The sequence below is a fragment of the Rhinatrema bivittatum genome, chromosome 2 (genome assembly GCF_901001135.1).
Source record: "Rhinatrema bivittatum chromosome 2, aRhiBiv1.1, whole genome shotgun sequence".
NCBI classification, from domain to species: Eukaryota; Metazoa; Chordata; class Amphibia; order Gymnophiona; family Rhinatrematidae; genus Rhinatrema; species Rhinatrema bivittatum.
The window spans coordinates 126,076,220-126,364,577 of record NC_042616.1 but is presented as its reverse complement, the minus strand read 5'-3'; the positions used below and the strand labels follow the sequence as shown (position 1 = coordinate 126,364,577).

The window sequence follows — 288,358 nt, the reverse complement described above, 5'->3', positions numbered from 1 at the left end:
AGGACCAATAAAAAACTGTACACAGAAACCACTTCCTGCCCATTTGTTGGTTGGCAGTCCCCCAGAGGAACTCTAGCTGTAGCTGAATCCCCCTCAACTCCAACCAAAAAGGAGAGGAACAGTAAAGCCAGAGATTCAACTTCATTGGGATATTTGACAGTAATCCCCAAAAGAAACTGGTAGGAACCCCTGAGTATCCACTGGAAGAAAGACATAGTGGGTATGATAGAGAGGATTCAGAAGAGTTTGGTGGGGGAAATATGAGGGTCATCTGGGAGCCAACTGGGGAGACTGTACCCCTACAGACAGATACATGATGGGGACTTAGTAAGACAGCTCCCAAAGTATAAACTCAAGAGAGAGAAATTCAAGAAGCCTCCCAGAGTAAAGATAGGACTGAGGGTGGTACAGGTGGAAAAAGAGAAGGATAAACCCCCCTGGACAAGAAGGGGAAGCAGGGGGCACAGATAAAACCCACCCATAGAGAGAATCAGAAACTACAAATGATGAGGAACTGGTTCCACTGCCACCCCAAGAGCCCAAGACAGGCAGGACTGTGAAGCCTACAATAAGGTTGACTTACGATAGCCCTGGAAACCCTGTAAATGTCCTCTTGATGAAAGCACACAAACAGGTGACTGCCTATTACCCAAAAAGAATGAAGGAATGCCTTGAGACTTTGCTCTAAAGGGAAGGTGCATGCAAGAAAGGCATTTTGTCGAGGACAAGAAATTTAAATGGGGGAGAGTGGAGAAAAAAAGAGCATGCTACCATTTAAGTGAACTGCAGCAGAAAAAAGGGGACCCCAGTGGAGATCCACAGACAGTTGAGGATCCCAGAAAGGCATGGACTCCAGTAGCAAACCAGGAGGCAGAGTCAAGTCCCCTAGGAGGACAAGAACCTCAGCAGCAGATCTAGAAATGGAGTTATGTCTGTGCCCTCCTGCGCGCATATATGCGAATGGGTGTGTGCATGGGGGAGGGAATATATCAAGGGGAAGAGGAAAGAACATGTTTTTGAGAATGTGTGTGTTTGTGTAAGAGGAAGAGAAGTGAAAGTGTGAATGAACATGGGTGTGAGGGTGAGTGTGGAAGAGGGAGAGAAATGAGTAGCGAGCATGTGTGTGAGGGGGGTGTGCATGTGGGAAAATGAGAGGAATGAAGCTGTAAGTGAACATTGAGAATGTGTCAGAGAATGAGAGCATGTAAGAATGTGTGTGTGTGTGTGTATGGACAGTGATCATGAACATATGAGTATTAATGTGTGCGTGTACGAGAATAAGTTTGTACACATCTGGTCCCTTGCCCCTGCCCGTCCCCCCTGCATTCACACAGTAATCTCAGGGTGACTGGAAATCAAAAGTTCCCAGGTATGTCTATGTTGATGGCATTGTCCTTTTCCTGACATTGCACCATCTGCACAGAGGATTGGGCCAGGGTCCCACTCTTGCACTAACTCTGCAAAGCTATTTCTAAACTGCTTAGTCTATACTGCAGAATGCAAGAGAGAGAGCGAGAGAGATGCTGCTGGCACTGAAAAACATATCATTCCTCATCCAGACCCACCGATAATGCTGCCACAGCATGCAGTGCTGCCAAGTGCCTGTTTGATAGAAGGCAAAGGCAAGCTGTCAAGGTTTCTTCTTGCAGCAGGCTCAGTGTTTGGATAGTTGTGGCTTAGGACTATACAGCTAATGCAAGCAAGCCATGGAGGAGGCAGAGGGTGAGCAGGTAAAAGACTGCCACAGGAATTGTAATGCCTGTGAAGGAGTCTCTAAACCTGCTTGCTCCTTTCTTCACACCCTCTGCAGGAGCTGCTTAACTTAATACCTTAATAATAGGCTATGATCGCATATGCGCGCCCACATAAGGCGTAAGTGGGCTCCAGAACACATACGCAGGAATTTTATATCATCCGTGCAGTTGTGTGCGTGTACACGTGCTCCTAATTTTAAGCAGTTATGCGAGGAAATGTTACTAGTGTATCTTTCCTTAGGACTTGGCTCTTACATGTGCAGATGAGCACATTTTAAACATGCTCGCGAGAAGGAAATAACCAGTTTGACCATTTAGTCCACTAGTTTGCCCAGTCTACCTCTAGGTCATTAAGACCCCTCTGGTTCTTCAGTCTACACCCTTGCCCCCTCCCCCGCACTTTACCCAGACCACTCACCCAGTCAGTTGTTGGCTATAACAAGTTTTATTCTGACATACACTTGAAAAAAGAGCAGAAGTAAATATGAGCAGGTAACAGCTGGATCTGCACTACTGCTGGATTTAAAACTGGGATTTATGTGTGTTAATGTTGTCCTTGCCCTAGAGTACCAATGCCCCGCCACAAATCCACCCCTTTTTTTTCACATGTTCTGTTGTGGGTGGACACGCATATACACACACAATTTGCCAGTTTAAAATACAAGTTGCTTATGCTCGTTCTATATACTTAAGAACATAAAAAATTGCCATGCTGGGTCAGACCAAGGGTCCATCAAGCCCAGCATCCTGTTTCCAACAGAGGCCAAACCAGGCCACAAGAACCTGGCAATTACCCAAACACCAAGAGATCCCATGCTACTGATGCAATTAATAGCAGTGGCTATTCCCTAACAGGCCAATACAGTAAAGTGCGGCTGCGGTTACCCTGCTTCTAACCCGCTTTCTACTCACAATTTGGCCGCGTTAGTCCAACCTGCGATTCACTATACCTTCTAACCCATTTTTACCGCTTCCTTAAAACAACGGTTAACCCTTTCCGTCTGTGGCATGTATATGAGATGTAAATGATCGGATTAGCTATTCCCTCCCATTCAGTAACGCGCGCCCCGCCTATCGCCTTTTTAACCTGCAGTTTAGCCGCGTCTTTAACCTGCTAACTTACCGCCTACCCTTACCCCTGCGTTAGAGGCAGGGGTAAGGGTAGACGGCAAACTTTCCCCCAGCCCCCGCTCACCTGCCCTGGCCGCGTCCATGGGTGCCGGTCTCCGGGGCAGCCCCAGTCCTCTCCCCCCCCTCCTCCCGAAGCAACTTTAACCAAAAGAAAACCTAAAAACCTAAAATCCCCTCCTCCCGAAGCAAGGCACAGGGCGAAAAGCGACTCGACACGTAAAGTATCGTGAATAAGTGTAACCAAAGTAAACTTACTTTTTCTTTCTTTCAGCCCTCTCTGCCCTCCTCCGGGGGCGCGCACCGCAGCTCCCCTGCCTCCCGGGGGCAGCCGGCGGCAAAAGCGGCTTCCAGCGGCGAAGATGGACGAACGCACGCCCGTAGTGCACGGGCGCTCAAGCCAGCGAAAGCACATGAACGGGCGTGCGTGACGTCACGGCGTACGTTCATATGCTTCGCTGGCTTGAGCGCCCAAATTGACGGGCCCCCAAGTCAGCGAAAGTGTATGAAGCGTATGAAGTGTGATGCCCGTTCTTACACTTTCGCTGACTTGGGGGCCCGTCAATTTGGGCGCTCAAGCCAGCGAAGCGCATGACGTCACGCACGCCCGTTCATGTGCTTTCGCTGGCTTGAGCGCCCGTACACTGCGGGCGTACGTTCATCCGTCTTAGCTGGCGGGGGCCGCTGGAAGCCGCTTTTGCCGCCGGCTGCCCCCGGGAGGCAGGGGAGCCGCGGTGCGCGCCTCCGGAGGAGGGCAGAGAGGGCTGAAAGAAAGAAAAAGTAAGTTAACTTTGGTTACACTTATTCACAATACTTTACATGTCGAGTCACTTTTCGTCCTGTGCCTTGCTTCGGGAGGAGGGGATTTTAGGTTTTCTTTTGGTTAAAATTGGGATCCACTTCCTGGTACCTGTCATTTCAAATGTCATTTGAAATGACAGGTACCAGCGCACCCAGGATACTGAATAGGCGCTGTATAGCGCCTATTCAGTAAAATGGATTGCGCTTCATGGACGCGGCTTGCATTTGCATGCCATTTAAATAGAGTATCGAGCGGTATGTGATCCAGACTGTGCATGCGGCAAACGCGGGTGCGCCTGGCCCTAACGCACCTCTTTCTACCGCACCTTACAGTATCGGCCCGTAAGTAAGCTTGATTAACAGCAGTTAATGGACTTCTCCAAGAACTTATTCAAACCTTTTTTTAACCCAGCTACACTAACTGCATTAACCACATCCTCTGGCAACAAATTCCAGAGCTTAATTGTGCATTGAGTGAAAGAATTTTCTCCAATTAGTCTTAAATGTGCTACTTGCTAACTTCATGGAATGCCCCTAGTCCTATTATTTGAAAGTGTAAATAACCGATTCACATCTACTCATTCACAACCTCTCATGATCTTAAAGACTTCTATCATATCCCCCCCCCCCCCCCCCCCCTCAGCCATCTCTTCTCCAAGCTGTCGCCCTAACCTCTTCAGTCTTTCCTCACAGGGGAGCTGTTCCATCCCCTTTATCATTTTGGTTGCCCTTCTCTGTACCTTCTCCATCGCAATTATATCTTTTTTGAGATGTGCTGACCAGAATTGTACACAGTATTCAAGGTGCGGTCTCACCATGGAGCAATACAGAGGCATTATGACATTTTCCGTTTTATTAATCATTCCTAACATTGTTTGCTTTTTTGACTGCTGCAGCACACTGAGCCGACAATTTTAAAGTATTATCCACTATGATGCCTAGATCTTTTTCCTTGGTGGTAGCTCCTAACTACAGCAAGGGTTATTCCCTATATGCAACACCTTGCACTTGGTCCACATTAAATTTCATCTGCCATTTGGATGCCCAATCTTCCAGTCTTGCAAGGTCCTCCTGTAATATATCACAATCCGCTTGTGATTTAACTACTCTGAATAATTTTGTATCATCCACAAATTTGATAACCTCACTTGTCATATTCCTTTCCAGATCATTTATATATATATTGAAAAGTACCGGTCCAAGTACAGATCCCTGAGACACTCCACTGTTTACCCTTTTCCACTGAGAAAATTGACCATTTAATCCTACTCTCGGATTCCTGTCTTTTAACCAGTTTGTAATCCACAAAAGGACATCACCTCCTATCCCATGACTTTTTAGTTTTCTTAGAAGCCTCTCATGAGGGACTTTGTCAAGCGCCTTCTGAAAATCCAAATACACTACATCTACCAGTTCACCTTTATCTTCATGTTTATTAATCCCTTCAAAAAAATGAAGCAGATTTGTTAGGCAAGACTTCCCTTAGGTAAATCCATGTTGACTGTGTTCCATTAAACCATATCTTTCTATATGCTCTACGATTTTGATCTTTAGAATAGTTTCCACTATTTTTCCCACCACTGAAGTCAGGCTCATTGGTCTATAGTTACCCAGATCGCCCCTGGAGCCCTGTTTAAGTATTGGGGTTACATTGGCCACCCTCCAGACTTACGTTTATGGGCCTTTTTACGTGAACAACTCTTAAAATTCATCCTATGTGATGCAACTGTTGCATAGCAGTAGACAGAAAGTATGAGAGAACCTGCACAATCATGGCACATACATAGAGCCATGCATAGCAGGATTGCTGTGTTCATGAGGAGCAATAGGTCCCTGGAAATGGAAATGGTGCCACGAGATTGGAGAAGAGCCGTTGTGGTACTGCTTCACAAAAGTGGGAGCAGAGAGGAGGCTGGAAACTACAGACCTCACCCTCCGTGATGGGAAACTTAATGGAGACTCTGCTGAAAGAATGGATATTGAACTATCTACAATCTGATAGTGTGCTGGACCCAAGGCAGCATGGATTCACCAGGGGAAGGGTCTGATTGATTTTTTTGATTCAGTGACTAGAGAATTGGATTGAGGAAGAGCAAACCACTTTCTTTACACCATTTTTTAAGCCAGAAATTGAAGTTATTTATATGGAAAAGTCTCTCTTTCCCCTTTCCTTGAACAGGTAATACTTCTGAAATGGCAGTGGTCTTTGCCATGTGTTTAATCTTCTTCCCTAAATTTTTAAAATCTTTCTGTGCTTCAAGAATACCATTTCTACAAGTTCAATGGTCCCCAGATGGATGATAATATTGATATCTGAATCTCTACTTTCTTTTGTAATTGCATTGACTATCTGGTTGGTATTTCTATTGGCTGAGGATCCTGGAAAGCATTTAACTCTTGCGACCCCTTCAAATGATTTCCCAAATTGGTTCCTCTGATAACCAAGACTCCTAAGAGAAGAAGCTTGCTTTTATGACATTTAGTAATGATTAAGAGTACACTGGGTGACTATATCCCTTTCATACATCACTTCATTTTCTATTGCTGGGGCTTCTTTGTTATCCAGTGCTGAAAATGTATTATGCAAGGATAACAGTGGATGTCGCCATTACAGGCCTTATTCTGCCAGAGCCTACTATAATCCATTTATTCCTGGGTTTCTGAATCCTGGATGTCTGACTTCTCTGTGGAAGTGAGAGTGAAGATTCAGGATGCTTTACATTTGGGGATATTGGGCGTCATATAGTCACATGACTTGTTCTACCAGAGCCCGGTGTAAACCATTTATTCTTGGGTTTCTGAATCCTATGTGGGAGACAGGGGAGATATTCTGGATGTTGCAAGATAAGGGAGGATCTTTGAAACCTGAACAATTTCTCTCTCAAATGTGTCACCTGCTTTTTCATTGAACAGTTGAAAGCAAATTGGATAATCTTTGAGTCTCCAAATAGTAGACCTTGGGACATAAGTATCATAAATGTTACACTGAATAAAAGACATTCTGCTAATAGTCACTAATATACAAGTTGTTAGATTATTACTTAGGTCTTATATTATTCACTTAAATAGTTCTTCCAAAAACACCCTAGGGGTGGGTGGAGTAGGGTAGGAGTGAACAAACAACGTTTGTAGATACCATCCCTTTTTTTTAAATTAATAAATGAAGATACTTAAATACACACTAGCAAGGATTCAAAAGATACTATCAAGCTAAGACAAATATATAAAAAGATTTCAAACCATACAAACACAGAAATGCAGAAGAAAAGAACAATGTAAGCATGAAATCAATCTATATTATGGCTCGCAAATTAAATTTCAACTTATTTAGCCACAAGCTCATTGAATGTATGTGTCTGTGTAAAGGCACCTATAAGTAGTCCTTATGACCCCCAGGAATGCCCTGTGACTCACTAGACCCAGAGAAAAGCAGCTTTTGTAAAAATTAACAAACTACAGTAACTTAAATATACACTAGCAAGGATTCAAAATACACGATCAAGCCAAAACCCACTGGATCATGCTCTGCTGGATCTTCGGAAAATATCACAATGTCATCCAGATAGATAACCGCATTCTGATCCAACGGATCATGAAATATTTCATTCACCAAGCTTTGAAAAGTAGTAAGAGCATTTCTTAATCCAAACATCAAAACAGGGTAATCAAAATGACCATAGCATGTTCAAAACAGTTTTCCACTCATCTCCTTCTGTGATCCTTTCAAGATTATATTCTCCCCTCAAATCAAGCTTAGTAAATATTTGCGCTACCTGGAGGCATTCTAGCAGTTTATTTCTTTGATTTTATGTACCGATATTCTGATACAATCATACCGGTTCACAACGTCATATACATCAATAAAAGGTATATTTATTTATTTATTTAACATTTTTTATATACCGACAGCCGTTTGCACATTGTATCGGTGTACATATAACTCAGAACTAATAGGCGGTGCCTTTACATGGAACAAGAACTAAAAAATTAAAAGTAAAACAGGTATTGCAAGGGACAAATTGAACACATTAATAATAATAATGTACAAAATATTTACAAGAGAGTCATCAGTTCAAAGGACAAAGGTTTTCATACATCAAGAGGAGGGGGGGGGGGGAGTAGGCTTGTTGAAAAAGTAGTGTTTTTAGTTTCTTTTTGAATTTTGGGGTGGATGTTTCTGTGCGGAGATCTGGTGGGAGGGAGTTCCAAAGAGTTGGGGCGGCAAGGGAGAAATACATTAGTCAGTTTGTTGATAATAGGCAGAGGTTAATGATTGCTAATAGTTATGGCATTCAGGGCCTGAAAGTCAACACAAAGCGGTAGAGAAATGACCTTGTTTGGCACAAAGAAGATGGACACCCCTGCTATAAAGTTGAATAAATCCTTTCTTCAGGTTTTCCTTTAAGTATTCATAGAGGCTTTCAGTTCTGTCTCTGATAAAGAATAAATTCTTCTAAAAGGGATTTATGCCCCAGCTGCAAATCTATGGAGCAGTCATATGGTCTATGCAGGGGTGACAGCTCTTTTTTTTTTTAAATTTAAAAACAACTTGGTATGTCTCATACTTTTCTGGCAATTGTGCAACCTCATCTTTGACTACCAGACAATACAGATTGCCTGGATTTTCATCTTTGGACCTTACCTTCCTGGGCCTCTTCATTAGGCATGCAATTCTGCTGGCAATAAGTTGATGGGAACATCACCTGCTGGATCTTCCAATTGATGTGTGGTTCATGTTGTTCCAAACAGGGAAGATCTAGAATGACCAGAAAATGTGGCATTCTGATGAGGTAAAATACAAAGCATTTTCTGGCAATTCTGTATCATGGTTAAAACGAGAGATTCAGTATCAGTGGTTACAGGTCCTGACGACGATAAGAGTGAGCCTCAATTGTATCTACCTTGATGTGCAATCCCTTCCCTCACATCGGGACCTGGTGTTGCTGAGTGAACGTGATGTCCAGGAGACAAAGAGATGCTCTAGAGTCAATCATGTCTAGAGTTGGGATTCAATTTTTCCTCCAGGAAAGCTGGACTGGAATAGTAACAAGAGAGAGACATGTCCCCAGGAGAGTATTGATACTCAGAGGGAAAGTACTTCCTGACTAGTTTCCTCTGGAGCAAGAAATCTGTGTTTTCCTGCTGGGAATGACCCTTATTCTAAGGTCTACTTTGGCAAGTATTTAAAAAGTGTCCTGAGAGCCCACTCTCTTGATGATACTACTATTTCTTTTTCAGAGAGGTGGTGTTTCATGCCATAAACCAGCATGGGCTCCTCAAAGATTAGTGCTCTGTTGATGGGGTCTAATTATCCTCTCATGGTTTGTAGCTCTCTTTCTTTCTTTTGGCTTCATTCTCCTAAGCATCTCTTGATTCTTGTGCACTGACAATTGAATTTTCAAAAGACTTATGCATGTAAATGTAGAATACTATTGTAGCAATTTTCAAAAGCCCACTTACATAGTAAAATGCATTTATATATGTAAAACCCAGTTTTAAGCATGTAAATGCTTTTGAAAATTACAGCCAAAGTGAGCAAGGCTTCTAGCTTGGCTGGGGGTTGTAGCCAGGCCAATTCATCCTTGATATGGACCATTAATTCCCATCAGCAGCGAACACACAGGACTGCTTCATTCCAGTTTAGATCATTCGCTAAACTGGCCATGGCATATTCAATCACTTTCTTTCTTTTCATTTTTTTTTTAATTATCTATTTTTATTTATTTTCCATTTATAACAGTTCTAAGAAAAAAATAACATAACACAAATAGAGTTTCCATTTCACAAACATAGATTACTTCCATCACATCAATTTATAAATCGAACTCTAAAACTTACTTTATATAATCAATAGTAATTAGTACTTACACCAGCAAATCCCTAAAAGAGGCATTAAGATAAACAACCAATAGGGAATTCACTTCAAGAATTAAATCCACAGAAAAAGGCTTAACATAGCATCCTGCACTATATATTCTTAGCTAGACAATGGGGACGAAGTGACTAATTTTCCTTTGCTCAATAAAACTTTTCAGATGTTCAGGCATAAAACACACAAATGTATCCTGTTGGTTTTTTAACCAAACATTTACATGGAAACCTCAGCGCGAACGAGAATCCCAAAGAAATAACCTCCTGTCGGAGAACTAAAAACTCTTTTCTCCGTAGCTGAGTATTTAAAGCAAGATCAGGGAAAATCTTAACAGGTTTATCATAGAATGAGATGGGATACTTTGAGAAATATTTCTTCATGACCTTATTCAGGTCCAAGTAACTTATAAAGGAAACTAATAATGTGCCCCAATCTATTACTTGATCTGAGTTTTCTAAGAAATTTGTAAGGTTTCCCTGAAATGGTAAATCTGGCGTATTTAAATTTGAAACTCTCCTAGGAAGGAAATAACAAACGTTGATATTAGGAATATCAGTTTCTTCGAAGCCTAAGACTTCTTTTTTTTTTTTTTTAATTTATACTTTATTAAATTTCTTGTCATTTTAACAATGCACATGAAAAAAGAAAAAGATTGGTTTATACAGCAAATTTCAAAAGAAGATACTTTTACATTAATAATATTCATATATAAACCAAACATAACCAGCCCACTTTATGGGGAGCCATCCAAAGATAAACATCATAAGAAATTAACTCAAAGCAATGAGTACATTAAGGAGAAGAGATTACAATTTTTATACCAGTCAATCATTCCCAATTTCAGAAGTTATAACATTGTCCTGACCTTTATCTATAAGAAAACTCTCAAGATGACTTGGTTCCTGGAAAACAAACTTATTATTCTGATATGTGACTAAGCACTTTCAGGGAAATTTAAGATAGAAGGATGCCCCTAGGGCTAATACCTTCTGTCTTAATAAAAGGAACTGCTTTCGTCTTGCTTGAGTATCCTTCGATACGTCAGATAACACCTGGATTTTCTGGCCACAAAAGCTAAATTCTTTATTTCTAAAGTACTTCTGCAGTACTGTATTTTTATCTTGTTCCAGACTGAATTCCACTATTAAAGTGGACCTGAACTGGATGTCATCCACTGATGCCTCAAGAAAGGCCATTAAATTAGGACTCTTTGTAATTAACGCTTCCATTTCCCCTTCTGGTAACACTGCTTCTCTTTTTTTTTTTTTTACCGGAATGTAATACATCTTGGATATTATTAGATCTTTAGTGATACCCAATATTTCTTTAATATATTTACCAAATAACTCTTGGGCTCATAACAACCTAGTGAAGGGAAATTTAAAAATCTTAAATTTTTCCTTCTCATAGCGTTTTCAAGACCCTCCATTTTTCTATACATAATTAAGGAGTCTTTCATAAAGGCTGATCCAGTGGTTTGCAAAGCTGATAGTTGTTTTGAAGCTGATCAACATTGTGTTTCAAGTTGTTTTATTCTTTTGCCATGATCATCCAAAGTTTTCCCTGTTTCTTTTGAAAAATTGAAGGACTGACTCATGGAGGAAAAAATGGTAAATCTGGCGTATTTAAATTTGAAACTCTCATAGGAAGGAAATAACAAACGTTGATATTAGGAATATCAGTTTCTTCGAAGCCTAAGACTTCTTTAAGAAACTTTTGAAGAGTACTCAAAGATACTTCCCCCCACAACTCTAGGGAAGTTTATAAAAAGTAAATTTAAACGTTTGGTATTGTTCTCAAAAGTCTTTATACGCCGTGCTAATAAAGCAGTCTTTTGCCACGGCTGCATGAAATTCCAAGTTTTTTTTCTCTTTCTCTTCAAGAACTTTGATTCTCTCCTCTGAGTTTTTTATAGATTTCTGCACTAACAGGATATCTTGTTGATTTTTTACACTATTGTATAGAGATGTGAATCGTGTGCCAGATCGTCTTAACGATCAGATTCGGCTGGGGGGGGGGAATCTGATCGTTAAGATATGTGAATTGGAATCGTTTCTGATTCACATCGCTAGGGAGGCCCGCGCTGCTAAAAAAAACCCAAAAAAAAAACACCCGACCCGTTAAATCGACCCCCCCAAAACCTTTTAAAATTACCTGGTGGTCCAGGGGGGCCTCGGGGAGAGGAGAGATCCAGGGGGGCCTCGGGGAGAGATTTCTCCGCATCAGCTGTTCTAAAAAAATTAAAAAAATGGCGCCGATGCCCCTTTGCCCTTACCATGTGACAGGGTATCCATGCCATTGGCTGGCCCCTGTCACATGGTAGGAGCACTGGATGGCCTGCACCATCTTTAAAGATGGCGCCGGCCACTTTACTCATCAGCTCCTGTTCCGGAAATGGAGTTATCCATACCAGGGCCTTCTTTGTGAGCAAGCTAATCATAAAATCTACCTTGAGCAGTTCCAATGAATATGAATATAGATGTAGATAAAGATGAAATTATAGCTTGCATTGGTGTAGGAATCCCTGCAACTTGCTCCTATCACCACCAAACATTTCTGGAAGAAGCAATCAGGGTTCTAGATTGTCTAGTAGGGGCTGCTCACCTTATATTCCATGATTCCACATTGTTCAACGTGGATTACAATATTACAAATTAAAAAAAGACACACACATAACACATCAAATAAAAACAGATTAAAACAATTAGTATTCAAGCTCAGTAAAATTATATAAAATTAAATATGTATAGCACTTTATCTCTGCAACTATTAATGTGAAACTGAACACTAAAGCATCACATTGTCATAAGCTTGGCAAAATAAAACTGATTTCAATTGCTTACGAAACACTAGATAATCTTGTTCTTGCCGCAGCTGAATAGATATTTCAGTTCTGTGCAATGCACTTGCAGCAGAGAAGAGTTTTAGGAAGGTTGCAAAAACTTAAAGATGGCAATTGCAATAGCATTTGAGTGCATGATCTCAAAGGTCGTGTGGGCACTTACCATTTCAACTTTCCAGCTAAGGAATGTCATTCAGCAGGTGGGTACCAAAAGAAAATGTTTTCCACCAGACGTGCTGGAATACATGGCATGAGAAGATACTTCAAGTAACTAGGGCCCCTAAGCTTTAGTACCTCAAATATAAAGGTCAAGACTTTAAATTTCAAAGGCTGTTGTACTGGCAGCCAGTGGAGCTGGGGTTATTACTGTTTAAGTCTGACAAATGGGGTGCTCTGGTTCGCTCTATAGGTTGTGTGTGCATTCTTTGCAAGGTTTTGAATTATTCCACAATGTTCTTGGCAGCAGAGGGAGATTGTGGTGCAGTCACTGAGATAACACTAGAATATTTTTGTATGGTGAGTAGTAAGGGGAAAATGTCCTTGTTCTGAACCCATAACTGGAGTTGTTGTGGATGCAGGGTATATATGTGTGGGTTCTGTCCCATCTGTATAAAGCTCACACTTCACTCTCACATTGAAGAACTGATTGAATGATGCCATTGAATTATTTTAATGATAGTTTTACTGGGTGCTTGAAACTGGCCTGGGTTTCTTTGGTGGGTAGAAGACCCTTCTAGCTAGACACACCACTGTCATGCACACCAGGCACCTCCTGACAATATTGCAAAACATGTGCTGCAGTGCCTCCTGCTTTGTACATATGAGGAGATAGGGGGATGGGGGTGGGGTGGGGAGGGCAGTGTCTCTCTGCATGGACAGAGCTTGGTAAGAGGCAGATATGGAAGAAGCCTCGGGATCCTCACTGGGACCAAACTAACAGAGCAATTCCCCCATCATAGGTCAGGTAGGATTACTCCTTGATGACGACAGTTGCATGGGAATGTAAGACAGAAATCATATAAAGTTCAATATTTAAAAGTGAGATGTCCAACTATGTGTTTTTACAGGATTGTTCTCTGTTGGGAAGCTGCCAGTTGTGATTGAGTTATTTATTTAATTTTATACACTTATATTCTGATACAATCATACCGGTTCACAATATCATATACATAATAAAAGGTACATAAATACATTAGTCAACAAAATGGTACATAAAAGAATCTAAAACAACTTCATAAAAGAAAGATATATATCATCATTGCATTAAAATAAAAACAAATACAAAACCAAAAAAAAGCCTCTCCTTGCTCTCCAATCTAGAAATATAAAATCCCATTAAATCAAAAAGATTAAAAAAACAAAAACAAAACCATGCTTATGCTCCAAAAGCCTGTTTAATTATCAGAATCTTGGTAGGGAGGGGCTTATGGGACAGTGCCCTGGATCTTTTACATTTCTAGCAACACCTTTGTACAAAATTCTTGGTGCTTCAAAGTCCCTGTGGCTCCACTTCAGGATTCCTTGGCCTTGAATGCTTGGGTCACAGGTTTGATCCCCACTGCTCCCAACACAAGACCTCAAGAAGAGACAAAATCAACTATCAGGAAACAGCAACAAAATTGATACATTTTTAGATATAATTGGAAGGGGGCAGGGGAGGTGCAAATTTCTAACAAGGGCTGCTGGCTGATTTGGGCAGACTTTCCAGATAGGCAAGAGTGATACCCTGCAGATGGTAAACATTTCTAAGACTGACAGTGCAGTGGACAAGGGATAGGGAGAGCTGGAAGGGAAGGGTGAGGCCACAACTAAAACAATGAAGGTGGTCAAGCCTGTATGACTGACAGCTGGGAGATACCCTCAACGAGAGTAGCATAAGCAGAGGCAATGGAAAGACTGGGTGATCCAAATGGTGTTTTATCTGCTGACATCTACTATGTTACTATGCATTTCTACAGGGTTATATAACCATACCATGTGTGTCTGAGTCAACTTATCTAAAATATTAGATAAGTTGACTCAGAAAATGACAGTGAAAGGTGTGAATGAGATCTGCTACTTACCCATACATGTTTACAATAGAAAAATCTCCATAGTGTTATAATTATATAAGAGATAAGGAGAAAGTCAAAACACAATGTCATACACTGCACTTGTTAGTTACAGTACAACTATTTTTTTTCACTAATGCATAAACTACTTAGGAGCCATTTGCTTCCTGAGCACAGCATATTCTAACACACCATAAGTGATGGGGGTGATTATGAAAACAATGAGTCATATCTGAATTGATTAGGCACTGCAATAAGTAGAACACATTAACACATGACAGAGCATTCATTAAAATGCTTTGATCAGCAAGCATGTGATTTTTGGGATTGTGATACAAGATACCAAAAGCCAAATAAATCCAGTAACAGAGAAGGGTAATACAGTTATTACATGCAGCCTAAAGTGTGCTGTTCATTATATGCAATGGGACTTTTTAAGAGAAATGACTACCTTGAGATTTTGAACCCATAAAGGTGATTCACTCCTAGCTGTATTGGCCTCTAGGAGACAAATAGCCAAATATTGGATTTCTTGAGTATCTCCTGTCATGAAAGGGGATATCTGGTCAGTAGGGAAGTGCATGGAAAAATTTTTGTTTTGGTTTTTTTTCTAGGTCATTTGCCATCTTAATTTTTCCTTCATTTTCATACCCAGGTTAATTCATTTATTTTATGTCGTCTCATTATTTTTCAGTACAGTCAGTCATTGGAGAAAGCAATGCATCTTATTTTAAACTCTAACATTCAGGGGGGGTTATCCAAGTTTAATAAAACTTACAGGCAGGCATCAAAAGCAGAGGGAGCAAACACTTCACCAGCAGTGGAGGAAAGTGGCACATATACTTGCTTGAATAGCCTAAGACATCGTGAGAGGGGCTACGTATCACAAACAGTGACAAGGATACTCCAAAGCGGCACCAACAGCGGCATAAACAGCCCAACGCCCTGAAACAAGAGCAAAGGGGCACCAAGAAAGAAATGAACATCATGAGAGGTGCAAAGCAGCCCACAGAATAGCCTGCCATGAACCTTGGATCTGAGTGATGACATCAAGGTTGCCCAGTATTTCCTTTCCTGCTCTCCAGCTAGCGTGCATAGTGAACGAGTATTTTCAATGGCAGTGAAATCCACATCATTGATAACTGGCACCAGAGTTGGTAGAAAATTTGGTGTTCGTTAAGATAAACCTCCATTTGCTGGGTTTTCCTGAATTTCCATAGGAATGGCAGGAGAACTGAGTGCACAGCTACCCTGCACTAATGCTCACACATTTTTGCACGAAGTGCCTTGCTGTGTTATTGCCAGCTGCCACTCTTGCTACTGCTGACTGATCTGCTTCTGGTTCCCACCTTCTTTTTTTTGGTTGCAGTGTTTTATGCCACTCTTCTTCCTGCCTTATCTCTTACTCAGTATCTTGGGGTGTTGATGCCACTCTTCTTGCTGCCTTGCTGTGCAATCAATTTCTTTGGAGGTTGATATCACTGCTCCTGCTGCTTTGCAGCTCTGTTGATGCCTTTGGGTGTTTTTGCCTCTGCTCCTGCCCCATGCTTAACACCCCAAGTGTGCGTCAAGCTCAGCATCCTGTTTCCAACGGTGGCCAATTCAGGTTACAAATAGCTGGCAAGTACCCAAACAGTAAATAAATCCTATGCTACTAATACTATTAATAAGTAGTGACTATTCCCTAAGTCAGGGGTCAGGAACCTTTTTGGCTGAGAGAGCCATAAACGCCACATATTTTAAAATGTAATTCCATGAGAGCCATACAATATGTTTAAAACTAAATACAAGTAAATGTGTGCATTTTATGTAAGATCACACTTTTAAAGTACAATAAGTCTCTGAAAATATTACACCAGGCCTTAAGACACCAATACATCTCCTATTAGGAAAACGGACCAAGTCAGGCTGCTATAGAGTCCTACACAGAAACTACACGCCAGCAGAAAACCTCACCTGAATCACATGCTGACCCTCACCTAACAAAGAATAAAGAGACCAAAACGCATAACAAGAAGCATGCAGAAAAAAATGAATTGGAAACTGCAACAAGCCAGAGTCTCTGTATGCAGTGTAACAAAGGAAAAAAGAAACATCACCCATCCTTATAAAACAAATCAAGAAATATAAAATCATCAGCAGTAAAACTGTACTAACAAAAAGAACATATTTCGAAACAGCTGATGAGTGGAATATCCAATAATTAAAAACGCATATAAAACATTTCCAGATACCAACAAAATATTTCAAAATAGCAGACACAAAGACCCAGTAATAAAAATAATAAGGATACAAAAATTTTTTTGCTCTGCATACCTGGGAACGTTTGATATCCAGGTGTCCTGAGATTGTTCTGAATTAGCAGGAGGTGGGGTGGTTTGCTTGGAACTTTCTCCTCTCTCAGTCACATACCAGCGCTCTCTCTCACACTGGCTTTCAATGAGACACCTATACACACATGCTCTCAGTTCTCACATATACACATGTTTTTTCTCTCTCACTTATATAGGCTCTTAATTACACATTTACACACATGCTGTCTATCTTTTCACGCTTACACACACACACACAGGCTTTCAATCACATAAATACATGCTGTCTTTTTCTCTCACACACAGACTCTCATTCACATGCTTACAAACATGTCCTCTCTTTCTCTCATTTACACACAGGCTCTCAATCACATACTCACATGCTCCCTCACCTAAATCAGCTGTCAATCACACACAGACACACATGGTCTCTCTCTCTCATTTAAACACAGGCTCTCAATCACATACTCACATGCTCCATCACCTAAACCAGCTCTCAATCACACACAGACACACATGATCTCTCTCTTACTTATACACACAGGCTCTTAATCATACATACACATGATTTCTCTCACACACAAAGGATCTCAATCATACACACATACTCTTTCACACAAACAGGTTTTCAATCACAAACTTACACATACAGGTTCCCAATGGTAAACTTACATTCATGCTCCCTCTCTCTCTCTCTCACAGGCAGGCTCTCAATCACAGACATACTCTCTTTCACATGTACAGGCTCTCAATCATTCACATACATGCAATCTCTCACACACACACACAGGAAGTGGAGAGTATCGGGTGCGTGCGCGGCAAGAAGAGGCCACGCTAGTGCGCTCGGCATTGCCCCGAAGAAAAGAAGACTGCAGCGCGACTCGTAGGAAAATGAAGATCTTCAACCGCGGCCGATGGGACTCCGCCTCCGCGAGGGCTGAAAATGAAGAGGTTAGCGTTGGGAGGAGGCTGCTGCTGCCACGAGTTCCCGGGGTGGGGGAGAGAGAGAGAGATTCACTCTCTCTCTCTCCCCCACCCCGGGAACTCGTGGCAGCAGCAGCCTCCTCCCAACGCTAACCTCTTCATTTTCAGCCCTCGCGGAGGCGGAGTCCCATCGGCCGCGGTTGAAGATCTTCATTTTCCTACGAGTCGCGCTGCAGTCTTCTTTTCTTCGGGGCAATGCCGAGCGCACTAGCGTGGCCTCTTCTTGCCGCGCACTCACCCGATACTCTCCACTTCCTCTTCCGGGCCGCGGAGGGGCGGGAAGAACAGAGCACGCCGGTGCCGCTGACTCCAGCTGTCCTGCCGCGTTCCGCCTGGGCTGACAGCATTTTAAGCCCGGGCGGAGGAGGACCGGGGAGCAGCTGGGTCAGCGGGAAAGTGTGGCGACTGTGTGTGAGCCAGATGCAGCCCTCAAAAGAGCCATATCTGGCTCGCGAGCCATGGGTTCCCGACCCCTGCCCTAAGTCAACTTGATAAATAGCAGTTTATGGACTTCTACTCCAGGAACTTGTCCAAACCTTTTTTAAATTCAGCAATGCTAACTGCCTTAACTACATCCTCTGGTAATGAATTCCAGAACTTAATTTTGCACTGAGGGAAAATGTTTCTCTCTGATTTTGTTTTAAATGTGCTACTTGCTAACTTCATGAAGTGCCCCCTAGTCCTTGTATTATCTGAAAGAATAAATGACCGTTCATGATTATAAAGACTTCTACTATTATATCCCCCCCTCAGCTGTCTCTTCTCCAGGCTGAACAGCCCTAACCTCTTCAGCCTTTCCTCATAGGGGAGCTGTTCCATCCCCTTTATCATTTTGGTTGCCCTTCTCTGTCCCTTCTCCAGTGCAGTGACCATAATTGTACACAGTATTCAAGGTGCAGTCTCATCTCCTGTTGCCCCTATTTGTGCTAATCTTATTTCTGGATGTTCTTTCTCCCCTGTTTTTAGAGAATGGAAGGACAAGGCCTTGGACTTTATTGCTCAGCTATGGGAAGAATATGGCTTTTAGACATTTTAGGCACTTCAACAGGATTTTGTTCTTAGTCCTGGATCTTTTCCTTATTATTTACAGCTACATCAGGTGTTAAGTGGTTGTTTCGACTTGGCTTATGTTTAGGCTAAGGGTATTACTATACTATTTAGAGGACTACTCCTTGGCAAGTTTGTACCTACAACGCCAGTGTCTTTAATTGATGTCTGGAATGCAGATTTAGACCCAGACTTACACTATAAAGCTTGTAAGAGTATATGGCCTACTGCCTTCCATCTATCTGTGTCAGATGGGTGGAGCTCATGATTAAATTGTTGCATAGAACTTACCACACACCCCTGTTTTTTCGTGCTCAACTTTTTTTTCCCCAGAGGCCAATATTGCTTGTTGGAGAGGTTGTGGTGAGACCGGTACATACTTACATATTGCTGGCACTATCAAGGGATCCAGCAGTTATGGTCGCAAGTTGCATAGGAAATAGCTGACATATAGGGTTTCATCTTACACTTCTGCTGGTGCTTCTGGGTCAGTGGGATAGGTCCCTAATCTCTGTAAAATTTAGAACTTTGGTCAGTCACTCAGTCCCTTTTTTTATTTATTTTATTTTTTTAACAGTTTACCCTTGCTATACACCCCGACTTTTTGTTGATGGTTCTTGACTTTTATTTTTGTATTGCTGTTCTTAACTTGTCTATGTATGACTGTTTTCTCGTTGTATGCCATGAAAATTCAAAATAAAGTGTTAAAAATTAAAAACAACAAGGGTTTGGACAAGCTCCTGGATGAAAAGTCCATAAACCATTTGGAATCCTACCAGGTACTTGCGACCTGAATTGGCCACTGTTGGAAACAGAACACCAAGCTCGATGGACCTTTGGTCTGACCCAGTATGGTGAATCTTATGTCCTAAAGGCACCTCTGGCAGGATGCCCCATCATATAGTGTCTGACTCTGAATCTGCTGTGAGGCTCCAGGGTTGAGCAAGGCACAGAAGCATTTGGTGCAGGGACGGGCATGCTCCATGACACACTTTAGCCTTATCTTGAAGAAGTGCCATTCAACTTGGTGCCGTCAATGCACTATGGGTGGTACAGCACCTGGCATAGTCAATGCAATTGGCATCAGCTCAAAAGCCCAGAGCACAGTCAAAACCATTGATGCCAGTTATGACCCTGGTTCCAGTGGGGATACTTCACAGGTGCCCTCTTTTTTGGGCCCTTATCACATCTTACTTCCTTTTCCCAGGTCAGAGGCCTTCCAGAGCTTCATCAGTGCCATCTATCCAGATCAGTCAGCCTGGGTTCCTCCCACTGCATTTGGAAACTCCGGATCCTATGTGCTCCAACATGCCTTTGGTCTCTGTGTGACCCTTAATGTAGGTAGCCCAGGAAGGAGCCTCTACTTGGAGTTCGGTGCATACTTATGGCAATGATCCTATACAGGTATCAGAGAAAGATGTTTCTTCTCCAGCTCTGGCCCAGAGGATACAACAGTCCATGCACCACATAACAGAACTGGTGAAGACTTTCTTTACCTCTTTGGTGGCCAGTGACAAAGAGGGCACATTCAGCCATTCTTGTCCAAGATGTCAGATTTGTTCCCTCAAGGGGGGGAGGAGTCTCTCCCACTTCTACACCATGGGAACTCTCATCAGAAACTATATTGGTGGAAGCTACTCTACTTCCATAATGCAGGCCTTGTCTGTGCAGTCATCCAGCCAGCATTAAGAGGAGAAAGCGTGGGGCATGGCCGACTGGGATCTATGCTAGGTGTTTTTCCCTCCAAGATGACAGAGGTCTCCACCCTGATCACCATCTTCTTCATCAGGCTCATTCACGGGTTAGCATCCTTCCACCATTTGGTTTGGATAAGAGGTCTATAGGGATTCCCTTTTACCTGTCAGAGCATTTAAAGTTTTTCTAGACAGACATTCGTTAGGAACATCACATCTGTTTACAAGTAACATGAATTACAGCGTATAGGCTTTACAAAGAACTGAATTGAACATATCAACAATGAGGGGGAGGTTGAATAAATAACAGGGGTTGAACTGTGTAAATAAGTCGGTAATAAAGGTACAGGAATAACAAAATATAGATACAGATAACATTTACACGGCAGTAGGGAGAGAGAAAATAACTGCTCAGGGATATATTGCGGTTATGGTGGAGTTGCAATATGCTTTGCTACCAGACTATCTTTTTTGCTCCAGGTTCCTGCACATATTGGATAAGGCCATCAGAGTTGGTGCCTGGAGGATCAAGGTTATCCACACAGAGGTTTTTGGCCTACTCCATGTTCCGGAAACCCCGTCTGAACCAACAGTGATCCCAGTTCATCAAATTCTGTGGGACCTGCAAACGAGAATGTGGGTAACCCGGCTTCCTGTTGCCCAATAGCAAGGAAGTTGGATCTTAAATACAGAGTACAAGCAGCTTCTGGTGTTGGCATAGTCCAACTGCTGTACTAGTCTGTGGTGGTAAAATGTGTGTTGAAGCCAGCCAAACAGACCAAGATTTTTTCTAATACAGCCCGGGTTATTGAACAATTTTTGAGAAGAAAGTCTTCCAGAGTTTGATGCTAAATACCTGAATTGTGGCTCACCAACTCTATATGGCCCAAACATGACTTCATCAACAAGCTGAAGCCTCTTGTGGAATCCCTGGATAGGGAGCAGGAAGGCGCAAATGGCATCTCATCCGATCAGTTTATGAGTCCTTTGACACTGTGGCAAGAACTTCTGTAGCAGCCATTAGGGCATGCCGGATGGCCTGGTTAACTGCCAGCAGTCTGTAAGAAGACGTTCATGATAATTTGGCTAATATCCGATGTACTGGACACAAACTCTTTGGTTAAAATATCAGAGAGAATATTGCCAAGAATAAGGAGTAGCATGCAGCCATTCAGTCCCTGTAGGTGAGAGATGACCAGCCTCCTTTCTTTAGGCATCCTTCACTTTTAAGCGATCCTTCTTCCAGAAATGCCACATTCCACCAAGTTCAGCAATATCGCACCATACCTGTACTGCGGTAATAATTTCAGGCCGAAAGAAGCCTCTGTGAGAGACATCAGCCTAAGATGCCACAGCAGTCTCACCCCAAACTGGGGCCTAGTTTTTGATGAGCCACAACCTTCAGGCCTTGACCATCCTCCGGTAAGGGGGAGGATTCAGCTGTTCCTCAAATGAGTGGAGAAGATTACCAAGGAACATTGGGTCCCCAAAATTGTGGAGTCTGGTTAATGTTAGTGCTTCATCAGGGCCCCAGTGCATCACCCATGTTTAGCCTTCAATCCATATCCATCTTACTCAACTCAATTTCATCTCGAGGTGGAGTCTCTTCTCGGCCAACAGGTGATAGAGCCTGTTCCTCCTGAACAACATGGCAAGGTGTTCTAGTTCTATTTTCTTATCCCCAAGAAGTCAAGGGGATTAAGATCAATCCTGGATTATGAAAACTGAACAGGGGGTTGTTATGAGAGAAGTTCAGGATGAATAACCCTCCACAGTATCTTGCCCTTCATCCAAGAGGGAGACTGGTTATGAGCTCTAGATCTGAAGGAGACGTATGCTCACATCCTGATCCATCCGCTCACTGGAAATAAATCTGATACCTGATGGAAACAAATCTCAACTAATACAAGGTTCTACCCTTTGGTCTCTTGGCAGCCCAGAAAGTCTTTTCGAAATTCATGGTGATAGTGGTGGCACATCTTCGTCATTGGGTGATTTGTGTTTTCCCTTACCTGGACAACTAATAGGATCTTCTCAAACGGGGGTGCTAGACTCCTTGGAGAAGTCTATCCAGCTCCTTCAGTTACTAGGTTTTATAGTCAATTTCACCAAGCTGAATATCATCCTCCTCCCCCCCCCCGCAGCAAATCAATTTAATTGGAACACAGATAGATTTATTAAGAGAAAGCATTCCTATCGGAAAGGGCATTCTGCCTATTAGCACTGGTTCAACAACTTGCTGCAGCAAGATCAAATCCTAGCCCGAACAATTCTGGTTGTCCTTGGGCACATGGCAGCAGCAGTGCATGTAGTTCCCATGAATCACCTATATATGAGAGCTCTCCAGTGGGGCCTTCACTCCAGTGGGATCAGCTGCATCAGTCCTTGTTGCATTCCATAAAGGTAAACCCAGAGATGAAAATGTTCCTCCACTGGTGACTGAAACCAGTGGTCCTGAAGATGTGTCCCCCTCTGAGTTTTACCTCATCAGATGGCAGTGGCAATGGATGAATCCACTAGAGGGTAGGGTGAACATATAGGCCCCTTCCAAACTCAGGGAACTTGGTTGGCAACGTTACATCTGTTCCAGATCAGCTTCCTAGAACTACGAGCCATTTGGCATATGTTGAGAGCATTCTCTCATCTTGTTCAGAAAAAGAGAATTCTGAAAGAAACAGAGAATCAAGTGGCAATGTTCTACATAAACAAGTAAGGGAGCACAGGTTCCTAGGCCAACTGCCAGAAATCTCAGAGGGTATGGGAATGAGCCTTCAGTCACAGGACCTTATTTCAGGCTGCTTATCTTTCCAGAGTCTCTAACACATCAGGTTACCTCAGCAAAGGTTTTCAACCCCATGAGTGGTCTTCTTTGGACCAAGGTGTGGCAAACAAGCTATTCAAACTTTAGGGTCGACCATCAATTGACTTATTTGTATCAGAAAGCAATAGGAAAGTTACCAAATTTTGCTCCAGTCTTCAAAGCAAATTTAGATCTGCTCTAGATGCTTTTCTGCTGAAGTGGAATACAGATCTGCTGTATGCATTTCCACTGCTCTCTTAGCCCATTCACCTGTATTTATTTAAATGATTTCTATTCTACCTATAATAGACACCCATGCTAGGCGGATCCCAAGGATCTGCTTCAGTACTTATTCTGTCTCTTCTCATCAGGTCTCTGTAGTCAGTCAAAGTGCATCTTATTGCCATCACTGCCACCCTCAAGTGGATAGAAAAACCAATCCCCTTCATCCTCTCATATCAAAACTCATGAAAGGCCTGTGGCATACAAAGCCTCCAGTTATGAAACCACCTGTACCATGGGATCTCAGAATCATGTTAGCACAGCTGATGAAGCCTCTCTACAAGTTACTGGAGTCAGCTTCCTTGAAATTTCTTACATGGAAGGTAGTATTCTTACTTGCTATCACTTCAGCTAGAAAAATCAGTGAACTACAAGCATTAGCATCATATTCTTCATACCTGCAGTTTTTCACAATAGGGTGGTACTCTGCACCCATCCTAAATTTCTACCTAAGGCGATTTCTGCGTTTCATTTGACTCAAGCTATTGTTTTGCCCATGTTCTTTTCAATACCACATGCACACAAAGGAGAGAAGGCCCTCCCATTTGCTTGACTGTAAATGAGCCTGTTACCTGAGGCGTTCTCAAACTGCATCGTAAAACTTCTCAACTGTTCATTTCCTATGAAAGTGCTGCTGCCAAGCGCACTTTGACTTATTGGTTAGTGGACTCCATCACACATTGTTATGCATTGGCTGGCCTTCAGATCACAGACTCTGTCACTGCTCATCCAGTAAGAGCTATGGCTGCCTCTTTTGCTCACCTGAAATTCATTGCCATTGAAGACATCTGCAAAGCTGTAACTTGATCATCAATTCACACGTCCCATTACTGTATGGACAATCTATCAAGAACAGACAGTAACTTTAGGAGAGCAATTTTGCGCAGCCTGTTCATCCAGTAGTCCACTTTCCACAGGGGATCTGAAATGCATACTCAGTAAGGATGGGACTCCCCACGTGTCATGGCTAATTCAGCCTAGCTTGTCAATAGAGAAAGCGAGTTTGCTTTTCATGAACAGGGGTCACTGTAGCCAGCAAGATGAATTAACCATGCTTAATACCCACCTACTTCCCTAGAGTGTTGACTTTCTAGCTAAAGCTAAGCTATATAATGGACTGAGGCAGTGCATGTGCAGGAATTCACATGCATGCTTGGTAGTGAGCTAGAGATATGGGTCTATTCAGTGTCGCCAGATGATGTAACCCATGTGTTATGGCTAATTCATCTTGTTGTCTTCCAAGAACCCCATTCATAGCGAGCAAGCTTGCTCTAACTCAGACTGAATTTTCAAAAGGATTTATGCATATAAAACCCAGCTCTGTGTGTGTGTATGTGGGCTTTGGAAATTTGCCCTGGGGGTTGTGCATGTAAAAATATGTGCAAAAGTGATTCTGCACATATCTTTATCTGAACTAGATAGAGGTTTTCCAGGGGCTGAGTTAGAATGGGGAAGCATTTACATGCATACATTTCAATTTTTGAAAGAAACAGGTTTAAATGTGTACATTATTCAAAGCTAGCTTCTGTGTATGTTGGCTAATTTTCAAAGTGGACTTATCTGCTTTGAAAATTTGTGCTGACATGCAAACTTTAGTCCTGCAGGGCTAGCCAGTCACCCTAAAAGTGGATTGTGTGCAACTGTGAACTAAACTGAATGCAGCAACATAAAATGGAAGCAAAGTAACACACGATGGCCCTTGCAGTTTTAACATAGATGCCAATGAGATTGCACTGAGATGAAATCTATTTACTCCATATAGAATAATCTGTCTTTCACTTTGTAATTGAGCCAGTAAAAGCTTGACACAAACTTGCTGAGTTTTGTAGCCTTGACAATTTTATATCTCGTTGAAGTGCCAATTTCAGTTGATCACGTCTTCCAGCACACATTGCCATCTATGTGAAATCTGCACCCATGAACCAGTTAGCAAGAAGCAGCATCAGAAACCTACCAATACTATGCCAGTGGATTGTGGTAATATCTAATCATATTATTAACTTTAGGATCCTATGTATATGTATGCAGTCCTGATGAGAGTCAAAAAAGGAAGTTTTAAAGATGGCTGAACAACAAAGGACTGGAGCTTCCAGCTCAGTCCACCCCTGCTTCGCTAACTTTGGAGCACCTGCCAAATCATTTTTGCATGTGCCTTTATAGACTAAACTAACATTCATACCTGTTTTCTGTCTGCTTATAACTTACAGAGCCAATGATAAGTGCTCCAGGATTGCTGCCCTGGTACTGGGTTGTTAACCTGTCCCTTTTCAGCCGAGGGTAGAGTTGACTGACCTCCTTTCCAAGCTGGACTCTGACCTTATTCTCCAGAGGGACGACTGGAATTGCAGCAGAGAGAGTGACAGACTGTCCAGACATCTTCAGCACTCTTGATCAGCATTAAGATTAGATTAGCTAGTTACTACCTATGTTAGGTACTTAAGACTTATGTGTCTTTAAAAGTACAAGTTGAACTAGAGGTAGACATAAGTTATATCCAAAGCATTGTAACAAGAGTGATTTACACTGCTAAACCACAGTTAAAATTTCTTTTAACTTAAAATATCATATATCTAACGAATTCTTTGCCTCCATGTTTACTAATGAGGATGTTGGGGAGATACCAGTTCCAGAGATGGTTTTCAGGGGTGATGAGTCAGACGAACTGAATGAAATCACTGTGAACCTGGAAGATGTAGTAGGCCAGATTGACAAACTAAAGAGTAGCAAATCACCTGGACCGGATGGTATGCATCCTAGGGTTCTGAAGGAACTCAAAAATGAAATTTCTGATCTATTAGAAAATTTGTAACCTATCATTACAATCATCCATTGTACCTGAAGACTGGAGGGTAGCCAATGTAACCCCAATATTTAAAAAAGGATCCAGGGGCGATCTGGGTAACTATAGACCAGTGAGCCTGACTTCAGTGCCGGGAAAAATAGTGGAAACTATTCTCAAGATCAAAATCGTAGAGCATATAGAAAGACATGATTTAATGGGACACAGTCAACATGGATTTACCCAAGGGAAGTCTTGCCTAACAAATCTGCTTCATTTTTTTGAAGGGGTTAATAAACATGTGGATAAAGGTGAACCGGTAGATGTAGTGTATTTGGATTTTCAGAAGGCGTTTGACAAAGTCCCTCATGAGAGGCTTCTACAAAAACTAAAAAGTCATGGGATAGGTGGCGACGTCCTTTCGTGGATTACAAACTGGTTAAAAGACAGGAAACAGAGTAGGATTAAATGGTCAATTTTCTCAGTGGAAAAGGGGAAACAGTGGAGTGCCTCAGGGATCTGTACTTGGACCGGTGCTTTTCAATATATATATAAATGATCTGGAAAGGAATACGAGTGAGGTTATCAAATTTGCGGATGATACAAAATTATTCAGAGTAGTTAAATCACAAGCAGACTGTGATACATTACAGGAGGACCTTGCAAGACTTGAAGATTGGGCATCCAAATGGCAGATGAAATTTAATGTGGACAAGTGCAAGGTGTTGCATATAGGGAAAAATAACCCTTGCTGTAGTTACACGATGTTAGGTTCCATATTAGGAGCCACCACCCAGGAAAAAGATCTAGCCATCATAGTGGATAATACTTTAAAATCGTCAGCTCAGTGTGCTGCAGCAGTCAAAAAAGCAAATAGAATGTAAAGAATTATTAGGAAGGGAATGGTTAATAGAACGGAAAATGTCATAATGCCTCTGTATCACTCCATGGTGAGACCGCACCTTGAATACTATGTACAATTCTGGTCGCCGCATTTCAAAAAAGATATAGTTGCGATGGAGAAGGTACAGAGAAGGGCAACCAAAATGATAAAGAGGATGGAACAGCTTCCCTATGAGGAAAGGCTGAAGAGATGGGGGCTGTTCAGCTTGGAGAAGAGACGGCTGAGGGGGGATATGATAGAGGTCTTTAAGATCATGAGAGGTCTTGAACGAGTAGATGTGACTGTTATTTACACTTTCGAATAATAGAAGGACTAGGGGGCATTCCATGAAGTTAGCAAGTAACACATTTAAGACTAATCGGAGAAAATTCTTTTTCACTCAAAGCACAATAAAGCTCTGGAATTTGTTGCCAGAGGATGTGGTTTGTGCAGTTAGTGTAGCTGGGTTCAAAAAAGGTTTGGATAAGTTCTTGGAGAAGAAGTCCATTAATGGCTATTAATCAATTTTACTTAGCAAATAGCCACTGCTATTAATTGCATCAGTAGCATGGGATCTTCTTAGTGTTTGGGTAATTGCCAGGTTCTTGTGGCCTGGTTTTGGCCTCTGTTGGAAACAGGATGCTGGCTTGATGGACCCTTGGTCTGACCCAGCATGGCAATTTCTTATGTTCTTATCTTAAGCTGCTATAATAAAAATTTCTATTAACTGTTTCAAGCTATAAGATTTTCTAACCTCTTTATTTGAACTTGGTAAGACTTTATTACTTACAGCCTTATGCGGATCGCTGAAAATTATCCTACTTGAGAGTAATTGTACTGTTTAGATTTTTTGTTTAGGATCTTTCAGAAAGTATAAGCAGCAGCAGGAAAGATTTTCAATTACCACCACCTGTAAATTATTTCTCAGAACATACTTACCCCAAGAGTTGATGGCTGTCCAAGCTGCATTCCTTGGAGCTGGCATCCGAGTCAAAACTGATCTTCATGCAGGGTGTGTACATAGTCCCTTAGTTTTGGCTATAATTATAACTTTTTGCAGCAGGTTTGCTGTCACAACCAGGAAGTGTGCCCACTGGATTTCTGGCTTAGGCTATACAACAAGGGGTAGGCAACGTCAGTACTCAAGTGCCACAAACAGATCTGGTTTTCAGGATATCCACAATGAATATGCATGAGGTATATTTGTATCCAATAGAGGCACAGCTTGTGCAAACACATCTCTTTAATATTCAATATGGATATTATGGGGAAAGCATTTACTAATGAGGATGTTGGGGAAGTTCCGGTTTCAGATGACCTGAACCAAATCATAGTGAACCTGGCAGATGTAGTAGGCCAGATTGACAAACTAAAGAGTAGCAAATCACCTGGACTAGATGGTATAAATCCCAATGTTCTGAAGGAACTCAAAAATAAAATTTCCGAACTCAAACTAAAATTCTCTCTCTACGCTGATGATGTCCAGATCATCATCCCTATTCAAAGCTCCATTTCTGATGCCCTACAGCACTGGGAACACTGCCTTACAGCCATCAACTCCCTGCTTACCAACCTCCACCTTGCACTCAATACTAACAAAACTGAACTTCTACTTATCTCTCCACACTCCCACCCCCCCCCCCCCCCATCTAATGATCCCATGATTAACATCACCACAGCTCTACCTGTCATAAGGGACCTTGGAGTTCTCCTCGATCAACAACTAAACATGAAGAAATACATTAATTCCATACTTAAAGGTTTTTTCAAACTCAATATCCTGAAAAAACTCAAACCCCTGCTATACACCCAAGATCTCCGTACAGTGGTCCAAGCCACCATCTCTGCCAAACTGGACTACTGTAACGCACTTTTCCTAGGGCTCCTCTACTCCACGATAAAACCTCTACAAATGCTGCAAAATGCAACAGCAAGAATCATCTCAAACACCCGCAAATATGAGCATATCATCCCCATCCTCAGAGATCTTCACTGGCTCCCAATCCTCTCCCGTATTCAATACAAAGCCCTAACCATTGTACACAAATCCATTTACGTTCACAACTCCAATTGGCTAGACATTCCCTTTAAATTCCCCCATTCCACCCAGCCCACCAGAACTGTCAATAGAGGCACTCTACTTGTACCCTCTCTAAAAACAGCCCACCTCGCATCCACACGTGACTGTGCCCTCTCAATTGTAGGCCCTTCACTCTGGAATTCCATGCCTCCAAACTTGCACCTTGAACTCTGTGCTATCAAGTTTAAAAAGAAATTAAAAACTTGGCTATTCAAATGAGCATACCCTGAATATAATAATCTGTGCAAGGGAAGACAATTAATGTCTTCCCTTGCACAGATATACTAAGATTCCACTACCCTCTGCTAAGGATCTCCAGGTTCTTTTGATGTTGTTTTTTTAACCTATCTTCCATGCTGCACTGTTATCCCCCTCCCAGTTATTACTCCCTGTTAAAACGTACTTTCTAATCTGCTGTTCAAATGTAAACCGGTGTGTTGTCCCTACTAACTCCGGTATATAAAAGACTTTAAATAAAATAAATAAATTAGTTAAAATTTATAACCTATCATTACAAAAATCCATTGTACCTGAAGACTGGCAGGTGGCCAATGTAACCCCAATATTTAAAAAGGGCTCCAGAGGTGATCCTGGAAACCTTAGACTGATGAACCTGACTTTAGTGCTGGGAAAAATAGTGGGAACTACTCTAAAGATCAAAATCACAGAGCATAAAGACAGACATGGTTTAATGGTACACAGTCAACATGGATTTACCCAAGGGAAGTCTTGCCTCACAAATCTGCTTCATTTTTCTGAAGGGCTTACTAAACATGTGGATATAGATGAACCAGTAGATGTGGTATATTTGGATTTTTAGAAGGCATTTAACAAAGTCCCTCATGAGAGGTTTCTAAGAAAACTAAAGTCATGAGATAGGAGGCGATGTCCTTTTGTGGATTACCAACAGGTTAAAAGACAGCAAACAGAGAGTAGGATTACATGGTCAATTTTCTCAGTGGAAAAAGGTAAACAGTGGAGTGCCTCAGGGATCTGTACTTGGCTGGTGCTTTTCAAAATATTTATAAATGATGTGGAAAGGGATATGAGTGAGGTAATCAAATCTACAGATGATACAAAATTATTCAGAGTAGTTAAATCATACGCGGATTGTGATAAATTGCAGGACCATCTTGCAAGACTGGAAGATTGGTTATCCAAATGGCAGATGAAATTTAATGTGGACAAGTGCAAGGTGATGCATATAGGGAAAAACTATCCATGCTGTAGCTACACAATTAGGTTCTATATTAGGAGCTATCACCCAGGAAAAATATCTAGGCATCAATGGATAATACATTGAAATTGTTGGCTCAATGTACTGCGGCAGCCAAAAAAGCAAACAATGGTAGGAATTATTAGGAAGGCAATGGTGAATAAAAAGGAAAATGTCATAATGCCTCTGTATTGCTCTACGGTGAGACTGCACCTTGAGTACTGTGTACAATTCTGGTCACCGTATCTCAAAATAGATATACTTGCACTGGCGAAAGTACAGAGAAGGGCAACCAAAATGATAATGGGGATGGAACAGCTCCCCTATGAGGAAAGGCTAAAGAGGTTAGGGCTGTTCAGCTTGGAGAAGAGACGGGGGGGGGGGGGGAAGAATATAATAGAGGTCTATAAAATCATGAGAGGTCTAGAATGGGTAAATGTGAACCCATTATTTACTCTTTCGGCTATTAGAAGAACTAGGGGGGGAACTTCATGAAGTTAGCAAGTAGCACATTTAAAACAAACCAGAGAAAATTATTTTCAACTTTTAGAATTTGTTGCCAGAGGATGTGGTTAGTGCAGCTGGGTTTAAATAAGGTTTGGATATGTTCCTGGAGGAGAAGTCCATTAACTACTATTAATCAAGTTGACTTAAGTTATTACTGGTATTAGTAGCACGGGATCTTCTTAAATGTTTGGGTACTTGTAACCTGGATTAGCCACTGTTGGAAACAGGTTGCTGGGCTTGATGGACCCTCAGTCTAATCCAATATAGCAAACTCCTTATGTTCTTATGATATTCTGAAAACCATCCTGTTTGTGGCACTAGAGGACTAGAGTTGCCTACCATTGCTCTAGTCTCAAAATGTTCCTGTTACGTTTTTGCTAATCGTTCTGTGATCGGGAAAGCTCTTTGTGTGTTCTGCACGTAGCATGCTGTATTTCTCCATTATGGTTCACAGAGAAACAGATCTTGCATTTGTCCAAAGTCAGCCTTTTCAGTATCTGATAGTTTGTCGGCTTGGCGTCCATCATGTAAATAGCAGAACTGCCAATTTGCAGTTGTTTCTTCAGTCTATAGCCATAGCTGGAGTTTGTAGCCCCAAGCATTAGCAGTACATATTACTGCATAGCCTGGTTTCCACAGTGCCTCTGTCCAAAGTACCTCCAAGCATGGAGAGGAGAGGTGAGGCTGGCACAGGAAGGGATATGGCTGGGGAGAGCAAGAGCAAAGAACAAATCTGTCAGCCACTGGAGAAAGAAGAGAGACTCAATGGGTTGGTGTTTATCAGGGTTACTATGCAATTTAAGCTGAAGCAGTTATTTCAACTTGTGTGGATGTATAAGCAGTAGCTTGCTCATTAGCAGAAGCAAGATGTGCCTCTCTCAATAGGTAGTCAGTGTTTCCCTGCCTGCTTTATGTAGATCTGCGATCTTTGACTTGCTATAATCATTGCAAGGTGCAATGACCATAGTGCTTCTGGTTGGAAATAGCATGCTTTCAAATGTCAGATACTGGGTCATATGGCTTACTGCTTTAAGTTGTTCACATCTACTCAAACAATAACATTAGAACATTTTGCTTTACTGAAACTAGTGATTACATCTAACAATTCAATGGGATAACCAGAGGATTCTTAGCTGTGAAGCGAAAGGAAAATGAGATCAAGTGGAGGTCATATGGCAACAGGAAGGAAATTGAGTATACTAGCTAAGTCTTATGGTTCTTACCTGCTGTCATATTTCTGTGTGTAATCTTATCTTGTTCTTCCCTGGTTTCGCTTTGAATTTGGTTAGCCAGTACCGTTGCTAGAAAAGGTTAAGCAGAGTTGCTTACCTGTAACATGTGTTCTCCCAGGACAGCAGGATGTTAGTCCTCACATATGGGTGACATCATCAGGATGGAGCCCAATCATGGAATACTTTTGTCAACATTTCTAGAACTTTGACTGGCACACTGAGCATGCCCAGCATGCCACCAACCCTGCATCCCAGCAGAGGTCCCCCTCAGTCTCGTGTGTAGCAAAATGTACGAGCGAAAAATAAAATAAAACATAAGCGAACCCAACTTCGCGGGGTGGCGGGCAGGTTTCGTGAGGACTAACATCCTGCTATCCTGAGAGAACACCTGTTACAGGTAAGCAACTCTGCTTTCTCCCAGGACAAGCAGGATGATAGTCCTCACATATGGGTGAATAGCGAGCTACAGGATGCCCGAGTAAGTGAACCAAAAGCACCCGACATGCACTAGGCACAACAACAGGGGTGGTTTTGGGTAGGAGGGCAGCCTGAGTTTCACAGTGGGTTGCAGGAAGGAAGTTGGGTTATTAAACTGGAAGCAAATTACACAGGACAGACTGGCCAAAGATGGAATCTTGCCTTCCAGCCTTGTCGAGACGATAATGAGCTGCAAAGGTGTGGAGAGCGCTCCATGTGGCAGCTCTGCAGATGTCAGCAAGAGGTACAGAACAGAGGTGCACGACCGACACTGCCATGGCTCTTACTGAATGCGCTTTCATGCGTCCCTGTAGCGGAAGGCTTGTTATTGGTAGCAGAAAGTAATATAGTCCGCCAGCCAAGTGGACAGTGTCTGCATGCCCACCGGAACTCCTAGTTTGGTTTTATCGAAGGAGACAAACAGTTGGGTGGACTTTCTCTGGGCTGCAGTGCAGTCCAAATAAAAGGCAAGCGCATGTTTACAGTCCAGTGAATGCAGGGCCTGCTCACCTGGGTGAGAGTGAGGTCTTGGAAAAAAGGTAGGTAGTATTATGGACTGATTTAAGTAGAAATCAGAAACTACCTTTGGCAAGAATTTAGGGTGAGTGCGGAGTACCACACGATCGTGGAGAAATTTGGTGTAAGGTGGGTATGTTACTAGTGCCTGTAGCTCACTGACTCTGCAAGTTGATGTTATAGCAACTAGAAAGATCACTTTCCAAGTGGGATGTTGTAGCTCACAGGAGTGTAGGGGCTCAAACGGAGGTCGCATGAGTTGTGCTAACACTACATTGAGGTCCCATGCTGCAATTGGGGGGGCGCAGTGGAGGCTTCAGCTGGAGTAAACCTCTCATAAAGCACCCTACAAGGGGTTGCGCCAAGATTGGGGCATCTCCTACACCTTTATGGTAAGCGGCTGTGGCGCTGACATACACTCTCTGATGGAGGAAGTTTGCAGACCAGACTCCAAAAGGTGCCATAGGTAGTCCAGGAACCTTGTTGTGGGGCAGGAAAAGCGATTTATTTCTTTTGTCGTGCACCACAAGGAGAATCTTTTCCATTTGGAATAAGATCTCCTAGTAGAAGGCTTTCATGAAGCTACAAGGACCTGGGACACTTTGTCAGAGAGGTTAAGGGATTGTAGTATTAACCTTTCAACAACCAAGCTGTCAGAGACTGGGAGTGAAGGTTCAGATGAGGCAACAGCCCATTGTTCTGCGTTAAGAGTTGGATTTGTGCCCAGGCGAATTGGTTGCTGGACTGAGGTCGCATAGGATGGGAAACCAAACCTGACGCGGCCAGTGAGGGGCTATGAAGATCATTGTGCCCCGGTCCTGCCATAACTTCAAGAGAGCAACTTCAAGAGAGGGTAGGCATATAGAAGACCCATTGTCCACGAGTGGGCGAAGGCATCTCGTGGTGGTGTGTTGTGGCTGCGGTGTAGAGTAGAAATTTTCCACTTTGCGGTTGTGGATTGACACAAAGAGGTGTATGTGTGGGCAGCCCCACTAGTGGAAAATTTGGTTTGCTACAGTGGGATTTAGGGACCATTCGTGGGGATGAAAGGTCCGGCTGAGATTGTCCGCCATTATATTGCCATGCTTGCCAGGTAGGTTGCTCTCAGAGGCATGGAATGGGAGAAAGCCCAGGCCTGCACCACCTCTTGGCATAGCAGGTAAGAGCCTGTGCCTCATTTGTTTAGGTACTATAATCGCTACCCGGTTGTCTGTTTGGACTAGGATTACCTCGTTGGATAGACAATCCTGAAAAGCGAAGAGGGCATATCGTATCGCCCTGAGCTCCAGAAAATTTATCTGGTGCCATGCTTCTGCTGTTTGCAGGTTGTTGACATGGGCTCCCCAACCCAGGTTGGAGGCATCTGTTAGTGTAATCTGAGGTTCTGGGGATTGAAAAGGTAGTCCTATCAGAAGATTGGACTCCTGTATCCACCAAGCTACTGAGAGTTGGAGCTGGTTGGTGATGAGGACAATGTGGGATAGATCTTGATGTGAATGGAATCATTGGGACTTTAAAGTCCACTGTGTCACTCTCATGGCTAGTCGAGCCATAGGGGTAACGTGAACTGTGGATGTCATGTGACCTAGCAAGGTTAACAGGTGATGATCTGTGGTGGTTCGGTGAGTCTGTTTTGCTTTGGCTAAGGTTGAAAATGTGCGTGCTCGGTCCTTTGGGAGGAATGCTTTGGCTTGAATGGTGTTTAGATCTGCTCCAATGAATGACAGGGTGTGTGACAGAGTCAGATGTGACTTGGGATAGTTTATGAGAAACCCCAAGGATTATAGTAGGCTGATGATAAAATGGAGGGAGTGAAGAACTACCTCCTTGGATGGACCTCTGAGTAGCCAATCATCTAGATAAGGATAGACGTGGATACTGCGTTGTCGCAAGTAAGCTGCTGCTGCTACTACTGTTAGGCATTTCGTAAATATACGGGATACTGACGCTAGGCCGAACGGCAGCACTTGGTATTGTAAATGACTGTGGCCTACTATGAGCCTGAGGTATTTCTGATGAGGAGGGTATATGGTTATGTGGGCATAAGCCTCCTGAAGGTCTAGAGAGCAGAGTCAATCTCCTCTTTGGCTGAAACTACGACCTTTACAAAATGTTGACCTGGGGGGGGGGGTGTTAGATAAAAAAGGGGATGTTCTGGAGAGGGGCTGAGATATCTGGCTAACCTAGCCGAATATCTGATATATCTGGGTAGGTTGCCTGATAATTTGCTATTTAAATGGATACCTTTAAAAGATATCTGGTTAAGTAGTGCTGACAGCCAAGTTAAAATCAAGTTGAGGGGTCTGAAGCCAGGATCTTCACCCCCTCCCCCAAATTTCACATATGGCCTATCGGACCATGCATCCCCTCCTGAAATATTTGAAAATGCTCAAGTTGGCAGATTGCTGCTGCCCCCCCCCCCCCGATTCCTGTTTCAAACTGGTATTACTCCAGCTTCATTCCCCCACTACCTCCCATCTACTCAGAGTTTCAATAGGCTGGTCCAAACACACTCCTTCCCCCCTCATCCCACTCCTTGATAATAAAAACGCAACCCTGCTGGGAGCAAGGTCTCAATTCACCCACTCCCGGCGATGCATCATTGTCTGCCTGAAGCAGAGCTGGAAGCTCTGCTTCAGGCAGACACAGTTTATACTTCAAGCACTAGAAGAATATTCAGGACAAACTATCCAGCTAACTTTACTAAGATAACTTGGCCACTAAACAGCTTACTGAATATTGGCCTCTGTATGTGTAGCATCCAAAAATTCTTCTTACAATTTTAGGATGTTATTTGTTTAAGAACCATAACTATTACACACAATCTTTACATTTACTTTAGATTATAACTAGTTATCCGTATTTTAGTAATTGCTTCTTGTTTTCGCTGTTAATTATAGTTACCGTTCCATGTAAAGGCCTTTGCCTATCTGTTCAAAGTTAACTGTAAACCGATACGATGTGCAAACGGTTGTCGGTATATAAAAAATTCCAAATAAATAAATAATATCATGTAAGTAACTAGCTGATACACAGTAAAATTCCAGAGGGTTCTTGACACTCCCAGCCTAACTCTAGCACACTTTCTCTTTTCCCAGTCTATAATTCTCTTCCCCTATGCCCTAGCCTGACCACAGCACTCCTCCCATCTCGTCCCCTCCACAGCCTAAGCCCAAAACACACACACACTCCTCCTAGCCAAGCCCAACCCTAGCACACAACTCCCATCCTCAGCCTGACCCCCAACATATTCTTAGCTCTCAACCTAGCCGAATATCCACTCTGACCCCCCTCCCCAGCCCATTCTGGCACACTTCGTTATTCCCCACCCTTAGCCCAGAACTGTTTCACCTCGCCAGCCTGACCACAGCACTCTGTAACTTATTCCCAGTACACTCCATCTCCTTTCCTATCATCAACGCCATTCTGGATATTTGTCACCTCCTACGCCCAGCCCGAACTCAACTGTCATTCCACAATCCCACTCCGAACTGACCCAATCTGAGCAATCTTGCTTTCCTTTTCATCCCACCAGTCCTGTCCAGATGCTATGGTTTTGCTCTTCTGCCAGCAGATGGAGAAAGAACAATTGCTGAACTGCCCTATATAAGGGGCCATGTAGCTTGCAATCATCCAGTATTTCTCTGTCTCCAGCAGATGGTAGATACAAGACTGCAGCTGAAGCGGACTAGGCTAAATTGCTCCTGGGTTGTTGGGCTTTGTGGTCCTCCTCCCAGCAGAATAGGGCTGTGAAAGGGAGACAGAGCCTCCTGGTTGGCAATGGCCATCCAGCTGTGGGGGATAGATAGCCAGAGGAACCTGGTGCCTTCCCCACCAGGCAAAAACATAAGAGCGCTGGTGATTTGGAAAGCGAATTCAGACCTGCTTGTTGTCAGAGAACAGAAATCACTATAATTTGTGATTGGTTATACTTGGTATTTGGTTTTGCAATATAATATTGTGTAGTGGCTTTCTGGTCTAAATTTTAGCATTGTTACATCATATTATTGCTAATTTTCTCCAGCTTCTCACCCATGCAACAGCACCACCACCAGCAGGGGCTCCTGGAATAAAGTCCAGCAAAAGTCAGTATTTCACCTCCCTACAGCAGCTGAAAAACATGGGTGAATTTATCTGCTTATTCTCAGCTTATCAATTGTGGTTGCTGTTATAGCAGTAGTGACTTTTCCCTTTGCTGCGCCACTCTGCTTGCTTTCTCTTTTGTCTTCCAATTAGTACTTATGAGATTGTGGGAGTGTGAAAGAGTGGTACCGAGCAGAGCATGTGCGAGCAGCACATAACATTGCCCTGCAAGTGGCTCCCAGCCTCCTTTTTCCTACTCTTAAAAGGTCAGGCTGTGGCTCCTGGGGACAGATGTCCACATGCAGAACAGGATGCTGTATTCATCTTGTCTCTGTACATTCAGACTGGTTAACACTAAGTACAGTGGCCTTTTTATGTGTTGCTGTGAATATACAAACATACAATCTGATTTTCCTAGTAAATCACACATTTTTGGCAGCATTTGTATCTGTATTTATCAGGCCGATGAAATAAAATGCACCCAGCCTGGCGCACAGCTTAATGAGCTGTTGGATGCACGTTTTGGACACGCGTCCATAACCCCTGATGTAATAAAGGGATCAGCGCATCCAAACAAAGGCGTAGTTAATAGTGCTTATCAAATGTAAAGGCCATGTAGATGAGGCTATTGGCTATTACCCCGCAATGCAAAAAATCCCTGTGCTCCCGAGGTGCACTTTTTAACCTGTAAAATTTTACATGCATAAAGACTACCCACACATCAAGGGCTCAACTTAAAAACAAAAGAAACTGCTTTTATGTGGTTCCTCCTCCTTAGTTTCGTTGCGATACTAAGAAGAACCACATAAAGCAGCACCATGCAAAAAAAAAAAAAGTCTCAACTTAATAGAATTTCAGGGTGCACAATATACATGCTCCAGGCAGTGTATATTGTGCGCATTGTGCCAGTAAAATAGGTGCCGCAGGAAAAAACCAGATGCTCATAAATTGAGCACCCATTTTCCTAACCCATGCACAACCACATCTCCTGGGCACCCCTTACCATAGACGTGCTAGGGATGCAGTTTATCCCTAGCACATCCTTTTTAGTGCAGCAGCTCAGTTGCTTATTGCATTGGGCATCCAGGAGAGGAGATTATGCGCATGTTAAAAATAAGTGCACCCGGTTCGGAGACACCTTTTTAGCACTTCTATATTGCATCAGCCTGAGTATGCACACATGCCTGTGCATGTGAAATATATGAAGAGTGACTGCCAGAATCTAAGCTCTGTTAATAGGATGTATCCTACCTGGCTCCACTGCTTTGTCCACAGGTATACCCCCAAAGGAGACGAGAGACAGGGATGATATGATATAGACATTTAAATATCTCAACAATATGCCCACACAATCAAACCTTTTCCAATGGAAACCGTAGAACTAAAGTTTGAAACTAGGAGGAGGTATACTCAAACAACCAAAAATATTTTTTGCAGAAAGGATGGTGGCTACATGGATTACACTCTCAGAGGAGATAGTGAGGACAAAGATACTAGAATAATACAAAATAGTGTGGGATAAACACAGGGCAAGTCGATGGAAACAAAATACTGGGACAATATGCATGGAACAGCAGTTCAATCCAATACCATACTGAAATGATTTTGTGTTTCCAGGAAGGCATGTGGTAACCTACATGGAGCTGCAGTTTCACCCCTAAACAGATGGCATGGGGGCAGCTTGCATAGAACAGCAGATACAACCCTAAACACCTTGCTGGGCAGACTGGATGGGCCATTTCAGGCTGTCATGGACTATGTTACTATGTTACTATGTTTGCTAGTTCCATAAATCTCTCAACTGTAAACAGAGTAACATCTATTTTACTACCATGTGTATTGCTGTCAGTGATCTTTCTCCAGTTCCTTCTTTGGTGAACACTGAACAAAAGTACTCAGTATTTGTTTTTGCTTTGTCAACCTTCACACATTCTTCCTTTTCACCTCTACACTTCCTCCTTTCACTGACATATCTGAAAACTAGCTGCCCAAATGTCTTGATTGAGCATGATCCCTGAGAACACCACATTACTTCCTCTGTTGCTGATGCACTCAAGGAACATGCATGGCAACAGAGAGAGATCGCAGCACAGCTCAGGGAGGGGGCGGTAATTTTTTTCAATGGTAATCATTAGGCAGGAATGTTAGTGTATGTGTCAAAGCTGGTAAAAATATGTTAAGTTTAAAAAGCAAGTTGCTTATCTGTAACAGGTGTTCTCTGTGGACATCACAGTCACACATGTGGAGTGACATCATCAAATAGTCTGGGCTGGCACTCTCTCTTTCTAAAAGATCAGAGGGGGAAAAAAACAACGTATTTCAGCATGTGCAGGAGTTCCCATGCTCTAGCCTCATGTGAGTCTCCTCAGTCCTTTTCCTAGGTAAGCTTCAACAGTATAGGGAGGGGGGTGGGATTGTATGGCTGATTTGTCCTGCTGTCCATAGAGAACATCTGTTAAAGGTAAGCAACTTCGCTTTTTCTATGAACAAGCTGGACAAACAGCCACACAAGTGGGGATTCCTAAGCTGAGGGTTGCACAATAAGATGATGCCTCATTTATTTAACATGCAACTTGAAAAAAAGGTCAGTGGGAGGAGTTGAAGATTTTATTTAAAGAGGTTTCTGAGAACTGATGGTGAGATTGTTGATCCAAACAATGTTTAGCAAAAGTGAGAATGGAGGATCAGGTTGCTGTCTTTCAAATATCCTGTATCAAAGCAGAATGATAAAAAGCTAATGAAGTTGCAGTCGCTCTAATTTGATGAGCTTTCATTCTTTTTGATAGATCCAAACTTTTTTATAACAATGCAATGCCATAGCCAAAATGAAAGCATCTGTTTTCCTACAGGCTGTCTTTGCCTGTTTAGATCAAAAGATATGAACTTGAAAGTCTTCCTTAGAGGTTTTGTCCTTTTGAAATAAATGAGAAAGCGCAGTTACTTACCTGTAACAGATGTTCTTCTAGGACAGCAGGATATTAGTCCTCACATGTGGGTGACCATCTGATGGAGCCCAGCCTATCTGCGCATCCACTCGAGGTCCCCCTTCAGTCTTGTAACATAGCAAAAAATACGAGCGAGAAAAATAACACAACAAACTGAAGGTGAACCCAGCATCATGAGGAGGTGGGCGGGATTCCTAACATCCTTCTGTCCTAGGAGAACACCTGTTACAAGTAAGCAACTGTGCTTTCTCCTAGGACAAGCAGGATGGTAGTCCTTACATATGGGTGATTAATGGGGCAATCTGGAGCTCTGTAGACCAGCGAGACCCACAGTAGCCGAACAAGGTGCCAATGGGCACGACACAACTGCGGTGCTGTAGGGAAAAACAGGGGGTGGTCTGGTCCCACAGAGAGCAAGATAAAGAGACAGTTGGGTTCAGGACTGGAATAAATTGCGCAGGACAGACCCTTTTCGCGTGCGATAGGGCCTTATCGCGTGCATTAGGTCCTAACGCATGCGATAACTGCTTAGAAAATAACCCCCTAAGTTTGCACCTGAGGCAATGGAGTTTAAAGTAACTTGCCCAAGGTCACAAAGAGTGATAGCAGGACTTGAACGCTGGTCTACTGTTTCATAGCCTGCTGTCTAACCAGTAGGCTACTCCCATGTGGCCCCTGATGTTATTAAGCGTGCCGACTGTGGAACCAGCCACAACTATCCCTGTCAAGGTGGTAGTGAGCAGCGAACGTATGGAGGGAACTCCAGGTCACAGCTCTCCAAATTTCAGTGACAGGGACCGCACGCAGATGGGCCACTGATGCTGCCATAGGCCGCACAGAGTGAGCTTTCACCCTGCCAGCCAGCTGAAGGCCTGCCTGCTCATAGCAGAAGGCAATGCAATCCACTAGCCAGTTCGATAAGGTTTGCTTCCCTACCACTGCTTCCAGTCTATTGGGGTCAAACGACACGAAGGGATGGGAGGACTGCCTATGGGCCGCTGTCCAATCCAGATAGAAAGTGAGTGCTCACTTGCAGTCCAGGGTGTGGACAGCATGTTCCCTCGGGTGAGAATGAGGCCATGGGAAGAATGTGGGAAGGATGAATGACTGGTTGATGTGGAAAACAGTCACCACCTTAGGCAGAAATTTTGGATGTGTACACAAAACTACGCGATCATGGAAGAATTTTGTGTAGGAAGCGTACATGACCAGGGCCTGGATCTCACTGACCCTGCGAGCAGACGTGATTGCCATCAGGAACATGACCTCCCAGGTGAGGAACTTCAGCGGCTAGAACAGATGCCGCATTAGTCTCGCCACAACAATGTTCAGATCCTACGGGGTTGCTGGCAGTCAAAGCAGGGGCTTCAGCTGAACAAGGCCCCGCATGAAGCATCCGACAAGAAGCTGGACTGAAATGGGTGCACCGGCGACACCCTGATGGTAGATGCTGAGGGCGCTGAGACGTACACAGACCGAGCTGGTTTGGAGGCCAGACTCGGACAGATGCCAGAGGTAATCCAGCAGGCGGGGGAGCGGACAGGAGAACGGGTCCACTCCATGACCATCGCACCATATGGAAAAATGCTTCCACTTTGAACTGTAGGATTTCAGAGTGGAAGGTTTCCGGGACTCAATCAAGACTCTTGAGACACCATCCGAGAGCTGCAAAGGCTGGAGGATCATGCGCTCAACATCCACACACCATGAGGGCCAGGGCCTGGAGATTCGGGTGGCCCTGGATCTGCGATATGAGGTCGGGAGCCGTCCCCAGCTGGATCGATGCGCCCACTGACAGGTCTTGGAGAAGAGGAAACCACACCTGCCTTGGCCAGGAGGGTGCCACCAGGATCATGGTCCCTCCATCCTCTTGCAGTTTTGTCAGAGTCCTCGAGAGGAGCTGGATAGGGGGGGTACACGTACATGAGACCCTGTCCCCAGTGAAGGGAGAAGGCGTCGCAGGCCAGATGGCCCTTCCCCAGAATCAGGGAGTAAAACGTGCTCACCTTGTGATTGTGGGGAGAAGCGAACAAGTCCATGTCCAGCGTGCCCCAGCGATGGAACGAATGGGCTGCCACACCGCAGGGTTCAAGGACCACTTGTGTGGCTGGAAGGACCGGGCTGAGGCAAGTCTGTCAGTGTGTTCAGGGTGACCGGTAGAAACATCCCTCTGGAAAGGGCCCAATCCCAGACCTGCATCACCTCCTGGCAGAGGAGGAAGGAGCCCGTGCTACCCTGTTTGTTGTTGTACCACATCACCACCTGGTTGACTGTTCTAATGAGGACGACCTTGTAGGACAGCCTGTCCTGGAAGGCCCACAAGGCATACTGGATTGCCCGAAGCTCCAGGAAGTTACCTGGCAGTGGGCTTTGGCTGCAGTACAGAGATCCTGGGTATGCAGGCCGTCCATGTGGACCCCCCACCCCTAAGGTGAGGCAATCGGTGGTGAGGGTCATCTGGGGCAGCACGGGCTGAAATGGGAGCCCGGTTTCCATATTGGAAAGGGCTTCTCACCAGATCAGGGAGACGTAGAGAGGGGTCCGTGACCGTACCGGCGCCGCCAGATCCTGGGATACCTGCCACCACTGGGATAGCAAGGCCCACTGAGGGTTCCTCATGCAGATTGCTGATAGACCAAAAGGGCATTATATTGATAATAGTTGTCTTCTACTGTAAATCTGAGGTATTTCCAGTTGTCTGGATGAAACAAGAATGTGGGTATAAGCATCTCTGACATCTAGTGTTAACCAGTTATTCAGTTGCAGCAGAAGAAAGATGGTTGACAGAGTTAGTCCTTGAATTCCTCTCATTTGATAAACATCTTCAATGCTTTCAGAGCCAGGATGAGAAGAAAGCCTCTGGACTTTTTGGAAATAAGGAAGTATTTTGAGTAAAAGGCCCTGCCCCTTTCCACCACAGGAATTACTTCTATGGAATGGGAGACAGGAGGGATATATCTCCTCTGTCTTACTAGTGACAATCTTTCAGCACGTGAGGAAACTGATATGAAGTTATTGGAGGAAGCATGTTAAAATTTAAATGATAAACCTTTTGTATGATACAGAGGACTCACTGGTGATAAAAGAATTGCAGCCTTTCCCTACAGGCAGGATCCTAATGTTGATTTTGTAATGGCTTGTGACTTGACTTGGGTTGATTCCTGTCCCTTGCACAAGGTCTAGCCTGTAAATGTTGCAGTTGCTGTTGCATTTGATATTGCTGCCTCTAGTAATGGTAGAGAGTATAATGCCTCTGAGGGTGGCAATATCTCCTATATGGATGGTATTTCTTCTGGGAGGCTGACGAGCCTAAGGAACTTTGAGGAGTCTGCATACTGATCCCTTATTATATTCACTGTTTCTTTAACTTTGTCTCTTGTGCAAGGGGCATCTGCAAGCTTCTCGTGTACATCCTTTCTTAAACCAGAGGCTTTGAGATATCCTAGTCTTTGGTCACTTGGAAAGTATCAAAATTGACAAAAACTGGCTTGATGAGACAGACTGCCTATTGGAAGTGTGTTTGGAACTTCCCTTGAAGGACAGAAGGAGTGAGGTGGATCATCCTTATTTTTTGCAAAAATGTTGTATAGATATGAGTCATCTGAAATTGGTGGGCAGATATTCTGCTCTGCAGCATAGCACTTGAAAGAACTTCTTGCCCATATTATCCATGCATCTGTAGTATGTCAGAACTATTGGAATGCATTTTTTATTTTTTGGCTTTGCGGAGTGCCTACTCAACTACTTACCAAGTCATGAGAAAGCTATACTCTTAAGGAATGTCCAGGCCGATGAAACACTATATTTGAGATCTACTCTTCTTTGCTACAGGCAACACAAAAAACGTAGCCCATAACTTTGTTTTGAAGATCCTTCAATGCCTTATGCACTGGATCAGTCTAGGTTTGTTTTGGAAGCTTGATGTCTTTCAATGCTCCCAAGGATTATTCTGTTTTCAATTTTTCCTGCAAAGAGAGGATTTATTCAGCTATCTTTTGAGGTAAAAAAAAAAAAAAAAAAAAAAATCTGGGTAGGAAAGGTCTTCTGGTAGGCTGGTAGGCTACTTCTTTCCATCTTTTGCTAAGGCTAAGATGGTAAGCCCTAGAAATTCTAATGGAATGTTCCAAAACAGAGTCAAAAGAATTCAAATCAGATTCTGGCATGTGAATTGGAGCGCTTAAATTTTAGGCAAAGGAAAAAGGCCTATGCCCACTTTCACAAGGCCATTGGTAAGATAAAATTGGAGACAGATTAATTTGTGGCAATTTTTCCAAAATTGGATGAAGGCTGCTCCTGTGATTGCATTTCCCTTCATATAGGGGTAGATTTTAAAATGTGCGTGCTTTCCTGGCACGCACACATGGACGCGCCAATTTTATAACATGCGCACGCATGTTATAAAATCTGTTGGCCCACGCATATATGTGCAGACGGCACGCACAAGGGGGGAGAATTTATGCAAATTCCACATGGTGATGCATTCGGGCCTTCCCCAGTTCCCTCCCAGTCCATTCCAATTAAGGAGTGGACTCTGAGGAAACTTCCCTACCCCCCTACCTAAACTCCCTCCCTCTTCCCCTCACCACCCCCCAAACCCTACCTTTATTTTTGTTTTAGAACTTACTTCAGGTCCCCAGGCTGAAGTAAGTTGCGTGTGCTGGCCGGCTGCTGGAGTGTGTCTTTGGGACTGAGTTCAATGGCGCTGTCGCGGCCCGCCTCTTTGAAGAGGCCCAGCGGTTGTGCGCTTACCGGGGTTTATGCGCATAGCCAGGCCTCTCTGAAAATTTGCCCAGCACGTGCAAGGCCCAGCCACGATCTTAATCCCTGGGATTTACACACGTAGGACTTTGAAAATCTACCCGATAAGTGTGTTTAACAAAATAATGCCACATTCTCTGCACAGAGGCCTGACTACTTATATCAGGTAGTAAAGTACATGAAGATGTGTTAGACTTTGGCACCAAGATGGATGGTGAACATTTGACCTTATAGTCTGAAGCTGACTGACCTCACACAGATGTACCTGGTTGCATTTCTGATTAAGCAGCCAGAGATTTTTTTCTTTGGCACCATCAACTCTAATGGTTTCTTTAATTTTTTTCTGCGTTGATGGAGACTGTGCTGTTCTTGGCGCCAAGTGAGACTGTGCCAGCTTTGCCACCAAATAGGACTGCAGTTGCTTGATGAAACTGTCGAGGATGGCACTAAGATCTTCAGCGCCGATGACTTCTGTGAGTGCTCAGATTTGTGGTGCTTAGAGCTATGCCCCAAAGTAGAAGTGCTCTTTTTTTCCAAAGTAAAGAAAAATGAAGCGCTTTTAGTGTAGTGCTTCTGTGACTCAATCTTTCTTTTATGAAGTGCAGGTTCACCGATTAAGGAAATATCCTAACCAAAAGGTAAAACTGTTAGGATTAGCAGGTCTTGAATCACTGCTTGTGGGAGCAACAGGCTGGAGTCCTCCAGGGAAAGCCATACTGGCTATGGAGAGCTGGGGAAGCAATATTATTTCTATTCTCCAGGTATTAGGAGCTGGGACACACCCAGCAAAATCTCATTGGCCCAAAAGGCGACCCACCTTTGACAGCACACCTGTTTAAACCCGCAGCCAGCAGAGAGTCTGCACTGGCAAAATGAATCCCTAATTCAATGGGCTGGGTCTGTAAGAGCTGCTCTGAATTTGGTTCAGTTTGGATCTCACTCCTCACTTGCCTGGTAAGAGGGCAGTATTGAATAATTTTTGTTTCTCCTGCATATTGTTAAACCAGGACCTATGTTATGTTTGATCCATGTTTCTTTAATTAAAGCTGTTTGTAAACTGAGCCTGTTAAATCTATGCCTTGATCAGATCCTGACAAAACTGTCTCAGCATAGATTTAAGTTGCCTATATTTTATCGCTTTCGCGGACATCCTGATATAAGCCTCACAATTAGCAGTGTCATGAGTGGGACCCTGGCACCTAAAGCAATTCTCGTGTAAATCAGCAGTAGCCACATTTCCTACGTAAACAGCGCATTTCCTGACATGACTGAAAATGCTATTCCCAGATTATTATTATTATTATTTTTTTTTTTTTTACAGAAGGAGACTTGAAAATTAAAATATTGAAAAACAAATAAAATAAGACAAAAGCTAAGCATCAAAAATACTGCAGGCTGTTGAGAGAAAAAAATGTCCTACTACTGCTGCAGCAGAATAAAAAAAGACTGAGGAGACTTGCATGAGGCCAGAACACAGAGCTCCTGCACATGCTCAGAAAGACTTCATTCTGAGCTTAGAGAGAGAGAGATAAGACTGGGCCATCACACATTTGTGAGGCTGTTTTTCCTGCTTGTTCACAGAGCAATTAAAAAAACAAAAAAAAAAAAAAACCTTTTAATGTGCCTTCCTGGAATTTTTAATCACTTTTATTTTGAAGTACTGCTGTGTTAAAATGAAGGAGAGTTAAGCATATACAACATGTATTTTTTCTGCTGCCAGTGGTTAAATTATAAACTATGGATCCAGCTCATATCTTCACTCACTTAAGTAATAAGGCTGAATGCGTTCCAAGGTATTTATACTTGTTACTTGCATTCTTATTTGGTGAGATTCTAATTCCCAGTTTCTGGACTCAAATTTTCTCCATAACCTTCTTGAGAACATTCTGCCTGAGGAACACGACTGGCCGAACTTCCACAGGGCTTTCTGCCTTCCTCTGGATCACCACAGAGTGCCCAAATGTGGGTAATCAAAGAGGGTTGAACTGGATAAAACGTCCTTTTCAACCCAACTTTGAAACAACATTGTTGAAATATCTTCAAAAAGTTCACTAAATTTCAAAAGATATTGGTCTTTATTTGAACACAAATACATTTACAGCATGCAAGTTAAACTTTTATGGCATCTTCTCCAACTCAATCCTGTTTTAATGTCTCTCAATGCACTGCAATTAAACCACTGAATTCTGTCAATGGACTCTACACCCTCATCTCATGTCAAATTTAGTTATATACAGTGAATCAGTTTTTCTTAAATTATGCAAATAATTTAGTTTATCAACATGAATAAATATATTTCGTCAGACTTGCCTTCTAAACCATTTTCTTAAAATATGATCCAGAGGAACACACAAAAGAAACCCCATCTAAAAAATAAAACAATGCAAACCAAACAATGCTTTTATAATAGAGAGTAGTGATTTGAATTTACAAAATGATCATACTAGCCAAACGATGTCTTCTAGCCAAGCCAAATGAAACCAAACAGCAGTTTTTTGACCAATTCTAAACTGCAACTCTTGGTAACAATGAAAAAAATGTAATATACATAAAAAGGTAGCACTGCACATTTTAAGCTTCATGCTAGTTACAGTTTATTTAACTGTTTATTACAGAGCAATGTTCAGCACCAATAACTGTGGTAAATTACTTACAGGAATGAAACTAGCAGAGCAGAGGCGGTCAAGAGAAAACATGCGGCTTATTCCAAATAGGTTTTCAAGGGAAGACAAATTTTAATTTTAAGGTAAACATTTAAATTTGTTTTTTTTTAAATAGTGCAAGCTTGTATCACAAAACCTTTATCATGACTTCCCAGCCATTCCTGAGTACTTTCTTTTCTAAGCAATATTTTGCTTTAACCTAGCCTGCTGCATAAAACTCCACCAATCATATCCTTGGAGTGTTAATCTTTGTTTACTACTAAAAGCATTACTTCAAGTGCTACAAAGGGCCCGGTATTACCATAGAATTCTGTAAGGAACGTTTTGGCTGTTAAATCATTTAGAAGTTTACAATCTTCAGAAAAACTGTTATAAAAGGGAGACCACAGAAATACTTACAGGGAAATAGAAAAACAATCTCATTGGGGGTCCAAATTATTGATGTCTCCAATCACCATACAAATATTTCATTTTTTTATAAAATTCTTCACAAAGGTATTTATCATTTACGTTCCAAATATTGATAAAACCAAGGGCAAAACCCTGAGTTAATGAAAACAGAGCAATATCTGATCTTGGAAGATGAGATATTTAAAAACAAAAAACTCCATCTTATGCACAAGTTGAATAGCTGTTCATTCCACCTCTTCCAGGGAAGTTAAGAGAAATTGGCATGTTACATGATAATCTTATGAGGCAAGTTACCTTTTTTTCTTAGATAACTTGCTAGTCAAGGTTTTTTTTTTTTTTTTAATTTGCAACAAAACAACTAAGAAGGTAGTCTGCAAAATAATTATTTTCATTCGGATATGCTAAACGACATTGGGTGTAGGCATAAATATTTTCATACATAAGAAAAATTTCTGTGGTTTGTGCATGTGAGTAGTTGGGAAAACAGCAACTGCAATTTCTATCCATGGAAACTGTAACGAATGCTACTCCACGTCAACATCATTAGGTATTTAAAACCATTATTCAATGTTCAATGTACCACATTTTCAAAATTGAAATTCTATATTTTAACTTAAATACATTTGGTACTGATACAATATGGATATGTAAAAAAGCTCACTGAACTGAAGACAGTCAGATAGTGCATTTTACTAGATTAAAAGGATAAAAATTGAATGGTGTCATAGTGGTCCTAGTAGAAAGGTTCATAAGAATGAAGCAGGATTTTTCACCCTACCAGGCTAGGCAATGTGGAATCATGGACAGGACAAACATATTCTCCTATACACAATCAAAACCCTTCATTCTACTGTAAAATTGTACTAATTTAATGTACAGTATTTGACTCAAAATAACCTGGCATCAGTGTCAATTTAGATAAGATAAGCAGCTATGTTCAAACTGAAATCTTGATTATTCCATGGGTTGAAAATTTCAGTGCCAAATGGCAGCTGTCATTAAGCCCACTTCATATCTAGATTTAGTATAAACTTAAAGAGTGCCAATGTTTAAAATGCAATGTTTTTCTGAGACTCCATGTACGTACTGCCTTGATTCACCAGGGACAGTAGTGTTCTGTTTAAAATGGTTAAAATTCAAAAATTTATCTATATGTTAACATTCTTTCATGTTCCCTAAGACAACAAAATGTACACAAATTAAGCAAGGACATTTCAACTAAATTTTCTTAACCTGTAACATACATTCAACTTGGCACAGTGCAGACTAAATTAAGACATGAATGACAACTGTGAAAAGGACAGAGCTACACTTTAAATTACAAGTCATTTCTTTTGTAAGACGCCAAAATTGCACTCTAGTTTTGTTGGGAATTAGCAGAATTTGTGAAAAGGGGATGGGAAAAAGTGAGCTGTACAGGCCAGGTATAGTTTATACATGTTCAAAAGATTCCTCCATTCCCCAGCAGGAGTGCTATGTTCCATGGAATGGCCATCTCTCCGGCATGGTATCCAATCCTCTTCATACCCTACTGAGCTTTCAGCAACTATAGAAGAAAACATAGTTCAATGTACAAACAAAAAAGACCCAAGACAAAATGGTAGCTGCATATAGTAACACTTTTGCTTTATCCACAATTTAAGGATATTATAACCAAATCCAGGCATAGCACCTCACTATAAACAAAGACAAAATAAAGTGCAATGTATACTTTTTAAATAACTGAAAGAGTGGCAACAGATAAATATTGCTTAATAATGAACTGCTGTCTTATCCCACAAAGCAGCACATAGGTTTAGTCATTTTCCACGCAATATTACAATATCCTTAAAATCAGGCCGATTCAGTAAAGTTCGCGGAAGAGCGGACGAACGCCCGCTCTCCCGGCGCGCACCGGCCACTTGCCGGTGCGCGTGATTCAGTATTTAAATTAGGAGGTGCGGTAGAAACAGGCAAAAGGAGGCGCTAGGGACACTAGCGCGTCCATAGTGCCTCCTTTTAGCCCGGAGCGGCGGCTGTCAGCGGGTTTGACAGCCAACGCTCAATTTTGCCGGCGTCGGTTCTCGAGCCCGCTGACAGCCACGGGCTCAGAAACTGGACGCCGGCAAAATTGAGCGTCCGGTTTTCGGCCCGACAGCCGCTGGCCCATTTTAAATTTTTTTTCTTCTTTTCTCTCTTTTTTTATTTTTTAACTTTTTTTTACTCTTCGGGACCTCCAACTTAATATCGCCATGATATTAAGTCGGAGGGTGCACAGAAAAGCAGTTTTTACTAGAGATGTGAATCGGAACCAGAATCGGTTCAGATTTCAGTTCCAATTCACATCTCTATAGATGTGAATCGGAACCAGAATCGGTTCGGATTTCAGTTCCGATTCACATCTCTAGTTTTTACTGCTTTTCTGTGCACTTTCCTGGTGCCGGAGGAAACTAGCGCCTACCTTTGGGTAGGCGCTAATTTCTTAAAGTAAAATGTGCGGCTTGGCTGCACATTTTACTTACTGTATCGCGCAGGCATACCTAATAAGGCCATCAACATGCATTTGCATGTTGAGGGCGCTATTAGGTGCCGCGGGTTGGACGCGTGTTATCCTCCCCTTACTGAATAAGGGGTAAGGGAAAACGCGCGTCCAAGGGCAGGTTAACAGTGCGCTCCGGAGCGCACTGTACTGTATCGGCCTGAATGAGTCCTATTTTTTTTTTTGTTTGTAGTTAAAAATAAATAAAATAAAAAAAGTGTGTTCATAGATCCACACAAATACTTTGAAAATGGTACTTATTATCAAGTTGCTGTGAAATCCTGTTTGCCGCAGTAGATGGAATAGACAATCCTATGGATATTAGACACCAGCAGTGTTTCAGCCTGCCTCAGGGGTCACAATTAAAGGTCGAGCACATATTTGAACTAAACATCCCACAGCATTTCAAAACAGGGCAGATCAAATCCTGTGTTTTTATCCAATACCACTCTTTCGGTTATTTAAAAAGTATATGCTGCACTTTATTCTTGTCTTTTCTTCTAACAATTTAAGGATATTGTTTAGCAATCCTTGTTTTCATTCATCTCAATTGTACTGACTATTCAGTTGAAGTGTATTACTACTCTTCCTAAAATACTCTAGTCTCACTATTTTACTTTATTCAGATCAATTTACATTTTCTATTTGTATAATAAGAAAAACGAAATATCCAGTCCTAAGCAAATGTGATACCAATACAGTAGGCTAGCCTGATAAATTTTATCCATATGCATAAAAGTAAGAAATTGGTATAGTGTAATAATCTTTATATAATGTAATTCAAATGTTTGAAATGGACTAAAACTATAATAACCAACATGCTTGCTGATATATCTTCTCACATTAAGACGACAACAATTATTGCTCTTAACTATTTACAAATTATTTTTATTTAGCATTTCACTTCAAAAATATGACTAGGAAGTTTATTATGCCAAAACAGCTTTGCTTCAAGCATAACAAACCATTTTGAGTCCTCTGGATGTTGATAATGATGCACTGCAGAGGGCTTTGCTGCTAAACTTAAAATGCTATTTTGGGGGTAATTTTCAAAGAAGTTATGCGTATAAACGTAACATGCTCATATCAATTTTTAAAAGCCATTTACTCAAGTAAAGTTCACTTACTCAGGTAAATCCTATGGACAATTCAATGGCATATAATGTAGCAATTATCAAAAGCCCACTTACTCAGGTAGACATAAGTGAAAAAGTACAGGACTGCTTCTGAGGCAAAGTCCATAAGCAAATTTTCAAAGAAGGTTCATCGAATAACCGTACAGAGTGGCAGTTGCTACCCTTAAGAGAAACTTGGGATAATCTGGAAGGTGCAGCAGATACTACCCATAAGAAGCTTGCTGGGCAGACTGGATGGACCATTTGGTCTTTTTCTGCTGTCATTACTATGTTACTATACGTTCATGAAATCCTTTAGACTCCAATGTCTATATAGTGTTCTACTTTTTTGTAATGGATTATGACCCTTTATTCAATTACTGCAGAGTATTTCTCTCTCTAAGCATAAGAAAACATGCTATAAGTTTAAAATTAAATTTATATAAAACTTAATTTTGAATGTATTCCCTGTGGATTTCTTTTACTATTTTAATCTGAAATCAGTTATGCTTCAATGCAAAAATAACATAGGGATTTTTTTTTTTTAGGAGATAAACAGAGGTTTAATCAAACTATAAACACTCATCCCGAGAAAGAATAACTTTCAATTTTCTCCCAGTAACCCTCTCCCTTTTGTATGGCAGAACCTTGCACCCACTCTTTCAGAGAGTTTATGGAAATTGCTACAGTACTTCTATACGAAGAAAGTCCGATCTCTCTTCTTCTAGTACTAATACAACTAACTGAGTAATAAATTATTTGTACTCGAGAATCTAAACAGATTTCTGTTGTAACAGGAGTCATCTGCACTTCAACATACACAACTGAGAAAATAAACCCTTAACGTACATTTATAGATCTTGAAAGAGGTTACACTTTATCCTGTCGTGCTCCTCCACCACGCACTGAGACTGGCTGATTATTCTGAGACAATGTACCTCCTCCACGAATTGTATTTGGATGGGTTGGTGAAGCTGCTGGGTGCTGGCAGGACGAATAGGCTTAGCTAAATAAAACAAAATTACATGACAAAAATCATTGACATACAACTTCTTAGTACTTACTGTATAAGACAGAATTTTCAGAGACATTATTCAAAACTCTGAAGACTAATGGTGTCCATCTGCTAAACATCTAAAAACTGATTTTTTATGAAGGATGATGCAGAGGACCACACATTGATCAGAATACCACTTAAAGCATATCGTTTTAGATCAGGGCTTCCCAAACCTGTCCTGGGGACCCCACAGCCAGTCGGGTTTTCAGGATATCCACAGTGAATATGCAATGAGAAATTTGCATACCATTGTGGATATCCTGAAACCCGACTGGCTGTGGGGGTCCCCAGGACAGGTTTTGGGAAGCCCTGTTTTAGATAGTCTTTACTCTTAAAAGAAAGGCTTTAAAAATTCATGTTACTTAAGTGCATCCAGCAAAAACAGTCACAATGACAACCAAGATCAACTCTGTAGTACATTCAACACAAACTGGGTATGACCACCACCATTATAAAGATAATGTATTCCAGGAACCCTGGAATACATTATCTTTGAATGCAACAGTACCTCCATCAAATATTTCCTTTAAACATACATATACACACACATAAAACAAGGTTTTCTTCTTTCCTTAGAAGTCTCAAACTGGTCCACAGGGATTGGCTCAAACTTGTGCTGATTAGAAAAACTTACGTGTTTTTGGAGAATTCTAATATTGTAATTGAGAGCACAACTGTCTCCTTTTCACGTGAAAGTGATCTTAGCTTTGTAATGAAAAATTACTTCCAAAATATGAATGTCAATTTTTCTTGTTGCTTTTTGTTACAATTTACCCCAACTTGGCTATTCTACTCAGGATAGGCAAAAAGGCTTTTTTTTTTTTCTTAACTATGCAACAGGAGGTTCAAGCTATGGAGAATCTTTTTTGTTAAGATATCTATGCAAATGTTTAAGCTACTTGCTCAAACGGAAAATTGGTTCATATCTTCTAATTTTCATTCCTGAAGTACCACAGATCAGTCCAGACTCCTGGGTTTCGCCTCCCCTACCAGCAGATGGAGAAGAAAAGCTTTGCTGAAACTTCTACTTAACCTAGTATGCCACCTGCAGGAACGAAAGTTAGGCGGGTAGGAACCAGTTTTCCTTTCCTGTTGTACCCCAGCTCAGTCCCGACTCCTGGGATATACCCAAACACCCCTAAACTGGGCAGGATAGCCTTGCTCACAGACAACCCTCTCCAAAAGTTGGCACCTCCAGTACTCTGACAACCAGACAGTAACGCCTGGCAAAGGTAAGCAAAGATGACCAAGTCACTGAGTGACAAATTTCCTGTGGAGACACCAAGTAATTCTGCCCATTAGGCCTGCCTGCATGCCTGGTGTGTGCACCTACAGACCCTCAGGAACAGGACACCCTCTACAGATGTAAGCTGAATAAACTTGCCTCTTTCAACCAACATGCAATAGTAGCCTTGGAAGTCTTAGACCCCTTCTTTGGCCCACACCATAGCACCAATAGGTGATCTGATGTCCGAAATCTGATCATAACCTTGAGATATCTCAATGCCTGAAGCACATCTAACAGATGAAACTCTCTTGAACAGGGCATGGTCGAATCCAAATTTGGAAAAGCCAGAAGCTCCACTGTCTTGAGATGAAAGGCAAAGACCACTTTTGGTAGGAAAGATGATACCGTTCTCAACATGCCCACCTTCTGAAATCTGTAGGAAAGCGTTTTTACATAACAAGGCTGAAGCTCCGAAATCTGTCCTGGTCCGAACAAATAGTCACCAAAAGACTCTGTCTTCAGAGTCAAATCTTTCAAGATGTTCGCCTCAAGGGATTGAACGGCTCTCCACAAAGAACTCAGAGAACCAAATTAAGGCTCCATGATGGACAAATCCTCTTCAGAGGACACAAATGCTTCACTTCCTGAAAAAAACAAACCAATATCTGGATATGAAACAAGAGAAACTCCTTGCATCTTGCTTCAAAAACATCCCAATGCCACCACCTGCACTCGAATGGAGTTAACGCCAAACCCTTGACCAGACCCCTTTGCAAAAAGTCTGACTATGCCACATCAAAGCCAGAGTAGGCTGTACTCTCTCTGTTCCAAAATCACACTTTGAACATCTTCCACACTTTCACGTATGCCAAAGATGTAGAAGGTCGCCTAGCTTGTAACAATGTGGTAATGAGATCCTTGAAATAACCCTTATTTCTCAATCGATGCCTTTCAAAAGCCAAGCTGTGAGACAGAAGAAGCGATCCACCTGATCCCAAAAGACTGGCCCCTTGCCAAAGCAACATCTGTACATGTCCAAAATCAGCGGACCATCCACTGCCAGATTTATGCAATCCATGAACTAAGGGTGCTGTGGCAATGAGAATCGTCTTGCCCCGATACCTCTCTATTCGCCAAATCACTCTTCCGACTAAGGGCCATGGAGAGAACACATACAAAAGGATCCCTGGTGGCTATGGTAGAATGAGAGCATCGACTCCTCCTGCCCCTACTCTGTTTGCGACTGAAAAAGCAGGACGCTTTGGCGTTCTGCCATAACACCATCAGATCCATTGCGAGGAACACCACACTTGACCTGAATGAGGTTCATAGTCTCCTCTGCCAACTCCCACTCAACAGGATCTAAGTCTCTGATGACAAAGTCTGCCTGAACGTTGGTCATCCCTGCTGTGTGGGGACACTGCCAGAACCTCCAGGTGCTTGCTCTGCCCAGACAAAAAATCCTACAGCTCCTGAGCCATCTGATTCCATGTTCCCCCTTGACGGCTAATATAAGCCACCATAGTTACTCTATCCAATAAGACACTCACTTGTCGATGCATCAACTGCTGCTGAAACAAAAGCAACGCCAAATGAACTGTTCTCATTTTTAATCGATTGATAGACCAAGACGCTTCCTTGGCTGACCATCGGCCCTGAGTTGCCTGTCCCTAGCAAACTGCTACCTAACCACTCAGGCTGACAACCACCCATTCTGGAATCTCTAACTTCACTCCTCATTTCAAACTGAGACTAGAAAGCCACCATAAAGATTGGCTCTGGACTCCCCCGACAAAGGACTCCAGCGAGAGAGAGCACCTTCTGAAGAGGTCTCAATATGCACGAACACCCAGTGTACTAGGATCCAGCACTGATGCCATCAACCCCAGTGAACTTTGGTCTGCAGCTTCTCTATCCTATCTGCTGACAGAAAAAACCTTGCCCACCTTGGAGTCTAATTGCATTCCCAGACACTCCAAAGACTGGGAGGGCACTAGGTTGCTCTTTGCCAGGTTCACAACCCAGCCAACGAACACAACATGCTCAGAACACTCTGTATCACCTGCTGACATAAGACTTCAGACTTTGCTCGAATAAGCCAGTCGTTCAGGTATGAGTGCACCAGCATACCTCTTCCTTCTGAAAAGCTGCTGCAACTAGCACCATTACCTTGGTGAATGTACCTGGCATTGTGGCAAGCCCAAACGGAAGGGCCTGAAAACTGAAATGCCCTCCTAGAACCATAAATCTTAGGAATTTCTGGTGCTCTGGCCGAATGGATATGTACATATATGCTTTGGTGAAAGCCAAAATGCCAGGAAATTCTTTTCGTACTGCCACCATGACTAAACTAAGACTTTCCATCTGAAACCAAGGCACTTGGAGGGCCGAACTGACCTTCTGCAAATCCAAAATTGGTCAGAAGAACCCTTCCTTTTTTGGTGCTACGAAGTAAATGGAATATCTTCCTCTTTTCTGCTCTTCCTTGCAGACCGGTACTATGGCCGCCAAGCACCGCAAATGATCACCGTGTCACGAATTGCTACCCATTTGGCCAGGATTGTGCAAGGTGAAAAGACATAAGCCTCCCGGAGTGACCAAGCAAAATGTAATGCAAAACTGTGTCTTATCACTTTCAGAACCCACTGGTCTATTGTTATTTTGGTCCACACTTCGTTGAATACGGCCAGATGCCCTCTGACCACTGGAGAAGAGTGAACTAGCCTCATTTCATTGTGAGGACTTAGTTCCCCAGTTCTCTGGCTGGGGTTGACCCTAGCAGGCTTGCATCCGCCTGAAAGGACTGCATCTTGGCCAAGTTTGACCTCTGTGCACCTATCTTCCTTCTCTTCTGGCGATACTTTCTGGTATCTCGAAAGCGGGAACGGGTAGAAAAAGTCCTCTTACCACTCTTTGGCTTATCCTCAGGTAACTTGAGCCCCTTAGACCCTCCCAAATGCTTTACCAATTGCTACAGGTCCTCTCCGAACAGATTGCCCTTAACAGGCACAACATCCAGCCGAGACTTCGACCAGCCATCTGCCGACCAAGTCCTTAACTACAGAAGTCATCTGGCCGAAACCACAGACATCATAATTCTGGAAGATGTCCAAATGAAATCATAGATGGCATTAGCCACATAAGACCTGGTGCCCCAGGCGTTCCCCCTGCTTATTTGCAGCCGAGAAATTTGTACTGTACTCCGGAAGTCATTGCACTGATGCAAACACACCCTTTGTATAAAATTGCTGCACACTTCAGCATGAATAGAGAAATTACTTACCTGATAATTCCGTTTTCCTTAGTGTAGACAGATGGACTCAGGACCAATGGGTATAGTGTACTCCTGATAGCAGTTGGGAGACTGAGCCAGATTTCAATCTGACGTCAGCTTACATATACCCGTGCAGGAAGCTTAGCTCTTCAGTATTCTCCTCGAAAAGCAATTGTGGATGTGTGTGTGTTTTAATAACTTGGCTAACTTGATTAACTTGGACTGGCTAAATTGATTTCCAATTGGAGACCACCAGTGCACTCAACCGAAAAACGCAGACACCCGGCAACTATGGGTATCCTGAACTAGGGGTAATATCTGGCTTACCTGCACTTGTTTTGCTCTCAGGGATTTTCACCCGAAGCTTCCGAATTTTGGAGCATCCGTGGGCGGGATGCTGAGTCCATCTGTCTACACGAAGGAAAACAAAATTATCAGGTAAGTAATTTCTCCATTTCCTAGTGTGTAGCAGATGGACTCAGGACCAATAAGATGCATAAAAGCTACTCCCGAACCGGGTGGGAGGCTGCCTGTGGCCCACTTAGTACTGCCTTGCAAATGATGTGTCCTCCCGGGCCTGGACATCCAGGCGGTAGAACCTCGAGAAGGTGTGTATGGAGGACCATGTCGCCGCCTGACAGATCTCAGCAGGTGACAGCATCTTGGTTTCTGCCCAGGACACTGCCTGGGCCCTTGTAGAATGTGCCTTGAATTGTAGAGGCGGAGGCTTCCCTGCCTCTACGTAGGCCACCTTGATTACTTCTTTGATCCAGTGGGCTATGGTTGCCCACGAGGCCACTTCCCCTTGTTTCTTCCCGCTGTGAAGGACGAATAGGTGGTCAGTCTTTCATACAGATGCCGATCTTTCCAGGTATCGGACTAGGAGTCTGCTGACGTTAAGATGGCGAAGAAGGTGTGAGTCTTCCGAGTCCTTATGTTCGTCTGGAGATGGCAACGAGATGGTTTGGTTTAGATGGAAATGAGAACCACTTTCGGGAGGAAGGAGGGGAACAGTGAAAAAGCTGTATGGATCCCAGTGTGAATCTGAGGAATGGTTCCGACAGGATAGTGCTTGAAGCTCGGAGATGTGATGGGCTGAACATATTGCCACGAGGAATGCAGTCTTCAAGGTCAGGAGCCGTAGTGACAGATCGCATGTAGGTCTGAAGGAAGTTCCCACTAGGAAGTCTAGTACTAGGTTGAGATTCTATAGGGGCACCGGCCACTTTAGTGGTGGTCGGATTTGCTTGACCCCTTTCAGGAAGCGGGAAACGTCAGGATGTGATGATAGACTGATACTGTCCACTTTGGCTCTGAAGCAGGCCAGCGCGCCACCTGAACTTGAAGGAGTTGAGAGACAACCCCTTCTTCAAGCCGTCCTGCAGAAATTCCAGGATCATGGGGATTTTGACTGTTCGCGGAAGGATGTTGCAGTCCTCACACCAGGCTTCGAATATTCTCCATATTCTTATGTAAGTTAGAGACGTGGAGAACTTGCATGCTCGGAGCAAGGTGTCAATCACTGCCTTAGAATATATCCGCTCTTCTTCAGGCAAGTCCTCTCAATGGCCAGACCGTAAGAGAGAATAGAGTTGGGTCTTCGTGGAGGATCGGTCCTTGCCGGAGAAGGTCCCTGTGTGGAGGTAGGCACAGAGGGTTCCCTGAAGAAGTCTTTGCATGTCTGCGTACCATGGCCTTCTTGGCCAGTCCGGGGCCACTAGAAGTACTAGCCCCCTGTGATGTTCTATTTTGCGGATGATCTCGCCCAGTAGTGGCCATGGGGGAATGGCGAACAGCAGATTTTCTTGTGGCCAGGTCTGGACGAGGGCGTCGATTCCCTGGGATTACGGTTCTCGTCTGCGGCTGAAGAACTTGGGAACTTGGGCGTTGGACCGGGTTGCCAGAAGATCCATGGCTGGGGCTCCCCAGCGGTTTACTATCAACTGGAAGGCTGTGGTCGACAGCGTCCATTCCCCTTGGTCTAGACTCTCTCTGCTGAGGGTAGTCCGCAAGTGACATTGTCTTTTCCCGCGATGTGGGCGGCTGAGATCCCTTGCAGGTTTGTTTCCGCCTACACCATTAGGGGGTCTATTTCCATGGAGACCTGTTGGCTTCTGGCTCCTCCCTGGCAGTTGATGTAGGCAACTGTTGTGGCAACTGTCCGACATGACTGACAGATTCGCCCTCGGAAGTCTGTGACTGAATCGTAGGCAGGCTAGTCTGACCGCTGGCATATGATATGAATCTTAAGAAGAGGTGTTGTATATGTGGTATGAAGAAGTAGTATATGAGAACTGAGTGTGAAATACATTCTATGCTAGAATTATGGCTGCATGTACTAATGAAATTGTATGTTATGAATAGTCAGTGTGTATTATATTGCATGAGTGCTGAGATTTATTTATGTGTTTTATATACTGTTCAAAAAAAGATCACAACAGTTTACAAAATCAGTCTTCATTCTTCGTCGACATTAGTTTTAGCATTCAACAAATACATATTCTAGTGCATATTCACACATTTCTAGGTCAACATGACTAAATATAAATTCTAATTCTATTGTCATTCACATTATGTCATTCAGTGCATATTGTTCATTCTGCTATCATGATTTTAGTTAGTAGTAGTGTGGTTATCAGCATATTGGTAATTTATGCTAGATCATATGCATTTCTAAAGAGCCATGTTTTCAGTTCACGGTTGAAATTCTGTTATCAGACAATAATTCTGGAAGTGAGTTTCCACAGTTGGGGCCTGCTATGGAAACCATTTGGTCTCTTATTTGTGTTAGGGTGTGTTTTTTTGTGTTGTAGGCACCGTTAGAAATCCTTGGTTTGTGATCTAAGGGGGTCTCTGTGGTATGTATGTTGAAGTGCACTCCAGTTAAGCATGGGTTAGATTGTGCCACGTCAAGACTGCACATGCCCAGTGATAGCCTACAAAGGATGTTCTTTCATTAGGTGACTAGGCAATCACCTAGAGTGCTACAGATCTGGAAGTGTCAGGGGAGAAATGTCTATCTTAGGGAAAAAGAAAACAGCATGTGTGGGAGAGCAAGCATGTGTGTGGTTGTGTGTTGACACTGCATGTGGGGGACAGAGCGCATGTGTGGTGCCATTGCATGTGGAAAAGTGAAAGCATGTGGGAGAGACAGTGTACATGTTATTGCCTTGTGGGAGAGAGAGCATGTTTGTGATTATGTGGAGAGAGAAAGCATGTAGAGCAAGCGTGTGATTGCATATGGGGAGAAAGTGAGCATTTGTGTGTTTGAATGATTGCATGTGGGGGGGGGGGGGGGAAGGGGTGGGTAAAGAGCATGTGTGTGTGTGTATGTGAGAGAGGAGAAAGTTTGTTTGCACCCTCCCCTACCCCAAAAGTGGGGGAAAAATGTCTGTGCGTCCTATGGAGCGAATAATAAAAAAAACAACCTAACTACAACCCCCACCCTCCTGATTCCCCCAAGACCTGCCAAAAGTCCCTGGTGGTCCAGCAGGGGTCTGGAGCAATCTCCTGCACTTGGGCCGTCGGCTGCCAGTAATCAAAATGGCGCAGATGGCTCTTTTCCCTTACTATGTCACCATTGGTCGGCCCCTGTCACATGGTAGGAGCATTGGTGCTGATGGCCCTTTGCCCTTACTATGTCACAGGGGCTATCTGTGCCATTGGTCGGCACCAGTAGCCCCTGTGACATAGTAAGGGCAAAGGGCATCGGCGGCATTTTGATTACTTACAGCCGATGGCCCAAGTGCAGGAGATCGCTCCTGGACCCCCGCAGGACCACCAGGGACTTTTGGCAAGTCTTGGGAGGGTCAGGAGGGTGGGGGGTTGTAGTTAATTAAATTTAAAGGGTTGGGATGGGGGGGGTTTGATTCCCCCCCCCCCAGAAAGAGAACAATAAAAGTTTTCTGATCCGGGGAGTGGACCGAAATGGCCCTCCCCAGACCCGAAAACAAAATGGGGACAAAAAAAAAAAAATGTATGCACTCCCCTAATTTGCTCCATAAGATGTACAGACGCCCGGGAACAGAGCCGGTTTAGCACACCATTTTTTTATTTTTTTTTTTTTATTTTCCTCCTCTGAATCCTAGGCGCGTCTTATGGAGCGAAAAATACGGTACTTTATTCTGTATTTGGTGAGATTCCATATGCATGACTGAGTTGAGGGTTTTCTGCTAGCTAGCATGTAGTTTCTGTGTAGAGATGTACAGCAGCCTGGCCTGGTCTGTTTTACTAATAAGGGGTGTATTGGCAAGGGAGGGGGGAGGGTGAGATTTTTCTCTTTTTTATAATTTGTTTTTATATGAGGAAAAACAATTTCAATCATTTTTACATAACGAATATTTTAATTGAAAATTGTCAATTAAAATATTCAAGAGTTGTGAAAAGGAATCTGGCAGATAAGGGTAGCAATTGCTTTGTGGCACTCAAGGACCAAGGTTACCTACCTCCGATTTAAATCTTCGCACACCACTTCAAAAAGGTTGCCTACCCCGGATTAGTAGATATTGATATAATAAAGATAGGACATTGAAAGGTGTCCTGACTAAAAGCATGAGCACCAGGTTGTAAATCTTTTCCATTTAATGTTATACGATCTTCTGGTACTTCCTGAAGCTGAAAGAAATCTGTTCATCTCCATAGGCAAATAATAGACAACACTGACTTTCAACATCCAAGCATCAGAACTAAAAATTGAAGGCTGGATACATGAGATTCTGTTTCTGCATGATAAGAGATGGGAATACCCTCAGTCTTACTGGTTATTGAAAAGCTAGGTGCTGTAGTCACAGAAACCGAATCTGACTAGGCCAAAAAGGGGCAATGAAAATCATGTCCTTTTTCCCTTCTTAGTTTTTGTATTGTCCTGGATATCAGCGGAATTGGGGGGAAATGCATAGAGTCATCCCAGATTCCATAGAATTGAGACAGTATCTGTAGCCAGTCTGCCCTGGAGCAGTACATGGGAATCTTATTGTTGGACATTGCAAAGAGGTCTATTTGTGGAGTACACCAAAGTTGGAAGAGTTTCTTAACCTACATGATTATGTTGCAATCACTCGTGCAGCTGAAGTTGGTACTTAACCTTTCAGATATCTGACTATGGTCTCCAGGAAGGTAGAAGCTAGGAAGTCATCTTCTGAGAAATTGCCCATTTACAAATTTTTGTTGCTTCTAGACAAAGTTTATAAGAACCTGTTCTTCCTTGTTGTTGAAATAGAACATTGCCAGCTGGCTGTCTGAATCAGCACCATCTTGTTCTTCAACCAAAGATTTAACAATTTTGATCACTAAAGATTTCTTTCAATTCTAGATGGAGCAATTCCTCTTTCTCCTGGCCAGGCTCCTTGAGAACAGAGGTTTTTTCAGATGCCCCCCCACAACCATGAATGGAAGTATCTGTCAGAGTTCTTGAAATTGTAGTTGGTTAAAATATTGACTTTAAGAGATTTGACGAATCAAACCATGTTACATATTGAACAAGTCTATTGGATACTTTCACTTTTTGTGTCAACAGATGAAGACAGTGGTTCCACTGAAATTTCAGTTGCTAATGATTTGGTCTCATATGAAGATATGCAAAATGGGGTAATGTGAACCATTGCTGCCAAGTGGCTTAGCATCCTCATGAAAAAACAGGCATTGAATGGCCTCTGCCTTAAGATCTTTAGGATTAATTTGGTTAACTCATCTGCCTTCTGCTGAGGCAGAAACACTTTCCAACTTGCTGTATCTAGGTGTCTCTTATGAAATCTATAATTTGAGATGTTTCATGTTTGATTTTGGGAAATTATGATATGATAGGTAGAGGAACAGGCCCTGAAGAGAAACAGAAATGACAGCAGAAAAGGACCAAATGGTCCATCCACTCTGCCCAGTAGGCTTATGGTTGTATCTGCTGTGTCTTGAGGTTACCCCATGCTTATCTGTTTCCCAGACCATAAAAAGTCAGGGCCCTTGTTGCGGCTGATGAATCCAATTCCCCGTTACCACCTGGGTTTATCAGTTTCCCCATATTAGCCCTCGTTGATCGCTGTTGAATCCAATTCCCTGTTATGCCTTGCTGTTAAAGTGAGAGCAATGTTTGGGTAGGATCAAAGTATCAGTCTTATTGGTTAAGGGTAGTTACTGCCGCATCAGCAAGTTACCCCCATACTTTTTTTCCCCCAGACTGTAGAAGTCGGGGCCCTCGGTTGCTGAACAAATCCAATGCCCCTTTTCCCCCTGCCATTGAAGCAGAGAACAATGATGGACTGCATCAACTGTATCAAGGATTACTGGTTAGGGTAATAACCACCACACCATCAAGTTACTCCATGCACTCTTTTCTTCATTTCCATTCCTTAGCCTTTAGGGATCAACAGTATTTATCCCATGCCCTTTTGAATTCTTTCAGCCAGCTGACTAGGTAGAGAAAGACAAGAACATTGTTCATTCTTGTTTAGAAGCCTGAATGTATTTGAGTGAGCCAAATATATCTTCTTTAGATTCTGTATCTTCTTGCAGACTGAAAGGGATTTCTTTTGCCATTCTTTGTACAAAGGCTGGGTATGACATATCCTTATGAGGGAATGTACTTTGGGGTGTTGAGGCAAAGGGTCTGATAGAAGACTTGTAGATTCCTCCTTTTCCGAATGGAATGAGATGGCAACTAAGATGAGACAGAACCTTCCTGAGAATCAGACAACACAATAGGAGGGCCTTCTGGAGTTGTCTTATCCTTAGGAGAAAGTGAGTCGTGGGAATGAGATTGAACTTGTTTGGATAATCTCATCTCTGTACTAATAAACCAGAATAGCAGATGACTATCCAACCTGGAAGCCATAGTGTCTAAAATTGGAGACATTTCTTCCAATGGAGGAGGTGGCAGCAAGTTTGGTATATCTGAGAATTTTTTATTTTATTTATTTATTTTTTTTACAAATTCCAGCCACATTTTTTTTCAGCAAAGGGATGCTGATGCTTTTTTTGGCAAGGGAATCATTGGAGAAGAAGCATCTGATTCAAGATGAAAAGTGACATAGCTAATGAATTTCTTGTTCTCTAGCTGAAACCTGAAGCAAATTTGCCTGTTTTGGTGTTTCGGCACCAAGATGATTTTGGTATTGATAAGGCTTCACTGCCTTTGCTAGTTGATGGCTCCCACAGAACATCTGTGCCAAAGAGAGACTCAGCTGATAGTGTTCTCTGTGCTACTCTTTTTTTCACAACCTGAGCCACAGATGACATCTCATTTTTCTCTGTGCCATTAGTGTTTGGCACAATTTACTTCCCTTTTTAATGGAGGATGAGTGATGTCTGCATAGTGTGCGCCAAATCCTGGCACTGAGCATGAAAGGAGTTTAAAGTTTAAACAAAGGTCCCTCCTCTGTTGATGACTGAGGTAACTCCAGTAAATCCCCAAAATACATGTCTCCTGAATTTCTGTCCCTTGCAGTGCAGTGTAGCATGTCATGGTCAGGGTTGACATCTTACACAACTGTCATGGCAATCTATTAGAAAATTTTCACCTTACGCAGGACATCTCTGCTCTGCAAGCCAGGATCCAGGGCTTGGATTGAGCTGTTTCCTGCACCCAGCCCTCCATTGGACCCTCTCCTCCTCCTCCACCTCGTGGCTGTTGACCCCTCCCCCAGCTGGAAGACTGCCCTGCTTCTAACGAATGTGCTTTTAAATCTCCGTACAGGTACTTGCCTTTCTTTTCTCTGCTCTGCAAGCCAGGATCCAGGGCTTGGATTGAGCTGTTTCCTGCACCCAGCCCTCCATTGGACCCTCTCCTCCTCCTCCACCTCGTGGCTGTTGACCCCTCCCCCAGCTGGAAGACTGCCCTGCTTCTAACGAATGTGCTTTTAAATCTCCGTACAGGTACTTGCCTTTCTTTTCTCTGCTCTGCAAGTCAGGATCCAGGGCTTGGATTGAGCTGTTTCCTGCACCCAGCCCTCCATTGGACCCTCTCCTCCTCCTCCACCTCGTGGCTGTTGACCCCTCCCCCAGCTGGAAGACTGCCCTGCTTCTAACGAATGTGCTTTTAAATCTCCATACAGGTACTTGCCTTTCTTTTCTCTGCTCTGCAAGCCAGGATCCAGGGCTTGGATTGAGCTGTTTCCTGCACCCAGCCCTCCATTGGACCCTCTCCTCCTCCTCCACCTCGTGGCTGTTGACCCCTCCCCCAGCTGGAAGGACTGCCCTGCTTCTAACGACTCCGCTTTTAAATCTCTGTGCTGGATGCTAAGACCCATATTGATGACATCACTTTTGAGCGACACAAAAAAGAGTCATCTATAAAAATCTAACCTGGTCAAGCGTCACGCGCCTAGCGTCACGCGCCGAAGGAGCGCGACAAAGGGGCCTGCCCCTTTGAGCGCCCCTTCGGCCAGCCCCTTCGGACTGCCCTGAAGGACCCTGGAAGACCCTAAAGTACTACACGGACCTCCTTCTCACCCAGCAGTCCCTTTTGACCCTGAAGTATCGCCGCTCACTTGCCAGCCTCTCAGCCAAGACCCATCCAGCTCCAGGACCTCCGAGTGAGTGGGCACCTCCTCAAAGTGCCTTTCCCACCTCTCACAGGTGCTCATGAGCCTGCCTCCCAGCCACTGGACTACTCCCCCTAACACCTTAAATTGCTCTATTCTGTTATTTGTGCATGTTATCTAAGCTGTATAACCTGCATTGTCTGACCTGCATTGTATAACCTGCATGGTCCACTATTTACACCTCTTACCCTACCTAATCAGCTTTGTGCCCTTTTCCTCAGTGCCCTTCTCTCAGTTTAACTCCTTGATACCTTAATCCCCGCCTTGTACTACCCTATATCCTCTCAGTTTCCTTTTTACCTACCCCCTCTCCCTCCCTCCTCCTTTGCCTACCCACCCACTATGACCACACAACACATCAACCGCATCCACCTCCCCCACAACAGACTCCCCCATTCCCATCCCCCCCGTCCCACCCCCCCCTACAAATCCCTCCTCCCTATCCTCACTACCCCCCTCAACCAATTCCTTGGACTCACTACCCTCTCCATCATTCTGTTCAACGCCCAATCACTCTCCAAAAAAACCCCCATCCTAAATGACCTCCTCACTGACACCAAGCCAGACATCTGTGCCATCACGGAAACCTGGCTCAAAGAAACAGACATTGTCCTCCTGAACCAGCTACCTACACAATCCTACGAATTCCTATCCATTCCAAGACCCAAGAAAAGAGGAGGTGGCATCCTCCTAGCCTTCAAGAAACACCTTAATCTCAAACTCTCCCACACCACATCACCCTCCAAGCTAGAAATTGGCCTCTTCAAAGCCCCCTCACTGCAAATCTGTCTCATTTATGCCCCTCCTGGATCCATCGAACGGGACCCCTCCCCCTTAATTGAATTCTTATCTGCCAACATAAACATTGAAATCCCTTCCATCATACTAGGAGACTTCAACCTCCATGTCGATGCCACCCCCCTTACCCCTTCTTGTGAGGCATTCCTTACTGCACTCCAAGCTCTAGGCCTTAGACAAATTGTTGCCTCCCCCACGCACCAAGCTGGTCACTCCCTTGACCTTATATTCATCAACCACTGCTTCCTACCATCCCACCCCCCCACCTGCTCCCCTGTACCTTGGTCAGACCACTTCCTCATAAAAGCCCTCCTCCCCCTTAACTTCCCTACTACCCCCACTCCCTCAAACAACACCACCTTCACCTTCAGGAAACCCTGCTCTGGAGATGAACTGGCTCTTGCCATTTCCAACACATCCACTAGCCTTGACTGCTCCAGTCCAGAGACTGCCATCAAATCCTGGCTCAGCATGACTCTTGAAATTGCTGACAAACTATGCCCCATCTCCAGACGTAACATTACCCAAACCCACAAAAAATCATCAACCCTGGTACACGACTGAACTAAGATCCCTAAAGAATACCCTCAGGCAGCGTGAGAGAAACTGGCGTAAAGCCCCCTCACCCCAACTCGCCTCAAGTTTCAAAACTACCCTTCACCAATATAGAATAACCACCCTCAAAACAAAAAGAGACTACTTTTCAGCTAAGATCCACCAATACATGTACAACCCGAAAGCCCTTTTCAATTATGTTGCCAACCTCACCAAATCCTCTCAGCCCACTATCCCTGAGAATGATGCCTCCACTAAGAGCGAAGAAATCGCCCAGTATTTCCTCACAAAAATCACCAACATCCTCCGCAGATTTCAACACCCTTCTCCATCCACCTCCCCTTCCCCCTCCCTCCAACCTTCCCCCACTTCACCCACCCTCCAAACCCTTGACCTGACTTCCGCTAAAGAAGTGGAATCTATTCTCAGAAAACTTAAACCAGCTTCCCACCCTTCAGACACCATTCCCACAAAATCCCTCCTCTCCATCCCGAACACTATATCCAAACCCATCGCAGACATCATAAACTCCTCCCTCTCTTCAGGCTCTGTCCCAGATGCTCTTAAACAAGCTATTGTCAAGCCCCTCCTAAAAAAACCAACACTAGACCCTAAAGACCCCGCTAACTTCCGCCCTATCTCTAACCTGCCCTTCCTATCCAAAATTATGGAAAAGATTGTAAACATCCAACTTACAGAATATCTAGAAAGCAACAACATTCTGCATCCAGCCCAATACGGCTTCCGTAAATACCTCAATACAGAAACCCTCCTGCTCTCCCTCACGGACCACTTACTCATAGGCATGGACCGAGGCAACTGTTACCTCCTCGCCCTACTCGACATCTCAGCTGCCTTTGATACCATCAACCATAACCTCCTCATCAACCGGCTATCCGAAATAGGCATCTCAGGCCTAGCCCTACTATGGTTTAAATCCTACTTATCTAACAGAAAGTTCTCCGTCAAGATAGGAAACGCCAACTCCACACTCTATCCCTTGTCTCAAGGTGTCCCACAAGGCTCCTCCCTCTCCTCCACCCTTTTCAACATTTATCTCACACCTCTATGTCAGCTCCTCACAGACCTCGGCCTCAAATTCTACCTCTATGCAGATGACGTTCAAATCGTCATTCCCATTCACAACTCTCTCTCAGATGCCCTTGCCTTCTGGAACACATGTCTTGCCAACATCAATGACTTCCTCACCAACATCCACCTCGCTCTAAACTCCTCCAAAACAGAGCTGCTCCTTATCTCTCCTCACCTCCCATCCCAAAACCAGCGATCTCCAACGATCCAGCTTTCAACGTCATAACACCCCAACCCACAGTAAGAGACCTTGGGGTTATCATAGATCAACAACTCAATCTCAAAAAACAGATCAACTCCATCCTCAAGAAGGTTTCTTCAAGCTTCACATCCTGAAGAAACTCAGACCCCTCCTCCACTATCATGACTTCCGCACCGTCGTCCAAGCCACCCTTTCCTCAAAGCTGGACTACTGTAATGCCCTCTTCCTTGGCCTACCCTCCTCCACCACCAAGCCCTTACAAATGCTCCAGAATGCCATCGCCAGGGTCATCACCAACTCAAGGAAAGCTGATCACATTACCCCAATACTCAAAGAACTCCACTGGCTCCCCATCGCATCCCGAATTCTCTTCAAAATTCTAACCATAGTGCACAAGTCCATCCACTCGCACAATTCCAATTGGTTGGATGAACCCTTTCGTCCTATACGCACTGAACGACCCACTCGCACTGTCAACAAAGGCACTCTCTCCATTCCCCCTTTGAAAAAAGCCCACCTCTCCTCTACTAGGGACCGTGCACTATCCATTGCAGGCCCTAAACAATGGAACACCCTCCCTACCACTCTCAGGCTAGAGCCATGTTACGCCAAGTTCAGAAAAAAACTTAAAACATGGCTCTTCCGACAAGCCTACCCTGATTAAGTACACCGACTTCTGCAAGTATCTTGCCTACGCCTTGTATATTCCTGTAAATAGTCCGTTGCAGTTTTTATTTATTGCTTTAATTCCTCCACCTCCTGCTCTTTGTATACTCCTCCTTGTTCGCCCTCCCTGTTCATTGTAATTTCTACCTTTAAAGTTACATTGTAAACCGGTATGATGTATGCATACTAATACCGGTATATAAAAGTTTTTAAATAAATAAATAAATCATCTTTTGAAATCCAGTATAACAGAGGATAGAATCCAAGTCAAACTCAAATGTGAACTAAAATTATGAAGACACCCAATTTTATATTTGTGATTCATAAAAATAAAACAAAATGAAAGAATATAAACTAAGAAAAATTAAATAAAAGGGAACTATATGCAAAAAAAAAAATGTTGACAAAGATTCCTCTTTTATGAGCCTAAACAGCTAAGAATGTTTCTGGATAACCAAATTTTCTCTACCTTTATTGTAGTTAACTCTTAGGTTTGTTGGCCATGGGATAATGTTGAGTAGCTTTAATAGATACGTTTTTTGTGCACTTATGCCTATATTCTTTAATTAATGATTATGTTCTTCAGGGATTTTGTTGTTTTCTTTTCTCATACAATTTTCACCGGTTTTTCCCCTCCCACACTGTGACTAAGAGGAAAGTAATCTATGGAAAAATGTTCTAATTTCTTGTATTTTTTCCCTTTTATTTTAGTTGTGTTTTAGTTTCTTTTTAAATGTAATTTGTAACTGTATTATAAAAATAAAAAAATAAAAAAAAACATTCTTTCAAAACTCAGAATTACAACATATGTACTTTTCTGTGAAGCTAAAACTAGTCACTTAAATAAAAGAATAGAGTATTTAGATTGAATATGATAGTTTTGAAAAGCACTGCATATTTGCCACTAACCAATCTGTGCAGAATGTCCTCTCCTAGCCATATTCTTGGATCTCACAGCTTCCTTAATGCGGTCAACTTCTTGCTGATATCGCTTGCGATCACGAGATGCATTTTCTTTGGCTTCTTTCAGTGCAGACTCCAAAGCTTTAACTCTTTCAGCTGTAGCTCTAAGTCTTTTCTCCAGCTTTGGAAGCTCACACCGAAGATCTGCATTATCACGTACCAACTTAGAAGAAGCAAAAACATCAACTTCAAATAAGCAAAAATGAAAATAGAATTCAGGATTCCTGGTTAAAAAATGAACATTTCAAATGGAATTCTTGTAATCAATTTACTTAACAAGATCATTGCTTAATCTGATAAAAGTCAAAATTACTAATGAAGTCTTCCAAGAAGTCACTAACTAAAGGTTAATCATTTATACTAAATAAATTTGCTGCAGCCATGTAGAAAGACAGACTAGGAACCTTTAAAATGTTAGCTTTTCTTAGCTATTAGAGAGAACAGGTAACTGTGGGCAACCTCCCCAGGTAAATAATATAGTGATCAGATATTTGCTGTAAAGAGGAGAATGAAGCAAGACAGGAAATATTAACCCTGGCAGGGCCATCTAACCTACTCGTTTTTCCTACCTACCGCAATACCACAGGATCCAACTTGGTCCAAAGCTCTTTCCTTACTTTTCCAGTGTTAGGGTTCTATTGTGTTTCTTCCAAGATACTTGGAATTTTGATACTGAAAGTCAGAAGGCTGTGAAGAAGTACTTCCTCATCTTATTGAGTATAATTTTATATGGATCTTATATAATGAATCCTTATTCTAAGATATATTTGTCCATTAAAAATAGTTTCCTTTGTAGGTGATTCCCTTTAAATTGTTGGAGAGAACAACAGAAATTCCTACTCCTCCAAATGAGGTCTCACCAGAGATTATACCATCTTATTTTTTCTGGGTGTACTGCATTATGTACTCTAGCATTCTAATGGCATTCCCATTGATCTGTCAAATTAGTAACTCTGAAGTCATCATACATCAATGAACCACTAACCATCTCTATTTTGGTAGTTGCTGGTACCTCAAATCCTAAACACAAATATATGTCTCTTGTGTTTCTGCACTGTACTTTCTTACACTAAATACTAGATTAAAACACTTGACCACTTTTCAAACTAAGGTAAAGTTACTTCTTACCTGGTAGTTTTCTTTCCTCTAAGGAAGGCAGGCCAATCCGCACTGATGGGGTGATGCACTCCTACCAGCAGATGGCGACTGAGTAAACTGACTTGCCAATGTCACAGACATATAGGCCTGCCATCAGCCTGCCAGTATCTCTAGAAAAGCCAAACTGTGGACAAACTGATTATACTTGAACCATGACTATTAACAGCCAATGATTTGTTACTTCCAACCAACTCGGAAGTACTGAGCTCAATAAAAAAATGTAACATCTTAGGGGCTGGTTCTTCACTAACCAGTCTTTCAAACAACTCAGAACAAACAATACTCTACATCGTCCCCCAAACAAGAGACGAACTGAAATCAAAATCAAGCATGCAGCACAGGGCAGGCTATGGATTAGCCTGCCTTCCTTAGACGAAAGGTAGAATTATCAAGAAAGAAGTAATTTTATTTTCCTCTGCACTCAGGCAGGCCAATCCACACTAGTGGTATGTACCAAAGCTACTCCTGAAATGGGTGGGAGGCTGCCTGAACTCCCGTCAATACTGCCTGTGCGAAGGCCGCAACCTCTTGAGCTTTAACATCCAAGCAGTAATGCTTGGAGAAAGTATGTAAGGAGGACCACGTTGCCATCCAGCAAACCTCGACCAGAGACAACTGAATCTCTGTCCACAAGACTGCTTGTGCTCTAGTGGAATGTGCCCTGACTTGCCTAGGCAATGGAATATCTGTATCCACCTAGGCAACCGTGATTAGCTCTAACTCAACGGGCTACTGTTGCCTGGGATGCCTGTTCACTTTGTCTACCTCCATAATGGAGAACAAACAGCCACTCAATCTTCCTCAAAGAGTGAGTAACCTTCAAGTACTGCATTAGATGCCGTTTCACATCTAAGGCATGTAACAACTGAAAATCCCGCTCATCTCACTCCCTCTCCAATGTGGGCTGTGAAATAGACTGATTCAAATGGAACTCAGAAACCACCTTCGGCAAAAAGGAAGGTACAGTCCTGAGCTGCACCGCCCCCAGAATTACTTGCAGAAATGGCTCATGGCAAGAAAGAGCTCGCAGATCAAAATTCGCCTCACTGAACAGATTGAAAACAGTTTTCCTGGTGGCAAAGTAAGAAGTTGCAAGTAGAGATCACACTGTGGCCAAAAGGTATGGCCTGACAAAAATCTCAATACCAGATTAAGGTCCCAAAGAAGCACCAGTAAGTGCAAGAGAGGCCATAGATACTTGGCTCCCTTAAAGAACCTAGACACATTTGGCTGGTAGGACAAGGGCTTACTGTTAATCTACCCTCTATAGCATGAAAGAGCCACCACTTGCATCTTCAAGGTGTTTAGGGCCAAGCCCTTAACCAATCCCTCCTGCTAAAATTTCAAAATCGGTGGAATCTCTACTCTAAGAGGGTGAGAACCATCTCACCCCACACCAGTTCCCGAATACTCTCCAAACCCAGAGATGTAGAAAACTTTCTAGTGTGAAGAAATGTGGATATCATTGCCGGAGAATAACCACATCTCAGCTCTCAAGGGCAAAACAGTAAGATAGAACCAACCCGGATTTTCATGCATGATAGGCACCTGATGCAGATGATCCTCCCTGACAGTCTCATAGGACTGCCCACTAGGAGTCAATGGAGATTGGTGTACCACATTGTCCATGACCAATCCAGGGCCGCCACAAGCACGGTCTTGGTATGACCTGCAATCTTCCAAATTATTCTGCCAATCATCGGCAAGGGAGAGAAAACATATAACACCCTGTTGTGTGGTCACTGCTGGATGAGAGCATCAATTCCCACCACTCATGTCCTTTCTGCAACTGTAGAACCATGGTACCTTTGCATTGCCATAGCTTGCCATTAAATACAGATATAGCTGCTCCCATTGAGAAACTATGAGCTGAAAGGCGTCATCTGCCAATTCCCACTCTCCTGGGTTTAAGGCCCGCCTGCTGATAAAATCAGCCCTCACTTTGACCTTCCCAGTAAAGCGAAAGGGGGATAACACCTGAAGATGTTGCTCTGTTCATGCCATGAGAGCATCTCTCTCCACTGACACCTGATGACTTCTGGTTCTGTCCTGATGAGTTATGTAGGCAACCGCGTGACATTGTCTAGCATTACTCTCACCGCTCAGCAAACCATAGACACCCTAAGCGAACTGCATGGGCTTCCAAATGACTGATGTCCACTGTCATTCCTTGGCATTCCACCAATATTGCACCATTAACTCTTGAGCGTGAATCCCTCAAACCAGGAGGCTCGCATCTGTCATGAGCACCAGCCAGTCCAGTGTCTTTAAGGGCACTCCTTTCCTGAGATGGTCCCTTTGCAACCATCACTGAACTTGCTTGCTCACTTCCATCGGCAAGTGGAGCCTGTGTACTCCTGTGATTGTGGATTCCACCGTGAGAACACTGCACATGCATCCTCGTCCAGGGTACTACCTCTAATGTAGCTGCCATCGACCCAAGACCTGCAGATAAATCCACACTGTTGGATGAATGGCCATCCTCAAAGACTTACCTTGATTCACCAACTTCTGGATGCATTTCTCTTGCAGGAAAACTCTGCCCCGCTCCGAATCGAATTGTATTCCAGGGCCTGTGTCAGCTGTAAACTGCATTTCGCTAAGTTCACCATCCAGTCTAGCTCCTAAAGGAGGCAGATCACTTTGCAAGATGCCAATTCACTCTCTTCTGTGCTTTTGGATGCGGTCTAGAATGCCCTCCTTGTGCAGAGATGCCGCTACTACCACCATGACCTTGGAGAAGGTTCTGGGAACTGTTGCCAGACCGAACGGTAGAGCTTGAAATGGATAATGATGCCCTAGAACAGCAAAATGAAGAAACCCCTGATGCTCCTATTGAATAGGGATATGTAGATAAGCGTCTGTCAGATCAAAAGATGTAAGGAACTTCTCTTTCTGTCATAATTATGGAACATAAGGTTTCCATTCTGAAGCAAGTCATGCACAAATGCCTTTAGATCCAGGATCGGTTGGAAGGAACCCACTTCCTTCTTGGGAATGACAAAATAAATAGAATATTGCCTATTATTTTCCTGCGATTTGGAATTGGAATTACGTCCCTGGGGTCTATCTGCCTTTTCAAAGTAGTTTCCACTGCCACTCACTTTGCTAGCGAGTTGCATGGAGAGACCATAAAGGCATCTGGAGGGATTCAGAGAAATTCTAGAGCATAGCTGTCTCTTATTACATCCAGGACCCATTAGTCCATCGTGATTTGGGCCCACCTGTGACAAATGCGATACACACATCTGCCTCTCTCTCTAACTGGTGTACCCCGTATTTTGATTGAGAAGATTGAGATGCTCCTGTCCCAGAACCTTTGTCCTTATTTGGCTTCTTAGGCTAAAGACTGATCTTCCGAAGGGACGCGACTTCTGATTCACCACTCCTCTGTAATGGCAAAAACAATGGGAGTCCCTGGAGTGGCCTCTCGCCCCAAAAGAACACAATGTTGCTTTCTTGTCCTCTGGCAATTACAGAATCTTGGATTCACACCATCTATTCACCATCTACTCCAATTCACTCCTGAAAGAGAGAGAACCCTTAAGGGTAACCTTGCCAAATTTGATTTAGAAATTGTATCTGCTGACCAGTTCCACAGCAGGCATCTTGCTACTATCACAGGAGCTACACCTCTAGCTGCCATACACACCAAGTCACAGCCCACATCCATTAAAAATGCAGCTCATGGCTCCATCACCAGCCCGCTATCAGCTCCGACTCTTTGAGCCTCCTGAGAGAGACACAAACTTACTCGGACCACCAAGAGGTAGCAAGAAGCTATTTGAAAATTCACAGTCATCGCTTCAAACGCTTGCTTGAAGATAGCTTCAAACCTTCTATCCTGGGCATCCTTCAGAGCGGCTCCCAATTCGACCAGGATGGTGGTTCCCTTGGTTACAGCGCACACCAGGGTATCAGACTTCGGGAATTGCAACTGTTCCCTTGCCTTTGGATCCAAGGGGTACAGGCCTGCCAAGGAACGTCCACCTTTAAAACTGTTTTCCGGGGCATTCCATTCAAGGTCAATCAACTCCTGCACTGGTTCCAGGAGTGAAAAGAAACAGGACACCTGTGCAAGGTGACCAAGATAGGGGGTCTTTCTTCTGTACTCCTGTAGCGTCACCCCCGACTACTCAGAGCATTTTCATGGCAGATCTGGCAACTCGTCCTTGTGAAAAAAGTGGAGAAGAATCCAAATGGCTCCAGGTCAGGTGAAATTTCCCCTTCTTCCAGAGGTGTGGAATCCAAGTCACCCCCAGAATCATCCAATGGTTCACAATTCTCATCCTCTTCTACCTTGCCAGGGACAGCCTCTTTATGATACCTGCCCAACTTGGGCACCAAGTGGGAAGACCCATGACACATCCCCTCCTTATGGGGCTGTTTAGCCTCTGCGGGTCGCCCTTTCAGAAAGGCCTGTAACCTCTGGAAAAAACCCATCCAAGAGAAGGAGGCTGAAACCATATCAGAACCGAACATGGCACTCTCCAAAGCTCTGCCCAGGGCATGTCCCTCCCATTAGAAACAAGGGGAGAGGGGAACTGTCCATTGTATCACTTTCATTGGTAGGGGGATGTTCCAACAGTAGCAAAATCCTTGGGAGGCAAATTGCCTTGAGTCTCCAGAAAGCGCTGACAGAGGCGAAGTGAGAGCAATGGCTGGACTGCCTTTATAAGGCAAGCTGCACAAATAGAAAGATGCTTAAATTTTTTACCCTCCAGTGCCATTATCCTTCACCAAAAGGCCATTCTTCTGTCTACGCCATCTCCTGCACACACCCCAATTTGCGTGCAAATGTACCCGCGCAATTACGTGCTCACGTTTAGGTCACGGGCTTGTGTGCCTGGATGCCCCACTGCAAGTATTTTTGCTTGGAAGAAAATGCCCACTGCAGCTGAAGCGTTCACCAAGCAGCCAACCACAAGGACTTGCAACACAGGGCCTAGGAGCAAATAATGCCCTAACTGTAGAGACCGATGCCGCAAGAAGGCCACTCGCCTCCATTCTCCACTGATTCATCAGGGGTAGGTGTTAGCGCTGAAGGGGAGAAACGGCCCAGCAAGGAAAGGAGATCCTTTCCTTTACCTGAGCCTCAGCCCTCTTCGGCTGGGAAGCACAATCAGGCACAAGCCTTCACCCCCAAGCTCCTCCTTGTCATCAGATAATCTTTAGAGCTTAAATCTGGCCAGGCATTGAGGAACAACCGCTCAACTGAAGGTGAAACCAGTCTGGTGTCACCTCAGGAGCATAACCTCTTCTCTTTCCTTCTCTTCTTTTTCTTCCCCCCCCCAACATGAACAATTCCCACTAAGGAGATGAATGTCCATCATCTGCTGGAGACAGAGAATACTGGCAGGCTATCAGGGCAGGTCTATATGTCGGTGATGTCAGTGAGTCAGTTTATTCTGTCTCCATCTGTAAGTAGGAGTGCATAACCCCACCTGTGTGGACTGGCCTGCCTGCCTGAGTATAGAGGAAGGACATGATTTACTAAGGATTTTCTCCCATTATGTGTATGGGGAAAAATAGTTAGTAAATGAGGGCCTAAATCCATAATTTTTCAGCTACTCATGAATTATCAATCTTATTACAGATTTTAGTGTTTTATGCAAAAAGACTATTCCTTTTCCAAGTCCTCTGCTATGTAACTTAAGAAGGCATAAAATATAAGAAGCTCAAGTGCTGCTCCCTATGGCATCCAACTGCTTGGCTACCTTCAAAACTTCAAGAGAACTGTTGCTACAGCATGTGCCAAAGCTGTATCCATTGTCCCTAGCAGTCCTTGGACACTTTCATTAGAGAAATGATATCCCTAAACACTTTCTCTAAAGGAAGATGCTGAAGTTTGTAACCAAGAAGTAGAATTATTACAGCATTCAGAAAAATCACAAAAGTTAATTTTTAGCATGAAAACTATTTTTCTTAAAAGGGTATGTGGTAACAATAGGTGAACAGAACTTTTTGAATTGCTAATATTGAGAAATTGAATGTACTCTTAAAGCTTCATTTAATAGATAAAATTCAATATGGGGTAAATTCTGGTGCAATGCAGTGACTATATGCAGTGAACAAACAGTAATCCATTTTTCTTCCCTTTTATTACATTTAAATAGAACAATTCTTGCAATATACATACACATCACTAATGTAAGAAGTGCAGAGCTATTTTATCATTGCTTTGTTCATGTTGATGTGTCAATGGACAGGCAATATGTCACATTTTGTAACTAGCTATTTGACTTCATAAGAAATAAAAAGTTTTAAAAAAAGTTTAAAAAAGGGTACATGGTGTTATTTAGCAGTAGCTGCTTAGTTCAACATGTTACTTTAAGAACACAAGAAATGCACTAATTGCTTATTACCTGCTTGTGGACCTTTGTGAGTTGTTCGAGATTGTTCTCAAGGAAAGGAAATTTTCTGTTTCTGTGCAGCACTGCCTCCTGTGTCATCTGAATCCAACTCTGCACTCTGTAATCAAAAAAAAAAAACCAAGGAGATATTTAATCAGTAAGAATTCCTAGGATTTAGGAGCAGCAGGTCATGTCAGGCAAACCATTACCAGCATTTGAAAAACATCAATAGCAAACCTACTATGGCAAATATCAGTATATTTTATATGGATTGTTGATGCTTTTTATTCAGAAGCCTATAAAATGTTTATTTTTAAATGAAAGAAGATAAGGTGTAGAGACATTTATGAGTGGGTAAAGAACTGGCTGAAGTGGCAATAATTGTGGGTGATAATGCAGAAAAAAATAGACCAACTAACCTCAAACATGTAAAAAAAAATTAAGATCAAAGACGCTAGAATGATTTTAAATGATCTTCATATTAGGCATCATCAGTACTGAGTAAGCCGCTTACAACTCAGCGTTATATATAATCATGGGTCATTATTAATGTTCTCACAAAATCCATACCACAAAGTTCAAAATGAATATTTTTAGATTTTTTTTATGCAAGTAAAACCAATTTTCTCACTAGCAATTGCAAATAGATCAATTGTATCCAAAGCATAGAAAACAACAGAGATTGGAAACTTACTTTAGTGTGCTTCAGAATGTTACATGTCCACAGAGTCCATCCTCATGGGTTAAATATTGCTGTGGAATGGTTCCTTTTTATAAAATTGTTTTTCTTTTCAATATATTTTTTTTATTCAATTTTTGTTTTTTTGAATTCTTACGTCATTTTGATTGGCAGTCTGTCTGGTTCAAAAGGCGAGCCAGTTCCCAGAGCCGGAAACGAACGTCGTGGACATGCTTAACACACTGAAGCACACTAAAGTAAGTTTCCAATCTCTGTTTATTTTTTTTAATTATTTTTTGAAATGTTCCTATTCATTTTTATTTAATATAATACACTTCTTTCGGATGCATTTCGTTGGCCCCATGAAGGACTAGAGTCCGAAACACGTACCCACGTCAGGCACTGCTATTGGCGGCATTAATTGAACGATGACGATGTTACTTGCAATGCTCAGGGTTTAATTGGGCAACACTACCAGTTACACTTACAAACCGCAGTGGCGAAATTTGCAACGTTCTGTGGATGATTTAGTTATGGTACAAGTTGAGAAGTTTATTTTCCATGCTTTGGATACAATTGATTTTGAATTTTATGGATTATGTGAGGACATTAATAATGACCCATGATTATACATAAGGCTGAGTTGTAAAATGGCTACTTACTACCGATGATGCCTAGTATGAAGGTCATTTAAAATCATTCTAGCATCTTAATTTTTTTTTTTTTTTTACATGTTGAGGTTAAGCTGGTCTATTTTTTTCTGCATTGAGTGGTGAACTCTATTCTTCACTACCAATTTGGATATTCGTGGAGTTCTCGGTCCCAGATGATAATCAATGATATATGCCAACTGGTTCCAAGTTACAAGTGAAGTTCCATGGGGCTCTGTGATTGGGCTATTGTTAATAACTGTCAACAACTCAGAAAAGAATAAGAATCAAAAACCTGTCATTTGGAAGAGGACACCAAATTATGCCACACTGTAACATACTACAGAATTCCACTGATTTTATCAGTGGGCAAAGAAGTTGCAGATATGATTTAACATAGATAAGAAAGTAATGTACTTGGGGAAAAATAGGTAGATACAATATACTATGAATGGGACAGTACTTGCCGGGGGGGGGGGGGGGGGGGGGAGTGCGACATCTTAATTCCACCCCTTTCTCCCAATTTCATTGTGGGCTGACCGAAAGGGTAGCCTGCAGCAGGAGTGGCACGTCTCCAAAGGGGCATTTTAAAGGGGGAGGTGGTTTCACCCTTTGGGAAGTTCCTTAGGGTGTGCTTACGGGATGACTAGAGTTTACAGGCTGCTTCCTCTAGGAAGGTTGCATTGAATGGTAAGGTTTTTCATAGGTAGGGGTGGGGGTGGGGATTTGCTTGCTTTATTCATTTGTCCTGACTATTGAGGACTAGGGTTTTTTTTTAGTTTAATTCTCAGCTGATTCTTCTCCCAGTGACATTTAGTTGGGTGATTAATTATTGTTGAATTATATAGAAAAAACTGCTTAGCACAGTTTTGCTCTGCTAATAGTTTAATAAATGTTCTAAATAAAGCAAAATTGCTTAGCTGTAATAGGTGTTATCCCAGGACAGCAGGATGTAGTCCTCACATATGGGTGAAGTCACTGACGGAGCCCTATCATGGAAAACTTTGTCAAAGTTTCTAGAAGCTTTTGACTGGCACACTGAGCATGCCATGATCTCTTGAGCCACAGGGGTCGCCCTTCAGCCTTGTTTGTAGCAATAAGCGTTAGCAAAAAATAAAATAATAAAACGTTTCAGACCCAACTCCGTGGGGTGGCGGGTGGGTTTCGTGAGGACTACATCCTGCTGTCCTGGGATAACACCTATTACAGGTAAGCAATTTTGCTTTATCCCAGGACAAGCAGGATGATAGTCCTCACATATGAGTGATTAGCAAGCTACAGGCTGAGTCATCTTTGTGTTGGACCAACACAACAACTGGTGTACTGTTAGAAAAATGAGGCAGCCTGAAATCACAGCAGGTTTGGATGTGGAAGGAGTTGGGATTATACTGGAAATAAGTTCTTTAAAACAGATTGTCCAAGGCTGAATCTTGTCGTCCTTCTTGTCCAAGCAGTAATGGGCTGCAAATGTTGAAGAGAGCTCCAATGTTGCAGCCTTGCATATGTCAGCAACTGGTACAGAATGGTAGCGTGCTACTGAGGTTGCCATTGCTCTAATTAAGTGTGCCTTTACTCGTCTCTGGAGAGAAAGGCTTGCTTTTTCGTAGCAGAAGTCTATACAATCTGCTAGCCAGTTAGAGAGTGTTTATTTGCCCACTGCTTTACCCCGGTTTGTTTTTATCAAAAGAAACAGAGCTGGGTAGAGTCCCTATAGACCTTAGTGCGTTCTAGATAATATGCTAGCGTGCGTTTACAGTCTAAAGTGTTGTAAAAATCTTTTGCCTTGGTGCGAGTGAGGTCTGGGAAAGAATGTGGGCAAATTTATAGACTGATTCAGGTGGAAGTCAGTAACCACCTTGGGAAAGAATTTTGGGTGAGTACGGAGAACCACTCTGTCATGTAGGAACCTGGTATAGGGTGAGGTATGTTACAAGTGCTTGTAACTCACCCAACTCTTCTAGGCAGATGTAATAGCTACTAGGAAGAGAACTTTCCATGTAAGAAATTTAACATTGCATGAATCTATGGGCTCAAACAGGAGAACGCATGAGCCTTGCTAGTACCACATTATGTGACTTGGTGGCCGCAAAGGTGGGTTTAAGCCTGAAGTAAAACCTCTCATAAATCTACTGACAAGGGGTTGCGCTGATATCAGGGCATCTCCTACTCCCTTGTGGTAAGCTGAGATAGCACTCAGGTGTACCCTTACCGATGAAGTCTGTAGACCAGAGTCCTGAAAGATGCCAGAGATAGTCTAATAAAGACGATGTGGGGCAGGAAAAGGGGTCAATACTTTTCTGCGTGCACCACGTGGTGAATCTTATCCCTTTACAAAACGAGAGGATTTTCGTGTGGAAGGTTTTCGTGAAGCTAACAAGCACTTGAGAGACATTAGTTGAAAGATTGAGTAGTTGCAGGATCAAGCTTTCAACATCCAGGCTGTGAGAGATAGGATTTGAAGGTTGGGGTGGCCGCAACTTGCCCTGCTCTTGAGTTATGAGAGTGGGTGCTGTTCCCAGGCAAATTGGTTCTCTGATTAAGAAGTCACGGAGTATGGGAAACCATACTTGTCGAGGCCAATACTGGGCTATGAGTATCATTGACCCTTTGTCCTGTGCAAGCTTCACTAGAGTTTTGGTTATGAGCGGTATCGGGGGATAACGCGTATAGAAGACCTGAGTTCCAGGGGCAAGCAAAGGCGTCCAATGCTAACTGGTTTCTCTGTTTGTGCAGGGAGCAGAATCTGTCCACTTGTGATTCAGTTCGGATGCAAAGAGGTCCATTGTTTGGCTGACCCCAACGTTGGAATATCCTGGTCGCTACTAAAGGATCCAGGGACCACTTGTGGGTTGGAACTGATGACTGAGACGTCTGCAACTACATTGTGTAGCCTGCCAGATAAGTGACCCGGAGAAACATGGAATGTGTCAAGGCCCAGTCCCAAATTTGTGCGGCTTCTTGGCAAAGGAGATAAGAACCCGTACCTCCTTGTTTGTTCAGGTACCACATGGCAACTGTGTTGTCTGTTTGTATTAGAACAGTCTTGTGGTGAAAGGCAGTCCTTGAACACATAGAGAGCATAACATATAGCTCAAAGCTCCAAGAAGTAGATTTGGAAAGTTGCTTCCAGTTTGTCAAGTACCTTGAGTCTGAAGACTTTCTATATGTGCTCCCCAAACCTAAGGTGGATGCATCTGTAGTTAAGGTTATTTGTGGAACTGGGTTGCTGGAAAGGTAGGCATGTGAGCAAGTTGTTCGTGTTCGCCCAGAGGATAGATGAACGTAACTGGTGAATTATTTGAATTGGAGAAGACAGTGGTTGAATGGCTTGGAGCCACTGAGATTTCAATGTCCATTGCGTTATTCTCATGGCTAATCTGGCCATAGGAGTGACATGGACTGTGGAAGCCATGTGGCCGAGCAGAGTTAGGAACTAATGGGCCGTCGCTGTTGGCTTTGTGTGCAGAGAGTTCACTAATTTGGAGTGTGTCTGTGTGTATTTTGGGAGCAAGGCTTTGGATGTGGTGGTGTTCAATTCTGCTCCGATGAACTGAAGGCGGCGAGATGGTACAAAGTGGGATTTTTGGTAGTTGATTAGAAATCCCGAGTGAAGCAGATTGATTGTGTGCTTGAGCGAGTTGAGAGCTCATTGTCTGATTGGCTCTTGATGAGCTAGTCGTCTAGATAAGGAAACATGTATGCTTTCTTTGCATAGATGGGCCGCTGCCACTGCTAGGCACTTTGTGATTACTCGGGGTGAGGAGGCAAGTCCAAATGGCAGTACCTGGTATTGAAAGTGTTGATGACCCACCAGGAAGCGCAGGAACTTGCGATGAGGGGGAAATATTGGAATGTGAGCGTAAGCGTCTTGAAGATCCAGAGAACAGAGCCAATCTCCTGTCTGAAGAAGGAGAAGCATGGTGCCTAAGGATACCATTCTGAACTTTTCTTTCTGTAGAAATTTAGTTGAGTTTTCGGAGGTCTAAGATGGGACTTAGGCCTCCCGTTTTCTCTGGAATGAGAAAATAGCAGGAGTAGAATCCTCTGCCCTCTTGAGGTCAGGGAACTGGTTCCACGGCCCTGGCTCTCAGGAGGGTGGATAATTCTGTTTGTAGAAGATTGGAATGATATTTTTGTACCCAAAGCGAACTTGGTGGAGAGTGGTTGGGTACTGTGAGAAAATCCAGATGGTAACCTTGAGTGATAATGGATAGAACCCATTGATCTGTTGTAATGTTTGACCAATTGGGTAGAAAGGAGATCCGACCTCCCAATGGTAGATCCGGGATCGGATTGGTGGAGTGGCTGCTATCCTCTGGCAGGTTTTCAAAATCCCAATGCTGGGCCTGCCTGAAGAGGAGGAGGTGCCCTTGGTTGCCTGGATTGACCTCTCTGTGATGGTCTTGATGTCCTACCATGAGGTGCTGGAGGATAGTATCTTCATGGTTTGTAATATGATTTCCTGGTGTCCTTTCTGGCCGTGCGCCGTGCAGAAGAGGGTGTCTCTGCTGGAACAGCGGAGAGTTGGCGCAGAGTTTCAGAATGTTCCTTTGGCTGTGCCACAGTATCTTGTACCTTTTCTCCAAAAAGGTTGTCTCCAGTACAAAGCAGGTCTGCCAATTTTTCTTGAACCACAGGCCTGAGGGTCAGAAGCCTTTAGCCAAGCCCATCTGCGGGCACTAATTCCTGTTGCAGCCATTCTGGAAGATGTTTCAAAGCTGTCAAAGGCTGCACGGACTTCGTGTTTACCTGCCTCTAGGCCCTTATAAATGATGTTATTAAAGGAATCTTGGTGTTGCTGAGGTAGAGATTCAGATAATTCCTGCATTTGCTTCCATAAATTGCACTAGTATTGAGTCATATATAACTGATATGATGCAATTCTGGAGACTAGCATGGAACCTTGGAACATTTTCCGGCCACGAGTATCTAGGAATTTCTGCTCCTTGCCAGGAAGCATAGACTAGTGTGGGTGGATTCTCTGACTTCTTTTGGGCAGATTCCACAACTACAGATTGGTGCAGGAGTTGAGGTTTTTGAAAACCTGGTATATGTTGAACCAGGTTTGTGGCATCAGTCTGCTTGTTCACTGGTGGAATTGAACAAGGATGCTCCCACAGTCTATGCTGGAGATCAACGAGGACTTCATGTACTGGTATTGCAAGTACCTCCTTAGGAGGATCTACAAATTGCAAGACTTCCAGGGTTTTCTGTCTCGTGTCCTCTTCAGCTACCAACGGGAAAGGAACGGTATCTGACATCTCCTTTACAAAATTGGAAAAGGAGAGGTCCTCCGGTGAAGACTTCCTCCTTTCTTCCGGTGGGGATGGGTCCAATAAAATATCCTCCGATGAAGAATCGATGTCTCCTTCGTCCCATGTATCTGATGAATGACGTCGTGGAGAAGTGGAGTGAGGTATGAAACTTGGCATCGAAGGTATCGATGGTTTCATCAGTGGAATTAATGGAACCGATGGAGAAAATGGGTACCTTGGATGAGAAATCCCCGATAGTCCCGGAATAGCTCAGGCATCCGGCGAAGTCCCCGAGGCGCTAATCTTCCCTGGGCTCGGGGATTGGTGACTTCGTGCCCGATAGTAGCGGCTGCATTGGGAGGGCACTGAGTAAGGCATCGAGCTTAGCGAGCATCGTTGTGAAGAGGGAGAGGTTCCGGCGTGGGCACCGGTGCAGGCATCAGTCCAGTGATGGTATGGTTGGATAACTCGCAGAGCGTCCCTAACTGCTTGGTGGATGAAAACAGTCCAGTTCCTTCCATATAGCTGGTGAGGTCAGAACAGCTATAGGGGGTTGAAAGAGAAAGCGGAACCGGCTCTTCCACAGATCCATGTGGTGGCTCGGTACTCGGCACAGATATCGGTGGGGATTGCCTAGGACTGAGAGGCATCAAGGTGTCGATGGCTGTTCTACTCGAGCCTTTTTCGGTGGCGGCTCCAAGGGTATCGAGGGTGGTCCAGTAATCGATCCGACATCGGGAGTAGAAGTCAGTCGGTGGTAGCGATGTTTTTCGCGATGCTCGGTACCTTTTTTCTCGAGCCCAGAGGTCGATTTTATCGATGACCGAGATGGAGTCGGGGACGGACGGTCACCGCTTCCATCGGGAAGTTGCTTGGTTCTAATTACTAACTTTTTGGCCGTTCCCGCTGGAGACAACTGTGTCTGTGTCAATGGTAGTAATTGAATATGAAAGATGTTCCATCTTTTCCAGCCGGGCCCGTCTGCCTTTGGCCGTCATCTCGGCACATTGTGGACATGTTGATACGCTATGTCCCTCGCCCAAACATAGGACACTCGACATGTGGGTTGGTGATGGACATCATGCGAGGGCAATTTGGGCATTTTTTTTTGTATTTAAAGATTTTATTGTCAATCAGTGCAAAACGTAATACAACATATCAGGATACAAAAAACATGAAGCATAAACCAGAACAATAAGTGCACCTTGGTAGTAACCGCGAACTTCTAGATAAAACAATACTTAACCAAGATTGACCAGTTTGTCAGTTATACACTCACCCCATCCCATTCGTCCCTCCCCCCACCCCCCCTTATATTTGGGCATTTTTTTAAACCCGGTTGCCATTGTGAAGGCCAGGCAGCCGTCGACGGCCTAACAAGAAAAAATTTTGAAACGGTATCGACCAGAGCAAAAATTAGTACTCACCAATAGGTGGAGATGGGAGACCCCTATGTAGGGGATTAAATTTGAGAATTTTTAAACTTTTTCCATAAGGAAAATAATTGTGTGAGGAATCACACAGGGCTCCTTCACCGCGAGGCTAACTGCAGCGCGGAAAAAAGAAGACTGTGGCTCGAGGGATCATGGCATGCTAGGCATGTTCAGTGGGCTCAGTGTGCCAGTCAAAAGTTTCTAGAAACTTTGACAGAAAGTTTTCTGTGATAGGGATCCATCCAGTGATATCACCCATATGTGAGGACTATCATCCTGCTTGTCCTGGGATAAATAGAAATAATTTGGATTTGATTCATATTTCATTTCTATCTTTAAATTGTATTTTACTATGTTGTATTTAGATTTACGAAATTATATTTGTATATGTTGTATGCCACTTAGGATGGTACTATGGGGCTGGAAAGCCAGAATACAATTGTAAGATTAGATTAGCAGTTCCAAACCTGACTGGGGGACCCCCACCTGTCAGGATTTCAGTATATTCATAATGAATATGCATGAGAGAGAGTTGTATGCACTTCCTCCATCGCATGCAAATTTATCTCATGCATATTCAATGTGGATATCCTGAAAACCTGACTGGCGGGGGTCCCCGGACAGGTTTGGGAACCACTGGATTAGATTATCCAAATGCTGGAAAGTAAATGGGTCAAACTAAGTGTGAAGATTTATAGGAAATTAAAAACTATCCAAACTCAGGCTGCTTTCCTCATAGAAAAAACTACTGAGAGAATATGGGGCATCAAGGGCCTTATAGGGATCTCACAAGATATCTTTTAACTCTGAAGCAACAATAAAAATAACAAAACAAAAAAAAACCCCCAGAAAGGCAGCTTCCTAAGGCTAAGATGACATTTTTCAGCCTTCAGGAGAAAGGATTCTTCACTTAAACAAGGAGCTCCATGCAGCTGGAACATGTGCATCTGTGAATATACATGGATTAAAAAATATATAAAATACCCACACCCCCATCAAAATCCTTGGAGACTCAGATATCAACCTAATAAATGAAGGTTGACCGATGTGCCGCAAATGCGCAGTAGAGAGCAGCTCTACCGCGCATGTGCGGGCGAGCACGTCGGTCTCAGCCAGCGTCAGAAAAAAAAAAACATGGCGGCGTCGGGTGGCAGCGGCGGCGGCAGCGGCGGCCAGTAGCAAAGGAGGGAGGAGAGAGAGAGAGGGAGGGACGGAGTGAGAGGGAGGGAGGGAGGGAGTGAGTGAGAGGGAGGGACTGAGTGAGAGGGAGGGAGGGACTGAGGGAGGGGGAGGGAGGGACTGAGTGAGAGTGAGGGAGGGGGAGGGACTGAGTGAGAGGGAGGGAGGGGGAGGGACTGAGTGAGAGGGAGGGAGGGGGAGGGACTGAGTGAGAGGGAGGGAGAAGTGGGTGAGTGTGTGGGAGGGAGGTAGGGGGTGGGGAAAGAGTGAGGGGAGAGGGAGAATGAGGGAGAGGTGAGAGACAGGGATGTGAGTAAGTGGAAGGGGGAGAGGGAGAGGTGAAAGACAGGGATGTAAGTAAGTGGAAGGGTAAGAAGTTGTGGAGCAGAGAAAAAGGGAGTGGAGGAGGGCTGAGGGGGAGGGGATGGGATTGAGAGAGGGTGGGGAGTGACTGAGGGAAGGGGAGAGAGGTGGGAGTGACTGAGGGAAGGGGAGGGAAGTGAGAGTGAGGGGAAGGAGGCAGTGGGAGACAAAGGGTGAGTAAGACTGAGTGGAGGGAAGGGGAGGAGTGAACGAGGGGAAGGGGGAGAGAGGGAGAAAAAGTGTAGAAGGGTGCTGTGTTAGAAAATGGACTGAAAACAAAATGTAATGTAGCCCGTTTTAACGGGCTTAACGGCTTGTCCTACATAAATCATAAACCTAAACCTAGTTGGTGCAGACAGAATACTCAAAAGTTATTAAGAGGACACACAGATTTCATAAACCCTTTTTCCTTTGAAAAGCAAGCTAAAAATGCTGCATCTATATAACTTTGTGCCAGTGGAGACACTGATAGCAACACTAATTTCAAAGAAAATCATTTTCAGAGAAAAATGATAGATAGGATTAATATACTTGTATTCTACAGAAGTATTATTCACTCCCATTCTTCGAGAGGCAAAGAAAAGGTTGGGTTTTTAAAACCATCTCTAATGAAAGCAGAATTGCTTACTTGTGACAGGTGTTCTCCTAGGACAGCAGGATGTTAGTCCTCACATAAGGAGCCCGGGCCGGAACTCTGATCTCAAAGATTCTAGAACATGCCCTACTAAGCATGTGCAGCTGTAGTCATCTCCCTGCCCCTTAGGCAGAGTCCCTCAGTCCATGATATAGATAATACATGGAGAAACCAACTTCAAGGGGAGATGGGTGGTTGGGGATGAGCGATGGGTATACATGCCAGAGCATGCTCAGAGAGGCTCAGTCAAAGTTCTAGAAACTTTGACAAAAGTTTTCCGTGCCGGGCTCCATCAGATGATGTCACCCATATGTGAGGACTGCCATCCTGCTTGTCCTTGAAGAAGACAATTTGCATAAAAGTACTCTGTGTTGTGTGACACTGAAATAGGTGTGAGGTTGGAAAAGAGTGGCAGGTGTGCAAAGGCAAAAGAACTCAAGTTTCAACAAACAGTAAGGAGAAATAGCTGAAGCAAATATACCATCTGGCTAGTATTCTCTTGCATGTAAGTCCCTGTAAAAATTAATGTTATATGCACTTCTGGGTACAGTCTCCACACATATACCTTTCTACTTGCTATTATTGCAAGGTTGCCTTCCAAAAAAAAAAAGAAAAAAATTACAAAACGGAAAATGGCTCGCTGCCAACAAAAATAAAAGTTGTTTGCCTATTGGCAATGTTTTCATTTTTTTTTATTCTCTTTTTTGATGAATGCAACCAGTAGCTAAGAATTCCTATCTGTAAGGACTGCACATCCTACTTATTCTTGGAGAAAGCAAAGTTGCTTACCTGTAACAAGTGTTCTCTGAGCAGCACAGAACTCTCCCACTCCACAAGGAGTTATTTTCTCCTAAATTGTAGCTATAAACTAAACTATGAACACAGGACGACCTGCACAAGCTCATGCTCAGTACAGCATTTTAGAAAGCTCTAGTAACTTAGTTATTACGGCTCCCACCTGAGCTCCATCTGATGACATCTATCATCAGATGGAGCCTGGCCCAGAACTTTGGTCTCAACGATTCTAGAGCTTTCAAACATGCCCTACTGAGCATGTGCGGCTGTAATTATCACCTTGCCCCCTAGGCAGAGTCCCTCAGTCCATGATATAGCTAACACATGGAGAAACCAACTTCAAGGAGAGATGGGTGGTTTTTGTGACATCCTGCTGTTCTCGGAGAACACTTGTTACAGGTAACCAAATCTACTTTCTATGAGGTCAAGCAGGATAACCGCCCTCACACATGGGTGATTCCCAAGCTATAGGCTGCCTGCAAAGGACAAAGCAGGGAACCTCATAGTGCTGAAAGTACCACCTTTCTCCCATTTGCCTGCGAGACAGCTGACCCCAAAACAGGCTAGATGGGGAAAAAATTGGGTTCTACAAAAGAAAACTATAGATCAGACTCAGACACAGATACTCGATGCATAGCAGAGGCACCTAAGGCAGAGGCGTGATGCGAAGTTCAGTGAGAAGCATACTTTGCATCACGGGACTATTACAGTTAGGGTTTGGAACAGCGAACCCGGACAAAGTGGGTCTAGAACCTCCTGGATTCAGGAAAAGGCCTAGAGAAACAACCAAGAGAAGAACTCTTGGACAAAGACCTCACACTTTCATTTGGTGTCAAACGACAACTGAAAAACCAACTGAGGCCAGAAAGCCCTACAGAAAGAATATGCGGGCCACTAGCATCTGAAGGACATAATGCACTTGCAGAATAGGCACAATACGCAGAAAATCCAAGCAACACTTAGAAGCAGCAGCAACAGCGGCCAAGTCTGTGGCTTACCTTACCTGCCAAAGTACCAGATAGATCTGACCACCCAGGACAGAGGTCAAGAGTGTCAGGGGATGAAAGGCAATCCCTGAAATGGGTTTGCTATCCTAAAAACCCCCAAGCAGAGAGTTAAGCTAAGCCTGAAGCTCACCTATGCTCACCCTGCCAAGGGTAAGCCTATCCATTTCGCCCACAGGATAGCTCAGGTGAGCAGGGAGGCACTTTAGTCAACCCAGTGAAGTATGAAAAACTAAAGGCAGTACTGGCCAGAACTTGGCGAAAAAACTGGGAAAAGGTGGTGTACTGTTCTTTGCAGGCATACAATAAGATATACCACGAATGTCCTAGCTCCCCCCCCTCCCCCAAAATGCTGACTGGAAATCAGAAGGCACAAAGAACAAACTGAGATCGACCCTGGGGCTGCAGGAATAAGAAAAAGCCACTAGGCTGTATTTATCAACCCCAACCAAACATCTCACTGCTGATTGCAATAGGGAGTTACCCCCACCCCACCCCCTCCCAGGGTAGACCTCTCAGCATGATAGGAATAGCTGAAACTGAGAGCGAACTTCCTAGGAACAAAATCCACCAAGAGAAAGAAAGCAGGGATGCCACCAGTACGAACCCTGGTAGAGGCAGGATTCATTTACTGCTCTGGCAATCCAAAGGGTACCAGGGCAGGGTCGGTCTGATCTCAGAAGACAACGCCCAACAACCTGGCCTAGCTATCCGTACCCAAGGCCATAATTTCGTATACTTTCCCCAAGGAATCATGAGGTCCAGTAAATGGAATAATGGTTGCATGAACCAGGATTTCCCTGCCCACAGACAGGGTTATGCCTAAAAGGGGCACGTATAGCTCGCAAGCCACTGCAACAAAAGTGTAGCACCTCTGTTGAGGGGTCCCCCATTCCCTAACTCACACAGCGAGGACATGGCATACCTGCCAACTGGGATGCAAATAGACCACAACCCTCCTCACAGGACAGAGACACTTGAGGTAGGTGCCGCTACGGCTCATAGCCTTCAGGTCGATGCCATTCTTCTGGTGCATCGAGAGCCCATGGCTTTGACTGTGCCTCACTGAGCATGCCATGCGGGGTCCCTTCAGTCTCATTTCTTAGTATAATAAAAAGAAGCCAACTCCAAAGTGAAGTTGGCAGGTTTTGTGAGCACTGAGATCTTGCTGTCCTTGAAGAACACCTGTCACAGACAAGCAACTCTACTTTATCAGAGGACAAGCAGAAAGGCAGTCCTCACATGTGGGGAATCCCTAGTTACAGGCTGCCTCGAACTAAAAAAGGGTGAACAAAATATGGCAAAATCCCCAAAAGGAACAGGATTAAAAGCAACCATGACTGGTGGGCTCCAAGGAAAAGAAGAGACTGAAGGAGTGCCATGTGGATGTGTGATATAATGGAATGCCAGGCATGCTCAGCGAGGCACTTCTAAAAACAATATACAAGTTTCAGGATGAGCTCCATTAGATATCATCCACATGCGAAGACAAGCAAGGACTGCTTGTCCTTGGAGAAATATTTATACATTTCTACAGCATAAGGAAAAACACAGTATGAAAACCAGAAAAAAAAACCCAAAACTGTATTTGAGTAAGCATTGTACCTTTTTAACTCTAGTTGCCAAATCCTGTACAAAGAGTTTCCTGAGATTATGCAGCGTTTGAAGTTCTTTTGCCTAAAACAAATAAATAACACTTGGCCTTACATTTTCTTGATTCTTTTTTTTTTTTTAAGTATGTATAAAATACATTTTAATGGCTTGCTTACCACAGTTTCTTCCAAACCTTTTAGATCCTGCCTTGCCTGTTCTCTTCTGTCCTGCATAACCCTACAGATTAAAACAAAATTATTTTTTACTATAATTTGTTTAAACCGTACCCATTTACAATGTTTTCATTCATGTAGGTGGGCTTCATTCACCAGAAAAACTTGTTCTAGTTAAATGGATTGGCAGATTCTGGATCTTCTGGCACAAACAGAAAATACATACTTATGAAATGATGTGAACTAAATCCTCAATTTTGATAAACAAAATTGTGTCTTAACACTTTCAAAAATTTATATATCTCAGGAACAATATAACTTCAGAAGAAGGAAGAGGGGATCAGAGAAGGCTCATAAAATCAGCATCATCTACAGAACTTAATTTATAGATATGGACAAATGCCCATAGCACCAAGTCCAACGTGGAAGTCATGGAGCCAGCACCTGCAAATGATTCCAGATCCTGGGCACCGAGAGGCACAACAGGCAAGTCACAACTGCAACTTCACCACTCTGTCCAGAGTCAAGAACACCCTGCAAGCATGCTCCCAGGTACTCCAATGACTGGGTCGGCACTAGATGACTCTTTGACAGGTTTATTACCCAGCCCAGCAGCTGTAACCTCTTCAGACCCACCGAATTGACTGAAAGCATTCCTCCTCAGATTTCGCTCGGATGAGCCAGTCGTCCCGGTAAGGATGAACTAAGATCCCCTCCCTTCTCAGGGCCGCCACCACCACCATTCATGAAAGTTTGCGGCGCTGTCACTAGCCTGAAAGGGAAAGCCCAAAGCTGGAAGTGCTGCCCTAACACCATGTACCTCAGAAACTTGACGCTCCACAAATATGGCAATATGTAGATAGGCCTCTTCAGGTCCAATGATGCCAGAAACTCCCCTTTATGGACCGCTATCACCATTCGCAATGTTTTCTTGCGAAAACATGGAACCCGCAGTGCCAAACTGACTTTCTGGAGATCCAGAATGGGCCTAAATGTGCCGTCCTTTTAAGGAACCATGAAATAAATTGAGAACCTCCCCCCTGTCCCTGCTTGGCCAGTTGCTTCTTTGCAACTGGAGCAGTGTACTTTGCACTGCCTCTCGCTTGCTTTGGGACGAGCAGTGAGACTCCAGGAAAACATTTCTGACTGGGTGCGAAAATTCTAAGGCAAAACTGTCTCTGATCACGTCCAGGAACCATTGATCCAACATGACCTTGATCCACGTCCCGTAAAAATGGGCTAATCTTCCCCCCACGGCTTCTGGGGTGGAGTGGACCGTTCTGACTTCATTGAGGAGACCTTCCTCCTCCAGCTCCCTGACGACTCCCTAGGTGGTCTGCAGGCACTTCAAAAGGACTGCTGTCTTCTCAAGATCTGCTTCTGTCCCAAACCTGAAGAACTCTTGCTGGAGCAAAACCTCCTCGGATCCCTAACATGGGAACGGGGCTGAAAACTCTTCTTGCTACTCTTTTTATCCTCCGGCAATCTATTTCCCTTTGATCCCCCCAGATGTTTCATCAGCTGGTTCAAATCCTCCCCGAACAAAAGCTTCCCCTTAAAGGGAAGATTACAGAACTGGGACTTGGACCACTTATCTGCTAACCAATTCCACAATCAAAAAAGCTAGCGAGCCGCAATTGCCAAAACCATACTTCTGGCAAGCTTGTGAACCAGATCATACAGCACATGCGCTACATACCTCAACCACAGAAAATACGTAGTAAAAATTGAAAACAATGAATCCTCACATATCCCTCTCACTCAAGGCGTCCCCCAAGGATCTTCTTTATCCTCCACCCTCTTCACCATTTATCTCCTGCCTCTCTGCCACCTCCTCTCTGACCTCGGCCTGCAGTTCTTTCTATATGCAGACGATGTCCAAATTCTCATCCCCATAACAAAGTCCCTCAATGAATCCCTGCAATTCTGGGACTCCTGCCTTGCGTCCATCAATTCCCTGCTATCCAACCTTCAGCTCGCACTAAATACCTCAAACTGAAATCCTCTTAATCTCCAATCAACATGACCTTATCTCCCAAGCCACCTCCCTCAATTCTTCCATTAATAACACCACCTTGCCCTCAGTCAGAGACCTAGGTGTCGTCTTAGACCAACATCTAAATTTCAAACCCCACATCAACACACTCCTAAAAGGGGGTTTCTTTAAACTTAACATTCTTAAAAAGCTTAAACCCCTCCTGCATGCCCCAGACTTCCGCCTAGTACTCCAGACCACACTCCTATCTAAACTTGATTACTGTAACTCCATCCTCTGGGCCTTCCCACATCCTCTATAAAACCCTTACAAATCCTGCAGAATGCCATGGCCAGAATCTTAACTAACACACGTAAAAGGGACCATATCACCCCAGTGCTAATGAACCTGCACTGGCTGCCCATTCACCTTCGTATTCAATACAAAACCCTCACTATATTACACAACACCTTGTACAAACACAACCACACCTGACCTGAGGATATGCCACGCTTCCGCACCTCCACCCGCCCATCCAGAGTCGCCCTAGCAGGTACCCTTCATTGCTCAACACTCAAACAGCACACCATACCATCACAAGGCAAAGGGCTTTCTCCATCGCTGGCCCCACCCTCTGGAACGCTCTACCCACCAGCCTATGTCTACAGCCTTCCCTCCATAATTTCAAAAAAGGGCTCAAAACATGGCTTTTCAAACAGGCCTACCCCCGTTTCGAACCAAACCTAGCCCACCTCTTACCTTCCCCCCTCTCATCCTGCCAGCTTTCTGCCCCCTCCAGTCACCCTCCACAGCCCCCTGGATCCCTCCGCACTGAGTACTCGAATCCTGCGCCCACTTTAAGACAGTTTTACTGTGTAAGACTGCTTTCACGTGCCCATTCATACTTTGTAATTTTAGGAATGTATATATGTAACTTTTTGAATATTCCTACATATTTTTGCTTATACCCATTTACTGTGTAACCACTTATAGATATTATGTTCCTTTCCACATATAACAGAATTGTTTCTCTAATTTTCTTAGCTAATCTCTTTTCCCTCTTTTCTCTCCCTTTCTTTTTCTAGCCTTCCCCCTCCCTGTTCATCATAATTTCCCCAACTTATTGTTAATTGTAAACCGGCATGATGTTCCACACGAATGTCTGTGTATAAAACCTCACAAATAAATAAGCTACCCTGGCCTCCAACCAGGCAGCCTGTCTGGAATAGGCTGTCCGGGAGGAATCTTTTTCCTGAGCTCGCTGCACCCAGCATATGCAGGCCCTCTGCTTCAGACTACCACATATCGCAGTGCAAAGACTCAGGGCTGAAACCTCAAACACTCTTTATTTATAAAATTTTAATTTACAAACAACGTTTGTTACAGAAATCTGTGGATAACACAATCATTCTCAATAAACCATATCACTCCAGGCATAACATTTGATCCACTTCCCAGAAAAAATATAGTAAGAAACAGGGGGAGGTAGATGCAATTTAAAGAGAGAATCATTAAGGAAAAAATAAACAAAAGAAGGGCATAAAGTATCCAGCGTTAATCTTTTATGTGCTTAACGGTGAAGTAGCAGCAGGTTTCTCAGACTCCACAGTTTTTACTGTTCAGGGGAAAAAAAAAATTAACACACTCATCCTCTTTTCTAATTACGCATTTGCAGGGAAACCTAAGTAAAAAGGAAAAACCTAGTGCTTTTCTGCACTATTGTTCAAATTGTAAAGTTTATTTTAATTGCACCCCTGTTTCTTGTGAACCTGCATGATGGGACTATCGTCTTGAATGTTGGTATATAAAAAAACTTAAATAAATAAATAAATAAAATAGTGCAATAGTATCTTAGTGGAGGGTTAAAAACCCTCTACGTCATGCTTGAGTAGTTGAAGTCTGGATATATTTTTATAAGAGAATCTAAATAACTAATCGGATACTTCCTGAAATAATTTTTCATTACTTGATTTAAATCACCAGTAATAATAAAAAAAATAACCAATAACATTCCTCTGTCTATAACTTCCATTGCAGAATTTTCTAAAAAATTAGATAAATCATTTGGAACATTTATAGCCATTCTAGCAGTTGTAAATTTTGGAAGGAAAAAACAAGTGTTTATCGAAGGTAAATTATCGGTTGTGAACCCCAAGATATCTTGCAGAAATTTCTTTACTGTTATATAGGGAATCTCTCCAACCACTCTGAGAAAGTTAAGGAAACGCAAGTTAAGATGTCTAGTGTTATTTTCCAAATATTCTATACATCTTGCCAAAGGTTCTCTATCCTTAACAGTTGCAGCTTTAAATTCTTGAGTCGTCTTTTCTTTTTCTTCTATACCAGGTATTTTAGCTGATAGTAAGTTGACCTGCGTTTGAATTTCCAAAGATGTTTGTAGACATTTGAAAGCAAAGTGGTCTAACTTGGTGTTTAATGTTGTCACAAAACCAGCCACAAGGTCCCATAAAGCTCCTAAAAGTCACCACCTCAGGGCGAGCCGGGATCTTAAAAGGCTCATTGCCGATAGTATCCCCCAATATGGTCGACAATGTCCCCACATTAGGGTTGTCATTTGACACCCCAACCTCTAGGACAGTACCTGATGATCCTATACTGGTCAGCTCTGCCGGGGAAACCGCCAAAGGTGAAGCCAGCTCCGGTGTTAACGCGATCTGCGATGTTCCGTCTGCACTTAGCCTGGAAGTAAAATCATCTCCCGGCGCTCCAGAGGTGTTCACCACGCTTGCCCATTGCGACGATGGTTGTCTAAGTTCTGGGCTCAGTGTCGCCTCCTCTGCCGGCATGGGCGATTCTCCCAAGCCGCCTCGCACATCAGGCTCCTCAGCTCTTGGAGTGAATGCTGGCGAGGCCATAAAACCAGTGATTTCCAGGAGAATGGAGGGAAACAGTGATATACCCGCACCTTGCACTTTCGCTTAGGGGGCATTTCAGTAAGGAAAACAATTTTTCTGAAACCAAGCTGAAGCCACTCGCACTCACGACTCACTGTGCCGCCATCTTGACTCCTCCCCAGCAGGTCAAAACTTTTTTAACTGAATCTCTAGTTTACGATTCTGCACATCCCTCTGCACGGCCAACCCCCATCACTGGGTTGGTCATCCTTTTGGTTACCGCCGAGACCACAGCATCAACTTTGGGAATCCCCAACAGGTCCAAGATCTTTTCTGTTCAAGGGTATAACTTTGCCATTGCCCTGACAACTTTGAGGCCTGCCTCAGGAGAATCCCACTCCTAACTAACTTCTTCACCTTCTTGGCAATGGACAAGCCTTTGGTGGACCCCATAGTCCATCCAGAACCAGGTACATCCCTTGAGTCTTCTTAGGTGACCTTAATCCCCAATTCATCCAGGATTTGCAGAATAAAAGATCACAACTCCTCCTTCCTGAACAAATGGACAATCCTTGGGTAACCTCCTTCTGATGCCGGAATCTCCTCTGGGTCAGGGATGTCCTTGTTAGCTTCTGGATCCGTATCTGGATTGCCAACCATGAGACCTTTACCCTTACCACCGGATCCTCCTGTAGGTCATCAGAGTCGGCGACATTGCTACAATTGCTCTCGCCCTGTATTGAAAACCATCCAAGGCCCAGGCGCCTGAGCAAACCCCAAAACCTCCTAGCTGGGGCCACCTTTACCCTCTTGGAAGGGTGGTGCAGCTGCTGGTCCAGATGCCGCTTCCCTCTTGCTTCCTTCCTAGCCAAATAGGGCTTGTGAAGGAGCAGGATACAATCTGGAAAAATATCTCCCATATTCATGGATTCCTTAGCCTGCACGTTTCCATCAGATTCCCCCTCCCCATCCTGGTACTCCGATGTCACCATGGGAGAAAGTGGAGGAGGGGAGTCCATGGACATCCTGGAAACAGCCTGTTTTCTCTCGTGTGCCTCAGAACACTATATTGCAGCCTGATTTTTCCCCAGGATCCTCTGCTGCAGGCCCTGCCGATCTGGTGACTTGTTTCCTGCTGGGCGCCTCTGTGAAAGATCCCTTTCCCCCGGATGCACAGTCCTTGCAGAGTGCAGCCGAATTAAGCCACCTGGAATGCGCCCCACAAGCCTTGCAATATCCCATGCGCTGAGAAGTCAGCACCATTAACAACTAGCACGTGGCTGGAGAACCGCACAAATAAGCAGGCCTGTAGCGTTGCGTGTCAAAAAAGCTCTACCGTCAGCACGAGTCGCCCTCCCTGCAAAGCACCGAAGCCTCGGTAGTATGGAGGACCAATTATTCATGTTCCCCATGGCGCTATCAACTCTCGCTGAACACACACCAGCCATCCATTCCTTCAGGTCGCTGATTTAACCTAAAGATACAGCACTCCTGAGCCAAAGAATCCCTCAAAAAAGAAAACCTTCCCTGAATCTGGACGACTTGGGAGAGGAAACCTTGGAAGAAGCCAGTCCTCTGGCTATCAGTCCCTCCAGATGTCATGGGCAGAGATCAGATAGTGATCACCAATCCGCTGCTTGCCTGGTTCTCCCTGAGGGATGGCCCACAAAGGTGCCTAACACTGTAGGGAGCATGTGTTCTTCTAAATTGTCTTCTTTCCTACTCTAACTTTATTTTATTTTATTTTTTAACTTCTGTCGGACTGCAGGTTTGCACCTCTACCATCTGCTGGAGACAGAGAAATACTGAGGGACTGCAGGTGGCACTCTCGGTTACGTAGCAGTGCCTGAAATGTTTTAATCTCTGCCTCCATCTGCTGGAAAAGATGCAAAACCTACTTGACTGGACTGATCTGGTGTATGACAGGAAATGCAAATACTTTCTTCACATTGCATTTCTGCACGGGAGCCACAATTGATTTATACCGCCAACTCTGCTCTACTTCACTGGGTCCTGGAAAAAAAGGTGGCAGGTTGTCCATTTTGGGTTATTCTACCAGAAATTAAGGATTGATATTCTGTCTTATCCCAAACGTGGTCTTCAAGGCAGATTACAATTAATTTAAATAGAGACATTAGAAAAGAAAATTATTCCTTACCTGCTAATTTTCATTCCTGTAGTACCAAGGATCAGTCCAGACAGTGGGTTATCTCCCCTTTCCAGCAGATGGAGTCAATTAGAACTTTGAAGGATGCTTCCTTATAAGGTAATGCACCCTCTACTAATCCTCAGTATGGAGTATATCAAAGCAAAGAGAAAAATCAGGATGGAAAGAACAATAGAATTAAGTAACAAATAACAGTGTGCAACAGGCACAAAACAGTGTCAAACAACAAACTTGCAAAATGAACCATTAACCAGCCAAAGGAAAAAAGGCACTGAAGAACAATTTGAGCAGAGGCAATCCCAAACCCAATAAAACAGTCAGGGAGGGCGTCTGGACTGATCCTTGGTACTACAGGAACGAAAATTAGCAAGTAAGGAATAATTTTCTTTTCCCTGTACGTACCAGGGTCAGTCTAGACAGTGGGATGTACCAAAGCTTCCCTACGTAGGGTGGGCCCCGGAAAGCCCTGCTCGAATGACCCTAGAGCCAAAGGAACCAAAAGTAGGTGACTGTATGTGTAGACAATAATGATGAGCAAAGGTATCTAACGATTTCCAATTTGCCACTCGACAAATCTCTGCCCAGGAAACAGCCTGAGCTCGAAGAGAATGGGCCTTGACACCCGCCGGAGGTTGTCGATCCGCTCCAATGTAGGCCACCGAGATCGCCTCCTTCAGCCAGCGAGCAATGGTAGTTTGACGCCTTGGCCCCCTTCCTCAGACCATGCCAGAGAACAAAAAGATGGTCCGACAAGCGAAAATCATTAGTGACTTCCAGATAGCGAATGAGGATACGCTTGACATCTAGCTTGCGTAGATCCACCGATGTGTCCGCTGAGAAGGACGGAAGCTCTACAGTCTGATTCAAGTGGAACTCGGAAACCACCTTGGGCAGAAAAGCAGGCACAGTGCGCAAGGAAACTCCCGAATCCGTAAAACAAAGGTAGGGCTCTCTGCACGAGAGTGCTTGAAGCTCCAAGATTCTGCGGGCAGAACAGATAGCTACCAGGAAAGCAGTCTTGAGAGTGATATCCTTGAGGGTCGCGGAACGCACGAGTTCAAAGGGTGGACCAACCAAGATTCGGAGAACGAGATTGAGACTCCACGAAGGATAAAGAGCGTGGACCGGGGGTTTCACGTGCTTCACTCCCCCTGAGGAATCGGATGATATCCGGGTGAGAGGAGAGGGAAGTTCCCTCTCGTTGATGAAGTAGAGAGCCTAGGGCAAAGACTTGCACACTCAGCGAGTTGTAGGCCAGACCCTTGTCCAGTCCCTGTTGAAGAAAAGATAGCATCTGAGCCACCGAGGTGGTCCGTGGCGACACAGGTATGAAGGCACACCAGTTCTCAAAAACTTTTCATACCCTGATATAGGAGATGGAGGTAGACGTCTTTCTAGCCTTGAGGAAGGACGAGATAACGACCGCTGGGTATCCACGCCGTCTCAGCTGGTGCCTCTCAAAAGCCATGTCGCAAGACAGATAGGGGGTCCCCCATCTGTGGAACAGGAGATTCACAGTCTCCTCAGATTTCCCACTCTCCGGGATCTAGATGTTGACTGAGAAAGTCGGCTTGAACGTTGTCTACGCCTGCGATGTGGGAAGCCGCTAGGCGGGAGAGATGAGTCTCCGCCCACGCCAACAACCTGTCTGTCTCCCGAGAGACATGCCGGTTCCTCGTGCCCCCTTGGCGATTGATATAGGCCACAATGGTCGCACTGTCTGAGACTATTCGGACTGCACGATGGACAAGAGGTAGGAAGCGTTTCAATGCCAGACGCACTGCTCTGGTCTCCAAGCGATTGATCAGCCAAGTTACTTGGGACGGCGTCCACTTCCCTTGCACAGAACTTATCTGACACACCGCTCCCCAGCCAGAGAGACAGGCGTCCATCGTGACGATTACCCATTTCGGGATGTCCAAAGGAACACCCTGGAGAAGATGAGACAGGTTGAACCACCACGAGAGACTGTCCTTGGCTCCCTGCGGGAAAGGAAGGATAGCGTGGAAGTCCCGAGACACCGGCTTCCAGCAGGAGAGCAAGGCGTGCTGTAAGGGACACACATGTGCAAACACCCAGGGGACCAGATCAATGGTGGAAGCCATGGATCCCAGGACCTGGAGGTAATCCCACGCCGTTAGAAGCGAGAAATCGATGAATCGCTGTATGTGAGCTATGAGCCCTGTTCGGGGGCAGAGACACCTTGCCCAGCTCTGTGTCGAAATGCGCCCCCAGGAAGTCCAGAGACTGAGATGGAGAAAGGTTGCTCTTGGCGAAGTTGACCACCCAACCGAGGGAGTGAAGAAGTGTCAACACCTTGTTGACTGCCCAGTGGCACTGGGCTGAGGACTTTGCCCGAATGAGTCAGTCGTCCAGGTATGGGTGCACCAAGACTCCCTCCCTCCGGAGAGCGACAGCTAATACTATCATCACCTTCATGAAGGTTCGAGGAGTGGTCGCAAGACCAAAGGGTAGAGCCTGGACCTGGAAATGCTGTCTCAGAATCTTGAATCGCAGAAAACGCTGGTGCGCTTGGAGGATGGGAATGTGTAGTTAAGCTTCCATCAGATCCAGGGAGGCCAAAAGTTCTCCGGAGTATACTGCTGCTATTACGGAGCGCAAGGTTTCCATCCAAAACTGGGGAATCTTGAAAGCCCTGTTGACCATCTTGAGATCCAAGATCGGGCGGAAGGAACCTTCCTTCTCAGAGACTACGAAGTATACCGAATAATATCCCCTGCCTACTTCCGGGGGGGTGGGGGGGGAAGAGACACCTGATGAAGCCTGTCGAGTGTCTGCCGGACTATGAGTTGCTTCTGGACTGGGCCACATGGAGAGAAGAGGAACCTGTCTCTTAGCAACCGAGCAAATTCTAACACGTAGCCGTGTCTTAGAATATCCAGGACCCACTGATCTGACGTGATGTTGACCCACTCCTCGTAGAAAAGGGAGAGACGTCCTCCTATCCTGGTGATCGGGGAGTAGGCCAGCATAGCTTCATTGTGAAGACTTGGAGGACGTCCCCTGGGCCGGACCAGAGCGGGGCTGTCTTCGGGCACAAAAGGACTGAGTCCAGGATTGAGATCGAGAGGATAGCTGACGAGGAGCTGCAGTCCTTGCCTGGCGGAAACGACGTTGATTCCTGAATTGGCTTCTAGTGGAATTAAAAGACCTAGAAGAACGAGGGTGATCCTCTGGCAGTTTTGTGTACCTTATTCTCTCCGAGGGACTTGATAATCTGGTCCAGATCCTCCCCAAATAGTAGCTTGCCCTTGAAGGGTAGGGATCCCAGCTGCAACTTGGAAGAAGAATCCGCCGACCAGTTGCAAAGCCAGAGGAGGCGTCTAGCCGAGACTGCAGAAACCATAGATCTGGCCAATACTCTCAGAATTTCATACAGAGCGCCTGCTCCATATGCTATGATGGCCTCCAGGTGGTCTGTCTGAAGTGCTTCCTCAGGAGGCAACTCCTGGGAGCTGAGCAGCTGTTGAAGCCAGCAGAGACCTGCACGCTGAACGAGGGAACTACAAATGGCCGCCCTGACCCCCAGGGCGGACACCTCAAAAACTCTTAAGATAAACTTCCAGCTTTCGATCTTGAAGATCTCGCAAGGCTGCACCACCCGTTACTGGAATGGTAGTTCTTTTTATCACTGCTGAGACTGCAGAATCTACTTTGGGAACCTTAAGAAGCTCCAGGAAATCTTCCGGGAGAGGATATAGCTTATCTATGGCTCTGTCGACCTTGAGTGAGGTCTCCGGAGAATCCCATTCCCTGGATAACAGTTGAAGGAATGTGGGATGGGAAGGAAAGGACCTACACGGCAGACGTAGACCAGCCAGAAGGGGGTCCCCTTTCTTCGCTGGTGGATTAGGCTCAGGCGGGTCCTGAGGGGCCTCAATGTCCAATTCCTGTAGGATATGTGGAATGAGGGGGTCCAGCTCATCCCTCTGGAAGATCCACAGGACTCTAGGATCATCCCCTTCCAATTGAGCCGTAGCTGAAGGTTCATCCGGATCCAGGTCCTGCAGAGGAACAGACCCCCTCCCCCCCCCCCGAGGGGTGGACCAAACGGACCCTCGGAGTGCTTGAGGTGGTCGGAGGTATCCCTGGTCCCGGGACCGCTGACCCTTGGGCACTCCTCTGGGCATTTCCCAAGACCTCAGTGGAATCAGCTATTCTGGGTACCTTAGGAGGAGGAGGTCCCACCAAAAATTCCTGGTGCTGGCCCATTCTGGCCAGGTAAGCATTGTGAAGCAGGAGAACAAAATCCGTGGAAACCGGAGGTGGCCCCCATGGAGGAAGAGTGGGAAGATCCCCTGACGGAGGAAAAGGCTCCAGAGATGGAATGGGTGTCAAAACCGGCGGCTGAGATGAAAAAGGAGCATCCTGCTCTTCTCCTGTTAGCGCCAGAGCAGCCGAGTCTGGAGACAAAATAGCTGCCGTTCCCGCGGTCAGCGGGATCGGGGCCGGCCCCTGAGCGTCGAGGCACGCCAGAAGACAAGAACCAGAGCAGCCCGGCGGTTGAGAGAGTCCCTCCCCACCAGGGAGGCAAGCTGTGCAAATCCCCTTGCGGGAGAGCCTCGACCCGGGCTCTCCACAAGCGCAGCACCTGGACGAACGAGGCATGGGAAACCCCGACAGAGCTGCGAGGGAATCAGCTGTTCTTAACGCGAGAAACAGGCAAGGTTTAAAGCTGCGGGAAGCAGGAAAAACCTCTGCTTCAGCCTGTTCTTCCTCACGATCACCTGGTTCGTGGCTGTAAGAAGCGGGTAATAGCCTCCGCTTCAGTCCTGTTCTCTCTCTATCCCTCAGTGACCCACAGATAGAGGCACAGAGGAATAACGCCTCTCTGTGCTGGCTGCCCCAAGGAAAACTGCGTCTCAGGGGCAGCGGGTCGGATAGCAGCCACAGGGGGAGAGGTCGGCACCACCGACTTGCACCCCGGAGAGAGGAAGAGAGGAAATAACCTGTCAAAAGGAAATAAAAACAAACTTACCCCAACAACAGATGGGAGGGGTGGGGAGAGCTGCAAATAGTACTGCCTGCAAGTAATAGAATGCTCCCACTAAAACAGGAGCGAAGGCTACAGGAAAGCTCTCCAAATAATTCCCTCAGAAAATTCAAAATTCAAAGATTTTTTTTTTTAAATTAGACTTGATCCATCCAAAAGAAAGGAAAGCTGAGGAAAATAGAGAAAATTCCTAAAATAGCTTTCTAGTCATCTCAGTGGGGAACGAAAGCCACCACTGTCATCTGCTGCAGTCAAGAGAATATAGAGGATTAGTAGAGGGTGCACTACCTTATAAGGAAGCATCCTTCAAAGTTCTATTTGACTCCATCTGCTGGAAGGGGGAGATAACCCACTGTCTGGACTGATCCTGGTACGTACAGGGAACCTCCAGTCATCAAGGCCAAGATTGAAGTCTTGATTATTGGCAGTCCTGCTCACAAGTTTCAAACTTGTGCTCATTCAACAACTGGGTGCTGTGTGTCTATTCTTTGCACTGCTTCAGGATCACAGCACCCCCTGCCCCCCTTCCCTGCAGAATAGAAAGGCAGGGCAGGATTAGGGGGCACAGTGATTGTTCTATGCTTTATCTGTTCCAGGCTTACCCCCTTCCCTCTTCTTCCCTGTAGGCTACCTGGAGCAGAGGGGCTGGAGCAGAATACACCTGCTGCTCTGCCTCTTAAGTCTGAAAAATAAGTGGAGGAACACTGATTCAGGTCATTCGTCCACAAATTAAGCCCTGGCCATCTCTATGTATTTCTGAATATAAGAACATGTCTTTTTGCTCATAATTACCATGCCATCATTTTTTCTATTACTATCAATGCATTTTACTGTGACTGTAAGCGACTAGCGTTTCATAGTATTCAATTAATACCTCTTAACACTTGTGAAATAGCAAAAGTCTGTTTTTATGTTGATGCAGCATCAATTTAAATTCTACTTATAAGTATGCTGCATGTAAATCCAAACCCACCATCAGATATGATCTATTCCATAAGAGTTGCAAAATCAGAACATAATTAAGTCAATTCTATACTTAAGCCTCAATGAACAATATACTCACGTGAGCTCATGCAGTTTTCTGCTTTTCTCCTGGTCTGTGGTTTTCAACTTTTCATGTTCAACCCTAAGACGTTCCTGTTCAAGCATCATCTTCTGATTTTGGCTTGAGTAATAAAAGAAAAATATGGGTGCACTGGAAAATATCAGCTCTCAATCTTTATAGAATTTGTAAACAAATAAAACAATTTAAGGAAGTAGCTAAATAGCATCGCAACAGCAGATGTTAAGATAGGCAATAAAATTCAGTTCTGTTAACAGCTTTCTTTTATGCAACTGATAAGGACCAAAAAAATCTTTAAACTTGAAATGTGAAAACAGCTCGTTTAGAAATGAGGACTTTGTAGTTTGCATTCTCTCTCTAGGAAAAGGATCTCAATTTTGAAGTCAAATTTTAGAGATTAGCACTTAGCTCTGAAAAATTATTTCTAGTATAAAGCAAAATTACTTGCTTGTAATTGACGCTCTCTGACAACAGCAGTGTAATGAACATAAATGGGTTTAGTGGTCCTGTCCCATGTCAGCTCAGAAGATTTTTCCAGTTTCCTGGAAAGCTTCTGAGATGTGTGGGTTTTCCATGTGCTACCAGACCTGCTCCTCTTAAGTTTGCTGACAACCAAGCTGAAAGCACATTAACTACAGACAACTCCTTCCAACAGAAAGGTGGATGGGTTCTATGGTTCAATGTACTGTTATCAAAGAAAGCAGAGTTGCTTATCTGTAACAGGTGTTCTCCAAGGACAGCAGGATGTTAGTCCTCATACATGGGTGACATCATCCGATGGAGCCCAGCACTGGAAACTTTGACTGGCACACCGAGCATGCCCAGCATGCCGCTAACCACATGTCCACATGGGGACACTCTTCAGTCTTAAGAGTTTGCGAAAAATAAAACAAACCGAGAGAAACCCAACTCCGTGGGGTGGCGGATTGGTTTTTGTGAGGACTAACATCCTGCTGTCCTTGGAGAACACCTGTTACAGGTAAGCAACTCTGCTTTCTCCAAGGACAAGCAAGATGGTAGTCCTCACATGGGTGATTAAGTAGCTCTAGGCTGCTCCGAACATGTACAGCAGGGAACCGTGCCAACGTGCACAACAACTAGAGCTGCAACAACTATAGGAGCAGGCCTGCACCCAAGGACAGGGTCTACAGAGGAAGAGCTGGGCTTTCATGGCTGGAAGAGTTTATGGAGGACGGATTGATTGAATTGACTGTCCTGTCAGCCATCCTTGTTCAGACGAGTGGCGAAGGTGTGGAAGGAACGCCAGGTCACAGCTTTTCAAATCTCATGAATGGGGACTGCGCACAAATGATCTACCAAGATTGACATGGCTTGTACAGAATGAGCCTTGACGTAACTGTCGAGCTGTAGGCTCCCCTTGTGCGTAACAGAAGGCAATGCAATCTGCAAGCCAATGGGATAAAGACTATTTGGAAACAGCAACCCCTAGCCTGTTTTTGTTGGAGACAATGGGTTAAGTGGAGAGGCTGTGAGGCGCTGTCCGCTCTAAGTAAAAAGCCAGCGCTCTCTTGCAATCTAGAGTGTGCAGAACCCGTTCACCCCGGTGAGTGTGAGGCCTTGAGAAAAAGGAAAGCAACAAATGACTGGTTGAGATGAAACTCTGAAGTCACCTTGGGAAGGAGCTTCGGGTGTGTTTTGAGGACCACTTTGTCATGAAAAAAATTTGTATAAGAAGGGTATGACACTAGGGCTTGCAGTTTGCTGACCCTGCGAGCCGATGTCACTGCAACCAAGAAGATGACCTTCCAAGAGAGGTACTTCAGGTCGCAAGATCGCAATGGCTCAAACGGAGATTTCATGAATTGTGACAGGACAATGTTGAGATCCCAGGACACAGCTGGAGAGAGAGTGGGGGATTTAATTGAAGTAAGCACATCATAAACCGGCAAAAGCGGATGAGAAGAGATCGCAGTACCATCCGTACCCCGGTGGTAAGCCCCTATATAGCGCTGAGGTGAACCCTCACCAATGTGGTTTGGAGACCAGACTGAAAGGGAAAGCAGATAGTTAAGAGCATGTGAGGAGAGCAAGAGGGGATCCAGACCGCATCCCTCCACCAAATGGAAAGCTCTTCCACTTCATATTGTAAGATTTTCTGGTATCAGGCTTCCTGGATTCCAGAATAACTCGAGATACCCCTTCCGAAAGGCCAAGGGCCTGCAGAGTCACCTGGTTAACATCCAAGCCGTGAGGGCCAGGGCTTATAGTTTGGGGTGAAGGAGCCTGCTCCGGTCTTGTGTGATTAGGTCTGGGGCCGTTCCCAACCGGATTGGGGGGTGCAAGGCCAGATCCCATATAGTTGGAAACCAGACCGGACATGGCCAAAAGGGGGTGGATCAGGATCATGGAGGACTGATCCTGCTGAAGCTTCTGGAGTATTTTCGAGATGAGGGGCAAGGGAGGGTAATTGTATAGTGGCCCGGTGCCCCAGTGAATCGAGAAGGCATCCGCCAGCGATATACTGCTCCTCCGGCCTAGGGAGCAAAAGCAGTCCACCTTCCTGTTTTCCAGGGAGACAAAGAATTCTTTGTCTGGGGTCCACCACAAGTGAAAGGTCCTGTTTGCCACCTGTTGACTGAGGAACGACTCTTGAGGATGAAAGGCACGGCTCAGGAATTCCACCAGGGGGTTGTCCACGCCTGGGGGATACACTGCCCTGAGGAAGATGCTATTGTCGATAGCCCACGACCAAATGTGGACTGCCTCCTGACAGAAGGTGAAGGATCCCGTTCCCCCTTGTTTTTTCAGATACCACATAGCTACCTGATTGTCGGTCTGAACAAGAACTAACTTGTTCCGGAGTTGCTCTCAGATTGCCTGGAGTGCGTACTGAATCGCTCACAGATCCAGGAAATTGATTTGAAACTGTGATTCTTGGGCAGACCAAAGACCCTGGGTGTGGAGACCCGCCAGATATGCTCCCCACCCCGTCTGAGGCGCGACTGTGATGAGGGTAGCCTGGGGTTGTGGGCTCCAGAGGGGGACTCCCTTTTCCAAATTAGAGGGAGTCACCACTGAAGGGACTGACGTAGCACTACGGTGATTAGAACACGCACATACAGGTCTTGGGAAGCCTGGCACCATTGAGAACGGCGCGTCCACTGTGCCCTGTGCACGTGCAGCTGAGTAAAGAGGGTGATATGCACTGTTGCTGCCATGTGGCCTAGCAACAAAAAAAACTGGTGTGCCATGACCAGAGCGCAAGCAGAGACAGTTCGAGCGAAAGCCACGAGGGTCTCCACCCTGTCTCAAGGCAGGAAAGCCTTCGCCTGGGCAGAATCCAGTTGAGCCCCAATGTAGTACAATTGTAAGGACAGTTGAAGATGGGATTTTGGATAGTTGATCAGGAATCCCAGGGTTTCCAAAATTTGGATCGAGGTGTGCAGGACACTCAGTACCCCCCTGTTCTGAAGTGCTCTTGATAAGCCAATCATAGAGGTATGGGAAGACATGAATACCCATCTCCAAAGATAGGCACAGACATCCACTAGGTACTTGGTAAAGACAAGGGAAGCAGATGTCAGGCTAAAGGGCAGAATGCAATACTGGTAGTGACTCCAGTCAACCAGGAATCAGTGATATTGCCGATCCGCTAAAAAGATGGGGTTATAGGCGTATGTGCCTTTGAGATCTAGGGAGCAGAGCCAGTCTCCCGCTTTGAGAAGGGGGGATCAAGATGCCCAGAAAGACCATTTTGAACTTCTCCTTCACCAAGAAATGGTTTAAGGCCCTCAGGTCCAGAATGGGTTGGAGTCCCACCGTCTTCTTGGGGAGTAGAAAATATGTGGCGTAGAACCCCTCGCCGTGCTGACTGGGTGGAACAGGTTCAACCGCCCGAGCCAGAACAAGGATGGAGAACTCTACCCAAAACACCCCATCGGCCTCCATCGGGGTGTAATTCGCTGGAAGTGCAACCTGCAGCCCTGACGCACGATGGATAGGACCCAGAGGTCAGATATTATGGAGCTCCATTGGTCCACAAATAGCTAGAGCCGAACCCCGACTGGGGGTTCGGTGTCCTGCAGTGAGGGCTGGCTCATGCTCCCTGGCCACCAGTCAAAACCCCATGGAGGGGTTCTGCAGTGGACCTGTGGTTGTTTGGGGTGTCCAAGACTGTCTGGGCCTTGCTCTGAGAGGTCGTCATTGAGGTCTGGCCCTCGAAACCAGTGAGTAGTATTTGCATGGCCGGTAGAAGGGCCATTTCAGATATTGCCAAGGGGGCTGCTTGTGCAGCTGGGTGTCAGAGGTACTAGCTGACAGTTGCTGAAGGATCTCATGATAGTCCTTCAGTTGTGCTACTGCCTCCTTGATTCTGTCTCCAAACAGATTTTCACCTGTGCATGGCAAGTCAGCAAGGCGGTCCTGGATTTCAAGGTGTAAGTCTGAGACACAAAGCCATGCTGTCTGCCAAATCCTGCTGCGGTGGTTCTCATGGCTGTCTCGAAGACATTATAAGCAGTGCGAACTTTGTGCTTATCACACTCCAGGCCCTGCTGGACAATATTTTGGAAATCCTCCTGGAACTGCTGTGGTAGTTGTTCACTGAATTCAAGGGCCTGTTTCCACAGGTTCCTGGAGTATTGCCCCATATAAAATTGGTAGCAAGCAATTGGGGCAGATAACACTGTGCCCTGAAACACCTGGCATCTAAGGGCATTGAGAGTCTTATGCTCCCGCCCTGGGGGAGCTGAGGCATGGGTGCGGATCTTCTTTGCCTTCTTCTAGGCTGACTCTACCACCACCAATTGGTGGGGGAGCTAACAGCACTCGAACCCGGTGGTAGGCTGGACTAGGTAAACTTCATCTGTCTTCTGGTTCACCAATGGCACAGAGATGGGGTGCTCCCAAAGGTGGGCCTTCCAGATCCTTGAAGATGTCATGGACTAGCACTGCCCCCCCATTTCTTTCGGGGTATCCTTGAACTGCAGAATCTCAAGCATCTTGTGCCTGGTGTCCTGCTCTGTTACAAGCTGGAAAGGCACCGATTCTGCCATGGCTTTTATGAAGGCCATGAAGGAGAGATCCTCTGGGGAAGACTTTCTCCGATCCTCCGATGGAGAGGACTCTGAACGCAGATCCTCCAATTCCTCAGTGGATGACATGGACACTTCCCCTTCCCAGGGGACATAAGGGGCCTCTCCCTTAATGCATCCTTCCAGGGATGTGGGGAGTCAAAGACCCAACGGCAGTCGAGGCTTAGGCTTCAAAGGCACTGAAAGAGCTGGAGGCATTGATGGCCTCGAGGCCACAGGAGCGCCGAGTCCACCGGCATGGGGGGGGGGGGGGGAATCTGAGGTACCGAAGAGACTGATCCTGATGGCCCTGGGGGAGCTGGTAGGTGGCGGAGTGCCATGCGTCCCCGAAACGCTATTGAACCTGATGACCTTTCCTCCTCAGGAGTTGCTCACTGGTATGGGGGCCAATGGCAGTGGTGCACCCTTCAGCCATGAAGAGGTTTGAGGCACAGATGCTGGCTGCATCAGGAGAACACCGAGCAGCATATCGAGTCCCGGTGGAACCAGAGGCTTGACGCCCTGCAGAGCTTGGCTGATCACCAACTGCATGCGCCTCTCTAACTCCTCCTAAAAGGCAGCAGAGGACAAAACAGCTAAGGGCAGGGGACATCCCCTGGGGAACTGGGGGGCATCAAACCATCCACTGGTGTCGGTGGAGGCCGCCTGGAGGCTTCGGGGGGGGGAAGGGGCAGAGGGAATCACTTCCTCCGCCCAAGATCACTTCGGAGGAGGCACCGATGCCTGCCCGTGGTCTGGGCTTAGAGGACGATGACCAATGTCTATGTTTCCTCGACCGTTCACGATGATCCCCTTGGTTTTTTCCTGGGACAGAGGGAGACAGCGAGGAACCGGATCGGGAACGGGATAATAAAGACTACGTCTGTTCCCAGCTCCAGACTCGGGCCTGGGGAACAGTTGTGGCGGCAACCCCAACAGGGTCGAAATTTGAACCTCCTTCCCGAGTGGGGTGGAAGTCCCCGAAGCAGACAATAATCCGGTCTTTTGGAGCCGAATAATTTTTCCATTTGTAGAGACATGCCCGACGGCCCTTTGGGGGTCATCTGGACACAGAGGTCACAACAGTGGATATTGTGAGACACCCCCAGGCAGAGGACGCAGATCTCATGGGGCTCTGTGATGGACAGTCCAGGGGCACTGGTGAAAACAGGTTAATGCCATCGGAAAAAAATACGCTGTGCACTTTCGATGGTTGGCGGACACTGGAAGATGGAACCATCAGTGATCAACCATGAATAATCGAAGGACTAACTAGGTCATGGAGAGCAGAACCAATGAAAAATATGAGGGATCCAAGTGACGCAGGAAAAACAGTAAATTTTTAGAAAACTGTGAAAAAGAAGCTCGAGCTCATGACCGCGAGGCAGCAGCTTTGCGGAAAGGAAGAGACTGAAGAGGGACCCCGCGTGGACACGTGGTTAGCAGCATGCTGGGCATGCTCAGTGTGCCAGTCAACGTTTCTAGAAACTTTGACAAAAGTTTTTTTGTGCCAGGCTCCATTGGATGATGTCACCTATGTGTGAGGACTACCATCCTGCTTGTCCTTGGAGAATACTAATTATATGTAATTTCACTCTTCCTGATCATAAGCAATTGCAAGAAACCACAAAGACGGGAGTTCCTAGTTTAGGATTGTTTTCAAATAAAAAGAGGGAAATAAGAAATAATCACCACCAATGGGCTTTTATTTAGTCAATCATAAAACATGTAACAAAGATGGGAAAGACAAGCTGGAAAATCAACAGAAATGGGCCTTATAGAGGGAAGGAGCTGGGCTCTACTTCACAAACAGGCCTTGCAGGTCAGATTTCTGAACCTGAATCCCAATAGAAGGCTGCACCTAGACTAGATGACTAATGAACTCTATTTTGCAGCCTTGTTAGTCAAGTGGCAAGCCCTTAGATTCACTACCAATGTTACTAGAGTCTTGATGGCATGGAGCTATGGTCAGACCTGCCAGGGTACAACAATGCAAGATACAATCTATTACCCAATTACATATAGCATTCTTTGCCAGAAAGGCCTGAATGTAGTGATCAAAAAATAAAAAGATGGGTGGAACTTCTATCAGCTCTAGTCCACTCCAGACAGAAGGCAACAGCCCTTTTGCTATCCAGTGTTGTAGGTGCAGCTTCTTCTTTAAGCATATGTGGTCAAGAGAAAAATACTGAAAGAATGACTGACTACAGTAGAGATTAGACACTAAGACTCAGACTGGACTTGGGGAACTTGATAATGAAACCTTGCAAATGCAGCATTTAGGGATCTTAGTTTTCAGTTTTTATTTTATTTTCTCCAAGAATCTATCAGAAATTATTATAACCAAGCAAACAGAAAAATCAGTGGAAGAAATGACTTTTTCTCCAATGATTTTCTCCTCCATTTGTTGGTTATAATAATCACTGACAAATTGAGGAAAATAAAGTAACTGAAACCGAAAGTCCCTAAGTATAGTACAGAGCTTTCCAAAGTGTGTGTCGCGACCCTTTACTGTGTTGCCTGCAATGTGCCGGTGTGTCGCGCAAGCCCGGGCCACGTGAGGGGGCGGAGCAAGTGACGTCACCTACATTCACTTCCTCACAGTGAAAGCATTAAAGATTTCCAGCTGCGAATGCAACCGAGCAAATTTGCTGTAGGTTCATCTGGCCTATTAAAAAAAAAAAAAAAAAAAAAGTACTTCGCTGCAGACCTCGTGGTGGCGCGACTCTGGCACAGGACCAGCCCTCCATCTTGCCGTGCTATTTGTTAATGAATGAAGGTGTGGGCCGGTCCTGCGCCAGAGCCGTGGCTCCGCAGGGTCTGCACAGGAGCGGTCAGTTTCTACTCATGTCTGCTTTCCAGTTTTGCACCACGCTCGCCCCCTGCCTAATTGTAGAATCGCGGCGGTTTTATAATTAGGCAGGGGCCAAGCATGGTGCAAAACTAAAGATGACGCCAGCAGAAAGTGTCCTCCGGCTTCTGCCACCCACAAACTCCCCCATGGCCCTGGCCCTTCCCAGCGAGCGGTAGAGGAAGTGGAGCACCGGACCTGCAAGGCCGTCGCTGGATCCCATCTCCATGCGGCGAAGGGGAGGACCCAGGGCCGGCGTGCCATTCCGTGCATTTGCACGGCACACGTGGGGAAGCGATCCTGCGGCCATATGGCCCACCGATCTTCCTATTTGGGGGGGGGGGGAGGGAGAAGCACCGCACAGCTTCTGCTTCCTCCCCCCCCAAGCAGGAAGATCAGTGGGCCGTACGGCCCAAAGATAGCAGGAGGCCGATGGCAGCAGGAGAGGCTAGCTGATCTTCCTGCTTGGCAGGGGGAGGAAGTATAAGCTGTGCACAGGCTTGAATGTGTATGTGTGGGTGAGAATGGGAGCCTGGGTTTGTGTATGGGTGAGAATGGGAACTTGAATATATGTATGTGTGGGTGAGAATTGGAGCATCCGTTTGTGGGTGAGAATGGGAGTCTGGGTTTGAGTGTGTGGGTGAAAATGGGTGCCTAGATGTGCATCCTTGTGTGCATAAGAATGTAAGCCTGGGGAGGGGTGAGAAAGTGAGAGCTTGTATGTGTGACTGCAGAGAATGTGAGCTTGTGTGTGAGGGGGGGAGAGCATATGAGAGTGAGAGTTTGAGTGTGTGAGGGAGTCTGTGAGAGAAAGCGTGTATGTGTGTGTGCGGAAGGGAAGACGACAGTAGTAGAAGAAAGACACTGAAAAGGAATTAGGAAATGAGCGACAAGGGGAAAAAATATGAAAAAAGAGACCAGGACCAATTGATTAGAAAAATACAAAGATCAGACAACAAAGGTAAAAAAAAAAAATAAATAAATAAATTTTTTTAGATGTTAGATAATAGATATGCCATCTTTGGGAATGTGCATTTCTTATACTTTTGTCTTTTGCTCTTTCTTCAGTCTTCCACTGTTCAGAGACTTTAGTTTCTCAGGCTTTCTATTTTGGTTTTATCTGCAAGTTTCTGTTTCTAATTTGTGGTCTCTTATTTCTATATTAGGTAAAGATCGGTCTCTGTTTTGCCTGTATGTGTGACTGAAATGCAATATTTCTGCTAGCGTGTAGTTTCTCTGTAGTAGTAGTCCAGCTTGTTCTGTTATTCCCGTAGGTGATGTATTAATGTTCTAACCTCTGGTTTGCTAGTAGACTGAATTACTGTCTCGTGAAATTATGTTTGTCTAAAAAGTGTGTCACCAACATGAAAAGTTTGGAAAGCTCTGGTATAGTACATTCACAGAGATGGCCTTCCAGCTTTGAAGCTTCAGATGTGTGACACTACATAGCAGTGTGAGAGAACAAAATCCTGAAGTGAATAATTCAAAGGCTCAGTGACCCGAGCTGCATTTGCTGGTGTTGCCCCCCTATCAAAGTAGCGTCAAGTCAAGGTTCCTAGGGATCCCTTCTAGATTTACTGTTAAGGGGAGGTGGTGTCTGTGTTTGGTTCAGTGTGGTATTGGTTTCCAGCCCATGATCAGAAATGGCAGGGATAGCAGTTTAATGGCGTCAACATACCTGTGATCCAATCATTTTACAGCAGGACAAAAGAATTGGAAGTCCTGAATAGGTACAAATGATGTGAATTTAAGTTGCTTACTTTTATTTTTAAGAGAATTAATATAGAGAGTTGTCTTTGTCTGGGAAGTTGCAGCATTATGTACCAGCTTGTTTATTTCGTCGTCCTTCACAACTTCTTTTATATGTGCCAGCAGTACAGAATTATCTTCTATCAATTAGGTCCAAACATTTTCTGCTGTAGGACTTTCGCTTTCGAATATACTCTCATTAGGTCTAAGGCAACTTCAGGATTATATGCTGTTTTGTAAGCAGGTTAAAGCTATTTTGTTTGAAACGGCTCATGGTATGCAGTTTTGAGTTTTAGCGTAGAATTGCGACATTGTGCTTTTTATGTTTTTAACTTATGTGATTTGTTTTAATTTTGCTTTGCTTTTATATATATTTTAACTGTTATCGTTTTATGTGACTGGATTGCTATGCATATTTTGTTGTAATCCACAGAATATAAAATGTATAAATAAATCAATGTGTGGAAACAGCTGTAGATTGAAAAATAGCAGAAAAACATCTTTTTAATAAAATATAATTATAACTTTCAATACCCAAATTTAAACAAGAATGCACTTACTCTTGCAGGTCAGTAATAACTTTCTCCTTTGCATCGATTTCATCTCTCAAATTGCTAATTTGCTTCTGGTGGACCTCACGATGGCTTTGAATTTGTTGCTCTACAGCATGCTATGGAATATAAACAGCAAATTGATTTTCTTGTATTAATAAATGGCAAAATAAGAGTGCATTCTGAGCTGAAATGAAAAGCAAGCAAGAGCACTCACCTTGACTTCATTTGCTGTTTGTACTTTATTCAAATGCTCCTTCTCCATTTCATGGACTTTCTCTATAGTAGAAAAAAAAACAACAATCCTTGAGCTGAAGGGTTTGCTTTTCATAAAAAACTATTTGATTAACAGTTGTCCACATAGTGTTTCATAAAACTAGTAATGCTAATAGGTAAATAGTAAAAACAGAACTGTTCATTTTTATATACAAGATACAAACTATCATGGGATAAAGGGTCTGGTCCCTAAGCCTTAAAGCACTATCATGCCTCTTTCTTACAATGGGAATAATTATTTTAATTCCACCTTTTTTCTTTGTACCTTCCCATCCCAGACAACATGCTTGGGCTTCACATATACCCTTGCTGGCCAAGACTGACTTTTCAGTACTGATCTTTGGACAACAGGGGTGACTACAATAGCATCAGCTGCCTTTTCGCCCTCTTTGGGGTATCACGCTTGTGTAATACTTGAGCCCTCTAAGACAGGAGACCTTAACTTGAATCTGTTGCACTGTAGCACATTGGCCTAAGCCAAGGCGCAGACCCAAATGGGAGAACATTAAAACAAACAAAAATTCAGCAACCTTAAGCTATGGAGGCTTTAAGTGCTCACATTTTTGCACAATGATTTGGATGAAGCAAAAAAGTAGTCAAAACTACTACACCATCTTCCCTCTTGTTTCTCTTAGTTGGTGGTTTAGCTACTGCTATAAAAAAAAATGTGATTTGATATAGAATTTAACTTACTTATAATACTGTAATTACCTTTGTAGTTATGCACTATATAATATACAATAAGTAACAAAAAAACCCTCCACATATCAAATCAAACACTGAGTGCTAAGGTGATCTTTTTGCCTTCAGAGAATACTTTAATAAAGAGTAAACTTAATTATATCTCATTATTTCCAGTTTGCAGAAAACCTAAGTACTGCAATGTGTACACAAAGTTTTCTTACTATCAATGCAATGTTAGGATACATTTCTTAAAGCTTTCTTTGACTGAATGCACATTACTAAATAGAACTGAAAGGTGTTTATAAGGAAATATAGCACATTAAGCACTTAAAACAATCAACTAAATATAGTCGTTTTAAATCGTCTGGTCTCAAATCACCTATTTAACTGCAACAGGGAAAACAAAACATCTGTGTGAATACTTGGACAAAACACTACCTTGTGCACGAAGCTTGACTATCTCCTCATTCAGAGAATCCACAGACTCTTCCACCTGCCTTTTCTTGTGCTCCACATTTTGGAGGTACTCTGTCAGTGACTTGATCTTTGCTTCATGCTGGCAGGGGAAAAAAAAAAGCAATAAATCTTTATGTATGTGTGTAAAAATGCTTAAACTTCCATTCACAGATTAATTCAGGAAGGTAAATTATCCTTTACCCACAGAAACAAAAAATGTAAACATAGCAAATTGAATAAAAACAAACTACAATCGAATCTCATAATAATCTCAAAGAAAATTCCCCAAAGAAGAAACAAACATTAGCCCAACAAAAAATAAAGCAAAGTTCCTTATATGTAATAGGTGTTCTCTGTAGACAGCAGGATAAATCAGCCACACAAGTGGGGTGACATCATCCTGACAGCACCGTAACGGAAAATCTCATTCCCTGTACGTACCCAGATCAGTCCAGACTCCTGGATTTTGCCTCCCTTCCAACAGATGGAGACAGAGAACATTTTGCAAGCACCGCCTCTTAATTCAGTGTGCCACCTGCAGTTCCTCAATATTTCTCTGTCTCCAGCAGATGGAGGTGGTGCAAAACCTGCAGTTCTGTACCTAAGGGGAAAAAAAAAGGAAATAGAGGAAGAGAGAAAGGATAGTATAGGAAGAATTCCCTCCCAGAAGGTCAGCAGGTCCTGGTGGGACCATCCCTCCTGGTTTTAGAGGACGACGAGCAGGGGTTGGAACCCTTGATTTCTCGCTGATCCATGCCAGGGGTGAAAGCTAGTGGTCCAGTTCCCTCACTCTTAGGAGTCTTGGGTGGATCCAGAACAGCCTCTTCAGATAAGCTATTGGGTTTGCTGTCTGTTCTGTAAAGTTTAAAAAAAAAAAAAAAAAAGGAAAAAGCAGTCAGGAGCGTTTTTTCTTGTTGTGTTTCCCCCGTCTGTGGCAGAAGGGCTCTGGTTAAGTGGCGAACTCCCATTTGCAGCTCCCAGCATGTTCTGTTCCAGCATATGCTGCACGATCGGAGTCAGGCTGGGCCATGCCGGGTACCTGCCCATGCGCCATATGTGGAGAAAGTGCCTCTTTCAAGCTGGCCGCCGTCACCGATGTCTCTCTAATGGGGAGGGCACGTCAGAGGGGACTGTGGCGGCATCTTAGTCACAGTGCGGTTCTGGCGGGCCTGAAGCTGCAACACGGGAGGCCATTGATCTGTTCCTGCTGGGCACGGGAATGACGACCATTTTGGAGATCCTAACAGCAAAGGAACGGGATCTCCCACCTGTGCTTTCGCCAGCTGAGGGTCACTGGGGGGAGGAACAAGATCCTTTGGAAGAGGATTGGGAGGGTTCCTCTCCTTTTTCACCAGAATTTGTTTTGTTGCTGTACAAAGTCTTCTTGGCCCGCAAGGCCACAGAGTGGCCCTGTCCTAAATGGAGGATGGCAGAACCTCTCCCCAGAAAGAAGTCCAGATTTTTGGGAGCTTCGGGGACCATGAGGATTCAGAAGGTCCTTGGGTTCTTCTGGGTCAGGGGTCACTGAGGAGGATTCCTTGGAGTCTGATCGGGGCCTGCCATCTGGGGATGGTTCTCCCAATGCTGTCCTTCTCACTTACCAAAGGATCCAGAACAGGATGCGGGAAAGGTCCAGACGATGGAAAGCGATAATCCCAAGGTGGTTCGCCCATTTCAAAGGGAGGAACTCAGGTCCCTGATCCCGCTGGAATTAGGAATAACCATTCTGCAAGAGTAGGTTGACCTGGAAGAAGTGGATCCAGTCATGACCGGCTTGAGAGGTCCAGCCAAGACTTTCCCTTTTTACAGGTCGGTTAAAGAGCTGGTGGTCAGGGACTGGCCTTATGGTTAGCAGAGCCATGGATAGGCTTTAACCTTTGCCCGAAAGCACTCTGGAGCTCTTGAGGGTGCCGAAGGTGAATGCTTCAGTCTCGGCAGTTACAAAAAGGACCACCATTCCAGTAGCTGGTACAGCAGCTCTTAAGGATTTGCAGGACAGAAAGCTCAAGGTACATATCAAGAAGATTTTTTTAGGTGTTTGTTCTTGGCATCCGTGCAGCTGTGTGCAACAGCTTTATGCTCTGGGCTAGTTTGAGATGGGTGCAGCAGTTGCAGAGTGAGAGATATGTCACCCCAGGAGTTCAAAGAGGAGGCGCGATTGGAGGCTATGGTGTGGATGCTTTCTATGACCTCATTCACGTCTTCCAGGACTATGATTGTTGGCGGTCTCGGCTAGGAAACTTTTTTGGTTACGAAACTGGTTAGCGGATGTTTCATCAAAGGCTCAGCTGGGAGTGTGGCCTTTTAAGGGCAAACGTCTTCCCTGATCAGACTTGAAGCAGCAGATAAAGCATCAGGGCGATAAAGTGCACAAGCTACCGGAGGACAAGCCAAAAGGATTACAAACTGGTTAAAAGACAGGAAACAGAGAGTAGGATTAAGTGGTCAATTTTCTCAGTGGAAAATGGTAAACAGTGGAGTGCCTCAGGGATCTGTACTTGGACCGGTGCTTTTCAATATATTTATAAAAGATCTTGAAAGGAATACGAGTGAGGTTATCAAATTTGCAGATGATACAAAATTATTCAGAGTAGTTAAATCACAAGCGGATTGTAATAAATTGCAGTACGACCTTGCGAGACTGGAAGATTGGGCATCCAAATGGTGGATGAAATTGAATGTGGCAAATGCAAGGTGTTGCATTAAGGAAAAATAACCCATGCAGTAGTTACATGATGTTAGGTTCCATATTAGGAGTTACCACCCAGGATAAAGATCTAGGCATCATAGTGGATAATACATTGAAATCGGCTCAGTGTGCTGCAGCAGTCAAAAAAGCAAACAGTATTATTAAAAAAAGCAAACAGGAATTATTAGGAAGGGAATGGTGAATAAAACAGAAAATGTTACAATGCCTCTGGTACCACCCCCCGGTGAGACCGCACCTTGAGTACTGTGTACAGTTCTGGTCACCGCATCTCAAAAAAGATATAGTTGCACCGGAGAAGGTACAGAGAAGAGCGACCAAAATGATAAAGGGGATGGAACAGCTCCCCTATGAGGAAAGGCTAAAGAGATTATGGCTATTCACCTTGGAGAAGAGACGGCTGAGGGGGGGATATGATAGAGGTCTTTAAAATCATGAGAGATCTAGAATGGGTAGATGTAAATCGGTAATTTACACTTTCAGATATACACACAATAGTAAGGTACAAATCTCTGATTTGCTCTGGCATATCATATTATCACATATTTAGTGAAACTATAAAAATGTTTAAAGCAAGTAGAAAAAAATTGTTCTCATTTACATTCTGAGTATGCAGCTATTGCAATGGTGAAATTTAGTTACGAATGTTTAAGAAAAACATTTTGGGTATGCAGAAGGGTCCTCCTTCTGCATACCCAAAAATTCACTCCCAGCTACTCCGAGTGTCTTCAAAGTCTTGATCAGTATCATCTTGATCCAGATCCATTCGAACACTGTCAGGATGTGCTGCACCACTGTCTCTGCTCGTTGTGGCAGACACAGGGGAACTCAAGAGCACGCAAACCTAAAGTAGCAAGTATTTGCTAACTCAGACGGACACCCCTGTAGAAAGGTCTGTAGTCCCTGGAAGAACTCCACCCAGGAAAAGAATGTTGACTCCATACCAGGCCTCATAGGCCTGAACCTGATATCCTGAGTGCGAGTCTTCCCTAAAGAAGATTCAGACAGTGAATCAACCGAAGAAGTGGCCACTCCCATTGTGTTGCCTCCAGTCCCACTCCCCTCAGACCATGGGGATGGACCAACATCAGCAAAATCAGTAGGGGGCAAATCCCCGTAAGCATCCAGGCAGCACTGACATAAGCTTGCGGAAAGCTCCAGCTATATCGCCCTGGTGTAGCAGCGCTTAGACTTCTTTGAAACTGGTGCCTTGATTGGCATGTGCTCAATACACACAGGCACATGGCTAACTAAATGCAAAAAATGTGCATCCAGAAAAGCCACTTAGCAACACACACCCAACAAGAGATGTGGACGTAGACATACAAGGAGGCATGCACCGACAACACACAAACATGTGAAATAACTGCTGCGGCCTACCATGCGCCAAGGAGGAGAAGCCCTAGAACAGGGCCTAGCCAAACCTGCTGTGCCTGAGCTGCCTCCACACCTCCCAAAACTCCCCAGAGACATGAGTGAGAGAAGCAGAGGAGGAAGATCCAGTAAGAAGAATTCTCACTAAAACAGTTCCTCTTTCTTTTCTTTTTGTGAAATAAAAACTTTTACCTGAGCTCAGCCCTCCCTGGCTGAGAGCAACAATGGGTCCTGGCTAAGGGGGAAGAGGTAAAACCATTCATCACCAAGCCTCTCTCGGCCTGCAACCACACCAACCAAGGCTACCAGACTGAAGGCTCTCTACCGAGGGAGGGAACGAACAGTATCACCTTAGGAGGCAAGCCGTGCTATATAATTGGCTCATCTTCTAGTTTCCTTTTTTTTTTTTGAGGCAGCCCCCAGTAGGGAAATGCATATCCACCATCTGCTAGAGATGGAGAATACTGGCAGGCTTGTCAGGGCAGGACTATATATTTGTGAAGTCAGCTTCTTACTCAGTCTCCATCTGCTGGCAGTGGTGCATAACCCACTGGCGGGGACTGGCTTACCTGAATGCAGAGAATGGAGATGATATTGCCCCTGAGAGACCTGATTTGGCATACTGTGTACAATTCTGAAGAATGCACCTTCAAAAGGATATAAACCAGATGGAGTCAGACCAGAGGGTGCTTACCAAAATGGTTGGTGGTCTTCATTGTAAAGTATATGGGTTCAAAGATATAAACATGCATATCTTAGAGGAAAGATGGGGATAGGGGAGATGGGATAGTGACATTTAAATATATCCAAGGTAAATAGGCATTGGAGATGAGACACTTTCAACGGGAAGGAGGCTCTTGAATGAGGGTTCCTTCAACACATATCCAAAATATGGCTAAAATGTGCTGTTTCTCTTGACATATCACCAAAAGCTGTTCCTTTCTTTCTAAACACATTACCAAAACCATTATCCACCCTCTCATCACCTCCTGCTTAGGACTATCGCAACCTGCTCTTCACAGGCCTCCCCATGAGCCATCTCTCTCATCACAATCTATCCAAAATTCAACTGCGTGACATTTTTCTCCAGTCACTACACCCATATAACTCCTCTTCCCATTAGCTTCCTATCTATTCCCGCATACTGTTCAAGCTTCTCTTACTCACCTAGAAGAACCTTCACTCTGCAATTCACTACCTTTCCTCATCTCTCTACACCCCCTCCTCGTGTACTCTGCTCATCAGGCAAGTCACTCCTATCTATGCCCTTCTCCTCTACTGCCAATTTCAGACTCTGTGCTTTCCACCTGGCTGCATCATATACTTATTTATTTTATTTATTTATTTAACAGTTTTTTATACCGACCTTCATAGTAGATAACCATATCGGATCGGTTTACATTTTAACAAGGGTAAACTAAGGTAACAATTCTGGTTAATAATAGATAACAAAGGAAAAGGAATAAGTCAAAGTTACAATCAACAAGGAATGGAAAAAACTTGGAGGCTTGAAGACAAGCTGGAAGGAAGATAAAGGCAGGTAGAATACTTGGAATAGACTTCCTGAACTGATGTGTCATGCTCCCTCTTTTTCCTTATTTAAATCCTGTCTAAAAGCCCAGCATTTTGAGGCTGCTTTTAAATCTTAATTCCTCATTGTCCTGCTTATATAGCCTCATTAAATTTTTAAGCATTGTTTTAAATAAATAAAATTCCCAAAATCTATTTTGCCCCGTATGCTTGTCTTGATAAGATGTGAGCTCTACTAAGCAAGGACTGTGTCGTATATGCTTCTGTACAGTGCTGTGTGCGTTGAGTATCACTATAGACGTGCTAATTAGAAATAGTAGGGTCTTGGGGTAAGGGCAAAAGGAGGTAAACTCAGCAGTAATGGAAAATATTGATTTACAGAAAAAGGGTTAAAGATGCATGAACAGCCTCCCAGTGGAGGTGGTTAAAGACAAGGACAGTATCGAATTCAAGAAAGCAATGGGTAAGTATAGGGGATCTCTGAAGGAGTGGTAGGGATTGTAGAGCTGATAAGTTGGATTGGATGGACCTACTAGAAACATGAAGGCAGAAAAAAACCATACAATCTACATTTAAGTAGATTTTGACCTGAAACATGGGTTATATCCTGTATTTTGAAATTTAGTATCCAGAAGCACTTTACTAACTGCTGGTCTTAAATATGGTTTGGCAACACTGGTAAAAGCTAACTTCAGTGTTTCTTTTTCTCAAGCTATGTGTTTATATATAGGTACAGTGCGCATGTGGGTGCAAGTGTAATATGTAATGAAGGTTTTCGATGGATATATTACAAGCTTTTAGAAGTTATGTATCTCTCCACTACAGAACACAGGCATATGATAACACATCGGCTTTAAGTTCTTAGTACATAGAGGCTTACACTGATGAACAAGGGGCAGAAAAATATTTAGAAATTCTTGGACACCAAGCATGAAAAATTTCCCTGGTTCCTAAAAATTCATCAATTTTTTGGGAAGGGAAGGGTGGTCATGTTTCTTTTGCTCATTTTTTGCTTATTTTGCATTTTACCAACTTTCGACTGCTCTCCTCTTCTGCAAATTTTCCTTTTGTGTCTCAATCCAAGTGCTCTCCCCTATCCCCAGCTTTCTCTATCCAGCTGCCTTTCTTCCCCTTTCTCTCTCCCTCTCTTCTGCCACTCTCCCTGACTTCTCACTGCTCCAAGCTAATGTGTCTTCCCTCCAGCCTCTCTTAGGCCCAGGACTGGCTGCATCAGCTCTTCTGCCCAGGCTGGTACAAGGAATTAACTTCTAGGGCCTGGATTTTTTTTTTTTTTTTTTTTACAGCTTTGTGCAGAGCAATTATTTAACACCATAGTGCACACACTGTCCCCCATGCTTGCCCCTATATTGCAGGTTTGATGGACCCAATTCTTAAAATGAATCTCACTTTAGCACACATTTACCTGCGAAATAAGAAGTTGGCAGGCCGCCAGTTCCTTTTCATTTTCTTCCATCTTTTTGTTGCTATCCACTTGGGTACTTTCTAGTTGCTTGCAGCGTTTTACCATTGTTTTCACTTCTGATTTCATTTTGCTAATATAGAGTCTTGCAACTGTGAATTCTTCATCTATCATGCCAGTTCCTTCAGGCTGCTGAAAGAGAAAGAGGAAGGGACTGAGGTGTTTGAAACACACATTGTCTCATCAGTCCAAAGATTAAATTAAGCATAAAGAACTTTTCTTCAACACTCCAACTTACACCATAAAATTATCAATTACTTTTAAACATGCCTCATGAAAACAATTATACCATAGGTTATAACTAAGGAAAGAGTAAGGAACATGCATGGGTTATGATTGTTACAGAATACAACAAAATGCCAAAATCAATTGTATGGATATAGAGGAAGCTCAAAGATGTGCTGTTAAGTGACATCTTTAAAGAGGAAATCTCCTAGAAATATTTATTTTAATGTTACAAACATTCAAACAAGATTTTTTCTTCTGGGCATGTCCCCTATTTTGCTGCACCTGTGATCATCTAATTCATAGATAACTCCATTTAAGATTATGTTCTTTGTCTGTCAGGACAATGATTGCACTTTACTCCCTTTGGATAATGTCATTGTACGCTTGAAGGCTGCAACATTATTGCCTGAAAATCTCCAGGTTCTCATGAGATTAGGATTCAGCTCTGGTTTTTCTAATACCCAAGCCAATTCACTTTATAGAACGAAAAATAATCAAACTGCATTAGGGCAAGCAGGGGTGGTTCTATAATGAGGCAAAATGAGGCAGCCACTTCAGGCGGCAGAATTTTGAGGCAGCAAAAAAAAAAAAAAAAAAATGCCCTTCTCAGAACGCTGCCTTGACCTGCCTGCCCCTGGCTCAGCTGCCTCAACTCAGGCCGGCGACAACCGAAGACTGGAGAGAGGCCCCACATGAGAGAGAGGCAGCTTGCTTATACGTGTGCACGCTTGCTTGTGTGAGAAGCAGCTTGAGTGTATGAGCATGTGTGCTTGTCTGAGTTTGAGAGGCAGCTTGTGTGTGCGTGCTTGGGTGAGAGACAGTTTGTGTAAGTTCGAGAAGCAGCTTGTATGTGCACATGTGCACTAAACGACGGTATAGAAAAGATTTAAACATGTGTGAGGCAGTGGCAGTGTGAGAGTGAGCTGGGGGATGAGAGAGCATGTGTGAGGGTGCTTTCGTGTGGGTGCAAGAGAGAAGCAGCCTATGGGGGGGGGGGGGGGGAGTAGAGGGGGGGTAGGGTGGCGGGAAGGGGCTGGGTGGGACACAATCTCATCTCTTGCCTCAGGTAGCAGATTGCCTTCAGCCGCCCCTGCGGGCAAGATTCAGAAAGCCTATACATGGTAATAAGCCCACGACCAGGCCTTAATGGCTGGTGGGCACCTAAGCACTGCCACTGCAGTTTCTTGGTAAGTTTCCTTTCACGGTGGATTCCCTGCAGTGGCAGTGCTTAGGTGCCCACCAGCCATTAAGGCCTGATGCTAGTCACCGATACTCCTCTCGGTTCTGAAGAGGATCTGGCCCACCCCTCCTTCCTCCTAGTCGGTCTTAGCATTGACAATGTTTGAGGAGGAGCTCAAGCGGCGAGTACAGATGGCAGTCTAGCAGGCAATGAGGAACATCAGTCCTGTGGTACCGACAGCACAGGAGCCAGCACTATCTTAGAGCCACTGTTGGAGAAGCTCCATGCACTCATTGGTACATTACCGACCCAGCTGGCATCTGTTCCAGGGTTAGTGTCCTTGCCTGTCTAGGAATACTCTGGGGAGGACCAAGAGGGACCTGGCATCAAATACAGCAAAGAAAATCACATGAAATTGGGGGGGGGGGGGGGGGGGGGGGGGGGGGGGGAGTGGAAAGTTTTCCAAAACAAAACAGGCTAAAAACCCAAAGCAAGCTCACAAGCTGCAATGTTGCAGCTCTGTGGATAGAGAGAACCTGCATGGATGCATGATATAGGGCATGCTGGGCATGCCCAGTGTGGCAAGACAAACTTCTAGAAACTTTGACTTAAGTTTTCCATGTCGGGGCTGCATCTGATGATGTCACCCATGAGTGAGAACTACTATCCTGCTTGTCTTCAGAGAAAAGCAAGTTTGCTTACCGTAAATGGTGTTTCCGTAGATAGAAGATGATTTAGCCATGCTGTATGGGAGTCCCAAGCTATAGATGGTGTCAGCCCTGGTTTGTGGTGGTCTAGAGCATCCATCTCTATGATGGTAGACAGTCGTATCAGTGTTGGAGGTTGGATAAGACTGCTGAACCTAGTGCAGCATCTGAGGTAGATTGTTGCTGTAGGCAGCAGTGCAACGTGAATGTATGTGAGGACCAAGTTGCAGCCTTGCAAATATCTATTAATGGATCTCGTTTGAGGTGTGCCACCGATGCCGCCGTGGCTCTAATTTGATGTGTTTGAGGTTTAGTATCCAACTTAAGGGAATGTTTGTTATAACAAAACTGGATGCATTGGGATAACCAGTTGGCGATTGTTCTCTTGGAGACTGGTAGTCCTGGAGCATTAGGATTGAAGGAAAGGAAGAGCTGGGATGGTCTAGACTGCGAGTCTGTTCTATGTTTATAGTAAGCCAGAGCTCATTTGCAATCAAGTGAATGCAACTGTTGATCTCTGTCGTGGAGATGTGGCTTTGGTTTGAAGATTGGTAGGGTGATCGTTTGGTTCAAATGGAACACAGATACTACTTTTGGTAAGAAGGTTGAGTGAGGTCGAAGGGTGACTGTCATGGAAGAAATCCAGATATGGAGGGTAGTGAACTAGAGCTTGTAGTTCGCTGCCTCTCCTTGCTGATGCAACCACCACCAAGAACACTGTTTTCCATGTCAAATATTTAGTGTGTGAAGTGTTCAGGGGTTCAAAGGGAGATAAACATTGTTCTAGAGCAGTTCATGCTAAGTCCCATGGAACTGGAGGTTTCATTGTTGGTGGACGCAGGTATAGTAACCCACGCATGAATCTGGAAACTAGAGGGTGGTGCGAGATCAGAAGCCCCTTGTCCGTGAGGTGGAATGCAGCAATCGTACTGACATGGACTCTCACAGACACAGTAGCGAGACCAGACTGGTAAAGGTGGTGCAGGTAGTGAAGTATCTCTGTCACCTTTGCAGAGAAAGGATCAAGTTTTCGATAAGCGCACCACTGTGAATAACAGTGCCATTTACTTTTGTAATTACGTCTGGTAGAAGGTTTCCTGGAAGCGATAAGTACATCTTCAACTTGAGACGGTAGTGCAAGGTGACTTAATATTTGCCATTCAATCTCCATGCCGTTAGGTGAAGGGAGTGATGCATTGGGTGGAGAAGATCGCCTCCTTCTTGTGACAGTAGGACTGGGTGGGTTCCCAGAGGAATCGGGGGGGCTATGGATAGCCGGAGGAGACAGGCATACCACGGTTGTCTTGGCCACGCTGGAGCTATCAAAATCATGTCCGATACATCCTGTATACATTTTTTAATTGTCCTGGAAATCAGCAGAATTGGGGGGTAAGTGTAGAGGAGACCTTCTGTCCATGGAATGAGAAATGTATCTGGCGCATAACAAAGTTTGCTGGGATAAATTGAACAAAAGCCGAGAACCTGTCGATTGTCCTCCATCGCAAACAGGTCGAGTGTGGGGGTAGCCCCATTCACGAAAGAGAGTTGCTGCCACTTCTCGACTGAGCATCCATTCGTGTGGATGGAAAATCCTGCTGAGGCGGTCCCGCTGTGGTGTTGTCTAAACCCGCAATTAAGTTGCCTGGAGGGATGCGTGCATGGACTCCGTCCAATGAAGTATGCGGCGGGCTTCTCGGCAAAGAGTCCATGAACCGGACCCGCCTTCTTTGTTTATGTAGAATATGGCAACTTTGTCTGTATAAATCATGAGTCGTTTCCCTATTACTTGAGCTGAGACTGTTTGGAGTGCTTTCCATATTGCTCGAAGTTCGAGGAGATTTATGTGTAGTGCGATTCCCTGGGGGACCATAACCCTTGAGTTTTTAAGGTGGTTAGGTGTGCTCCTCAGCCCTTTCGGGAGGCATCCGTGGTGAGAATCAGTTGATAAGGAGGCATCCTGAATGGGGAACCCATGGAGAGATTGGAATGGGAGAGCCACCATTGAATGTCCAGCTTCATTGGTGCAGTAATGTGGACCTTTTTGGATAAAGGCTGTTTGTATTGGCACCATTGACATTTTTAGGCCCCATTGCAGTTGTCGCATATGGAGTCTTGTGTGAGGGACTACATGGATGGCAGCCGTCATGTGGGCTAGCAGTTGGAGGACATGTCATGCAGAGGAACATGTTTGCCTATGCATACGTTGCGCTAGATCCGACAGGGTGAGAAACCTGTCCCGAGGATGGTAAGCTGTTGTGTATGGTGTGTATATCACTGCTCCAATAAACTGCAGTAGTTGTGTGGGTTGGAGATGTGATTTCTCGTAATTGATGATGAATCCTAAATTGTGGAGACATTGTAATGTGGTGGCAGTATGGGTCTTGAGCGTAGTCGGGTCTGAGGCTGTGTCATCCAGGTAAGGAAAGATTTGGATTGACTGTTGTCCGAGATGAGCCACCACCATCGCTAGGCACTTCGTGAATACTCTGGGTGCCGAGGAAAGGCCGAATGGTAGGACCTTGTACTGGTAATAAGTGTTCTGAACTTGGAAACACAGGAAACGCCAGGAGGACGGGTGCATGGGAATGTGAGAGTACGCATCCTTCAGATCGATGGAACACATCCAATCGTTCCATTGTAGGAGAGGAAGTATGTTTTTGAGAGAGGTCATTTTGAATTTCTCTTTTTGGATATGTTTGTTGAGGTCTCGAAGATCGAGAATGGGTCGAAGACCTCCTGATTTTTTTGGGATGGGGAAGTATTGGGAGTAGAATCCTTGATCCATTTGATGAGATGGAAGGAGCTGAATGGATTCGTTTAGAAGGAGTTCTGAGACCTCCATTTTTAATGATGATATCTGATGCTGGAAGCCGTGAAGAGATGGTATATGCGGCAAAGGGGGATTGGTTAGAAAATTCAGTTGGTAACCTTCCTTTATGATTTGTAGGACCCAACAATCTGAAGTGATGGATTCCCAATGCTTGCGGAAGAATTATAGGCGTCCCCCAACTGGTAGCAGTGAGGATGGCATCACAGCTTTCAAAAAGCCAGAAGGCTGCTTCTGTGGGGGCGCTGTAGCCTGTTTAGAAGGACACTTACCGTGAACAGTGACTTGGAAGCGAAGGATGCGAAGAAGATCTTGATGGTGTGAATGGTTGTGTTCTGAATGGAGGATAAGGATGGAATTGACCCCTTGGGTACTCTCTACATCAATACGAGGGGTTATATCTTTTTTTTATGAAGAATGGTAATCAGTTGGTGAAGTTAAAGACAGTACCGCTAAGTTCTGATCTTTTAACTTTGAAACTGTCTCTGCAAATTGGTCTCCGAATAGATTTTGAGCTTTGCAGGGAAGATCTGCAAACTTTTCATGGACATCGTCCCATATGGTGCTAGCTCGCAGCCAAGCTATGCGACGAGCCACAATTGCTGCCGACGAGGTCCTTGCAGATGTTTCAAAGTTTTCATAAATGGAATGTAGCAAATGGCGCAATCCTTCTATATCTGTGAAGGGTTGCAGCATCGAATTGTCTTCTGTGAGGCAAAGTGATCGTAACTTTTGTAGAGACTCAAATAAGTACTGAGTCATATAGAACTGATGAGTACTTATTTTTGATGATAGCATCGCAGCATGATAAGACTTCCAACCAAACTCGTCCAGATACTTGGAGGCGTGTTGGCATGTAATTTGGGATGTTTTGCCTTGGACATCGCGGATTCAACAACAATTGAGTTATGAGGAAGCTGAGCTGAATTATATACCACTGAGTTCTGCATACGGAATTTTAAATGTTTTCCTAGATGTGGAGGGGGTGGAAAATGGAGCTTCCCACATCTTTTCCAGAACGCCTTGTAGAACTGCATGTGGTGGTAACGCAGTAGGCTCACGTAGCATGTCAAAATTTTAAGTATACCGAGTGTCTCTGTACGGAGGTCAGATACTTTTCCAGTCTCCACACTGAGGAGTGTCCCCACCTTCTCAATAAATTTAGAGTAGGAGAGATCCTCCGGTGGAGAATAGGGTTATGGTAAGGTGTCTGGTGGGTCAGACGGCATGCCTGTGGAGGAAGAGGGAGACGAGACCGATGTAATTGGCGATTCCGGGCTATAAGGATGATCCGGGCCTGGAAACTCGGGAATATCCACGCCTGTTGGAGGCGTAGGAACTTTTTCTGTAGGAGAAGATGGTGGTGGAGAATCCTTTGGTGGATAATCCGGTCCTTCCATGGATTCTATATCTTCAAAAAAGGTAGATAACGCCTGTGATATTTTAGACATAGCCTTTGATGCTAATGTGCCTTGTGGCAAAGTTTGGCTCCTTTTGGAAGACGGGCGGGTAGGCAGAATGTCTTGAGAATGAAGTCCTGCAGTCTGTTTTACTGGAGGACTAGTCGGTAAAGGTTTTCATTTTTTAGAAGAAGGTGGATGCAAGGCTGGCAAATGGTTTTTCCGTTATGAGACGGAAGACATGTCTGAATATATGGAGACGGCACTGTTGGAGCTCGCTCTGGATGAAGGAGAAGGGGGGTCCGAGAGAAACCCTACATCCACATCTGTAAGGGTTGCTCGGGAATGAGATGAGCAGCCAGAATGTACAGATGTATTTGGTTTTTCTTTATGCCCACGGTGTTTGTGTATCTTCTTTGACTGTCGAATGTGAGGCTCTGTTGAATGATGTGTCTTCATTTTATGCTTTTTGGAAGGTACATGCGTCATAGGGTCTGCATGCGTCGATGGCGTCTCAGAGTGCGTGGTATGCCTCGAAGGCGCTGTAGACAGCGCAACGTGCTTGATGGCTTCATAGACGGCACACAGCATGTCCGGATGGCGTCATGGATGGTGCTGCATGCTTTGAAGACGTCGTGGACGGCATCGGCTGCTTCGATGGCGCCATAGATGGCGTATGCGTCGCGTGTTTTGAGCGATCGTGCGCAGTGTGCTTCAATGTGAACGGCGTCGTAGGCTGCGAAGTGCCGGGGACAGGTCCCCATGCCCTGGGCGACGCAGAAGGCCCTTGTTTGGGAATAGAGAGAGCGATTCTCGACCCCTGGTGAGATTTCTTGGGCTCTGTAGGTAAAGAGTACCTGAGCCCAGTTGATGGTAAAAGTTGCAGCTTCTCCCGTGGTCCCAGATCTTTTGATGAGATGATAATGGTGTCTTCACCCGGCCAGGCAAAGTCTGCTCCGATGGCGTCGGGGCATAAGAGCCCGACGATCTCAGCCTGTCAATTCGCTCTGCGCGATGTCCGCAATCACGATGTCCGCAATCACGATGATCCGCAATCACGACTAGATCCCTGGTCGTGATCGGGCCCGAGGCAAATATAACAATAATTATGTCCATTCATGAGGGACATAATCTTCTCGCATTGGCAATATTTAAAACCGGATTGTTTCGGTGCCATATTTACGGGGAAAAAACTCGAAAACTCGAAATTTGAAAAAATCACTGAGAGAAAAAAAGCCTGCGTGCATTCGGCTTGCGGAAAAAAATAGACTGAGGAGGAGATGGCTGATTCGTGCGGGAACACACCACGCAGCTGCACAGAGTTCAAAACTCTGTGACTCACTAAGGGAAGCTCCGCCTACGAGGGTCGCGGAGTTTCCCTCAGTGAATCAGCTAAATCAGCCTGCTATCGACGGGAAAAAAAGGTTAACATCCATCAAAACAATTTTATGATTTAAACTGTAAGTAGTTAGACAGCAAACTCAGCCTAAAACACATTAAATTTCTCGACAAGTTTCTTGATTTTGTCAGCTCCCTGAATGACAGTAGCATTGTTCAATGTCATAAAATCTATACCTATTTATATTATCTGGTGACACACCACTGGATATCACTCTATTTCTTCTAGTCCTTGTCAAATGTTCTTTAATTCTAATTGCCAACCTTCCAATTTTGAGAAAGCTCTGTCAGTGTGAAAATCTGTTGGGTTAATTGTCTCATTTTACTGGCTGCTTTTCCTTTTTTGAATTTTAACAGTTAAAGTTTTGCAGCACTTTGCCCATATGATTTTTCAAGATTTGAATGTGAGCAGAATGATTGTGGAATACTTAAAAAAAAAAAAAAATGTTAGGGCTATGAATGGGTAGGGACATTTTGTAACACAGGGATAACACAGTAGGGACACTTTGTAGGCTGTTAAAAGGAAACCAGTTCCTTTCAACATTATATATATACAAGTTACTTCAGTAACCATCATATACCTCAGCTCAACCAAACATGTCATCACTATCTCACCAATATACTGCTGCACTAGGTACTTTTAATTATTTAGCCCATTATCAGGTATGCAAGATAGCCATGCAGAAGGCTGGGGTTTTATCCCTAAGCTCAGTCTACTTATTTGAGCCAGCCATAGCTGATGATGCTGAAATGACAGCATTCATATTCCTCCACCCTTCAGGAGAAGAACATATCTCAGCCACTTCACAGTGGTGGTATCTAGTGGTCAGAATTAGAGTGCACATGTACTGGGATACTGAGGGAGTAAAGGTGTGTGGCTCCTGACTGAGGACTGTTACTGTGGTGGCTGAACTAGACAAGAAGGGATAGAGTTAAAGAATAGGGTTAGCATGCGTAGAATACCACCTGGGTAACTGCAAAAGAGGATGCAAGCTTGTAAAATAATATACATCAATTCACCAGTTTGATATACTTATGATTCAGATATTTTTACCTTTACATCATTATTTCCTACTGCAATTCCTATTTCTGCAAGATCTTTCAATAGAGATGTCATCATCTCTGTTGCTCTCTTCTTTTGGTGGTTGGTCATTTCCTTCAGTTTTTGCAGCTCTGAATCTATACTTGACAAAATTACCTGAGGCAAGAGAAAATATAATTAAAATAAAATCCCCTTTAGTTAAAACAGCTTCAGACATGCTAGTATTCTACACTAGCTACTAACCAATTTCTGACTGAGTTCATCACTGAGCAGCTCATACTCTTTTGTCTTGTCTTCTACTTCCTGAGATTTCTGATCGTAATTGACCGCAAGCTCTTCTAATGCCTGCAGCACCTCCTTCACTTCTTCTTTGGAGGCATCGTTTTCAGCCTGGAGGCGATTTAGTTCTGCTTGCATATTATCCTGGTCCCGCCTTGTGGAAGCTATAAGCTACAATTATGAGAAAAGAGAACTAGTTAGAGAGACAAACTCACACTTTTCATCAAACATTACCAAACATCAAAAGCTGATTCTCAATCAGTTTTTTTTATTTTTTTTTATTTCCTCTACAGAAAAAACACTGAGCCAAATAATAAGTATTTAGAATTTAAATTAAATTAGCTTATTAATTACCAGATACTATATATTATTAGGTAGTACAATTATTCTCCAGTGCAACATTTAGTGCATATACTTGGAAAGTTATCCTAATATCCTGCAAGAGATTCTACCATGTTATAAAGTAACTATTTATAAAATACAATAATTTAGGTTTGTTTGGGGGGGGTATATTGTAGCACAAGCCACTGCACTGACTGTTATAGCAATAATGTTCCCCAGTTTAACAATCAGTGATAGGTAAAATGTAAATCAGAGTTGCTTACCAGTAACAGGTGTTCTCTAAGGACAGCAGGATGTTAATCCGCACATATGGGTGATATCAGACAGAGCCCCGAAACGGAAAACTTATGTCAAAGTTTCTAGAACTCTGACTTGGCACACTGAGCATGCCCAGCATGCCATATACCACATGTCCACATGGGGTCCCTCTCCAATCTTATAACAGAATTATATATAAATAAAAAATTAGGAAAAACTCAACTCCGCAGGGTGGCAGGCAGGTTTCGTGAGGACAAACATCCTGCTGTCCTCGGAGAACATCTGTTACAGGTAAGCATCTCTGCTTTCTCCAAGGAGAAGCGGGATGCTAGTACTCGCACATGAGTGAATATCTAACTACAGGCAACGCCCCAATGCAAAAAGGGGACAAACAGGCACCCAACCAAGTGCCAATGGGCACAACAGTGCTGTTGGTAATAGTGGGGGGGGGGGGGGGGGAGATGGTCTGAATGCAAACAATGGGCCCTAGGTGGGGAGAGTTGGGCTCTACACTTCAAACAGATTCCAATGGACAGACAGGCCGAACCTACTGTCACAGCCATACCTATGCAGACAATAGTGAAATGTGAATGTGTGGAGAGAACGCCACGCTGTAGGCTTGCCGACCTCCTCCACGGAACTGCTTGCTGCCATGGCTCTTACAGAATGAGATGCAGTCCCACCTGGGACTAACAGAAGGAGATGCATTCTGCTAGCCAAATGGATAGTGTTTTTTGGCAATGGCAATGCCCAACCTATTCCTGTCAAAAGAAATAAAAAGTTAGGTGGACTGTCTATGAGCTTCTGTACGCTACGGTACTGGCTCCGGTGCCTGAATGCCACAAGACTGATGCCCTGCAGCACCCATTCCACCGCCAGCTGGACTCACCTCTCTAGCTCCTCCTCGAACATTGCCGATGCCAACACAGACTGGGAAGGAGAAGGGGTTGCCAGATCATCTTCGGACCCGCGAGGCAGATCGTCGCAGACCCCCAACACTGATGGCGAACTGATGCTTCTCCCCGCGGTGTCTGTTCAGGGGCATCAGGGCATGAGCTGGTGCATCCCCTTGCATCAACGGGTACCGGCGCCAATGCTTCTTCATCTTCCCTCAATGCTCGACCCAGTGACAAGGAATCTGACGTCTCGGCCTGAAGAAGGTAGACTGTGGTCAGTCTCTGGCACCCCTATCTGCCGACAGAACAGGCAGTCTCGCCAATGGTGTGGTGTCCACCGGTGCGTCTCAGAGGTCCATCGATGCTGATGCTGCCGATGCCTCAGTCTTCTTCGACCCGAAGAGCTATTCCATTTTATCGAGCTGAAAATGATGTCCCTTCGGGGTCATTTGTGTGCATAAGTGGCAAACCCGAACATCATGCAGTGCTCACAGGCAGAGGACATATCTTATGAGGGTCCACAATAGACACTGTTCTCTAGCACGGGAGCATCTCCGAAAACCAGATGTGGCCATGATGGGACAAAATAAAAGGGCCGCAAAATCAAAATCAATGGCCAGCAGGCACCGAAGCACCACCGCCATGGGGGAACTGACCGTGAAAGGAAAAAAAACTTACCAGAAGCGTTGAAAACCCTGATTAGGAACACTACGGGGAAGCACTGAGAGGAACCCAGTGAATACCGCAAAGAAAGCCCATGAAAAACGTGAGAAAGAGAGAAAAAGTTTTCCACAAGACCAAAAATTCAAAGTGAGCTTACTCACACTGCGATGCTTACAGTTCCATGGGGGGAAAAAAAAAAAAGACTAGAGAGGGACCCTGCATGGATGCGTGGTATAGGGCATGCTGGGCATGCTCAGTGTGCCAAGTCAAAGTTCTAGAAAATGACATGTTTTCCGTTTCCAGACCCCATATGAAGATGTCACCCATGTGTGAGGACTACCATCCTGCTTGCCCTCGGAGAAAGTGGTTTTCTTATAGTCATACGCAAAGTTAGTAATAAAGAAAACTCAGTCATAGGTCTCAAGGATCCTCTAGATTGGTAGCTCAATGCCGCTTCAGGATGCATTTCAGTTTTGTTATCTCTCTCAGACTCTTCTTATCCAGTTTTCTTCATGATTTAAAACAGCCTCCAGTATTTTCCTAGTTTTCAATCTCATATAGGATGAGTACAGAACTGATCTTAATTGTTCAAAGGCAGCATTACAACCTTTATATAGGTATTTGAAATGCTCTCTTTGGTCAACCAAGGTTGTACTTTGTTCTGTTCTTCAAATAACTAAGTGCTTACAGGATTCTCAACCTGATTGGTTCAAAGAGCAACTACCTGAGATGGGAAGCTCTGCTGAAGCTTGAATCAAGTAGCACAGAACTTTAGGCATTGATCTGTCATTCTAGATCCTCTGACCAAACTATGAGCTTGTTATGGGTAGAGACTATTTTAATAATGGAACCATCTAATATATAGTCTTTTTTATTCTCACTTATTTTGTTTTCTTTCAAATAAAAACATACAAATCAAGCTCTAAAAGTAAAACTCACTATGGAAAGATGAGGGTTTTCACTAAAATCTTGAAAACAGCTTACCTCTTCTTGATCCAACATTTGCTGCTTCAGTTTTTCTACCAGTTGGCTCTGCTGATTAATTTCTTCATCCTGAAGTAAAAATGAGAAAAAGCTATTGATCTGAAGATTCTCAACATTGTTGAGAAATAGAAATGCAACCAAGATTATTCACCACTAGTACAGGAAATATAAAGCAAAAGTATCCTCAACTTCTTGCAAATTCTGTAACTTTTATCCATGCTCTGTTAAGTGTGTCAAGATTCTGAGACTGGGATATGAATTTAGGAAAAGGATCCCATTTCATACTCTTGCAACAGGATCTGAAAATTGCCACTTATACATCTAACAATCTGAATAATAACACCTACCAAATCAAAACAAGAGCTATACAACTTAAACAGCAACTACTGGCACCTCTCCAGGATTGAAAGCAACAAAGAAAAATAACATGCTTTTGTGACAGATCAGTGATCAGTTTTGACCCCGATACGTAAAGGAATCTCTCAATAGAGAAAGCACATGTGAGCTTCTCTTGACCCTGATGAAGAGACTATGCTGCAAGTCCCATCAGGGCAGAAAACTATATTTACATTTGGAGGCTAAAACACAAGCAGTACAGAAATATAACTTATTGTACTCAATACTAAATTTTGTTCAATTAAAAGTAATCTTTGGAACTGAATCATTTTTTAAACTCAGCACTTTTTTGAACCTGCAGTTTCATCCTGCTCTTTTTGTTTTATTTAATTAAACTTCTGATTTATACTCCACCTTTCATACTGGTCAGCTGCTTCAAAGCAGATTACATTCAGGTACCAGAGATACTTCTCTGTTCTCAAAGGGCCTACAATCTAAGTTTTTCTCATTTACCACCCCACCTTTACACAATATCAAAGTGGCTTACATAAAAACTGATATCATCATTCATGAATATTCCAACATCCATCACTACCCACCCAGCCTTCCTTTGTACTAACAGCTCAATCAAAACCAGGGCTGAGCATCTGGAACCATGAGCCTCGATTCCCAACTTCCCAGAGATTCTCCCCTATTTTGTACCCCTATCCCTCAGATCCAACATACCGTCATTGCATTGACAGCCCTGGACTGGGAACCATGCACCAGGGCTACGTCCAGAACCCTGCAATCATGGCCCTAAATCCAGCCACTAGGTTGAAGGACTCCTGTGAATATGGCTATGTTTAGGATTTGTAAAGTATGGAACTTTGGATAGTAAATGTCAGTCAGTCTTTGTTCTGATGCTTTACATTACACTAAAGTTATACCTTACAATGCACGGTGGGCTATTTAAACACGCTCTGTTAAGTATCATTTCTTCAATATCTTAGATGAACAACTTTGCTATCAACATGGTTAATTAGGAGCTGATTTATCAGAATTGTCTCCTTATGTATATAAATAATTTTTAATCCAAATAAATTATCAATGTAAACAGATTCATCATGTTTGTAACAATTTAACAGAAAAACAAAAGTGGAACACTATCGTAACATGCTATAGCTTTTCATACTTACTTTCATTACCCTCTTTCTCTGCCCTATAGCATGAGCCCCACCCACGTCTTACATGTTACAAAAAACAAGCAGTCTTTGAAAAATAGACTGCAGGAAAACAGTCTGCAGGAATTTAATCATTTATTAAATTTGATATACCACCTAATTTAATCAATCACTAGGTGGTGCACAATTATAAACAACCCCACTCTCTACTCATAAAGTCTCTTGCATTTTCTTCTGCTTCACTCACTGAAGAATGCATAAAGTCATGCCTCAACTGGATGCTGCAGTGTAATCACCATCATTACAACCGTGTCAGTCAGTGCCACAATTTCACAATATGCAAAGGGACCCCTTAAAATTAGCAAGAATGGTCACATACCTTATCATCAAGCTGTTTATACAGTTTAGCCACTTCTTCTTCAAATTTCCTTCTCTCAGCATCAGTAAAATTACCACCAATTGGAGCTGCAGGTTTATCATTGGTGATTACATTGTCCACAACAAAAGCTTCCAAGTTAGCTTTCTCTTTATCAAACTGTTCCTCAACAGGTACAGTTTCCCCTGTAACAGATTTGCACAAATGCATTCTTGTAATAAAATATAATTTACCATCAAATAGCACTATGCGCCCTACAGAAAAGGATTTTTTTTTAAACTGTGTGTGCACTGAACACTGTATGATAGTAAATAGAAAATAAATTACTAATAAGTGTGTATACAGTACAGAGCACTAACTGGGAGTTGCAAAACATACAGTTTAGCACTATTTTCATTCAGGCCTCAACCATTTAAAATAGCAGTTAAACCATTCAATTCACAAAACTATTACTGAATAATAACTGAAATGCTGCAATATGTGAGTATATGATACCCAGCCTTCAGAGCTAAAAAAAAATCTCTTCAAATTATTTTCCATTTCTAGAGGCTCTCTCTCTCTTCCTGGCTACCTGAGGGCAGCTCAAAGACATGAAACTAGGGTCTGGACTGATCCAGGTACATACAGGGAATTCTATTTTGAGTAAAGCCATATCTACGTAGGTGAATAAGTCTTGGGAGTAAGGATGGAAATGGAGAGAAGCCCAGTAATGTTAAGTATAGGCAAGCTCCTGCTTCCTCTGAATCTCTCTAACTTCTGGAGTGTTTGAAAATATACCAAGTAGTGGTTGACTATCCCCTTTTATGGCAGTATTTGGAAAAGCCTAATATTCATGGAAACATAGAACATGATCGCAGATAAAGACCATATGATCCATCCAGCCTGCCCATATCTGGCTGGATGGATGGATTCACCTCCTGGATGGATTCACCTCCTGGAGACCAACACTGCCAGGAATGAACTCCCTATTACAATATTTTATTATAATGATTTCATGGCTTTCAGTTTGCTGTCTAGATGGTCCTTTGTAATTTCCATATGCGTAGTTATCTACCGACACTCATGATGTGCCATCCTAAAAAACATACTAATAGCAATAAAAACTGCATATTAAAGTACATACATTACTAAGCTGTTGATCATTGCACCAGCCCTGCAACTCTGCTATAGCGCTGCATTCTGTGGCACAGGAGATTTGGATTCAAGCATCTTGCCTGAGAGGGCACATCACATCAGTACTTGAGCTCCGGGAGACGGGGAGGGAGGAAAAACGATGCAACCCTTGATGTTGAAAGAGCAGCACTGTGGGGTTTGGTCTTAGAAGCAAACTTCCCCCAAAACCCTTGGCCAGCAGGAAATCTTGAGTTATCTAGGAATTGGGCATTAAAGTGGGCAGAAATGGTAGCGGTAGTAGGAATCATAAGAACACAAGAATTGCCATACTGGGTCAGACAGAGGGTTCATCAAGCCCAGCATCCTGTTTCCAGCAGTGGCCAATCCAAGTCACAAGTACCTGGCAAAATTCCAAACAGTAAACAGATCTCGCACTATCATGCAAGTGAGTAGTGGCTATTCTCTAAGTCTGCTTGCTGACTAAATAAAATACTTTGCCACCTTTATTATGCAACTTTCTTCAGAGTTACATACGGATTTGAAAGAAACTGAACGTTCTTGTTACAGAAAAGCATATACTGAGATATATTTCTATGGTACAGGTTATAGAGCACCTTAGCCTTAGGAAAGGAGTAGTGTAATTCTATTATCTGTACTAGACTGTGCAGGAACCATGAATCAAGTTAAAGATACTGTTACCATTGCGCCATCTGTTGAGCTCATTCTCCAACCACTGTATAGTGTTTCGCAGGGTCTTGTTTTTCTCTTTTTCTCTTTCATATTTCTTCTTCCATTGTTCAGCTGTAAGCTCCACATTGACACAAACAGTGTTCTTAATTGTCTTAGCTCTATAGGAATTAAAATAATAAAATAACCATATAAATACCATGCATCCTTTGAGGTCACTGCGAAGACCACATTTGAGACATGCTAGCTGAACGTAGTGACTAGTTTCATAAAAACCTCCTCCTCACTGCTAATGTTAGTTATGCAGTAAGTATGACAGTCATATGTTCTATAGGTCAATAAATATTTAAAATAAGATATTGGGGCAGCCATACTCGGGTTGATTAAATTCAGGGCCCATGATTGCAAGGTTCTGGAAGAAGCCTCAGTTTATGGCCTCTGGCTGAGGATTGCTGCTGCAATGACCGGGCAAGTTGAGAAGGGATATAAAATATGGGGAAAGAAATCCCTCAATAGCTGCAAATGAAGGCTCATGGCACTGGATCCCAAGGGAAAAAAACAAACTACTAAACCTCTCCCCTTCCCCCCCCAAAAAAAATTCTATCACATAAGATACGTAGAAATAGTAGAAAAAGAAACTCCATATAGAATTCAACAGCAAGTATAGAAAGAGAGGGTTTTACACAGTTCTTCGAGTCTTTAGATGAAAACTTCTGCTTACTTACCTTTGACCAAATAGCAGTGTGGACTTTGTTTCAGCCTCATTGTAGGATGAGGGAGAGCAGCAAATTACAATAGTGGTTCTACAGTTGCCTCCTAATGAATCTTGAAGAATTCTAGTCATTTTACTATCACGATACGGAACATAAGCCTACAAGAAGAAGATTTCAAGTTAGCAGATACATACTCAACATCAGTACAGTCTATTACATACAGGGTATCACTGGAATAAGTTTGTTTTATTACTTTAATAAACTTTAAAATTTCATGCATATGAATATTTCAGACAAAATACAATCCTTTTGAGATTTCTTTGAAGTGTGCCACAGTATGTTTAAAAACATTAGAAATACCAATTAAATTTAATGTACAATTCTGATCATTTATTTTTACATTAAAGAATGTTTCTTTTTGAGGAATAAAACAAACATGACTATGTTAAGCATTCTACACAGCACTATCTACTAGGGATGTGATTACTTTTTTTTTGTTGCCGTTTCATTTTTGGGTCCGGGGTTGGCCATTTTGGTCCATTCCCCGAACCCGAAAACTTTTTTCATTTCTATTTTGGGAAAACCCCGAAAGAAAAAAAACCAACCCACCCCAACCCTTCAAATTATTTAACTATAATCCCCCCCACCCTCCCAACCCTCCCAAGACTTAAGTCCCTGGTGGTCCCACAGGGGTACCGGGAGCGATCTCCCCCTCTCAGGCCTATGGCTGCCGGTAATCAAAATGGCACTGGCCATCCATTGCTCCTACCATGTGACGGGGGCTGACCCAATGGCACCGATAGCCCCCGTCACATGGTAAGGGCATTTTGATTACTAGCAGCCGACAGCCCGAGAGGGGGAGATCACTCCCGGGACCCCCACTGGACCACCACGGACTTTCAGCAAGCCTTGGGGGGTCAGGACGGTGGGGGTTTGTAATTAAATTTGAAGGGTTGGGGTGGGTTTTTTTGGTTTGTTTTTTTTTTTTTAATGTGCCCTCTCTCCCCCCCACCCACAAAAAAAAACAAAAAACAAAACGATAGGAAAACCACACGAAATTTCATGGGTTTTCCTTTTGTTTTGTTAGCCCCCCGAAATGCAAAGAAATAGGAAATAAAGACGATATTTCCTATTTTGTTGCTAATGAATGCACATCCCTACTACCTACCATGGCTCATCTTATGTATTACAGATTTATTGTATCAACATTACAAGGTTTCCAGATGCCAAACATTTTTATAGCCCAATCGGTCACCAAATCTAGCCCAAAAGCCAAAACTTGCAAAAAAAAATGTTTATGATGCACGATTATACAAGAATTCCAGCACTGCATGCCTACAAGTTTACAAAATTAACAATGTATAGAAATAAGAGTTTAAAAAGATTGATGGAAAAGTAAAAATCAAGGTTTGTAATGTTCAGGGCTGTCATAATAAGGTTCATCTGCGAGCTGTGCAGAGCTGAACTATACTTCAATAAGATTAACTCAGGCAGGCCTTTAATTAGTCTTCATTGCTATTATTTCTTTGAATTGCATCTATTTTACATTAATTTTGTAGTTCAAATCAACACAGATGGACACATGCACATATATTGGACATATGGTAACAACCCCTGTTTTAGTTCAAATCAAGAAATACCTTAAAAAACATGAGTGAAATCTCGCTGAAGCAGCCTCACAAAAACAAACAGTAAAATAGCAGCTTATAATGCCATGAATCGACAATCTCTCCCTCTCCTGGGTCAACCCCCTTCCCCACTCTTTCTGCCCAGAAGATTCTTCTCCTGCCTCAAAATGGTGCTTGCAAAGGATTTCCTTTTTTGTAAGGGAAAAAAAACCCCCAAAACAGAAGGCACACGCTTGTTCTCACCGGTTTCACGCACATGTTGATGCTGTGCGGTACAGAACTACAATCTCTGTCTGTCCCCCCCTTTATGGGGTGCAGTAGCTAAGTTGCGACGCATCAGGGAAAACGGAAAAGGCACTTCCTGTTTAAGGTCATATGTTCCTCCCATCCCACTCCCCTTCCGGCAAGAAGCCCAAAAAGACACACAAGTTAAAAAAAAAAAAGTAGCCCAAAATCCCACAGCCGAAAAAAATGAAACAAATGCCCTGCACATGCTCTGGAAACGTAGCCCCATTGGACATGAAAACCGCCCATCTGGCAAGACTGCCACATTTTGAGGCCAATGCATGTAAACTAGCTTGCGATAGTGTTAATGCATAATCTATGGTAATGACCTAAAAAGAATGCAAAAAACCTCATAGTTTATTAGTGCAATGAAAATGTGTCTGTCAAAAAGGCACAAAATGAATCAGACACATCAATGCAAAAAACTAAGATGTGTATTAAATATTGTCCATAGTAATGCATGCCTCATTGGCATTTCATTATCAGCCAGAAATACATGCAATAAACACCACATTTACACACATTAATAGTTAGTGTTAATGCCGTTTAATAAATCAACCCCTTTGTTAGTACTTTACAAGGAAATGCAAGTTTAACTTACACTGCATTCTGCTAAAGCTGCAATGACATTTCCAAGTGCGGACAAGGACTTGTTGATATTCTTAGCTTCATCTAGCACAGAACCCTCTGCTCCAGTTTTACTAACCTAATTAAAGAATTTTCTCAAAATTAGCACAAAACAGAACAAAGAGAATGTACAAAAGATCTTAAAAAATTACATCAGCAGCATACAAGAATACACTGTTTTGCACAGATATTTAATTTTTGGCCTGGTATTTTCTACTTGTGCTTTGGTCCACAATTTCAATCCGAACCATGGCCATGAACAGTCACTCGCAACACAGCGAAATTTTTTTTTTACCCTTTTATCCCCCCACATCCCATTGTAAAACCCACCCCTCCCCCCCAAATATATCTAGTCTGGTCATTGCAGCCATGGTCCTGAGCCAGGGCCATGCACCAGAGCTCCTTCCAGCACTCTGCAATCATGGGTCACGAACCTAGTCAGTGTGCGTCACACTGAAGTGATGACCGTGACCCCCTCCCACCACACCCTGGGGAGCTGTGAGTGCTGCCTCTGCAGTATCCTTAGCTAACTCAAGGAACAGTAGTCCTGATTTCAGGATCAAATTGAGCATCTTCTACACAATAGAATAGCTAAGCCAGCTCCTCCCACACATTAAGAGAACCACCACCTTAATGTTATTAAAGCTTTCAAAAATCACCAATACAACTGGAGATTCAAACAAAATAGAAAACCCTCCACAGAAAATCTCACCTTCTCGCTACCTGCCAAATCAACCAAATAAAGTTTTCCACTCAGTTTCTGTTCTGTTTGAGTGTTTTCTTGTTTGACATTTATAAGAAAAATGCTGTGACTCCGAGAGCTGTGCTCATTCATGTCTGTAATGCAAACGATAATGAATATTACAGCACAGTAATGGGCTTTTTCTTAGTTTTCTACAGATCTTTTATACAGTAATTACTCTTGAGATTTCCTTCCCATGACATGTGTTACATTGTTTTTGTTAATTTTATAATTCATATGTAACAGAGAAGGGAGGGAGGAGCTTCAGAATTGTCTCCAGACTACAGAAGAGAGATTAAAAAACAGGGCAGCAGATAAGAAAAAGGGGAAATGGGATTATGAAAACCAAAATATTCAGTTTTGTCCATTTCTGCTAATTTCTATATTGTTATAGACGCATGCAACGCTGTATAAATACATCAGAGAGTCCCTTCTCAATAGAGCTTCAATCTAGTCAAGACAACATACAGGACAAGAGAGACTTTGGGAATTTCTTTTAAAAAATGATTAAAATCAACAAGGCTATGAGTAGAAGAACTGGTAGTTAAAATTTAAAATCAAACTCAAAAAGGAGAAATTTGGACTTACTAATAAAGCAGAGTTGCTTACCTGTAACAGGTGATGATTCGGAATTCCAAATCATCACACATCCCCCTTACCCAAGGCGTCCCACAGGGCTCTTCACTATCCTCCACGTTCTTTAATATATACTTGTTACCGCTCTGCCACCTCCTCTCCGACCTTGGTCTTAAGTTTTTCTTATATGCAGACGATGTCCAAATCCTCATCCCTATCCAAGAAACCCTCACCAAATCTCTTACGTTTTGGAAACTTGCCTCGTCTCCATTAACTTCCTACTCTCTAACCTCCACCTTGCTTTAAACTCCTCCAAAACTGAACTCCTCGTCATTTCAAATCACCCTGACGGGACGCCACCATCTGCTTGCGACCTCGCCCTTCCATCAAATGCTTTTCCCTACTTCATGCGAGATCTCGGTGTCTCCCTAGACCACCAACTAAACTTCCAAAACCACATTAACACAATCATAAAGGGAGGATTTTTCAAGCTCCATATCCTCAAAAAACGTAAACCCCTACTCCATTTGCAAGACTTCCGCAAGTCCTGCAAGCAACAATGTTATCAAAAATGGATTACTGCAATTCCTTACTTCTAGGCCTTCCCTACTCCTGGGGGGGGGGGGGGGGGGGGGGGGAGAGGAGGAGGAGGAGGAGTCTCTGAACCTGCTAAAGAACCATTGTACCTTTTTTGTTAGATCTGAAAGCCAAGAGACCCCTATGCCTCACACAAATGAACTGAAAGATGGACTGAGTTCCAACAAATTTCTCCGCAAATCAGTTCAACTGTGAGCTCAACCTCACTGCTAAATGCACTATGAAGGTATTCTCTAACCAAATAAGAAGGCTGGTGGTCTCTAGCATCCTACTGGGTCTGCATATCTCATCCACAATGGATATGCATGAACTAGATTTAAATACATTGAAGGCAGTGCATGCAAATCTATTCCATGCATATTCATTGTGGATATCCTAAAACCCTGACTGGCTAGTTATGTCCTAAGGAATGAGTTGAGAACCACTGGTCTACAAGTTAGCATGGGGCACATTTAAAACTAATCGGAGAAAGTTCTTTTTTACTCAACGCACAATTAAACTCTGGAATTTGTTGCCAGAGAATGTGGTTCGTGCAGTTAGTATAGCTGTGTTTAAAAAAGGATTGGATAAGTTCTTGGAGGAGAAGTCCATTACCTGCTATTAAGTTCACTTAGAGAATAGCCACTGCCATTAGCAATGGTTACATGGAATAGACTTAGTTTTTGGGTACTTGCCAGTTTCTTATGGCCTGGATTGGCCACTGTTGGAAACAGGATGCTGGGCTTGATGGACCCTTGGTCTGACCCAGTATGGCATTTTCTTATGTTCTTATGTTCTTAATATCAAAAGCTGCTGAGAGGTCCAGGAGAACCAATTCTGCAGTTTGTTCATAATTCAGTGCAATAGTTCATAACTAAGTTTAAGAGTACAGTTTCAGTGCTGGGGTGAAGTCTGAAGCCAGATTTGTATGGATCAAGAATGTTTCTTTTGTCTGTAGGAACCCAGTTAAAAGAGGATAGGCTTTTCAATGATTTTGCTCAGGAATCGAAGGGTTGGAACTGAGTGGCAGTAACAAGTAGTTTAGGTCCAGTTTGGGTTTCTTTAAAATTGTTCAGATTATGGCTTTTTTTTAGGCTGTCTGGTAAGTGATTCTCTGCAAAAGATGTGTTGATTTGGGCTTTGAGGCAGCTGAGTAGGCCTGATTTTACCAGCTTAGTTACCCAAGATGGGCTGGGATCCTCAATGCATGTTTTAGTTCTGAAGTCAGTGAGAAGGGCATTAAGGTCCTTCTCTAGCAGAAGGCATAAGGTGGAAAGAGTTGGCAGGGAGAGGCACCAAGGCAGCTTGTGTTGTAGATAGAAAACTGTTCTCCGAAATGGCATCCAGTTCTGACTGGATATGTGCAATCTTATCTGTGAAGAAATTTGCTAGATTACAGTGAGTTTCTGATGTCTGTGTGAAGTATAGGGAAGAGGTAGATCCTAGGAGTTTATTGACTGTCTGGAATAACTGCTTCTAAGTAGTTAAAGGGCACACATCTTGTCAAACTGCTGCATTCCCTTAAAAAATTAAGGTCCACAAGTGACAGATCCAAAACTGCAGGACTTTCTCCTCTCTCAATTCTCTACTTCTTTTCTCGTTCTTTTGCTCTGGATTCCCCTGAGTTCTCAGGGAGTGGATCCTGCAGGAAAGAAACCCGGAGCTGCATTCTGCCCTACAGAAAAGGGCAAACTTCATAAACTCCATGGGAACAGGGGTGCAGGAAAAGAAATAAAGCACATCTCCATCTGCAGAAATGGGAGAGCTGCTCCTCTTGAAACTCCACCCAAAGGAATTGTGGACCAGACTGCTGCAGCATATGAAGCCCTGCTCAGAGCTCCTCCCTTCTCGCAGTTCCAACATGGTCACTGTTTCCACCAAGCAGCCTGCATGCTGGCAGAAATGGCCTGCAGACAAACCCACCGATGCAGCCCTCCTGGGACAGATGCCTCCACATGCTGCCCTTCTCTCCCTCTCCTCCCTACAAGATTTACATTTTACTCCTCCCAATGCCTGACAGCACAATCCATATACACTGCAAACTACTGTGCACTTCCCATACTCTTGAAGAGACGCCATCACTTCCTCCCTTACTACTGCTGCTTCAGCTCGCAATCCCTCAGAGGACAAACCATTCTACCTTTTTTTTTTTTTTTACAGCTTTAACAAACAGGAACCAGGCACAGCCACAGGGCTCAGAAGAGGAGAGAGTAAAAATAGAGATGGGAGCCTTGTCTATTAATCTTTTTAGGGGAGAGAAAGGGGTAATTCCCTCAACTGTAGCCAGGAAAAACCCTATTCCAACAACTGGAAGGCCCTGGTCCACTGGCTGTGCTTACCTGAGGAAGTACAAACTTTCACCTCGGAAGCTGCCATCCAAATTTCTAGTTTCTTCACCAGGCCTCAGCTAACATGGGCAAGCTGAGGTCAGCACAGGAGCCTATAAGGGGTGATATCAGCAAACCTGTGAGTCTCCATTTCCATTTCACAGTTGGAAGTCATTACCCATGTGCCTGGACTGGTTTGACTGGATGAAGAGGAATAGAGACTTTGCACTCCTGGAAGGAACATCAGTCTTCACCTGCTAGGCAAATTTTATAGTGGCTCTAGCCAGTAAGCTGCAAGAGGGAACCAGGTCCAAACAGCATTTGAAAATTGTGCCCATTCTTCTGTCCATATGATTTCTTAAAGAGAGAGTCTTCAAATTGAAAAGCTGTGTGCTTGGAGAGATCCTGATAACAAGCTATTCACCGATGGGGTTGTGCTCCATTCCTCCACATTTGCTTGAAAGAGTTTAGAAGAATCTTAGCAGTTCCTCTTGTCTGAATAGGCCCAATCCTTTTTCACAATCCCTTCAAGCATGAAGTCAATGAGAAAGTTCTTCCTGCCCCTCCTTAGAGAAACAAAGCTTGAGTTTTATCTGATCCTTATGTGGCTTTTTAGTCTTGCGCATTTCCACCACCTGACTGGTGAGAATATTCAACTCTAACTCATTGAAGAGCTGGAGTCTTCTGGAATCTGTTCTCCACCTCTTCTGATTTAAACTCCAAATCTTCATATGACAGCAGGGACCCCTCTCCTGAAAAAAAGGCGTGATTGTGATGTGTCTGTGGAGGAGACACCTACGGTTTTTGGCCATTTTCATCTCCTCGTTGCACATTCCAAAAAGAACAGAGCTCCCTTTATTAATCCAGGTTTGCTGTAAAGCTCAAGCTGAACAAGGTAATATAAACATAAAACATGATGGCAGAAAAAGATCAAAGGCTTCTCTAGTCTGTCCATTCATCTTTACAATGCCTACCACTCCCTCAGAGATCCTCTGTGTTTATCCCATGCTTTTTTGAATTCAGATACTGTCCTCATCTCCACCACTTCCACGGGGGGAGGCTCTTCCATGCATCCACTACCCTTTCTCTGTAAAGAATTATTTCTTTAGCTTATTCCTGAGTCTACTCCCTTTCACCCTCATCCCAAGACCCTGTCATTCTAGACCCTTTCTACTGAAAAAGGCCCGTCTCCTCTGAAATTCACTGACCATTTATTAGCCACCCTCTAGACCAACTTCAACCAGTTTATAACCTTTTGAAGATGTGGTTTCCACAACATACATAGTACTCTATATGTTTTAACAGGGACATATACAGGGGCAATATCACCTTTTTTTCTGCTGCCCACTCTTCTCCCTGTGTAGCCAAGCATCTTTCTGGCTTTTATCATCATTTTAATGAATGAGAGATCTAAGGCTACAATTCCCCACTGTTCCTGACCATCCCTAGTGGGGAAGCAGATGTGCATGGAAAAGCCTTAGTGCCAGCCAGTGGTGTGTGGTGTGGGGGCAAAGCAAAGGAAGAAAAGGTGTGCAGTCTGACACAGCATCCTCTCTTTCAGAGTCACATTGCCCATAACAGAACCCATATTTAGAGCGCCTTATGTCACGGATGTGAGCCCCTAGGCTGTGGCGTGGTTGAAGCAGACTAGTAGATGAACCCACTTGACCCATGCTGACAGCAGGTGCACTTGCAGGGATTGGAACCGTAGCTTCACCTATACCAGTCCCGTTTCCCGTAAGTTGAGCCCTTGGGTTCCAGGGGCTGGCAGGGCTTAGGTGAGCATCCTGTAAGGAGCAGTCAGACGAAGTCAAGTATCGAGCCAAGGTCAGGGCAGGCAGCCAGCAAGTGATGTCGAGGTTCAGGCAGAGGTCAGGCAGAATCAAGGTCAGGGCAGGTGGAGATCAAGCAGTCTTGGGGTCAGAGCTGTGGTCAGGGCAGGCGACAGTCCAGAAGTGTAGTCAGGGTCCGAAGCCAGAGTCAAAACCAGAAGTCAGGCAGAGACGGACAGACAAGACAATAGACGACGCATAGGGGACCAGGACACGGCAGAACAAGCTAGGCAGAGCAGGTCAAAGCTAGAACACAGTGGGGTACGGGCAAGGAAACAGGTAAGGAAAGGACACATGGCACGGCAAGCTCAGAGACGAGAATAGCAACACTCGCTACAGGAGCAAGAGGACCTGTTGCTGATGCACTGAGGGGAAGCACAGCTGGTCCTAAAATACCCAGCTGTGCTGTCATCAGCCAGCGTCACCATTGTCTTCTGGCCTATCTTTAGAGCTATGGTGCGTGCACCTTAGGACATACGAACATAAGAAATTGCCATGCTGGGTCAGACCAAGGGTCCATCAAGCCCAGCATTCTGTTTCCAACCGAGGCCAAACGAGGCCACAAGAACCTGGCAATTACCCAAACACCAAGAAGATCCCATGCTACTGATGTAATTAATAGCAGTGGCTATTCCCTAAGTAAACTTGATTAATAGCCGTTAATGGACTTCTCCTCCAAGAACTTATCCAAATCTTTTTTGAACCCAGCTACACTAACCACCTCCTCTGGCAACAAATTCCAGAGCTTAATCGTGCACTGGGTGAAAAATAATTTTCTCCGATTAGTCTTAAATGTGCTACTTGCTAACTTCATAGAAAGCCCCCTAGTCCTATTATCCGAAAATTTAAATAACCGATTCACATCTACTTGCTCAAGACCTCTCATGATCTTAAAGACCTCTATCATATCCCCCCTCAGCCGTCTCTTCTCCAAGCTGAACAGCTCTAACCTCTTCAGCCTTTCCTCATAGGGGAGCTGTTCCATCCCCTTTATCATTTCGGTTGCCCTTCTCTGTAACTTCTCCATCGCAACTATATCTTTTTTCAGATGCGGCGACCAGAATTGTACACAGTATTCAAGGTGCGGTCTCACCATGGAGTGATAGAGGCATTATGACATTTTCCATTTTATTAAACATTCCCTAACATTGTTTGCTTTTTTGACTCCTGCAGCACACTGAATGAATGATTTTAAAGTATTATCCACTATGATGCCTAGATCTTTTTCCTGTATGGTAGCTCCTAATATGGAACCTAACCGTGTAACTACAGCAAGGGTTATTTTTCCCTATATTTATTTATTTATTTATTTGTGTTTTTCTGTATATATGCAACACCTTGCACTTCTCCACATTAAATTTCATCTGCCATTTGGATGCCCAGTCATCCAGTCTTGCAAGGTCCTCCTGTAATGTATCACAATCCACTTGTGATTTAACTACTCTGAATAATTTTGTATCGTCCGCAAATTTGATAACCTCATTCATTGTATTCCTTTCCAGTTCATTTATATATATATATTGAAAAGCACCGATCCAAGTACAGATCCCTGAGGCACTCCACTGTTTATCCTTTTCCACTGAGAAAATTAACTATTTAATCCTACTCTCTGATTCCTGTCTTTTAACCAGTTTATAATCCACGAAAGGACATCGCCTCCTATCCCATGACTTTTTAGTTTTCGTTGAAGCCTCTCATGAGGGACTTTGTCAAATGCCTTCTGAAAATCCAAATACACTACATCTACCGGTTCACTTTTATCCACATGTTTATTAACTCCTTCAAAAAAATGAAGATTTGTTCAGCAAGACTTCCCTTGGGTAAATCCATGTTGACTGTGTTCCCTTAAGCCATGTCATGGTGACATCCCTGCCACTGGAGTTTACCACATCCTGGGATGAGTCAACCGGTTGCAGGGCCATCCCATCATTACACCTTATCTAGCTCTCACACACCTGGCACCTGAAGCTCATGCCATTATTCCAATTACTCTGCAATGGTTGGTGGAGTTTGCCCACCCACACAGACTACCCGACCTATAGAGAGTGGAGGAAACTGCTGTCCACATCTAATCCTGCTCAATATCTGTATAAACATAGCTTTCATTCCTTTACACCTGATCTAGATTGTTCACTGTGCAAGGGAGAAAAAAAAATTTCTCTGGATATTTTGAAAAACGAGCCTGCAGACCTCAAAACCAGCAATGTAAAGGGTGGGGAGGAGAAAACAAAGACAAAAACACCACTGCAGCCTGCCTCAGAGATTTTCTGACCCAAAAAAAAGAAGTTGAAAGCCCGCATGGAAAATCCAGCATTATCATTGCCACAGAAAAAGTGGCAGTTGGCTCCTCATGCTCAGTGACACTCATAGCCAAAAAGCATCTCCTAACTTTATAGTCTGGGGACTTCCTCTCTAGCCAAAATAACCAATTTCCTGAAGAGTGGGAGAAGACAGCTACTTCTGTGAGTGAAGAATGTTATATCGTTAGTGTGTTTTAAAGTTATTCTAGGTTGTGCCTGAATTTTTCTATGTTTTTAGAAACTGTGTATATTTTCTTTGTACACCAGTTCGGATGTCTTTTTGTTGGGTTGGGGATATGGTTTATAAGACATTTTTTAAAAAGTCAGCAAGATTGATCAGTAAGAAAAGTGATGGGGCAGAAAAAAAAAAAGGATTTCAGCTCCTACAGAGTCAGGATAGGACATCATCACCGCAGCAGACTAGCAACTAAATAGATATTTGGGAGAAAGTGATAACACCCGGGAAGGAAGAAAGACAGGAGCTTCAGGAATAAAAAGGCTGCTGATCTCAGCCCAGCAGATGCTAACGTATCCATATGGCACCGATGGGTACGAGATACAGCAGTGGGGTGGGGCAGCAAGTACAAGGTAAAACTAGGCCAAGATAGTCTTTATGAAAGCTGGTTAGATGAGAATATACCTGAATTCTGGTCAAGAATTTCAGAGGATCTAATGTCATTATGTCCCTGAAATCAGTGAAAACTTAACTAGTAAACGTATTTCAATGGAGAAAAAGGGTATATTGCAAGATTAAAAAGATTTTCACAGAAGTCTATCACAACTAAATTGGAAGGCCATGACCTCCGTTTCATATTTCTGTGAAAAGTTCATATGCAAGCCATGACAGTCTCATAGCAAATTAAGAACAAAAATGGTGATGAGGGAAAAACCAAACCCTCAAAATTAGAGAAGTTTTTCAACTATATTTTGGAAAGACCAATATTAAATGAGAAGGGAAAAAGCATGCATGAAAAACAGATTAACAGTAGCTCTTTATTAAGCACAATTACATAATTCTAAATGAATTTTCCTTAAGGTTTTTGAATTAGACTAAGCTCAGACACAAAATGGCAACTTACTTGTAACAGCTACATGTCTATTAGATTTTCCTTCATCAATGGTATCCATAACTTCTTCTGGACTACACACAAAACGTTCAGTACAGCCCTTTGAAGGAATTGAGAAAGTTTAATAAGCGAAGAAAAAAAAAAATAATATATATATATACACATATATACTTTACTCATACCTTCACATAAGGAACTCTATTTTTGTCCTCATGAACAGAAAGATTTGTCTTTGAAACTGAAAAAAAAAAAAATACAGCCAAATTAATATTTGAGAATTTGTTTGCCAGGGTATTTAAATTATGCAAGGTTCAACCTAATGAGATCAAGCCTTTCAGAATATTTTATTTTAGTGTTATATGTAAAATGATGATACCTGTTTAAATAAAACACAAATCCAAAATCATCTGAAAATTGGCCCATGGAACTCACTGACTAAAGGGATTGTCATTGGTCTCAGTCTTTCACCTACAGGTCACAGTATAAATCCAGCTCTGGCTGGTTATGACAGAAAATCATTCCCATACATAAATTGTTTTGGTGACTTCTGTGAAGAGTTTGTCGTTTCAGTTCAGTTCATTGTCTCTCCCCACATTACTAAAGCCACTGTGTCAGTTTGGCAACATTGCTGGCAGTCTCAGCAAAAAAAAAAAAAAAAAAGTCAGAGATTATGCAAGTAAATTATCCTCTGTCCTTAGAACTAGTCTCTCCAGGCCAGGATTGAGGCACATTAGTATGGGGTAGTATGGGGGAATGTGAACTACTGCTGACTGTACTAAATTTGTCAGTGAATAAGACAACAGATTTCTAGTTCTATCAACGTTACACCTTTCAAGAATGCTAAAATTACTAAAGGTATCTGAAGGAGGGACCTAAAAAAGCCATGAGTTTACATGTTTACATGCAGAACACATACAAACTTTTTTAGTCCAATAGACATCAAAACTCTACATCCCAAAAATCAAAAACAAAAAAACCCCACAATACTACCTGATTTCTTAACTTGTTTAGCTCAGCTACTTTAAAAATAGTCATGTTTCCTTGCATTAATATGGGTTGTCAATTCAGCAAAATATATTTAGAATTCAAATACTACATTATTAAAAAAACACACATACCATCCAAAAGGTCCCTTATCTTATCCAAATATATTTCAAAATATGAAACCTAAAAAAGAAAAAAAAATAAATCAGAGATGTGTCTGAATATTTATTTTTGCTGATAAGTTTAAGTAATTAATTTTCAAGAGTAAATAAATTAAAGCAGCAGTTCAAGATAGATTCTTCAAAATCAAGTTGCTTCATTCCTGATCGTTCCAGGTTTTATTCTCAAACAATAAAAAAGAAGGCTGTAAACCCCCCCCCCCCTTTCCTCCCCTGAAAAAAGCTTTGCTGTGAACTTAACTAAAATGATTTGAAGAGAAAAGCAACAATGTTTATAAGCCACTCCCTTTTCTCTTGCTATATTAGGGGTAAATCATATCTAGCACAAAGATCAATTTCTGATCAGAAACTATTTATATTATCATCAAAACCAAACAATGTTAATTTTAATTGCATGTCTTTTTTATTGACTTTTGTTTGATCAAAAAGTGTCAAATGCAAGTGTTCATACAACACTACTGTGCCTTGGAAAGCCACTATCAACATCCAATTTTCATCTCAAGAAAACTAGCTATTCAAGCAGTTCCAATAATCTCTCTCAATTCTCTCCCTGGACATTAGTCTTCACAATATATGGCATGAAGAACTTTAAATCTTCAAAAACATGTTCCACCTGTACACAGTGTCTCGCCAAAAGCTTCCATCTTAACCAGCAAGGGAAACTTGAGAATACTGGAGCAGTTTCAACAATAGATTTATATTCAACTGTACTTTATAGCCTGAAGCAGGATTTAGATTTTCCTTTATATGTTTTCTTGTGATGGACTTTTGTCCGAGTTTAATAGGGTTGTTCACCAACAGCAAACATGATATCCGTTTTCCACTGACTCGATTATTTAGGATCATACTTCCCATTCTCTAATAAAGGGAGAAAGCGTCTGCCATTAGTCTGACTTCTAATCCACTGCGGCAGAAAACTAATATCTTCCTGTTCCAGGCTGCTGCAAACAAGTCCACCTCAGGGGTGCTCCTGATCCAGTGTGATCTATGAACCACTCTTAAGGAGTCCAGGTGTTGTACAGTCTGTCAGGATGCTATATCTTCTTGCCAGGTACGTGGCCCTTAGGGTCATCTCATGAGAGATGGCTCAATTCCACACCTTGACGGGCTGCCAACCCAGGACAGTGGATCTTGTTCTTCTCTGCTTTTCCAGATAAAACAACCACCTTACCAGGATAATTTTATTGGTCACCTGATTCCTGAAAGCCTTTACAGTATTCACAACTGCCTGTGGATCCAGTAGTTTGATGTACAACCTCTTCACCTGGAAAAACCATGGGCTCAGGCTCTGAAGACCTTGAAGATGAGCTTTTCAGTTCAGGTTGGAAGCATTCGTGGATAGGATATTTAGTAAGAAGGAATTTTAAAGGGTGAACGCAAAGTGAAATTGAAGCAGGAAGGTCACCAAGACAGGAAATGTCTGAGCTATTCCATAACACAGATGCTCTCCTAAGTCCCCACATGATTTGCATCCACTGAGACATTATTATATGAATACATGCTAACATTACTCCAAAACACTTATCTACATCTTTCATACAAGTCTGTACCAATTAATACTCCCATATAATACCCAAGATTACATATATCAACTATAAAGTGATTAAAATGTTATGAATCGCTTTAACAAGTGTAAGAAACAGTGATCAATCAAATAAACTAAACTATTACTTATAAAAGGTAACCACACTTAGGGGCGGATTTTAAAACCCCTGCGCGCCGTCGCACCTATTTTGCATAGGCCGCCAGCGCGCGCAGAGCCCCGGGACGTGCTTAAGTCCCGGGGCTTCCTGTCGGGGGTGTGGCAGGATGGCGTGGAGTTTCGGGGGCGGCAATGTGGGCGTGGTTTCGGCCCGGGAGCGTGGCCGCGGCCTCCGGAACAGCCCCCGGGACCGGACCACGGAGCGGGGCAGCCAGCCGACGCGCGCAAAGTTAAGGGGGGGTGGGTTAGGTAGGGGAAGGCGAAGGAAAGTTCCCTCCGAGGCCGCTCCGAAATCGGAGCGGCCTCGGAGGGAACAGGCAGCGCGCGCTGGGCTCGGCGCGCGCAGGTTGCATAAATGTGCGCCCCCTTGCGCGCACCGACCCCGGATTTTATAAGATACACGCGGCTACGTGCGTATCTTATAAAATCCAGCGTACTTTTGTTCGCGCCTGCTGGGTGAACAAAAGTACGCGCTCTCGCAAGTATTTAAAATCTGCCCCACAGTAAGTGGCTACAGCGCCAAAGGATAGTGGTGGCGTTTGTGGATAATCTACCTCCAAAATTATATTCTAAACACAAAAAACACTTTCCATAAAAACACTGTATTTAGTGTTTCAAAGTCTTAATGAGAAGAAAACCAAAAGGAAAAATGGCTTCCAAACTAATATCCAACAATAGTCATTGTGCTTGTGTTCCATTCCTGTCTCCAGGATTCAAAGTCTTCATTTGTTAATACTCAGTGCAGTATCTTTACATCATTTTTCTCCAAAAATGATGGATAATACTTTTGTTTGGGTTTAATACCTCCTAATAAGAATAGGGGTAGCTGATTGGTCCTCAGTTCAAGTCTTTGATGCCAGCAGGACTTTGGTTCACCAGCAAGGAGACTATTCTCGTGTGCCCAAACCACTCTGACAAGCTTATTTGTGGAGATTCAACAGTTGGAGCAGTTGTGGCCTTGTCCCAGACATCTGCAGCAAACTTTATGATGGCTGGTTAGGAACACCTTCTGTTTGCCCTTAGGACAGAGCCACTGGGGGCTTGCTTCTCAGATTTTGTGAGGAAAATTAATGAAGCAAAATGAAAGAAACTTTCCTCTTAAAAAGAAAACAGTCCAAAGAGATGAATAAAAATTTGGTCAGGTGAGCTGCTGGCATGGCCAAACTGAAGAAAAAGCATGAACCAGTTCAATAGGAATGACAAAGAAAACTAAAGCTTCTGATATGCCAATTATCCTAATTAGGGCAATATGATGGTGGGAGGGAGCTGGTATTTCAGCAGAAAACCAGATGCTTAATAAAAGGAAGAAAAATGAATCAGGAAGTCTTGGGGGCAAAATCTAATTCAGGAGAACTGCGGGTCAGCGGCAGAGTGGAAACAGCCACATATTTCTGAACCCGATTGTAAGATTCATGAAAAAGCAATGGTCTCATATGTATATCTGTACAGCACTGTATGTGCCCAGTAACACTACAGAAAAGTAGGAGTGTGAACAGTGAAAGGCTTTTGCCCTTTTCGGAAAGCTCCAGAAAAATCCATTCCATTCATCACGGGGTGTGGATACTTGGTTCATGTAAACGTAGCAATAAATGAAATAAAATGTTATATACTGCGGAATACAGGGTGGTGTGAGGGATCTAGCTCCCCAGCTCAGACTAGCCAGTGCGCTTGTTTATCATTCTTTTCTTGGAGTCATTGAAAATATCCTAAATTATACAAAATTAATGCAACTTGCCCAAAAGCATGGCTTCCATAACCAAATGTTAAAGTCTTACCTGTGTAACATGTACAATTAAAACTATTTACCTTAATATGGAATTCCAAATTTTCATCCATGGAATAAATATAATTAAAAATATCTTGTACTATTCTTGGAATAATTCCCATCCCATCTGGATCATGGAGTGAACCCTTTATGAAATAAAAGCAAAAATGTAAGTAATAAAATTACAAAAATATAGAACAAAGATTGTGCACATTATCATGGCAGGGTAAAAAAAAAAACTTGCATGGTCTCTGCTTGTGCAAGTCTTCTCTGGTTTAGTAGAGTTCAGGTTCACAAACATCACAATTTACTAAAACAGGTTTGCAATTATCATCAAAATATACATGGTGCTATTACGTGAATAAAACAGAATACTTGTTCAAATTGGTTAAATATTTTTACCTCCATAGTATGTGTCTTGCCAGATGATGTTTGTCCATAAGCAAATATTGTACCATTATATCCTTCAAGTACATCTAAGAAAACATAAAACAAGTGTTGGTGTCTGATATTTTAAGCTGATCAAAAAGGGAGCTGCATCTGAAAATCATCATTCTTAGACTGCCAAATTGAATTAAATGCATCCATAAATTAGCTGCCTAAACTGGTAACATTAGATTTCATAACTTGAAAGGGAGTTTGTTACTAATGAACAGTATCCGTATCTCTTCCAGCCAGACAGCAAGCTTGCAACATTACAATCACAGCCCCCAGTTTCCTGCAGCAGCTCAAGAGTACAGAATATGGGGAAAGTTAGAAAATTCTGCAGCACCAACATGGATTATTTTCATATTAAATGTAAACTGGCATTTTACTTTATAAAAAAATATCACTGACTTTTTTGTCTCTAGATAATTTCTTCAGGTTTTTTGGTTTTTTTTTTTTAAGGGGAGAAGGGGTGAGAGGAAAATGATCTTAGTCATTGGTACTAGGAAATAAGGATGGGGTATAGAGAGAATAGGAGTAAGGGAGGTGATCTAGGTGGTGGGGAAGGAGAGGAAGATGAAATTTTGAAGGGAGATAGAGAAATGATCTCAGGGATGTTTGGAGCAGAGGGATATAAAATAGAGAAGACAGGGGAATTCAATATCAAGGGAGGAACAGGAGGGGTGATTTGGAAATCAGGAGGAGAAAATTCAAATCCACTCTCCTATCTCTGCTCCTGACCCTCTTGCTTACTCAAACACCTCCCACACCCCTTAGAATCCACTCACTCACACACAATCGCTCCCTCCTTATCCCCCCAATCATCCCACATACACATTAAACCGCTCCGCCACCGCCAATCTGGGCTTGGTAACTGAAGGAGGACGGTGGCAGAATAGCACCTTTGGTCACATCATGGTCCTCTGTTGTCTGGGCAGAATATAGTTATTTGAACCACATAGTTCAAACTGTGATACTCTGGGCCCCTGGAAGCAGAGGAAGATAAAGTGCCACCGCTGTCCTTTTCTGACTGCCAAACCAGATCTGATAAGAGCAACACTAGTGAGGAGTTGGAAGGGGAAAAGGGGAGAGGGGAGGAATGCATGGCTGGTTATGTGGTCCTACTGCAGCTACTATCTCCAGCCTGAGCTCTAATTTTCCTGTTTTGTGAATTCTGTGGAGAAAAGGGAATTCCATAGCAAGGGCTGGATATTGCAGCCCCTTTCCGCAGCATCACAGAAGACCAGGGACACATAATTTTCTAGGATACCATTAGAACTCACAGCTCAAGAGTAAAGTGCTATGATCTAAGAGCATGTAAAGGAAAGAAAAAGACTAGACTGAAAAGGAGTAATAATATCCTAGCATAAAGAGAAGGGAGAAATTGCCACTCTCTTATAGGTTCAAAAATCTTCAATGTCTTCAATGCCCATGCTGGTAGGGAGGGGAAGACTGGTCTATAGGCTCCTTGGATTGTAAGATTAAATAAGTCATCTTCCAATGCAAAAACTAAGCCATCCAATTCTATCATCTTGACCATTTACCTCTGTTATTAATGCTCTTTTTGTAGAAATATATTGGCTACTTCTTGTTACTTAAGAACAAGTTTGCTTACCTGTAAACAGAGTTCTCCATAGACAACAGGATGTGGACCTCAGAGTTCAGTAAAGTAGGTACTGGAGGTCCCATATGTGCACACTGCCTCATGAACCCCTCAGTCTCTTCCACAGCTTAAGTTTTAGTAAGGTAGTCTACTCTCCACGAAGGAAGGCAAGTATTGAATATGGCTAATTCATCCTGGAGAACCCTGTTTATATGTAAGCAAACCTATTTTTGCTACTGACAAGCAGAGAAGAATTAGCTATCATGCTAGTGGAGGTCCAAGCAGAGGGTTGCAGAGCGGAGCAACTTCTGACACAAGCAACCTGTACCCAAACTGTGGAGAGTGGACTATTTGGTGAACAGGTTGTTCAAAACTGCTTGCCCACAACCACTGTCACTTCCAGATAGGTTGTTGAGACAGTAAAAGGATATGAAGGTGTTAATTGCGGACCAAGTAGCAATTTTACAAATGTCTTCAATAGAAGTGGCTCTTAGATAAGCCACTGAAATTACCATGGCTCTCACTTGATGAGCCTTGACTGAGTCTAATCAGCAAGCCAGCCAGTGCTTAACAGTGTGCGATACAATCATAAGAATATGCTGAAAATGTGCTGAAAAGAATTAGAAAATGTGCTGAAAATGTGCTGAAATTAGAAAAATGTGCTGTGTGTGAAAAATGTGTGTGAAAAATGTGCTGTGTGTGAAAATGTGCTGAAATTAGAAAATGTGCTGAAAATGTGCTGAAAAGAATTAGACCACTTTTCCATGCCCAAGATTTCAGAACCATTCTACAAGCAATCATTTTTTCAAAATTAGACTATTGTAACACCATCCTACTTGGCCTTCCCGCTTCATACACCAAACCGCTTCAGATGGTGCAAAATGCAGCTGCACGAATTCTGACAAATACCAGGAGAAGGGACCACATAACCCCCATTCTAAAGAGCCTCCATTGGCTACCTATACACTTTAGAATAATATACAAGGCCATTCTTACCACATACAAAAACATCAACCAACTGGCTCCCATTGACCTACAGATCCCGCTCAGACTACACAATTCGTCAAGACCGACAAGAGATGCATACAGGGGATCGCTACAGGTACCTCCGTCCAAATCCACCAGACACTGCACACTAAGAGACCGGGCTTTCTCTACAGCCATTCCACCTTTATGGAACTCCATCCCCTCAAATCTCAGAACAGAACCATGCATCTCAACTTTCAAAAAAAGACTAAAGACCTGGATATTCACACAAGCTTTCCCGGACGCCAATTGATAGAACACCTCCAAGCCACCCCTTATCTCCAACTATACCATGGTTAACTAATCTCCAACATGGTTAACTAATCTCCAAATACACCATGGTCATCCTTATCTTCTATCGTTTACCTGTGTGAATTTAATAACCTTTCCTTTCTCTTCCTTCTCAGCCAAGTTCTTATTACCCTGTTATATGTAACTGCCTTTTCAACACCATTGTTATAGTTATGTTTACTATGCACCCCTGTTTTATGTGAACCAGCACGATGTGACTTCTGTCTCGAATGCCGGTATATAAAAATCTGAAATAAATAAATAAATAAATAAATAAAATATAAGAAATTGCCATACTGGGTTAGACCAAGGGTCTATCAAGCCCAGCATCCTGTTTCCAACAGTGGCCAACCCAGGCTACAAGTACCTGGCAAGTACCCAAAAACTAAAGTCTATCCCATGCTACTGATGCCAGTAATAGCAGTGGCTATTTTGTAAGTCAACTTGATTAATAGCAGGTAATGGACTTCTCCTCCAAGAACATATCCATTAGTGTTCTTCTGGCATCTGCCTTTCCCAATCTATTGAAATCAAAAGGATACATACAACTGAGAAACTTGACAATGAGACAGTTCTTCTCAAGTAATATACTAAGGCTCTCTTTACAGTCAAAAGAGCGAAGAGCCCTTTCTCCACTGATGTATGTGGTCACAGAAAGAAAGTAGACAGCTCAATAGTTTGGTTAATCTGGGATGCAGATACCACTTTTGGAAAGAATTTGAGGTGAAATAAATAACTACAGGTACGGTAAATACAAAACCAGAATCTGTAATTTGTTTACTCTTCATGCCGAAGTGATGGCAAAAAGAAGCGAGACTTTAAAAGGTGAGAAACTTCAAGTCCACTAATTCAAGAAGTTCAAAAGGAGGTTTCATGAGTTGAGCAGGGACCATGCTGAGGTCCCAAAGCACTAGAGGTTTACTGACTGGAGACTTGGAATGCCACAAACCTCTCTAACAATACTAATGGATGGAGGGAGATCAGAAATCCTTCCACCTGCTGGCGACATCATGCAATAGCATTTAGAAATAATTTAACTGAAAAGATGCTTAAGCCTGAGGATGAGAGGAAGAATAGTTATTGAAAGCAAGTCCCTTGAGACAGAAGAAAAAATCCAGTCAGCTGGTCCCACACCAAGTCAAGAACCTCTTCCAATCTAAGGCTTTCTAGCTGAAATCAGGAAGCAGTTAGGAGGAAATTATTGTGCATTCAACATCCACACAGTGAGGGTAAATGACATGCCATCCTCCTGTGTGATGAGAGTTTAAGAGCTCCCAATTAAACTGGAGACTGTGCCGATAGAGGGACAAGTTATGGCTACCAAACTTGAAGTGGCCATGCCAGTGCTATGAGAATCAATCTTGTTTTGCCCTAAATGACCTTCTGGACAGTTTGGCAATGAGAGGAATTGGCAGGTACACAGAATACCAGTGCTTCAATTTAGCACAAAAGCATCAGAAGCTAAAGTACAGCTGTTCGGAAGCATGAAGCAGAATCACTTAACCTTTTTGTTTTCCTCGGAGATGAACAGGTCAATCACCAATATTCCTGAAAGACTGAACAACTCGTAAATGACTATTTGATCCAAACACCACGCATGAGGTTGCAGCACTCTTCTTAGGCAGCTCACCAATATGTTTTGGACTCCTGGAAAATAGGTTATCTGGAGGCAGGTGTTGCAATGACCAGCCCATGAACAGATTCAGAGAACATTCTTGCAGAGGGCATACGAGTGCATATCTCCCTACTTGTTCATGTACAAGCTGGCCACCTGGATCAATATTCTCTTGCCCAACAGGATCATTCTCTTACTTAGCACATAACAGTCAGCTCGTAGCTTCAGAAGACTGATCTGCAGATGACTGTTCAGTGCAGCCTACAACCCCTGGGTCCATATGGCTTTGTGTGTGCCTGCCACCCCTTGGTGGCAGGCGTTTGTAGACAAGATCACTTGATGTGCTACAATGCACAGTGAAAGGCCCACCTTGAGAACCTCCCAGTTCAATCGCTAGGTTCAACCTCTACCTCATCTCAGGGGTTACAAAGACTTGGTGGAGCTGACCCCTCTGATTTTGGAGGACCAAATGAAAACCTCACATGTGAGGACAGCCAGGTGAGAACTATAAGCACTACCACAGCCACATGTCCCAGAACAGCCAGGGACAATCTCACTGGTGCTCAGTATCACTATAGAAAGGAGCTCACCTGGCCCATCAGTAATGTGGCTCTTTCAACTAGAAGAAATGCCTTCTCCTTGACCGAGTCTATTCAAGCTCTTATGACCTGAATCCATTGAAAAGGGGTCATGTTGGACTTGGGGAAGTTGACCATGAACTCCAGAGATTGGAGAAGTCAAATGGACACTCTGAAGGACTCCAGAGCTGGACCCATCACCAATTGTCTTGATAAGGAAATATGTAGACTCCCTGCCAATGCAGATGCATAGCCACAACTACAGCACCACCGAGAAGTCGGCAAGAAGCACCTTGTACCAGTAGTATGCATTCTTCACCACAAACCTGAAGAACCTCCGATGAGATGGTTAAATGGGGATGTGTGCATAAGCATCTTTCAGGTCTAGAGCACACATCCTCTGGTTGAATAAATGGAAGATTCGTAGGGAGCTGGTTCATCTTGAACCTCTCCTAAACCAACAGTTTGCTCAGCTCTCAATTCCCCTGACTTCTTAGGGATCAGAAAATACCAGGAGTAGAATCCCTGGCCAACCTCTGGAAAAGGGACAACCTTGATTGCACTCCACAGTAGGAATGACTCTGCCTCCAGCTGCATCTGGGCATATTGAGAGAGATCAGAGATGAAGACTGAAGCCTTTTAGGTTGGAGGGTGAAAAAAACAAATTGTAACCTGACTCCAAAATTTGCAGGACTCACTGGTCCTTAACTCTGATCCACGTCAGAAGGGCTGGACCCTCCCCCACATTGTAAGAAGCAGGCCTCAAGAACATCAAAAAGTGGTCCTGGATTTAGACTACGACTGTTGCTGGACCTTTGGTTGATGCTTTTCCTTCTGTTGGCCTCCAGCAGGCAACTGCTACTGTTGGAGAATGGAGGAAACCAAGGTCATTGAAAAGAGCAAAAGGGGTTTCTTTGGAAGAATGGACACTTGTAGGAAAAGTACCATAAGGAGTGGCCGGCTCATCCCCTACCACTTATGACAGTAGGGGACGAGCCAGCCACAGTAGGATTGTCTGATGCTCCTTACCAGAGCAACTATCTCCTTCACCTTGTCCCCAACACAGGGAACATTCACCAGCTGGTCATTCACATCTTCATGAAGGCCACTTGTTCTCAACTACATGAAACTTCGAGCTCTGATGGAAACAGCTGAAATCCTGGCAGTGATGTCTAAAGCTTTGCACATGAAGAAAATCAGATGCTTCACATTCATCTGTATTCTCTATGACTTAGTGGAATCCTGCCAATTGAAGTCAGATGAAGATTTCAGCTTCTGCACAATTCAAATACTGCATCAGGTACAGCTGATTAGCAATCCGGGTGCTAAACACGGATCCCTGGAAGACATTCTCTAAAATCTTTAGACCTTTACAGGAGATGTTAGTGTGATCACAAGTGAACTTTGCCTGCTTGAATGCATCCTCCACCACTATTGAGTGGTACAAAAGCTGAACTATCCCAAAACCTGGTTAAGCCTGCACCTTATACTTCAGATCCAGCTTTCATACCATCGGAAGGCATGATATTGGCATCCATCACATCCTCATCTGTAGATCTTTGACGATTCTATGTACCAAAAAGGACTGCTGGACACTGAAGACCCCAGAAGACGTCTGCTCTCCGTCTACCTCTTTCCTGACACTTTTGGAAAGTATCTTTGCCAGCTTATCCAGGATATGTGAGGGGCAAGTCTGGAAAAGAGCCAAAAGGAAATCTCCATGGACTCCTCTTCCTCCTTCACCAACTATGGTGGTACATTGAGCCACAATCCTGATGATGATGAAGGCAAGAGAGAAGATCTTTGCTGCTCCACAGGGGAAGTTTCTGGGTAGAACTCAAAATGCACAGATGCCACTTCTTCCCCTTCCTATTCACGAATAGACTCCCCTAGAGGTATAAAATCTATAACTGCAGAGAGATAACTTATTGCCACCACTGGAAGTACCTGAGGTGAAGTATAAGCCTATGAGAAGTTATGAGAAGCATTACAGTGTGGGAAAATTTCTTCCATCTAGGACAGGAAAAGCTCCAACTTCTCTTTCCAGTCTTCAGGGTCTAACTAATAGGTTAAAAAAAATTTCACAAGCTTTGTCCATAGGCTCAGGGACCCACTGCACTGGAGTTGGAATAGACGCATCTTCCTCAGAGATCCAGGTCAGCTTCTCTTTACAAATGCTTACTTAAGCCAGTGGTGCCAAATTGGAACTTGGGACTGCTGTGCCAGAAGCATCAAGACTTCCCACTAATTGATACCATGTTTGACAGATGGCACCCGAGGCACCTCCTCCTGTGCCAAGGTGCTACGCCCCAACAAAGATAGAAAGAGCTCTATGCTAAAGAGACTGACAGCACTCTGCACTGTGCCAGACCCACTGTAGGAAGAGACAGGGAACATGTCCATGTGGTAGCTCAGACAAGGTAAGACTGAGGGGTTCATGAAATAGCAAGCAGGGGGCCTCTGACGCATGCTCTAACATCTTTACTGAGCTCAAGCAGCTGGGTCCATGTCAGTGCCATTGTACAGCATCACCTATTCATTAAGCAGGCATGAATTAACCATGTAAACAGAGAAAAAACAAAGACGAACTATAAAGAATAAAATATGACTCGCTCACCATTCACAGGTAAAATAAGCATACAAATTGATTTCTATTAAGAAATTGCCATGCTGGGTCAGACTAAGGGTCCATCAAGCCCAGCATCCTGTTTCCAACAGAGGCCAAACCAGGCCACGAGAACCTGCAATTACCCAAACACTAAGAAGATCCCATGCTACTGATGCAATTAATAGCAGTGGCTATTCCCTAAGTAAACTTGATTAATAGCAGTTAATGGACTTCTCCTCCAAGAACTTATCCAAACCTTTTTTGAACACAGCTACACTAACTGCACTAAATCTGGCAACAAAGTCCAGAGTTTTATTGTGCGTTGAGTGAACACAATATATATTTACTTGTTTCTCTATTATTTCTGCATGATCAGTTCCTTCTCTAGTCATCCTCATTTACAGTTACACTGCATGGATATCCTCTGAATCACTGCGCAATATTTAAAATTAATTATATCTTGTCAAAAGTCAATGCTTATAAGCTCACAGAGCAGTCAATACCCCCTTTATCCCCTAGCACTTCACCCTCATGTTTCCTAGACTACCACACTATTTTTCCCCCGTTAATCCCTATCTCATCCCCCAGTCCCCAATGATTCACTCTCTCACTTCATATTTCCCCCATTTATTCTGTCACTAATTGGGCCAGCAGGAAAGCAACCGAGCCTTGCACCATGTCCTCCTTTCTCTGCTGCCCATCACACACTTCGTGCCTTGAACTGAACGATACATCATAGTGCTGAATTCAAAGCACTAGTCAGGCCCAGATCAGCAAAAGACAACAATGATGCCCAGAGCGCTGCCATTCTCCTCCTCCTATGGCCGGCACATCAGCAGCAATATGAGAGGTATCATAGGAAGAAATGGAAGAGGAAAGAGGGTGGAGGATCACAGATCATTTCTGTGAGGAAGAGATGTGCACACATAGATCTTTGACTTGGCTTCTGAATCATGTTTCTCCAAGGGACTTAGCAATTTCACAGCAAGGGCTGTATTTTGTAGCCCACGGCATTGTGTTAAATTGAACGCATTATTTACCAAAAAGGTACCTTGAAAAAAAAAAAGAAGTCTTCACACCCCTTCCACATTCTGACAAAAACACTTTCCTGCATTTTGATTTGTGAAAGTATTTCATTGCTCAAACACACACTAAGCTTTCATTGTGGAAGAACAATTACAGAAATATTGTAAAAGTAATTAAGGAAAAAAAATAAAAAGACTTGATTGTACAAGTTTTCACATCCCTTGAAGCAATACTTGGTGAAAGCCTCTTTTGCAGTAATAACAGCCATGAGTCAAGTTAGGATAAGAGTCTCCCAACTTTTCACAGCAGAATGGTGCAAGTTTTGTCAATTCCTCTTGGCAGAAAAGCTCAAGCTCTCTCAGGTTGGCTGGAGATGGTTTTATGGACCACAGTCTTCCACTGGATTCAGGTTTGGGCTTTGACTGAAGCATTCGAAGACATTCACATTTTTCTTGCTGAGCCGCTCCATCGTTGCTATTGCTTTGAGCTTCGATCATTTTCCTGCAAAAAGGAGAATCATCTCCCCAATCTCAGGTCCTTTGTTTTCTTCCAGGATCTGTCTGTACTTTGCTCATCCATCTTTCACAAGGCTGCTAATGCCCACTGCTGTAAAGCATCCCCACAACATAATGACGTTAAAACCATACCTACAAGTAAAGCATGGTGGTAATAGAGTGATGTGTTCTGTTTTACACGACACATCACTTACCACAGAGACCAAAAAGTTCTACTTTGTTCAAATTAGACCACAAAACCTTCTTCCACCGTATGAGTAGTATCCCCTAAGTGTTTCTTTGAAATGCTATGCATCATTATGGCTTTTCTTCAGCAGTGGCTTCCTTACTACCACTTCCCATACAAGCCTTGTTTGTGGAATAATCTTCAAACATAAACAGTGAAACACAATGGCAGAAAAAGATCATTGCAGTCTATCTAGTCTGCCCATCCACACCATCTAATCATCTTTACAACTCCCTACCACTCCCTCAGAGATCCTCTGTTTTTATCCCATGTTTTCTTGAATTCAGATACTGTCCTCGTCTCCACCACCTCCACAGAAAGTGTTCCAAGCATCCACTATCGTCTCTGTAAAGAAATTTCTTTGGATTACTCCTGAGTCTACCCCTTTCACCCTTATCCTATCACTCCTCATTCTAGACCTTCCTTTTCTTTGAAAGAGACCCAGGTATTTAAATGTATCTACTATATTTCCCCAGCCCAACTTTCCTCTATGATATGTTTACGTCTTTAAGTCTGTCCCCATATATTTTAGAATGAAGACCACGGACCATTTTAGTAGCCACCTTCTGGACTGACTCCAAACTGTTTATATCCTTTTGAAGATGCAGTCCCCAGAACTGTACAAAGTATTATAAATTAGGTCTTACCAGGGACTTATAAGGGAAATATCCCTATGTGCCAAACATTTTCAGGCTTTTGCCATCGCCTTATCAGATACGATTGCACTCAGATCCTGCTCTTTTGTGCTTAGACAAATTTCACCCACATACTGTACCTCTCCTTTGGGGTTTTGCATCCTAAATGCATTTTTTAGCATTAAATCTTAGCTTGCAGATTTTAGACCATTCCCAAAGCTTTGCTAGATCCCTTCTCATGTTTTCCACACCTTCCTGGCTACCTACCATTGCAGATTTTGGGGGGGGAGGGGGGGGGGGAGAGACGGACGGACACAGTCCAAGGATTAATCCCTGCAGCACAATGCTAGTAACGTCCTTCTCCTTGGAGTGAACTCCATTTATCACTATCCTCTACCTCTTCCCACTCAACCAGTTTTTACCCCAAAACCACGTGAAAGGTCTTACTGAAATCCAAGTACACTACCATCTAGCACTCTCCCCGATTCAACTTTCTGGTGACCCAATCAAAGAAAACGGTCAAACCTGTATAACAATTCATACCTTTAGTAAAGCCATGCTGCATTGTATCTTGTAAAAATCCATTGGATTCCAGAAACAGCACTATCCTCAGTTTTAGCAGCAATTCACCACAGAGGTCAGACTAACTGGTATGTATTCCCAGCCTCTCCTTATTTCTACTTTTGTAAATAGGAACCACATCCGCCTGTTTCCAGTCTTCCGGAACTGCTCCAGATTCTAAAGCAGCACCAAAAAGGTCAGCCAGGGGAGCGTCCAGAACATCTTTAAGTTTCCTTAAAACCCTCAGATGTAGCTTATCTGGCCCCATCACTTCATCTACTTTAAGTTTAGTTAGTGCCTCATGAACACAATTTTCTGAAAATTGATTTGAGATTGACTTCACTTTTGATCCTATTTGTGTTGTGGGCACAGCAACCATTGCACCTAGGAGGTGGAAGATAATAATGGTTGGTAACGCACCTCTGAGCAAAACTGAGGAATCCAACTGCAAACCAGACATTTGAAATTGCTATCATTTTCCCCAGTCTCACCCAGAAACTTCTAATTCTTTTAAAGTAATCTTAGACCTTATGCAGACGTTTCTTCAATCCATGGCTAGTGACTTCAGAGGGTTGACCTGACTGCAGCAAAGTCTTGGTGGCACCAAACTGTTTCTACTTTACAATGATGGACCTAACAGTACCCCAAGGAATATTCAAACACACTAAAATTCTCTTATAGCCTTCCCCAACACTTCGATAACTATCTCTGAGCTCTTTCTGCAGCTTATTCAGCACATTTTGACCTTTGTTTCAAATTCACTTCATACAGCAGAAACAGCTCAATTCTTCAACCAGAGTATTCATATCAGCTTGACTACTGTGACTGGACAAGGCTCTACTGCAACTACGCAATTCTGCTTACCGTAAACAGTGTTTTCTGTAGATAGCAGGATGAATTAGCCATGTTGTTTGGGACATCCCCCTGGCAGCCCGAGGTGGAAACACTCTCCACAGATACAGAGCTTTGCTCTGCATGCCCATTCGCACACAATTACCCGAGTTGCTCAGTTGACAGAAAACATGCATGAGCAGCAAACAGAGAAGAAACATAGGCAAAGATAGAATGAGTATAGGGCATTCCAGGGAGGAGGGCAGGATCACATGGCTAATTTATCCTGCTATCTATGGAAAACACTGTTTATGATAAGCAAACTTGCTTTTTTCCCCATGGATAAGCAGGCTGAATTAGTCAGGCTGTCTGGGAGTCCCCAGCTAATGGTCTCTTGAGAACATCTAACTGTATGTCCGTGGAGGTGACCCTTGTGTCTTTGGCATGGGTTAAGAGGCTGTGGGTGAAAAAACACTCCTCACTGGTGGATAGTGCTATGTGTGAGTAGCATTGTGCGATATTGCCTCATCCATCGCTGCTTCTAATCTTGTCTGTTGCTGGAGGCAATAATGGGCTGTGAAGGTATGAAGAGATGACCAAGTAGCTGCTTTACAAATGTCCAGAATTGGTACGTATTGAAGGTGAGCTATAAAGGCCACCATGGGTCTAAGTTGATGCACTCTTATGAGAGAAGGAGTTAGGGTTCTTTTGAACACGCCAATCTTTAGGAAGACGTAAACACAAAGTGTTCACCACAATTCTGTGGTTTTACTTTTTAATTCCAAATTTACTAATATCAACTTCAGAACTCTCTAGTAGTCCTGCAGCTTGCAGATAATTAGTTATACTCCCATAATCCATTCCATCTTGTTTCAACAAGATTTCATAAGCCAAGAGTGTGACAGCAGTATCCTTTGCCTATTGCCTGTTCTCTAAAAGGATATACTTTTGTTCAACTGTTTCCAATGGGCCTGAAAACACGCTCACATGTGTAATTTTGACAAGCAATTTTTGTACTAATCTAGGTTCGCAGTAATATGTTTTAGATTTAATAAATCTTTTGCCCATGAATAAACTTGTGCAAGTCCAGTGTTTACTAGCAGAGACACTTGAAGAGGAAGAGAGGGTAAAGAACCAGAAGAATAAAAGCAAAGCAGATTTTAGTATTGGAGTCCTTAAAAGCAAACGCTCCTTTTCTCAGCATCAGTAGACCCTAAATCAATCCTGGAAAATTAAGGCAGCACTCAACTGGCAAAGCCTCTTGCCTCTTATTTTATCTCCTACCCAGCTGATCAGTGTCCGGTGTGCTGCTCCGTGGAGGAAAACAGTCAGCAAGATTCCACTGAGTGTAGGACTCTATACCGGTACGAACTCACAGTCCCTGCGGCAGTCCCATCCCCTCCCTTCCATGGGTCTTCCTGCAAACCAACTCACAGTCCTGCACTCAGCAGAACTTTGATGCCTGTTTTTCTCCATTGAGCAGCACACCACACATCTCTCTAGCTGAGTTATATTATATCACCACCTGCATTTTTCAACCTTGGGAGTAGATTTGAGGATTACCCTCAATTATGCCACAAAATCTAGAAATATATAAGCAACCGAAACATAAAATTTTGGAGTTAATATAATATAAAATGTATCCAAACAAAACTCTTACATGCATTTCATCCCTCCTTCCTTTTTACTACCTTTCCCCCCAAGATAAATATTTTTCCTTACCTTTGACAATCTTTTTTGCACAGGCATTATAAACTTGTTCTTGTGTTGTGCTTGGCTGGAACACTTGGTCAAATGCATAAGGCTTAGACTAAAAGAAAAAAACAAAAACAAATGGTGAAATCTCCAACAAAACTGAAGCTTACAATATCTGTTATATCTGAAGCTTACAATTATCTGTTTCTGTGCATAATTTGTTACATTCTAACACTAAAAGCCAGAGGTACTTAGGGTTTTCTTTCATTTTGTGCCTGAGAAAAATGTTTACTAAACTAAAATCAATCAAAAAGGAAATAAGAGTTTACAAAAGATGGCACAATGTATTTGCAGGATAAATACTGAAGAGTTCTATTATTAAAGCCAAAGTAGTCCTGAAAAGCTGATATTTTCTTATAGCTAATGGGTTCTTGAAAATATTCATACTAAGCAGTTAATGATGGATGCAACAGGCTGAAAATGTCTCTCCATAAACTCTAACCTGTTAGTTTCTGAGAATCCTGACACAAAGATTCTGGTTGTAGTGGCAGAAACTAAACAGCAAAGAAAGGCATTTCATTTCTTGAATAGCTTGCATCAGAGCTCCTCACATTTTTCATACAGGCCCAGATTTAATAAAATGCGCATGAAAAATGCGCACTGAATTTCAGCACACATTTCTTTACTCGTGCTAAGAAGTTACTTCTGATGCAGTAAGCTAACGATGTGCTCATGTATCAGTAGTTTAAAAAAACATACTAACCCAAAAATATATGCACATACATGCTTAGAATGCAGAAAATAGTGATTTATTCACAGAAAAAGCAAAATTGCTTACCTTGTAATAGGTGTTATCCCAGGACAGCAGGATGTAGCCTCACATATGGGTGACGTCATTGATAGAGAGCCCTATCACGGAAAACGTTCTGTCAAAGTTTCTAGAAACTTTTGACTGGCATCCTGAGCCCACTGAGCATGCCCGGCATGCCATGATATTCTCAGCCACAGGGGTCTCCCTTCAGTCTCGTATGTAGCAATAAGCTTTAGCCAAAAATAGAATAAAACATATCGGACCCAACTCCACGGGGTGGCGGGTGGGTTTCGTGAGGACTACATCCTGCTGTCCTGGGATAACACCTATTACAAGGTTAGCAATTTTGCTTTATCCCAGGACAAGTAGGATGCTAGTCCTCACATATGGGTGATTAGCAAGCTAGAGGCTGAGTCATTTTGTAGAGAAGCAACACTGAAGTAGTGTTGGTGAAAATGAGGCAGCCGAAAATCACAGCAGTTTGGATGTAGAAGGAGTTGGGATTATACTGGAAACAAGTTCTTTAAGACAGATTATGCGTAGGCTGAATCTTGTCTTCCTTCTTTGTCCAAACAGTAATGAGCTGCAAAGGTGTGAAGAGAACTCCATGTTGCAGCTTTATGTATGTCGAGAACTGGCACTGAACGATAGTGAGCTACTGAGGTTGACATTGCTCTTACTGAATGAGCTTTTACACTCGCCCTTGGAGAGGAAGGCCTGCTTTTTCATAACAGAACTCTATACAGTCTGCTAGCCAGTTTGAGAGAGTGTGTTTGCCCACTGGATTACCTGGTTTGTTTGGATCAAAAGAAACTGAGTTGAGTGGATTTCCTGTGGACTGCAGTGTGGTCTAAGTAATATGCTAGCGCACGCTTACAGTCTAAGGTATGTAAAGCTCTCACCTTGGTGAGAGTGAGGTTTCAGAAAGAATGTGGGTAAGACTATGGATTGATTCAAATGGAATTCCGTAACTACCTTGGGAAGAAATTTTGGGTGTGTATGGAGTACCACCGGTCATGTAGGAATTTTGTGTAGGGCGAGTATGTGACAAGTGCTTGTAACTCACTAACCCTTCTAGCAGATGTAATGGCTATTAGGAAGACAGTCTTCATGTAAGAAATTTAAAATCGCAGGAATTCATGGGTTCAAAAGGAGAACGCATGAGCCTTGTTAACATCAAATTAAGGTCCCATTCTGTGACTGATGGCCATATTGGTGGTTTAAGGTGAGTTAAACCTCTCATAAATCTACTGACAAGAGGTTGTATGGATATTGGTGCATCTCCCATCTTATTATGGTAAGCCGAGATTGCACTTAAGTGTACTCGCACAGATGAGGTCGTGAGACCAGAGTCTGAAAGATTACATAAGTAGTCTAGCAAAGAAGGTGTGGGGCAGGAGAAAGGGTCAATGCCCTTTTGAGTGCACCACAAACATAGGAACATAAGAACATAAAGTAAATCTTTTCCACTTCGAAGAATAGTTCTTCCGTGTCGAAGGCTTACGTGAAGCTACAAGTACTTGAGAGACATTAGTTGAAAGATTGAGTGGTTGCAAGATCAAGCTTTCAACATCCAGGCTGTCAGAGATAGGGATTGAAGGTTGGGATGGCGCAACCTGCCCTGATCTTGAGTTATGAGAGTGGGAGCTACACCCAGGGAATTGGCTCTGCGATCGAGAGGTCGAGAAGTATGGGAAACCATATTTGCAGAGGCCAATGTGGGGCTATGAGTATCATGGACCCCTTGTCCTGTTGTAGCTTCACTAGAGTTTTGGTTATTAGCGGTATCAGAGGATATGCATATAGAAGACCTGAGTTCCAAGGGCAAGCAAAGGCGTCCTTGGCTGGCTGGTGTTTCTGATTGTGCAGAGAGCAGAACTTGTCCACCTTGTGATTCAGGTCTGATGCAAAGAGGTCTATTGTTGGTTGTCCCCAACGTTGAAAGATCCTGGTTGCTACTAAGGGATCCAGGGACCATTCGTGAGGTTGGAACTGACGACTGAGGCGATCTGCAACTACATTGTGGATGCCCGCTAGATAACACTGGGCAACAATGAAAGTGTTACTGACCTAAAAAGGTCCTACTCTGTAGTATCTTGATGTGCTGAACACGAATATGACCATGAAAAGTTTTTATTGGCTCTCGTTTTGAAGATATTTAATATAGTTCTCTTTCTATGTTTAGTCATGTAAATTTATCCAGTAGGATTGTAAATAAGCCTAGAATGATGTAATATTGCATCATATTGCATAATACCATCATGCACACATCATCCAGAGTTTATTACATCATTTTCTGATGCAATGCAGTTCTACTGCCATGCTGCTGCTGAGTAAGCTGACATCAGCAGTGTACTATATGAAGCCCAGTCAGAAAGGGTGAGCATTTGAAATGTTCATGCTGGCTGACTACTGCTGGACACTCCGAAGAGATGCTCCCAAACAGGTGTACAAGAGACAAGCAAAGATATCTAAGACGTAGTCTATGACTTCATTTTTCAAACGGTATTAACCGTAGGTCTCCTACTATTGGCATACAATTCAAGATGTAATTATATTATTGCATATTACAAAAAAACTAGAGCCAATTTTGCATTTTCACAGTCACATTCATGTTTAGCACATGGAAATGTATAAGATTGACTAATTTCATTTCCGTAACATGACTTTTGTGAAATTTTGTTGCCCAGTGTAAGTGGCCCGGAGAAACATGGAATGTGTCAGGGCCCAGTCCCAAATCTGTGCTGCTTCTTGACAAAGGAGATATGAGCCCATACCCCCCTGTTTGTTGAGGTACCACATGGCTACTGTGTTGTCTGTTTGAATTAGAACAGTCTTGTGTGAAAGGCAGTCGTTGAACCATGTAGAGCATAACATAAAGCTCGAAGTTCTAGGAAATTGATTTGAAAAGTTGCTTCAAACTTTCTCCAAGTACCCTGAGTTTGGAGATTGTCTATGTGAGCTCCCCAACCCAAGGTGGATGCATCTGTAGTTAATGTTATCTGTGGGACTGGTTATTGGAAGGGTAGGCCCTTGCACAAGTTGTCCCTATTTGCCCACCAAAGGAGAGATGAACGTAGCTGGTGAGTTACTTGAATTGGAGACGACAGTGGTTGAATGGCTTGTACCTATTGTGACCGTAATGTCCATTGGGTTATTCTCATGGCTAATCTGGCCATAGGAGTGACGTGAACTGTGGAGGCCATGTGACCTAGTAAAGTGAGAAACCGATGAGCTGTCGCTTGTTTCTGCGAACTAAGTGAGTTTGCTAATAAGGAGAGTGTTTCTGCCCGATCTTCGGGTAGGAAAGCTCTTGATAGGATGGTGTTCAATTCTGCTCCGATGAATTGAAGCAGGTGAGACGGGATGAGATGGGACTTTTGGTAATTGATGAGAAACCCGATCGAGTGCAGCAGAGTGATTGTTCATCTGAGGGAAACAAGAGTTCCTTGTTGAGATTGACTTCTGATGAGCCAGTCGTCCAGAATGGGAAAAAGTGTACACTTTTTGTGTAATTGAGCTGCTACTACTGCCAGGCATTTCGTGAATAATCTGGGTGCTGAGGCAAGTCCGAATGGTAGTATCCTGTATTGGAAATGCTGTTGACCCAACAGGAAACGCAGATATTTGCGATGAGGAGGGAATATTGGAATGTGAGCATAAGCGTCTTGTAGATCCAGAGAACAAAGCCAATCTCCTGGCTGAAGAAGGGGAAGCATGGTGCCTAGAGAAATCATCCTGAACTTTTGTTTCCTTAGAAATTTGTTGAGTTTCTGAGGTCTAGGATGGGACGTAGGCCTCCTTTTTTCTTTGGAATGAGGAAATAACGAGAGTAGAATCCTCTGCCCTGCTGAGTCCGGGGTACCGGTTCCACGGCTCTGGTTCTCAGAAGGGTGGATAATTCTGCTTGCAGATGAATAATGTGATTTTCATTTAGCGAAAAAGGCCTTGGAGGAGAGTCTCTTGGAATTGATAGGAAATTGAGTTGGTAACCTCGTGATATTATTGAGTGTACCCATTGGTCTGTTGTCAACTGGAACCAATGATTGTAGAAGAAGGATACTCGACCTCCTACTGGTAAGTTTGGGTTGGGATTGTGGAGATGGCTTTTGTTCTCTGGCACCCGCCTCAAAAACCTGCAGCTGGTCCTGTCTGCACTGGTGGTTGAGGCCTAGCGGTTCTAGGCTACCTTGGTTGAGATCTTTGCTGTGGTCGAGAGGATCTACCCCTAGATGCCGGTGGATAATACCTTCTCGGCCTGTGGTATGGTTTTCTGGTGTCCTCTCTTGGTGGACAGCGGGACACTGAAGAGGAAGAGTCTTGTGTTCTTTAAGTTGGGCCACTGCGTCCTTTGACCCAAACAGGTTGTCGCCCACGCAGGGCAAGTCCACCAACTTATCCTGTACCTCAGGCATGAGGTCAGAGGCTTTTAGCCAGGCCCAGCGGCGTGCACTGATCCCTGAAGCTGCAATCCTTGAAGAGGTTTCGAAGCTGTCGTAAGCCGCATGGAACTCATGCTTTCCAGCTTCTAGTCCCTTATGGATTGTTTGAGCTGCATCTTGGTATTGCTGAGGTAGGAAATCAGTGAGCTCCTGCATTTGCTTCCAGAGATTCCTCTAGTATTGCGTCATATAGAGTTGGTAAGACGCTATCCAAGAGTTAAGCACAGCTCCTTAGAATACCTTTCTCCCTAGAGAGTCCAGGAATCGATAATCCTTCCCTGGTGGTGCAGAGGAATGAGGTCGTACTCTTTTAGATTTTTTCTGACCCGACTCAACTACTACGAATTGGTGTGGTAGTTGTGACTTTTGGTAACCAGGGACATGTTGTATAAGATATGTAGTGTCCACTTTTTTTATTGATTGGCGGAACATGGATGTTCCCAAAGCCTATGTTGTAACTCCAGGAGGACTTCGTGGATAGGAATGGCTAGGACTTCCTTGGGTGGATCCACGAATTGTAGGACTTCTAATGTCTGCTGCCTTGTATCTTCCTCAGACACTAAATTAAAAGGAGCTGTGTCTGCCATATCTTTGATGAAGGTAGTGAAGGACAAATCTTCTGGTGGAGACTTTTTCCTTCCTTCAGGAGGAGATGGCTCGGACATGAAGCATCTGTATTTTTCTCCTCCCATGAGTCGTATGGTACCTGTTTGGAAGGAGAGGTAGGAGAAGACCTCTGTGGAAGTGATGGAACCACTGATCTGAAGAGTCCTGAAGGTCCTGGTTTAGGTTCATCAAGTGAGCCTTGACCAGAAACATCTCCTAGTCCTGCAGGCTTAGTAGGGAGAGGTTGTGGTGGGATGGCACCGATGAGGGCGTAGAGTCTATTCATTAGCATTTGAAAAATTGAGATGTCCTGTTGTCCTAGAGCCCCAGGAGTGGGTACTGGCATCTGGAATGTCATCGGGATCAGCATTGGTGCTGGTCCCGGCATAGGCGGATGCACCGGCATAGACAATGGTGTCTGCTTCGGCAAGGGTATCTGCATCGGTGTCGATGGTCGATGTTCCTGGAGCGCTTCTCGCACCGCCTGGCAGATGAATCCGCTCAGTTCCTCCATAATAGCTGATGCAGGCAGAGCAGCTATACATGGTGGCGGTGGGGGTGTCATCGGCTCTACCACAGGGCCCTGTGATGGCTCGATGTCTGACACTTCGAGAGGTGGGGGAACGCCTCTGTGTCGAAAGCCTTGGTGTCTCTTGCAGCAGAGGTTGCTTGGCTCCCGACTTTTCCGGAGATAGTAGGAATTCCGGAATTGAAGAACGTCGATGCCGATGTTTAGAACCTTGCTCCATGGCTTTTTGAAGGCCCGATGTTGACTGTCGATGCTGCGGACGGGGGTCAGTGACGACCGGTCCTCCAAACCTTCCAGACGACACTTTTTAAGAATTATCCTTTTCGACACTCCGGCCGGAGACGAACGGGTGGACGTCGATGTGGAACAAATGTTCCATTTTTTCTTGCCATGCTTTCCGACCTTTAGCGGTCATTTCCGCACATTTTGGGCACGATGAGACATCATGGGACTGACCCAAACAAAGAACACACTCAAGGTGTTGGATCAGTAATCGACATCGTTCGATTACATTTGGGGCATTTTTTAAAACCTGTAGCCATGATCACGACAGCCGATGGATGTGTGACTAAAAGTTTTGTAAACTCAATAAGAGTTGGAAGGAATATTCTACTCATCGGCCGGTGGTTAAAGAGAGACCCCGTTGTGGGAGTGAGAAAAAAAAAAGAAATTTTAATCTGATTTTTAGTCAGAATTGTGTGAAGAAATTCACACAGGGCTCCTGCTCCGCGATGCTGAAAACAGCACGGAAAAACAAAGACTGAAGGGATACCCCTGTGCCTGAGAATATCATGGCATGCTGGGCATGCTCAGTGGGCTCAGGATGCCAGTCAAAAGTTTCTAGAAACTTTGACAGAACGTTTTCCGTGATAGGGTTCCATCAATGATGTCACCCATATGTGAGGGCTACATCCTGCTTGTCCTGGGATAACATGCTGTAGGCAAATCATATTTTATGTATATCAATCCCAAATACAGGATATGACTGTACCATAAATGCCAGATTCAGCCCCACAGACTGACACTAGCTTTAGAAATTTTACTCCATATTTGACCAGGAATTTAATTTCCAGCATTAAGAAAACATGACTTAAGCTTATGCACATCTGCATTGGAGAGTAATAGTTAATGCCTTTATTAACATGGGATTTGCAAGAAGGAGGATAATTTATATGCACATTTTTACTCGTGTTTGTGTGCCCATTTTATTAGAAGTAAAGTCGCACAAAAAAATATGAAAAATCAGAAAGAGGAGTGCAGAAAGAGTCAAAGTCCTTACAAGTTCAAAAAAATGTTCACTTCTTTATTCAAAAGGAAACTATGTTTTGTAAGATATTCAAAGTGGTACATTAAAAATTGTTCCTCAGACACTGACCCCGTTTTTCGCTACAAAGGCTGCATTGGAAGGGACAGCACTCAAAGAGAGAATTTTCCATATACAAGAAGTATTGGCTACAGTGAGTCAAATCACAAAGAGCCAGGTTCAAATATTATATTTCTTTTAACATTAAAATGTAACTGCTCACTCTGTTATATTCTATAGTATGTATGGGCTATGCAGAGAACTAAGAGCAGTCACATCTAACTACCTATCTTCAGGTTGAATATTGTTGGTGTGCAGGAAGAAAAACACTGGCACAGCTATGTAACAAAAGAATCCACACTGTAAGGTAAATCTACTACCACTCACTCACATTATGTTATGTTTAATCTGGTATCAGAAACCAGTGTGTATGCAGGTAGTAATCTTTTTGTCTCTTGCCCACAACAGCTACAGGCAATTCAGGGATTAATGCATAAGTATCGTCATTTACCAGACTAAAGGTATTTTCTGCAATACCGTGATCTATTCACCAATACTTAAAAAAAAAATAAATTCTAACCACACATGTCTAGTTAAAAGTGAAAAAAAGATATTGGTGAACAGATCATGGTATTGCAGAAAATAACTTTACTCTGGTAAATTATTTTACTTATACATTAATCCCTGAATTGCCTGTATTCTTTGTGGGCAAGAGACAATAAGATTACTACCTGCATACACACCGGTTTCTGATACCAGATTAAACATAACTAACAGGTCGATCCAGTAAGGCCGCGGTAGAAACAGTGCGGCAGTGTCAGGCGCACCCTTCCTCCCCGCACCCACAGTTCTCTTCACTAACTCCCCGATACTCTCCTCTAATCGCATGCAAATGCATGCCGCGGCTTTAAAGCGGTAGGGAAGGGTTATGGCCGCGTAACCCATTTTACTGTATAGGCGCTTAATACAGCGCCTATACAGTAACCAGGGTGCGACGGTACCTGTCATTTCAAATGGCATTTGGAATGACAGGAACCAGGAAGTGTAAAAAAACACGAAAAGTCTTTGTTGCTTCGTCGCTGTGTCTCTCCTCCCGGAGCAGGGCGCGAAAGCAGCCTTGCTCCGGGAGGAGGTGAGGCACAGCGGCGAAGACAGACGGGAGAGGAGAAAAAGCAGAGCAAAGCGAAAGCGTGCAGCAAGCCGGCGAAATAGACCTGCGAGCAGAGGCAATAGCAGCGGTTCGGTAAGCCTGGCACCCTCCTTGATGTAGTACGTCCCGGATGCCCCCCCCCCTCCCCAGCGCGCCCGCCACTACCCCTTTCATCAGCTGCATCCACTGCGACCCGGCAGTCCCGTGAGGCCTACAAAAAAAAAAATAAAAAATCCCCGGCTCCCACGCCCCCGCACTGGCCCGCCGACTCTACCCCCCCCCCCCCCCCCTCCTCCCGATCGGGCAGGTAGGCGGCGGCGACGAAAACCAAAGCAATTTTTTTTTTCAAAAAGCAACATCACACATTGCATAAAATAATTTCTCCAGCCTTAAAGCGACTTACTTTTGGGATCTGTCAAGTAAGTCGCAAAAGTAACTTACTTTCGGAAGCCATCACGATCGTAGCTCAAGACGAAGATGGCCGCCTGCACGGGGGAAAGCGTGCAATTGGCCGCTGAAGACGTGAGGTCACGTCTTCAGCGGCCAATTGCACGCTTTCCCCCGTGCAGGCGGCCATCTTTGTCTTCGTCCGGAGGAGCTAAGATCATGTTCCTGATGGCTTCAGAAAAGTAAGTTACTTTTGCGACTTACTTTTGGGATCTTGACAGATCCCAAAAGTAAGTCGCTTTAAGGCTGGAGAAATTATTTTATGCAATGTGTGATGTCGCTTTTTGAAAAAAAAAAAAAAATTGCTTTGGTTTTCGTCGCCGCCGCCTATCTGCCCGATCGGGAGGAGAGGGGGGGGGGGGGGGGGGGGTAGAGTCGGCGGGCCAGTGCGGGGGCGCGGGAGCCGGGGATTTTTTTTTTGTAGGCCTCACCGGACTGCCGGGTCGCAGTTGATGCAGCTGATGAAAGGGGTAGTGGCGGGCGCACTGGGGGGGGGGGGGGGGGGGCATCCGGGACGTACTACATCAAGGAGGGTGCCAGGCTTACCGAACCGCTGCTATTGCCTCTGCTCGCAGGTCTATTTCGCCGGCTTGCTGCACGCTTTTGCTTTGCTCGGCTCTGCTTTTTCTCCTCTCCCGTCTGTCTTCGCCGCTGTGCCTCACCTCCTCCGGGTCGCAGTGGTAGCATGGCGCTGTGAGGGGGGCGAAAGGGTATATACCCATGAACGGATTTGAGTGGGAGCGCTCTGTGAAGCGGGACATGCCCGTGAGGGGCATAATGGGTGGATGCAGCTGATGAAAGGGGTAGTGGCGGGCACGCTGGGGAGGGGGGGGGGGGCATCCGGGACGTACTACATCAAGGAAGGTGCCAGGCTTATTGTTTTATTGTGTTAGTATCTTAAGCGGTGTCGATGGATTTGTTACACAGTCCTAACTCCTACTAGGGGGAGGCGGTAAACTAACAGGTTAAGGCCGCGGCAAAACAGCGCGTTCCTAAGGAGATAATATCAGCGCCAGTTACAGTATCGGAGGGGAATAGCTAATTCCTTCATTATACAGCTTTTTCGTTCATTTACATGCTGGGTGCGGAAAGGGTTAGGTGTTTATTTTAGGAAGCGCTAAGGACGCGTGAAACTGGAGACTGTATGGCTGGATGGCCTTACTCGTCTGTATTGTGCGCTCCCAGCACGTTACAGACGGGCAATCTTTAACTGCACGTTACTGGATCGACCTGAATGTGAGTGAGTGGTAGTGGGGGGCCAGCCTGAGCTGAGAATCTGCTACTGCTGCCACAGCCCTGGCTGAGATGCCACAGCACAGAGCTGCCCCCTGTTGCTGGTGGCTCAGCAGATTGTGCCTGAAGGAAGGAAAGGGGAGAGTAAACCAGAAAGAAGGAATCTGCTGCCAGACAATGTGGTAAAGGCTAGTAATTTAGTGGAATTTTAAAAAAAAAAAAAAAGTTTGGATGTGTTTCTAGAGGACAGGTCCACTGACCATTATTTAGTTGTCCCCTCCTGCTTCTGGGAGACCGCAGCATTGATATGGACTTTCCTATTTGGTATCTGATTGGTACTGCCAAGTGACTTGGACTGGTCACTGTTGAAGACAGGATACTGAGTTTGATGGCCCATTGGTCTGACCTGCTGTGGCACTTATGTTCTTATGTTTAGTTGGAGGGGACAGAAGAGAAAGTACCTGGAAGAGTGGAAGAAACAGGAGAGGTGGGGATAATGGCTGGAAAGAGGGGGAAGGAAAGAGTGAGGAGGAGAGAACTAAGAAAAGCAAAACATGTTATAAAACACAAAATATAAACAAAAAAGAAAAAATACAAAGCAAGCCAAAAAAACAACACAAAACCAAAAGAAAAGAAAATGTCCTGGCTCCTAAATTTTTTTGGCTTTCATTTTCTAGATATTTTTCCAACACTGAGTATTATATACTTCTAATTATTACACATTGTGGCAGGCCACTATGAAAGGTTGATTATCTTCAAACAAAAATAAGCTTTCACTTAATTAGGAATCTGGCAGCCAAAGAAAATTACTTTTCAATACCAGCTGGCCCAGAAACCTTAATCATGTTGCTTTGACGTACAAATTTTTTTAAAATCAAATCTGCCATTTCACCAAGACTGAGGGTCATCTCGCCAATTACAAGCATGGCACAAAAGGGATTTAGGAGAAATAAGTGTCTGTCTGTAATTTATTTTCTCATGTCATAAGGCAGTGTATGTACTTAAAGCCTCAAACTCATCCACATATTTATTTACTAACAGTACAAATCTCTCTGCACTTAAGTCACATGATACCCTCCTAAAACAGCAAAATAGACTGTACTCCCACTGCTACCTGCTTTTACAGTCTCCAAGGGGAAATGAAAGAGAAAAAAAAAGTCAAGTGGCCAATAGAACAACCTCTCTCCTGAATATCAAATGGAAACAGGTATAGGGGAAATACAGTTATTTTCACAGCAAATGAAAGATTCAGACTACTGTTATGACAAGAGACACAGGAATTTATTATCCTTACAAATGTTTTTTTCAAAATAGCATGCCAGGCATCTGGATATCAGTGGGTATTTTTAACTTACTGAAAACTGTATACTGTCCCACAGGTAGGCCAAGTCTGTACCGCCGAGTATCATGCAGTGTCATGGCAACACCAGCCAACGATGAACTATTTACTCTAGCAGAAGTGATACACAACAGTCTCTTTCAGACAGCCAACAGCGAGAAACATTTATGCCTATTAAATGTAAGAGCATGCCAAGTCCTGTAAAACTATACATAAAATATTGAAGGAAACTGAAAGAACCTGCTGGGCAGATGTAGCCGTCCATTAGAGTCTGCTCTTGGTCCCAACACTATTTATTTATTTCTGGTTTTTCTAGACCGATTAAAATGTTTAGTAACTCCCACATTGTAACAGCCCTGCACTCCTGCAAAGTTTCTTTTTTGTCTGTTATGTTTGGACCCAGAACTATGGTCCTGCAGAGGTTCTGAAGAAAATTGTCTGTCTTTCTGCCAATATTCTCTAGTTTTGTACCCCAATTAAGATTGCTGGCACCTGTAATGCTTTTTTTTCCCCCTGATCTTACTGAACCAGCCCATTGATTTTCTTCACCACAGCTGCTAGTAAGCTAACCAGCTACATTTTTCATCTCTTTGGACCTTCTCTTCTGAGAAAAAATGTTTTGATTTGATTTTGCTTTGCCAACTTTCCTCAGTGTGTTTAATAAAACAGGCCAGTAGCTTCAAGGTCTAAGTGCAAGCCGAAAATGTCCCTTGTGGACCATTATCAAATTTGCAACAAGTGTTAGGGATGAGGCAACCAGAACTTCAGGTGTAACATCTCTGCAAAGATGGTCAGGGCAGTTCAGGCCCAGAAGGATAGCATTCAAGCTTCCTTTGCTGATAAAGTCCAGCTCCTCAAAGCTGGTGTCAAAGGCTCAATGCAACGATCAAAGAACTACACTGACCGCTGGTGGACAGACTATGTCGAAATGGCCCTCAATCTTTGACTGCTCGGTCTGAAAACAGGCACAAGAGCACTGTTCCCTCTAAGCTGCGTGTGTGCACAGATGCGTAGAACATTTCTCGTGGTCACACACAGCTTTCACCCACACACAGACACACAAACACACACACACACACACACACCCTCACATAGAAAAACTAGTGAGGCCGCAGTAGAGCCCATCCCACCATGGCACGAAGAAAAGAGGAAGCCCCAAAACTCTGGGTGCTCCTCCTTCCTGCCTGTGCAGACTGAGAGAAAATAGTTCCCGAAGCCACATGGGCAGGAAGGAGGAGCAGCGTCGGCTCAAATACAGAAAAGGAGCAGTGTTTGTGGCAGGGCTGCTGCAGATCTCATCTCGCACAGCCCAAAAGGAGGAGACCCAGAGGAGAGAGGGAGGCTGAGGCCCTGCAGAGAGTTGGGAGACTGTTTGTGAAAGACAGCATGTTTACAGCCTGTGTGTGTGCGAAACAGAATGTAAGAGTAAACCAGAGTATATGTATGAGAGACAGCAGGTGAATGCGAGACGTGCGTGAGAAACAGCATGTGTGCATGTGTATGTGAGAGAGCATGTGAGTGAGAGGGACAGTATGAGGGAATGAGAGCCTGTGAGACAGTATGTGATAGTGGGAAATGATAGGAGTTGGGAGGCACCTTATAGACTAACCAATTTATTGAAACATGACCTTTCAAGAACAGTGCCCACTTCATCAGATGCATGGAGAGTGAGCATGTGTGTATTTCTGAGTGTGAGAGAGAAACAGCATATGAGAATGAGAGCCTGAGTGAGTGAGAGAGAGGAAGGGAAGAAAATGGGGAGAGAAGAAACAAAGAAAAAAAAGCCCTATAAGAGGCATTGGTAAAAAACAGAGAACAAGAACTTGTGTGTGTGGGGGGGGGGGGGGGGAAGAGAGAAGAGGCTGGAACAAACCAATTTGAAAAATAAGATCAGACAACAAAGGTTAAAAAAAAAAATTGAATTTTTAGTGATTAACATGTTACACCTTTCAGAAGATGCATTACATATTTGTAGTTTTGCTCTTTCTTCAATATGCCACTGTTCAGAGTCTGGTTTCTCGGGCTTTCCATTTTATTTTTGTCTGCATGTTTCTGTTTCTAATTTGTAGTCCCTTATTCTGTATTAGGTAAAGGTCTGTGTTTTCTGCATGAGTAACTGAGGTGCAGTATTTCTGCTAGCATGTAGTTTTTCTGTAAGGCTCTGTAGTAGTACAACTTGTTCTTTTAACCCCAGTAGGTGGTGTATTAGTGTTCTAGGGCATGGTACAATATTTGCATTGCTGCAAAGTCATAAATAAGGCTGCTGCTTTAGTCCTGACTTAGTCCTGACATAGTATGGTACAGAAAGATTCTAGATGTCTTTTTTTTTTTTTTGCAGGAGTTTTGTTACACGTTTCAAAGTGTTTGGTAGTGAAGGGTTTGCATTTACTGAGATAAGTGTATGTGTGGAATAGGAGGAGAATTGAGTGCGCCTGGGGAGTGAATGAGAGGCATAAGTGTGTGTTTGTGAGAATGAGCATATATGCATGTAAAAGTGTGAGTGAGTGAGTGCTTGCATGTTGCTACCAATGTTGCCTCTAAGGGCTGGGTTGCTGTGAGCATAAAATTGATAAGCTTTTTGCATCAAAGAAAGTAGTGCTCACAGGGTAATGAAAAAACATTTTTTGTTCACAGCAACCCAATCCTTGGAGGGTTGCTGTGAGCAAAAAAGAGTCAAGAGAAATCTTATTCACCCCATTCAACCTGAAAAAAGGGCTCAAGTAAGAAACGAAGAGTTTGCACTGAGCCTCTGAGGCTTTGAAGCATCACGTCTTTTCAATGAACAGCTTCAAGAGCCAGGAGATGAAATGGTCACATCTAGAAGCAGGTTCTACCTCCCAGGCACAAATGCTGCCATACCACTCTCCAAAGGTCCAGCTTAACACTGTTCTCTCTTCAGAGTAAGTACCATTTACCATCATACTGTCTTCTATCCATTAACTAAGGTGGTGGCATGGATTACAAACTGGTTGACTGATAAAAGACGGAGTGTGATAGTAAATAGAACCTACTCTGAAGAGAGAACGATGTAAGTGGAGTGTTGCAGGGATCAGTGTTGGGACCGGTTCTGTTCAACATTTTTGTGAGCGGCATTGTGGAAGGGGCAGAAGGTAAAGTTTGTCTATTTGTGGATCATACTAAGATCTGCAACAGAGTCGACACGCCGGAAGGAGTGGAGAGAATGAGACATGATTTAAGGAAGCTTGAAGAGTGGTCAATGATATGGCAACTGGGATTTAATGCCAAGAAGTGCAGTCTCATGCATCTGGGAAGTGGTAATCCGAAGGAATTGTATGTGTTAGGGGGTGAAGCGCTGCTGTGCACTAAACAAGAGAGACCTTGGAGTGACAGTGTCTAGCGATCTAAAGATGTCAAAGCAATGTGACAAGGCAATAGCTAAAGCTAGAAGAATGCTGAGCTGCATAGAGAGAGGAATATCTAGTAAAAAAAAAAAAAAAAAAGGGAAGTGATAATCCCCTTGTACAGGACCTTGGTGAGGCCTCACCTATGTACCATGTTCAGTTTTGGAGACCGTATCTCAAAAGGGACAGACAGGTTGGAGGTGGTTCAGAGAAGGGTGACCAAAATGGTGAGAGGTCTTCATCAAATGACTTATGAGAAGAGCTGGAAAGACCTAACTATGTATACCCTGGAGGAGCGGAGGAACAGAGGAGATATGATACAGATCTTCAGATACCTGAAAGGTTTTAATGATGCATGATCAACAAACCTTTTCCACTGTAATGAATCTAATAGAACTAGGGGTCACGTAATGAAACTCCGAGGACGACTCAGAAGCAACGTCAGGAAATATCTCTTCATGGAGAGAATGGACAATGCCTGGAATGCCCTGCCAGAGAAGGTGGTAAAGACAAAAATTGTGCAAGATTTCAAAAGGGCATGGGATAAACTCTGGTGATTCCTAAAGGCAAGGGAGGAGGGGAATGAAGTAAGGCATGGGGGTATCTTGCTGGTGTGGTGGTTACTACCCTTAACAAATAAGCCGTCATATATGGGTAACTTTCTAGTGTGGCAGACACTACCCTTGGCAAATAGACTTCAAAATGTGATGCAAGTCTATCACTGCTCGCTGCTTCAATGGCAGGGAGAAAAGAGGAAAGCAAGAATTAGATTCAGACAGCAACCAAAGACATTGAACTGTACGGTCTGGGAAAACGCATGAGCATAAGCTTGATGTGTCAGTTACTACCTTTAACCAAAAGCCTGATACTACACTTCTGATGCAACTCCAACACTGCACATTGCTCTCTGATTCAACAGCAGGGGTGGAGGGGGGGTGGGAGAAGGAAATTGGTCTCAAACAGTAACCAACAAGAGCTCTGACCTTGGCGGTCTGAGTAACATAGGTATGGGAAACTCATAACTATGGGAGCTTGCTGGGCAGACTGAATGGGCCATAGGGTCCTTTTCTGCCGTCACTTTCTATGTTTCAGAGAGCCATGGAGGATGACCACTCTCTTAGGACAGGGCCCCACAGCAGCCAGAAATTGATATCCATGAACAAAGAGTATTATAGGCAGGATCAAGCAATATGAGTGGCCCACCAGAGCCAAAAAAAAAGGGAAGTGATGCACAGGCCAAAAGGGAGAAGGAAGAGGCAGCAGGTAGGCCAAAAGAAGGGAGGAATAGATGACTTCAGCAAGCCCATGCAGGGCAAAGAGCATCAGCAGACCTACAAGGTCCCAGATTTTCCACAATTCTGAAAAGAAGCATATAAGCATGCATATGTGCAAAACCATCTGACATGTTTCATTAAGCATTCATCTAAAACCAACACAAATCACAGACAAATGGATTTTCTGCAAAATCCAAACAATTTTTTGAGTGGGGAAAAACTAAAGAGGATAGGTTATAAATATGGAGTTATGTAAAATCATTATGAAAATTTAGTAAATGTGCTTTAGAGTTGCTATAGAATATTCTAACTCTTGCTGCAGCAAACCAGGGCTGCTTAACACGTTAAATACAGATTTCATATCAGTAGACTATCTTGGCCTGTTTATATTCAAATGCTAAGGCTCAATACCCATGCTAAACACACATTACAACAATGCTTAATAAATCTTATTTCCTCTACCGCCTTTAGGTCTAGGATGGTGAACTCTGGTTTTCAACGTCATAAATTAGTCTGGTTTTATGGATTTCATCAATGAATATTCATGAGATATCTGCATACCGCTGATCAAAGAATGCTAATTTGCAGTTTGGCTATAATCAGACCTTTTTGTGCTACTCAAAAGACCAGGAGTAAATCATCACTGCTTTAGGCATTTATAAAACACTGGTCTCAGCTTTTAGTTCCCTCATAGAAATGACAATTTTCTTACTTTATTAGCATGCTCAAGCCTGAGGCAAATTAAGTTTCAGCAAAAAAATTTTTTTACCTGAACTATTTTTCAATTTTTTTTTTTTATTTAACTTTTCACTCTGTTGTAAATAACATTTTTCATGAAAATGTAAGTTTATGCACTCTACAAACTCCGCCCACAAAATTTCAGAAAAGGTCTTAGATGTACTACTTATAAATTAGAATATAAAAGGTAAACCGTCAACATTTCTTTCAATTTTGGGGGGCCCTATTCAGCAACAAACAGTTTTCTGACTTAAACATACTAAGGGCCTGATTCACTAAGCTTTTCCCTACTGACACAGAATGGGAGAAAAGTAAGTATATCAGATCCTAACAGATATTTAAGATCAAAATCAACCATAGACACTGACCGATTTAGGAACAAAGTATCCTTAAGCCTTTTTAAGCAGTCATGAAATGTATTACTAAATAGAACTCTTACTTTGCTGATTTTTAACCCTTCACTTACTCAGAAACTCAATTAAATTAAGATACGCATTTGCCATACTCAAAGCCCTCCCATGCACTCTAGTAACCAAGGTCTTTTGAAGGTACCATCATCTAAATTAGTTCATTTGGCAGAGGCCCAGGAGAGGGAACTTTCAGTTGCAGGGCCAGTACTCTAGAATAGTCTTTCAGCTTATCTTGTATTAAGTGTCATAAAACATTTTAAAAACCTCTTAAGGTTTATTACTTTAAACAGGCAAATGAGTTAGTAGGATAGATATGAGCCCAGTGTTTGTTTAGTTTGTAGAGGCATGAGCAAAGTCACTTGAAACAATGAAGGATTGATCAGTTTGTTATTACCTAACTTTATTCTATGTTTTGATTTATTCTGAATTATGCATGTTTTGATGTAATCCACTGCAAACTGTGGAGCAAGCAGGTAATACATTTTTAATGATTTTTTGATAGCTTAGGTAAGATCAGAAGAATGTTTACAAATCTCTTGCCAATTTTTTTTTTTTTTAAAGGAATCTCATTTCCTCGTCAATGTAGATGATAGGCAAAATATGAGAATGGATGAATATATTCTTAATGTAAATGTTACTGCGTTACTTCAGATCCTGCTGGTATCTCAAGGATTAGACTTAAGAAGTCATGTGTGGAAACATTTAATGTAGTGAATTCAACAGTCAGTTCCCTGCACAGTTATAACCCTGGCATTGCTCAAACTTGCAGTGCTGGTCAGTGCATCATGGGAGAGGGAGATCAGAAACAGAATAGAAAGGGAAGGAAATTACATGAAAACAAAATGGATGGAGAGGAGAGAAAGCTCAAAGTGAAGGAGTATTGAAGATGATGGGAAAAAGGTTGCACACCATCAAAAACAGAAGCGATGAAGGATATATAAGATGCAGAAGAAAGAAGGAAAGTCAAATGGGAAAAAAATAGGAAAGAAAACAGATGTATACAATAAGGAGTTGAGATAGTTTTTAAAAAGAAAAGAAAACAAAAAAAAACACCCACTAATACAGCCAAGACAAAAACATAGCTGATGTTTATATAGTGAAAAGAATCAAAATGAGGTACATACACACTGGACTTTGTGCAATATTGTCAAGGCAGGCAAAAATCCCTCCAAACACAGAGGGGAATCAATGGGACCAGTGATGGCCAAAGCTAATCAACATAATTGCATTCCTCTGAAATGGTTTTAAGGATGGGTTTTGTGTTTGAGAGAGAGGAAGGGGGAACAGGTAAATCGAATCAAATGGATTTTCAAGCCACACAATTCAGCTGCTAAAGCGCTGAGAACAAAATGCAGCTTCTGGTTATTATACTGACACTAATCATGCATTTACTAAGTATTATCGAAACAGAAGAGAATGCTTGTCTGCAATAAACAATTCATACAATTAATAAAGTTATAGAATACAAAAGGGAACTGAGTTCTCTGTATCAGTATTCTATGAGATTTCACCATGAGCAAAGTAAGTCAAAAGACCAGAAATTAGTCATAAGTATTGACACTAGTCCCACATTTTCACACGTTCAGAAATACTGACAAGTAAGTTGACATTACGAAGGATCACATGTGGCCAAATGGTTTCCAAGATATAACATAGCTATAACACACAAGCATGGCATCTATGCATGTATAAAGACCCACCCTAAAAACCACTGGGGAGTGAAGTACAGCAGGATACAAGGTCATGGATACTGGATTGCAGTTTTACAAATAACTGAGTCACAACTGAAAATACGAAGCTCAAGGCTAGGCCACAGATCAAGTCTGACCAGGATCAGAAGAAATAGATTAAAGTCGAGGCATTCCCATTAAACTGCCAAAACAGGGAAAGGATTCTCAACTGGTTCATATACATCCAAAATCTGATTTGTCGCAGTTGGTGCTCAAACGGGGGAAACGTAGCCCAGCAAACTGCCATTCCAAATGACAGATTGTGAGAAAGACATTGGCTAACCAAATTCCTTCATTAATAAGAATACTTTAAGCTTATGTCAGCATCATCACAAATGTCGTCCTTACTACACAAATAAGCTTTTTTTGGCATACAATCTGAAATGATATCTGGTACCACGTTTGGAAAAAGAAGAGGAGGGGATAAAAGAACTGTATGGGAGACACTCACCAGCTGGAATGAAAAAAGGGAGGAACAGCAAGATATGCTGCTGCTGTGGGAACAGAAAATAGGGTAAAAAAATGAAAAAAAGGTGAGGAACATTGCTTATTGCTTTCTCCCTAATCTAAGAAAGAAGAGTGGAGTGGATACCTTGCTGACCTGATAAAAAAAAAAATCCTAACCTTTGTCTTAAGTTCTGCATGTCAAAAAGTCTATTTTGTATTATAATCAGCAGAGCCTAGTGGGAGAGAAGGCACTGGCACTCCAGAAGGCCGGGGGGAGGGGGGATAGTTGTGCAACACCAGGCCAAGCAGAACGGATGGGAGAGGAGGGAAGAAAATAAGAAGAGGGTAAGGTGGCAGCATAGCACCTGAATATAGTACAAAGGTAGATTTTATAACATGCATGTGGGCATCCATGCGAACACAGACGCACGTGCGAAAGGGGGGGGGGGGGATTTTTGAAGTTGTGTGCAGAGATGCGAACAGTCAGATTCCCACTTCCCTCCCAGTCTGCTCCAGTAAAGGAGTGGACTTCCTAAACCCCCCTAACTAACCTGCCTCCCTTTTCCCCTAAATCACCCCACCCCTAAAACCTCACTGCCTATCCTATTTTTTGTTTTGCTGCTTACTTCAAGGTCCGGAGCAGCAGCAACTTGCGTGGCTCCATCGATCCCGGTATGCGCTGCCCCAGCCCACCTCTTTTTGGGGAAAAAACATTGTGAGCGTACCATAAGATGCGTGCAGCTTAGCCACGCCCATCTCTCCCCATTTTGGCATGCAACGGGCTTTAAAATTTAGTCCAATAGTAAATGAGGCCAGCTAGAGACCCAAATAATCCATCCAGTGTACTCAGCAAGTTGCTTGGGTGGGAACTGTCGCTTTGGGCAGATTACCACCCCCTTTGTACCTGAAGATTGGAAGATGGTCAACCCAGAGATATGAAAAAAGGCTCTCGAGGTGATCCGGGAAAAATTGAGCCTGACTACAGTGTCAGAAAAAATCATGGAAACTATTATAAAGAATAAAATCACAAAACATTAAGATAGACATGGTTTAATGGGATACAGCCAGCACGCATTTACCCAAGGGAAGTCTTGCTTCATAAATCTGCTACATTTTTTTTGAAGGCATGTGGATAAAAATGAAGTGAACCGGTAGATGCGTTCTGAAAATCCAAATATACCACATTTGGCAAAATCCCTCATGAGAGGCTTCTAAGAAAACTAAAGTCATGGGATTGGAGGTGATGTCCTTTTCTAGACTGCAAACTGGTTAAAAAAGACAGGAAACAGAACAGGATTAAAGGGTCTGTTCTCACTGTGGAAAAAGATAAAGAGTGAAGTGCCTCAGGGATCTGTACTTGGACCAGTGCTTTTTAATACAAGTGAGATGATCAAATTTGCAGATGACAGAATTATCCAGAGTTTAAATCACAGGCGGATTGTGACAAATTGCAGGAGGACCATACGAGTCTGGAAAATTGGGCGTCCATATGGCAGATGAAATATAATGTGGACAAGTGGAAGGAAATGCATATATAGCAACATAACCCATGCTGTAGCTACATGATGTTAGGTTCCATTTTTGGAGCTACCAACCAGCAAAAAGAACTGGGCATCCTAGTTGATATTACATTGAAACAGTTGGCTCACTATGCTGTGGCGGTCAAAAAAGCAAATAGAATGTTAGGAATTATTAGGAAGGACATGGCAAATAAAACAGAGGATGTCATAATGCTCAATGGTGAGATCACACCTGGAATATTGTGTGCAATTTTAGGCACCTCATCTAAAAAAATACATAAATAAATAAATAAATAAATAAAAGATAGTTACATTGGAGAAAGTACAGAAAAGAACAAAAGAACATAAGAAATTGCCATGCTGGGTCAGACCAAGGGTCCATCAAGCCCAGCATCCTGTTTCCAACAGAGGCCAAACCAGGCAACAAGATCCTGGCAAGTACCCAAACACCAAGAAAATCCCATGCTACTGATGCAATTAATAGCAGAGGCCATTCCCTAAGTCAATTTGATTAACAGCAGTTAATGGACTTCTCCTCCAAGAACCTATCCAAACTTTTTTGAACCCAGCTACACTAACTGCACTAACCACATCCTCTGGCAACAAATTCCAGAGCTTTATTGTGCGTTGAGTGAAAGAATTTTCTCCGATTAGTTTTAAATGTGCTACTTGCTAACTTCATGGAGTGCCCCCTAGTTCTCCTATTATCCGAAAGTGTAAATAACAGAGTCACATCTACTCATTCAATACCTCTCATGATTTTAAAAACCTCTATCACAGCCCCCCGCAGCCGTCTCTTCTCCAAGGTGAACAGCCCTAACCTCTTCAAACTTTCCTCATAGGGGAGCTATTCCATCCCTTTTATCATTTTGGTTGCCCTTCTCTGTACCTTCTCCATCGCAACTATACTTTTTTTTTTTTTTTAAAGAGATGCGGCCACAAAAATTGTACACAGTATTCAAGGTGAAGTCTCATCATGGAGCGATACAGAGGCATTATGACATTTTCCATTTTATTAACCATTCCCTTCCTAATAAATCCTAACACTGTTTGCTTTTTTGACTGCTGCAGCACACTGAGCTGATGATTTCAAAGTATTATCCACTATGCCGCCTAGATATTTTTCTTGGGTGGTAGCTCCTAATATGGAACCTAACATTGTGTAACTACAGCAAGGGTTATTTTTCCCTATATGCAACATCTTGCACTTGTCCACCTTAAATTTCATCTGCCATTTGGGTGCCCAATCTTCCAGTTTCGCAAGGTCCTCCTATAATGTATCACAATCCGCTTGTGATTTAACTACTCTGAATAGTTTTATCATCATCCGCAAATTTGATTACCTCACTCGTCGTATTTCTTTCCAGAAAATTTATAAATATATTGAAAAGCACCGTTCCAAGTACAGATCCCTGAGGCACTCCACTGTTTACCCCTTTCCACTGAGAAAATTGACCATTTAATCCTACTCTTTTTCCTGTCTTTTAACCAGTTTGTAATCCACGAAGGCCCATCTCCTCCTATCCCATGGCTTTAGTTTTCTTAGAAGCCTCTCATGAGGAACTTTGTCAAATGTCTTCTGAAAATCCAAATACACTACATCTACTGGTTCACCTACACCACATGTTTATTAACCCCTTCAAAAAATAATATGTTAGGCAAGACTTCCCTTGGGTAAATCCATGTTGACTGTGTTCCATTAAATCATGTCTTTCTATATGCTCTGATTTTGTTAGACTAGTTTTCACTATTTTTCCCGGCACTGAAATCAGGCTCACTGGTCTATAGGTTTCCCGGATCACCCTTTGAGCCCTTTTTAAATATTGGGGTTATATTGGCCACCCTCCAGTCTTCAGGTACAATGGATGATTTTAATGATAGGTTACAAATTTTAACTAGATCAGAAATTATTTTAGTTCCTTCAGTACCCTAGGATGCATACCATCCGGTACAGGTGATTTTTGCTACTCTTTATTTTGTCAAATCTGGCCTACATCTTCCAGGTTCACAGTGATTTGGTTCAGTTCATCTGACTCATCACCCTTGAAAACCATCGCTGAAACTGGTATCTCCCCAACATCCTCAATAGTAAACACAGAAGCAAAGAATTCATTTAGTCTTTCTGCAATGGCCTTATCTTCCCTAAGAGCCCCTTTAACCCCTCAGTCATCTAATGGTCCAACCGACTCCCTCACAGGTTTCTTGCTTCGGATATATTTATTAAGGTTTTTATTTATGAGTTTTTGCCACTACAGCCAACTTCATTTCAAACTCTCTCTTCGCCTGTCTTATCAATGTTTTATACTTGACAATGCTTATGCTTTTTCCTATTTTCTTCAGATGGATCCTTCTAATTTTTGAAGGATTTGTTTTTTGGCTAAAATAGCCTCTTTCACTTCACTATTTAACCATGCCGGTAATAGTTTTACCTTCCTTCCACCTTTCTTAATGCGTGGAATACATCTGGACTGCGTGTCTAGAATTGTATTTTTAAACAATGTCCATGCCTATTGAACACCAAAGGGCATGGAACAGCTCCCCTATGAGGAAAGGCTAAAGAGGTTTGGGCTGGAGAAAGGACAGCTGAGGTCTATAAAATCATGAAATAACTTGAATGGATAAATGTGAAACTTATTTACTCTTTCGGATAATAAAAGAATTAGGGGACACTCCATGAAATTAGCAACTACTACATTTAAAACAAATCGCAGAAAATTATTTTTCACTCAATGCATAATTAAGCTCTGGAATTTGTTGCCACAGGATGTGGATAAGGCAGCTAGTGTAGATGGGTTTAAAAAAAGGTTTGGATAAGTTCAAGGAGGAGAAGTCTATAAACTGCTGTTAATACATAATGACTAGCCACTGCTTGTTGCCGGCATTAGTAGCATGGTATCTGTTAATGTTTGGGTACTTGTGTCTTGGATTGACTACTGTTGGTGACAGGATATTGGGCTTGACAAACCCTTGGTCTGACCCAGTACACCATATCTTATGTTATGTGCTTTTGTTCAAACTTTCTAAAGAGGGCTTTAAAATAGGATCATTGGGGATAGATGAACTAAGACCTAACGTAAGTCATTAAACACTTGTATAAAAATGGGAAAAAAGGACATTTGGAAAACTATGTACACCAATGTTCATTGTATGGGAAAAAAATGTCCTGGATCTAGAGGCAGTCATGGAAGAAGCAGACTTGAATATACACAGAAAACCATGACCATGATATAGTTGTAGTGGGCTGCAATTTATTCAGGAAGGACCAGGTATGAAGAAAGAGGAATGCACAATATATAAAAATAAATACTAATAAAGAAACAATTACATGGCTTACAAAGGAGGAAGCACTGTGGATTAATCTGGAAAGAGGAAATGGAACATTTATTTATTTATTTATTTTTAGATTTTTATATACCGGTGTTCCTGTATTAAAATACAGATCACATCGGTTTACATTGAAACATAAAAATTATGCCAAGAGGCGGTACATATAACAAGGTTATAGAACTTGGAAAACATGGAAAACAGATTCGAATAATAACACTGATAAACTTGCAAAGTCTCTGAGAAATCAAATCATAAAATAAGGCGTAATTGTCTAAGATAAATGTGATCTGCAAAAGGGATTGCGATGGTGAGAACATCTTGATAGCTGGAGGTAAAAATAATCAAAGTTCTGGAAAAGCTTGGCTAAAGAGCCAGGTTTTAATTTTCTTTTTGAAGGAAGCAAAGCAGATCTCAAGGCGGATGTCTGGTGGGAGCATGTTCCATTGGACAGGTCCTGCTAAAGAAATGGTACGTTTCTGATGTAAGGATATTGTTGAAGGAACATAGAGTGTGCCTTTATAAGCTCCTCTGATAGGTCTAGTTGAAGAGTGAAAACGTAGTTGGGTGCTTAAGTGGAGTGGGGATATATTGTAAATAGATTTATGAATTGCTGTGTATACTTTATAGAGAATCCTTTGCTTAATAGGCAGCCAGTGGAGGAGTTTTAGTATGGGGGTTATGTGGTCTCTTTTATTCGTATTGGTAAGGATTCTAGCTGCAGAGTTTTGAATCATCTGGAGGGGTTTGATGGATGAGGTTGGTAGGCCGAAAAAGGAGTGAGTTGCAATAGTCAATTTTTGTTAGTATAATGGCTTGTAGAACCATCCGAAAATCATTGAAGTGGAGAAGTGGTTTCAATTTTCTCAGGACAAGAAGTTTATAGAAACAGTTTTTAGTGGTGGTGCTTATAAATTTTTTGAAGTTAAGCTGATTATCTATCATGACGCCTAAATCACGTACATATGGTGAATGATTAATTATAGGAGTGGTAGAATTGAGTGGGACAGCTGGGTATATTAGATTGTTATTAACGTCATGATTGATAATTAAGATCTCTGTTTTGTTGTTGTTGAGAATGAGGCTGAGACTGGATAGAAGATGATTGATTAGTTGCAAGCAATTATTCCAGTGAATCAAGGTTTTGTGAAGGGATTCTGAGATTGGGATGATTATTTGGATGTCATCCGCGTAAATGTAGTGTGTTAGGTTTAGATTTTTAAGAAGTCGACAGAGAGGGAGAAGGTAAATGTTGAAAAAGGGTTGGAGAGAGGGAGGAACCTTGAGGGACTCCTTGATTTGCTGGGACCGGGTGTGATTCTTTGTTGTTTATCTTTACCTTGAATTGTCTATTAACCAGGAAGGACTTGAACCAGCTGAGTACTGTTCCCTTAATGCCTATGTCTATCAGACCTTGTAATAAGGATGAATGGTTGACAGTGTCAAAGGCCGCAGAGAGATCTAAAAGAATAAGGAGGTGAGGTTGTTTTTTATCCATATTAGTTAGAATATTGTCGGTGAGAGAGATAAGTAGGGATTCAGTGCTTAACGATTTACGAAAACCGTACTGGGAAGGTGCGAGAATGTAGTTTTCTTCAAGGTACTCTGATAGTTGTCTATTGACTATCTTTTCCATAATTTTGGCGATCATTGGCAAATTGGCTATTGGGCGGAAGTTAGCTGGATCTGTGGCCGGAAGATTAGGTTTTTTAAGAAGAGGTTTAAGAATTGCTAGTTTAAGTTGGTCAGGAACTAGACCTTGGGAAAGAGAGCAATTAATGATATTGGCAATTGGCTTTGAAATGGTATTCCTTATAGCGATGAGGAGGTTGTTTGGAATTGTGTCTAAGGGATGAGAGGATGGTTTCATTTTCTTGAGAATATTTTCAATCTCAAGAGCTGATGTGGTTTCAAAAGTTTCTAGAGTCGTATTTAGTTTGGGTGGAGTATTGGGTGGAGATGGAGTAGAAGAACTAGATGAAGAGAAAGAGACAGTCAATTTATCAATTTTTTCCTTGAAGTAATCAGCTAGTTCGGAGGCTTTGTTGAGAGCTTCATCATCTGGAATGGTAGGTGGGGATGGTTTAGTGAGGGCAGAAACGTAGGAGAAGAGTGCTTTCGAATCAAAGATGAAATGATGTATTTTTTTAGAGAAAAAATCTCTCTTTGTTTTAAGAATGTTGATCCTGTAGGCATTGAGAGTGGTTTTGTATACAGCTAATGTTGTGGGGGATGGGTTTTTTCTCCATGTGTGTTCTTTATTTCTTAGTTCTTGTTTAAGCAGCTTCAGTTCAGTGGTGAACCAGGGTTTCCTGTTGTCAGGCGAAGGTTGTACTACTTTGGTGATTGAAGGACAGGTTAGATCAGCGATTTTATTGGTGATGTTGCACCATGAAGATATGGCTGTAGAAGCGTTGGAGAGATCAAGTTGAGATAATTCATTAGAGAGATGGTTGCTGAGAAGGTCTGTGGAACAGGGTTTCCTGAATTGAATAGTGGTTTTTGGGAATGAAGTGGGAGGATGTCCTGAGAGTTTGAGTGTCGTGTTAATAATTTGATGGTCCGTCCAAGGGACAGGAAAACAAGAGGGTGAATCCGGGGGCAAGATACACTGATTAATGAAAATAAGGTCCAACGTGTGGCCTGCTTTGTGGGTTGGGCTTTTTATTATTTGTGTGAAACCCATATAGCTGAGTGATGAGAGTAGGGTAACACAGTTTGTTGTTTGTGGTGAAGCGTCGACATGTATGTTAAAGTCTCCCAATAAAATGGCAGGTTTATCTGGGTTGAAATATTTGGCGGTAAGTTCAATGACCGGGGAGGGGTCAGAGTCTATAGTTCCAGGAGGAGCATAGAATAGTCCAATTTGTAGATGCTCGGATTTAAAAACTGCAAACTCTATGTTCGATGTGATGTTTGAATATTGTAAGTTAAACCTAGCTCTTTCTTGGATGCTAGGAAAAGACCCTCCTCCCTTTCTTTTGAGTCTAGGGATGGAGAAAAAATTGTAAAGTTGAGTAGGTAGTTGGTTTAATAGAGCTATATCTGTGGGTTTAAGCCATGTTTCTGTGATTGCACAGATATCAGGGTTTACTTCTGTAAGGTAATCATTTAAGATGTGTGTTTTTTTTCGAAAGCGATTGTGCGTTGAAAAGTGTTAGGGATAGAAGAGAAAGGCCCAGGAATTGTGTGATTGGTGAAATCATTATTGGAATTAGCCTTTGTTGACGGTTGTAATGTTGTGGTAGAGGTTTAGTTTGATGATTGCGTAATTTCCTAATGATTGGAATGGAGTATGAACCATGGCAAAAATGGTGATGTAAGGGGATTGGGAAACCAGTTAGCATGTTGATTGTTGATGTTAACTCAGCTGTCTTGAATCTTGTTGCCTATGTAAACCTACAATTTTGAGGATGAAAAACTGAGTTCTTTTCAAGATATGAAAGGAGAAAGACGTGGCCAATGAAGCAGGTTCTGTTCTCAGAGGCTGCACAAAGGGGGGGGGTCCGAGTGATGGATGCTGGAGGTTGAGAGAGGACCAAGTGAAGTAAGCTGGAGATTGAGTGTAGTCCGAGTGATGGATGGTAGAGATTGAGTGTAGTCCGAGTGAAGGGAGCTGGAGGTTGAGTGAAGTCAGAGAGATGGATGGTAGAGATTGAGTGTAGTCCGAAGTGAAGGGAGCTGGAGGTTGAGTGAAGTCAGAGTGATGGATGGTAGAGATTGAGTGTAGTCCGAGTGAAGGGAGCTGGAGGTTGAGTGTAGTCCAAGTGAAGGGAGCTGGAGGTTGAGTGAAGTCCAAGTGAAGGGAGCTGGAGGTTGAGTGTAGTCCGATTGCTGGATGCTGGAGGTTTGATTATGGGTTTCTGAAAGAGGATTGTGATTCAGAGAGGGTCTCTGGTCAAAAGGAGGGGGCGGGTACTTTCCCTTTGTAGTCGGGAGATTCTCAGCCGAAGGAGGGGGTGATGACTGAGGTTAAGGTCAGGAGATGAATATCCTTCTTACTGTTACTTTTTTTTTTTTTTTCTATTATCTACTTTTTCTTGAGACTCAGAGGCTGCACGAAGGGGCGCACAAAGGGGCAAGCCTGCAGGTATTAAGATTTAAACCTCCCTCTCCGCTGCTGATTGGATGTCCCCTGGGTGGTGGGCGGGTCCCAGAGCCGCGAGGATGGGCGGCGCGGCTGGCTGGAGGCGCGATCGGTGTCTGGGCTCGCCGGGGGAGGGGAGACAAGGAGGCCTTACCCCGACGGGTCTGGGCGCCGATCGCGCAGGCCTTCACTCCCTCGGAGCACAGCAGCAACGGCGGCAATAGTGTAAGCGGAGGACCGGGACAATCTGAAGCGGCGCCTGCAGGTAGTAAAATTTAAACCTCCCTCTCCGCTGCTGATGGGATGTCCCCTGGGTGGTGGGCGGGTCCCAGAGCCGCGAGGATGGGCGGCGCGGCTGGCTGGAGGCGCGATCGGTGTCTGGGCTCGCCGGGGGAGGGGAGACAAGGAGGCCTTACCCCGACGGGTCTGGGCACCGATCGCGCAGGCCTTCACTCCCTCGGAGCACAGCAGCAACGGCGGCAATAGTGTAAGCGGAGGACCGGGACAATCTGAAGCGGCGCCTGCAGGTAGTAAAATTTAAACCTCCCTCTCCGCTGCTGATTGGATGTCCCCTGGGTGGTGGGGCGGGGTCCCAGAGCCGCGAGGATGGGCGGCGCGGCTGGCTGGAGGCGCGATCGGTGTCTGGGCTCGCCGGGGGAGGGGAGACAAGGAGGCCTTACCCCGACGGGTCTGGGCGCCGAATGCACAATATATAAAAATAAATTACTAATAAAGAAACAATTACATGGCTTACAAAGGAGGAAGCACTGTGGGATTAATCTGGGAAGAGGAAATGGAACATTATATTTATTTATTTATTTTTTAGATTTTTATAATACCGGGTTCCTGTATAAAATACAGATCACATCGGTTACATTGAAACATAAAAATTATGCCAAGAGGCGGTACATATAACAAGGTTATAGAACTTGGAAAACATGGAAAACAGATTCGAATAATAACACTGATAAACTTGCAAAGTCTCTGAGAAATCAAATCATAAAATAAGGCGTAATTGTCTAAGATAAATGTGATCTGCAAAAGGGATTGCGATGGTGAGAACATCTTGATAGCTGGAGGTAAAAATAATCAAAGTTCTGGAAAAGCTTGGCTAAAGAGCCAGGTTTTAATTTTCTTTTTGAAGGAAGCAAAGCAGATCTCAAGGCGGATGTCTGGTGGGAGCATGTTCCATTGGACAGGTCCTGCTAAAGAAATGGTACGTTTCTGATGTAAGGATATTGTTGAAGGAACATAGAGTGTGCCTTTATAAGCTCCTCTGATAGGTCTAGTTGAAGAGTGAAAACGTAGTTGGGTGCTTAAGTGGAGTGGGGATATATTGTAAATAGATTTATGAATTGCTGTGTATACTTTATAGAGAATCCTTTGCTTAATAGGCAGCCAGTGGAGGAGTTTTAGTATGGGGGTTATGTGGTCTCTTTTATTCGTATTGGTAAGGATTCTAGCTGCAGAGTTTTGAATCATCTGGAGGGGTTTGATGGATGAGGTTGGTAGGCGAAAAAGGAGTGAGTTGCAATAGTCAATTTTTGTTAGTATAATGGCTTGTAGAACCATCCGAAAATCATTGAAGTGGAGAAGTGGTTTCAATTTTCTCAGGACAAGAAGTTTATAGAAACAGTTTTTAGTGGTGGTGCTTATAAATTTTTTGAAGTTAAGCTGATTATCTATCATGACGCCTAAATCACGTACATATGGTGAATGATTAATTATAGGAGTGGTAGAATTGAGTGGGACAGCTGGGTATATTAGATTGTTATTAACGTCATGATTGATAATTAAGATCTCTGTTTTGTTGTTGTTGAGAATGAGGCTGAGACTGGATAGAAGATGATTGATTAGTTGCAAGCAATTATTCCAGTGAATCAAGGTTTTGTGAAGGGATTCTGAGATTGGGATGATTATTTGGATGTCATCCGCGTAAATGTAGTGTGTTAGGTTTAGATTTTTAAGAAGTCGACAGAGAGGGAGAAGGTAAATGTTGAAAGGGTTGGAGAGAGGGAGGAACCTTGAGGGACTCCTTGATTTGCTGGGACCGGGTGTGATTCTTTGTTGTTTATCTTTACCTTGAATTGTCTATTAACCAGGAAGGACTTGAACCAGCTGAGTACTGTTCCCTTAATGCCTATGTCTATCAGACCTTGTAATAAGGATGAATGGTTGACAGTGTCAAAGGCCGCAGAGAGATCTAAAAGAATAAGGAGGTGAGGTTGTTTTTTATCCATATTAGTTAGAATATTGTCGGTGAGAGAGATAAGTAGGGATTCAGTGCTTAACGATTTACGAAAACCGTACTGGGAAGGTGCGAGAATGTAGTTTTCTTCAAGGTACTCTGATAGTTGTCTATTGACTATCTTTTCCATAATTTTGGCGATCATTGGCAAATTGGCTATTGGGCGGAAGTTAGCTGGATCTGTGGCCGGAAGATTAGGTTTTTTAAGAAGAGGTTTAAGAATTGCTAGTTTAAGTTGGTCAGGAACTAGACCTTGGGAAAGAGAGCAATTAATGATATTGGCAATTGGCTTTGAAATGGTATTCCTTATAGCGATGAGGAGGTTGTTTGGAATTGTGTCTAAGGGATGAGAGGATGGTTTCATTTTCTTGAGAATATTTTCAATCTCAAGAGCTGATGTGGTTTCAAAAGTTTCTAGAGTCGTATTTAGTTTGGGTGGAGTATTGGGTGGAGATGGAGTAGAAGAACTAGATGAAGAGAAAGAGACAGTCAATTTATCAATTTTTTCCTTGAAGTAATCAGCTAGTTCGGAGGCTTTGTTGAGAGCTTCATCATCTGGAATGGTAGGTGGGGATGGTTTAGTGAGGGCAGAAACGTAGGAGAAGAGTGCTTTCGAATCAAAGATGAAATGATGTATTTTTTTAGAGAAAAAATCTCTCTTTGTTTTAAGAATGTTGATCCTGTAGGCATTGAGAGTGGTTTTGTATACAGCTAATGTTGTGGGGGATGGGTTTTTCTCCATGTGTGTTCTTTATTTCTTAGTTCTTGTTTAAGGCAGCTTCAGTTCAGTGGTGAACCAGGGTTTCCTGTTGTCAGGCGAAGGTTTGTACTACTTTGGTGATTGAAGGACAGGTTAGATCAGCGATTTTATTGGTGATGTTTGCACCATGAAGATATGGCTGTAGAAGCGTTGGAGAGATCAAGTTGAGATAATTCATTAGAGAGATGGTTGCTGAGAAGGTCTGTGGAACAGGGTTTCCTGAATTGAATAGTGGTTTTTGGGAATGAAGTGGGAGGTTGTCCTGAGAGTTTGAGTGTCGTGTTAATAATTTGATGGTCCGTCCAAGGGACAGGAAAACAAGAGGGTGAATCCGGGGGCAAGATACACTGATTAATGAAAATAAGGTCCAACGTGTGGCCTGCTTTGTGGGTTGGGCTTTTTATTATTTGTGTGAAACCCATATAGCTGAGTGATGAGAGTAGGGTAACACAGTTTGTTGTTTGTGGTGAAGCGTCGACATGTATGTTAAAGTCTCCCAATAAAATGGCAGGTTTATCTGGGTTGAAATATTTGGCGGTAAGTTCAATGACCGGGGAGGGGTCAGAGTCTATAGTTCCAGGAGGAGCATAGAATAGTCCAATTTGTAGATGCTCGGATTTAAAAACTGCAAACTCTATGTTCGATGTGATGTTTGAATATTGTAAAGTTAAACCTAGCTCTTTCTTGGATGCTAGGAAAAGACCTCCTCCCTTTCTTTTGAGTCTAGGGATGGAGAAAAAATTGTAAAGTTGAGTAGGTAGTTGGTTTAATAGAGCTATATCTGTGGGTTTAAGCCATGTTTCTGTGATTGCACAGATATCAGGGTTTACTTCTGTAAGGTAATCATTTAAGATGTGTGTTTTTTTCGAAAGCGATTGTGCGTTGAAAAGTGTTAGGGATAGAAGAGAAAGGCCCAGGAATTGTGTGATTGGTGAAATCATTATTGGAATTAGCCTTTGTTGACGGTTGTAATGTTGTGGTAGAGGTTTAGTTTGATGATTGCGTAATTTCCTAATGATTGGAATGGAGTATGAACCATGGCAAAAATGGTGATGTAAGGGGATTGGGAAACCAGTTAGCATGTTGATTGTTGATGTTAACTCAGCTGTCTTGAATCTTGTTGCCTATGTAAACCTACAATTTTGAGGATGAAAAACTGAGTTCTTTTCAAGATATGAAAGGAGAAAGACGTGGCCAATGAAGCAGGTTCTGTTCTCAGAGGCTGCACAAAGGGGGGGGGTCCGAGTGATGGATGCTGGAGGTTGAGAGAGGACCAAGTGAAGTAAGCTGGAGATTGAGTGTAGTCCGAGTGATGGATGGTAGAGATTGAGTGTAGTCCGAGTGAAGGGAGCTGGAGGTTGAGTGAAGTCAGAGAGATGGATGGTAGAGATTGAGTGTAGTCCGAGTGAAGGGAGCTGGAGGTTGAGTGAAGTCAGAGAGATGGATGGTAGAGATTGAGTGTAGTCCGAGTGAAGGGAGCTGGAGGTTGAGTGTAGTCCGAATGAAGGGAGCTGGAGGTTGAGTGTAGTCCGAATGAAGGGAGCTGGAGGTTGAGTGTAGTCCGATTGCTGGATGCTGGAGGTTTGATTATGGGTTTCTGAAAGAGGATTGTGATTCAGAGAGGGTCTCTGGTCAAAAGGAGGGCGGGTACTTTCCCTTTGTAGTCGGGAGATTCTCAGCCGAAGGAGGGGGTGATGACTGAGGTTAAGGTCAGGAGATGAATATCCTTCTTACTGTTACTTTTTTTTTTTTTTCTATTATCTACTTTTTCTTGAGACTCAGAGGCTGCACGAAGGGGCGCACAAAGGGGCAAGCCTGCAGGTATTAAAATTTAAACCTCCCTCTCCGCTGCTGATTGGATGTCCCCTGGGTGGTGGGCGGGTCCCAGAGCCGCGAGGATGGGCGGCGCGGCTGGCTGGAGGCGCGATCGGTGTCTGGGCTCGCCGGGGGAGGGGAGACAAGGAGGCCTTACCCCGACGGGTCTGGGCGCCGATCGCGCAGGCCTTCACTCCCTCGGAGCACAGCAGCAACGGCGGCAATAGTGTAAGCGGAGGACCGGGACAATCTGAAGCGGCGCCTGCAGGTAGTAAAATTTAAACCTCCCTCTCCGCTGCTGATGGGATGTCCCCTGGGTGGTGGGCGGGTCCCAGAGCCGCGAGGATGGGCGGCGCGGCTGGCTGGAGGCGCGATCGGTGTCTGGGCTCGCCGGGGGAGGGGAGACAAGGAGGCCTTACCCCGACGGGTCTGGGCACCGATCGCGCAGGCCTTCACTCCCTCGGAGCACAGCAGCAACGGCGGCAATAGTGTAAGCGGAGGACCGGGACAATCTGAAGCGGCGCCTGCAGGTAGTAAAATTTAAACCTCCCTCTCCGCTGCTGATTGGATGTCCCCTGGGTGGTGGGCGGGTCCCAGAGCCGCGAGGATGGGCGGCGCGGCTGGCTGGAGGCGCGATCGGTGTCTGGGCTCGCCGGGGGAGGGGAGACAAGGAGGCCTTACCCCGACGGGTCTGGGCGCCGATCGCGCAGGCCTTCACTCCCTCGGAGCACAGCAGCAACGGCGGCAATAGTGTAAGCGGAGGACCGGGACCATCTATTTATATTGGTGTAATATACAGACCTCCACCACAGACAAATGAACAGATAGGAGATTTAATGGAAGATATTCACAAAATTGTTATGAAAGGGGAGGTGCTACTGCTAAGGGGTTTCAATCTGCTGGATGTTGCTTGGGAAATCCCAACGGCAGTGTGTTCTAGAAGTAGGGAGATCCTGGATTCTGGCGGAGATCCCTAGGAAAGGAGTATAACCAACTAGGCCGAGGTGGAAATAGGAGGCCCTGGGAAAGGCAGAAGCCTAGAGAAAGAAATTGCTGAATTGTAGATTGTGTTTCTGCTCTTGTTTTGTGAACTACAAAGAATAGCACAGCTGCTTTTGTTTCTTATTACAGAAGTTTATAAGGAGATTTTGCTAGAGTCTAGCCTGAGTATGTTCTCTGGACATCCCAAAGGCCATTCACAGTGCCATAGGGAACTTAGAGAGACGAACTTTGAAATGGAATCTGCTGACCAGTTACAGAGCCAAAGTCGCCTAACTGCTACATCCGATGCCACTGCCCTAGAGGACATCCTAACAAAGACATATAGGGTATCAAGCAGGAATATTTTTATTCTAGGACTTATGTCTGTTCTTTGTACCCAGCCCTGAGCTATGGAAAGTTAATAACATATTGCAAATGAAAAAATAAATACCTGACTTCAAGCGTGCCATTTTGAGGTTGTCCAGTAACTGTTACACCCTATCATACAACTGCTTGTGCCATATGTCCACAGCAAATTGAAGCCTGAATTGCCATTGCACTAATGTTAAAGGCTTGCTTCAAACTAGCTTAAATTTCCCTATCTTGGGGGTCCCTGGGATCCAAACCCCCTTTCACTGGAATGGTTATCTTCTGAGTGTCTGTGGAAACTAGGAAATCCATTTTAGAAATGCCAAACAAGTTTTTATCATCTTCTAATGGTAGGGGGATACAGTCTGCTAAGTCACCTGCCCCCTTTGAGACCCTACAGGAAGGCATCCCATTCTGTAAGGGCCATATTCTTTTGTGGATTCCTCCTCCTTGGAAGAATATTCCCCTTCTTCTTTGGAGTTTGCCTTACTGCTATGGGCAGAATCTCTGCCAACCAAGATATTCTCCTGGGCTCCCTGGAGGGTGGCCCTGGGGGTGGTCTTTGCCCTCTTAGCTTCCAGGGCAAATAGAGAGTGCTGCTAAAAGCCTGATGCTCTGTTTTCTACATTGAGCAAATAGGTTTTGTGCATGAACACCACAAATTCTGGAGAAAAATCCAGGGGGCTATGAAACCCTCTCTTTTTGGAGATGGGGCCTCCTCTTGCGAGGCTTCAGGAGCCTAGCTAGCTACTGAGGCATCTGCAAGAGAATTGTTTGGGCTTCCTTGCCTCTGAGCCAGTAAGAGTTCACCAGTGTCTGTGAATAGGTTCTCAAGGTCTTCCCCCTGTACCACTTGGTAAGGGTGAGAAGAGGTTTATGAACTCTTCCATGTTGGCAGCCCAGGCTCACAGTTGCACTCTGGAGAAAAGGAGACGCGACACTCGGCAAACGTTTGGTTTCCCATGCTGCTGCTTTTTTTTTTTAACTAGCTTTGCTCAGCAAGAAAAGCACAGCAGAGTGAGGACCATGGGAAATCCTTGCCGCTCTCACTCATTCCTCCCTCTCCAGAGTAACTCACCCCTGGAGACCTCTCCCTCTTCCCTCTGAGCCCCCACAATACTCACCACCACTGGAATGATTAACTCGGACCTGCTGTTGGCTGCTCCAAAGCATTCTGCTTCTTGCAGCCTGGCTCCTTATTTTGGAAATACGCAGGAAGGGAGGAGGGAGCAGGGAGTAAACACAGAAGATGCTAGAGCAGCTTCTGAAAGAAAGGGCAGACAGATTGACAAACCTTGGAGGGGTTTAGAGCAGACTCCTCAAGAGAACAGGAATCAAAACTCTCAGGAAGCTCAATCAGATAAAACAGTTATTCTTCTCAACCATGGGAGGTAGGCTGTAACAAGAGAAATCAGACCCGCAGAGATATTGCTCCAGGAGTCAAGGTCTTTCAGATCTACCAGACCAGGAAACCCCAGGTTTTGGGAGAGATGTCTTGTCATGATCACAACTGCTGGAGACAGACTATTGGTATCTGTCCCAGGACACACTTCTCTTATACCCAAAAGTGATATGATGGGAGTGAAAAGAATGTAAGTGTATCCTCTGTATCCAGCAGCTGTGGAGCAATCCCATTGGTAGAGCCTGGTCTAGCAAGAAGAGAAGAAAATTTCTGTTCAGTGTTCACTTTGGAAGGACCAAGAGCAGGACCACATAAAACAAAACATAAAAAGAACTGGAAGTGAAGTAATCCTCAATAAATTTCCAGAAAAGTGTGTTTGTGAGGAGCTAACTAAACTTAAGTAGATAAAGCAATGTGGCTGAATTAAAGGGTAAGAAGTTCTAACAGCTCCGCAGGCTGATGTTCCAATGCTTCTTTAGTCAGTAGAAGTTCTGGGGGACTGCGGGCATGTGGATGTAGTTCCTATTCACAAAAGCGGAAGGGAGGAGGCTTGGAACTACAAGCCAGTTAGTTTGATCTGTGGTGAGCAAATTAATGGAATCATTGCTTTAACAGAGGATGCTGTAGCTTCTAGAATCCAATGGATTACAAGATATGAGGCAGCATGGCTTTACAAGAGATAAGTTGTCAGACAAATCTAATCAATTTCTTTGATTGGGTGACAGAGGTGGATCAGTGAGAATGCTAGAAGTAGTGTTTTTGGATTTCGTTAAGGCCTTTGATATGGTTCTATATAGGTGACATAAATTGGGCACCCTTAGTTTGGGCCCTAAAGGGACTGATTGGGTTACAAACTGATTGAGTGGGACGTAACAAAGGCTAGTGGTAAATGGAGCTCACACCAAGGATAGGGACATTACTAAGTGTGCCACATGAATCGGTCATTGGACCAGCTGTTTTCAACATTTTCATGAGCAACATTGCAGAAGGATGATCAGGATAGGTTTGTCTTTTTGCAGATACCAAAATCTGCAACAGGGTAGGCAGCCAGAGATAGACCTGTTGATGACCTGATGCAGATAAGTTTCGATCTTCTGTTATGTTTTCTATCAGTAACTATTTCCTCATTTTTAAGGCCAGGAAGTTTTTTTCCACCCTTCCTATTTCTTATTGATTTTTCCCCATTTTTTTGGAGTCAGACTATTTTTCCCACCAGGAACACAGTGCCCTTGTGTACCGGTATGAGGATTGGAACTTGTGTTCGGATAGATGACTGGGACTAAATTCTAACCATTTCACAAAGGGGGAGATAGCTGTGATAATATTGGTATTTGAAAGGAGGATTGAACTATCCTCAATCTGAGTAGTTTGAGTAACTGGGAAGAGAAAGAGATCAATTGTGTGCTTCCAGAGGAATTAAGACTTTGTTAAAAGTGAAGTCACAAGCTTATTAATCGTGTAAACTTTGAGTTTCAATAAACATCAGAAAGATTCACCCATGAGAGTGGAAAATTGTGCCACTCTTCATGTAAACAGCCAGCAATATCCAAAGCTTTGGATTTGAATAAATTTAATTTTAGTCCTGAATAGGATCCGAAGTCATGGATATGCCTCAGAAATAAAGGAAGAGCAATCTGAGCATTAGTTAACACTATCAACATGTCTACAAAAAGCATTAGCTTCAACTCCTGGGTCCTTATGCAGACCCCTGTAATGCCCATATCTTTCTTGATTTTACGTACCAAAGGCTCCAGAGATAAGACAAATAGGAGCGGAGTCAGCGGGCACCCCTACCTAGTATGACTCCCTAAGCTAAATAAAACCTTAGGCTCTTTGTAGCGAAGTTGGACAGCAGATAAGAATGGGCCTGCAAAACCAAGCTCTCAAAGATAAAAATAAAAAATACCAAGCCACCCTATCAAAGGCTTTTTAAGCATCAAAACCGATCAAATAGGGGATCCACTATCTCCTGTGAATGACAAGTTTCCAATGCTAGCAGTCTTCCCTGCCCCTTGATCTAACCTCACATGCCCCAATCCTCTGTGAAGGGGATCCAAGGCTTTCAATGGAAACATTTTAAAACTTGAATCAAAAAAGAGTAAACAGAGTAAAGAGCAAGTCAGTCTGTTCAACTGGACTCAAAGGGAAAAACCCATCAACTTCTCTCTTCCTTAAGTTACAAAACTTAGACAGCAGGCTTAGAGATTCTGCCTCCAGAAACTCCAAATAAAATTCCACAATGCTAAGACAGTGCCTAGTGGTGATAAACAGCTAGAGCACACCATCTGCAGCTCCCACATTGGGGGAGGGGGACGTCCCAAAGTTCTCCTTTTCCTGAATATCTCTGAACTTCCAGAACTTCTGAACTTATATTTCTCCATCTTTGTGCTGCAAATAAACAACTCTGTCCTGAAGAGCAGTTGCTTGTTTACACATCTCATCCAATTAATTAGCAGCTCCCAACTCCCAGTCTTAGAAATATCCAAATCTTCGGTCTAACTCCTCCACTGCAGGACTTAGTTTATCAAGCTTATCATTAGCTTCAGCTACTGAATTCTTTAACATTTTAAAGTCTCTACTGAAATCTGCTCTCAAAGCTTGTAATTCTGTCAAGATCTTATCATTAACAGATTGATCAGATTCACTCGTTTGTGCAAGAGCTGGTGCCATCTTTTCAGAGCATGTGCTTAACTAGCTCACCATAATCTTGTCTCTTTTTAATGATCGGTTATCTGACCTGTTTTTTTCCACTGCATTTTTTTTTTTATCCTTCTGGTTGCCATTATTAGGACACTACTGGAGCTCCATATTATACATTATTTCTGTTGAGTGGTGAGTTTATCCAATTTTGTGGGATTTTACCAGGGTTTCAGACAGAGCTCTAGCACAGAGCTTCCATCGCCACTAGTGCCCTCTCCCTCCAACCACCTGGCCTTTTTCTCTTTGCTGGTGCTAGAATGTATCCAAGATGCTAGCATTTGCCCTGCAATGTTTTTTCACAAACATGGTTGGTTGCTAGTGCAATCCCTACTTGTAATACTCTATATTCCTTACTACATTTTTAGATGTTCACTACCAGCCTTGCTCAGAAAAGTGCCCCTAGGGAAAACATCAAGAAGAAAGACTGAGAAGAAAAGCTTTAATTCATCATTTGCGAACAGCAAGTACAGTCCAGCCCAACTTCGACAAGGAAGGTTCTCACAGCAACAAAATCCCTATATGCTCTGCATCAGCCTGCTTCTCTCACAGTTGTCACACTCACTTCTTGGGTGTCTCACATAGCACCTGTAGAAATCCAGTAGTGGCTCTCTCAGGCTTAGTTTTGTTAGATTACATTAACAGCTATATTATCACAGCAGCAACTGCTTCCAGTCAGCACTGTACCCTTCTAGCTACTATTGCAGCCATTCCTCCACCCTTCCCCTCACACTCAGTTACCACTCTTCAGGGTCTCTACCTCACCTTGTACCACTATGCCAAGCATCTACATCATCTCACTGCTGCTGCTTCTCAGATTCTCCAACCCACTTTTTTTTCTTACATTATTGAAAATTTTACATATGACAAACTGTAACAGTATCCAAAGAATATCCAAGATCAAATTGCTCCCAAGCCCTCCTTTAATAGAATCCACCTCCACCCCTTGTAAAGATTGGCCCAAGAACGTCAAATGAGCACTAACTAGACATAGCCTTATGTTATCTTGCTACTTCATAGCACACCCATTGAAAAGATAATAAAACAGGAACGAAAAGCTAAAACAATTAGAAAGCATTAGTCATATTAAGTGATGCGTCGCATATATCTTCAAGGGGAGTGTAGCCTATAATTCTTTTGGTAAAGAGTTCACAAAAGATGCCCAGACACATTGGCTTGATAACTGTTTCTTTTTAGAAGGCTGTTGTAACCTTTGCCACTCCAACATGTATAAGTCCAGCATAGAAGTAGACCACATATTGAAGGCAGGACTAACAGCAGATAACCAGTTAGCCATAAGTAGCTGATGAGCGACTAAACACCCTTTTGTAAGAATTAACTTATCATGAATACTAATAGTCAACATCAGGTCTTTGTGACCAAGTAAGCAAAAGGCTGCAGACCATATGGAAACAGACATTAGCAGAAACAAAAAAATTGGTTTTACAGAGTTCCAGAACACTTGAAACTCATCACATTCCCATAAACAATGCAATAACGTTGCCTTAGGTTGAAGACATTTAATAGAGTGAGCGGATGAGATTATACCGCCAAGATAAGCTGTATGCAGCCAAAATATAATTCTATACCAATTTTTGACACGAGGTTCCCAATACACTGCACTCATCACTGCTCTACTAATCAGTTTATCACAATCATATAAATCATTCTCAGTTATCAGGCAAACTAGGTCCTTTGATCATGTAGTAGCCACTGTAGAATAAGTGGAATACTTAGTAGGTAAGTGTAAAAATTTATAGTACAATGATATAGAAATTCGTGGTTTAGCATTTAAGTTAAAAAATCTTTGAAAAGGACCATTAGTTAAGGTTCTCACGTCGGCTATATTCAGGGACTTAAGATATATGAGATAGTCTAAGTTAGTAAAATGTAAGTGCTGACAACAATAGTGAAATGAATGTATTTTACAGTCTTGTAGACTAATAAAAGGAAAAACTATCAATCCCCTGTTGACAGAGGTTTTTAAAATTCTCATTGCCGCAACTTGGCAAAAAGCTGGGATTTCCCTGCAAGGGCATATGAAGAGACAATTGCCAGGACAAGCCCAATTGCTTTCTGAGAGCATGCCAACATTTCCACATAGAACCTATTAGGAGAGACTTGGAAATATATGACTGCAACAATTCAGTATGGGAATCAAACAGATATATTAAACTTTTAAGGTTTCACGAAATCCTATTCTAACATCACCAAGGGGACACTTCAATGAGTGATTCCCCAGCCATTCTCTGAAAATTTGCAGAAGGCATGCCATATTATAAAATCTAATATGTGCAAATCCCAAATCCTCTTCTTTCTGAGCTGTTAAAATAGGAAATTTAAGCCACACCCTTTTAAAATTCCAGAAAAACTGGGCAGAAACTCTGTGAATAAGACATATATCCTTTTTCTTCAAGAAAAACAGAACCATCTGAAGCAAATACATTAATTTGGAGATCAAAATCATTTTAACCAACATCATATGACCCTGTAATGATAAAGGAAAATGTTTCCAACTGAGTATTTTTTTTTTTTTTTTAATTCTTGGATAAGAGGTAAAATTATATTGGACACCAACTAGTAGGGTCCCGATGTATTTTAACCCCCAAGTACTTAATAGTATCTTTCACCCATGAGAGTGGAAAATTGTGCCACTCTTCATGTAAACAGCCAGCAATATCCAAAGCTTTGGATTTGAATAAATTTAATTTTAGTCCTGAATAGGCTCCAAAGTCATGGATATGCCTCAGAAGTAAAGGAAGAGCAATCCGAGCATTAGTTAACACTATCAACATGTTTACAAAAAGCATTAGCTTCAACTCCTGGGTCCTTATGCAGACCCCTGTAATGCCCATATCTTTCTCGATTTTACGTACCAAAGGCTCCAGAGATAAGACAAATAGGAGCGGAGACAGCGGGCACCCCTACCTAGTATGCCTCCCTAAGCTAAATAAAACCTTAGGCTCTTTGTAGCGAAGTTGGACAGCAGATAAGAATGGGCCTGCAAAACCAAACTCTCAAAGATAAAAATAAAAAATACCAAGCCACACTATCAAAGGCTTTTTATGCATCAAAACCGATCAATAGGGAATCCACTATCTCCTGTGAATGACAAGTTTCCAATAAACACCTTATGTTAGCGATGGGCTTTCTGCCAAAAACACCACCTATCTGTTCAGGAGAAATCAAGTTGGGCAGAATATATTTTAATCTATTAGCTAATATCGTGGCATATATTTTAATGTCCTGGTTCAGTAAAGAAATGGGTCTGTATGAACCAGGATCAGTTAAAATCCCACCCAGGCTTAGGAAGAATCGTAATGGCTGCTATTGACATGGATTCCAGCATTTCCTGGCTCCGTATCATATAGTTAAATAAATCACTAAGAGCATGATCTTGAAGCAGTTTATAAAATAATGAATTCAAACCATCCAGCCCTGGGGATTTATGCAATTTTAGTTCTTTGATAACAGTCAAATAACAAGGGAAATTTCCTATACGGAAACTGGCTGCTCAGTCATTAAATGGCGGAGTTTTAACTGTGCAAAAAATTATTTTTTGTAATCTAAATTGGGTACCTATTTGCTATATAAAGTTTGATTTAAAAAAAAAAATCTGTAACACTTCCCCTATTGCAGATGTAGTAGCAGCAGCAAAGGAGCCATCCGGTTGCTTAATATTACTAATGAATTTATACAGGGACTGAGATTGTCAGATTAGCTATCAATCGCCCCGAATTATTCCCATACTGGAACAACTTATGCTTGCATAAAAAATAGTACCGAAGCCTTCTGGTGAAGTAAATCGCTAAGGACAGTTTGAGACTTCCTAAATCTTGATTTCCATTTTCTCTGAATTATTTTTGTTCCATTGATTTTTATAGTAAATCATTCTTTCACCCAGCTCCAAAATGTGTTTATTCCTTTGCTTTTTCTTGTAAATAACAAATTGGATAATCTCTCCTCCCATTACCGCCTTCGCCATTTCCCAGAACAAAACTGGGTTGTCCCTATGCTGCTGGGTAGCTGCCAAGAAATGCTGCCACTTTGCCAGCAAAAACTGTCTGAAAACCTTCTCCCTACATAACCATTCTAGCATTTTCCATTTAAATAAGGAATCAAAACCAATGTTTCCCCCCCCCATACTGCATATACCACTGAGCAATGGATAGATCACCAAATTCCCTATTTCCACTTTATTTACATCATTAAATAAGGATTCTGAAACCAGAATTCAGTCAATCCTAGATTTGGTAGGATGTGCCCTTGCGTAAAGGGTGGAATTCGCCATATGTCCAAGAGTGAGAGAGATTTACAAAGAAAAGTAATACCTTTCCTAGGCCTCAAGGGGCCAACTGGAGAAACGGAACATTTGTCCAACAAAGGGTCATGAACGTAATTTAAATCTCCACTCATAACAGGGGCTGTTCCTAAAGCTGAGATACTGGTGACCAAATCAGTAAAAAAAAAAATAATAATAAAGTGGTCATACCTATTTGGGGCATAAACAGATGCCAAAATAACAAGCTTACCAAATAAAGCACCTTTGATCAACATAATTCTACTCCCATCCTCCCATTTTCGCTCTAGCACAAAGGACACCTTTTTGTGGATTAAAATAGCCACCCCATTACGTTTGGAAGAGTCTGAAGAGAAAAAAATGTGATTAAAACCTCTTATTCCATAATTTGTCATGCTTTTTATCTATCATATGAAATTCTTGTAAAAAGAATCTCTTCCTTCAGCCTGTGAATGCAAGAAAGCCCTTTTCCCCTTTTTATAGGTGAACCCATGCCTATATTCCATGTAAGAAATGTTCCTTGCGTTCCCATTGAACTATATGTGCAAATTGCCTCACTGCTCATCGCCAGAAAGAGACTAATATAGACCACATCATTGCTATACTCTGCTTTGAGTACCTCCATAGAAAAGCTAAAAATATATGCATATGACAGTAGCTATCTGGTTAAAGTGTACCAACATAAGACATTCCCGAAATACAATTAGGTTCCCAAAAGTCACATCAGAAGCTTGGTTCTCCACCAGATTCCCAACTTGGGAACTGAACCACAGAGTAGTGCATCCCATAAATTGCAAGAATATTGCAATCCTCCCCTACCCCCGATAACCCCCCTCCACTTAATCTTAAAAAAATAAAGTAAAATAAAAATTGGAACTCTTCTTAGAGAGCTGGAGGCAATACTGTGAGTGTTCAGGTGCCATCCCGAGGCAACCTAAAACAAAGCATATAGAAGGCAGAAATCAGAGTCTTTTGTAACCCTCCATTTAGCAGTGAATGTTCAAACTCATCCAGAGCACTGCTGCACAAAGAATTATAAAGAGGGCAACAGGCCCAGTTAAAAAATTAATAAAAATAAAAACACCCCTTAAAAAAGGGTGTATATGAAAACGCTGCTTTGAGACTGAACCAAGCGTGGCCCAAGAATAAAGAACTATCTTCCTTCCCCATCAGGAGATTCTCCAGGATGTAAACGACAAAACGGTGCAGAGCAAAAGAAATCTGTCACCAGTCGGTATAACCGCTGAAGCACCTTTAATATATAACGCCATCCAACATCGGAATTGTGAGAAAGTCATCAATGGATGAAAACTGTGCATTAAGACTGCATAAACCATATAAGACCCAAAGTAGCAGCGTCAAATACAAGAAATGCTTGACAATGGCCAGCCACAAAGTATCGGGCATACAGTCTACAGGAGAATCACGTACTCCCTCTTGAGGGCCTCTCAAAATTCAATCCTTCCACAAATTGCTTGGCATCAGAAGCAGAGTCAAGGATATGCAATTTATCATCACACTACACCTTAGCTGAAAATTATACAGAAACTTAACTTGCTTTGCTGCAAGTTGAGCACACAAATGCCAAAATTCCTTATGCTTTGTAGCTACTTTGTAGGAGAAATCTTAAAATATTTTAATGGCACCGATGTTGTATGCCTGCCAAATCATCTGTTTATGCTGAAAGTTAAGAAAGTGGGCAATTACGAGACATGGCCTTTGGTCACCGTCCTTTTTATACCCCAATCTATGGGCACGCTCAACAATCAGAGGCATTACCTGATCAGGTAGTCCCAACGCCACCAGCAGCCATTCAGCAAGAATTGCAGCTAATTTGTGTTCCTCGATGGATTCCACAAACCCCACAGTATGCAAATTGTTCCACCGCGAGCAATTTTCCAGTTAGTCTATCTTTTCCTCAAAGGCTATAACCAATTTCTCCAGTTTCTGCAGCTTTCCCATGGTGGTCAATGTCGTCTTCAACAACGGTCATGTGGCCCTCTAAGGCTTCAATCCTGGGGATGAACTCGGCGAAAGCAGATTTTATATCTGCAATTTGTTCCACAATCGTTAACTGGACGTCATAGCAGATTCGTTTATGGCGCACTGAATCGATTTCTCTGCCACAGCGGACATTTTCTCATTCCCCCACCTTCGTCTTATTTTTCTCTTTCCTTACTGGCTTAGCAGACATTCCCTAGAGAGATTTCTGCATATGAAGGTCGATGTTCATATAAGCTTGCAGAATCAGCTTGCGTCACAGAGATATTGCCTCAGCTGCCTTCAATATTAGCGAAAATTCAGGGGATGGCACTCTGATCCAGCAGCAATGCGAGGGCCCTGGATCAACATCACTTGACTCCTCCAACCCACTTTATACTGCTTCCTCTCTTTGGGTCCCCTCCTCCCTACAGCAGTTGCTGCCCATGGGCCACAGGTCCCAACAAATCCTAATACTCCAGCTACTCCTTAAAAACAGACATTTCGGGAGGCCGCCGGTGAGAAGTTTTTTTTTTTACCTGCTTTGACTGCTCAAACTCGTTTCTATTTCCCGCCCCGGCACCAGCTGAGCCGCCGAGCCTGACGTCAGAGGGGGGGAGGCGCCAACCAACACCTCAAAAGGCCCACTCCTGCGGGGCAGCAGCGGAGGCCGCCGGTGAGAAGTTTTTTTTGTTTACCTGCTTTGACTGCTCAAATTCGTTCTATTTCCCGCCCCCGGCACCAGCTGAGCCGCCGAGCCTGACGTCAGAGGGGGGAGGCGCCAACCACAACACCTCAAAAGGCCCACTCCTGCGGGGCAGCAGCGGAGGCCGCCGGTGAGAAGTTTTTTTTTTTACCTGCTTTGACTGCTCAAATTCGTTTCTATTTCCCGCCCCGGCACCAGCTGAGCCGCCGAGCCTGACGTCAGAGGGGGGAGGCGCCAACCAACACCTCAAAAGGCCCACTCCTGCGGGGCAGCAGCGGAGGCCGCCGGTGAGAAGTTTTTTTTTTACCTGCTTTGACTGCTCAAACTCGTTTCTATTTCCCGCCCCGGCACCAGCTGAGCCGCCGAGCCTGACGTCAGAGGGGGGAGGCGCCAACCAACACCTCAAAAGGCCCACTCCTGCGGGGCAGCAGCGGAGGCCGCCGGTGAGAAGTTTTTTTTTTTACCTGCTTTGACTGCTCAAACTCGTTTCTATTTCCCGCCCCGGCACCAGCTGAGCCGCCGAGCCTGACGTCAGAGGGGGGAGGCGCCAACCAACACCTCAAAAGGCCCACTCCTGCGGGGGCAGCAGCGGAGGCCGCCTGTGAGAAGTTTTTTTTTTACCTGCTTTGACTGCTCAAACTCGTTTCTATTTCCCGCCCCGGCACCAGCTGAGCCGCCGAGCCTGACGTCAGAGGGGGGAGGCGCCAACCAACACCTCAAAAGGCCCACTCCTGCGGGGCAGCAGCGGAGGCCGCCGGTGAGAAGTTTTTTTTTTACCTGCTTTGACTGCTCAAACTCGTTTCTATTTCCCGCCCCGGCACCAGCTGAGCCGCCGAGCCTGACGTCAGAGGGGGGAGGCGCCAACCAACACCTCAAAAGGCCCACTCCTGCGGGGCAGCAGCGGAGGCCGCCGGTGAGAAGTTTTTTTTTTACCTGCTTTGACTGCTCAAACTCGTTTCTATTTCCCGCCCCGGCACCAGCTGAGCCGCCGAGCCTGACGTCAGAGGGGGGAGGTGCCAACCAACACCTCAAAAGGCCCACTCCTGCGGGGCAGCAGCGGAGGCCGCCGGTGAGAAGTTTTTTTTTTTACCTGCTTTGACTGCTCAAACTCGTTTCTATTTCCCGCCCCGGCACCAGCTGAGCCGCCGAGCCTGACGTCAGAGGGGGGAGGCGCCAACCAACACCTCAAAAGGCCCACTCCTGCGGCGCGTCACTGCCGCCGGTGCGTCGCCAAGGGGCGCGCGCGACTTTGTTCGACTTAGTTCGCGAAGTTTGCGAAGTTTGCGCAGCCATATATTTGAACAGTGTTTCAGTAAATTGAGTAGACAGAGTTATTCACTAAGCTTATTACATCTTCACCGCTTATTTTTAAGAACTTAAGGAATTACGTTATGCCAGCTAAGAGAAAAGGCAAGATTAGGGTGTATCCCTCGACACCCCCATCCTCTGCCTCTACTCAGCTGGAAATGAACAGATTTTTGATTCAACTGGAACAGCGAGGAGCTGAGGACTCCGTTGGGGGTACAGGAAATGGAGATCCGGGTACTCCCCAGGAAGAAGCCTCCCTCAGCCCTGAAAGCCGTCTACCTCCAGCCCAACGCAGTGAGGACAATGGAGAGGTTCTGCAAATCCCGATGGTAGGAGATACAGATCCGGGGGAACCGTTGTCCCAGAATGGTGGACAACTACTGCAGACAACTTCTGGGCTTGGTCAGGTAACCCTTGAAAGGATTTTAGAGGCTGTTAATGGATTAAGTTGTGCTATGACTCGAATGGAGAAAAAGATGGACAATGTTACAACAGAGTTTCAAGGGAAATTGCTGAATGTACAGACTCAAAACATTGAGACAATACGTAGATTAACAGAAAATGAGAAAGATCTGAAATCTTTACAGCAAGTAAATGTTTGTTTGATAAAGGACCAGATGGCTAGTGCTAGACGGTTGGAAATATTAGAAAATAGGATGCGGCACCTAAATATAAGAATAACCAACTTTCCACAGGTTTTGGCAGAAATACCTTATTTATCCTTAAAGAGATTTCTTAGAGAAAAATTATCATATACTGAGGAAGATATCCCTCAAATTAATTCCTGTTATTTTCTCACTCAAAGGACTCAGGTCCCAGAAAATCTGTCTAATTTCCTGGAAGATTCTACGTTAGATGTCGTACACAGAAACACACTAATAGTATCTTTTCTTACATCTCAGGATGTAAGTAAGGTAATGATAAGATACTTTAAAAAATTTCCAACCAGTTTTCACGGCCAGGTGGTCAAGTTATACCCTGATTTGGCTCCAATTACTAGGAGTAGACGTAAGGAATTTTTAGCCCTACGTCAACAAATTGTCTCAATGGGTTATGTATTTCTATTACGTTTTCCATGCAGGTGTGAGTTGAAGAAAGGAGAGCAGATTTACGTATTTCATCAAGTAAATCAATTACAACAGTTTATTGATGCACAGCAAATCAATATAACTGTAATTGAAACTCCAATAGCAGAATCCTCTCCTACAAGTGTTACATAGATAATGAATGACTAGAAGGGTAAATATAGTAGAAAAGTTGATATTTGAAATTGGAATAATTCAATATTTAATCTCCTGGGTTTCCAAGTTCTTAAATATAACCTCCCATGTTTTTCTTAAATTTAAATTGCTATTATAAAGAATTACCTTATAGATTTAATGTTCTTCAAATCTATGATATGGAAATAAAATGAATGTTTCTTTCTTTTTTGAAGATATTGTAGTACGAACATACTAAATATTTGATTGTTCTTTGGTTTTTTTTTTTTCTTTTCTTTATTTCTATATTTGTAGATGGATTGAATTGTTATGTTATTTTACTAATATTTAATTTCTTGTTAAATTGGAATGAAAATGATAAAGAATTAAAAAAAAAAAAAAAAAAAAACAGACATTTCACTCACAGCACCCAAGACCAAGCCCAGGCTGTCTGCCTCACATTCACTCAGATCCTGGCACCTGCTCCAGCTGGCACATGTTAACTGCCTCCTGACGACTCTGGTCCTCCCTTACTATAAACAGCTTCCCCACTGCAGCCAAAACATAGTCATGCAGATGAACACGCCACAAAAATGTAAAGATTTTAGCACTATGACGACTGATAAATAATGCATACATGTTCATCTACCTAATAAATCATTTTTCAGACGTGGCTGGTTTTTATGGATACAGCCTTTTCCTATTAGAAGTACTTGTCTATGTGGAACACATTCATCTTTTGAACAGAACAGTACCTTATTGTTGTTGCATGTTTTGTGCTGCCGAGATTGATCGCGCATTTGACATGATCTTGACTTATCTATAAAAGAAGGCTTTTTGCGTAGGTCTACTGGAATTCAGCTTTTAAAAGTACTGGAACCACAGTTATGCTTCCAACTCCTTTAGTCTTGCAGATGGTGTTTAAAGCAGCTGTGCTTCTGGGAAAATGCAATGCCATCATTACATAGTTTTTAATAATAGAATCAGCATATTTCTGAACATGCACTTTAGTCTGTGCTAATTATTTTTGGCATTTGTATGCTCTCTTCTAAATGTATTAAAGGGGGAAGCACCATCAGTATTTTTTTCCCCCAAGACTTAAATACCTTAGTGGTTTACCTGGAATCTGCTTTTGTTTGTGTTTTTTAGCTGATATATCAAAAATGTTTTGGAGCCTCTCATTTTCTCTGAATTGCTATCTTTGTTTTCGGTAAAAAGGGATATTCTATTACTTTCCAAACAAAGCTAGAAAACAGAGCCTGTTCCACTGACAGGGGAGATATTTTGGAGGAGCTCCTGCTCAACTCCATTCCCAGTGAGACCGACATGGCTGCATTTCAGAAGGACCGACTGACCGCAGCTTCTCTTAGAATTTTGTAGTTCCTCCATTTTTCAGGTCCTTGATCTTTGAGTCTGCAAGGACATCTATCCGGTCATAACAATTGGTCTGGTCACAGTCCTGTCCCAGATGGTAGCAGAAGTCATGTCCATCTGTGATTAACATTTTCCTTCCTTAAAATCCACCATGTCTGGCCTCTTTCTTTCCACACATCCTGAAGAATTTTTTTTTTTTAAAGTAGCATGAAAAGAGCTGTTTGAGGACTGCCAAGGAAGCAACATAACTTTAAAAAGACAAAAGTTAAGAAAAAGTTCATACAAAAACAGAGAAAGGTGTACACATCATGTTAGAGCTTGGATGAAAAGGCAACACCCAAATGGGAATTCCTGCACATGCACAACAGAACAAAAGCTCTACAAGCTGAGAGAGGTCTGTTTGTTACCATCGGATGACTTCACCCACAAATAATGGCTAATTCAGCCCTGCTTATCAATGGAAAAAACCTTACACACCGAAATAGTTGTCTGTAGATGCACAGAAATTTGTGTGCATAAGTTTCACAAACGGGAGGAGTTGGAGCCATGAACTGCATGGCTGGCAAGGTTCCTCAGAATGAAGAACAGCTGGAGTCTCAGATCGCAGAAGCATGGTTGGCGCAGTTCTCCAGGCCCTGTCAGCTGAAGGACAAAGGAGGGAGCTGGAGGCTTTAAAAGTGGGGCTAATGGGGCTCCCCAAGCTCTGCAGGCAAAGAGAAGGCAGTGGCAGCAGGCCAGGCAATGAGGAAGAGGTGAGACTACAGCAGTGTTAGGGAAAGAGGAAGAGGATCTCTTGCACTGGCAGGTGTGACAACAAAGAGGTCTTTGGGAGCTCTGTTGAGCACAGAATTTACTGGGAGAAAGGCAAGGACAGGACAATGTAAAGAATGCCTTTGGGATTTTTGTGTAGTATGCGAAGAACACCTTTCCAATCTAGCTTTTTTTTGTGTTGTTTTTTTTTTAATCAAGGCCAAGTCATTTGCAGTTAAAAATCTTTTCCCTGTCTTCCTTCAACTATCTATACCTTTACAGAATGAAGGGGATCAGGCTGGATCTGGAGCAGGTTTCTGAAGGTAAAACAGTACAGCAAAGCCCCAATTTACTTAAATCATAATGGCAAAAACAAGCATACAACCCCTGCATGCTTTGAATCAGGACACCTAAATAACTTGGACACTCACAGAATGTGACAGAATCATCACTGCTCAGTCTATAAACCGTACCCAAAAAAAAAAAAAAAAAACCAAACAACTTTGTGATCATAGCCTATTAGAAATGGATTCTGAAACACTCATGCGGAAAGAAGGAAGACCTAGAACAAATAAGAAGCTAAGTGCAGGCAAAAAATAAGTGTTAAGAAATAAAAAGTTTAGACAGGATAAAAGTATTTCACTACCATAAAAAAACAAATATCAATTTAAAGATGCCATATTGTGAAAACCTAAATGAGAAAAATATCAACTATTCCTATGTAAACCACAGGAAGAGGACTATTAGCAGATGCACTGTACTCTCTGAAGCTGACCTCTCATAAGAAATGTAGTATAATACATGGCAACTTTCTGCTCAGTGACTTAACTGAACAGAGGACATTAATGAAAACTATTGCACTAGCATTTAACTTTCAAAAGAAAGAATTGGATAAAATGAAGAAATAAAAAAATACTAAAAGATGCAGCTGTAAAGGTTAAGAATTTACATCAGGCATGGCCATTGTTTAAAAATACAATCTTGGAAGCCCAGACCAGATGCATTCTACACATTAAAAAATGCAGCAGGAAGGCCAAACATCTGCCAGCATGGTTAAAGGGTGAGGCAACAGAAGCTATTTTAGCCAAAATAATTTTTTTCAAAAAAAAAAAAATGAAAGAGGAAGCAACTGAATAAAACAGAGGTAAAAAATAAAAAATTGTTCAAATACATCCGAAGCAGGCAGTCTGTGAAGGAGTCAACTGGGCCATTAGATGATCAAAGGTTTAAAAAGGCACTTAGGGAAGACAAGGCCAGAGCAGAAAAACATTTTGCTTTGGTGGTGCCGTTCAATATATTTATAAATGATCTAGAAATGGGAACACGAAGTGAGGTGATCAAATTTACAGACAACACAAAATTATTCAAAGTTGTTGAATCACAAGTGGATTGTGAGAAATTGCAGGATCACCTTGCAAGACTGGGTAACCGAACGACAGATGAAATATAATGTGGACAAATGCAAAGTGATGAACATATGGAAAAATAATCCAAAACTGTAGTTACACAATGTTAGGTTCCATATTAGGAGTAACCACCCAGGAAAAGGATTTAGATGTCATCGTGGACAATGCTTTGAAATCTTCAGCTCGGTGTGTAGCGGCAGTCACAAAAGCAAATAGAATGTTAGGAAGTAGGAAAGGAATGGAGAATAAAACAGAGAAACCTCTATATCGCTCCATGGTATGATCACACCTGGAGTACTGTGTGCAATTCTGGCACCACAGCTCAAAAAAGATGTAGCTGAACTGGAGAAGATACAGAAAAAGGCAACTAGAATGGAAAAGCGGATGGAACAGCTTCCCAATGAGGAAAGGCTAAAGAAGTTAATGCTGTTCAGCTTGGAGAAGAGACTGCTGAAGAGGGATATGACAGATCTACAAAATCATGCTATTCACCTCACTACCTCTCCGGATAGCTGATAAATCCCCCTCCTCTTTACTCATAGACTGATTCCTGACTTTCCTTCTTCCATCTTCTCATTCCCGTATTTTTGGTGACTTTAACCTCCATATTGATGACCCCTCTGACTCTTATGCCTCAAACACTCTTTTCCGTAACCTCCTAATTTGATCTCCAACTCTGTTCTGTTGCTCCTACTCACAAGCATGGCCACTGCCTTGACCTAGGCCTTTCCTCCAACTGCTGTCTCTCAGACTTCTCCATCTCAATTCTTCCTCTCTCAGATCATCTGATAATTTTCACAGTAAACTACCCTTCCCCCACAACCTTGTCCAGTCATCACCAACACCTTCAGGAATCTCCAAGCTGTCGGCCCTTGTGTTCTCTTCACTACTGTTTCATCTCTCTTTTCCTTCACTAAACTGAGTTAGCTGACGAGGCAGTTTCTTCTTATTAAACTCTCCCTCTGCTTTAGACCCTCCCCTTACCCATCATGTAAGGCTCACCAAACCCCAGCCTTGGCTTGCCCCTAGAATTTTCTTCCTGCGTTTCTATGCCCACTCTGCAGAAAGTCTCTAGCTAAAACACCATGCCTATACAATTTTTATATACTTCAAATTCATGTTATTGTTTATTTACCAGCATTTATCTGTCACCTACGCCAAAGCTCTAGGTGGCTAACAATAACACATACATAATTAAAACAAAGCATATACAACAATCTACTAACAATAATGACCCGCATCAAAACAAAATCTTCAAAAAACAAAAACAGAAGTTAATTACAAAAAAGCCTGCCTGGACAGATATGTTTTCAAGGCAACTTTGAAGCACTTAGTACAAGATAACAAGCCTGGCTCTTGTGGAAGGGAGTTCCATAAGATTGGTACCGCCACAGAGAATGCGCTCTCTCACGTGTCTCTGCTAATCTAGCATATTGTGAAAAGGCTGGGGCTAACACCCTGCAGGAATTGTGTGCACGTGCTTCCACAGCATCCCCAGCCCTCACATATACAGTTTTGGAATTCAGGAATCAAACCTGAATCTTCTACATAGTGTACAGCACTAAGTCACCAGGCCAGCCTCATCTTTATAAATTTTAAATGAACTGACAAAGCTAAATCCCCTAATTTTTTATTTAATAAATATTCACAAAAAAAATCCTGGGTTTTACAAAAACTAATTTTATTCTTATACTTCTATATCACTTTCATTAAAAAAAAAATGGCACCTCAAAGAGATTTACAACACAAAATATCAAAATTACAAATGGGGAGAAAAACAGTTAAAATCTAATTTTGTTTTGGTCTCCTTAACCCCAGCACTGAGGCTTCCACTCACATACCCCCAGTATAATCTCCAATCCTCATTACCCCTACGTCAGCTGAGAAGAAACTGAGTGGTACTTCATACTTCTCTTCCAAACTAAACTCCAATATTAACATAGAAAAATTATGAGTTTTTGCACGGATTTTCTCCAGTTGTTGTTAGTGAAAAACACAAATTACTGAGAAAAATAAAACAAAACTGAAGAGTGCAGCCTATAGTAAATAGCGATTTACTATAGGCTGTTGTTGGCAAAGCAAATCTATAGCGATTTGCTTTGCCAACAACATTTCCGTTGTCTTTGATTTATAGATATAGATGACGTGTAAGTAATCAAATAAATCATAGGCTAATCAGCAGGGTTTTAACGGTCGGGGCGGCTATTAAACCTGGGGGGTTTGAAAGTTCTATCCTTTGCCTGGGTGAAATGGGAAAACTGGTAAATACGCTGGCGCGCGTCTACTAAAATCCCACTTGCGCAATAAAGCAGCATATCCGCGTACCCACTTAAAACCGCGTGCACATACATGCAAGTATGTTATGAAATGGACATGTCCCTGGAGGCAAGCCAGCAAACATGTACACTTGCACCTGCGTGGCTGTTTCAAAGTTACCGCCTAAGAGAGGAACAGCAGTGTTGACCCCTTTTCAACAAAACATGAAGGAAATGGCATGAGAAACGAAAGCATGGACTTTGGGAACTTTTTTTTTTTTTTTTTTTTTAATATGGGTATGTATAATTTTAAAAAGGTTTCATACATTTTATTTAAAAAAAAAAACAAAAAAAAACCACATGGAGAAATACAATAAAATAAAACATAAGAGGAAAAATATATCGAGAATTAAAGCCAAGAAGCAACTGAGTCAATAATGCCAAGCAAATTGATGATTTAACTGCTGTCATATGAAGCTGCATCTCTTCTGATAATGCAGACACATTTGCAATGCAGGCTGAATCCATTAGGAGTTTATGAATGCAAGAGTGGAGGAAAACTTAAAAATGCAGTTTTATCTGAAACATGAAGATGGAGCTACCCAGCAACACCACACAGCTCAAGGACCAAAAACATTACTGTTCTTCTCACTTAAAGCATTAGGCCTGTAAAAAGTCAATTTGTAAATTATATGAAAATGTAATAGATATAAAGTTAAAACAAAAAAGCATAAGGCCAAAACCAGGACTACTATGGTACTCCTGTGAATTTCATGATTTGAATTCATTTGTTCTTGTGATTATTTGTATTTTTTTCTTTTATTTGTACATCACCTAGAATACCGTTGTAGGCGATTTATAAATCCTAATAAAGATAAAGACAAGGGTCTTCAAATACAAGCTTAGTATATCAGCTTAATGTATAGGGACCTTTGTTTTCAGTTTTGGGGGGATTTTTCCCCAAGTTATTTCAATATTAAAACAATCCAAAAAAATATCAGCAGAAAATAAATTTCCATCAATTTTTCTCTGGTGTCAAGTCATTTTGCACGGATTATTTTTTCATTCCAAAAATGAAAAAGCAAGAAAAATTAAAAAACTGAAAACTAAGGTCCCTACTATACTGAAAAAAGCAAATGAGGACAAACCTAGTTATTAATAAAACTTATCAGTATAACCTGAGCCTCTAGTTTCCTACAGATTTTTCAAGATTTTGCAATTTTTGCAGCAGTTATATGGCACATTTGCATAATTTAGCTTACATTTGCAAGTTTAACCTGTTTTCTTTTTTTACTTTAGAGAAATAAAGTCATTTTCTGGCATTTCTATGTTCTGTTAATTTGATTCTTTATTAGAGGAAAAAAAGATTGTGATTGGGGCTTAGGAAAAAGGAGGGAAAGAAACTGGATATGGGAAAGGGAACTCAGATGAGGGATAGAGAGATAAAGGATGGAAGCACAGAGGGAAGAGGTTGGGGAAGCAGGGAAAATAAGGAAAGGAATGAAAGGAGGTAAGAGGGGGCCACGAATGGGGAGATCAGGAAGGAGGAAAGGCTGGGATGGAAGGAAGTCCTGAGATATTGGGGGTGGGCAGAGGATCCAGCTCTGTTCCCACTCCTATTCCCTAGGTCCCTGCCTTCTCTCTTCCTCCCCAGTTTATTATTTTTTTAAATGTATTTATTTATATTCCACCTGTCAGACACTTCAAAGGGGATTGTATTCAGGTACTGTATATATTCGCACCTGCCCATACAAAAACAAAAAAGGGGAGAAAAATCAGTGGGAAAACATTTTTCTGGATAAATATTGGAGTTTATTGTTAGTGGACAGAAGCCAGGACAGTTTAAAAAATTAAGCAGATTAGGAATGTAGAGCAGGGATCCCTACACTTTATGAAGACGGCCACACAAATTTCAAGAGCACTGATGGGTCTAGACCAGTGGTTCTCAACCCTGTCCTGGGGACCCCCCCCCAGCCAGTCGGGTTTTCAGGATATCCACAATGAATATGCATGAGAGAAAATTTGCATGTTATGGAGGCAGTGCATGCAAATTTTCTCTCATGCATATTCATTGTGGATATCCTGAAAACCTGACTGGCTGGGGGGGTTCCCAGGACAGGGTTGAGAACCACTGGTCTAGATGAAAATTGTAATGAACTCTTCTTCCCTTTTCTCCTCCCAATCTTTTCCATTTTCCAGCATTTCTTTCCACCGCGTTCTCCCCAGCTCCTCACCTGGTGTCTCAACTCTTCCCCCAGCATTTCCATTTTTTCAGCAGCCATGTCCCAATCTCCCCTCCTCCCAGAAGGACACTGTGCCCTGTGACTCCCCCTCTCAGCAGCGGCTTTAGTGGCAGCTTTGGGCTTCCTTCCCTCCCTTCCAGTGCAGCTCCGGTGGTTAACTCTGGCCTCTCTTCCCAGCAGCTCTGGCATCCTCCTCTGCTGCAACTCCAGTGGTGCCTCCAGTTTTCCTCCTCTACAGCAGACATGAGGTTTTGGCATGCACGTTCATGCAACTCCTCTACACACTCTGGGCCCAGTTCCTGTACATCCCCCCCATTGTCACTACTCTAGTGGAAGAGATGCTGGAACGCATCGCAGGCTTGCACTACGTTTTTGAAATAAGAGTGAAAATTGTTTAAACCAATTGTCCCTTTTAGAAAAACCCGAGAATTTATCCATGAAGATCGGTTTAAACTGAAAACAAAGGAGCTGAATAATCTTCTGCCTTCCTTCAAGGATCTAACTGAAGGGTACAATCAAAATCAGATTCAAGAAGCTTTAATGGCATGACAATTTCTAAATGTGCTGCCAAAGTCAGACATAAAATGGAAAAAAAAAGGAAAGAACTGTAGAGACAAGACCAATTTCTGGTTCTAGTGATGTTCAGCATGGTCGCTGAGCATATTCTAGCTCTGGCCTGGTTGCAAAATATACAATACAAACAGGCCAATCAAACACTGTCTAATAGAAAAAAGCAATGGATTTCCAGCTAACAACTTTGTAAAATATATATATATGAAGCTAAGAAAGGCCCTTTTACATACTGTATATACTGTACAAAATTGTTGGCTGGAAAACCAGTGTTTTTCCTCTGGCTGCAAGATTCAACATTCTGCTGATATTTCTTCCATTTTCCCCAAGGATTATACAGAGTTTTTTCTGCTCAGTGTTTTGTGGGAAGTCTCAGAGAAATATACATCAAGGGGGGAAAAATTAAATCACCGGACAAAATATTTAGAAGCCAAATATATTTTTTTTTCCTATGTTTTTGCTTATTTTGGGGAGAGAAGGAGGAAGATGGGGTTTTTTTAAGGGGGGGGGGAAGAGATTTGCTTTTTTCCTTTACTTTCCTAGCCTCTTCTTCCATCCCTTGCCTCCGCATTCACATAGCCAGCAGTGGAACATCTGCCCTGGGTACCAGCCAGGGTCCTATCAAGTTCCAGAACTGGGTCATTTGGGCTGCATCAAGTTGCAGCTGAAGATTCTCCCACACTCAAGGCCACACTGAACCACAGAGGCTGCTCCTCCTCCCAGACATCTGCCGGGCAGGCATCAGTGAAATTGTAGTCACCTGGGATTTTTCCACCCCAGCATCTCTTTTTATTTTGCACAGTATGGAAGGTAATGCATTTCTGTTTCTATTTCTCCACTGTTATAGTGCATGCAGAGTCTGGCTTATGGGCGTTTCCATTTTAATTTTTATCCGTACGATTATGCTATATTTAGTGAGGGTCTGCATTTCGTGTGCATTACTGAAGTGACAAGAGTCCCTGTGGAGTTTCTTGCTAAGCTGCTCCTTCCTTACCTGCAAAAAAGTCAAGAGCTTCCCAAGCAGAGTTGTCAGACATGGAAGGTGATACAGCAGCAAAGGAATAGTGCAAAGGCCTGCCACTGATATTCAGCTGCTAGAAAGATTATCGTGACAAAGCTACAGTGTACCCTGGTGTTACAGATTTAGATTCATTTGCCTCCAATAGGCTTTCACATCTTCCTTTCAGATACGGAGTCCTAAGAGAATATTCTTGCGTACAGGTAAATTTCAGTCTAATGAGCAGAACCGCGTTTAATGAACAGCAATTATTTGTGGAAGGTTTGCTGGCCATCCAACCCCACAGCAGTAAAATTCCACCTGAAAGGCTGGTTAACCACAAATGTATTCAAAATATGCAACTTGATGAGCTCCAACTTTATGTCTTTTTCTCCACCTGTGATGCACCACCCTTTTCTCTGAGGTGTTCTGAGCTACCTCTCACACCCTTTATGACTACTCACCTGCTGTTCCCCACACACCACAGCACAGGAAACAGAAGGCATTTCTGAACTCATTTCAGAGAATGAGTACACGTTGAAGCTACTGGACGATATTAAAACCCTCGCTTTCCTCTAACACACCTCAAATTCTGCTGAAAAGGCAATTCCCTAGAAAGAAAAATGACACCTCAAACATAACAGGGATTTTTCATGGGTTGTATACTGCTCTCCACTGAGAAGATGCTCCACTTATGCTTCATAAAACAAAGAAAAGAGGGAAAAACTTGAGAAAATCAAAGATTCCTTCCACCAAGACCTAATTATTCTAAACAGAATGCAGAATAAAAAGTACTGTAGAAAAAAGGCCAGCTTGGAAAAAAAAATTAATATAGCACCATACATGTAATGCACACACAAAAAAAAGTTGCTCTTCAGAACTCTTTTTTTAGCTATACGCTTCAAAGTCAGCTCACATCAAACTCTCCTTTCCTAAATATAATTATACATGCATCAAAATAACTGCAGGCAGTGCTCAGATATCATGACATGATTACTTTTTTTTTTATCCCTGTGCTTTTTACACACTAACAGTGAGGTAATATCTTGAGGTTTGTCCCGATGATGTTGAAATAGTGAAACACTGCCTGTAATTAGTCCTAACGTTTCTCATTAAATCCACAAAGAAATCAAGTAAAAAATAAGTTCAAAATTAACTCATATAAAAACAGTCGGAGTACAAGGAGTAGATTACAAAGTTAATTCAGAAAGTTAGCATTATTTATTTAAGATGGTTAACCACCCACTTACAAGGATCATGGCAAATTACAATATTAAAATAAGCATAAAAATAATTACATAAAACTTGGCAAAATATATATAAAATACATAAGCAGTTCTGTAAGAAAATGCCTTCCTTGTTATTGATATGGATCGAATTGCTTTAAGGTCTGATGAATAGCAATTGTTTATATTTATAGGAAAAGTTTGTGCCTGGATTATTTTGCTATGTAATTCTGTGCAACTAAGTAATAATGACAGACTTGCTTTTCTTTCTTTGACACAAGGGATAGCAGATTTTCTAGTAGAAATTTTGGTATCAAATGAGCAAGACAATACTATAGTGCAAGCCAAACAGTGGATTTTCTGCTATATCAACATTTAACAGAAAGAATGTATTTCTGGTGTTCTCGATGTGGATTCATTACAGTGAGTGTATATAATGTATTAAGGGTTAAATCCCCTTTACTGCCTTTGGGAAAATATTTTTACAAATCAGACCCAAAGTCCTGTCACCATGCTTTCCATGCCTTTAGAAATTTGCAGGAGTCCCCATAATATTCACCTTGAGACACTGACTATCTGATTAAGTACAGGCATTTCTTACAAGGAATTGACAGATAGGAAATCCAGAAAACAAATCAGAAGCCGATCCAGTTGGCTGTGTAGCAGTAAAGATAACGAAGATCGGTGTACGTAAGAAGCCCTTTATTGAAATTTGCCCGACTCTGGCCGAGTTTCGCTCTTTAGTCGAGAGCTGCCTCAGGGGCAACTAAAAACAAATGTATAAAATGTTAGAACACACAATGGAATACAGAAGCAGTGCAGAAAAGGAATGCAGGACAGTCTATGTGCAGATATCATTAAATTCAAACAACAATTGTGGAAACAGATAAAAATATACTGGAGAGGATAACTTTGTGTTATAGTATGAACTGCAATGCAATTGCACTGCACTGTTCTGTATTCCATTGTGTTGTCAACACACATACATGTTATGATTTGCATTATCTCTGAAGTTTGTACACCCATGTATGTTTATTAATTTTATCCTTTTTTTGTGTGTGTTTATTCATTTAACATTTTATACATTTGTTTTTAGTTGCCCCTGAGGCAGCTCTCGACTAAAGAGCGAAACTCGGCCAGAGACGGGCAAATTTCAATAAAGGGCTTCTTACGTACACCGATCTTCGTTATCTTTACTGCTACACAAAGGAAATCCTGCAGGAAAACCCTATATAAAAAAGTTCCTTACTGTATTAAAATATTCAAATTGAGCAGCCTGGAGTGAGATTCAACGTGATAGACTGGATTAAGAAAAAAAAAAGTTTGAATGACAGGGTAGTGGTAAATTTTTAATTAAAAAAATGTGTGGACCACCTTGCCTGAATATAAATCACAACATTTACAGTCTTGAACATAACACAAAAAAAAGAGTTCATACCAACAAAAAAAAGTGTTATCAGTTGAGCACTTAAGGATTAGTCCTGGGACTGGTTCTGTTAAATATTTTTGTGAGTGACATAGAAAGGTTTTAATAGGAAAATGTGTTTTGCAGATTACTCTTGTAGTTTTTGGTGTCAACACACTCAAGGGAGCAAACCGAATAAGGAGAGATATAAGGAAGCTTTTAGAGGAGTCTAATGCCTGGCAATTAAGCTTCAGTGCAAACAAAAACTACTGTCAATCATTTCCAAGGAAGCAATACACAATGGGGATAGTAGGGGTGAGATATTTACGAGCACACAAACCAGGCGACAGCCCTTGGGGCGATTATATCTAATGATTTTAAGATAGCAAAACAGGGCAACAAACTGGAACCAAAGCCAATGGAATACCAGGATTCATAAGAATAGGCAGTGGAATAAAAAATTATAATTTCATATTTTATTTCTATTCTGCCTTTTGAGACTGCCTCACTAATGTATCTGTATAAGACATTCGTGAGACCTCACCTGAAGAATCATCTCCATTTCTGGAGGCAATATCTCCAAAAGAATATAGAGAGGCAAGCCAGAGAAAGGCTATTAAAATTGTGCAAAGGCTGCAACAAAATCCATATGATATGCAACTTAAATATGTACCCCAGTGATATCCAAACATTTATCCAATATGATCCCCTAACACTAAAAAATTACCACCACCACAAACAATGGTGCATGCATTTCACTTACGGACACTCAATTCACCGTTTTCCCACATTGGGTGGCTGGGATAATGAAGATTTGATATGTCTATTCACCCAATGTGGGGGAACAGTTGCAGTAAGTTCAGGGCTTGTGAGTCAATGCAAGATCATAGGCCCCAGCCCTTAACAGTGGCTCAAGGCTGAAGGGTGCTACAGGTGCAGGTCGAAGCAGAGGTCCAGAGGGGGAGGGAATGGAAATCTATTTGGGGAGGCCAGGGAAATAGTAGCCCCGTTTCTCCAGATCTCTTATGGCGCACGACCCACAGTTTGGAAACTATTCACGTATACCTTGAAGGAGAGAAGAGATGAGTGTAGTGGGAGGTACCTCCAGTCCTCAAGTGTCACCAACAGGTCTGCTTTTTAGGGCATGAGATTTGCCTATATAGACTCCATTGTATACAAATATATTTTGTGCATATTCTTTGTGGTTATCCTGAAAACCAGTCCAGTCTGTGGCATTCGAGGACTAGGGTTGCCTACCTCTTTAATAGAACATTCAAATACTTCAAAAAAAGATCTAAATAATGCACAAGAAACAAACCTTAATTGGTGGAAAGGAAATTCTAGGACTACAGGTCACAATATGAGACTAAAAGAGGGCAGACTCAAGAGTAATATTAGAAAATATTTCTTCACAGAAAGGGTGGTGGAACTTCCCAGAGATGATGATGGAGGCAAAAAAAGTAACAGAATCCAAGAAGGAATGAGAGAAGCACACAGGATTCTTATTTATGAAGACATGAAATGAAAGTCAGAGATCAACTGGACTCTATGCCATTACAAATGGATGCAAACAGGGCAGAGCAGATAGGCCTTATCTGTAAGATAGCAAAACAGGGCAACAAGCTGGAACCAAAGCCAATGGAATACCAGGGTTCATAAGAATAGGCATCAGTGGAATACAAAATTATAATTTCATTTTTTATTTCTATTCTGCCTTTTGAGACTGCTTCACTAATGTATCTGTATAAGACATTCGTAAGACCTCATCTGAAGAATCATCTCCATTTCTGGAGGCAATATCTCCAAAAGTATATAGAGGCAAGCCAGGGAAAGGCTATTAAAATTGTGCAAAGGCTGCACAGGTCCTCACCATAATCTTGGTAAAGAAACAGTTTTTATATGTAAATATATGAAGGTATCTAGGACTCTATTCTGCTTAACTCCTGTGTGATATAGAATGGTGAATATTTGCACATATTCAGCCCACAATAATTCTTTTCTTGTTGTAAAGCAAGTTTGCTGACCTTAAAAAGGGATGCCCCATGACAGTATGATGAACTAGCCATGGCAGACGTGCGATTTATTTATTTATGAACTTTTATATACCGGCATTCGTAAGACACATCACGTCGGTTTACAATAAACTGAAGAGAAAGGAAAATTACAATGAATGGGAAAGGGGAGAGCGGAGCAGGCAAGAAGAGGGCGAAGAAGGGGGGGGGGAGAGAGAAATGCTGAGGAAGAAAAATAGGAAAGAAGGTAAGAGGAAAGATGGATAGAAAACCATGTTAAGCGATTAAACATCATAAACATAGTACATTAGGAACTATATACAAATTACAGCTATAGTGACCGAAAGGCAAATATACAAAATGTACATTGCAAAGACAAGTTCTTGGGTGGGGCAGACAGATAAGATGCAGGTCAGGGCAACTGGCTAGGTTTGGTTGGCATCGGGGTAGGCCAGCTTGAAGAGCCATGTCTTGATTCCTTTTTTAAAATTGTGTAAGGATGGCTCTAGACAGAGATCAGCGGGAAGGGAGTTCCAGAGGGAAGTGCCAGCGATGGTAAAGGCTCTTTTTCTCTGGTGAGGGCAAGGTGAGCGGTTTTGAGGGATGGGGTGTGAAGGGTGCCTGCAAGGGCAGTTCTGGTGGGGCGATTAGTTGAACGGAATCGTGGCATTTCCTCAAGCCAAGGGGGACTGTGCTTGTACAAAGTATTGTGAAGGATGGTGAGAGTTTTGTATTGACTGCGGAAGGTAATGGGCAGCCAGTGCAGATCCTTTAGTATGGGGGTGATGTGGTCCCTTTTACGGGTGTTTGTGATGATCCTGGCCATGGCGTTTAGCAAAATTTGGAGGGGTTTAGTAGTGGAAACAGGCAGGCCCAGGAGAAGGGAGTTGCAGTAGTCCAGTTTAGTGAGCATGGTCGACTGCAGTACTGTACAGAAGTCTTGAGTGTGGAGTAGGGGTTTGAGTTTAAGGATATGTAATTTGTAGAAACCCCCCTTTAAGAGAGAGAGTTGATGTGTGGTTTGAAGTTTAGGTGTTGATCTAGGAAGACACCCAAGTCTCTTACGGACTGCAGCGGGGTGTGGGCTGGGGCTGTATTATGAGAGGTAGAGTGGGATATATGGTCCGGATGATTGGAGATAATGAGGATTTCAGTTTTTGATGCGTTTAGCGCTAGGTGGAGGTTAGATAGTAAGGAGTTGGTGGAAGCAAGGCACGATTCCCAGAACTGCATGGATTCATTGAGGGATTTTTGAATGGGGATGAGGATTTGCACATCATCTGCATATAAGAAGAACTTCAGGCCTAGGTCGGAGAGTAGATGGCAGAGTGGCAGGAGATAAATATTGAAAAGGGTGGAAGATAGGGAGGATCCTTGGGGGTCGCCTTGTCTGAGAGGGATGTGTGATGATTCATACTTGTCAATTTTTACTAGGTACACTCTGTGGTTGGGATAGGATGAAAACCAGGACAAGGCTGTGTCTGAAATACCTATTTCTGCTAGGCGATTGATTAGGATTTGGTGGTTGACAGTATCAAAGGCTGCTGAGATGTCTAGGAGGACAAGTAGGTATGATTTTTCATGATCCATACACCTTTGAGGATGGTGTCTAATTGCTAGTAGGAGATTTTCAGTATTACGTGCTTTACGGAAACCAAATTGTGATGGATGTAGGATATTATGATCTTCTAAGAAATCAGTAAGCTGAGTGTTAACTACCTTTTCAAGGATTTTGGAGATGAAGGGCAGGCTGGAGACAGACCGGTAGTTTGCTGGGTCTGTGGGGTCGAGGGTAGGTTTTTTGAGGCGTGGCTTGACGACAGCAAGTTTAAGAGGGTGGGACTCTTCCAGATGTGATGGAGCAGTTAATTAAATCAGCAATGGGTTTTGCAATGGCAGAGGGGATAGAGAGGAGGGTTTTTGAGGGGATTGTGTCTAAGATATGAGTAGCTGGTTTCATTTTTTTTTTTTTTAGAATGGATTCGATCTCCTTGGTTGCAGTAGGGTCGAGGGACCCAAGGTTGATTTTGTTGTCGTTGGGGAGTGGAGAGGTGGGGGAAGGCTTAGTGGGGAAGTGAAGGAGGATATTGGCGATTTTGTTTTTGAAGTACATCGCTAATTTTTCCCATTTATCACTGGCATTTTCCTCAATGGGGGTGGGGGGGGCAGATTTTGTAAGTTCTGCAACATATGAGAATAAGGCGTTGGAATTATATTGATAGGCATGAATTTTAGAGGAATAGAAATCTCGTTTAGCTTGGAGAATGGCTCGACGGTATGTGTGATGTCATCTGATGTGCTAAACAGACCATGCTATCCTAGCTCAGAGCTTCTTCTCTACCGAGTATGCACGGGAGTTCCCGTAAGCACACTGCCTCACAAGCTGTAGACTGCAGAGCTCCGTTCTAGATAGGTAGTCGACTCTCCAGGTAGGTGGGCAGGAATTAAGCATAGCTAATTCATCCTGCTGTTTATGGTAAGCAAACGATTTCTCAGTCAACAATAGAGCTGAATTTAGCCTTAACATGTGGGCGGAGTCCTAATCTAAGGGATGCACAAGAGAGCACTTACTGGAAAAGCAACCTCTATCCCCACCACCCCAGACACCTTCATCGACATTCAGAGCAGACTACTGAGAGAACAGGCTGTGCAATACCACATGCCTGAAGTTAGCCATTTCTTGATAGATTGTCCAGACAGCAATGGGACACTAAGGTGTGACCTGATGGCCAAGTTCAGCTTTGCAAATATCAATAGGTACGGCTCACAGATGAGCAACTGAGTTAGCCATGGCTCTTACTTGCTGAGCCCTGAGAGTCTGATCTGGAGGTTAGCCAGAGCATAGTACAGCAGCCAGTTGGACAACATGCACTTGGCAGTTACTATTCCTAGTCTGTTAGGAATGTAAGAGAAGAAAAGTTGAGAAATCTAACGATACAGCCAAATTCTCTTCAGATAATAAGCTAAGGCCCTCTTGCAGTCCAATGGATGCAGGGCCTTCTTTCCCTTCATGTACATGGGGTCTTGGAAAGATCGCGGGCAATACTATAGTTTGATTCAAATGAAAAGCCGAAACTCCTTTTCACAGAAACCTGGGATGAAAACTGCATGCACAGTGAGTTATGAGCCAATCACAATGCCTGAAGCTCAATGGCTCATCTAGCCAATGTAATAACTACTAGGAACACTACATTACATGTGAGGAACTTCAAGGGAGCTAACTGTTCGTAAGGTGGTTTTCATTAGTTGTGCCAGTACAATGTCAAGATCCCATGGCACTAGCGGTTTAGTGATAAGCAATCTCATATGCTACAAGTCTTTCATGAACTTCATCACTTTAGGATGTATGGATACTGGTTTGCCATCCTCTTGAGCACAGTAAGCCGCAATGACATCGAGATGCACTGTAACTTATGATGTACTGAGATCTGAGGAAGAGAGGGAGAATAAGTATGCAGCAGTATTGTTGGCTCGCAGATAAATGGGTCCAGGGAGCTTGCTTGACACTAAGATGAAAATATTTTCCATTTAAAACTATAAGCTCTTCTATTTGAAGGTTTCTTGGCAGTGATTACAAATATCCTCAACTTCCTTGGAATGCCATCAGATATAAGATTAGTGAGTACTAACTGTCCATATGTCAAGTTGAGAGAGAGAAGGTTTGGATGACATAAATGATCCTCCTCTTGAATTAGCAAAGTTAGATCAGATCCCAGAGGGATCAGAGGGCTGATTGACAATTGAACAAGTTAAGAGAACCACACTGGACCATGTATTAGGTACGCCTGGGTCCTTGAGTGTTTTCTGCATAGTTCTCACAATCAATTAAAGTGGTGGTAAGGCATCCAGCAGATCTGCATCCCACTTGGGCAGAAAAGCACCTGGAGCAAATCTAAATTTGCTCTGAAGAAAGGACAGAAAAATTTTCTATTTTCCTGTTGTCCTCTGATACAAACAAATCAACTGACTGACAACCCAAGAGATGAATCAACTGTTTGCCTCTGCTTGATCTAGACTAGAGGCTACTCAAGGAGGATAGAGATCCTAGGAAGGAAGACTGTTTTTATTTACTTGATTTATATTTCACTTTTTCAGACATTTCAAAGCAAATTAAATTCAAGTACTTTAGGTATTTCTCTATCCCCAGAGGGCTCACAATCTAAGGGGCTGATGCAATACAATCCACACTGTATAACCCACAATTGGATGCAGGTTGTTTAGGCACTACCTAATAGCTTTATGCAATAAGGCATTAGTGCCGCCACAACACGCGTCCTATGCGGAGTGAAACTAATAGCGCTCATCACATGCAAATGCATGTAAATGAGGCTATTAGCTATTCACTCTGAATGCAAAAAACAAAATGCGTCTAAGACGCAAATGTTTGCGCTCAGAAATTAATGCCTGACTGGAGCACGTGTTAATTGCTGAGCGCTCCTAAAAGTAGTACAGAAAAGCAGAAAAACTGCTTCTGTACAGCCTCCTACTTATATCGTTGCGATATTAAGTAGGAGGAACAAATCTTTAAAAGTGCCGGCAGTCAGGTGCAGGAAACGAATGCTCAGTTGACAAGGGTCCGTTTCCTGAACCCCTGGCCGATAAATTTGGCGTCTGTTTTCCAAACCAGTGGACGGCCGACACTCATGGGCTCCCGTTATAAAGGAGGTGCTAGGGGCGCACAAGTGATCCCTAATTTAAATATTGTATGGCGCCTCCAGGAGGGACACCTGGGGGCACGTTAGGAAAGCAGGCGCTGATTGTTCAGCACCCGCTTTCAGCGCACAAATACTGAATCGGCCCCTAAGCTGGTATCTGAAACAATAGAAAGTGAAGGCTTTATAGCTGCAACCCCATTCCCAAATTCTTGGAGAATCCTGGCAGAGGATCCATTACATTATGCCCCTTGCTTGTTCTCATAGATCATTGCTACTTGGGCCTAGCCACCATTGGAAGGGCCCCCTTAATATCTGCAGTGACCCTTACCAGGGACAACAGGGGCTACAGCAATTGATCCCGGTGAGTGCGTGTCTTAACGTATAGATTCTCACTGGAGAATCTATACGTTAAGACAGATCATGGGAGCCACATGCACCACTGCCATCATGCATCCTAGGACAACCAGAGTTTCTCAACCCAGGACATGATCCTGCTGTAGTAAGTTCTGGATCAAGGCTCAAAAGTAGAATGCTTGCTCCGACAGGAGGAATTCTCTCTCTTCCAGGGAATCTATCAATGCCCCAATGAACTTGATTCATTGGGTTAATTGCAAGGCTCAAATTAATGAAGTTGACAAACCCCACCGACTGAAGGAGCTGGGTTGTCTTCTGCAGGAAGTCCGACATACCTGCTTAGGAAGGCCCTGACACTAACCAGTCAACCAGGTAAAAAAAGACAAATTCCCCGGAGGACAAAAGGTGCATCTCTGCTACTGCTAGGCACTGTGTGAAAACCCTCAGAGCTACCAAGAATCCAAAAGGAAGAATAGGCCTGATTGATAAACTGAAGAGTAGTAAATCAGCTGGACCGGATGGTATACACCCCAGAGTTCTGAAGGAACTCAAATGAAATTTCAGACCCATTAGTAAAAATTTGTAACCTATCATTAAAATCATCCATTGTACCTGAAGACTGGAGGATAGCTAATGTAACCCCAATATTTAAAAAGGGCTCCAGGGGCGATCCAGGAAACTACAGACCAGTTAGCCTGATTTCAGTACCAGGAAAAATAGTGGAAAGTGTTCTAAATATCAAAATCACAGAACATATAGAAAAACATGGTTTAATGGAACAAAGTCAGCATGGCTTTACCCAAGGCAAGGCTTGCCTCACAAATCTGCTTCACTTTTTTGAAGGAGTTAATATACATGTGGATAAAGGTGAACCAGTAGATGTAGTGTACTTGGATTTTCAGAAGGCGTTTGACAAAGTTCCTCATGAGAGGCTTATAGCAAAAGTAAAAAAGTCATGGTATAGGTAGCGATGTCCTTTTGTGGATTGCAAACTGGCTAAAAGACAGGAAACAGAGTAGGATTAAATGGACAATTTTCTCAGTGGAAGGGAGTGGGCAGTGGAGTGCCTCAGGGATCTGTATTGGGACCCTTACTTTTCAATATATTTATAAATGAACTGGAAAGAAATACGACGAGTGAGGTAATCAAATTTGCAGATGATACAAAATTGTTCAGAGTAGTTAAATCACAAGCAGATTGTGATAAATTGCAGGAAGACCTTGTGAGACTGGAAAATTGGGCATCAAAATGGCAGATGAAATTTAATGTGGATAAGTGCAAGGTGATGCATACAGGGAAAAATAACCCATGCTATAGTTACACAATGTTAGGTTCCATATTAGGTGCTACCACCCAAGAAAGATCTAGGCGTCAGTGGATAACACATTGAAATTGTCGGTTCAGTGTGCTGCGGCAGTCAAAAAAGCAAACAGAATGTTGGGAATTATTAGAAAGGGAATAGTGAATAAAACGGAAAATGTCATAATGCCTCTGTATCGCTCCATGGTGAGACCCCCACCTTGAATACTGTGTACAATTCTTGTCACGGCAATTCTCAAAAAAGATATAATTGCGATGGAAAAGGTATAGAGAAGGGCGACCAAAATGGTAAGGGGAATGGAACAGACGGCTGAGGGGGGATACGATAGAGGTGTTTAAAATCATGAGAGGTCTAGAACGGGTAGATGTGAATCGGTTATTTAGTCTTTCAGATAATAGAAAGACTAGGGGGCACTCCAGGAAGTTAGCATGTGGCACATTTAAAACTATTCAGAGAAAGTTCTTCTTCACTCAACGCACAATTAAACTCTGGAATTTGTCGTCAGAGGATGTGGTTAGTGCAGTTAGTATAGCTGTGTTTAAAAAAGGATTGAATAAGTTCTTGGAGGAGAAGTCCATTACCTGCTATTAATTAAGTTGACTTAGAAAATAGCCACTGCTATTACTAGCAACGGTAACATGAAATAGACTTAATTTTTGGGTACTTGCCAGGTTCTTACGGCCAGGATTGGCCACTGTTAGAAACAGGATGCTGGGCTTGATGGACCCTTGGTCTGATCCAGTATGGCATGTTCTTATGTTCTTAGTGAAAGGAAACCACTACAAAATAGAGGCATTGCCAATAGGAGTGATGTATGGGTATGTGAGCATATGCATCTTTCAGATCCAGGGCACATATTTAATCTCCCACATGAATGAAGGGCAAGAAGATATGGAGGGAGTTCAAAATGATCCTCTCCCATAACAGACTCTTGCTCATACTTTACAAATCCAGGATAGGTCTCAATCCCCTTGATTTCTTGGGATTGAGACCTATCCGTAGAACCTCTTACCATGGTCTTTGGGAGGGACATGTTCTATCTCCCACTGGCTGAGAAGCGACTCCAGCTTGAGATGGATCCAGATTGAAGGCTGAACAATGGCATGGGGCTGGAGGGCGTGAGAGACATTAAACAGTAACAAGATTCTACGATTTTGAGGACCTAATGGTCCTTAGTGATCTGCTATTCTTCCAGAAAAAGGTGAATCCTGCCACCTATAAGAGGGATCAAGGCCTGAGGGTCAGGTTTGGTCAAAAACTAGGCCCAGGATTAGGCTTAAGCTGAACTTGCTGTGATGTCTTCGGCTCGTATCTCTCACGTGGACGCCCACAAGCCAGAAGCTGCTGTTCTGGTACATGATACTACTGAAATTGGTGTTAGAGTTATCTCTGAGGAAAAAAAAGTATTTAAAAGCAAAGTAAGGATGTTTAGACAAATGTTCTAGTCCTGTCAAGAGATACTGAATGGCCACAAACTACTCCTTAATCTGGGTGACAATTTCTCTGACCTTGTTTCTGAAGAGGCTGTCTCCAGTCAAGGACACATATGCCAACTTGTGATGTACACCCTCCTGCAAACTGCTGGCTCTCAACCATGCCATCTTGTATATTCTGATGGCCACTGCAGAAGATCTCGTTGCAGTATCAAATAATTCATACATCGAGCGGAGATGACGACATTCATATTCCTCAGAGTCCAAAAGAGCCAACCGATAGTCTGCCTATTCTCCAACAACCATCAGAGGTTTCAACTTGTCAATTCAATTGTGGAAGTATTTTACCATGAGGAATTGGTGAGCCATGATGCAGGAATTAAGCATCAAACTGTGAAAAACTCTTACCAAAATTATCCAACAGTCTAAGGTCCTTTGCTGGTAGGGTATTGGAGAAGATCCTAGTATTCTTTGCCCATTTGTCTGTCTATAAAAATGCATAGCCTACTGATCCAAAAATCTAATTTCAGTGCTAATTCTACCACCACTGACTGATGCAGTATCTGGTATTTGCTGAACCCTATATTTGAGATCCAGTTCCCTAACTACTGGGGGACAGAATGCTGGATTCTCCCACATTCTCATTTGTAAATCCCATAGGATCGAGTACACCAGGATTGCTGCAGGCTCAGATGGAGTTTCCAGAATCGGGAGAAGACTGAAGACCTCAGTGTAAGGGTCTTTGTCCTTACAGACTTTGATTCCTATCACCTTACCCAGATTATCCAATAATTTGGAATACAAGAAGTGGCGAAGAGTGCTCTGGTGGATCAGATAGAGGGGTGTGAAGGAATCTTTGTAGACAATTATCCAGAACCAAGAAGTGAAGGGACACTAACCCACGATACCAATGATGATGAAGGTAATCAGAGCAGAATCCTCAGTGATCTCAGAGGGCAATATTGTTAAGGCATGCTCCAAACTGTGGTCCTCCTGTGCTTCCTCCTCAGACTGGCTAGATTCCTCTTAAGAGAGGGATGGTCGGAGACTAGATCCCACCACTAAGACCTCCGATGGGAGCTCTTGAAACATGGAGGACAAAGGGACTTTCCCCACAAGGGAGCAAAATGGACACTCTAGACAAATGTTGAAGGGAGCCCTTCTTGTCACTAGCTGCTAATGAGACAAAGCAAGTCTTCAATTCCACTACCTAGTCTATGGGTTGCTGTATCCTCTGACTAGGAGTTGGAGAAGAAACATCCTCTTCTGAGACTAGTATAGATTCATCCTCTAGAGAAGCTCCCAAAAGGACTTCAGGAGGAAACCTCCTCCTGGGTCAACTGAACTAATGGATGCATGGAAATAACTCGTTCCATCTCAACAGCCTTAAGTGTAGTGACTCAACCTCCAGGCCTCTTACTGATCATTCCTACCTTGAATGTGTTGAGTGCACCAATGGGGCGGGGACCAGTGTTCTAAGTGTGCCATGGTACAATGCATCAATATATCTAATGTTGAATGCATCGATGAAGCAAACAACCACACTGTCGAGACCAACGTGTCGACACAAACATGAGGCTCAAGGTCTGGTGCATAGATGGCACCAGAGTCTAATGCCTCTATTGTATCGAATCTGACCTCAGCTTCAGCAGAGTCGACTGCACCACCAACTCCAAAACATATGGCGTTTTTTTATGTGCTGATGAGCTCCATGGGGCCTATAAAGGACTTAAAGACATTTCTTTACATGCTTCTGAACCTCAGATAAGCAGTAAATCCAGAACTGGCACTGCAGAAGCCTCAGCTCTCCTCAAAGATCTCATGCTCAGCTCAGTATGGAGGGATCCCGAGAAGGCCCAACGTAGAGGAGGAATGACTTCAACTTTTCACCAACCTATAAATTTTTTTCATGTTCTAGATGCTGTTCCTCCGAGACCTTGGTAAAATTCAGCCACTTCATAGTAGTTAGCTGCACTGTGATCTGGCCCAAGCATTTACAGCAAATGTCAAGGCCATCTGAGATAGAAGACTTCTGGCCACACATGCAGACCTTGAAGCTGCTGGATGCTGTCTTCTTAGAGCCAGACATGATAGTTCTTGTAATAACTTTTTCTTCTGAAGCACTGAAAAGTGCTGTTGAGGGGACTACAGGGGAAACAAAGGCAATTCAAAGCGAGTCAAGATGAAGGGGAAAAAAAAAAACAAACCCCTACAAAGTGCCAAAACATCAGCAATTGAGGGTACATGTCCATGCAGAAGTTCAGACAAAAAAAAAAAAACTGAGTGATTCACAAGGCAGCGCATACATGGGAATTTTTACACATGCTCAGTAGAGCAAGAGTTCTATGCGCTAGAAGAGAAGGCTACGCTCACTGCCATCAGATGACATCACCAATATTTCATAACTAATTCAGCCTTGCTCGTAGACAGAGAAACAAGAAAAACAAACTAATCTTGGCCTCTATTTTTGAAGGCTGTATCTCTACACAGTTTAACAAAGTATAACATAGCCACAATTTGGTTATTTCCAAAAAAAGGAAATGAAATATGCAGACGCCAGGCAAGAAAGTACCCCCACACTATTTCTATTAACTGAGCAACCTTGTAAAAGTTCTCACGCCATGCTAACAAATACAGATCAAAACGCATTAAAGTAGGAGTACATGTAAAGATGAATATGTTAGTTTTGTTGGAAAATTAATAAAAATGACAAACTAAAGTAGGAGTACATTTCACTGATCAATACAAAACACTTTACACTTTCATCATGGAATAATTATAGAAATTTTCCAAAATTAATAATTAGAAAAAGTCCATTGCAAAAAGGTCTCCACATCCTTTGAGTCAATACTTGGTGGAAGTCCCTTTTGCAGCAATAACAGCTTTGAGTAGTTTAAGTGTCACCAACTTTACACAGTGGGAAGGTGCAGTTTTTGCCCATTCTTTTTGGCAGAAGAGCTCAAGCTCTTTCAGGCTGGCTGGGTATCATCTGTAAATTGCAGTCTTCCCACAGATTTTCTATTGGATTCTGGTCTGGGCCAATCAAGGACATTCACTTTCTTCTTGTTGAGTCCCTAAACTATTGCTTTTGCTTTGTGCTGAAAGATGAATTTTCTCCTCAGTCCCAGGTTTATGGCAGACTGGAACAGGTTTTCCTCCACGATCTGCCTGTACTTTGCATCATCCATCTTTCTTTTGTGCTTCATAAACCCCCCCGTCTCTGTTGCTGTAAAGCATCCCCACAACAAAATACTGCCACCACCATACTTTACTGTGGGACTAGTGTTAGCAGGGTGATTGCTGTGTGTGTGTTATGCCATACATCACTTAGCATGGAGACCACAAAACCGATTCCCACAGGCATGCAGGTTCCTAAGTGTTTCTTTGCAAATGCTATGTGGTGCTTCATATGGTGCTTCTTCAGCAGTGGTTTTCTTGTTACCACTGCTGAAGAAGCACCATATCGTGCAGAAATCTTGAAGTTTTCCCAAAGGTTTTCTGCAGTTCTTTTAAAGTAATCATAGGCCTAATAATGATCTCTCACAGCAGTTTCCTTAACCCATGAATATTGACTAGGAGGGACGGCCTGGTCATGGTAGTATCTTGGTGATGCCAAGCTGTTTCTATTTTACAATGATGGACCAGACAGTGCCCCAAGGGATATTCAAAATGCACTGAAAATGTTCTTATACCCTCCCCCAATTTGTACTTTGAAAAATGTTATCCAAGCCTTCTTTCCACATATCCCCATTTGGTATGTTTTGACCGTTACTTCAAATTCATTTCATCACAACATAAACTTGATTCAGTATTCAAAATAGCTCAACCACTGTGATTGGACACAAGTAGACTAACTTATTATAAGCTTTGTTAAGGCAATTATTGACCTGGAGTTAATTTGGGTTTGCTATGACAAAGCAGGTGAAGATTTATTCCAAGGATGGCCAACTTTGGTCCTCAATAACCACAAACAGATCTGGTTTTCAGAATAACCACAATAAATGTATAGAATAGATTTTTATACAATGGATACAGAAACATGCATATTCATTATGGATATCCTGAAAACTAGGCTTGCTTGTGGCATGGAATTGGCCATTTCTGATTTATGCAAAGGTCTTTTTTAATTCTTCATTACTTTCTGAATACTTCCATAATTGCTCTTTTACGATAAAAGTGTAGAGCGCATTGTGTGCTTCAATGAAATAAATTCATACTTTAATGCATATTTGTATTTTTAAAACAGAATATGAAAAATTTACATGGGTGAGAAGACTTTTACAAGGAGCTGTGAAAAATAAAAACTACATTGGTATGTTGGAGACAAATTATAAATGGGCAGGTTTACAGGTACAAAATCAAAACGTTTTAATCATCTGCCCCATAAAGTCCTTATTTTTGTATTTATGGGACAGACGATGAAACGATTGTAACTTTATACAAACAAACAGTGGTGAATGCATAATATAACCTGTTAATGGGCTCCTAACATTTTCTGACTAGTGCCTACATTTTCTAAATACATTTCCACACCCAAAACTAGTAACAATTCAAGAAATCCGTTTCCAAATGGAAAGAGGTAAATAGTGCCATGCCACGGGGATCTGTGCTGGGTGCAGTGGTGCTTAACATTCATTAATAACCTGGGAAAAGGAGCAAAGAATAGTCAAATTTGTGGATGACAAAATTATTCAAAATGTTCAAAACGCAAGCTGATTGAGGAATTACAGGAGGACTTTTAGACTAGGAAACCGGGTATCTAAATGGCAGATAGAATTTAGTGTAGACGAGTGCAGAGCGATGCACCTAGGAAGCAAAATTAAGAAATTGCCATACTGGGTCAGACAAAGGGTCCATCAAGCCCAGCATCCTGTTCCCAACAGGGGCCAATCCAGGCTAGTACCTGTGCTAGAAGTTACCACTCAAATGGATCTTGGAATCATTCTAAACAATACTTTGAAATCTTCAGCTCAGTAAGCAGAAGGGGCTAAAAAAGCAAATAGAATGCTATGAATTATCCAGAAAAGGACAGAGAACAAAAAAGGGAATATAGCAATGCCCATATTGATCCATCGTACAATCGTACCTAAGAGTACTGTGTGCAGTTCTGATCACCATTTCACAAAAGAAATATAGTGGAACTAGAAAAGGTGCAGAAAAGGGGAAATTTACAGGACTGCAACAGCTCCCTTATGAAGAAAGGCTTGATAGGTTAGAGCTCTTTAGCTTGAAGAAGAGCAGATAGAGAACACGATACAAATTTATAAAATCGGAGTGGTGTGGCACAAGATGATAGGGAATCTTTTTTAAACTTTGCTAAATTACTAGCATTGACCACATTCTCTGGCAGCAAACTCCATCTTTTAATTATGCACTGACTGAAAAAAAATATTTCTTCAATGCATTTTAAATCTGCTACTAGTTAGCTTCATGGCATTTTAGGTAATTTTCAAGGACAGATCTATTAACTATTATTTAGCTGAAGAGCTTCCACTTCTGGGGATGAGGAAGGTTTTTTTAGTTTTGGTTTTTTTCAATAGGGATAGGCTTTCCTATTTGGGATCTGACAGGCACTTCCCAATGACCCAGACTGGCCACTCATTGTAGAAAACAAAATGCCAAAGTTCAATGGACAATTGGTCTGACCCAACTTGATACTCCTTAAGTTTTTAAACCATGGGATAAGCACATGATACCTAATTGTGAAGATTTAAGAGGTAAGCCAGAGATCAATTAAGACTGAGGCACTGCACCAGGAATGAAAATGAGAAGATTAGAAGGGCCTTATCTGCCCTAAGCAGAACATAGCAGAAACTCGCCAAGTATCACCAAAACTAAGCTACACAAACTAGAAACTTCTACCTTTTGAGGCTCTCTGCAGCAACCATGCAAGAAACTGCTTGTGGAGCACAGAGTCCCAAATCAAGTGAAAAAAATAGTTTCTGAGGTGACAAATCAATTTAGAACTAGTCTTTGTTACTTGAAAAGTCCAGTAATAACAACCATCAAGTCCATGCAACAGAGACAACTCTGACCAGTCATGGTAATGCATCAATTCTGAACAGTTCAACATAGCCAACAAAAAAAAAATAATCAGTTGGACTGAAATACTTTGCAAAGTGTGCAATGTTAAAAAAACAGCAATAACCACATCTAGAAAGAAAAAATTTGTAATTTTTAGTTCGTGTCTCACAATTTTGGGACTTGAGAAATGACAGAACTGTTGATTTCCTTGCTGTCTTCACTCTGGTCAGGGCTCTTGGACCAACTCTTAGGTACACCCTAGCACTAATAGAGAGCAGCAAAGAGCAAGGCACTTAGAAGAAAACATCTAACAACTCTGGAATAAATGTTTTACTAAAATGAATAGCCTGTAGAGTGCAACAGCTAAGCAATAAATACTTGCACAGATGAATTCACTGGACCAACTTTTAAGTACATAAGAAGATGCCATACTGGATCCGACCAAGGGTCCATCAAGCCCAGCATCTTGTTTCCTACAGTGACCAATCCAGGTTGGATTGTACCTGGCAAGTACCCAAACATTAAGTAGATCCCATGCTCCTAATGCCAGTAGCAGTGGCTATTCCATACGTCAACTTGATTAATAGCAGTTTATGGACTTCTACACTGTTTACCTTTTTCCACCGAGAAAACTGACCCTTTAATCCTACTCTGTTTCCTGTCTTTTATCCAGTTGGTAATCCATGAAAGGACATTGCCTCCTATCTCATGACTTTTTAGTTTTCTTAGAAGCCTCTCATGAGTGATTTTGCCAAACAGCTTCCAAAAATCCAAATATAATCACATCTACCGGTTCACCTTTATCCACATATTTACCCCTTCTAAAAAATTAAGTTTATTTATTTTATTTATTTAACATTGTATATTTGTGAGGCAAGACTTCCCTTGGGTAAATCCATGCTGACTGTGTGCCATTAAATCATGTCTTTCTATATGCCTTGTGATTTTGATCTTTAGAATTGTTTCCACTATTTTTCCCGGCAAGGAAGTCAGGCTAACCAGTCTATAATTTCCCAAATCACCCCTGGAGCTGTTTTTAAATATTGGCATTACATGGCCACCCTCCAGTCTTCAGGTACAATGGATGATTTTAATGACAGGTTACACATTTTAGATCTGAAATTTCATTTTTTAGTTCCTTCAGAACCCTGTGGTGCATACCATCCAGTCCAGGTGATTTGCTACTCTTCAGTTTGTTAACCTGGCCTACTACATCTTCCAGGTTCACAGTCTTTTGGTTCAGTTCATCTGGCTCATCAACCTTGAAAACCATCTCCGGAACCGGTATCTCCTCAACATCCTCATCAGTAAACACAGAAGCAAAGAATTAATTTATTCTTTCTACAATGGCCTTATCTTCTCTAAGAGCCCCTTTAACCCCTCAGTCTTCTAACGGTCCCAACCGAAACTTCCTCACAGGTTTCTTCCTTCAGACATATTTTTTTTAAGTTTTTATTATGAGTTTTTGCCTCTTCGGCCAACTTCATTTCAAACTCCCTGTTAGCCCGTCTTATCAATGTTTCACACTTAACTTGACAATGCTTATGCTTTTTCATATTTTCTTCAGTTGGATCCTTCTTCCTATTCTTGAAGGATTTCTTTTTTAGCTTAAATAATCTTTCACCTAACCTTGTAATCATGGCGGTAATCGTTTAACCTTCCTTAATGCGTGGAATACATCTGGACTGCGCTTCTAAGATTGTATTTTTAAACAATGTCCATGCCTGTTGCACATTTTTAACCTTTGCAGCTGCACCTTTCAGTTTTTTCTATTTTCCTCAATTTATCAAAGTTTCTCTTCTGAAAATTTAGTGTTAGAGCTGTAGATTAGCTGGATTTAAATGGTGCTTAAAGTTAAAGGGTTTGTTTTTTTTATTATTTTTAAACACCAAGAATGGGTAATGTTACAAAGTGACAGTAAGATTCAGTCAATTGAAAAACAAATTTAGCCAAACTGACATTTTAAGTACAAATGTAAAAAAACAAAACAAAATCAATGCATTTCATATGAAAAAATACCTAAAAATCAAATGGCCATTTGTAAAAAGAAATATCAGCACCATAAAAATTCAAACAAACCAAACAGTAAACTTATTTTGCAGTGTAATTCTCCCAAGAAAATCTTTATTCAAATCATCACAATTAAAATGAACAGCTACAGCAGAAAATCAAAACATTTAGTAAAATATGTTAATTCAGTCTGCCACCAGCACAAATCTATCACAATAGCTTAATACTACTCTGCTACCCACCTAGAACTGTGGATACAGCAGCTTTTTAAAAAAATAAATAAAATATCTGGTCTGTCTGACAAGGCAAAATACAGGTCACATGCTTCATGTTTCAAATCACTCAAAGAGTAAAATCAAAGATGATATACACCATCACAATCATTTTGGTTTTAAAGGCATAGAATTAATATCCAGAACTGTAAAGACAGCAAAAGTAGGAATCCATTATTGTATCAGAGAGTTCTTTCCAAATAACTTTATGAACTCACGATATTTTTAAATGCATTAAAAGTTTTTGCTATTTTCTTTCTGCAGCAAATTCAAATTACCAAAAAATCTTTCCAAAGATTTAGACTTCCCTAGCTGAGAGAAAGTGATTCATTCCAAGCCTGGATTTCTTTATTAGCCCAGGTCTATAAGACCAGAATTTATCAGATTGTATTGAATGTCTGTTTGTGTCCCTTACAAAAATTTGAAACTGTTCAGCTTAGCCCCACCATGGAGATAATCCGGAGGGGGGGGGGGGGGGAGAGACACATGAGACTTTTAGAAGTTTTTCAAGTTGGCAAGTAGTTTGGGGAGGTATAAAAGTGGGGCAAAGTTGGTGATTTTGGCATAAATGTATTGGGGGGGTGGAAGCACTTAACTGAGGCTATCTAAACTGTTCACTTTCTAATGCATCAAATACCTGAATCCTCACTGCAGATATGTATGCCCCAGAAGCAAACTTCATATGCCTGACACCAGGCAGAAATCACCACTTGAAAGTTCAGAGATTACTCGGCTGCCTTGTAGCAGTCATTCCTTTTCTGTCCAGATCAGATAAGGGTACACAATACTGCCAATTAAATAAATCACAGACCTTAGCAAGCACTGTCCTATATATATATATATATATATATATATATATATATATTTTTTTTTTTTTTTATTTTTTTTTTTTAGGTCTAATTTTCCTGATTTGGCTAGTGGAATCAGCTGGCAAGGAATTAACACCTATACTGTACAGGTTTCTCAGTATCAGTCAAAAATTCAAAGGACCATCCCCAATTCATGGCTCAGATTTTACTTTTAATCTTAGCCAAAATGCCAAGAAACTGCTTTCAGAAATGAGGAAAATAAAAGTGCATACAATATCCCAGATGAGCTCTTACCAATCATTGATACAGAAGCATTATCACTTCCTTTCTTCTGCTGATACCTTTCGCTAATATTCTTTCAGCTCTCCAAATATCCTTTCCTTTAGTTGTGATGCCATTAAATTTACCCACTACTGATATCACTGAGAAACTACTTAACATTCTTCCAATGATGAGCTATGAGAAAAGTATCCCTTAAGCTCTACGTGCAGCAAGCAATGCATTTACAATCAACATAAAAGCCGTTTACTTTTAGCCAAAGTAGTATTCAGGTTTGCCAACATGGAAAGAAAATATATTCAGTTATAACTCGCACTTACAAATAACTGTTTTGGTTTTGTTATTAAACCTTCACCTGGAAAAGGGTTAGACCCAGAACAAAATATTTATTTACCGAAACGAACAGCCTCCCAGTGGAACAATAACAGAATAAGCAAAGAGGATCTTTAAGTTGTGAAGAAGTGGAGGAATAAAAACCAACAAATATGCAGTGATAGTTCAATAAAAAAGTATCTTAATACATTTGTGAAGGGAAAGTCAGATCAACTGGGGTCCACAGTATTTGTAATAAAATGTAAAATTGTGCAGACTAAAATAAGGCCTATGTTTCTTATTTACCATCATATTCTATGTCTTTAAAAGGGAACTAAAATGTTGGTTATAGGGAAATATGAATATATTACAAGATTTTCCAGTTCTAAAGTCTGAATCATTGTAATGGAGCGGGACTGGAATCCCATGCAAAAATGTTTAAATTTACTTAGCTATTGCTAACAAATGTAAATGTTCTGCTGAATCCTAATGCATGAAGACATAAATATCAAGAAGTAAGAATACAAAGTGTTTATTTCATAATGCGCTCTTACATTCCACGTATTTAAAAAACATCTTTATATTTGAAAGTGACCCAGAGTAATGTAAAACAGAGCTGTAAAATCATAGATTTGTTGAAGGAACAGATTTTTCTTAATTGCTGTGCTCCCAATCATATTCTCATGTGTATCCTTGCTTTTTGTCTATTATATTATATCATAGTTTTGTGTTTAACAATCTCTAAAGTGTTACCAAACTGGTTTGACTACTTCTAACATGGCTACCTCATGGAAATGATATCCTGGTAGTGATGCTATAATGCTGGTTTGCAGCAAAATGTCATCAGTGTTGACAGAGCTTTGGGAAGGGGAGGATGGGGGCAGCACAAAACTTTTCTGGCCTGAACATTAGTGATTAAGAGGAATTTAGAGGTCACAGATTTGTCAGGGGGAAAGTAAATGACATGTTTAAACTAAAGAAGTTTCACTTATTAGCTTTAACTGATTTTACTCTGAATATTCAGAAAACATTTTTAATTTAGCTCTCTTAATAACAATGTAATTAATGCCAAACGATTGCATCGTCAGGCTCTCTGATCAGGGATCCACATAGATGATATAAGCAAATAGCATCACCTTCTAATAAAGCCCTCTCTCTACTTGTCTTAAAAAGAAGGCATAGAAAAATGTTTTTTTGTTATATATTATAAATAATTCACATCAAGAAGAGATCTAGCTGGTTCCTTAAATAATAATTACACTTCAACTATTCAACCTAGAGCTGTTTACTAAAGTTAACATTAAATGATCGCACTGGGGAGACTCTTACACCTCTACTGGAGTTAATACTTATAAAAAGTTTGTAACCAACTGCTACAGGTAAACACATTCAACAAGTAAATCCCAGACACCCAAAACGATTCACTTATGCCAAATGTATCCGGCCACAAACTTGACACAACACACCGGTCCTGCCCACATTTGCGATCAACTCAGACCGCGGGGCTCGATCCTAACCAGAAAAAAAAAAAAAGTAGCAAAGACTTCATTCGCTCTCCGCCCTTCTAAAAATAATCAGCTATCAGGCAGCCTCTGATCAGACACAACATTTATTATATGCCTTAGCAATTCTGCTACTAAGTCATCATCGATATCAAATTATGTATCAGAGCAAAGGCGAAAACCAAGAGCATTAATTCCATCCATTGCACAAATGTGGCTTTTGATTCGAATCATAGCTTTTTTGGGGGGGGTTTTAGCGGGTGCTTCGGGTTTGGCTTTGCTCTTGTCTTCTCTGGCTCATTCCCCACCCTGGGGAGAAGGGAGACCGAAGAGAGAGAGCCCAGCGCCGCTCAGTCCCCGAAGCACCAGGACCACACCAGCAGACCTCGGGAGGGTTCCGCGGCTGGGGGGGGGAGGGCGAGAGACGCCGACGCCGGCTACAGCCTCTCGCTCAGTTTCCCAGGGCATCACGAAGCCGCCCTGCTCCCTCCCCGGCCACTCACCGCGATGATCACGGTGTCCTCGGCCTGGAATCTGGAGATGAGCTTGTCCCCTCGCGTGTTCTCCGATTCATTCAGAGGCCTGAAGCGGCACATCACTTTAATGTTGCACTCCGCCGGGTCCGCCATCTTACCGCCTCCTTACTGGCAGGTCGCAGAGGCAGAGGCAGCCGCCGCCGCCCCGGGGCTCGCTGGCAGGGAGACGCGGGCAAGCTGCGAGAAACCGGCAGGCGGCTGCGGCAGGAAGTAGTGGCACCTCGCAGAGCCCCTGCACCACCACCACCCTCCTTGCCTTTCGCGGGCCCGCCTACAGAACCGCTCCTGCCCTTGTCGCTCCCAGCCCGGGCGGCGGATCACTTCCTCTCCAACATGGCAGCCATGGCCGCTGCCGGCGAATCACCTGCCTGCGCTCCCGCTGACGTCACCCCCCCCTCCCTCCCCCTGCTGGAAGCCACAGGCCGGCTGCCTGAGGGGCGGCAGGGCGCAGGCGCGGCTTCTGGTTTGAGGGGCGCTTGGGCGGGACGGGCGTTGAAAGTAACCTGTTTAGTGAGCGGGTGCAGCTCGGAGTATTCCTCCCTTCCTGGTTTAGCTTTGCTACCGGTTAATGGCAGGGACAAGTTCCTGGAGGAAAAGTCCATAAACCATTATTAAAGGTGGAGTGCATGGAATCTAGCCTGCCAGGTACTTGTGACCTGGATTAGCCACGGCTGGAAACAGGATACTGGGCTGCGGGGACCCGGTGTGGCAAATCTTGTGTAGTTAGGTTTGTATTCTTCTGCTTTCTGCTCCCGAAGCCATAGCTTTGGTGGCTGTGTGTGTAACAAAAGGGGTTCAGGTAGGAAGGGTCCAACAAGCTTTATCCTGCATACACAATTCACAACATGAAGGAACTCTAAACAGAGCCTACTAAGGCACTTCCGATTCTTGGTGTTACACTTTGCCATAGTCAGGGCTAGTTCCAACCTCCCCAGCCATTCTTTCCTCCTCCCCACTCAGTTGCACCTCTAGACAGAAATATTTGGGGAGGGGAGAGGGCAAGCCAAAGTGGCATTTGCACATATTTTGGTCCCCTGCAATTAAATTGGCTAAAAATGATACAGTTAAGAAAAAGTCCTTCTATACAATTACAAAAAAAACCAAAACAGCCAAGTTTCAACTTCCCAGTAAAACAAAAAAAAGGGAATTGGATTCGGAGGACAACCAACAACCTTTACGGTCTAGGGTACTGATATGCAGACATAAGGGGAAAAAAACAGGCCAGTTGAAAAACAAAGTACATCAAGCAGCATTGTCTGAATTTTCAAGAGGGCTCCTCACCCAATAAAAATATTGCTTTGTTAATATATAAGGCTTGGGGGTAAATTGCACAGAACAGCAGTTACTACCCTCAACAGAAACATGGGGGTAACCTGCACAGAGCGGCAGTTACTATCATTAACAGAAACATGGGTAATTTGCACATGGAAACTTGCTAGGCAAACTAGATGGCCCATTGGGTCTTTATCTGCTGTCAATATTATGTTACTAAGTTGTATGTTATTGTTCAATTAAACCTGTCATAAAGTACCTGGAACCATAATGTACTGAATCAAGAGTGTGTGTGAGAGTATTTGAATGGGGAATAAGCTCCTGGGTGCTAGCCACCAAGTATAATTCCAGTGTGTGTGAGTGTTTACATTGGGTAAGCTGAGGTATAATTCTGTGAGTGTGCAGATAAGCCCCTTGGGTAAATCCTACCTTTGACTTGGTTAATGATGTGTGTGTGTGGTGGATGAGCTCCCATGATATGCTCCTGTTGGCATGCAGGTGAGCTTCTTGGGTATACTTCCACTGTGTACAATCTGAACCCAAAATGCTCAGTCACACATGCAGAACACAGACAAAGCCTCACCAAATACAGAATAAAGAGACTATGACGTATAAATAGAAATATGCAGTCAAAAATGAATGGGAAATTGCAAGAAAGCCAAATTCTGTATGCAGTGCAACAGTGGAAAAACAGAAACATCATTCCTCACAGGACATTAAACAACAATATCAAGAAATATAAAACAACCCTACTAATAAAAATAAATATTTCAGAACAACTGATGAATAACATCCAATAACCTATTGTAACCTATCATTAAAATCATCCATTGTACCTGAAGACTGGAGGGTGGCCAATGTAACCCCAATATTTAAAAAAGGCTCCAGGGGTGATCCAGGTAACTATAGACCAGTGAGCCTGACTTCAGTGCTGGGAAAAATAGTAGAAACTATTCTCAAGAACAAAATTGTAAAGCATATAGAAAGACATGATTTAATGGAACATAGTCAACATGGATTTACCCAAGGGAAGTCTTGCCTAACAAATCTGCTTCATTTTTTTGAAGGGGTTAATAAACATGTGGATAAAGGTGAACCGGTAGATGTAGTGTATTTGGATTTTCAGAAGGCGTTTGACAAAGTCCCTCATGAGAGGCTTCTACGAAAACTAAAAAGTCATGGGATAGGAGGCGATGTCCTTTCGTGGATTACAAGCTGGTTAAAAGACAGGAAACAGAGAGTAGGATTAAATGGTCAATTTTCTCAGTGGAAAAGGGTAAACAGTGGAGTGCCTCAGGAATCTGTACTTGGACCGGTGCTTTTCAATATATATATAAATGATCTGGAAAGGAATACGACGAGTGAGGTTATCAAATTTGCAGATGATACAAAATTATTCAGAGTAGTTAAATCACAAGCAGACTGTGATACATTGCAGGAAGACCTTGCAAGACTTGAAGATTAGGCATCCAAATGGCAGATGAAATTTAATGTGGACAAGTGTAAGGTGTTGCATATAGGGAAAAATAACCGTTGCTGTAGTTACACGATGTTAGGTTCCATATTAGGAGCTACCACCCAGGAAAAAGATCTAGGCATCTTAGTGGATAATACTTTAAAATCGTCAGCTCAGTGTGCTGCAGCAGTCAAAAAAGCAAATAGAATGTTAGGAATTATTAGGAAGGGAATGGTTAATAGAACGGAAAATGTCATAATGCTTCTATATCGCTCCATGGTGAGACCACACCTTGAATACTGTGTACAATTCTGGTCGCCGCATCTCAAAAAAGATATAGTTGCGATGGAGAAGGTACAGAGAAGGGCAACCAAAATGATAAAGGGGATGGAACAGCTTCCCTATGAGGAAAGGCTGAAGAGATTAGGGCTGTTCAGCTTGGAGAAGAGACGGCTGAGGGGGGATATGATAGAGGTCTTTAAGATCATGAGAGGTCTTGAATGAGTAGATGTGACTCGGTTATTTTCACTTTCGAATAATAGAAGGACTAGGGGGCATTCCATGAAGTTAGCAAGTAGCACATTTAAGACTAATCGGAGAAAATTCTTTTTCACTCAACGCACAATAAAGCTCTGGAATTTGTTGCCATAGGATATGGTTAGTGCAGTTAGTGTAGCTGGGTTCAAAAAAGGTTTGGATAAGTTCTTGGAGGAGAAGTCCATTAATGGCTATTAATCAATTTTACTTAGGGAATAGCCACTGCTATTAATTGCATCAGTAGCATGGGATCTTCTTAGTGTTTGGGTAATTGCCAGGTTCTTGGGGCCTGGTTTTGGCCTCTGTTGGAAACAGGATGCTGGGCATGATGGACCCTTGGTCTGACCCAGCATGGCAATTTCTTATGTTCTTATGTTCTTAATTAAAAACTCTTATTAAAATTTAAACACATTTACCAAACACCAATAAAATATTTGAAAACAGCAGACACATCAAATAATATCCAATAATTAAAACTAATAGGGATAAAAAAAATTCCACCACTCTTTGTACCTGGGAATTTTTTATTTCCAGTTACCTTGAGATTGTCCTGGATTAAGAACATAAGAACAAAAGAAATGCCATGCTGGGTCAGTCCAAGATCCATCAAGCCCAGCATTTGGTCTCCAACAGAGGCCAGTCTGGGACACAAGTACCTGTTGGATCCCCAATATCCCTCTATAATAAAAATCCTCAGCCCCTCCCAACGCCTCAGATCATCCAATCTCATGCTTTTAGATGTCCCATCCCCTAGGCTCACACACCTTGAGAAAACCAGAGAACGCGCCTTCTCCGCAGGACCTCTCCTTTGGAACACCCTACCCAAAGAATTGAGATTCCTCCAAAACAGAACTTTCTTTAAAAAAGCCCTCAAAATCTTTCTTTTCAAAAAAGCCTTCTCAAGCTTTAATGATAAGAGTCTATTCCCAACATGTTCCTCCTTAGAGGAGGTCACCTAGGGCCAGAAACAAGGGCAGAACTCAGCTTTCTCGAATGTATGAACTTCCCCCAGATGTTTTAATTCTATCCCCCCCCCCCGATGATCATGTATTATTGTAATGACTGATGCTGTTCCTGGCTGATATATGTAATTTCTGTTTCCCCTTTTATTTCTGTTTATGTATGCTCTGAACGTAGGAAGGGCGGGTAATAAATGTCTTTAAATAAATAAATAAATAAATAAATAAATAAAGATTTCACTTCCAGGGGTAAGCACTAGCTTTCCCAAGTCTAGCTGGCTAATAACTGTCTGGACTTTTCTTTCAGGAACTTGTTCAATCCTCTTTTGAAGCCCACTATGTTAGCTGCCTTAACCATGTCTTCCAGCAACTTATTCCATAGCTTGATTGTGTGTTGAGTGAAAAAAATACATTCTGTAATTTGTTTTAAATCTGCTGGTCGCTAGTTTCATGAAGTGTCCTCTAGTGCTAGTGTTGTTTGAAAGGGTAAATAGTCATTACTTATTTACCCGTTCCACACCACTCATGATTTTACATATTTCAATTATAACCCCTCTCAGTTGTCTCTTTTCCAAGCTAAAAAGTCCTTATCTATTTAGCCTTTCTCCATAAGGGAGCTTTTCCATCTCTTTCATCATTCTTGTTGCCCTTTTCTGTATCTTTTCTATGTCATTTTTGAAATGGAGTGATCAGAACTTGTACGGATCTGTTGCTGAATTCTCACCAGGCCTGCAAGTGGCACCTCTTGTTGCCTCCTGGTGGCCATCTTGTTTTCTATACAGACCTATATTTATACTCTGTCAGTTGCCAGAGCTTGGTCCTACCTTCCAGTTCTCGTACTCTGGCTCCATTCCTGCATCTGAAAGATTACTTCACCTTCAGATTCTACATTCAGTGTTCCTGCTTGTTCTCCCTCCTGGGTTCCTGGATTGTTCCCATTTCTCACCCTGCTCCAGACTTCTCGCCCCCTGTTCATACCAGGATCCAATCCCACTTCTCATGCCTCACTGGCCACCAGCACCAGGGGACTCAACCCCAAGGGCAGGTAGCTGGCCTAGGCAAAAGTCTATTTATCGTTAGTGGTCTAGATTTGACTCCCCTAGCACTAGGCTGCTCGTTTCTGGGGCAAATCACAAATGACAACCATCACAGAACTGCACATAGTATTCAAGGTGGGTTTACACCATGGATCTATACAAAGGCATTTATTCTGTATTCCTTTCCAAATAATTCCTGTTTACCTTTTTGACCACTGCCATACACTGAGCTGAAGATTACAAGGTATTCTCCACAAGGACTCCAAAGTCCTTTTCCTGGATAGTGACTCCTAACACGGAACCCAGCATCGTGTACTTATAGTTGGGATTATTTTTCCCTATGTGCATTACTTTGCACTTGTCCACATTAAATGACATCTGTCATTTAGAAGCCCAGTTCCCTAGTCTCACATGAGCCTTCTGTAGTTCTTCACTATTCGCTGCCTTTTTAACAACTCAAAATACTTTTGTGTCACCTGCAAATTTGGTCTTTTATCCAGTTATCAATCCAAAATAAGACACTGCCCCCGATCCTGTGACCTCCTAAACTCTGAGAAGCCTCTCATGAGGAACTTTGTCAAATGCCTTCTGAAAATCGAAATACACTACATCTACCGGTTCACCTTTACCCGCATACTTATTTACACCCTCAAAAAATCTAGTGAATTGGTAAGACTAGACTTCCCTTTGGAAAACCCATATTGACACTCCCCATTAAACCCTATCTATTTATGTGGTCAGTAATTTTGATTTTAAGAATATCTTCAATCATTTTGCCTGGCACAGACACCAGGCTCACCGGTCTATACTTTCCCAGATCACCCCTGGAACCCTTTTTAAGAATTGCTGTCACATTGGCCTCCCTCCAGTATACTGGTACCGTGGCTATTTTAAATGATAGGTTGCAAATCACCAGAAACAGGTGGGGGAGGGGGGTGCCCAAACATTATTCTTCCCTTTTATATACTGTGATGGGCATTATATTCTCCTGGTGAAATCAAGAAGGCAGGCTGTAAGGAAAACCTGGGAAAGAGATCCAGTATATAAAAGAAATCAGAATAGGATCTGGATTCCAATTCCCAGAAGGCACAGAGATTCTGGAAGGGGAGGAACTTCCCAGGGTTTCCCCTATTGAGAGGACAAGAGAGTCCGGGCATAGTGAGAGAAGAGTGAGAGATTCTCTGAAGGAAAAGTAGGGCAGGAACAGGAAGGAGTTCTATTAGAACCAGATGAAGAGACAGATAAAATGGAGGTGGAGGTGTTGAGCAGCCCCGAGGGCAAGCCAAAGCCAATGGACTTGGGAGATGAGTGGTGGAGACCTCCCCTCCAAAAGAGGACACACTCATGGAGACTGCAGGACACCATGTAGTTACAGCCATATTGAAAGGGGAAGCCAAACCCCAGTTGTGGACTACAGTGAGAGGTGTCAATAAGGTCTGGTTCCTTAAGAATCAGACCCATAGAGCACTGCCAAGCTTAGACTGTGCAGGAAGCAACTGTGAACAGCATGAAGGAGGATTAAGTTGAGAGTTGCTTTCTTATGGAATGAGTTTGAGATTGATGTGGTTTGATAAAGCAAAGCTCTAAAGACTTTAAACTACCAGGATAACTTAGGACTACATTTGCATGAGCCCAGTTCACCACTGGGAAGAGAGGATCTGAACCCATAGCTGTGACATCCTAGAAACAACAGGGTAAGAATAGGCAATAAAGACTGAAAAAGCTGCAAGGAAGAGTCAGGCAGCGGGACTGTGGAAAATAATCTCCAGAGGCTTAACCAATGATCCAGTTTCTTATGTAACAAGAGAATTCCAGGCATATTGTACTGGTGGCACGAACCCGCGATAATACACACAAACTTTAACACATGTTCATTCTCACGCACACACACACTTAATACATGTCACTCTCATGCATACTCCTTATACACACAGTCTCTCTCTTTCCCTCACACACACACAAGCTCTCACTTACAAACTTACTAGCTCTCTCTCCCTTACACACTCACATAAGCTCTCACTTGCACACTCACTGGCTCTCCGTCTTACACACACAATCTCTCATTTACATACTCTCTGACTTTCTTTCCCTCATATACACACACACACAAGCTCTCTTGTATGCACTCACTGGATCTCTGTCATATACAAGCTCTCAGTTACACACTGATAAAAATAATTTGTGAAAACTTGGTGTTTGTCTTCAGAATCCATCAGAGCAAGTCGTACACAGTAAACACAGAGTGTATGACCACTGCCTGTTTATACTGGAAGCAAGGACCTTAGAAGTGTGTGTCCATGGGCTGAGCTTATTCTTAGAGGCATTCCAGCACCCATGATTAAAGACAATGCTGTTTTGCACATAGGCACAGACTATGAACTGAACAGGCTCCTCCCAATTGCTTGGACGAATGCCTGGAGCCATTATGGACACCTCAGTAGTTGGTGCCAGAGATCCCCCAGTGCAGGAGGATAGTGAGCATGTGTTGAAACTATATTAGGCAAACTCTATTATATTTGATACATATATAAACATATATATATTGTTGACTGTTCTTAGTGAAAGAAATAATATTCACCTAAAGATATGTCTGGTTCTTGCAAACAAAACCAAAATACACATTGGTTCTCTCCGTCTCACACATACACTGCTCTCATTCACACACGTACAAGTTCTCACACATTCACTGCTCTCTCTCTCCCACCCACACACACACTCTCACACACTCTGGGCCTCTTTTTCAGCAGGAGAGAAGGTGCCGGCAGTCTTTTTGGCCTCTTATTCTTCTGTCAGGACTGGATGTGTCAGCAATCCCAATTGACCTCATCTTTGGCCAATCCCAAAAATTAAATCCAATTTCTAGTTGCTCATTCCCAAGGATAAGTAGTGAGTTTTCTGGCAACACCTGTTTAATAACTTTTTATAGATTTTTCCTCCAGGAACTAGTCCAAACCCTTTTTAAACCCAGCTATGCTAGTTATCTTGATTACATCCTTCTGCAACAAATCTCATAGCTTGATTGTGCATTGAAGGAAAAAATACTTTCTCCAATTTGATTTAAATCTGCTACCTGTTAGTTTTTGAGAGTATCCTCTAGTCCTAGTACTATCAGAAAGGATACATCAGAAAGGATACTATCAGAAAGGATACTATCAGAAAGGATACAGAAAGAAAGACTCAAGACCTGGCTGTTCAGGCAGGCTTTTCCTAACTCCAATATCATTTAACTCCTAACAATCATCACATCACCATCAACATCACTATTAGCTACCTCTTACAATGTAATTATATGTAATTAGCTGGTTTTCCTTTTTCCTTTTTCCTTCTCATTCCAAGTTCAATTTTCCTTGTTACATGTAACTGCTATTTCCGCACTATTGTTCAAGTTTAAGTTTATTTTGCACTCCTGTTTCATGTGAACCAGCATGATGGGACTATTGTCTTGAATGTTGGTATATAAAAAACTTAAATAAATAAATAAATAAATAAATACATAACCATTCCCAATTAATCTGTTCCTCTCCACTCATGATTTTATAAACCTCTATCATAACACTCTTTAATCTTCTCCAAGCTGAAGAGTCCTAACCTGTTTAGCTTTTCTTCATAAGGGAGCCATTCCATCCTTTTTACGATTTTTTGTCATCCTAATCTGTATCTTTTTTTAATTCCACTTTATCTATTTTGAGATGGGATGACCAGAACTGCACATAGTCCTCAAGATGCAATCGTGCCATAGATACTCTCTATACAGAGGCACTATGATGCTTTCTGCTTTATTTTTCATTGTTTTCTGAATAATTCTTACATTCTGTTTGCTTTTTTAACCACCGCTGCACATCAAACTGAGTATTTCAATGTACTGATAACAATGACACCACAATCATTTTCCTGAGTGGAACCCAGCATTGTGACCTGTAGCTGGGATTATTTTTTTCTTAGGTGCATTACTTTGCACTTGTCCATATTACATTTCATCTGTCATTTAGATTCCCAGATTCCCAGTTTCATAAAGTCCTTCTGCAGTTCTTCACAGTCTGATTATTGTAAATATTTGGAATATTTTTGTGTCATCTACAAATTTGATCACTTATTGTTCCTTTTTCTAGATCATTAATAAGTTAAACAATGCTGGTCCAAGGACAGATCCCTGGGGTACTCCACCATTCACCTTTCTCCACTATTTACCTTTTCCCACTCTTTGTTTCCTATTTTTAACCAGTTACCAATTCACAATAAGACAATGCCTCCTTTCCTATGACTTTTTAGTTTTCCTCCTTCTCCCCTCTGTCCTGCCTAGTGAGGCCTGGCTGCTCTGCTCCTCTCACTTGTGGCCGGCACTCCTCCTGTCCTGGATCCAGGGCTACTTTAACCACTTATAAGGCTTTGAGCAAATGTTTGTGGATGGGCCCATTTTATTTTGTCTAAATTTACCCTCCCCACCCCCTGCCCCACAATCCTATCTCACACCATCCATTCATACCCTCTGCCAATATAAGTTCCCCCTTCCCCCCAATCATGAGTCCCTCATCTCAGTCTGTGCTCGGTTTCTAAGTGCCTGCTCTCCCCACTCTTCCCAAGTCCCAACTTTCACCTCCTAATCTCTGAATCCCTGTACTTCATCCTCTTCCCCCACAATCCAACTACTGTGCTCTCCCCACTCAGTCTCCCAGTTCCTACTTTCCCCTTTTCTCCACACCCTACCACAACCCCAAGAGCTTCAAAAAAGCCTCTTTCTGTGCTTCTTATAAGTAAAATAAAGCTCACCAAAAAAATCCCTACAACAGATAACTGTGTATTTTAATTGGTTTCTCACTTTGATATGGAGATTTCTTTGAAAGAATTTAGCTCACTTGGAAAATCTGAATGGCTCTGAGGTCAATATTCAAATGGTTTGTCTGGCCAATGTGGCGATAACTGGACAAATGCCAAAGTTTACATTTTTCCCCTGCTCCATTGCTAAACTTTGTCCAGGCATTAAGTTGCCCAAACAAAACAAGGCAGTACTGGAGCTGTTCATGTGGTGCCGTTCCAGTTTGTTGGGCAGTGCTGCCCAGACAAAGTTACTTGAGTAACTCTGTCTGGGTAAATAGCAGTTCTATAAATACCCAGAGAACTTTGTCTTGGTAACTTTTGACCAGATATTCAGCCAGCGCAGTTTCAGGCTGAATATCTGGATAAAGTTACCAAGACAAGGTTGTAATGGTAATTTTACCCAGACACGGCCAGCTGAGTACTGAGCTTTTCCCGTCGATAGCAGGGCTGTCTTTCAGGCCCAGGAAGGTGGAGCTTTCCAAAACTGTTACACAGAGCGGGAGTGCATGCGGAGCTTCTCATCTCCTCAGTGAATAGATTTTTCAACGATGGAAAGTTAAAAAAACAGAGCGGAATCACACGGGAGAAAGGAAGGTAAAATGCCCAGGCCATCGGGGTTCAAACACTGTGCCTGTGGTAAAATTATGTCTTTGACGGATGGCCACGCTGCCTGCTACATGTGTCTGGGCCCAGACCATGATCAGGCTATCTGCAGACATTGTGGGAAAATGTCGCCCAGGGCAAGACGCCAAAGGGCAGACAAAACTGAAAATTTAAAAAGGGCTCAAAGTTCTAATGCCTCCCCCTCAGAATTGCACTCTTCTCTGGGACCGGAGAAACAGCTGAGGCCGATTCAAAAAAGGGCAGCCTCTCTAGGCCCTTCCTCCTCGGGTTCGGGTGAAGGATTAAAGCACCAAGAGAAGATACATAGGCAGGGCCCTTCGGCAGAAAAGGCATCCACCCCATGATTGATGCAACCTCCGCGAGCATCGGAGGCGAAGCACGACTCACTATCCAGTGCCTTGGAGCGGACACATAAGTTGAAGCCGGCGCGATCTTCCGCGTCGACTCAACCTTCCAAGTCGACGCAATTCCCGGCACCGACACATCTCCCGGCGCTGGTGAGCATGCTGACGCAACAACCTGCGCTGATGCACTTACCAGCGCTGACATCGACGCCGATACCTTTAAAGGGTATCGGTGCGTCGGTGTCCTTAAGGACTCCGACGCACCCATTAGAAAAAGTGCAAAAATCGACGCATTCACTCAAAAAATCCCATAAACGAAGTCATAGCACTCCAGACTTTCCTGGATCTACCAAGAAGGTCACTCACCAACAATTCAACCAATAGAACACAAGCCAACCAAACATACCCATAAGAGAAAACATAGAGTTCACCCGCATACTTCGGGTACTTCTACACCTGTGGATCACTCATCACGCCAACGAGTGCAAAAGATGGCACCTTCACCGTATAGCTTGGCTGGCCATCAATCTCCTCTGTCGCGCACAGCTTCAGAAGAAGAATGGCTTCATGTCTTCTCCCACTCATCTCGATCCTCGTCATTCTCTTTACAAATTTTCTCAGATGTGTCATCATTCTCACACACTCGACACAAGGTTGTACGATTACAAGAACCCATGCATAAAAGGAGAGGCCTAGAAGAAGAGTTCCCACCACAACCGATAATACCAGTTCCAGGGAACCTAACAACTTACTTTTATCCCTTCTACCATTGGAGCCACCGTCAACAGTACCTTCTCAAATGCCAAAACTAGCACAGCAGGCCCTGACACAGATTTCCACTGCTCTATCTGGACTTTTTGCTTCATTACGATCAGCATACCAACTTCCTTCTCCTTACCCACTGGAACCGTTGCAATCTCCTTCCCACTCAGGGGATCACTCTCAACGGCCTAAAAGTATTTCTCCAGGATCATCAGTTCCTACCCTTCCAGTACTGGTCCAGCTAGAGCAACCAATATCTCCCCTAATACCACAACAATCAATTTCTATCCCATCTTCTCCTACCTCCTCAACAGGATACCCATTAGATCCTCCTGAGGAACCACAGGAACCTTACTCACCCCCAGAGGACCTTACTTACCCGAAGTTCATAGATAAAGTAGGTTCAGCTCTAAAATTAGAAGTACAAAAAGTACCTGACCCTCACTCAGAAACCCTTGGTCTACTGAAGATCTTTGACATCCCCACTGAGCAGACTAGTTTACCATCTCACAGTGTACTGGATGCAGTCCTGGAGAAATCTTGGGAAACCCCTTTCAGTATCACTTCCATTAAAAAAAGTGTTCAAGAGGTGCGGTCATTGTTAAAAAATACCATCCTAGAAAGGAGGAAAGAAGGCAAAACGATCACCGGCATGGTTAAAAGGGGAGGTGAAAAAAGCTATTTTAGCCAAAAGATCTTCATTCAAAAATTGGAAGAAGGATCCAACAGAAGAAAATAGGATAATGCATAAGCGTTGGCAAGTTAAATGTAAGACATTGATAAGACAGGCTAAGAGAGAATTTGAAAAAAAGTTGGTCATAGAGGCAAAAACTCACAGTAAAAACTTTTTAAATATATCCGAAGCAGAAAGCCTGTGAGGGAGTCAGTTGGACTTGTTAGATAATCGAGGGGTTAAAGGGGCACTTAGAGAAGAAAAGGCCATCGTGGAAAGATTAAATGATTTCTTTACTTTGGTGTTTACTGAAGAGGATGTTGGGGAGGTACCTGTACTGGAAAAGGTTTTCATGGGTAATGATTCGGATGGACTGAACCAAATCACGGTGAACCTAGAAGATGTGGTAGGCCTGATTGATAAACTGAAGAGTAGTAAATCATCTGGACCGGATGGTATACACCCCAGGGTTCTCAAGGAACTCAAATGAAATTTCAGACCTATTAGTAAAAATTTGTAATCTATCATTAAAATCATCCATTGTACCTGAAGACTGGAGGATAGCTAATGTAACCCCAATATTTAAAAAGGTCTCCAGGGGCGATCCAGGAAACTACAGACCAGTTAGCCTGACTTCAGTACCAGGAAAAATAGTGGAAAGTGTTCTAAATATCAAAATCACAGAACATATAGAAAGACATGGTTTAATGGAACAAAGTCAGCATGGCTTTACCCAAGGCAAGTCTTGCCTCACAAATCTGCTTCACTTTTTTGAAGGAGTTAATATACATGTGGATAAAGGTGAACCAGTAGATGTAGTGTACTTGGATTTTCAGAAGGCATTTGACAAAGTTCTTCATGAGAGGCTTCTAGGAAAAGTAAAAAAGTCATGGTATAGGTGGCGATGTCCTTTCGTGAATTACAAACTGGCTAAAAGACCGGAACAAAGAGTAGGATTAAATGGACAGTTTTCTCAGTGGAAGGGAGTGGGCAGTGGAGTGCCTCAGGGATCTGTATTGGGACCCTTACTTTTCAATATATTTATAAATGATCTGGAAAGGAATACGTGAGGTAATCAAATTTGCAGATGATACAAAATTGTTCAGAGTAATTAAATCACAAGCAGATTGTGATAAATTGCAGGAAGACCTTGTGAGACTGGAAGGCATCGAAATGGCAGATGAAATTTAATGTGGATAAGTGCAAGGTGATGCATATAGGGAAAAATAACCCATGCTATAGTTACAAAATGTTAGGTTCCATATTAGGTGCTACCACCCAGGAAAGAGATCTAGGCGTCATAGTGGATAACATATTGAAATCGTCGGTTCAATGTGCTGCGGCAGTCAAAAAAGCAAACAGAATGTTAGGAATTATTAGGAAGGGAATTGTGAATAAAATGGAAAATATCATAATGCCTCTGTATCGCTCCATGGTGAGACCACTCCTTGAATACTGTGTACAATTCTGGTCGCCTCATCTCAAAAAAGATATAGTTGCGATGGAGAAGGTACAGAGAAGGGTGACCAAAATGATAAGGGGAATGGAACAGCTCCTCTATGAAGAAAGACTAAAGAGGTTAGGGCTGTTCAGCTTGGAGAAGAGACGGCTGAGGGGGGATATGATAGAGGTGTTTAAAATCATGAGAGGTCTAGAACGGGTAGATGTGAATCGGTTATTTACTCTTTCAGATAATAGGACTATGAAGTTAGTATGTAGTACATTTAAACTTAATTGGAGAACATTCTTTTTCATTCAACGCACAATTAAATTCTGGAATTTGTGATTAGTACAGTTAGTGTAGCTGGGTTTAAAGAAGGTTTGGATAAATTCTTATAGGAGAAGACCATTACCTGCTATTAATCAAGTTGACTTAGAAAATAACCACAGCTATTACTAGCATTAGTAGCATGAGATATACTTAGATTTTGGGTACTTGCCAGGTACTTGTAGCCTGGATTTGCCACTGTTGGAAACAGGATGCTGGGCTTGATGGACCCTTGGTCTGACTAAGTATGGCAATTTCTTATGTTCTTATGATACTTCCACTAATAGACTACTGCAATGTGGTTCTTTTGGGCTTACCTGCTTGTGCGATGAAAGCATTGCAGCTTTTTCAGAACTCAGCTGCTCACATTATCATGAGCACCAGCTTATATGAACATATCACCCCAGTTAGGATGTCCCTGCATTGGCTACCTATCCAGCAGCATGTTCTGTATAAAGTAACTGTTTTGGTTTTTAACTTATTAAGACCTGACTCTTTCCATGAGCAAATGCCCTTTTGAGAATATATGTCCCCATCAGGTTTTTTGTACAGCCCACAGGGGGCTACTTGATGTCCCCTCTCACAAAATCACCCACTGAGATAAGACTTGAGAAAGGGCATTCTCAATAGCAATACCTGAATTATGGAACTCTTTACCTACTGTTCTGAGTTGACTACATGCCCTAAACTGTTTAAATAATCTATGAAGGCTTATTTGTTTAAACTGGCCTATGAGTAGCTCCTATAATGACTTAAGGCAGTCATTAGTTCTAGCTGTTCATTTTTTGGTATGTTTTTATGTTTTCATTTTACTTTTTAGCAGTTTTAGTATTTTTTTTATTTTGTCTTGTGTTATATTTTATTATGTGTTTTGTTTTATGTTTTATTATGTATGTATCTTGTAAATTGCCTAGGGCCTTGAGCATCAGGTGATACATACATTTTGAATAAACATAAACACAAAACAAAACATTTGTAATGCAGTGATCAACTAGCTCTATGGCTCCTGGAGCAAAACTGGATTCGCTGCATGCTGATAGCTTTTATTGGGTCAATGTAAGTATTATCCGAAAATGTTATTCATGAGCTAGCAAGAACACATAGGTCCCATCTTCAGATGTAAATCTTTCTGATGTGACATCAGAAGAAGTGACCTCTATGGCTTCAAAAGCTCAAGTACAATATTTTTAGGTAATTGATATGCTGATCCAATAAAAGAATTCAAAATCTGCCTAGAACCCCATGACTGGAATGTAGTTTTCAGTGTTAAATTATGGTGTGCTTTATTTATTAAACCTATAGCCCACTGATCCTCAGAGCTCAGCGAGTTACAGAAAACATACAAAATCAATATATAAAACAATACAGTTACAATTAAAACAACAATTATAGAGAGAGGTGGTGGAGGGTTAAATAATTTTAAGAAATCAAGGTGTGCCTCACCAACAGCTGATGAGAGAGCCTCTTGATCAGAAACTGGCAGTACGTCATTGATCCTCTAAGAATAAGCCAGTATAGTGGCTCTTCCAGGATGGTTGGTGACAATTTTTGAAATTGTCCCCATAAGGCCAGCAGGATCTCAGTAACACTAGTATCCTGTGTTTTTCAGTCATTCTTGTGGTGGTGGTGGGGGGAGGGGGTGATTGTGATTGTTGAATTTATTAACAATATCTCAATGGTAGACCAATATGAACCCAAATCTCATGGGCCCGTTGCCATGATGTCTTTTAAGTACCTAGTAACTCCCTGCCCTGAGATTTATGTCAATTAGCAGAGGAAAGGGGGGGGTGGGGCAGGTGGACAGTATGCGCACAAACTTTCTCCTCTCTTACTTTCACACTAAACACCCTCCTATGTTTCCTCACAAACTCTCTCACATGCTCACACCCTTTCTGTTTCATTCTCCCACATACACATGCTCTCTCACAAACACATACCCACTCACACTCACTTCTCTCCCTCTGCCTCACATATATACACTCTCACATTCTCTCTCTTTCTTTCTTTCCCACCTTGAACCTACTAGCAGCCACAGCTTCCTCATTTAGGCCCGCACAGCTGGCAAGACTCCTTTTTCCTCCTTCCTGCTGTGTGGGCCGATGCTGCCCATGCTCTTTCTTCCGGCCATACTGGCCAACAGGACTCTTTGTTTACTTCCCAGTGAGTGGCTAACAACACTCCGTCTTTCAGCTTGTGTTGGCCCAGGTGATTTCCTTTTCCAGGGCCCATGTGGGCATTTTCCTCACATACACAAAGCTCTCTGGTGTTGGCCTAGAAACCCGACAATGCCTTTAGTATTCCAGAGTGTCTGGGCTGAATCTGGAGAGTTCCTAGGTATGTATATGCTGCTGGATGCAAGTCATCTGCAAAGGTTTTTTGGGTTGCTCCATTCTGTGTGTTTGTTTGTACAATTTCATAAAAGCAAGTTTGCTTACTGTAAACGGTGTTTCTGTAGATAGCAGGATGAATCAACCATGCTGTCTTGGGCTGTCTGTCAGGCCTGGGAAGACGGAGCTTTCCAAAGCTGTTACACAGAGTTCATGTTATGAACCTGCCAGTGAGGAGCACGGGCAGGTCCCTTACCTCCCACGGCCAGTCGGGCCGCTGGTGCTGTTTCCTTCGCAGTGGGTGTGCCGCCATCGCTGGGCTCCTCCCCAGCTGCCTCCAGCCCTGCGCAGCGGGGTCGGGCCGCCGGGGGCTCTCCCTCGCAGGCGGGACAGCCGCTGCTGCTTCTGTTCCTCCCGACGCGGCTTTGACCGTCCCTGGGGTCCTCAGACGGCAGGGAGCCGTCCTCACCAATGCCGGGGTCTTTAGCCAGCAGGGAAGCCGTCCCTGCCAGTGCCTGCAGCTTCCTGCTCTTCCTGCAGCCTGCCATCTCTACACCTTCATGGCAGGGCTACCCCGCTGCCTGCCTTGCTTCTCCTCGGGCCTTTCACGTGGCTAGGGACGCCACCAGCCTGTCCTCTCTTCTCCCAGCTCTCCTTAGGTGCAGGCCTCTCTCCTGCTTTTCAAGGGCCAGCCAGGTGTGGCCCCTGCTGGCTCCTCCCTGAGCATTGTCCTCTTCGGCCCTAGAAAAGGGCTCAGCGTTCATTCCAGCGTTGCCTTCGCAAGGAGTTAGACGCACCTGGGATCTTCCTGACCTTCGTTCCAGGAGTCGTTCCTGTTCCAGCTCTTCAAGGTCTGTGTTTTCCTGTTTTCACTGGAGCTCCTCGTCTTGTCCAGTTGTCCATGTTCCAGTTCAGATGTTCGCCTGCTGTTCCTGATACCCATGGTCAGTCTGGTTGCCTGTCTTCCAGTTTCTGCAATCCATGATCCAGTCCAAATGTTCGCCTCCTGTTCCTGATGTTCCTGATGTTCTTCTCCTGTTCCTGAGACCGTGTTCCAGTCCAGATGTCCTGAACCCCTGGTCCCTTGTTGCCACCCTTCTTGGCGTGCCATGTCGTGGTTGGCGACCAGTCCCATGGGCGGGCTGTGTAGGGCGCCTCATGTTGCAATGCCCTTCTACACTTCTGCCAGTACAAGCCTCTGGGAGACTGCTACATGTACCTTGTCCCTGGTCTACGGAGTCCCTTGTTCTAGCTCCAACCATGCCAAAGATTCTGCTAGTACCTGTGCCGTTCCAGCGTGGTCCACGACCAGTCCACTGGCGGCTGTATAGGGCGTGCCCTGGTACAGGCCTCTACAGCTTCTGAGACATGCTCCGTTCATTACTCCATTTCTCGTCTAGAGGCTACTTCGAGTCCAGCGTGGTCCGTGACCAGTCCCACGGGTGGACTGTATAGGGCGCGCTGCATCACAGCCTCAACCCAGTACTTGCTTGACTCTCTTGAATACCTTGAACTTGCTTGACTCTCCTGAATACCTTGAACCTAGTTTGAGTCTTCTGAATATCCTGTGCATTCAAGTACCTTGTTCTTGAGTCTTCGTCTGTGCATCCAAGTACCTTGTTCCTGAGTCTTCGTCTGTGCATCCAAGTACCTTGTTTCTGAGTCTTCGTCCGAGCATCCAAGTACCTCGTTCCTGAGTCTTCGTCTGAATCTCCATGTTCCGGTCTTCATTGCCCTGGCCTCCATCCGGCCTGTCGCTTCTTGCCGTTACCCAGCGGCAGGTCTGAAAGGGCTTGGAAGTGTCGGAGAACTGTTCATAAGACCACCATTGCGTTGATGGTCTCTCGAAGCGTGCTGGTCCGGAAGAGGATCAGCTTCTTCAGCCATCCTTGTCTCCGGTCCAGCCTCGCTCCTGTCCAGCCCATGCTCAGGCATGCCTCTCCTGCCACGGCACCTCTTTGGAGTTCCTCTGAGTCGAGTTGTGTCAAGAACATACAAAACTCCTGGAAAGTGGAACCGCTCTCCTAGCGCTTCCTAACAGTTCAACTCTGTGCGGCTGCGCATGCATTCCCGCACAGGAAAAGCAGATTCTCCTCAGTCTGTGACATAGCAGTAGCATAAGTGAATGTCCTTTATTCTGGCTGTCCAGGGAAGTGGGCGGGGTCAGCATGGCTGATTCATCCTGCTATCTACAGAAATACCGTTGACGGTAAGCAAACTTGCCTTTTTCCCCCGTCGATAGCAGGATGAATCAGCCATGCTGTCTTGGGAGTCCCAAGCTAAATGGTTACACTTGTATCCGTAGCGTGGACAGCCAGTGCTAAAGTTTATGTCTGTAGGGTATTGAATACTGCCCTGCCCACTTTGGCATTGTCTGTTGATTGTTGGTCCAGGCAGTAATGTGCCATAAAGGAGAAGACCATGTCGCCACCTTACATATGTCAATTGGCGGAACGTGACTTAGATGGGCAGTTGAAGTGGATACTGCCCGTACCTGATGGGCATTTGGTGTGGAAGAGAGTCGTAAACTTCTCTTCTCATAACAAAATTTTATGCACTGAACAATCCAGCTGGAGATAGTTCTTTTGGCCACAGGTTGACCTGGAGCATTTGGATTAAACGTGAGGAAAAGTTGAGAGGGTCTGGACCTCAATTTTTGTTCTGCTCTTGTTGTAAGCTAGAGCTCTTTTACAATCTAACGTATATAGAAAACTTTCTCTCTCATTTTTATGCGGTCTTGGAAATAATGTTGGAAGCTCATAGATCGGTTGAGGTGCGCATGTTATAAAATCGGGTGTACATTTGTTCGCGCCGGGTAGCACGCACAAATGTACTCTGCGCGCACAGGTTATAAAATCTGCCCCATTTCTGTGGGGACAGAAGGGACCATCGATGTTGGGACAAGCCCAGGAGTCTTTTCACTGTGAGGCTTCATTAAGCTCAAAAGAAAAAAAAATTGGATTTGAACATGGCTTGTGTCGTCACGAAGAGTTTTTTCTATGTGGAATACATCAACATTGATGAGTTAAGTAAACGTTTTTATGAAGATGGTGTTGTGGATTTAAAATTGACACACAAAGGTTTGGGGGGTTTTTTTGGACTGTGAGTTTGAAATGCACTATTTTCACAAAATGAACTTTTGTGACATTTTATTTATTTATTTATTTAAATTCTTTTACTATCCCGATACTCAAGACGCGGTCTTATTGTACCGGTTTACAATAGAACAGGGGAAACCAATTAACAACTATATAGAAGGTAAAAGTTACATCAAACAGGGAGCGAAAAAACATGGGGAGCTGGAGGACAGGAAAGATATTTTAAAACGATAACTGAAGAGTGGTAAAATGGTCATTGAAAAGAATGAAAAACAAAAGAAAGCGATACATAATCAGCTAGATTAAGCTCGGCTGTAGGTTAATCTTTGACAATTATTCACAATTCATGGTCAAGGCATGAGGCTAGAGGCCATTTGTAGTCCGTCTAGTGGCCCTGTTTGATGCTTCTCAAAAAAAGTTAAAAAGAGATAAGGGAGATATTTTATCATGAAAATTAGAATTAGTAACAAATAAAAAATAGAAATAAAACTATCAAAATTAAAAGAAAGTTGTGGTGTAAATGCTTTTAGTGTTTTGATGTCTGCTTTTTTGTAAATTTTGATATTTCTGTGGATTTCTTTTATCTATTTGCTGTTCTATTAACAGACTAAAGAATGGCCATTTTAATCACTGTCCTGCCATAAAGCATGTCCAGTCAATCTCAGTGAGTCTGTGTGACATGTCCTACAGGGATGTGTGAATATTTCGAAACGAGGTTCCCTCACCATTTTACTAACTGGCAGAAAAAGAATTCATAGATTCTTCCAACTGATTCAACAAACATTTTAAAATATAATCTGCATTTGCAGTAAAATCCACTTTGGATCTTTCTTCAAATTAACAAATCAGCTTGAGATTTTTCATATCACATTTATTTTTCAGATTCTCTGCCACTTTGCTAGAAAAAATTCAGTCATTTTTTTTCCCCATTAGATCTTGTGTACATTCTAAATTTCCAGTGAACATGAACCAGGCTGAAATTTGCTCGGTTCAAGTTTGGCTTCAAATTACTCATACATTGCAGGTGTCCCATAGTGTTTGAAAGTTGACCATTCTTATGCCCTCTCAAGTGTCATTAAAAAGAGAATCCTGCCATGATGGCACTGTCATGCTCATATTATAATTTGGAAAGGTCAATAAAAATTAAATGAAAAAAATGACTAGCAGTCCATATGCCTGCCTAACAAGCACTGTAGAATAATTATCATTAAATACCCTGAGGTTAATATTCAAAGCTAGCCATTTAAGTAACTTCTCTGGCTAAATTACATGATATAGTCAGCAGCACAACTAAGCTGCTGAATATACAGGTATATATCTGTGCTTAGCCGTATAAGTTATAACCAGCTAATAGGGTCATTCTTTATTGTGTGATGTGCCGGTATCACGTTGGTATTATTAAAATTAGGGGAAGGGGGGGAGTGTGGGTGGGGTTTGGGCGGAGTTATCTCCCTGCAGCACTGCGGGCGATAATGTTTTTCACATAATCGCCAGCAGCACCGCGGGAAATAACTACACCTTTTCCCGTGGCGCTATGGGGGCGATAATGTGCGGTACAGCTGCACCGCGGTGGGCAAAACCTCACTTATGCGATGCTGCCAGCTGCCCACTATCACCCCCTGCCCCCCCTTTTTTTTTTCACGAAACATCATTTTGCTATAAATATAGCAGAATGAAGAATCTAGGGATAAGTTAGATCTGCTGTATGGCAAGTCTAACTTAGCTGCATAACTTATGTGGCTAAGACTGAAGATTGCTAGTTAGCTACATAACATATACAGCTAACTCGCTTCACCCTGATCTGCCCTCTACACACCCACAACTTATGTGGCTAATTTTTTAGTCATAAGTGACCTATGCAGTTAAGCAGCAGCTGTTGAACTTAGGAATACATTCAGCAGCCACTACTTAACCTCATAAGCTTTACTTACGTGGCCAAATAGCACTGAAAGCATTTTGAATATTGCCCTCTCTGAAAGCTGCTTTAACAAGGTATGATAATATCATAAAGATCTAGTACTGTAATGAAAACTGTACTTGACCATGGGTAAGATGTATTTAGTATTTATCATTTTTTAAAGTTCTTAATAATAAGACATTTAGGGAGCTTAATTTTCAGTTTTTATTTTCTATTTCCCAATGAGTAATGAGTTTTCTCCTGTTTTTGTTCATTATAATCAACATTGATAAATTCCAGAAAAAAATAAAATAAAAACTGAAAGCGAAGGTCCCTAAAGATGTTGCACAGCTAATCCTAATATATTAAGCAATGAATAAGGATCTTCGTTTTCAGTTTTTATTGTATTTTTCCTGAGAATTTCAACATTATAGCAAACACAAAATCATTAGATATATTGAGATAAAATATCACATATATAAGAACATAAGAACATAAGAAATTGCCATGCTGGGTCAGACCAAGGGTCCATCAAGCCCAGCATCCTGTTTCCAACTGTGGCCAAACCAGGTCACAAGAACCTGGCAATTACCCAAATACCAAGAAGATCCCATGCTACTGATGCAATTAATAGCATTGGCTATTCCCTAAGTAAACTTGATTAATAGCCATTAATGGACTTCTCCTCCAAGAAATTATCCAAACCTTTTTTGAACCCAGCTACACTAACTGCACTAACCACATCCTCTGACAATTGGATGAAGGCTGATATAAAGATGCCATTTTTAGCTCTGATGATGAACCACATTCTCTACAATAATAAAACATGAAATTCTCTTTTTAACTTTAATGTTTATTAGTCCCATGACTTAAATTCAATCAGTTTTCAATTTAGAAAGAACACTTGGGAGGTAGCAACTAATGCAGTAAACTGCTAGTAGAAATGATGAAAAAGTAATTTAGGCAACATACAGTGCAAGAGAGCACATAAGCAGTGTAATTAATTCATTGAGAGCCATACATTGCTATGTTTAAAGGGAAAACACATTTGCACAGATTTATCATATTAGGTTCCTTATCTTAGTAGAAATAAAAGATGACAGAGATTCTTTTTCTGCTGGACAACTTCTCCAGGAGGGTAAATTGTTCAGGAAAAAGGAGCTTCCCCCCAGCCCTGGATTTGTCAATAAGTTCCCAGTATGCCTGTGCCTAGAATGGCAACATTTAGGGGCAGCAGGCTGGCTAAGATTTGTTGCCTTACAGCTCTGCTGAATCGCATTTAGCAAAGATCAACTCTCTGCTATCCTGTGACAGACCCTTACAGGAAGTAGGGTGGTGGAAGCACCAAAGTGCCGAGGAATGGCAAAATCCTAAATCTGTCCCTATGTCTCCTTACTCCTTCTCTGCTTCTGGCATGCCAACTCATACTAACTTATGGACCACCTGTGATCTCACATGTCTCTTCTTGTGTTTCAATTTTTCCACCTCCCTGAGCTCCTCTCCAAATCTATTCAGAGAAGTTTGGACTTGATGCCAGGTTTCCTGCTCCCTAACACTATCAGTGGCTATGTGCCTTTTCAGCTTGGAGAAGAGACGGCTGAGTTGGGATATGATAGAGGTGTTTAAAATCATGAGAGGTCTAGAATGGGTAGATGTGAATCGGTTATTTACTCTTTCAGATAATAGAAAGACTAGAGGGCACTCCATGAAGTTAGCATGGGGCACATTTAAAACTAATTGGAGAAAGTTCTTTTCACTCAAACGCACAATTAAACTCTGGAATTGTTCCCGGGGGATGTGGTTAGTGCAGTTAATGTAGCTGTGTTTAAAAAAGGATTGGATAAGTTCTTGGAGGAGAAGTCCATTACCTGCTATTAATTAAGTTGACTTAGAAAATAGCCACTGCTATTGCTGGGAACAGTAGCATGGGATAGACTTCGTTTTTGGAACTTGCCAGGTTCTTATGGCCTGGATGGCCACTGTTGGAAACAGGATGCTGGGCTTGATGGACCCTTGATCTGACCCAATATTGCATGTTCTTATGTTCTAAAGTTGCTATAAATGCAAGGTCACATCAGGAGCTCCATTTGTTTGGGAATTGGCCTTGCAGGGTTATCTGTGCTCTGTGAACTCTGCCATCTGCAGTTACTAATGGAGTATGAGTCTTCCTCTGGTTTGCAGAGTCAGAGAATTATCTGAAGGCGTGGCTAGTGGAACAGACAGGTCACTCCTGAGAGGTCCATATTGAAAAGCATTTAGCTGGATAACTTGTGAACTTCCAGCTAAATGCTGCCTTTTAAATATCTAGGACACTTATTGTATCTGGCTAATATTTATCCAGATAAAAAAGAATTCTCTTTTGACACGCAGGGCTGAATTAGCCATGATACATGAGTGACGTTATCTGAGGACACTAAACGGACCCTTCCCTCCTAGCACATAGAGCTTTTGCTCTTCTGAACATGCATGGGAGTCAGGGCCGGTGCAAGGGTATTGGGCACCCTAGGCGACCCTTGCGCTGCCGCCCCCACCAGCTTCGGCGCCGACTGTGTGCTTCTCAGGGCACCAAGCCGTAGGGGGCATCAAAGAGCAGCCACGTGGTGCCGCAAACAGGGCCTATCCCGCTCTCGCCAAAGAGAAATATAAACAGTTGGCGCTGAAACAGATGGGGAGGGGGGCACAACACTGTGAGAAGCACACAGTCTCTATTTCTCTTTGCCGCGAGCGGGATAGGCCCCACTTGCAGCACCACGTAGCTGCTCTTTGGTGCCCCCTATGGCTCGGCACCCTAGGCGACCGCCGAAGCTCGCCTAATGGACATGCCAGCCCTGATGGGAGTTCCCATGCAGACGATGCCATCGTGAGCCCTTCAGTCTTTTTTTCATCTGAGTTGCTACAGAGACATTTAGCAAGAATAGCATGCGTGGGGGTGTGGTTAGGGTAATTTTCCTAAGTCTGCTTTGCATAGCTATTTACTGTGTTTATTGCATTTGGAGCTGCTGCTGGTGAAAGAGAGAAAGAGTGTCTCTGTGGAAGCTCACAAAAAGTTAACGATTTATACCACTATAAGAGGGGGCACTAGTAACTTGGGGTGAGGTTTGTGGGGGTGGATTCTGGGGGGCAATTTTACATGCACAGTCATATGTACGAACAGCACAGTTACCATCACCAAAGATTTAATGTGATTTGGAGGGATTAAAGGTAAAAGAAGAGTAGATTTGTACCATGCTCTCTCTACCTAGCTTGATGACTATCTACCTAGCGAAGCAGCAGCAGGGCACCCAGAGATTACAGCTGTTGGCCCAGAGACCCGGTCAAATCCAGAGAGTTGCCAGGTATGGCCATTTACCTGTGTAAAGTGCATGTGCACAAGTAAATCCTATGGATAATTCAATGGCATATATTGTAGCAATTTTCAAAAGCCCACTTACACAGATAAAGTACATTTATATGTGTAAAACCCAATTTTAAGTACGTAAATGCATTTAAAAATCAGGCCCATATTGATATGAAAATACTCACTTGTGCACATACTTGAAATCACCAGTTTGCAGGCCCAGGTTTAGGCATAGGAAACTGCCTAGGGTGCCAAATATTGAAGGCTCTAAGTATTCAGGCCAAGGAGGAACCTACTTCTGCTCGCTTAAGGCCATGTGCTGGTACAGCTTCAAAGAGGCACTGCTGTAGCAGTCTGCCTAGGGGCACCAAAATCTTAAATCTGGCTGTGTCAGTTTGCCGATAACTTTTCTAATTCACCCAAGCTGTCTCCAGTTCACCTAGATCCCCTAGCACAGTGATGGTGAACTCCAGTCCTCGAGTGCCACAAACAGGCCAGGTTCTCAGGATATCCACAATTAATATGCAAGAGATAGATTTGCATACAGTAGAGGTCATTGCCCTAGGACTTCACCTTGAACGTCCCCAGCTCATCCAGACCTCCCACCCAAAAATTGCAGATAACAGGCAAGTCCCATTTATCTTGTGTTAATCAATTGGCAGGTGTAAGTGTTTGCACATATGTTATTTATAAAATAGCAAAGTACATGTGAATTTGTATACCACATCCCGACGTGCCCCATACATCCCACTTGTTCATGCATAGTTTTTTGTGCAAATGTGGCAGTACACGTGTAACTCTACCCATTTTGAAAATCTGATGTGTGCACGAATGCCACATAGAGCGTGTACAAGTCATTTTTCTACTTGGAACCCCTTTGAAAATGTACTCATATATGTGAAACTGAGATAGTCATTAATATCATAGACTGGGCTGAGGATTTGCTTTCTCATACTTTATTAAATCTTGTCATTGGCTCTAATTTGTGCAGCAAAGGGTTCTTTTTTTTTTTTTTTGTTTATTTTGTCTTGTTGCACAATTATACAGCAAAGGCGAACATTGTAACTATCCAGTATCCTGAAAAGAATTCCTAAGCAAAGCTAAACCAGTTAAATCCGAAGTAACAGCTTGAGTAAGAGAGCTTGGTTAAACAAATTATGCTTACTACAATCTTAGATTGGAAAACATTATTTTAGTTGACTTATAATAACAAGTAAGGAAATCTCTTCCCGGATAAGTATAAATTCTGTGTGCAACCCCCCCAGTAATCTCTAGTATCTGTTACTTCTCTATTATTCAAAAAAGGCACACAGCGTCTGACATTTGTCCATAAAGGACAAAAGGGCCTTAGTCTTTCGATGTTGTTTCCTGTCTACCTTCTAGTAAAGAGATTTGGTGTTGAAAGTCCGGAGATTGTTTTAGAATATATGGAGTCCAAGTTTTCCTTGTCTAGCCACAAATCAAAACAGTTAGGTTAGTTTGTTTAGCAACCACACTGGCTCTAAAGATCAGGGCCATTTGGTATTGGTCCATAGCACCTGATCCGGAGTCTCTCAACCCAAACAGCCATATTTTAGGCTCGCTTGGAATCTCCCTTGTAATATGTAGGAGCAATAATCACGTATTGTGTCCAAAAAACCTTTTACTTATTCTACATGACCAAAAGCCATGTAAAAACTCACTGGACTCACACGTGCATTTTAGACATTTTGGGGAGGGGTTGATCTAGTCCTATAGGCCTGAGCATGAGAGTAGAATAGCTGCCACAAAAATTTATACTGTACTTCTCGCATTACAATGTTTTCAGATATCACATGCACCTTGTTCAAAACAGGATTCCCCCTCTCTGGAGTTAATTGCATAGTAGGGTATTTAGCCCATCTCCGTTTCTACTCCTTAAAGGTTGAGGCTGATTTAAATGATAGTAAGAGTTTAGTAAATTTGCGACAAGCAAACTTTCCTTTCTTTTATCTAGGAAAAGTTCCTCAAGCTGGTTCAGCCCCATCTTCGGAAATTGGTCAAACTTTTCTGTTTGAATGTAATGTCTTATCTGCAAATAAGCGTAGAAGTCCATATTAGGAGCTAGGCATCATTGGGTTTAATACTTTAAAATCGTTGGCTCAGTGTGCTACAGCAGTCAAAAAAGCAAACAGAATGTTAGGAATTATTAGGAAGGGAATGGTTAATAGAACGGAAAATGTCATAATGCCTCTGTATCGCTCCATGGTGAGACCGCACCTTGAATACTGTGTACAATTCTGGTCGCCGCATCTCAAAAAAGATATAGTTGCAATGGAGAAGGTACAGAGAAGGGCAACCAAAATGATAAAGGGGATGGAACAGCTCCCCTATGAGGAAAGGCTGAAGAGGTTAGGGCTGTTCAGCTTGGAGAAGAGACGGCTGAGGGGGATATGATAGAGGTCTTTAAGATCATGAGAGGTCTTGAATGAGTAGATGTGACTCGGTTATTTACACTTTCGAATAATAGAAGGACTAGGGGGCATTCCATGAAGTTAGCAAGTAGCACATTTAAGACTAATTGGAGAAAATTCTTTTTCACTCAACGCTCAATAAAGCTCTGGAATTTGTTGCCAGAGGATGTGGTTAGTGCAGTTAGTGTAGCTGGGTTCAAAAAAGGTTTGGATAAGTTCTTGGAGGAGAAGTCCATTAATGGCTATTAATCAATTATACTTAGGGAATAGCTACTGCTATTAATTTCATCAGTAGCATGGGTTCTTCTTAGTGTTTGGGTAATTGCCAGGTTCTTGTGGCCTGGTTTTGGCCTCTGTTGGAAACAGGATGCTGGGCTTGATGGACCCTTGGTCTGACCCAGCATGGCAATTTCTTATGTTCTTAAGTCTGAATGTTGTAAATTATATGTCATTTGTAAAGTTTGAAAACTATAGATTATACCAGAGTCCGGTGTCAGTAGTTGGTTAATATGGATCAAACCTCTTTGTGCACAGACCTTAAAAATCTGGTTTTGCCTACCTGGGGTTGAACCTGGGGGTTGCCACAGATATGAACCAAAGGAGAAGTAATGGACAAGAGATTGATTAGTTTGCATAGGTAAGACCATGCTTGTCTGCAGGAAACCAGAATGGTGTAATTAGTTAGGGGACTGGGGATTTGGTGGTCTTTCACTTGTACAAGCATAGATAATGAGTAGCCTGGCATCCACTGTTCTAGGTAGGTGGTAGATGAGAAGTGTGAGTTTCCTTGAAACCAGTCTCTAAGATGTCACAGCATGCAAACCAAGTTGTATCTCTGCATGTCTGGGCATTTCAGGCCCCCCTCTGGCAGGCTTTTCCAAAGGTTTCTCAAAGCCAGTCTAGGTTTTGTCCTTTCCATAAGAAGGTCCGAAAAGCTCTATATATCTTTTGTAGGTCAGCCTTTTTCAGCCAAATGGGAAGCATTTGCAAGAGATAGAACTACCTTGGGAGTTCCATCATTTTAACCAGATTGATTCTGCCAATTAGTGATAGTGGCAAATAATTCCATTTAGTGAGATGTTCATTCGTTTTTTGTAGTAGGGGAGTGACATTGAGATGGTATAACCTATCTAAATCATTAGGAATTTGCACCCCCCAGGTATTTGATTTTGTCATCAGCCCATTTGAGTGGGAAATGTGGTCCCCAGGCCTCTTTTATATTACTATAAATTTCCATGGCTTCAGACTTGTCCCAGTTTATTTTTAGTCCAGAGAAAGTTCCAAATTCCTCTTGGTGAGTTAGTACATTTAGTAGTGAGATCCTAGGCGTTGTGAGAAATATTAAGACATCATCTGCGAAAACTGCAGTGCGAAAAGATGTACTTACCACTTCCAATCCCAAAATTTCTCTGTCAGACTCAGTTTTACACAGTAGGGGTCAATCGTAAGTATGTATAGTAAGGGAGACAGTGGGCAGCCCTGTCAAACTCCTCTCTGCGGTGTAAAGGTTAAGGACCTATCTCCATTGGCCAGTATGTGAGATGAGGGGTTAGGGTACAGTAAAGCAATATATGTAACTATGTTACCGTGTAGTCCATATCTCTGCAGCACCGAAAAGAGGTATGTCCAGGACACAGGGACAAAAGCTTTTTCGGAATCAAAGCTTACAGCAAGAGAGGGCAACTGTTTAATCTTACAATGTGTGATGGCCGAGATTAGTTTAACTATGTGGGTACTAGCTGAACGGCCTTGTACAAATCCCATCTGCTCTTTCGTTATCCACCAAAGGGAACACCACTCCAATCAATTTGCCAACACCGTAGCAAGTAATTTAAGGTCACAATTTAACAATGATATTGGCCGATAAGAAGATGGCTGGACTGGATCTTTACCTGGTTTTGCCAGCACTGTAATATATGCTTATTAAAGTAATTTGGGAATTTGCCTAATTCTAGTGCATTCCTATAGAATGACCCTAGGGGTGTTACCAATTGTTCTTTTAAGATTTTATAGTAGTCATAGGAAAAGCCGTCTGGGCATGATGATTTCCCAGGTTTACTAGATGTTATGGCTTTCAGTATTTCAGGGGATGAGATCGGTGAATTAAAATATTCCACTTGAGAGGTAGTTAGTTGTAGAATCTTTAAATTTTGGAAGAACAGTTCCTCCTCTTTTTGGCCCCCTTGCCTGTCCTCTATGTACAACTTCTCGTAGAAGGATCTTAGTGTCTCACATATTTCCATAGGTCGTACTACCCAGGCATTTTGTGTTGTTTTTAGTTTTTCTATATAAGTTTTCCCTTGTCTTACTTGTATTGCGTTGGCCATGAATTTGCCCGCTTTGTTGCCATACTGAAAAAAGGAGTGATCCACGTATTGTAAATATTTTAAAACCAGCTGGTGAAGGTGGGCATTTAATGCACTAAGTAGCTCCCTAAAAAGTCTTATGCCTCTCAGCTGTAGGATTGGCGATTAATTCTTTTTTGGCCTGCTTTAGTTTGGTTTCCAGTTCCATAATATTTGCATGAAGCCATTTATTTCTGTATCTTAAATATGATATAATTTCACCCCTTAGTACCACTTTGCTGGCTTCCCATAATAGTCTCGGATTTTCAATATGCTGTGAATTTGATTCAGCATGATTCCACTTCAATTTTATAAATTGTTGGAATTCCCTATCATTCCGCAAATATACGGGAAACTTCCAACAATTGTGTGTAGGACTTTCATCCTGTAGTTTGAGATCTAACCATATGAGAGCGTGGTCTGAAACCCCCAGGCTACCTATGGTTGCGGAGACTACATGAGGGAACAGTGTTTGAGATCCTAATATATAATGAAGTCGTGAAAATGAGTTGTGTACCTTAGAAAAATAAGTGTAGTCTCGCTCCTCAGGATGAAGAGAGCACCAAAAGTCAAGTAGTTGCAAATTCTCACAAAGCCTAGGAATACCTCATTTTTGGGACGTCACACCCCTGCCTGGAGATAGGCACCGAACGGTCTACCAGTGGGGTCTAAGACATAGTTGAAATCTCCAGTTAGGAGGAGCCATCCCCTCCTGTGCAATGTAAGGAGATTATTGATTTGGCTGAAGTAGGAGGATTGAATACATTAGGCCCATATAGATTACATAGCTTTATTTCTCTCCCATTTAGTTTTCCTATTGTGATAATATATCTCCCATTAGGATCTGTCAGTTCATGTGTTACTTGAAAAGAGATATTTCTGTGCACGAGGATGGCCACCCTGGCTTTTTTTCCAACTGCCTGCGAGAAGTGCACAGCTCCCATCCAATCCCTCTTAAGTTTTCTGACTTTCCGCTTCAGATAATGGGTCTCTTGAATGCAGGCTATTTATTTTATTTATTTATTTGATGAGGGTTTATATACCGTTATTCGGCTGATATGCAGCCCTTAGCTTGTTCCATGCGGGGATTAAATTCTCCGATTGTGTTTGTTAGTTCTTGTAATTTTGAGGAAAGTTCAACGAAACGGGTATCCAACGCATTTACCACAGCGTTAGTAACTTTAACAGTGAATTCGTCATCTTTTTCAGTGCGATTTGGGGCCAGTGATGTGTGTGCAGAGCTGGTGGCCATCTTTTCTGTGATTTCCTACCCTTCTCTTTTCTCGTCTGCTTCCTTTCAAGGGCATACCACAGCTTGTACGATGCATATATTTGTCAATAGACATATGTTCTCTTCCTTTCTGTGTATATAACAGAGATTTTCGCTGCGATGCTGAAGTTTTTCAGTGGATGTGAGAGGATGGGGCCAGGAGCCAAGTCAGATATGTCCGCACGGCTTCACATCACGTGACCCCCTGCAGCGAAGGGTTCTAATGAAAGTGCAAATAGCAGAGGGGGGGGGGTCCAACAGACATCCCTGTCTCATTCCCCTGCCAACCTCAAAGAATTCTGAGTATCCCCCCATTGACATGGATCCTAGCTTTTGAGTATTAGGCCTTCACCCAAGTTAAGAAGTGTGGGCCCAGGCCAAATTAATGGAGGACCTGGAATAGGTAAGCCCAACACTCTGCCAAACACTTTTTCTTCATCAATCATCAGCAAGACTGCTGGTATTTTCGCTTTCTGTACCCACCACATGGTATTTAGGACTCTGCAAACATTGTGCCCAGTCTCCCTGGCATGAAGCCCAACTGGTCTCCATGGATAAGGTTAGAGATTATTAAATTTAGGCACTGTGCTAGGATTTTAGCTAGTGTCTTGAGGTCAGTATTGATTAGTGAAATAGGTCTATAGGACCCACACAGTGTGAGGGTCGTGTCCTCCTTTTGCTATCAAAGTGATGCTGGCTACATTGGAGTTTGTCGACAATTTGCCTCCCTCCATCAAATAGTTAAACATTGAGGTGAGGGGTCTAACAATTGCGTGTTTACAGGATTTGTAGAATCTAGCTGTGTACCCATCTAGTCCTGGAGCTTTCCCATTTTTAAGCTCTGTAATAGTATCTAGTACCCTCTTTTTTCACCTATCTTGGCATTCAGGTGTGTCCTAGCCTCCTCGGAAAGGTATGGTACAGAGATTTCCACCTGATCTGATAAGATAAAAGAGGAAGAGATATAGAGAGCTATATCTCTTCCTCTTTTATGGAGGTGTCCTCAGAATTCAGCAAATCTGTTAGAGATTTGAGTACTATTGTATAGGAAGTTCCCTTCTCTGTTCTTGATTTTAAGAATCTGAATTTGCAGATCGTTTTTTAAGTTGCCTAGCTAACTTTATTATTATGCTGGCTTTATTACAAAATTTGAAGAATTTTTGTTTTATCCTCTCTATTTGGAAAGCTAAGTCTGCAAAGTCCAGGTCTTCCAGTTTTCATCTTGTCTCTTCGAGAAGAGAGAGGATGGTACTGTCTCCTGATCTTTTGTGTTTGATTTCCAGTTTCACAATATGTGTCAGTAGTTATGGACTTGTCTTTTCTTTTTCTCATTTTAGGGGTCTGGCTCTAGATATCAATTTTTTCCTGATAACCACTTTTAGTCCTTCCCATAGTACCGTGGGACGGGTTTCCCTTGTCTTGTTGTTAGTGTCTCCTATTAGGCTAACAGTGAATGATTTGTCAGTGACTAGGATTTCGTTGAGTCTCCAGAAGGATTGTCTAAGTGGTTCGCTGTCTGTCCTCAGTTGTACCCATATGGGGGCGTGATCAGACCAGGTTATATTTCTGATGACTATGTTGTGTATCTTGTCCATCATTTCTGTATCTATTAAGAAGTAGTTGATTCTGGAGTAGGATTTGTGAAATTGTGAGTAAAAGGTGTAGTCCCTTGCTGTGGGGTTTCTTAATTGCCATGCATCTATTAGGCCCCAGATGTCTATAAGGGCCTTCAAGCTGCATCTGTGCATCTGTGCCCCCCTGCTGAGTTGTCCAGGAAGGGTATTGTGTCATGTTGAAATCACCCCCCATTATAATATCCCCTTCTGTCCAACTCAACAGTGTGGAGAATAGGGAGTCTAAGAATTTTCCCTATTCTGAGTTTGGGGCATATAGGTTGATCAGTGTGAATAATTCACTGTATATTAGTACCTTTAGGATTGGGAATCTCCCATGTATGTCTCTGATAATAGCTTTGACATCAGCTATTAAATTACTGGCAAATAGTATGCCTATTCCTCCATATTTGCACTCCTTAGTGGCTGCGGAGTAATATTGTGTTGGATATTTTCTGGAGTGCATTAGTGAGAGATGCTCGCCTTGAGGTGTGTTTCTTGGTAAAAAATATTTGCATTCTTAGACTCAGCTTCTTTATACAATAATTTATGTTACCTTGCTGTATTTAGGCTTTCATTCAGTGATATTCTTTTTAGCCCTCCCATGTTAAAAACTACTTTCTCTCCGCCTTCCCCTCCAGACATCTCTGAGCTTAAATGGGTAATGCCCCTCCAGTGGGGTGGGAAATGTGTTTCCCCCACACCTCTTTGATTCTTGGCCTTCCCATAATCATGTATAGGCCTTTGTCCCTCCCCCTTCCTCAGCCCCCTCCCCCCCCTTGTACCTGTGCTCCAAATGGAGCCTTTCGTCCCTTTGGAGGAACGATTTCATCCAGGCAAAGGAGCCTGTCCCCCGGCTCCACCACATAGTTTAAAGTATCATACAGATTCAGAGCTCACACACCCAGTGCCCTGCTGGCCGTGAACCCAGTGAGGTGAAAGACGTCAGAAACAATAAGATCATTATCAGATATGTCACATAGGCTAGAAAAGGAAAAGCACTGGAGGTCTGTGGGGTTTTTTTTTTTAGCGCCATCATCTGGGGCATGATCGCTGCTAGAAGCACAGTTGCTGGGTGCTTTTTTAGCCAGTGTGTGCCGCAATTGCTCTGCTATTGTGGTGGAGGTCCGGAGCTCCGGGCTTAGGCATCCATTGCAGTGGATGAAGTCACTTCTTCTCCAAGATTGTCACTCCTGCCCCCATTAGACACCATTTCATAAAATTTCATAAAATTTCATAAAATTTATTAGGCCTAGGCGATATACATAGAAACATACATAATAATAATAAAAACAAAAACATAAATAATACACTCATTTATATCAGGTTTCATAGAAACCATATCGGATTGCATAAATCTAACATTAGAGACTTGTCCCTACAAGGAGATTCACTGAATGACATACCTTATGGTGGAACTAACAGAGAGATTCAACAAATAACACTCCGTGAGTTCACTTTAGCATGTTGGAAACATTCATATTGTATTTATACAATATTACATACACGGGTAAGCAAATAACTCTTGAATGCCATCTTAAATTTTTTCGCATCTTCCAGCGCACGGATTTCAAAAGGGATAAGGTTCCATTGAACTGGAGCCGCTATAGAAAAAGAGGTTTCCCTAGTATTAAAAAGTCTTGCCTGTTGAACTGAGGGGATCTCTAATAAGTTCAGTTGTGAGGATCTTAAAGATCTGACAGGATTATGAATTCGTAAGAGCGCATTAAACCAGACAGTTGACTCAGAGACAAGCAGTTTAAACACTATCATACCTATCTTGAATATTATACGCTCATGAACAGGTAACCAATTAAGTCTAGATAATACAGGAGAAATCCTGTCAAAGCGTTTAGAAGAAGAGACAACTCTAGCAGCTGAATTCAGAATCAGTTGGATCGAATGAAGAACAATCTTAGGTAAGCCAATGTATAGGCCATTACAGTAATCAATATGTGGAAATATGATGGCCTGTACAACCATCCAAAAAATCGGAATCATACAACAGATGTCGTAAACCTAACAAAAGACGGAGTTTAAAAAAGCCTGATCTGATAAGCCTATCTGAGGTTTGAATGACAAAGTAGAGTCGAGCAGAACGCCCAAACTCTTACACCAGGACTGTAAGCTTCAGGTAGGGCTCCAGGGGGTGGGCTAGGTTGGAGAGGGACTGGGCAGAGGGGAGGAGCACTTTTTTCTTTTTTTAAAAGGTGGAGTTTCCAGTCAAGGAGACAAGGCTAAGAGTCTTCTAACTTTTCAGTTTTTGGCCATAAGAGCCCAGCATGGGATGGCAGGCTTGAAGGGTGCTGAGGGCCAGGGCTCTTAGCCCACTAGATCAGTAGTTTTCAACCCATTCCTCAGGGCACACCTAGCCAGTTAGATTTTTAGGATATCCAGAATGAATATGCATGAATTATATTTGCATACAATGGAGGCAGAGCATGCAAATCTCTCCCATACATATTCATTGTGGATATCCGGAAAACCTGATGGGCTAGGTGTGCTCAGGGAAGTGGTTTGACCACCCTTGTAATATATTTTTAATTGGGCCTGGGGGTATGTGGGCCACCTTCGTGCAGTACACTCTGGGGTCAGGTAAGTTGCAATATTTTTCCTGGCAGTTTTTCACCATTAGGGAAAATACCACTGGATTCAAAAACATGCAGTATTCAATATTGCAGGTTTGCAAATCTCATGGTTATTTTCCCTTAGGAATTAGATGCTTTAGATTGTAAGCTCTCTGGGACAGGACAATACCTATGATGCCTACATTGTAACTTGCTGTGAGCTCAGGTTTGGAAAAGCAACTACAAATCCAAATCCAAAAGCATCAAGAAATTGATCAGAACGGTGACAAGTGACTTAATGGGTTATTTTTGTAATTAGGAAATAAAGTTCAATAGTTAAAAATATATACATAAAGTGACACATGTATTGAATTAAATTAAAAGTCACAAAAGCCAAACAGGTGACATAAAGTAAGTTTTGTATAGAGAAACTGGACTGCATCAGCAAGCCTTTGACGACGTGCTCAGTAAACCACACCGAGCCGTCCGGTCTTTTCAATCATTTGCAGCCTGTCAGGAATAGTGTTATCAAATTACTACACCATCCGGTGTTTTTTATCACAAGAAAGTTCAAATCAATATTTGTATCAATGGTGTTGTATGCCCTTTCAAAAAATCTTATATTAATAAGAAAGATGACTCGTGTCAATTTTAATAAAGTTGACTCGACAGCAGCCGTGTTTCGCAGCCATTCGGCTGCTTCATCAGGAGTCAAAAGATATCACAGCAAGAGTCTATAAAGAAAAATAAAAGTATTTCACAAACTGTTCAAAAATCATAAAAGGATTTTTTACTTAGCTTGCAAGTATATAGCCACTCTTCTAAACAGGATGCGGAGTCTCCATAAGATTGCTTTAACAACGCCGGGACAAGCTAAGTAAAAAATCCTTTTTATGATTTTTTGAACAGTTGTGAAATACTTTTGTTTTTCTTTATAGACTCTTGCTGTGATATCTTTTGACTCCTGATGAAGCAGCCGAACGGCTGCGAAACAC

At 42.9% G+C, this 288,358-nt stretch overlaps 1 protein-coding gene across 1 annotated transcript; it reads right to left on the bottom strand.

The window, feature by feature from the left end:
- Positions 1–47,095: 47,095 nt before the first annotated feature.
- KIF5B (kinesin family member 5B) lies at positions 47,096–252,323 on the bottom strand. Its single transcript, XM_029588587.1, is given in 28 exon segments — positions 47,096–49,663; positions 52,600–52,739; positions 52,742–52,756; positions 70,063–70,279; positions 77,640–77,684; positions 77,686–77,745; positions 91,225–91,296; positions 91,389–91,449; positions 104,460–104,561; positions 114,653–114,762; positions 114,861–114,922; positions 116,042–116,159; positions 123,094–123,282; positions 131,945–132,088; positions 132,176–132,382; positions 135,355–135,423; positions 137,233–137,414; positions 139,042–139,190; positions 139,755–139,900; positions 142,257–142,361; positions 142,995–143,119; positions 151,715–151,802; positions 151,885–151,940; positions 152,821–152,869; positions 156,374–156,478; positions 156,735–156,808; positions 169,996–170,083; positions 252,198–252,323. Coding segments are annotated over 27 exon segments (2,883 nt in total). The 3' UTR covers positions 47,096–49,663; positions 52,600–52,620.
- Between the last annotated feature and the right edge of the window lie 36,035 nt (positions 252,324–288,358).